Source organism: Lynx canadensis, chromosome C1, assembly GCF_007474595.2.
Source record: "Lynx canadensis isolate LIC74 chromosome C1, mLynCan4.pri.v2, whole genome shotgun sequence".
Taxonomy (NCBI): Eukaryota; Metazoa; Chordata; class Mammalia; order Carnivora; family Felidae; genus Lynx; species Lynx canadensis.
This window is the reverse complement of record NC_044310.1, coordinates 205,843,698-206,068,519: the sequence shown is the minus strand read 5'-3', so window position 1 is coordinate 206,068,519 and position 224,822 is coordinate 205,843,698. Positions and strand designations below refer to the sequence as shown.

General features: G+C 43.2%; 2 protein-coding genes and 1 pseudogene across 19 annotated transcripts; 1 reads left to right on the top strand and 2 right to left on the bottom strand.

Annotated features, from left to right (window-relative positions):
- Nucleotides 1-64,624: 64,624 nt before the first annotated feature.
- On the bottom strand, nt 64,625-133,810 carry MOGAT1 (monoacylglycerol O-acyltransferase 1). Of its 13 annotated transcripts, none has more exons than XR_003970700.1 (8): nt 133,561-133,784; nt 122,674-122,810; nt 120,081-120,254; nt 119,538-119,742; nt 114,168-114,342; nt 113,165-113,364; nt 99,450-99,739; nt 94,549-95,197 (listed from the first exon to the last, which is right to left on the bottom strand). XR_003970700.1 is itself a non-coding variant. In XM_030324165.1 (7 exons), exons 1-7 carry the CDS (start codon nt 133,652-133,654, stop codon nt 64,902-64,904), a joined length of 990 nt encoding a protein of 329 aa, XP_030180025.1. In that variant the 5' UTR covers nt 133,655-133,806; the 3' UTR covers nt 64,625-64,901. The 13 variants fall into 13 exon arrangements, 10 of the variants coding, with proteins under 10 accessions (XP_030180025.1, XP_030180023.1, XP_030180015.1 ...); XR_003970699.1 differs by lacking the exon at nt 94,549-95,197 and adding an exon at nt 97,626-98,822; XR_003970701.1 differs by lacking the exon at nt 94,549-95,197 and adding an exon at nt 100,726-100,810 and having other exon boundaries at nt 99,652-99,739; nt 133,561-133,807.
- On the top strand, nt 133,072-216,441 carry FARSB (phenylalanyl-tRNA synthetase subunit beta). 6 transcript variants are annotated; one of them, XM_030324150.2, is made up of 20 exons: nt 133,942-134,164; nt 135,016-135,157; nt 142,912-142,989; nt 143,771-144,036; nt 150,277-150,332; nt 153,251-153,405; nt 155,416-155,485; nt 156,096-156,211; nt 160,771-160,921; nt 161,700-161,808; nt 163,601-163,671; nt 165,135-165,196; nt 166,116-166,167; nt 169,585-169,646; nt 170,118-170,325; nt 170,813-170,893; nt 174,253-174,345; nt 178,001-178,118; nt 190,569-190,724; nt 215,644-216,441. In XM_030324150.2, exons 4-20 carry the CDS (start codon nt 143,979-143,981, stop codon nt 215,793-215,795), a joined length of 1,770 nt encoding a protein of 589 aa, XP_030180010.1. In that variant the 5' UTR covers nt 133,942-134,164; nt 135,016-135,157; nt 142,912-142,989; nt 143,771-143,978; the 3' UTR covers nt 215,796-216,441. The 6 variants fall into 6 exon arrangements, 5 of the variants coding, with proteins under 5 accessions (XP_030180012.1, XP_030180010.1, XP_030180011.1 ...); XM_030324152.2 differs by lacking the exons at nt 133,942-134,164; nt 135,016-135,157 and adding an exon at nt 133,072-133,219; XM_030324151.2 differs by lacking the exon at nt 135,016-135,157.
- LOC115521580 lies at nt 209,392-209,833 on the bottom strand (annotated as a pseudogene).
- Nucleotides 216,442-224,822: the final 8,381 nt, after the last annotated feature.

Genomic DNA, 224,822 nt, shown 5'->3' with positions numbered 1-224,822 from the left:
TTTAATTTTTTAAATTTATTTTGAGAGAGAGAGAGCCAGGGGAGGGACAGAGAGAGAAAGAGAGGGAATCCTAAGCAGCCTCTGCCCTGTCGGCCGAGAGCCCAACCTCAGGAACGGTGAGGTCATGACCTGAGGGGAAACCAAGAATCAGATGATCAACAACTGCGCCACCCAGGCGCCTCATAGATGTGCCCCATCTAAGTGGGCCATAGTTTGAGACCCAGAACTCCCTCTAGGGTACTCTTTCCTCTGCTACATGTCCAGAGGGTCAATGACCTCAAGCCCAGAGGGTCACCGGGTGAAATGATTTAGATGGAAGGAAACATACCCTTGTCACAGGACCACAGAACCAGGGGTCTGTGCATTCATTTTTTTTTTTTTTTCTAGATTTCCTGACTACCCTGATTTCAGAACTAATAAAGCCTCCTTGGGTTGCCAGTGACAGATACCCAGACTGGATTACCTTATTCAAAAAGGAGAATTTATTTTATGACAAGCAACAAAACAAAACAGGCTTTCACTTCATGCAAAGTTGGATTTGGCGCTCAAACGTTATCATCAGCAATTTGTTTTTCTGCCCCGCGGCTCTTCCTCCTTTTGCCACGGGCTTCATTCTCAAATCTTTTCCCACAAGAAGAAGACCTAGCTGGCAAACAGCCACTGCAGGTTTGTAATTCTGTCTTAGAGTTCCAGCAACCAACCTCAGCGAAAACAGAAAATTTCCATTTCGCTCCAGAGAAAGTCCTGGCGTTTAGCGTCATTCAGTGTCCGGGTTGGGTCATGAGCCTATCCCCGAGCCAACTGCTGGGAAAGGGAAATGGAACACTGACTGGACAGGCCTGGGGCATGTGTCTACCAGTGGTGTGGAAACTGGGGATCAGTCCCACCTGAACCCAAGGGCTGGGTCGATGGAGAAGGGTTGGTGTTCCAAAGACATACATACCAAGGTACAAAGGGAAAGCATTTCTGGAAAGCAAAAACAAGAAATGTCTACCAGTTTCCCCGACAAATAGTCACACTGAATCATCAAGTTTCATTATCGTTACTCTCTTTTTTATGTCTCTAATGTCTGTCTGCCATGCTCTGACTTTTGGTTCTCAACCGATTTCTCTTTTCAACCTTGGAGTCTCAAGAAGCTCTCGGGGCATTGCTATTAGCACTGGGAAGGATTGCCTGATAACCCCCTATGATTTGGACTGAGGAAGAACAATTTTCCAGGCAAGGAGCATTTATTCAACGTGTGTTTCATTCCTTCTCTGTATCAAATGGCTTGACCCAGTTCCTACCTGTACTCAGTAGCCTTGTGATAGTGCAATCCAAGAAAATCAGTATTAAGACATCATGATAAAGAGTAGAGTTCTGCACCCTACTGATAGGGCTAATAGAGGAAAGTTATGAAGGAGAAACTTCAAAATTAGCCCAGGGCCGTCAGGACATGCCTAGTTCTAAAAGAATATATTTAAGCTATATCCCTAAGGACATGTAAGGTTTAGGGAGAGGTGGGGGATGAGGGGTTAGATGAACACTCCAGGCGGAGAGAACAATACATATCAAAGCACAAAGGCAAGAAGGGCCAAGGTGCATTTTTGGAATTTTAAGCTGACGGGGATAACTACAGCTCAGGGTATGTATAGGAAAGTGGCCCCGAGAACACGAATGAACTTGTTGGCCATATCAAGCCTGGATGTTTGAAAGTTATCTTGCAAGCAAGCATTAGCCCCTGAAAGCTTTAAGGCAGAAGAAAAATATGACCAGGTGTGGTTTCATTCATCCAGTCATTTTCTGGAGAACAATTGCAGATAAATACGCCTGGAGGCAAGGAGACAAATACAGTCCACTTCATCCTGGTAGGTTTTGATAGGGAGGAATTGAACAAAGCACAGTGGGAGAAAGAAAAGAAAATGATTAGCCGCGTACCAGAGATAGAATTGACAGGACAGAAAAACTAGGGAGGGTGAAAAGAAGGAGAAGGAGAGGGAGAAGGAGGAGAGGGAGAGGGAGAAGGAGGAGACGGAGATGGAGACGGAGACAGACAGAGGAGAAAAGGGGAGAGTCCAAGAGGGTTCCAAGGTTTCTGGCTTGGGTGACTGCTTGGTTAATGCGGCCATTCCAGCAGAAACTAAGGTTTCGGAACAAGATGATGGATACAGTTGGGGACATCCAACTGGAGACAGTATAATGGCTCTAAGAGCTGTCAGGACTGGAATATGTCATTGGGGACCAGGGGTAGCTGAAGCCATGTGCGTGGATGGGTCAGTCACAGGGATGTATAATATGAAAAGGGAAGTGAGAAGGACAGAACCCTGGGTATGGCCAACATTTAAAAGTCCAGTAAATAATGAGGAGTCAAAAAGAAGACAAAGGGGAAGGGACGAGACACAGAAGGGTGCAGTAAGGATGCCACACACCAGGAGGGGCAGATTCTCTTCCTCATAGCCATTTGCAGTTCTCTTTAGGAAAACTGCTCCCTCCCCTCCCCACTCCACCTCCTAGCTGCTAACACTGCAGATTGGGAGTGAAGATAACCAACGCTTTGGGGATGCTCGGCTGGCTCAGTTGCTGGAGCACGTAACTCTTGATCTCGGGGTCGTGAGTTCAAGCCCCACAATGGGTGCAGAGATTACTTAAAAATAAAATCTAAAAAAAAAAAAAAAAAGGATTTGAAGAATATGCAGAAAAGCTGCATCCTCTACACTATAAACAGCTTGGTACTTTAACATCATGTTACTCGTTTCCGTTCTCCTATGTGGTAACAGGTAATGGGATTTTGGGTTATCGCTTCTGGGTTTTGGGCTATGTTCTAGATAACTGAGGTCACAAATACAAGAAGCATTCCAGTAACACTTTCCAGGCAAAACTTATCTTTATAAACAATCAACTGGACTGGAGAAAACTCTCTCAAGTTTCCCTTCAGAACCAGGAAATTCTCCTTCACGGGACCCACAGGGCCCTTCTCCCCTACTAACAACAATCTGTTGCTGTAAAGAAGGAATGGATATCTATGTTTGGGTTGCCTCGATAGATCGTAGGTAGAGGAACCTATGTATTTAGCCCTGGGGAAGGACTGGACTTGAGCCTAATCCCAGCTCTGTCAGTTAGTAACTATTGGCCATGAGCACCTCTCCGAGCCTTAGTTTCCTTAGTTGTCAAATGGAGACAATAATTTTTACCTCATGACACTATGTGAAGACAAAGGTGACATGAGATCATCCAATGTGTATAGAGCTCCTCGGTTCATGTCCCAGGTTCCGTGTGAAAAGAATAGAAGAATTATATAATCAACTTTCCTTTTTATCTTACTGTAATAAAGGACAGACAGCATGAGATTTGCCATCGGTAAGTGTGCAGTTCAGCGGCATTAATCACATGCACGATGTTGTACAGCCATTATCACCATCCCTTTCTAAAATTTTCCATCACCCCAAATAGCAACTCTGTACCCATCAAGCAATTAACTCCCATCCTCCCACACCCCCAACCCCTGGCAACCTCGAGTTTACTTTGTTGAGCCTGTAAATTTGCCTATTCTAGATATCTCATATAAGTGGAATCGTACATGTTTGTTCTTTTGTGTCTGGCTTATTTCAGCTAGTATAACGTTTTCAGAGTTGATCCGTGTTGTGACATGTATCAGAACTTCATTCCTTTTTTATGGCTGAATAATAGTCCAGCGTGGGCACGTACAGCATTTTGTTTCCCCCTTTCATCTGTTGATCGACACAGGGGTTGTTTTCATCTTGTGGCTATTGTGAATGATGCAACTATAAACACTGGTGCACAAGTATCTCTTTGAGTCCCTGCTTCTAATTTTTGGGGGTATATTGACCCAGCATTGCTGGGTCATATCGTAATTCTGTGTTAAACTTTTTGGGGAAACCACCAAACTTTTTCACAGCATCGCACCTTTACACTTCTATCGGCAAGGTACACGGATTCCAATTTCTCCATATCCTCACCAACACTTGCTATTTTCCCTTTCTTTTTTCTTAAATTATATCCATCCTAGTAGGTGTGAAGTGGCATCTCACTGTGGCTTAATCGGTATTTTACTATCTCTGTCAATGAATGAAAAATAGTTCAAATAATCAAATATAACCAACAGTCCAAAGATCATCTGTATGAAGTTTTGTAATATCTGGGCATTATGTGAAAGAGTCTGTGCCACACAAAGCAACGATGATTATCTGGTTTTAAAAATACATTTAAGGGGCGCCTGGGTGGCGCAGTCGGTTAAGCGTCCGACTTCAGCCAGGTCACGATCTCGCGGTCCGTGAGTTCGAGCCCCGCGTCGGGCTCTGGGCTGATGGCTCGGAGCCTGGAGCCTGTTTCCGATTCTGTGTCTCCCTCTCTCTCTGCCCCTCCCCCGTTCATGCACTGTCTCTCTCTGTCCCAAAAATGAATGGACGTTGAAAAAAAAAAATACATTTAAGATAGTAAAGCTCCATGTACATATCTGGCTCTAAAGAGGCTGGAAGTTGGTCCCCGGCTGGGTGACTCCCTGACTGTGACCCACACTGCTAATTAATCTACAGTGACCCATGACTGATCCACTATGACATGTCACGAAAGGCTGGATGCTTGCTCTAAGGTTGTCTTTCTGATTTATGACTTCCTCAAAACATAAATAATTGTTTTGTTTCAGAAGTTTAACAGTTTTGATCACTGAGAGTTAAAGAGAAATAACAGCAACACACACACACATAATATATTTATATTTTAAATGATATATATATTTTAAGAAATAACAGCAATATTATTAATGGTCACTAACGGACAGAGGAAGTGATGCTGAACTTGAATCTCTAGGCGGCGTACAAATTACAGGGACCAGCCTGACCGCCAATAGATTTATAAACTTTTTTTGAAAGATAGTCAACTGGGCTATCAAGAGCCTCAGCCCTTGAATTTATAACACCTAGAAAAGGAGGATCTTATTTATTTTAGCTCTTTTAATAATCCAAAGAACTCTCTCGTAGGTATTATTAATGTTCTTAGTTTATATGAGGAAATAGTCTTGGCGATATTAAGAAACTCGCCCAAGTGATTGAACCAAGATCAAGTCCATTTGACTTCTGAGCCGCCTTCATGCAAGAAGGAAATGTGAGCTGAATGGAGAAGGTGCTGTCAGAGTAGCTGTGTTGGTTTCCTGGGGCCACAGTCACAAGGTACTACCAAATATGTGGCTAAAACAACAGACATTCATCGTCTCACAGTTCTGGAGGCCAGAAGTCCAAAATCAAGGTGTCTGCATGGTTGGTTCCTTCAAGGGCTATGAGGGAGAATCTGTTCTGTGTCTTCTCTCCCAGCCTCTGGTGGCCTTGGGCATTCCTTGGCTTGTAGATGGCATTCCCCTAGTATCTTCAGATGGCTCTCCCTCTGTGTCTGTTTTCCTCTCTGACCCCAACGCCCCTTTTTATGGAAATGCCAGTTGTATTAGATTAAGGCCCACCCTAATGACCCCATTTTTTCACTTGATTACCTCTGGAAAGATTCTATCTCTGAAAAAAAGTCACACTCTGAGGTACCAGGGGTTAGGACTTCAGTATATCCTTTTTCGGGACTTGGGGGGATTCCACAACTCAACCCACAACAATGACTTAATATTGAGTTGTTCATACCTCCAAATGAGTTTGTACTCCTGTCTTCACATAAGTTTATAATGTCTGAAAGACATGTTAATGCAAAAAAAAAAAAAATGTAGGAATGTGGGGCACCTGGGTGGCTCAGTCGGTTGACTGTCCAACTATTTCGGCTCAGGTCATGATCTCATCATTCGTGGGTTTGAGCTTTGAGTTAGGCTCTGTGCTGACAGCACGAAACCTGCTTAGGATTCTCTCTCTCCCTCCCTCTCTGCCCCTCCCCCGTGTGTGTGTGTGTGTGCGTGCTCTCTCTCTCTCTCAAACACAAAAAAATTAAAAAATTTACAAAAGAAAATGTATGAATGTATTTTTAAGTTCAGAAAAAAAAATGCATAATTTTCTAACTGGGAGTTTAGTCCCTTAGTTACTTAAAAACCCTGCCACAGACTTTCGTACATCTGCTGTTACAATCTTTTCAAATTTTGAACTCTTAAAAAGTTTGGTTCACAGGGCCTGTGGGCCTGCTTGACTTTTAGCATCGGTTCAAAAGGAAGGTCCTCTTTATTTCCAAACTGCTTCAAGGTTTATTTGGGGGGAAAAGTTTCCATTTCCTATGGAATTCACAAAGTTTAGTGTCGCTGGAAAAGAATGCCTTGGGTTTCAGAAATATATTTTGGAACGTAGACTTTCGTTTCATTTATCCCAAACAAAAAAGATTTAACATTTCAATTTCTGTTTTGTAAAAAAGTAAGACTACGTTGTACCACAATTTTTGAAGGGGTTTCTGCTTCTTTTTTAAGATGTTGCTGAGTCTTTGGTTTTCACCTGGAAGATCTGTAGACAGAGCCCAGGGCCCAGGACTTGGAGAATGGCTGGTGGAAGAATGAGGGATTATGGGGGGGTGCGCTCTGCTCCCCAGATCCCTCCCCCACTCCCTCAGGGCTGAAGGATTTGTTTCTTCAGCTGCTGAGAATGTTGGCAGCCCATAGCCCTCAGCTGTCAGCCCTCTTTAGGAACTGGCTGGACTGAGTCAAAGCCCAGCCACTATCTCTTCCCAGAGCAGCCCGCATCCAATGACTGGCCTACAAGGAGATAATCAGGGCCAACTCAAGTCAGGACGACTCTGAAGAGCCTTCTCAGCTTCAGGACTCTGTGGGCTGAGGCCCTGTTGCATTTGTGTGGCCGCACACCTGTCTTTGCCCACTTTTGTTCCTCACCTAGTTGTTGATCTCTAGGACAGTCCCTGAAAAACTTATTGTGTGATAATCTCAGTGTATGCTTCTGGTGAACCCAACCTGTGACAGGGAGCCAAATATCAACACTCTGAGGAAAAGAGTCTACCGTGGGAATAAAACGGGAGCAGATTCTAGGCTGTGGCTTAGGTGAGACCACAGGACAGGTTGTGTGGGAAGCTGCTTCCAAAGGAATGGTCTCAGCAAGCACCTCAAGCAATAGTCCTGGAACCTAAATGGGAATCAAAAAAATATTCCTCCAAAAACACAAGGGGAACTCAATAGCAATATCCCAAACCAAAGAATGACGAGGAAGGTGACCAGGAAAAACTTATGGGTCGGGATGCAAAAATAAAGCTGTTGGCTAAACTGGGAAAAGGATGGCAGTAAATGTCAGAAAGTATCGCTTCACTGTTCAAAGTTGGGATAAGCCAACAGGGGAACTTGGAACTGTATCTGTAATTCAGCACAACAAAGACCTTGACATCTTCCCGCAGTGTTATAAGATGTCGTCTTCCCCTTGAACCAGTTGCTTGATTGTAGTAAACAGGACAAATTGAGAGTATAGCCGGAAAAGCCCAGGCCAGCATTCAGGGACATGGTTTCGATGGCGAGGTGGTGTTTCTTTACGCCCTTAGGTGGTAACAACGAAATCTGGCCAGAGGCGATGACCGGAAGCCTGATGTATGTGCGTCTATATCTGCACATGCGTGTTTGTGTGTGTAGGTATCTCTGTGTGTCTGTGTGAGTATACGTGTGCACCATTTGCCGTGGGATCCTTGTCATTCACCAATCCGAGAGCTCATTTCTAATTTTCTAACTCATTTCTAATTTTTTTTTTTTAACGTTTATTCATTTTTGAGAGACAGAGTGCAAGCAGGGGAGGGGCAGAGAGAGAGAGAGGGAGACCTAGAATCCGAAGCAGGCCCCAGGCTTGGAGCTGTCAGCACAGAGCCCGATGCGGGGCTTGAACTCACGATCTGCGAGATCATGACCTGGGCCGAGGTCGGTCGCCTAACTGACTGAGCCACCCAGGCGCCCCAGAGAACTAATTTCTAGGGCAGGCACATTGCTCTGATGGGAGTTCCCCCGTGCGGAACAGTGAGGCAGGGCAAAAAAAAGAAAAAGATTTCTTCCAACAATTGTGAAAAGAAAAAGAAATCGTAGGAACAGTGTATGGTCGGGTACTTACTATCGATAGCATTGGTATTTTAATGCTGTGGTTCTAAGTGTTGACAGCACTCCATTTGACATTCAGCTGTATTTTACAATTTGCTCTGACAACCAAGAGTAGAGATGTCTCTGCGAGTCTCACTCCCCAACTATAATGTGAACTCAGGAAGGGTCTCTGTCACACTTACTAATTGAACTGAATAGACTCCGATGTGGTGAATGGGGTTAAGTGCGACCTAATGATGAAAATAAGACTTGACATTTACTAACAGAGTACAGCATACCTATGGAAGCGATAAGCCCAAGGAATAAGCATTGGCTTTGGCTTTGGACAGATCTGAGTTTACATCCTGGTTCTGTCACTTTCTTTTCTTTCTTTCTTTCTTTCTTTCTTTCTTTCTTTCTTTCTTCTTTCTTTCTTTCTTTCTTTCTTTCAGTTTATTTGTTTATTTTGAGAGAGAGATAGCGTGAGCAGGTGGAGGGGCAGAGAGAGAGGAGAGAGATAATCCCAAGTAGGCTCCACTCCATCAGCACAGACCCTGACACAGGGCTCGATCCCAAGAGCCATGAGATCATGACCTGAGCTGATATCAAGAGTCGGATGCTTAACTGGCTGAGCCACCTAGGCGCCCCCTTGTCACTTTCTACCTTGAGAAGTTTACTTGACCTCCCCATGCCTTCATTTTGTCATGGGTAAAATCAATTCCTACCTTGGCGTTTTGTTGTAAAGACTTAATAAAATAATGTAAATAAAATAAATAACATTTTGTCTGCTAGGTGCTCCAATAAGTGGCAGTGATTACCTTGTTCTCTAGGAGAGAATTGTAAAATACCATGGAAACATACTCGGTTTGACAAGTGGGGCTTCCGAAGGATTATCTTTGAGTCGTTAATTAACAATCTTAAAAATCCCCAGGCATTTGTAGGTAAGAGTGGGTGGAGTTATAAGTCCGTAAAGCAGGCCTCCGCAGGCTTGCATATTAGCAGGGAAAATTTCTCAAACATTTCTAAGCACACCGGCTTTACATGGGTTCAACTCTTCTCACCAGGCCCAGCTCCTTCACTTGGTCCTAAGAGAAAAGATGAGGGAAAAAAACCACACTACCTGGCAAAGAAGCATATATTGAATGAGCAAATGAGTAAGTAAAATAAATGAATTACATCAGCAAGAAAGAGTACAAACATCCTTTTTGCCATATGGAAATGGTCAGAGACAACAGGTTACCTTGGAGGACCCCCACTGGAAAGCAGTCAAATAGGCTGTCAAGATCTGGGGGGCTGTTTTGTTTTGTATAGTTTTGTTTCACTTTGTTTCGTTTTGTTTTACATCTATGTGTCTCCAACTAAAAGGTGATAGGAAAGGAAAGAGCATGGAGAGGAAGGGCCTGATGGGTTTTGGATGACTGCCTTTTCTATATCCATTATCCCATCTGCTGCCGTCAGGGACTTCACCCCTGCACAAAGGATCGATTTCATCTCTGGGAAGGAAAGGGGTAATTTGAGACTACAGACATGTTTCATACCTTTGGCCACAGAGATAGGTCCAGGGATGGACATGTGCGTGATTTTGGTCAAAGACTGTGCATCCCACAACTTATGAAGGAGCTAGTTACCCTGGAAGGCATGGAGAGGTGAGTTCTTAGAATGCTGCCTCCATATGGCCACCTGAAGCTCCGGGGTGGGTAGAGGGTGGTGGGATGCCCTGGGGAACCAACCAGAAGATGGTCTCCTCCTGGTGATGTTGTCTGAATTGTCAGCTCAAACCTTGTCTGAAGGCTATCTGTCTTGAGACTTTTAATTATGTGAGTCGATAAATGCCTTTCACTGTCGAAATTAGCTACAGGTGTTTTTCTGTCACTTACAAAACGTTCTGTCACTTACAAAACGTTCTGTCACTTACAAAAAGAGTCTTCTTTCCTCCATGCCAGGTGACATGTTGCTGATGTGCGGAATCTGACAAAAAATCCAACTGAGGTCAATGTCTGAGAGCACCATATACATAGGGTTCTGACCTTGAAAATGAACTTCTGATACATTTTGAAAGACCTTGGTTAAGGTGGACTTAGTTACCGAAGGCACAGGTTCTACCCTGAGTGGGTTTCCTGCAAAATCCTACAGAAAGGTTTTAGTTTTGACTGGCTCCTTACTTAAATACTTAATACTTATTACTTAAAAACTAAATACTTACTTAAATACTACTTAACAAATCAGTTCAAATACAAATATATAAAATATAAATATAATATATACAGTATGTAAAATATTTGAAACTACACGTGTAGTATTTCCCAGTCTTTTATACTATACTGAAATCTAGAGACATGTATGTAAAAGCAATACGTACATTTCAAACAACTGTTTAATTCTTGAAATCCACAAAGAGACTCCATGAGTGACTAGAAACAGAAAGTCTTTGTTCCCCTAAATAAGATTTTAAGTTAAAAGTTACAGGGGAAAATAACTTCCAGCCCTGATGATTACAGAGCGCATACATAAATATTAAGAGGAAAATAAAAACCAGACATGTTTTTTTTTAAAGAAAGTATATTTAAAAGCCCCTACCATGAAGATTCAGAATCTAAAGACATCATATTAAAAACTAGGTGGAAAGATAACTAAAGAGGTTTTTTGGTTTATTTGATTTTATTTGATTCAGATATTAAGTCTACATCTGATTATGGTCAGACTGTCATGATTTACAGAGCATGAGGGAAATAATCAAATTGTAACCCATCTGCAACAAATTCCTACTATTTCCTACTGAATTTTAGTCAGATTACTTAGATTTGATTCATAATTCTCTTCCAAGAAGAGAGCCTTTGAAGTTAAATAAGGATTTCAAAGCTACAGGAAGTTATAGTTTGAGTTAAGAGCTATTTCTTGGCTGTCTGTACCATGAAATATACATTTGAAAGCTGTAAAGGTAGTCCCATTCTTCGTTAATGAGTCAGATTAAAAAGGTCCTTCATCCAGAGATACAGATAATATATGCACAAGCTTGGAAGAAAGTGATGTTGGTGCAAGAAAGGGTCAAGTAATAAACTGGTTTTGAACTCTGGTGTACTTTGTATATTGTTTTACTGCTTAGTGCTGAATTTAATTTACCTAGAGAGATTGCTATTTAACTAATGTAGGTCACCTCTCATCCTAGATGGTAGTAGTAAATAAATCAAAGCATATTTTCTTGGTTTAAGGAAGCATTGCTTCTTCATTTTTATTTTTGGTTGAAGTTGGTATGTTTTTGGTTTACCAAAGTGTGCTTCTCCAATACTCCATGGTATGCAGGAGTGGTACATTTAAAAAAAATTTTTTTTTAACATTTATTTATTTTTGAGAGACAGAGCATGAGCAGAGGAGGGGCAGAGAGAGGGAGACACAGAATCTGAAGCGGCCTCCAGGCTCTGAGCTGTCAGCACAGAGGCCGACGCGGGGCTTGAACCCATGAACCGTGAGATCATGACCTGAGCTGAAGTCGGATGCTTAACTGACTGAGACACCCAGGAGCCCCAACAGGAGTGGTCCATTTTTGAGGAGAGGGTGGCATAATCTGCTGGAAGAACTGGGAGTTTTGGGGAACGTGGAGAGGCTTACAAGTCCTACCCTTTGGGGTTCTGATTCTCCTTAAGGGGTTGAAACGGTATGCAAGGGGAATCTTGCCAAGAAGGAAAAGACAAACTTGCTTGGACTCCAAGGCCTGATATCAGGGTCTAGATTACTGACAGCTGGTTCCAGAAGAATCCATGGCTTATCCTAGCAAGAAAGCCGTGCTTTGGGAACTGAGGCAGAACATATAAGCATAAACCGAGGGCATCTGTGGAAGCAGCAACCTCAGCAAATGTGAGCTCCAGCAGCGGACTAATCGTATTCTTCAGATTCTGTTGGCGAGATGTTTGGAAACAGGCCTGGCCAGGCTCGGCTGTGTAACCCGTTGATGTTCTCGAGAAAATCCCCCAGGCGAGAAAGCAGATTCGTTGCACAAACTGGCAAGTAGGGCCCCATTGATTAAAGGGAGATGTGACCTTATTTGAACCTTGAACATGATAGAGCAGGTTAGGCTTAATTTAAATAATACAATGCTATGATCTCAGCAGGTGTTGGATATTCTCCAGCTATTAATGTGCCATATCCATAAATGACCAAATGGGTGTGTTTGCTTCAACACAATCGTTTCCTCTGTATTCATGGCCAGACTACAATAGAAGACAGTTAACCTTCATATACAGACTTGTCCAAGTTAGTATACTTCTTTTCTCTTTTTTAATTTTAGAGAGAGAGAGCACACAGATGGGGGAGAGGGGGAGAGAGAATCTTTTTTTTTTTTTTAATTTTTACTTATTTTGAGGCGGGTGGAAGGCAGAGAGAAAGAGAGAGAGAGAGAGAGAGAGAGAGAGAGAGAGAGAGAATCCCAAGTAGGCTCCATGCTGTCAGCACAGAGCTTGATCCCATGAACCATGAAATCATGACTGAGCCAAAATCAAGAGTCAGATGTTTAACTGACTGAGCCACCCAGGCACCCCAGAAAGAGACTCTTAATCACAACTCCAAGATCAAGAGTCATACACTCTACCAACTGAGCCAGCCAGGTGCCCCTAAAAGCTCTTTCTTATTAAATTATTACATTTAGTTAATTTTTTAGGCAAAATTGCTTCACAGAGTTTTTATTTCCCCTCAATTTTAAACTTTTGTGAAGATGGTGCTTCACTTGATAACATTAAATTATCAGGGTGACAAATTCTATTTTGAATGATAATTGGGCTTTTTTGTTATCATTTTAAAAAATTCCCCCCTCCGCTTACTTTTTGCAGTCAAAATATTCCTTGTCTCGAAAAGAGTATGTCACAAATTCGATATCCAAAGAGACTACTTCCTGCAGGAATAGCAATATAAGTGTCTGAACTCTCATGTCATTAATATTTCATTTCCAGTTCAGAAAACGTATAACCAATTTACCCCAGGGACTTTATAACTGCGTTCTTATTGTATTCTACAAAGAAAACCAATGTTGTGTTAGGGAGATATTTAAACAGATAACAAAAAGGCAGAAGCCCTTCAGCAGAATAGCAAAGTCATGTTTTGCACTTTGAGGCCAAGCTTGAGAGAGGAGCAGGTGCATGAAAATGGAAACTCAAGGGAGACAAGGCGAAAACGGAAAACATTCTGCTGAGCTCCAGGCACACTTCACTTTCCCCAATGACTCAGATGCACACCTAATCAGATTGTCGGTTTATTTCTTATGTATTAATTTTTTTTGAGAGAGAGAGAGAGAGCACGCAGGTGCAAGAGCAGGGGAGAGGCAGAGAGAGAGAGGAGAGAGAGAATCCCTAACACCCGGTGTGGAGTCCGACGGTGGGGCTCGATCCCACCACCAGGAGATCATGACCTGAGCCCAAATCAGGAGCCAGAGTCTTAACTGACTGAGTCACCCAGGCGCCCCAGAATGTCAGTTTAGATGACGGGGAGAAAAGTCATCCTCCCCTTCAGCAAAGTACGCTGCTGATGCTCTAGTCACTTGGCCGTGTGGCTTATTAGCAAAATCAAGACACTGTCCTTGTGACCTTCAGGTCCAGTAGGGGACGTAATCACACGAGTATCTAAAGCAGGATAAGGACAGAAAGTTAGGGACAGGTTTAGCCTGGGTGGGGGTGGGGGCAGGGCAGCCTGCCCAGAGGAGATGACGTTCAAGCCCAGATAGAAAGGAGGCAACATTCCAAGCAGAGGAGGATTGAGTCCCAGAAACCCAAGCAGGCAGAAGCCTGGGCTTCTTTGCCAGCATCAGTACCTTTCATCCCGTCTTTTGGGCTTCCCCTTAAGGACCTGCCCCTCCCATCTCCTTCTACCCCTCCCTCCTCCTCCCTCCCTTTAGCTCCACTGAAAAATGAAAGAGTAAGGCAATTACATATCTAAAATGAGTCACGATTTTAGTTAGAAGAGAATGAGGTTAGGAACCACTGTGAGCTCCATTCAACCTGAAAAAGTAAGACTGTTACGTAAGGCTGCAGAGAAAAGCAGGCCCCGATTTATCTCTCATGCCAGCACAAATGAAGGCAAATGTCCCCAGTCTTTCCTGTAATGACTCCTATGTAGTCACTGCAGAGATTTCTCGATGGTTTTTCTCTGCTCTCCTGGTCTTCTCTGATTTCATGAAATCATTCCTATTGAAACTCGTTTCTGATGGGCTTTGCTTTTGAGGGGGTTTTCTGTTTAGTCGTGGGAAGTGTGCCACTGTTGATTTTGATCCCCTGGGGAAAGAATTCCCACCAACACACGGTTTTTGTCTGGTTCTAGGTCAGCGTTCATTTTATCAGAGATTCAGTCTTTCCTCAGATAACCTCCCCAGAAGGCTCTTCTGCACTGGTACTTGAAGGAGATATAGATTGTAATCTGGGCAATTAGGCAAAGCTGCAAAGAGAATGCAGAAACACAAAGGCGAAAGCAACAAGCCTCACTTCACGGAGGGACGTTCAGAAGATGGGTCTTTTGGCTTTTGACCCTGTTTATTCAACAGTCTTTGCTTGTTTCTATCTACTAAGGGATAGAAGCCAATTCTCGTAAAGACAAGAGTGGAGTGTCTGCCCTGATAATCCTGTAGAAAATAAAAGGACGCGGAAACCTATCATGTAGATAAGAACCAATGTGCTGGACTTGAAATTTACTACTTCACCTGGTGATATAGAAATTACCTAGATAAGACCAGAAGGAAATACACACCACATATATTAAGCATTAACTATATATATTAAGCATTAACTATGACCCACCCTACATTAAAAACACAAATAATTCCACAAGAAAAACATAACTGTATACGCTTGGGACTTCTTACTTTTTCTAAGCAAAAAATCTATATTGCTCTGCTAAAATAAGAACACCTGTAATGGAGATACTGTTTACCCACTTTAGGAGAGCTGATGATTCAAGATATGAAAAGTTAACATCAAACATCAAAGGGACGGTTAAAAGACTGGATCAGGAGACATGCTTTATGTCAGACTTTGTGTTTGGAGCTGAGGCAAACTTTAAGCCTGATCAGTATCAGCAATAAATTAACACTATCTTGGAAAACAAGAGTGTCCCCAATGGACCAGAACAGTTGAAGAATTACTAACAGAAAGCCCTAAGGGTCAGCACTATTGATGAATCAAGAAAGGGAAACAAAGCTTAATGTGGGGAGCACATTAAGAGCACCCAGAAGAGCATTGAGCTCAGACGCCATGGAGCTAAAGAGCAGCATACACAGAAGGTGATGAATGGGAAGATGACTTTGGAGAGGGGGGAAGTGGGCTATTTGTTGAACTGGGGGGTTTGCCCATGGAAAAAGCTTGCGTGTAGACACTGGTGCTGGAAAAGCAAGATCTGGGGAATTACACATCCCCATGGGCACTAAAGGCTTCCGTACTCGGAGGAGAAGCTAAAGGTAGATTCCCTTACCAACATGGCTTCTCCAATCCACTCTCACGTCTCCCCAGAACACAAGATATGATGGGCACACGGCCAGAAAATTTCAACACAAAGATAAGTGGAAAGCAAGTATCATCAAGATTTTAGGGGGGGAAACACTACCATAAAAAGACATCAAATTCAATAATAATTTTTAAAAAAGAGGGGCGCCTGGGTGGCGCAGTCGGTTAAGCGTCCGACTTCAGCCAGGTCACGATCTCACGGTCCGTGAGTTTGAGCCCCGCGTCAGGCTCTGGGCTGATGGCTCAGAGCCTGGAGCCTGTTTCCTATTCTGTGTCTCCCTCTCTCTCTGCCCCTCCCCCGTTCATGCTCTGTCTCTCTCTGTCCCAAAAATAAATAAACGTTGAAAAAAAAAAACATTTCTTTTAAAAAAATTTTTTTAAAAAGAGTAAATACCTGAAGAAATACAGTTAATTAGGCTGGCAAAAATGTTCCAACAGGTGACATCCTTAGAAAGATTTGAGAGGATATCATAGAAAAAAATAACTACATGTTTTGGAAATTTTTGTTTCTTTTCTTTTTTTTTTTTTAAGTTTTTTCATTTATTTTGAGAGAAACAGAGAGAGAGAGGCAGAAAGACAATCCCAAGCAGGCTCTGCACTGTCAGTAGGGAGGCCACTGCAGGGCTCGAACTCATGGAACCGTGGGATCATGACCTGAGCAAAACTGAGAGTAGGATCCTTAACCAACTGAGCCACCCAGGTACCCCTGTCTTGGAAATTTTTAAGTGTAATAGATAAATGTTAGTGCAAGGATTGAAAAAATAAAACCAAAAAGTGAAGCATACCTATGAAGGAATAAAAATCCAATTCGCAATAAACTTGCAACGCAATTTAGTCTTTGCCTTCAAGGATATGGCACATTTCTCTCTTTTTATCTACATCTTTCACATCTTTCAATTTAAACTTGTAGTTTTCTTTTAAAAAATAAAAAATAAAATAAACAGGAGATTTCCAAAGAAAACCACTGTCTCATAAAAGAAGGTGTAAGTCCTTTAACTCACTATTGAACACCAGCAAATTATACTTGTTAAAAGTGAAGGGGGAGGGGCGCCTGGGTGGCTCAGTTGGCTAAGCGTCTGACTCTTGGTTCCGGCTCAGGTCATGGTCTCACGGTTTGTGGGTTCAGGCCCCACGTGGGGCTCTGTGCTGACAGTGCAGAGCCTGCTTAGGATTCTCTCTCTCCCTCTCTCTCTCTGCCCCTCCCCAGCTCGCTCTCTCTGTCTCTTGCTCAAAAATGAATGAATGAATGAATGAATGAATGAATAAATAAATAAAGGGGGAAGAAAGAAGGAAGAGAAGGAAAAAAATGGCATCAGTAGCAGTTAAACTGTGCCCATGGTCATTTTTGGAACAAGAGAATAATTTTATAATATAAACCTCTCTCATATTCTAGGTCTTTACTGAAGATATTAGAGGTGACTTTCAAACATTTAAACTATCACCCCCACAGAGAAACATGTGCAACCCAGTGTGTATATACGCAGACATATGTACAAACATTTCATAGAACAACACTTATTTTCTGGTATTTTCTAAAAACCTGTTTGTAATTTTTTTTTTTTTTTTAATATTTGTTTGAGAGAGAGAGAGAGAGCACGCGAGCTGGGGAGGCACAGAGAGAGTGGGGAACAGAGGACCCGAAGTGGGCTCCACTCTGACAGCAGAGAGCCAGATGCAGGGCTTGAACTCACGAACCAAGAAATCATGACCTGAGCCAAAGTCAGATGCGTAATCCAGTGAGCTACCCAAGTGCCTCCAAACCTGTTTCTAATTTGAATGCCCTCCCTGCCCCCAATGCATATAGCTCCCAGTTTGGGAAGTGCAGCACTAAGAAACCTCATTAGAAAGGTATTTGCCCATACCTTCCAAAGTACCCAATTTTTCACAGCACACAGAGTGAGTTCTGGTTCCCCGGTTTCTCTCAGGTCCCTGGAACACCTATGCAAACACCTCTGGTGTATTCTACCGTGATCTCTTCATATCCCTCTCATCTTGGAAGACGGATACTCTGGTTTCACTCTTTATGCCTCTTCGATTTTGAGTTATGCATGGCTTTTTATAAATCTTCAAGGACCATATACCATAACAAATTTATTTAGGATACAAGGAAGCTTGTCTCCGGATCTCACTCCTCTGCGTCCAGACAGTGAGCTAGCCTGAACAGTAAGACTTCCCTTAACATAGGGAAGGTTTTCTTTTCCCACTCAATGCATGCCCGTCTTCACCCGCTCTGTACCTTTGCTGCTAGAAAGAGGAGGTCCTGTAAAGCAGCACAGCCCTAACGCAAGCTAACTGCTACTTTGGCTCCTAGATATGGCAAGGTGAATGGAATTGTTTCTCTATCCCAATAACCGCATATGTGCATACATTGGTCATGCCCAGAGAAGATAAAATTTAAAATATATATATGTGTGGATAGAATGGGGTGTGATCTAATGAGGTTTTTTCCACCTCCACAATCATGAAGGTGTTTTGCTGATATCCTTACTAGAATTAATGAAAACCTAAGGGCGCTTGGGTGGCTCTGTTGGTTAAGCATCTGACTTCGGCTCAGGTCATGATCTCATGGTTCATGAGTTCGAGCCCCGCTTTGCACTCTGTGCCAACAACCCAGAGCCTAGAGCCTGCTTCGGATTCTGTGTCTCCCTCTCTCTCTGCCTCTCCTTGCTCGTTCTCTCTCTCTCTCTCTCTCTCTCTCAAAACTAAGCATTAAAAAAAATAAAAAAAGAATTAATGAAAACCTAGATCCCTCAAACTTCTATGTGTTGTATAATTCTGCAGGACAGGGCAGTGATATCCACGACTAGAATTGCCTGCCAGGGGTTTATATACATGAAAGGCTGGGAACCTCCTGCTGAGAAACAGCCTCTTCTAAGGGAAGAGGGAGCCATGCCCAAGAGACTTTGACCCAGGAGCAAAGTCGCCAACCCTGGAGAGGAGGAGAGGAGTGCTCCCCGGGAGAGCACCAAGCCTCTTGTTCACATCTAGGTCTGGCATATTCTCCGTAGTGACCATCAATCTTATGGAGGCGGTGGGGGGCGGGGCTGGGAAGTAGTCAGGGAGAGAGGGGCTGTAAGTAGAACACAAAACAGGTGGTTCAGTAAACCTCCTCGAGACAAAGCAGCAGCACAGAGCCACACGATTCTCGTTTTAACCCCCGGAAAACCAGTTCGATCACATACTGGTCTTCCAACTTGGTCAAGCTGCTTTAAACTTCCTATGCCTCAGTTTCCTCCTCTGTCAAAAAGCATTAGTAATCCTACCTACCTTGCTGAGTACGATCAAATGAGGTAATTAAAAACAAGCGTGTAGCATAGTGCCAGACACAGAAAACCATCCCACAGACGGCATCTGTCATGACGAAGAAGTGTCAGATCTCAGGCCAGTGCCAACACCGAGAGGTACCTTCTCCACTTTCCAAATGAATGCGGGTGTCGGGGGGCTTTGTCACCTCGAAGGTCCTGCTCTGCATTAAGAGACAAGCAAATAGGTCCAGGAGAAGAGAAGAGGTATTAGAAGAAGTTTCGATGTCGTTAGAATATAAGGTCCCTAAGGGGGATTGGATTGTCTTATTCAAAACCGTATCTTGGTATTTAGCACCGTGCATGGCATCCCAGGGACTCAGAAAGGGCTTGTTACATAAATAAACAAGTGCCTAGATGAATGAACTCGTGGATGAAAAGTCTGAGAATAAACCGTGGCTGTGAGCACAGGTGAAAGCCATCCTGCGTACTTGGCGGCGGGGGGGGGGCACTTTGCAAGGAGTTGGGGTTGAGTGGCATTGAACTGGCTAACGCTGTTGTGCACGAACAGTAAGGGTGATTACAACAACACTGACGTGACATGTTTGTACACTGCCTTTCATCTCAGGTGCGTAAGCCATCATCCTCATCAGCATCAACATTTCTTTGAGGTTACCTCAGTGGGTAATTTTACTACCCTTTTTATGGACTCAGAAGCTACAACAAAAGTGTAGTCACATGCCCAAGGTCACGCAACAGATTAGAGACAAAATCCAAGACTCGTCAGTCATTCTTTCATGCTTGCAGGCATGCATCCTCCTGCTAATTAAAATTAGGGACATTCAGGCCACGGAGCACATTTTATCAGGTTAGCGTTATGCATAAACATTTTTTTTTTTTTGGCGAGGGGAAGACAGTGGGCTCATTAATATTAAAATTTAAACAGCCAATCTATTCTTCTTTGATACACATATATCACGTGCTGTTTGTAACCTTTTCTTACATTCTATCCTCAAGTTCATTTCATTTTTAATAGGGGGCAGAGCCTCAAGAGCTAATGTATCAGCGTTGATAGCAAGAAGTAAGAGGGCAGATGGAGAGGCAGCCCAAAGTTTAAGAAACACATACTTAGGGGGCTTTGGGCCAAGCCACAAGAAGGGATAGCTTCCTCCTTGAACTAGGATCTCTCCCTCTTGCTTCTTGCCTTTCTTCTCTTCTTCCTTCTAGTCAAGAGACGGTCTGTGAACTGCTAGCTTCCTCAGTGTGTTTTATTTCAAGAGAAGTGGGGCGTGGAGGGAAAAAAAAATGCCTCAGTGGGGCAAGTCACGTAAGTTCTTGAGGCTTCAGTGTCTCCAGCTTTCGGATGACAGAGCTGGTGGGATAACGTCAGGGGTCCCTCGGAGTTCGGCCAACCCAAGATTCTACCTCCTTTCATCACTTCTTGGCATCCACTTATGTCCCCTGCTTAAAAAGAAAGGCGTATTTTATGTCAGCAACGGATCTTCGCCTGTAGATTTCTCTGAATGTTCCTTGAAACCAAAGCTTGGTCTGATGGCCCATGATTTATTTTATTTTCACTTGTTTCTCTCTCTTTCCTTCTTCCCCCTTGCTCCTGGAAAATTCTAACAGTCTGAGAACCCAACAATCAAGAGGATGCCTGCATTGCCCCTAGATGATGCTAAATATATTCAAATAGGGCTTTTTATGTGAAATAGTAGAGAGGTCAAAACAGACTGGTTTCCTCCAGGGCTATCATCATCAATTTTGTCACGTTCCAGACTGAGTTTCCTTCCACGGGTATTCTTACACACACCACAACCAAATTTCCTTCTTTCGGATTGGGATCAACTGCCTCCCACAGGAAAGCACTTGCTAGTGATTCTCAAACAGCAGTGTCACCATGGGCTTGTTTTTTTTTTTTTTTCTTTCTAAAAGAGAATTATAGGAAGCAACATCTTCCTAATTAATCCATCATAAAAAATGAGGAATGGCTTAATCGAAATCTCTCGCATTTGATTGTCATTCCAGGAGCAGATCTTGCCTAGACTGCTCTAAGTAATTTGCTGGGTGCAAAAAAGATTCCATCCAGCCTGTTAATTACCCCAGGCTCCCTCTGCTCTCTAATCTCTCACCCAGTGAGCAAGCATTTCTGGGCTCCTTTCAAGTGACCTTTTGAAGGGTTATTGTGAAACCACCGACTTCTCTGTGAAGTCTGAACGGATTTCTGCATGGAACACGCTTAACGTTCTAAATCTGCCTAACACAGTACATCAGTTATGTAAACAGAATGTTAAAACAATGTTCGCTTTGGTGAACACTAATTACTTCATATTTCTTATTAAATAATAACCATGCAATCATTTTTTTTATTATTTCTGCGAGGCTTGTGGGTTTTATTTCCATTCTGACACATCTAAAATGCCTTTAAATCTTTCAACAGTGATGCTTCTGTTCTGCAGAATTTTGCAGGAGACCTAATTGTCTAGGAATAGATCCCATATATCAACTAGGTTTGTGTTTTATGTAAGGCAGAGGCCAGCGCTGAAGGGCTTAGGCTTCTCTCTTTAATCTATTTTAGGATCACATTACCTAGCATGGAGAGCCAAACATCTCTATCACAGAACATCACAGCCATTGAAATGCCCTCAACGACGCCAGGGGACAGTTTAGATTAGAAAATGAAAAAGAATCCCGTGTCCAATGGAAAAGACCAGGAGGAGTGTGTAAACGACTGTTTATGGAAGGCAGTGAACTTCTGAGGGAGACAAACCTGTTCTTTGTTCAAAAGCGCAGAGAGGAATCTGTGCTTCGACAACGGTGACGAGTCGGTTCCCGGAACCAAAAGAACACAGGAGCGTTGCATTTTACAAACTGCATTACTAAATCAAGGGGAAACCTGGTGCAGACCCCACTCTACACCATTCCCTTTCTCCCCGGTTTATAGCCCATGCTGCCGTTAGGACGGGGGAAAATAACCCACCTCCCCCTTTGTTTTCCTTTCAGTACAAATGAAGTCAAGGGCGGTTCTGACAGCCTCAGGAGGCAGGCCGCCGGTGCAGGAGCACTCCTGAAATGTTATAAAAGCCAGTCTGACTCAAATGGCTCTGACAACAAGATTAACTACCCAGACCAGGTGGGACTTGTTTTTCCATGCATGACGGGGCAGGTTGGCATTCCACTTCAGTTTACGAACCCGTTGTATATATTGATTTATTTCATGGAAACACAACACCTTCTTATCTTTAGCTGCGCTTTTTCAAAGCAGTTTCCTATGAATTAATCTTATGCTCATGGGTGCTCTTTCCTTTTCAACTTTTCTTGGATTGGAAACATACACCCTAGGGGCGCCTGGGTGGCTCAGTTGGTTAAGCCTCCGACTTCGGGCTCAGGTCGTGATCTCGAGGTTTGTGAGTTCGAGCCCCGCGTCGGGCTCTGTGCTGACAGTTCAGAGCATGGAGCCCGCTTCGGATTCTGTGTCTCCCTCTCTGCTTCTCCTCTGCTCACCCTCTGTTTCTCCCTCTCTCTCAAAAATAAATAAGCATTAAAAAAGAAAACACACACACCCTAAATACAAATCAGGGTGAAATAATTCAGAGATATACTGAGAAGAAAATAAAAATTGCCTTTACTATTCTTACACAGAAATCACCACGGTAGGGGCGCCTGGGTGGCTCAGTCAATTAAGCTTCCGACTTCAACCCTGGTCATGATCTCACAACCCGTGAGTTCAAGCCCCACATGGGGCTCTGTGCTAACAGCTCAGAGCCTGGAGCCTGCTTCAGATTCTGTGTCTCTCCCTCTCTGCCCTTCCCCTGCTCCCAGTCTGTCTTTCTCTCTCTTTCTCTCAAAAATAAATGAACATTACAAAAAAAATTTTAAAAAGAAAGAGAAATCACCGTGGTAGGCCCTTGGGTTTTTTTTTTTCTTTCTAATTTATTCTAACTTATTTAAAAGTTCCCTACAGTTAAACCTCAAAACATCCCCTTGAATGAAGGTAGGTCAGGAATTATGTCAGTTTCGCTGATGAGGAAACGGAGGCCCGGTGAAATTCCATGACGTGGCCAGTGGGCCACCGAATACCAGCTGGAGACCCTGGCTGGCCCCTTGGTGGCTGCACAAGGTGGCCCCCCAGGCTGCCCTTCTGTATAGGTCCGCTTACCTGTTCCATTGCTTCTGCAGCCAGTGTGATGTTCCTCAAATGGAGAGAGGACTTTTTTTCATTAATTATGATTACACTCCCTCCTCATTATTCGCAGGTTTCCGACTTGCAAATTCGCCTACTTGCTAATATTTATTCTAACCCCCAGATCAATTCCTCCCACGTTGGACCAACTCGTGGACAGGCAGCCACAAATTGGAGCCCCTCTTTGCACCCGTTCTCAGCTGAGCTCAAACAAGGGGACACTCTACTTTCTGGCTTCAGCTCTCAGACTGGAAACCAGTGTCCTCTCAGCAGTCTCTTTAGTGCACATCACCTGCGGTTTTGTGCTCTTGTCGTTGATTTTGGCATTTATATTTTATGTATTTTTTCAAACGTTTATTCTTTTTTTGAGAGACAGAGCAAGGGTGGGGAAGGGGCAGAGAGAGAGGGAGACACGGAATCCGAAGCAGGCTGCAGGCTCTGAGCCATCAGCACAGAGCCCGACGCGGGGCTCGAACTCACGAACCGTGAGATCATGACCTGAGCCGAAGTCGGATGTTCAACCGACCGGGCCACCCAGGCGCCCCTGATTTTGCCATTTTAAAATGGCCCCCAGGTGCAGTACCAAAGAGCTACTGAGTGCTCTCAAGCGCGGAGAAGACTTGTGTGTTAAATCCGGTTCCTTCAGCCTCGAGTTACAGAGCTGTTGACTCTGAGTTCACACGGCAAACAAGTTATGCGCTGATAGGTTGATAAAAATGTTGTTACTGGAAGCTTGTACGAGTGTAACGGTGTGTCAGGCCCAGGAGCAATGCTTCAAGATTGGCTAATTCAAAGTTTACTGTGGCTTTGAGGGACAGAGCTACCATGGGTAAGCGGAAACAGCTGTATTCTTATCGTGGCTGTCGGTGTTGTTTCCCAACGAAAAATGACGTGGCCTCTCAGAATTCCAGCTTACGCTTTAGGCTTAGTCAACAGAGTCTGACCTTTAATGTATACGTCTTCCTGCCATGAATGCTGAGGAGCTGTCATCCCATCCTTTGTAGCCTCAAAAGGATTTCTGGCCCCCTGCTGGCAATTAATCATGGTTCCAGACTCTGGAACTGAAGCCCTCCTGTCTCGTGCCTGGTCTTCTTGAAGCACCAGGATGGCCCCCTTACAAGTTAAGGCAGGCTTGCTTCTGCCTTTTCTGCAAGAGCATCAATGTCAGAGCCCTGAGGGCCTGGCCATCAGTCCTACTTCCGTCACTGCTCCTTTCAGGAGATACAGGGTCACCCACACAAGAGTCCCCTGGGCGGATACGCAGATCAGACCTCAAATCAACAGTGTTCTTTGAGAGACGGATGGCTCACTGCTAAAAAAAAACATATAAATGTTGGGCACCAGTCTCAGAACCTCAGGACATTAATTGTAAATTAGTCAAAGCGTATATGTCTTTGCATGTCCTTTAGAGAAACCTTAGTTTCAAATGGAAAAACTTGCGCGGTAAAATGGCCAACAAAAAGGGGAGAATATTCAGAGAAACAGCCACCCCTCCCCCTGCCAGGATATATTAGAGCCTTTTTTGTTGTTGTTTGTTTGTTTGTTTGTTTGTTTCAGAGAAATTCCAAATGGGACTGGTGAGGAGCATTTAACCTATAATGAAGTAATTCGATTGGTTATAAATAGATGTTTTGTTTTTATTTCATGTGAGTTGCAGTTTCCTGAAAAGGACAGTCGTGTTGCCAACCAAAATGATTCACCACTGAAAGATCATTTCTTACTCAATTAATCTAAAAAAAAAAGAGCAAACTCATTTGGAAGTAAGCAAATTACAGTCCTCTTGATACTCGTGTTATAAAGATAACTACTTACCCTTAAAAATATGTACCTTTGTGGGGCACTTGGGTGGCTCAGTTGGTTAAGTGTCCAACTCTTGATCCCGGCTCAGGTCATGATCTCCTGGTTCGTGAGATCAAGCCCTGCATCAGGCTCTGTGCTGGCAGAGAGGAGCCTGCTTGGGATTCTGTCGGTCTCTCTCTCTCTCTCTCTCTGCCTCTTCCTTGCTTGCTCTCTATCTCTTTCTCAAAATAAGTAAAAATAAACAATACATACACCTTTATTATAACCATCAGTACTAAAATGACCGGGAGACCCTGTTGCCAAATGCAAAACTGTGAAAATCAAACATTTGCGGGAAGCCCCTCAACCCATCACTCTGGTGAAGCCAAGAGAAGGTCGTTCAAACAAGGACATCATGAGGGTTGTCAATATATATGGATATCCATCTTCACCATAGTAAGAAACATGCAAATGAAAACTATAGAGACTTTTTTTTTTTTTAAAGCCCACAAACTGGCAAAAATTCAAGAACTTGACAGTATGCTCTGCTCGTAAGGCTATGAAGAATTAGGCTTCTCATACATTGCTGGTGGCAGTGTAATAGAGTAAGTTAGCCATATCTAACAAAATAACGGTTGCATATGCTACCTGCTCCAGAAATCCCACTTCTGAGAAGGTATTATACATACGTGCCAGCACACACAGGGAGTGACATGTGTTCAAGGTCACTCGTGGTGGCATTGCTTGAAGAAGCAAAGACTGGGAAGAACCCACGCTTCTGATAGGGGAATTATTTAGCAAAGAGTGCTACCTCTGCACAGGAAAATACCATGTAGCTATAGAGAGCGATGCTACAACCTGGATGAACCTTGAAAACATCTCATGCAACGGAAGCCAGCCACTAGGGACCACATATTCTATGACTCCAAAGAGGGTGGCACTCAGCCTCCATTCTGATCCCTGGGCCTGTGTGCAGGGAGCCCCTCACAAGAGCCCAGGCAGGATCCCCAGCCCTCACAGATTGTCACCCACGTGTCTGCTGAGGTGGCCTGGAAAGGGGACAAGGACAAACAGCACAGGGAAGGGATCCACCGGCAGACAGTGCTTTGAAGAAGAAGCAGTGGCTGTGGGTCCTGCCTCTTGCCACACTTACGAGTTTTCACTCATTGATTTCAAAATATGAATACAATCTCAGCTCTTTTTTTTTTTTAATTTTTTTTTTAACGTTTATTTATTTTTGAGGCAGAGAGTGACAGAGCATGAACGGGGGAGGGGCAGAGAGAGAGGGAGACACAGAATCTGAAACAGGCTCCAGGCTCAGAGCTATCAGCACAGAGCCCGACGCGGGGCTCGAACTCACGGACCGCGAGATCATGACCTGAGCCGAAGTGGGCCGCTTAACCGACTGCGCCACCCAGGCGCCCCTAATCTCAGCTCTTTCAACTGCTTCTAATCCATCTGGCACTGAGCATTGTTACAGCTACCAGCTGATAAGAGGCATGACATTGCCTCAGACGCACCAGCCAGGGAGGGCACTCCCATAGTTAACGTGGCAGAGTTATTCTAGAACGATATCCCAGGAGTTATTGTTTGGTGTGTGTCTCTCAAGGCGTTCCATTGGATTCTCTGTCTTCAAAAACACAAACTTTATTTATTTATTTATTTTTATTTTTGAGAGAGAGAACAGGAGTGGGGGAGAGGAACAGAGGGGGAGAGGGAAAGAGACAGAGAGACAGAATCTTTTTTTAATTTATTTTTTAATTTTTATTCATTTTTGAGAGACAGAGCATGAGCCGGGGTGGGGGGTGGGGGGGGGTGCAGTGCAGAGAGAGAGGGAGACACAGAATCCGAAGCAGGCTTCAGGCTCTGAGCTGTCCGCACAGAGCTCGACCCAGGGCTCGAACTCATGAACTGTGAGATCATGACCTGAGCCGAAGTTGGACACTTAACCTACTGAGCCCCCCCCAAGCACCCCCAAAAACACTAACTTTGAGTGTCAAAGCACGTTATTCCTTTCTGGCCACACTCAGTAAATTGTCCATTTACTCCACTATGTTAGGATCAGGCAAAAGCAAATTCGAAAGAAATGACCTAACAAGAATGGAGACATTTCCTGTTCAATTGGAGGTGAAGGACTGAGAAGAAGTGCTTTCTTTCCTAAGAAGAATCATTAAGAGTAATATCATCCTTTATATTTAAAAATAAGGCATTGTGTTGGGGCGCCTGGGTGGCTCAGTCGGTTGGGTGTCCGACTTCAGCTCAGGTCATGATCTCACCATTCATGAGTTCGAGCCCCATGTCAGGCTCTATGCTGACGCCTCAGACCCTGGAGCCTGCTTCGGATTCTGTGTCTCCCTCTCTCTCTGCCCCTCCCTTGCTCATGCTCTGTCTCTATCTCTCAAAAATAAATAAACATTGAAAAAAAAAATAAGGCATTGTGAGTGCCAGAAAACTAAGTATATAAAATCAACCCTCCTATGAAAAGTCACTTGTACCCTAACTCCATTAGGGGAGAGAAAGGAAGCCCTCAAACAGGGAGCATTGTTATTTTTAATTCATTCATTCGGTTTTATACAAACTATACCACAGGGTCTGAAAAAAATGCACCATTCTTAGGTTAGGAAAAATGAGTATTACTTCTGCCCTTATGTCTTTTATGTTACTGTGTCCAAAACATTTTCCTGCCTGTGTTCACCTCAAAGGTTAAACTATAGCCGATAACCTGAGTGTTGTAGAATAATTTACAGTGATACGTTTATTCTAGACAAAATCAACATGGAAAAATGTTAAATGAAAGAGGAATTATGTTGTTTTTAAAGAGCATGATTTTTGTTATGCTTGGGAAAAAGACTAGAAGGAATACGTATATAAAGGTCTTAATGATTACCTTTGGGGATAGGATAATTTAACTTTTAGTTCCCTTACCTGCATTTTTGTAGTTAGTATAATTCTTTCCATAGTCTTTTTTTTTTTTAAGTTTATTTATTCACTTTGAACGAGAGAGCACAAGTTGGGGAGGGGCAGAAAGAGAGAGAAGGAGAGAGAATCCCAAGCAGGCTTCACATCTTTAGTGCAAAGCCAAATGTGGGGCTCGAACTCACGAACAGTAAGATCATGACCTGAGGTGATGTCAGATGCTTAACCGACTGAGCCACCCAGGTGCCCCTATAGTCTTAAGACATTCTATTCTATTTTTTTTTAATGTTTATTTTTGAAAGAGAGAGAGAGAGAGAGAGAGAGCACGAGCATGAGAGACGGAGGGGCAGAGAGAGGAGACACAGAATCCGAAGCAGACTCCAGGCTCTGAGCTGTCAGCACAGAGCCCAACGTGGGGCTCGAACTCACAGACCACGAGATCATGACCTGAGCCAGAGTCAGACGCCCAACTGACTGAGCCACCCAGACACCCCGATTATATTCTATTTTAGAAAACAGATTAGAAATAATATACATAAAAAAAGTGGGCTGATGGATATACACATCCAGTGAATCAGAAAACAGCCTTGAGAAGAAGTCATCATTTCTAACACAAATGGTCTTAATAAAAAATTGAATTTCTCTGTTTCTCTTTCTAAGCCTTTCCGTCAAAACGGGCAGTCATGCCTAGAGTGAAGTAAACAGCTAGGTACAACATGCTAATGACTGCTTTGTTATCATCATTTCTAAAGAGCAGTTTCAGGAAATCAATTTACTTTCATGATATACGGTAAAGATCACTGACAGTTGGGCAATTCTCAGAATAAAAACAATTAAATGAAAATATCAGAAAGCATTTCTCTTAGCACATGCATAATGCTACCGAGTTTCTTACTGGTTTAAATTTCCTAGTTGCCTGTTAAAGTCATAGTACTTTGTACTCCAGATTATAAACATTCCATTAGAAATACTTAATTGTTTTCTCAGGTAAAAGAAAATAGTTTATCCAAAGATAATCTTCTTTTTCTTTTTTTTTTTTTTTTTGGCTCCTCGGTTAATGTGCAATAAGTACATTAACCTCCTAGGGTTCTAGAAAATCTATTTAAAAAAAATTTTTTTAATGTTTGTTTATTTTTGAGAGAGATGGAGACAGAATGCGGGTGGGTTAGGGGCAGAGAGAGAGGGAGACACAGAATCCGAAGCAGGCTCCAGGCTCCGAGCTGTCAGCACAGAGCCCGTCACGGAGCTTGAACTCACGAGCTGAGAGATCATGACCCGAGCTGAAGTTGTACGCTTAACTGACTAAGCCACCCAGGCACCCCTAGAAAAATCTATTTTTTTTTTCAACGTTTATTTATTTTTGGGACAGAGAGAGACAGAGCATGAACGGGGGAGGGGCAGAGAGAGAGGGAGACACAGAATCGGAAACAGGCTCCAGGCTCCGAGCCATCAGCCCAGAGCCCGACGCGGGGCTCGAACTCACGCACCGCGAGATCGTGACCTGGCTGAAGTCGGACGCTTAACCGACTGCGCCACCCAGGCGCCCCTAGAAAAATCTATTTTTAAAAGGAAGAATTTGTTATGGCTTAAGGGGAAAATGTTTACTAAAATTAAAGTTAATTTTTGAGTGACTATGATTTAAATGCAGCAGGAATGTACGTGTAATCATTTATGTTCGGCCTAAGAAACAACAATGCCATGTTTCCCTTGATGAAGAATAAGAATCTATCAGTTCATAATGTACCGTTTGATTATCACTCACCCAGTAGTCTGGGGAGCCCCTGTTCTAAGCCTGGCCGGGGAGATAGAGTGGTGAACAAAACTTTTCCTGTCCCTTGTCTTTGAAGCAGGCCATCCCTGTGGACTCTGGTCCAACTCCTTTTCCTGCAACAGGCTGGGACATGGACCCTGAAGTGGCTTCATGTGTCCAGCCTTCCGGTCCGGGGTAAGGAGGCGGGTGAGGCAACCCTCACTTAGGTTTGGGAACCCAAGCACTGACGATGGGACAAGCCTTGCACTGGGGAGAAGAGGCCCTTTGTGCATTGGAACTAACTTAGCTATTTTATTCCCATTCATTGGAGGGCATGTAGGGAGCCTTAAGAGGGGTTCTGGGGGGGCACGTACCAGCCTCACTTTTATCCCCCGCAACTACTTTGGGCGATATTTTCACTGCTGTCTTTATTGGTGTTTAACTTCACTCCAGTTGAGTCAAAAGCTTGAAGAGAGCAAAGCCTGTGCCTTATATTCCTTTGTACTCCCCTAAAGAGCTTCTTTAGTACAGGCCTTTCATACAGCAAAGGGTACAATGAATGTTTGTCTATGTGATATGCCTTCTTTCAGAAAGATAAAAGCCACATGTCAAGCAAGATCAGCCCACTGCGTGAGTTAAGGGTCAGGGTCATGCAGCTAAGTCTAAACAACTGGAGTTGACTGCCTGCACACTGACTTGTACTTGACCTGCTCGCTTGTACCTCTCTTATAACTTCCCCCTGACCCCCCCACCCCCACCAACACACACACACACACACACACACACACACACACACACACACACCTCTCACCCGGACTAAGAAAACAGTAGAAGGACAAATTGACAAGTCAGATCCCTTGTAATCAGCTAATTGTACCCTTAAAGAGACAACATTTAAGAAAATATTTATTATCGCAACTTAAATAAACTTCTTAAGCCTTTCTTGAGCGATGACAATTACTAGTTTCTCTTTGTGAATATAACAAAAACCCCAAGAAAGGAATCACAAAATTCCATATAGGTAATAATCACCTGTAAGACCTATAAGAAATGTCCTTCCGATTAAGAATGCAATCATCTGATATAGTGATATGGTTTCCAAAATTGCATTTGCATTGTCAGGCAAAAAATGAAGTAACATTTTAATAAATTAATCCTTAAATCACTTGAAGGTACCGTATGATTATCTGACTTTAGAAATGGGAAACCCCAGGGGCACCTGGGTGGCTCAGTCGGTCAAGCGTCCAACTTTGGCTCAGGTCATGATCTTGTGGTTCGTGAGTTTGATCCCCGCATCGGGCTCTGTGCGGACAGCATGGGGCCTGGAGCCTGCTTCAGATTCTGTGTCTCCCTCTCTCTCTGCCATTCCCCTGCTCACGTTCTGTCTCTCCCTCTTTCAAAAATAAATAAACATTAAAAAAAAAAAAAAAAGAATGGGAAACCCTGAATCGTGTGGTAGAAAAGAATTTTTCTATGGACAGCAATTTGCCAATAACTTCAAAAAGGAATTACTCAGAGATATACTGGCAGTGTGCATAGCTTTCATTTCCAGAACATGGTATCAGGGCTTCCTCTAAGGTGCTTACCACGATTGAAGATGAAAAGCTTTGGTGAGCCCTTGAATCTAGAATGAATGCCAGCATGCTTCATTAGGCCATGGGCCCATGCTCCCTAACATCCAAATCCCACCTCACACCTGGGTAGCTCTGGGGATCGGGGTTCGGACTGAACGCATTTGTACACCTCTGAGAGATTCCCACTATAGAATCAGTGCCTTCCTGCTGATGTATTCTTCAACCAAGTGGTAGATCAGTTCTGGAAAGAGCAAACACATCAAGTAATGAGGGACTCCAGTGAGCTACAACCTGGACCAACCTCTAGGCTTGCTGTGAATCCCAAAGTTCCCGGTGAGCCAGTTGCAAATGGAGGCAGATGGAACACTAAATCCCCTGTCAACATGTTGAATCACCTCCCAATGCATCAACTCTAAAGGATTTGCTGGGCAGTAGATGGGCTGGGATTTTCATGGGACCCAACAGAATATCGATCCACCCCCAGTCTTTGAATATTGTCTAGAAAATTGGAATAATATAAAAGAAAAAGAGGAATTACGTTTCTTTTTCTTTTCTTTTCTTTTCTTTTCTTTTCTTTTCTTTTCTTTTCTTTTCTTTTCTTATTTTTGAGAGAGAGAGACAGAGTACAATCAGGGGAAGGGCACAGAGAGAGGGAGACACAGAATCCGAAGCAGGCTCCAGGCTCTGAGCCGTCAGCAGAGAGCCCAACGTGGGGCTCAAACTCACGGACAGTGAGACCATGACCTGAGCTGAAGTCGGACCCTTAACCGACTGAGCCCCTCCAGGCGCCCCTGGAGGAATCACATTTCTAAGTGCTACTCAGAAACGGGAAGTGCGGTGTTTTAGTCACCAGAATTAAAGTAAGTCATTAAACATCCTGTTTCTCGGCCTAAGTCTTCTTGTCTTTAGGAATTACAATTATTTTGTTTATTCATTTTTAAACTTTTTTTTTAAAGTTTATTTATTTTGAAAGAGACAGAAACAGCACGAGTGGGGGAGGGGCAGAGAGAGTAAGGGAAAGAGAGAATCCCAAGCAGGCTCTGCACTGACAGCACGGAACCGGAGGTGGGGCTTGAACTCAAGAACCGTGAGATCATGACCTGAGCAGAAATCAAGAGTCAGATGCTTCACCTACTGAGCCACCCGGGTGCCCCAGCATTAAAAGTATTTTAAAGCAAATGAATGGCAGTGATAAATAGGCAGACAGTCGGTCCTTGAATGACTAGAAACGTGTGTGTGTGTGTGTGTGTGTGTGTGTGTGTGTTTTCTTAAAGGCCAAAAACTGCTAGCTTTTAGAACTTTCAAATAATTCCTTTCAAAAGCAATATTCGGACGATTCTTTGCAGAAGGTAGATGGCACTAAGTTCAAAAGAAAGAAAGACTTCACCTGGAAACTTTGCCTCCTGGAGCCAAAGAAGATAAGCTTCTAGAAAGATTATTTTGGGGGAGGAGGGAGTTTAGGGGAAAGACGGGGAGCATCTTAGACTTTCAAGGTAGCATTAACTTGAGCAAACGTCATCCGCATTTACTTGCTGAGCGTTCAGAGCCTTTAGCCGCTGTCACAGGAATCTATCCTAACAAGATTGAGGCTTCTTGAAAATGACTGAAGTATGGACCCCAGGCTTAATGTTAAGTATGGAACTGCTTGTCATGTTCCTGTTTTAATAAATCTTTGAGGGTCGCCTGGGTGGCTTAGTTGGTTAAGTGACTTCGGCTCAGGTCAGGATCTCAAGGCTCATGGGTTCGAGCCCCACATCAGGCTCTGTGCTGACAGCTCGGAGCGTGGAGCCTGCTTCGGATTCTGTTTCTCCCTCTCTCTATTCCCCTCCCCTGCTCTCTCTCAAAAATAAACAAACATGAACATTTTTTTTCTAAATAAATAAATAAATCTTTGAGAAAATGTTTCCAACCAGAAAATAACAAGGCCTTTGACACATTAGAGTAGCTTTCAAAAGCAGTTCACCTGCAGTATTTCAGAAGTTCCCCGGGGCCTGATTAGTGGGCATTGAAGGAACAGGTCTACGTCTCACAGCTCAGCAGCTCATGGCCACTGCCTGTCAGTGCCCTGGATGACAAGCACAGCAAGGAGCCAAAGGCCATCTCCTGGGCACAGGGGAGTGGGGGAGGGCTCAGGTCCCTGTAGCCTATGCCCAGGCCTCTTTCCCCTACTGCTGGACTCTCACACCCAGGAGAGGCTCCAGCACGGAGGCGATACTCAGTAAACATTTGTTGAGTGACCAAGGAATGAACATCAGCTCTTGGGCAGCCTGGAGCCCCTTCTGAGGTATCTGATTCCGTACCTACACTGCCTTTTCTAGACATCTCTTAATGCCTAGGTGTCGAGGACGGCAGTGCCAGTGTGGGAAAGTCACCCTTGCCCAGGGCGACTCTCAGTCCCGATCACGCAGCACCATACCTCACTGTGGGTGTTTTGGCAGGTGAAGGTCACACCTTCCTGTCCCTAGGCAATTTTCCCACATGGCAAAGCTGATGTTTTCATGGTCATTTCATTCCTGGTACAAAAAGGCAAGTGGCTGGGACCTCACCCTTAGGCAGAAAACACCGGAGTCATGGAGGGATATTTAGGGAGGGGAAGTCTCTTCGGTATTGTCGTCAAGAGGTAGTTTATCGTTACGAGATCTTGTCAAGGAGTGCCTGAAATTTGTGCGTTATACAAAGCCCAGAAAAGAAAACACAACATTTAGTCCATGTCAAACAAAGGGCACATAAAAAAAAAGGTTTTTCCATTGGTCAAAGCACTAATTATCCTTTGGATTTATCCTCCAAGCAAAGTTCTGCTTGTACTACAAATATTGATTCTAGTAACAATGAGCACAGCAGGATATAGGACCAAAGATACAATGCACGGTGAGACTGTGTTGAAGAAATGGAGGGTGCATCCAGGTGAAGTCTAAATGTGATAGCAAATTCACCGATAACAAAACATTTCCTTTCTCCTCTGGACAAGGTGACCCTGGGGGAAGGGTGGAAGAGGTTGGGATAAGTAAGGCTGCTTTTTAATCTTTAATGAAAGTGCCTTGAGCCGGGACCAGTTCCAGGTTGCTTGCAGATATCGCTGACTGATGGATGGAGAGTTTCATACGCTGTCCCACAGATACGTTGAGCCCCTGACGGCCCAGGAGACGGAAACGTTCTTAGGCCATAAATGTCAACAGTGAAGGCTGCTCTCTTCGAGGACATGCTAACACAGCCCTAAATCAGAGAGAGAACAGGAAAAAGAAGAAAGGGAAAATGGGAACATGAAAGCAAGAAGAAAACAAAGGAAGGAGAGGACACGAGGAGCACGTAGAGTAGGAAGAAGAGGTTATTGGGAAGTAACTCCAAGACCAGATGTAGTCTGGATGTGGAGCGCTCAGAAAGCACTGTATTTGGTGTTTGGTACCTCATGATGGGTCAGCAGGCTGAAGTCCAAGACTCAAGATAGGATCAGATAAACGTGTGAGCTGTACCATGAGTGAGCAGGAGTAGCACACACCTGATCTAGAAAACCAGTGGAGGTCAAGTTCACTGGAGGAAGCAAAGGGTCTCTAAGACCCAGGTATATCTTTTGGGAAAGGTAGCTTGGACCCAATGCCAAGACCAGATTCAGAACCCTGCAATACTGTCAGACGTGAGCCAGAGCGGACAGTGAGGAAGACCCCGGCACCAAGGTCTGTGTTGGCTCTCAAAGGCACCGGCAAGGCCAGTGGACCTCGATACCAAGCCAGCCTCTTCCCCAAGCAGACTCTGTAAGTCAGTTGTGGATAGGATGGAACACACTCAAAGGCTCACTGAGGTGGAGAAATGTGGACACCCCCATGCAGACGGCTCTGGCCAAAATGGCGGAGACACAAAATGATGTCGGGTCAGACAGAGGTGGTTCCGTTCCCTGATCCACCATTCGCCAGCTGTGTAAGCCTGTCTAGAATTCACCTAACCGCTCCAAATCTCCCCCTTTTCACCTGAGCGGTGGAATTTGGTGGGGCTCCTCCTCAGCCTTCATGCACTGAGATGGTTGTTTATAGTCGGTCTTCATTCTGATGGGTCGTCACTCAAACCGTATTGATTGTTAAGTATTTTGAGTTTCACCCTGCGAGTAATAATGACTACCTCGTGGAGTTATTTTGAGAACTATAAATGATACGCACAGGGCAAGCTGAACATCACCCAACACAGGTACTTAAATAAACAGTAGCTGTTATTATTCTACTAAAATGGTTATCACCATTGCTAACTGTTGTGGACTGAACTGGGTTCCCCCAAAATTCCATATGTTGAAGCCCTGACCTCCAATGTGACTGTATTTGGAGATGGAGCCTTTAAGGAAGCAATGAAGGTTAAATGAGGTCATCGGGGTAGGGCCCTAATCTGATGAGAATGGCACCCTTATAGGAAAAGGAAGAGACATCCGAGAGCTCTCTCTCTCTCTCTCTGCCCTCACATAGGGAAAAGGCCACAATGAGAAGGCAGAAATCTACAAGCCAGGATCAGAGGCCTCATTAGAAACCAACTCTGCCAGCACCTCAAAAAAAAAAGAAGAAAGAAATGCTGTTTAAGCCACCCAGCCTGTGCTATTTTGTTATGACAACCCAAGCTGACTAATACACTAACCATAGATTTACAGTTGTGGACCAGAGATGAACTCCGTCCAGATGCTGATGGCCGAATCGCTGACTGGCTTGTGCCCCACAATTTAGAACAGGAAATACCCTGAATGAGATTGCATCTTACCGTGTCTAACCCAAGCAGGGATGGAGTGTGTCTTTTGATCTATGGATCATAAACACAATCCTTCTGTGCAGAATCCTACGTGGATCGGAAAATGTAGGAGGGAGCTAGTGATAATAACTTACTTCAGAGGTGTAATTGAAGCCAAAGGCAGATTTTTAAAAATAATATTTTGGTAATATACGCTTTAAGAAACCTATTTTAGCATCTTACTCTCAGTAAGATTTTATTTCGTCAAAGTTTAATTGACCTACAAGTTTGTATTAGTTTCAGGTGTACAACATAATGATTTGATATCCTAAGTGATCATCACAATAAATCTAGTTAACATCCTATTAACATCCTATTTCATAGTGGTCCTTTCGATACCTCATGAACGTTGATCATATCCAGAAATAACATTTTATTTATTTATTTATTATTTTTAATGTTTACCTATTTTTGAGAGAGAGACAGAGTATGAGTGGGGGGGAGGGGCAGAGAGAGAGGGAGACACAGAATCGGAAGCAGGCTCCGGGCTCTGAGCCGTCAGCACAGAGCCCGACGCGGGGCTCGAACCCACAGACGGTGAGACGATGACCTGAGCCAAAGTCGGACGCTTCACCGACTGAGCCACCCAGGCGCCCCTTGAAATAACATTTTATTTAAAAAGAAGGAGGAGGAGGAGGAAGGGGAGGGGGGAGTGGAAGGAGAGGGGAGGGGTCAGGGGAGGAGAAGGAGGACACTTTACTCTGGAAAGAAAAAGAAAAAGGAGAGTTTCCGGAATGTGACACAGCACTTTTTGCCATGGATTCGCATTTTTCACATTTTGGGATTCTTACCCGTTATTGAGAAATCTTTTTTGGAAGAGCCACAGATTTTAAGAGAAGAGAAACGCAGCTACCCCGGGGAATCTGCTTTCCTGCCCCTCCTCAGACTCTACACGTCTCCATCGGTGCTAATCCTTCAAGCCTCCTCACGCCATCTCCATTGGCTTGACATGTTCCATCAAAATAGTCATTCTTTTTTTGCATTTACATATCTCCAGGGGAACCTTGTGCTGAATCCACACATTCTCCGCTCCAAGACAGACAAGCTATACTCAGAAAAGGAGGAGGGACTGTAACTAACCGGAAAAATCCTCTGATCGAGGCCCAGACCCAGCTTTCTGGCTATTTGCTGAGCCGTGAGAGGCGGACAGAGTGGTCCACAGTGAGGGGCTTAGAAACTCTCCTTTTCAGATGTGAAGGCAGCCTTTGGCCTTGATTCTATTACTTGTCAGAGGAGACCTATGATAAATTAAGTTATTGCAGATAGAAGTTACGAACATTAGGAAATTGTTTTTAATTGGCTGCAAGTGTTAAAGACTTGGCAGAAACTTCCACGGACAACAAATGGAAATGTGCACAGTCTGAGCACTGAGCACACGGTGTCCAGGCACCACGTTCCCAGTCAAAGGCAGAAGTTCTGTTCTCACAATTCTGCTTGAATGAGGAGACAGGCTAAGGCACCCACTGTCCTACTTACAATGATGAGGGGAATGGCCCGGGGCCTGAACAAAGAGAAAGGGCGGTCCTAACTGAGGACTGGCCACTTTTTGTCCCATTTCCGTCCGAATCATGTCCCTGTTAGGAAATATTCACGAGGAAACTCCCTTGTCTCTATTTGAAAATGTAACACATCAAATGGAACCATGGACCTCAGAGAACAAAAGGACAACATACGCTCAAATATCAGTTGTACGGAAATATTTCTAAAGCTAATTTCAGGTGCCTTTTTTTTAGTGGGAAAATAGGAGCTTTCTTTTTTACTGAACGGGAGATAGAATAAAAGCAGAATTCTGTAAGACTGACTTTGAAAGCAAAATATGGTAGACCTCATTAATTTGGAATAAATTGTGTTAACTAGTTTAGTTTTTCAGAAAATTTTTTTAGGGTTTATTTATTTTTGAGAGACAGACAAAGCATGAGTCGGGGAGGGGCAGAGAGAGAGGGAGACACAGAATCCGAAGCAGGCTCCAGGCTCCGAGCTGTCAGCACAGAGCCTGACACAGGGCTGGAACTCATGAACCGCGAGATCCTGACCTGAGCTGAAGTCTGATGCGTAACTGGCTGAGCCACCCAAGTGCCCCTAACTAATTTAATTTTTAAGCCAATGAGGAAATACAGTTTATAGGATATGAAATGATAGGTAAACATATTTTTTTGAACTGCTATCCACCTTACACATATTTACAAAGCTCACATGCATATCCCTGGTTGGAACAGGATTCAGTGCCCTGGCCACGGCCAGTCCACTGCTCTAAAATACCCTGGTGAGGTCATCTTGGGCAGGGACTTTAACTCTCTGAGCCTTAATTCTGATCTATAGAACAAGAAAAATAATACCAATAAGATTATTCTAGGAGCGCCTGGGTGGCTTCGTTGGTTAAGCGTCCGATTTCCGCTCAAGTCAGGATCTTGGTTCGTGGGTTCAACCACGACAGCTGTCAGCTGTGCTGACAGCTCAGAGCCTGGAGTCTGCTTCAGATTCTGTGTCTCCCTCTCTCTATCTGCCCCAGCTCACACTCTGTCTCTCTCTCAAAAATAAATAAATGTTAAAAAAATTTTTTTTTAATTATTGTAAAGATTCCATGAAATAATGCTTGTAAGCCTCAGATACCTATGGGGTATGAATTGTAATTCCTAAAAATAGCTACTCAGAGCTCACGCTTCCTAGAAAAGTTAAGGAAATGTAGCCTTGAGTGGTGCCTTCTTGAAGCATAAGCCCTGAGTATGTCTAGCTGTTCTCTCTGAGGCTTACGGGTTGGCATTCTTGGTTACACACAGAAAACTCTGGTTGTTGAGGACACTACATGAACAAACTGAGAAAAAATAATCTAAGCAAGGAACAAAAGGGGGTGCGGCTCCGTGACAGCCAATCATAGACAACCAAGATGCAAACCCATGGGGACAGAACATGAAAATGTATTCTGGGGGTGTCACAAGGATGTGACATCAGGGAGTGAGGTACCTGATTGACTCATGCCAAGTCCCCGGCCCCTACTAATATAAGGATTTGCCTCTTCTGGATATTTCCTATGAATGGAATCAGACCCTATTCGTCCTTTTGTTTTTGCCTTATTTCACTTAGCATAATATTTTCAAGATTCGTCCATGTTGTTGCATGTATCTGTCTTCATTTCTTTTTTATAGCTGAATAATATTCCGTTATATGAATACACTACAGTTTCCCTAGATAGGTAGATAGCATTTGGATTATTTCCACCTTTGAGTTACTATTAAGAACTTTTTAAAAAAAATTTTTTAATGTTTATTTTTGAGAGAGAGAGAGAGCAAGCGTGAGTGGGGGAGGGTCAGAGAGAGAGACACATACACAGAACCCGAAGCAGGCTCCAGGCTCTGAGCTGTCAGCACAGAGTCCGACGTGGGGCTCGAACTCCTGAACCTCGAGATCATGACCTGAGCTGAAGTCAGATGCCCAATCGACTGAGCCACCCAGGTGCCCCGCTGTTAACATTTGTGTACATATTCTTCTGTGGACATATGTGTTCACTTCTCTTGAGTATATATACTTAGGAGTGGAACTGATGGATCATATAATAAATCTATGTTTAAGATTTTGAGGAAGCGACAGATTACTTTTCATAAAAGCTGCACTATTTTACATCCCCAGCGGTGGTACCCGAGGCCACCAATTGCCTCCACATTCTTGCCAACCCTTGTTATTATCTGTCTTTTTGATTCTAGCCATCCTAATTGCTGTGAACTGGTGTCTTATCATGGTTTTGATTTGAACTTCCTCGATGGCTGATAATGTCGAGAATCTTTTCATGTGCTTCTTGACCATTTGTATGTCTTGTTTGGAGAAATGTCTATTCAGATCCTTTGCCAATTTTTTAATTGGGTTGTTTACCTTTTAATTCTTAAGTTGTAAGAGCTCTTTATATGTTCTAGATAAAGGTCCTTTATTGGCCATGTAATCTGCAAAAAATGTTTCCCATTCTGTGTATTTGTATCTTTTTGATGGTCTCTGTTTCTGGCCTTTTTTTTTTTTTTTTAATATTTACTTATTTTGGGGAGAGAGAGAGAGAGAGACAGAGCATGAGTAGGAAAGGGGCAGAAAGAGGGAGACACAGAATCCAAAGCAGGCTTCAGGCTCCAAGCTGACAGTAGTGAGCCCAATGTGGGGCTCGAACTCACAAACTGTGAGATTCTGACCTGAGCCAAAGTTGGACGCTCAACCGACAGAGCTACCCAAACGCCCCTCTGGTTCTGGACTTTTAGTCTTCTGACTGCTTTCCCTCTTTTCAACTCTGGGAAAAAGTATGCTTAAAGAATTTTGGATAAAGAGGAAAATTTTTAACACAATCTAATACCCAACCCCCTCCCTCTTCAGATTAAGAAACCGAGGACCAGAAAGATTAAATCACGTGTTCCACAGCTAGTTGTTGGCACACTAGAAATTAATATGTTATCAGTCAAGATTCTTAATGGTTACAAATGTCAGAAAAAAAAATCCCAAACTGGGGTGCCTGGGTGGCGCATCGGTTAAGCATCCGACTTCGGCTCAGGTCGTGATCTCACGGTTTGTGAGTTCGAGCCCCACATCGAGCTCTGTGCTGACGGCCTGGAAACCGGGGAGCCTGCTTCAGATTCTCTGTCTCCCCCTCTCTCTGCTCCTCCCTGCTTGCACACATACACTCTCTCTCAAAAATAAATAAATAAAACATTAAAAAATTTTTTTTCAAAAAAATCCCAAACCAGCTTAAAGTAAAAAGGGTGACTGACAGAACATTAATAACCAACATTGCAATTGCTATTACCGGGGTGTCCTTGCATCATAATACTAAATATTCATTTGCTAGTGATGATAATGATGGGGAGCAAAGAAGGCAAGTTACTGACAAGATCATCTCAATGATGGGCCAGAATAAAGGGAAATAAAGAAAAAGACAAAATCCGGGGGGCTCCAGGGGCGGGGAGCATGGTATAGACAAGACTTACGTAAAAGGTGACAGAGATGGGGACCTCGCACAATCCGTGGAAGAAGACAAAGCTAAAGGCATGAGAACGACAGAGGGTCAGAGCAGGGTTAGAGCAAAATAAGCTCAAACTCAGGGATGAGGGCTGTCTTATTCCGTTCAGGCTGGTGTAACAGAATGCCACAGACTGGGTGGCTTATAAACAACAGAAATTTATTTCTCACAGTTCCGGAGGCTGGAAGTCCAAGATCAACGTGCTGGTAGATTTGCTGTCAGGTGGGGACTCACTTCCTGATTCACAGATGGCTGTCTCCTCATCGTGTCCTCATATGGCTGAAGGAGTGAAGGAGCTCTCCAGGGTCTCCTTTAATGGTAATCCCTTTCATGAGGGCTCTAGCCTTATGTCCTAATCACCTCCTGAAGGCCCATCTCCAAATGCCATCACACTGGGGATTAGGTTTCAACATATGAATTTTGGGGGGGAAAGAAACCTTCTGTCCATAGCAGAAGCCAAAGCAGCAGACGAAAGTCTTACTGGGGTTGGGAGTCTGACACGACCAGAAGGTTGGAGCCCAGTCAGACTTGTGGTCCAATAAAAGCTTGCAGTTCAATGCTCATTTTTTTAAATATATATATTATCTGATATATATATCAGAAATAACTTCAGTTCTTATCAGCCCCATCTATAGGTCACAGTAAGTTTTAAAAGACCTCAGACTATGTTGGCATTGGTGGCATTACCCAGCCAGGGGTGCCCAGTGCTGCTTCCAAATCAGAGACGGGTCAGCCAGGAAGATCCTTGAGATCTCTTTGTTTTGTAGCATGACTCTATATTGTAAGGGCACTCTAATTATTTCAATGCATGCGATAATTCTCTAGAAGCAACATGTATTCAATCAGAACACTTCCTTCTCCTTTTCTTCAGAATCTTTCCCTTCTAGAACCGGGATCTGTCAATGGGTTTTGGAAACCGTTCTCACTTGATATCTTCAACAAGCACTTAGTAAAACCAAGGGGAATAAGGCAAGGTCCTTACCCTGCTCAGGTGAAAAAGAGAAGAGGGACACTACCATGGCTCTTGAACATTTCAAGAAAAGAGATGGTCTAATTAAAAACAAAACAAAGCGTCCGCTGCTCGCGCTTCTCTCTCCCAAAGTAAATAAACTTTAAAAAATTAAAAACCGAACAAAGTCAAAACAAAACAAAACAAACAAAAACAGGGCATTTGTATCAGGTTAAAAGGAGGAATGTTGGAACCAATGATCAAAACTATGGAAATGGAGCTAAAGAATGTTCCAGAAAATAAATGACTATCAATGAGAAAGTAGGAAAGAAGAGCAGCAAAAGAACAAACAATTCTCTCACTGAATAAAGTATGAACACTTGTGTGAGCCAAAGAGCAATAGGAAACCAGAACATGTCATTCCAAAATCAGGACACATTTGTTTAATTAATATTGGTCGATGCCCTGAGTCACTTTGCTTCCTGTTAGTTTAATCATAAAAATGGAACAGGATACAAAATGTCCTGAAGACTATAGTATTCAAATTAAGTATTTAGGCAGTGAGTCTCTTAATCGGTGGCTTTCCAACATTTTTGACCCTCACCCATGGTGAGAAAACGTATTTTACGTCAAAGGCTGTCTCACACACACACACACGGAAGTTTCACGTTACCTCTACTATAGGCGAACAAAGCGCTCTGATATTTGCTTTCTACTCTGTTTTATTTTATTCCATTTCTCATTTGTAAAACGCCGTCAGAGACCCACTAGGTTTATTTCATGACTCAGTCGTGGATGGCAGTTCAGAGTCTGAAAAGTATTTATTGAATGGCCCGATCGGCAATGTCCTAATTCCTGAGGACGCACTGGTGTTGATGCTGCTGCTGAGAATCTCAGATCTGCCCTGCAAAGGCAGCTTTCTCCAGCTCAAGCCCACAGCAAGAGTCCCTGGAATGTGAACCAGACCCAGCTATGCTTCCAGTGGATTTCTCCCATCGCTTAGAGGGATGTGGTTCCTGTCCCTCCTCCAAATTGCCGGGGAAGCCACTGCTCTTGGCAAAGCAAGTCAGCCTCCTCAGGCTAACTGTCCCTTCTCATCACCCATCTTCCTTTGGTGTTGTTGCCCTTGGACACTACCAAAACACCAGGCTGGTACCCACCTGCCCTTGTGGTCAACAATGACCTTCGCCCCGGTTCCATTCTATCAGACTTGCTCCCTTTCTGGTTCCACTGCTCACCCTGGCATCCCTGCTCAGGTGCTTTTACCGTCTCGTGGAGGTGCTACGGCAAACCGGGGCTCCTGGGCCTGTGTCCACCGAGGTTACACTGCAGCCCTCTTAACCTGAGGGTTGGTTCTTGATCTCCAGCTGACCAGGATTGTACGAGTCTAACCGAACAGAAATGGAGACACTATCCTCAGAGGCAGCCACTCATTTGAGGGCAGGGGGGCTGTTTCCATCTAAAGTGCCGGGGTTGAGACTTGCCTACTTGGACGTCTTCCTCATGCACCAAAGCAGGGCAATGGCCACAGGTGTCCCCTGGCTTAGGGCTCCCTGTTTTCCCAGAACATCCTTCCCAGTAGCTTCCGTGTGGCATTCTCTTTCCCTCCCAGTGAGAGAGAGAGATGGACTGACCTAACTGTGTGGGGGTCTATTGGAAATCCCCAAAATACTCTTCACAGATCCCGGACCAGGGAACATAAGCCCTGGTATGCCATGAGCAGTGAGCCTTTGGAACAAATATGGATCTGGGTATAAAAGGATGTTAGTTACAAAACTGTATTCGAATTGCTACATAAAACTCATTCACAAATAAAAGCATCATTTCTGACAACGGCGTTGTTGAGAGGTTCCAATGGACTCTTGAACTCTTGGCACAAAGTTAGAGGTTTTGGTAATATACGTATGTAAGGGAGTGTTTTAGCGCTCTTAACCTACCTCCATGTATATAGTGAGTACTCAGCAGGGTACTTACTGGTTAAATATAGAATAATTTGAGAATATTGCATTAGCTTATGGACTAAAAAAATCTTAAGGTTGGAGAAATTCTAGAGCTCATCTGTTTCCACTGCTATTTGCCTCCCTTGTTCCTACGTTAGGAACGCATTTGGCTACAAATAACAGAAAACCCACTGCTGTGGCTTAAACAAATAAGGGCACATTTTTCTTATACAGCAAGTATCTGAAAGTAAGCAGTTGCTGGCTTTGGTTTAGCAGCTCAGTGACGTCTGACCGATTCTCCCTGACTCTCTTGGCCTTTTCCTTGTGGTTTCAAGATGGCGTCTGCAGTTCTTAGCATCACATCTGCATTCAGGGCAGAATAAAGGGGGGAGGTAACCACAGCCATACCTCTTCCTTCTTATCAAATCTCACCCAAATGCCCCAGCAGGACTTTCTCCGAGGTCTGTTATGTTAGAACTGGGTCACCTGTTGACTTCCAAATAAAAGTGAGGCATGGTTAGAAAGGAGGAAAGTCAGGGACAGATATTAAGTAAGTGATTGGGAATAACGGCCCGATTTCTTCAACCAGGGGCCATTCATCCTTGCTTGGACATCTTTCTGGTGACTCCAGAATGCTCTTTTGTTTCGAATCAGAATTTGCTTCCCTGTAACTTGTCCCCATGGCCTCTGGCTCTTCGCTGTGGAACTTTGCACACAAATTTGAGTCCTTCTTCTTGGCGACAGCCCTACAAGTATTGAAAGACAGCTGTCCTATCTCCTCAGAGTCTCTTCTCATCCACATGAATCGTCTCCATCATGTGACACGATTTCAAGCGTTCTCACTTTTCAATTTGCTCTTCTCTGGATCTGTTTCAGTTTACCAGTATTGCTCTTAGACTTTGTCACCCCAGATGACATCACCGGTAAAGGAGTCCATTATCTCCGTGGTTCTGGGTTATCACTAAGGCAGCTCAAGTCTTCATTCTCTTCTATGTGCTTCCCACTGGTAATTCAGCCAATAAAGGCCATAAATCGTTTCCATCTTTCATCTGCTCACACAACATTTGGAGGGGACATGAGATGCGCGTGGAGAAGCTTGCTAAAGGCCTTGAAGTCCGGCCATGTTTTACCCCTTGCATAGTAAAGAAGGATTCAAGTATGCACTGCTATTTATCATGAATCTTGGTGTTGAAAATAAATAACAAGAAATAAGACTTGTTACATCTCTCCTAGCCCAAGACACAGCATAACCAAACACTGACTTATGTGTGTTCTACACAAATTAGCAGAGGAAGTAGATTGTAACACATAACAGTTTGACACATGATGAGCGCCGACCCCAATATTCAATGAATATCGTTTTTCCATCCTGTTGCCTGTCAACTCCTCCAAAGCTAATTTTGTTCGATTTACCATAGAAAAGAAAAACACCACCTTAACAGAATACCTAGTGTCTCAGAAGGAGGCTATCAAGGAGGGCTATTTATAGGGTGGGGCTCAAATGGTAGAGGGATGGTTTTTCTTTTTTCTTTTATTTTTTTTAAATGTTTATTTTTTGAGAAAGACAGAGAGAGAGAGAGAGAGAGCACAAGTGGGGGAGGGACAGAGAGAGAAGGAGAGAGAGAATCCCAAGCAGGCTCCACACTGTCAGTCCAGAGCCCGATGTGGGGCTAGAACCTGAATCGTGAGACCATGACCTGAGCCGAAGTAGACGCCTAACCGACTGAGCCACCCAGGCGCCCTGATTAGTATTCTTTAGAGAACTAGTTTCAGTAGGGAAAAGAATCTGCCTCTTTTTGTGATAGAAAGACCACAGACAGGGTGCCTGGGTGGCTCAGTCAGTTGGTTAAGCACCCACCTCTTGATTTCGGCTCAGGTCATGATCTCAGGATTTGTGGGATGGAGCCCTGTGTCGGGCTCTGTGCTGAGAGTGGAGCTTGCTTGGGAGTCTCTCTCTCTCTCTCTCTCTCTCTCTTTCTCCCCTCGGCCCCTCCCCCTGCTTGCATGCATACACTCTCTTGAAATAAATAAACAAACTTAAGGGGTGCCTAGGTGGCTCAGTCAGTTAGGTTAAGCGTCAGACTTCGGCTCAGGTCGTGATCTCACGGTTCGTGGGTTCGAGCCCTGCATCGGGCTTTGTGCTGACAGCTCAGAGCCTGGAGCCTGCTTCGGATTCTGTGTCTCCCTCTCTCTCTGCCCCTCCCCTGCTCATGCTCTGTGTGTGTCTCTCTCTCTGTATCAAAAATAAACATAAGAAAAAGAGAGAGAGAGAGAAAGAGAACAAATGTAAAGAGACAAAGGAATAACTGAATGGGGAAAATCTGTCTCCATAACTATAAACAGAGCTCAAAGCACATAACTTTCCAAGAAGCATTACTTAAAAGCTCAGCATATTGGCCAAAAAGCCAATACATTTCTCATCTGCTGTCAAGGTTTACTGTAGACCGTGTAAGTCAACTGAGCTAGGAAATATTAATACGATAGCATTGAAAGAAATTTCCATTATCAGGACTGGACATCAAAGTGGAACTATGCGGGAAGCAGGGCTAATAGACAAGTGTGAAGCTGCCAGCTTGGGGAACGTGTCCCTAAATAAACCGACGATGCTGAAATCGCAACTTTCTTCCCGGTAGCAGGTCAGCATTTCTTCAAATCACGCTGTCGTATCTTCCGCAATAGCAATCACTGGTGTGATGACATAAGCATCATTCCTGGTTCTCGTTTTGAGATATTATATCCCACTGGAAAATTTCTAGGCTTGGAGTGTATTTTGGTATAATATTTTCTTGCCACTGATGCTCAGCATAAAGACCAAAGAACGCCAAAGTCCTCCTGAGGGAATCTTAACCAGATTGCTTACCGCTTTAAGAAGATCTCCTAGGGCGTCTGCATGGCTCAGTCGGTTAAGCATCTGACTCTTGGTTTCTGCTCAGGTCACGATTTCCTGGTTCATGAGTTCGAGCCCCACGTCAGACTCTGTGCTGGCTGTGCAGAGCCTACTTGGGATTCTCCCTCCCTCCCTTGCTGTCTGCCCCTCCCCTGCTCTTGATCTCTCTCTCTCAAAATAAATGAATAAACTGGGGCCCCTGGGTAGCTCAGTTGGTTAAGCGTCAGACATCGGCTCAGGTCATGATCTCACGGTTCACAAGTCATCGGGCTCTGTGTTGACAGCTCAGGGCCTGGAGCCTTCTTCGATTCTGTGTCTCCCTCTCTCTCTGCCCCTCCCCTACTCGCATTCTCTCTCTCTCTATCTCTCAAAAATAAATCAACATTTAAAAAAATTTTAAAAAGATAGGGCCTTTAAAGAGGTAACTAAGGTAAAATGAGGTCATTGGGGTGGACCTTAATCCAACCTGACTAGTGTCCTTGTAAGAAGAGGACAGGAGGGGAAGAGACACCGGGGATGCGTACACAGGGAAAAGGCCGTGTGAGGACACGAGGAGAAGGTGGCCATCTGCAAGCCAGTGAGAGAGGCCTCGGGAGAAACCAAATCTGCCAACGCTTTGATCTTGGACTTCTAGACCCCAGAACAGAAATAAGTTTTTGTTGTTTAAGTCACCCAGTCTGTGGTATTTTGTCACGGGAGCCCTAACAAATTTCATTTTACTGTAAGTGATTTGCCCAAGGTGCCAGAGCAAATTATACTTGGACCAAGAAACTTAGATTTTAAATTTTGTTATTTGGGGGCGCCTAGGTGGCTCAGTCGCTTAAACGTCTGAGTCTTGGTTTCAACTCAGGTCACGAGCTCATGGTTCATAAGTTCAAGCCCCGCGTCGGGCTCTGTGCTGACCACTCAGAGCCTGGAGCCTGCTTCGGCTTCTGTGTGTGTGTGTGTGTGTGTGTCTCTCTGCCCCTCCCCTGCTCTCTCTCTCTCTCTCTCTCTCAAAAATAAATAAACATTAAACTTTGTTACTTGGCCTCATTCTATTACTCCATTCTGCCTTTCATTGGTAAAAAAGAAACATAGACATTTTGCATAACATTTAAAAAGTAACCTTTATTACTTTCTCTGTATTTTTACAAATGGATAAGTCTCCATGTAGAAAATTTAACTGTCAGTAGGATAACTTAAGAGAAGAAAATATAAACCATCTATAATCCCATCACCTATGGCTACAGGCTCTGTTCATGTATTGGGGCTCCCCTTCTATGCTGATAGGAACTCTTGCTTATCTGTGGACAGATAACAAACTGGGGACAAATCGTCCCCCGATGACTGCTCTCCCGGCATTTCCAGGTTTTCCTAAGTATTTACATCCCCTGTGCCCAGAAGCAAATCTCTCATGCTCTTTGATCTTGGACTTCTAGACTCTAGAACAGAAATAAATTTCTCTCTGGGAATGCAAGCTGGTGCAGCCACCCTGGAAAACAGGATGGAGGTTCCTCAAAAAACTAAAAATAGAACTACCCTACGACCCAGCAATTGCACTACTAGGCATTTATCCATGGAAGACAAGTGTGCTGTTTCGAAGGGACACATGCACCCCCATGTTTATAGCAGCACTATCAACAATAGCCAAAGGATGGAAAGAGCCCAAATGTCCATCGATGGATGAATGGATAAAAAAGATGTGGGATGTATATACAATGGAGTATTACTCGGCAATCAAAAAGAATGAAATCTTGCCATTTGCAACTACGTGGATGGAACTGGAGGGTATTATGCTAAGTGAAATTAGTCAGAGAAAGACAAAAATCATATGACTTCACGCCTGTGAGGACTTTAAGAGACAAAACAGATGAACATATGGGAAGGGAAACAAAAATAATATAAAAACAGGGAGGGGGACAAAACAGAAGAGACTCATAAATATGGAGAACAAACTGAGGGTTACAGGAGGGGGTGTGGGAGGGGGGATGGGTTAAATGGGCAAGAGGCACTAAGGAATCTACTCCTGAAATCAGTGTTCACTAGATGCTAACTAATTTGGATGTAAATTTAAAAAAAATAAAAAATAAAATTAAAAAAAAAAGAAAGAAAGAAATTTCTCTCTTTCCCTCCTCATGCCATCTGAAGATGGTCGATGACTTTTGTAAGATCGCTTCTCAGCCGGCCCAGCACCCCCACCCCCACCCGCAGCAGCCTCCCCAGCTGCTGGGCCCCCACCAGTCTGGTATCAGGGGACAGTGCCCTTCTCTATCACGTGACTTTGCTGCAAACAGTCACTCCGACCCTTCCCCAGGCCCCTTCCACACATCAGTCTGGGATATTTAGCAGAAAGGAAGGAAAGAAAGGACATCGAGAATAATTCACATCTTTTGCTCACACTCCCCCGAGAACCTCCAGAATTGTCGGCTTCGAGGGCACCTGGCTGGCTCAGTCAGTAAAGCCTCCTACTCGATTTTGGCTCACGGTTCCTGACTTCGAGCCCCGAGTCCGGCTCTGCACTGACAGCGTGGAGCCTACTTGGGATTCTGTGCCTCCCTCTCTCTCAAAAATACATAGACATTAAAAAAATTTTTTTTTCAAAGGTTATGTGTATTTCTTTTTAAAATATATTCGTAACTATGTTCCTAGAGAGGCTTTCTTTGGTGATCTTCTATATTTTATTCTATGCATCAAAATATATCTTTCCGACAAGTTGTCCAGAGGCTTCTCCAGGCTGCCAAGGGGTCCTGGCTGTCCAGAAGGGTTGGGCGCCCGCTGTGGAGTGAAGGGGTCGAGTCCCTTGTCCACCTTGCACGCACCCGTTTCAGGACTGTGTCTGGGGGATGAGGAATCGGGGCACTGGAAAGAGGGGATGGCAAGAACAATGGCAAAAGGCACCAGATGTGACCCCGCTTCCCTCCCAGACTCCTGGCCTGGGGCTGAGGCCTCCCCGTCAGAGAAGGGACAGCCAGGGACAGATGAACTATGTCACTCAGACAAGTGAAATAACTTTCACGAGACACTTTTTTTGAGATTCTGAGCACGGGCTGGACTGCTTTGGATCACAGGTGGCAGGGAGTGACCCGGTGCTGGGGAGAGGGCCACTATTCCCACGTCTGCACGACCCTGGGCAGGACAAGCACCGATGTAGGAGTCAGAGCAGAGGGCCAAGGCTCTTTTCTGCCCTTCCTTGGGCAGCCGGCACCGAGAGGCTGGAGAAGAGGCACAGAGCAGGTACCCTACGGCAACGGCCACCGGCTCGTGGGCACACATTCAGAGGCCAGTTTGGGACTCGCAGACGTAATGGGATTATAAATAGGATTCAAGGTTTTCCTCGAGCTGGTGTGGGGCCTCACGTCCATCATGATGCTGGTGTGCGTGCAAATGCCAAAATGTGTTTCATTTTTTCACAGGGCGGGCAAGCTGTGTCGGCACCAGGCAGGTTCCAGAGATCGGACGAAAAGATGTCTTTATTCGTTTGTTTCCTGTTGGGAAGTTTCTCTAGAGCCCCAAGTTCTGACATGAGGAAGGTCAACCAGGTCTACTGTGGGCAAGCTTCTGGGGATCCGATGAACTCTGGAAAGATTCGGACCTGACTCAGGATAGCCAGGACTTTTACAAACATGTTATGATGCATGTGATGCTGAACTATCATAATGGCTATCATTTATTGAGACCATACTGTGTGTAAACAGTGTGTTAAATGTTTTATGTAATACCTCATTTAATCTCAAAATATCCTTGGGAATGGGCTTGTACTTGTATTATTATATCTTGTATTATTGGGAAAAAACAAAAAACCAAAACAGCTAAGCGGCTCAGATAAGTGAAATTGCTCACTCAGGGTCATGCTGAAGGAGTCTGCCTCCAAACTGCGTTCCTAAAAAGTTCCAGAAGCAACGCTGGCCCAGGGAAAGCCCTCACCTAGCACAGAATCAAAAGGCCTGGCCAACTAGGACAACGAAATCAGCTTTAGCCCGAATTCAATCCCATCCTCAAGCTGCCCCTTGGAGTTTGGCTGGGAAGGAGAAACAAACAGCAATGTCCCATTTCTGTTGAAATGTAATTGAAATGGCTCATTGTTTTTTTTTTAAATCTGAGTCCCCCAGGAGCCAACGAATTGTTAGTGCACAATGGAGAGCAGTACCAGTGCGATGAGTGAAGGGTTTGTAGGATAAGATGGAATCGTAGCTGGTAGGAAGGATTTAGAGGGCAGTCTTGCAATCTTAATTGTCAATAACGATAATGAGTTCATATAAGGACATCGCCTTGCTCAGAATTCAGCGTTTGTTTTTCTCTTCTGAAGCTCTGAGTTACCTGTTTTACTTCCCTGGCATTTTACCATTTCCTTTAAAAAAAAAAAAAAAAAAAAAAAAGGAGGGGCGCCTGGGTGGCTTAGTCGGTTAAGCATTGACTTCAGCTCAGGTCACGATCTCACGGTTCGTGAGTTCAAGCCCCGCGTCAGGCTTTGTGCTGACAGCTCAGAGCCTGGAGCCTGCTTCAGATTCTATGTCTCCCTCTCTCTCTGCCTCTGCTCGTGCTCTCTCTCTCAAAAATAAATAAACATAAAAAAAAAAAAGAATATAATTTTGGTAGATTAAATATCTTACTTAAAATATTAAATATCTTAAATGTAGAATTGCTGATTTTTGCTATCACTATTCAGCATCCTCATGCTCCAGATAAGAAATGGGAAATTAGTTGAGCATCCGACTTCGGCTCAGGTCCTGAGCTCTCGGTTTGTGAGTTCGAGTCCCGCGTCAGGCTCTGTGCCAACAGCTCAGAGCCTGGAGCCCGCTTCGGATTGTGTCTACCTCTCTCTCTGCCCCTTCTCTGCTTGCACTCTGTCTCTCTCTGTCTCTCAAAAATAAAATAAAAAACATTTAAAAAGTTAAAAAAAAAAGACATGGGAAAATGAATGCAGCTGTAGTTTTCTTGACCAAAGTAACCATTAATATTAAAGCTCCTGTGTCTTCCTAGCTCTCCTTCTCAGTGTTCCTGCTGTGAATTTTGGAGCATCTTTAAAATTAAAGCACAGTCCAGTATCACTCTCAGGTAAAACCGTGTACATGTGTTACAACATTATCCGTTCAAATGTCGCCTTTGGGGCTTGGGAAGACCTCGGCCACGTGTTCTCCTTGTTGTTAAAGGTCAAAGCAGCTACTTTTGTGCCAACTTGCCTCCATCCACCCCTCGCCCACGTAGCCCAATTCTACAAAACAGGAATAAAAGAGAAAAACTCATATGGTTGTTCTCCACCCTTCTGACTTCAGTGAAAATGGTACAGTTGTTTAGTCACCCAGCGGCAAAGAACAGTGAATAGTGTTAAGCGTATAAAGGAATGAAGCCACATCTTTAAACGAAAACAGAATCAGGTCCTCACCAGTCTGTAAAAGGCTTCCGTCCAGAATGGTTCCACCAAGGGATATATACACATATATATATTCTGATTCAATTATGGAAGCAGATTCATCAACTCAATAAACATTTAGGAAGCCCCTCTTCCTCTGTGCTATGCATCAGAGATGAAATTACAAGCAAGCAAAAGTGATACCCAAGAGAAAGCCCTGATGTCCTACATTCAAGTTCTCCAGTGTCGATGGGGAAAGTGAGCAGCAGACGATGACCCAGTCCCCACCCCGCAGGTGATCAGTGCCAGACTGGAAGAATAGGTACAGTGTGCTGTGGGAACGCAGATAGGAGACAAGACGTTCCGTCTGCCTGAGACTGGTCAGGAAAGACTTTGTGAAAGAGAAGCACTTGTATGTGATGGGCACTGTGGGATTTTTAGTAGTTTGCTGGGAGGCTAAGGTATGAGCGGGGAGGGAGGGCCTTCCAGGCAAAGGGATCTGTACAAATCGAGGCCCAGGTGCAGGACAGGGTTGGCCTTATGTGTGACTATGCCCGTGGCAATACTGGTGAGAAATACAAAAATATGACACTGATTACTTCTTAGTTCTGAAATTAGAGGTAAGTCAATTTCATCTTCATCGTTTGCCATCTTTTCCAAACTTTGTGCGAATAGACTGCTACGTTTTGTCTTAAAAAAAGTGCATGGCATATCGGGGAATATGGATAGAAAGTTGAATAGAGGTCAAGATGCTGAGGAGGGGTGATAAGCCTGAAAACGAAGCTGGGCAAGATGGCCTCAGATCCCCCCTGAGTTAAGGAGATTGACCCGTATCTGACAGCAGCGGTTCTCAACGCTGGCTGAGGAGCTTGGAAATTACCAATGCCCAGGCCACACCCAGAGCATCGAACAGAAAAATCTCTGGGGGTGGGACTCAGACACCAGTAAAGTGGGGTAGATACAGCCAGACACAGACACTCTAGAACAAGTGTGCACCGGGGGGGATGGAGAACCTGGAGGCTGGGAGATGGGCTGTGAGATCTGGAGTGAGAGGGGGAGCCCTGAGGAAGGCAGGGCCCAATGACACCCTAGGGTTAGGAGGGGGAGTAATATGGTGGACGAATGAGAGGGGAGAGAGGCTTCCCGGCAGAAGAACCAATACCTGAGAGCACGGAGTATTTGGAGGAAGCAGGAAACAAACTTGTGATTAGAACAAGGAGCAGAAAGGAGACGAAAATGGTAAGGTTGATGACAATGGGTTCAGCTCACTTTAAAATATCTTTCCCATTAAACCCTTGGCTTCTGATGCAATAGATTGTGATTTTGTTCATTCGTTTTGGCCACTAATCTGTTATGTGCATAAGCATCGAGTTATTGATTTTTTTTTCAACTTTTTTTTTTTTTTAATTATTTTTGGGACAGAGAGAGACAGAGCATGAACGGGGGAGGGGCAGAGAGAGAGGGAGACACAGAATCCGAAGCAGGCTCCAGGCTCCGAGCCATCAGCCCAGAGCCCGACGCGGGGCTCGAACTCCCGGACCGCGAGATCGTGACCTGGCTGAAGTCGGACGCTTAACCGACTGTGCCACCCAGGCGCCCCACGAGTTATTGATTTTTAAATAATTTCATCTTCCAAGTTTCTGATATGTGGAGTCTGTGGTGAGTTCCAATTGACCAATGTGTTTAAGCTACGGTTGGCTTTATTACACATGATAATGTTACCATTTTGAACTCTAGCGTCTGTTGGTCTGGAGCATTTTCTCCACCTCAGCACTATTGACTTTTTGTGCTGGATCGTTCTTTCTCAGTGTGGAGGGCTGTCCTGTGAATTTTAAGGGTGTTGAGCAGCCTTCCCAGCCTCTCCCCGCTGGATGCCAGTAACATCCCTGCCTCCTCACCGTCCCCAGATGTGACCACCAAAAATGTCTCTAGTCTTCACCAAATGTCCCTCGGGGAGGAAAGCTGCACCCCACTCCTCACTCCCAGGTGAGAACCACTGGTCTAGGGTCTGATTCTACACTGATTTTTCTCAACCTCTGTGGGTGTGTTTATATGCACGCATATGAATCTCCAGGGAACCCCGTTAAAATGCAGGTTCAGCTTCTGTGGGGCTGGGGTCCGGAGCCTGACCTTTTGCATGTGTAACTAGTTTTCAAGCCTTGCTGCCTCTCTGGGAGCTTTTGAGAAACCAGGCTTTAAATGCTTCAAGTGTAAGCGCCAAAGTGAGTGCTGATTTCAGTGGGAAATGGCAGCTTTCCATTAATGCATTTGAGAATCAACTTTGACCTCTGAGTATTTACAGGGTCACTTTCTACCATTTTATAGAATCCAAGAATATGGGGACTCACAAATGTGTTGAACGCCATGATCTCGTAGCCTGCCACGTGCATTATTTTATGTGTGGAGTATTATCCACCTGGAAAGCCATATTGTTAATCCTCTCAGCTGCAAGTAGTGCAATTACAATCTGATCTTCATTGGGAGCAAATGTTTCCACTCAGTCATGTGATACTCTTATTCCAATCACGCGCCATTATCTAATCAAAGTCCATTTTTGGATCGTGGGTAAAATGTCCCTTTAAATAGCCTAGGAGTCTATCTTAGAGCTGATGTATTTTCAAATTGTCCACCCAGATGAGCCTCACATGATGGAACAGATGTGATTTGGAAGAGTTGAACTGGAAAATATGTTTCTCAAAATTAGGTAATACTTTCTCCAATGTACATAATAGGAAGTATATTTCCCCTGGTATTATACCCTTAGAAGACAATCTCCAGGAGAGTGTCACTGTTAAGAATCTGCTCACCATTCCCTCAGTCTACAAATACCTACACACTGATCCCCTGCAGTGGGCCAGGGACAATTACAGGAGCTGGAATCTTCCAGAAGATTCCCGGAAGAAAAACTGATGTGATGTGATGTGATTTGATGTGATGGTGACATGGGGGGAGGGGGCGCAGGCGGTCAGGCAGGTATCTCTCAGGAAGTGCTGCATGGAAGGGGACGTTCAAACAAGGAGACAGCCCTGCAGAGATCCGGAAAAAGGACATTTCAGAGGAAGGCAAAGAGGGGATGTCAGAACAGTGGCCTGGGAATTCAGGAAGAGCAAAGCAAAGTGCTAAGTCAAGAGGCAGAAGAGAAGGGGCTCGTCCAGCTCAGCCACTTGTGAACTCTTGGGACTTGAGCTAAGTTCCCTGGTCCTTTCTAGGTCTGAGTATCTGCGACATCGGGGTAAACTGATCAATGGTTCTCAAACTTGGCTGTGTATTGAAATCACCTGGGAAACTCCAACGATTGACTGAATCGGTTGGGGGCGGGGGTCTTGTGCATCGGGACTGTCAGCAGTCTTCAGGTGATTCTAATGTACCCAGTAGTTGGAGGGCCCTGAACTGGATGACCAGTGACGTTCCATCCCACCCCTCCCACGTGCAGTTGTAGGACGGACCCTGTGGTGATGTTAAGTGATCTCAACCAGCCCAGCCTCCCTGGGCCTCTGTGTCTCCAGCTGCTGAATGTGGGCAGTTGACCTGGATTTATCTCTTCCCTTTCGTATTATTATTCTTCTATGACATGGTTAGATTGTTTGCTTACTTAACCACGGGGCTGAAATCCCATCTTGGGCCAGCGACTTTTTCCCAGCTGGAGGGGGTAATGTGATATTCCCTGTAGGGTTTCTTTTCGTCTCTTCGCCTCTCCAAGCCAAATGTATTTTTCCATCCCCTTCAGCTGTAGCATGAAAAGAGGCCTGCAGACAGTCATTATAGGCATTTTCGTTACACACGGAAGCAAACATTGAGAGGGCTCTCAGCTCGCTGCTCAGGTAAACTCAGGACAAATTTGGAAACCTCAAACTTGGGCCATCGTGCGACAAAACAGAGGGAGAATAGGTCTGTTTTGTTCCTTGACTATTTCACCCCCGTCCTTTTTAAAATTCTATGAGATATAATCCAAAAAGGCAGGTACTGTTTTTGAAGGCCAGAGTTCACTAAAGGGCTTAACTCTGTTAATGACTGAGGACACTAAATTCCAGCTAAAGCAGATTAGCCAAGTTAAGTCTGGGGCATTAGGGTCCCACCCAGGCCCGCAGAGAAGCTGTCAGCCCTCCTTCCACAAATCCCTCTTAAACTCCCAGTAATAGCAACTTAATCTCTGAAGAAAGCAACAAAGGAAGAGATCGCAGTACAGCCTGGGCCGCGGAGCCGTCCTTTAGAAACAGAATGTGAACCACACGGGTAATTCAAAGTCTCTAGCAGCCACATTCAACAAGCAAGAAGAAAGAGATGGAATTAGTTCTCATTAATATTTTTATTTTACCTGGTATAGCCATAATGTTATTTCAACACGTGATCGACATAAAAACTGTACTAATGAACCGTTATCTGTTTCTTAGCGCCTTTTCAAAAGCCTGTGCGTATTTTACAGCCCATTCAATTCAAACTAGAGACACTTCAGGTGTCAATAGGCGGGCATGTGGCCCATGATACTGTCCTTGCAGTGGGTAGCAGGGGGGTACCGTAGCAGGGGGGTAGGACAGGTGGGAGGGGAGAGCCCAATAAACACTCCTTTACGTAGGCTCCACACCCAACCTGGGGCTTGAACTCACGATCCAAACATCCAGAGTCGCTTGCTCTACCGACTGAGACAGCCAGGCGCCCCTCCCCCGCCCCCATAAACATTTCCTTAAGTAAATATGAGACATATGATCCTATCCAGAAACGCACGGTGGCGAAGCTATTTCTTTGCTACAGAGGTGGTGTGGTGAACTGGAATAATAATAAGAATTAAAAAAAAAAGATCCCATTTGGGATCAAATGAATCTAGGTTCAAATTCTGCCTGTGTAAGTTAAAGTCGTGATTTTAGGCAAGTTTCCGGAACCTCGCTTTCCTCAGTCGTAAAACGGGGGAAGTCCTCCTTCTCTGATTCTTGAGAACAAAATGAGAAACCGTGATAACATCCAGGAGGTGCCTTGCACAAATGGGTCGCTGAAGAAATATGGACACCCCCTGTCTGAAGTGTGTGTGGGGCAGGGCCTTGCATCCAGGAGGTAACCAGCAAATGTTCAGGGCGCTATAAAATGGTGGCATTAACAAAAGCAGCAGCTGCAGGCCTGATTCTTAGGACCAGAAGCTCAGGAGCCCTTAAACCACTTAATAAGTAAATTCAAATGCTGTTCATCTCTCTGTGTTTCCTGTAACTTCTCTGACTTTCACACAGGAACTACTATTTGGAGCAAGTTGCCACATCGGTTGTTAACATGGCTTCTCTGAGAAGCGGTTAAAACTTTAATTTTTCCTTAATTTTTCCTTTAATTTTGCTTTTAGATGATTTGTCTTTACCAACCCAGAAACGTGTCCCTTTCATACGTCTTAGACTTGATGATCAACCCTCCCCCACTCTCTGCTCGGGAAAAGACCCCTGGTACTTCTGAGCCCCGGTGCATAGAGCTTTGTGGGTCTTTCTGTCGGCCTTTGTGAGAAGAGTGTGGGCCCAGCATGGAAGAAACATGAAGAAAAAGATCAAAGAGTTGGCAGTGTTAGTGAATCTCCATGTTATGACTTTTTAAATCCGTACAATATTAAATTTTTTTTAAGTTTCAAAGAGACCCAAAATATCTAATTTAAAAATGGTACCGATAGGCCCAGATGGGTGGCTCAGTTGGTTCAGCATCCAACTCTTGGTTTCGGCTCAGGTCATGATCTTGCAGTTCTTGAGTTCAAGCCCCGAGTCAGGCTCCATGCTGACAGTGCAGAACCTGCTTGGGATTCTCTCCCTCCCTCCCTCTCTCTCTGCCCCTCCCCTGCTCAGTCTCCATCCGTCTCTCTCAAAATAAATAAATAAACATAAAAAATAAAATAAAATAAAAACAGTACTGCGAGTGGGGGCATTGATAGTGGGGGAGGCCGTGCCTAAGGCGGCGGGAAAGGCAGTATGTGGGAACTGCTCAATTTTGCTGTCAACCTGGACATGCTCTAAAAATAAAGTTTATTTAGGGGGCTGGACGGCTCAGTCGGTTGAGCATCTGACTCTTGGTTTGGGCTCAGGTCATGATCTCATGGCTCATGAGTTTAAGCCCCGCCTGAATCAGGCTCCACGCCGACAGTGTGGACTAATAAAAAATAAAGTTTATTTAAAAGGAAAAACAAACAAACAAACAAAGCCCGGTAGGTTAAAAGGTAAAATTATAGGTAAAAAGCTATATTCTTAACATAGGATAGTACAATGGCCACTGTGTGATGTGTGCAATTTACTTTCTTTTTTCTTGTTTTTAGCCATAATGAGACCTAGTAAGAGAGGGGTTTCCAAGAAATCCAACAGCTCAAACTAAACGGACACAGAGGCGAAGCTCAATTAGCAAGTCAATAAGGTTTGGATGTTAGCTTGTGTACTTGTGGGTTCGCCAGACTTCGAGCTAGCAGGGTCAAAAACAAGACAAGTTTGGGTGTGTCTGTGCAAACCAATCAGGGTCTGACTTCCAGGGCTTGGGTTCTAATATTAACACAGTATCTAATGAGACTGAAAAGCTACCAGGGTTAAGTTGTACTAGTTCCTAGTGTAGGTTGCCTCGAAGCAGACCCTCGGACAACTTAGGGCAAGTACTTCCTTGGGGAGGTGATCTCAGTAAGTACCAGCGAGGGAGCAGGAAAGAGAGAAAGGCCAATCAATACATGGCATGTGAAGGAACAGTTTTCCCCTGGGGATGTCTGGGGCTCGGTTTCCAAGGGGACCCTCTGAGGAGGCACACGGAAGCTCCTCAGAAAGGGCCACACGGACAGGGGAGGCTGGGTGCAGTTTATCCACTGGTTCCTTCCCCTCCTTGGTTAAGGGCTGCCCCCGCGGTTAAGCTCGTGAGTCTTCCAGGCCTCTCTGAGCCCAGAAACAGAACTGACAGCAAAACCCTTTTGCCCTAGACACAAACTCCCGACCGTAAAGCAGAGGGTGTCCCTGTCCCAGAGGTGGGGGACTGTCAGTGTGCTGGAAGCTGTCCACTGAAGCTGCCAGACGGGGTGGGGAGGGGAGGGAGGGAAGGGAGGAGGAAGTTGGCCCCTAGCACCTCTGTTTATTAAACACTTCTCAATAGATGCATTTTGTGAATTTATGATGATGTCCTGACATTTTTTGTTGTGGGTTGATCTTATCTCTTCTCTTCTCTTCTCTTCTCTTCTCTTCTCTTCTTTCTCTTCTCCTCTTCCTCTTCCTCTCCTCTCCTCCCCTCTCTGCTCCTCTCCTATTTTTTTTTTCCTTTGAAGTAAAAAACTCTTCTGAGCTTTTGTCAGCCCCTCAAACTTCCCGGGGAAGAGCCGCTGCATCCAAATTGGCTCACCACCACCTGGTGGCAGCTCCTGGGATTGCAGGCAAAGGGCTCTGATCAATAATACCCTGCGTACAATCAATTTAAACCTGATGTCTTTCCTTGAAGAAAAAGGTCACCGAAATATGAGACGCAAATAAAGGCTTTTGTTAGGGAATGATACTTCGTGTAGTGACAGGAATTCTTCTATCCTTTTAATGGCTCCAGTTCCCTAATTTGTAAAATGGTACCGCCCAGGAAGGCGAATGAGCTGAATGATTGCAGCATCATAAAAAATAATCCTATGTTGATGAAGATGAATTTCGAGGACCATGAAGAGACGGCACTGAAGTGAAGTGAAATATTTTATAGACCCAGAGCGAATGCCATAGCAGCCCTCCCACTGAGATAATTGGAAAGGTGTCTCTTTTATTTTTTTTTATTTTATTTTTTTACATGTTTGATGCCTTTTATTTATTTGTTATTATTTGCGTCCTCTAAAAAGACTCCTTCGGGGCGCCTGGGTGGCGCAGTCGGTTAAGCGTCCGACTTCAGCCAGGTCACGATCTCGCGGTCCGGGAGTTCGAGCCCCGCGTCGGGCTCTGGGCTGATGGCTCAGAGCCCGGAGCCTGTTTCCGATTCTGTGTCTCCCTCTCTCTCTGCCCCTCCCCCGTTCATGCTCTGTCTCTCTCTGTCCCAAAAATAAATAAACGTTGAAAAAAAATTAAAAAAAAATAATAAATAAAAAGACACCTTCTTTTCTTTCTTTTTTTTTTTTAACGTTTATTTATTATTGAAAGACAGAGAGAGTCAGAGCATGAGCCGGGGAGGGGCAGAGAGAGAGGGAGACCCAGAATCTGAAGCCGGCTCCAGGCTCCGAGCTGTCAGCACAGAGCCGGACACGGGGCTCAAACTCACAAATCGCGAGATCATGACCTGAGCTGAAGTCGGACGCTTAACCGACTGAGCCACCCAGGAGCCCCGTTTCTCTTTTATTACAGGACTTCTTGGACGTATACTGGGAATTTCCAGGGAAGGGGTTTCGTTTGGAGATTTGTGACGATTGACAGTGGGGTCAGTCAACAACCCCTTACCCCAGTGTTCTTTATAGTAACATACTATTCGGGAATATCTGGCCTATGTAATGCCTACAATACATTTGGAGCAAATATTTTCTTTGCTTTATGTGAAGACAAAAAAGTTCAAAATATGCATTCAATCTTATTTCTGTGCTTATTCATATGTGTGTGTGTGTGTGTATAAAGTACACTTTCCCCAACGTGGGGCTCAAACTCATGACCCTGACATCAAGAGTTCCACGCTCTACCGAGCCAGCCAAGTGCTCCTATTTCTGCTTATATTTTTCAAAGAGTAATCGTTTTTAAGGTAAATAAAAATACTTCACTCAAATTTTACTGTTGCTTTGCATGTTTTATTTTTCATTTTTTTCCTGTGTTTTTTTTTTTAAAGTTTATTTATCTATCTGAGAGAAAGAGAGAGATCAAGCACAAGCAGGGGAGGGCCAGAGAGAGAGGGAGAGAGAGAATCCCAAGCAAGCATTGCACTGTCAGCATGGAACCCAATGTGGGGCTTGAACTCCCGAACCGCAAGACCATGACCTGCGCTGAAGTTGAACACTTAACTGATTGAGCCTCCCAGGTGCCCCTACTTTTCATTTTTTATGATTGTTGGAGAGCATACAAATAAGATAAATATATTGAAATGAATCAACCAAGTTGAAAACCTGTTGGCTTTCTTCACTTGAGCTTAGCATTTTCATCGCATCAAATCTCAGTATAATATCTTATTCTTTCTACAGAATCTAACCACCCCATTTTGGATTTGAAAAAGAAGCATAACTGAGGTTCTGTCGCTTACAAATGGTGGACTCTGTACTTAGCCATGGCCTTACCTCTTTAATAGCAGAGGCTTTGAGGGGGGGAAGAATTGGACAGAGGGTTTTTGTCAGTGTAGATTGGGTCCCCGTGTATACATGTGAAACTAGACCCAGATGAATTTGTCCTCCAAAAATTTTTATTAGCAAAATAGTAGCTTTAAAAGGAAATAAATCAGGCCACTGAACTGCACACTTAAAAATAGTAAAAATAGGGCACCTGGGTGGCTCAGTTGGTTAAGCATCTGGCTCTTGTTTTGCCTCAGGTCGTGATTTCACGGTTCGCGGGTTCGAGCCCTGTGTCGGGCTCTGTGCTGACAGCAGAGTCTGCTTGGGATTCTCTCTCCCTCTCTCTCTGCTCCTCCCCCACTCGTGCTCCCTCTCTCTCTCTCTCTCTCTCTCTTTCTCAAAATAAAACAAATTTTTTAATAGTAAAAATGGAAAATTTTTATGTTATGTATATTTTACCACAATAAAGAAAACTTACAGGAGAGTGATATTAAGAACAGAAATTTTAAAACATTTAGTGTTAAAGTGACCTTAAGCCGCTAGAAGCTATAAACTCTCCAAACATATCAAATTTCATTTCCTCTACTGCTATCGTAAGTATAACATCTTAGAGAGGTTCCTTTTTTATTTTTCTCCAGGAAAAGCTGCTCTAATAATCTATTAAACCAAATCAGAAAGACTGTCACATTACTAGATTCATGTGAGGCAAGTGTTTTGTAAACATGCTGACTGGTTAGTATTTCCATCTATCTACCACGCCTTGAGAATTCACTTTTAAAATGTCGAATGGTTAGTAATCAGCCTGTCAACTACTGATCAAGGAGAACGAAGCTTGTTTTGATGTCTGTGCCTAAAAGTAGGTCCACTGATAGAACAATAAGTTATTTTAATGTCCAAAATCCCTGGGCATGAGATTGACTGATTTATCACATTGGCTGGAGAAAATGAAAGTCCTGTTTCAGGAAATATCCACTCTGGCCTAATTTCCCCGCGGAGCTGGGAGCTGTGCATTGTGCACAATGCACTCGTGTTGTGCTGGGGAAATTCAAGGGCCAGGGAAATTCACTAGAGGTGCAGAAAGAATGTGCGCCAGGCCTCAAGGAGCCCCACTCCAGGGCACTGAATGGCCTACCTAACAGCACTAAGATGTTCTTAGTGATTCAGAAAGAAAGCACCAGAGTTGAAGATCAAATGAGACCCTGGGAGACCTGTCTCGGTCATTCAAATAACCAGATGACAGTTATTGTTATTCACCGTTGTTGAACAATTTTCTACCGGCCTTCAGCACGCACATGGAGATTTACGTGGCCCTACGCTAAGCTGCACCCCACACAGTCCATTATGGTCTCTTCCAGAACTTTCGTCTTGCTTTTGGGCAATGACCAATTGCAAAGAGGAATTTACGGCCTGTCTCAGGAGCCGTCAGACTTATACTCAGTACACATTTGATGTACTTTCTTTTCGCCACATAGCTAGCCCTTTCCATTTTGTTCAGAAAGACCTGCTGATTTTGCACTTGGGTGATGCAGTTCTCCTGGGTCAGGCAAGCCAATGAATTCAGCTTTGTTTCAAACCGCTATATGGCGGTCTTTGTTTCTTCCCTTCCTCGCCGTGCAATATTAGGACACCTGATGTAAAAATCGAAGACCAGTTATTGTCAGCCTTTTGGGGGCACTTATAGTAGTGGTTGAAAATTCTCATACCTTCAGGGGCCAGGCCTGTATCAGAGACAAGAGAAGGGGCGGGAGCAATCCTGTAAGGATGGAAACTGCTAAGTGTGTACTTCGAAAGAGGAAGCTGATTTTCAGTTCCAGGAATTACGGATTCCTGGTAATGTAGCCATGCTAGTCTACTGCTGAACCACCTTACGATTCTGCCAGAAAAATCGTACATCTCTATTTTAATGTGAACATCCTCAATGTTTAAAAGAGCTAACTAAGACATAGCCACAGGCCTTACTTGGCCAGTTGGTGGCTTTACCCTCTAGGATATTTAATTTTTAAAGAAATTTTTAATGTTTATTTATTTTTGAGAGACAGAGAGACAGAGCATGAGCGTGGAAGGAGCAGAGAGAGAGGGAGACACAGAATCGGAAGCAGGCTCCAGGCTCCAAGCCGTCAGCACAGAGAACGACACGGGACTCGAACTCACAAACTGTGAGATCACGACCTGAGCCGAAGTCGGAGGCTTAACCAACTGAGCCACCCAGGTGCCCCTAGGGTATTTTAGACACCGTGTTGGGCAGTGGTGATAACAAAAGAGCCTGCAGGCTACAAAGGAAACAGATACACGCAGGTGTTAAAGAATAAGGTAAAATGTCATAATAAAGAAATGCTCAAAGTTAACACGAGGCACGGAGGAATTAGGAACCCTCACAAGATCTAATTCTGTTTCATCTGGCTTCGCATCATGTGTCAGGCTGTTGATTAGAAACTAGAGGGTGTGCAGGCTGCGGCTCAGTGTGAGTACAGGAATAAGGCATCCTGGTGAAGTAAGCCCATCAAACCTTCCCGTTTCCTCTTAGAAGAGCATTCATCTCGTTGGCCTTTCGTCCCCCAGGAGCAAAGTAGACTTTGCTAAAGATGTAACACAGTGCTTCCCGACCAGTCATGATTTTGCTTTCCAGGGGGACATTTGGCGATGACCAGGGACATTTTTGGTTATCGCAGCTGATAGAAGGGGGAGGATGCTACTGGAACCTAGCCGTTGGTGGCCAGGGACGCTGCTAAGGCCTACTACAGTGCAGAGGACAGCCCCCTCCATGAAGAAGCACGTTGGCCTGAAATGTCGATAGTGCGGAGGGGTGAGAAGCCTTGGCCTAGAATTTACAATCCTGTACCTGACATCAAATATTAGCCGGTTCATTTCTACCTGCTCTTTGACGAACCATGGCTGAGAATTGTTTTTCTCCCTCTCCTTCCCCCAGCAAGGCCCAGCCTTGCCTGGTCTTCTTCCGATTCTGCAGAGACGTTCTGCTTTCTCCCCTGCTTCTACTCCCAAACAGACACACACAAGACCAATTCACGGCTCGGCTGCACAACTGGCCTCCTGTTAACAGAATTCAGTCTCCGCGAAGAGCAGTTGACTAATGTCATTATTGCTATTTAACAGTGTTCTTGGGATCCCACCCTCCCAGCCCAGGGTGCCTATCAAAATATTTCTTTCCAAGAAACAAAGCGCTCTCCCAAGAGGAATTCTTGATGAATAGTCCATTTTCTTTGACTTTTCACTGGTTGTTTCAACCGGTTGTTGAGAACTTTGAAGTCACGTGTAACACAGAAGCCCGCACATCATTGTGGCCCTTTGTCAACAGGCTGTTCTGGAATTCAGATTTTGTAATTTTAAGATGTAGGGATTTTAGTGCATAAAACGTACTGTAAGGATTGAGACAACCAAGTTCTGCAACTCCACATTGGATTAAAGTGAACAAATGTGCTTTTTTTCCCCCGTTTCTCAAAACAATGCAGAGTCTTGTGAAGCTGCCCTAGTTTTTCTCATTGCTCTTTGTTAGTTTTTGACTAAGTGGAGGTTAGGAGGATGTGGGCAGGAGAGGGACACCGTGTGTGTGTGTGTGTGTGTGTGTGTGTGTGTGTGTGAGTTGGCTGACTGAGGGAGGGAAGTGAGACCTGTTACCTCCATGGCCGACGAGACTGAGAACATTGGGAGACACTTGCTGGGCAAATACTTTATATAATATTAAGACAAATTATTCACAAATTAGGATTCAAGTAAAGAGTCTAGAAATTCACGTTGATCCCAGTTTAGAGAATTGGCCGGAAGGGCCACGATTCCCATCTGACGGCCCAACCCCGCCGTGTCACCGGTGGCCTTTCCCATCGCTCCTTTTCCTATTGTGGCTTTCACTCCATGAATCTGTGATATTAAAGGAGAGATTCTTCCCTCCTTACCTGTGAGGATGGAGACCAACAGAATTTCCTGTAGCTGGTAGACACTTCTGGGATGGGGCTTATTCTGAAAAAGAAGCAAAACTCTTTTATCTACTTGATCCAGTAAATAAATACTTGTTTCCAGAAGATCAGACTATAAGCTAAGTAGAAGAGCTGACTTAGAAAAACCAACAGCTTATTTAGGAAGACTGGCTTCAAGACCCTCATGTGAAATTTTTTATGTTTATTAATTTTTGAGAGAGAGAGAGACAGAGCATGAGTAGGGGAGGGGCAGAGAGAGAGAGACAGAGACAGAGACAGAGACAGAAGCTGAAGCAGGCTCCAAGCTCTGAGCTATTAGCACAGAGCCTGACGTGGGGCTTGAACTTGTGAATGGCAAGATCGTGACCTGAGCCCAAGTTGGATGCTTAACTGACTGAGCCACCGAGGCGCCCATCTGCTAAAACTTTTAAAGATACAGTAATAGGTCTTTCCCAAATAGCCTTAATAAAATTGCTTTGCTTGGTCAACAGGTCTCTCTGGTGGTCTTTCGAAAAGCCAACAGTTGACATGTACTTCTTTTTTTCTTTTCAAAAAAGTTTTTAACGTTTATTCATTTTTGACAGAGTGTGGGTGGGGGAGGGGCAGAGAGAGAGGGAGACACAGAATCCGAAGCAGGCTCCAGGCTCTGAGTTGTCAGCACAGAGCCCGCCACGGGGCTCAAACCCACGAACCACAAGATCCTGACCTGAGCCGAAGTCGGACACTCAACTGATTGAGCCACTTGGGCACCCTGTGTACTTCTTAAGAAAAATGGGAAAGAACAATGAAATAAACTTGACTCTCCTCCAGTTGGAAGTGATTTGTTGTTTAAAGTTTAGGGGTGGGCACGTAAAATAATGTGGCCACCAATGAAAACAGTGTCTGGTTCCTTAAAAAGCTAAACTTAGGGGTAGCCTGGGTGGTTCAGATGGTTAAGCATCTGACTTCAGCTCAGGTCATGATCTCAAGGTTCATGAGTTTGAACCCCACATCAGGCTCCCTACTGTCAGCACAGAGCCTGCTTTAGACCTCTGCCCCCATCTCTCTCTGTCTCCCCCCTCCCCTGCTCCTGCTCATGCTCTCTCTCTGAAAAAAACAAAACAAAACAAAAAACCCAAACAAACAAACAACCAAAAAACATTAAAGGGCCACCTGGGTGGTTCAGTTGGTTAAGCATCCCACTTCAGTTCAGGTCATGATCTCGCGGTTCGTGAGTTCGAGCCCCACATCGGGCTCTGTGCTGACAGCTCAGAGCCGGGAACCTGCTTCCGATCCTGTGTCGCCTCTCTACCCCTCCCCGGCTCACGCTCTGTCTCTCTCTGTCTTTCAAAAATAAGTAAACGTTAAAAAAAAATTTCTTTTAAAGGCACTAAACTTAGAATTACCATGTAACCCATAAGTCTATAAACAGATGTATATCCCAAGGAGTCGAAAGAGCCTTGAACAGATATCTGTACACTCGTATTTGCAGCCGCACTAGTGACAAATAGCCAAAAGGTGGAAACGACCGGTGGCAACTAACAGATGAATGGAAAAACAAATGTGCTACATCGTAGGATGGCGTTTTAGTTAGCCGTAAAAAGGAATGAAATATGGACCCACGCTACACGTGGAGAAACGTTGAAAACATTACGCCAAGTGAAATAAGCCAGACCGAAAAGGACAGATATTGTGCAATTACACTAACATGAGGTACCTAGGATAGGCAGATTCATAGACCAGACGTTATCAGAAGCTGAGGGAAGGGGAGAAATGGGCACCTCCTCTTAATGGGCACAGAATGTCTGTTTGGGGCAGTAAAATGGTTTGAAAGTCAGTAGTGGTGATGGTTGCATAACACTGTGAATGTCATCGATGCCACTGGATCGTACGCTTAAAAGTGGTGAAATAACAATGTTTATATCGTGTGTATTTTACCACGATTACAAAGGAGTCTAGACTGTCTTCTTTCTTGCCCTATCTCTCCTCTGGACCCCCCACCTTCATCGTCCTACAGGACAGCCTTTAGGGAGAGCAGAACACGGATCTTCTGAACCCAAATGCTTTCAAAGGACCAGACAGGTGACAGAAATGAGTGACACCAGCCAAGTGTTTACGCCAGGAGTAGCAGGGCTTGGGGTAAAGCAGAGACCATGGTGCCCTTTCTAGCAGGTACCCACCTCTCGACGACCATTGTCATGCAGGAATGTGGGCCTGGTATTGCCAGATTTCTTCTTCTTCTTCTTCTTCTTCTTCTTCTTCTTCTTCTTCTTCTTCTTTTTAATGAATATCACGTATTGTCAAATTGGCTTTCCTACAATGCCCAGTGCTCCTCCCCACCAGTGCCCTCCTCAATGCACATTTTCTCATTTTAAAAGAGACACTAACAATTGGGATTTATATGAGAAAGCTTCCATTTGAAACCCTTGTGCCTGCAGAACTGGTGGGTGGGACAGTGTTAGATGGAGACCACCCGTTTGCTACCCCTGGTCTTCTGCCCGCTGACCTGCCCTTGAACGTGCAGCAGGTGCCCACATTAGAGGATCATCTGAGCCAGGAAAGCAGATTTTTCTGAACTGGATGTATCGAAGTTACCACACGGTTCTATTTCTATTTATTTATTTTGGGGAGAGTGCAGGCAGGTGAGGGGCAGAGAGAGGGGGACAGAGGCTCAGAAGCAGGCTCTGCGTTGCCAGGCGGACAGCAGCAAGCCCGAAGTGAGGCGCAAACTCTCGAACCGTGAGATCATGACCTGAGTTGAAGTCAGATGCTCAACCGACTGAGCCACTCAGGTGCCCCAGTCGCTTATATATTTTTGAATAGCCCTCATTCTTACTTCCTCTTAGGCTTTGTCGATAAAATGGTCAAGTGGGGTCCTGTTCCGTCCCACCATCCTTTCTGATCGGGAATCTACCCCTGTGTTTCACAAGTGATGTGAAGGGAAGTCTGCCATGTAGCCCATGGGAGAGGCCAGTCAGAAGGAAAACTGAAATGGGGGACATGGGGAAAGGGGTGGAGGGAAAAAAGGAGAGAGACAGAAAAAAAAGGAGGGGTGAGAAAAGACAAAAAGGGAAAGAAATAGAAGAATCCAGAGTCGAGAGTGAATATTCATGAAACTTTAGTGTGTGGTCGGTAGCTCCTGGATAAAGACCTTTCCCGTGTATGGTCTCGATTGTGACAGAGGCCTGGGAAGAAGATATTCTGGTCTTCAGTTTGCAAATGGAGAAAGAGAAGTTCCTGGAAGTTTCCTCTATGATCCAGTACTTAGCGGGTGAGCAAAAGGGACACCAGGTGCATGCCCCACGGTATGGGTGTAAGAGCAAGGCAGAGGGGCACGTGGGGGCTCAGTCAGTTGAACGTCTGACTCTTGGTTTCGGCTCAGGTCATGATCTCTCAGTTCGTGAGTCCCAGCCCCGCATCGGGCTTCACACGGGCAGTGCGGAGCCTGCTTGGGATTCTCTCTCTCCCTCTCTCTGTCTCTCTCTCTCTGAAAATAAATAAATACACACACACACACACACACACACACACACATATATAAGCAAGAGAAGCAAGAAAATCTGAGGCTGGAAAGACAGAAAAGGAAGTAGCATGTTTGGTTGGAAGCTGGGAGCCAGCCACCAACCACCGCTTTCAGAGTCTACACTGCAAGGGGCCATTGACTAACACCCTGTATCATAATGATTAGCCCCTATAAATACTGCACCATCAGCTCAGTTCTCCTGATTGTGTCATCAGCTCAGCTCTCCTGATTGTGTACGTGTTGATGCCATTGATTGGATCATACAGCAAACCATTGTGTCAGAGACTCAAGGTTAAAATACACAGTCCAGGGGCGCCTGGGCGGCTTGGTCCGTTAAGCATCCCACTTCGGCTCAGGTCACGATCTCCAGGTCTGTGAGTTCCGGCCCCGCGTCGGGCTCTGTGCTGACAGCTCGAAGCCTGGAGCCTGCTTCGGATTCTGCGTCTCCCTCTCTCTCGGCCCCTCCCCTGCTCATGCTCTGTCTCTCTCTTTCTCTCTCTCAAAAATAAATAAACATTAAAACATTTAAAAAAGTACACAGTCTAAACTGCAAAGGGTGCACAGTCTAAACTGTGCAAAGGGTGTAGACAGCCCAATGATGCAGGCTTGCATTAACTTTCGTCTCCTTTACGCTCCTGTTCCCTGGGGTCACATCCCCAAATAAACTATCTACATGTAAGTCCTTGTCTCAAGCTCTGATGGGGACAGGTTGGGCCAAAACAGGGCCAATGATTCTATTTCTTCACAGCTGATATTAGAAGAGGGTAATTGCCCCCGAGTGGGGCTCTGTACTGAGAGTGTGGAGTCTGCTTGGGTTCTTTTCTCCCTCTCTCTCTCTCTCTCTCTCTCTCCCCCCCTTCTCAAAACAAGTAAACATTAAAAAAAAAAATAAGAGAGGGTAATTATGTCCCTTGATAACCTGATTAACTGACCTTTTTACAGTCATGGTCAGGTGTTTTAGATCCTTATGTCCATATAAACAAAGAAATCACCAAAAAAAAAAAAAAAAAAAAGATGTAAGTGTAGAGTCACTTTGAGGGCTTGTTCACACATCCTTGCTGGGCTCCAATTCCTGATTTTCCAATTCAGTAGCTCTGGGATGGGACCTGGGAATTTGCATTTGTAACAAGTTCCCAGGTGGTAATTTGGAGAACCACCGGTCTAATGTAGCACTATGCACTTGAACTTTCTGTGATGGTGGAAATGTTCTCTATCTGCACCATCCAGTGCATGAACAGGGGTGGGGGTGGGGGGGCGGGCAGAGAGAGAGGGAGACATAGAATCCGAAACAGGTTCTAGGCTCTGAGCTGTTAGCACAGGTCCCAACGTGGGGCTCGAACTCACAAACCATGAGATCACCACCTGAGCTGGTCGCTTAACGGATTGAGCCACCCAGGCGCCCCAATATTCGTTCAATTTTGAATTTAAATACTATGTGTGGAGAGTGGCTGCGTAGTGGGCAGGATGGGACTAGATTCTCACTATTCCCAGATGTGCTTTTGGACCAGCATTGGCATTGTCGTAGAATATCAGAAATGCTTGTTCTCAGGACCCCACCTCAGACCTTCTGAATGAGAAAGTTCATTTTAACCAGTAGCCCAGGGCACATGTGTATGGACTAATTTAAGAAACAGTAGTTTGGCGGGGCGCCTGGGAGGCTCAGTTGGTTAAATGTCCGACTTCAGCTCAGGTCATGATCTCGTGGTTGGTGGGTTCGAGCCCCTCGTCTGGCTCTGTGCTGATAGCTCAGAGCCTGGAGCCTGCTGTGGGTTCTGTGTCTCGCTCTCTCTCTGCTACTCCTCTGCTCACGTTCTGTCTGTCTGTCTGTCTCTCTCTCTCTCTCAAAAATAAACATTGAAAATAATTAAAAAAAAAAAAAAGAAAGAAAAGAAACAGTGGTTTGGCAGCCCTTATTTTCCCAATGTTGCAGCAGATTTCCTACCCAGCCGTTAGGGGTTAATTTACGTCTTCTCCTCACCCCCCACCAAAATATTGTGAAACCCTAACTCCAGTAACTGTGAGGGTGATGATCTTGGAAATACGGCCTTTGCAGATGTACCCACGTTAAGACAAGGTCATTAGGGTGGTCCCTAATCCAATAAATAGGACTGGTGTCCTTGTAAGAAGAAAATTTAGACAGAGACATAGAGGGAGAAGACCACGTGATGATAGAGGCAGAGAGCAGACTGGTGTCACCGCATGTCAAGGAACACTGAGGATTGCTGGCCACCAACAGAAGCGGGAAAAGGCAAGAAGGATTCTCCCCTACAGGTTTCCGAGAAAGCATGAGACAACACCTTGATTTTGGACTTCTAAGCTCCAGAACTGTGACACCATAAAATCTGTTGTTTGAAGCCGCCTAATTTATGGTACTTTCTTACGGTAGCTCTGGGAAACTAACACCAATCTTCAGTGAATTCCATGGCTTCTCTGAACCCAAAGATTTCCATCTGGGCCAAAGTCGCGCATTCTTTAGTTGCCTACTAAGCGAGGGTGCTGTGAGTGAGGATTGAAGAGAACATCAGCGATCTCTGGAGAGATGGTCTATGAGTGTTGCCACAACTAGACAGAAAAATCTTGGACTCTGTCACGGTGAATTAAACACACTAGGTAAACAGCTATGACAAGAAGATGCAAAACTGGAAGCCACAACTTTCTTCCTGTTTACAGCTTTGTTTCATATTTTCTAGCATGTGCAAGGTGGCATTTGCTCGTTCAAAGAGATGGTGAATGCCGAATAACCTCAACCAATAAAGAGAAATAGACTTTCCCCTCAACACTGTTCCATGATAACACTCTGACCCATTTCTGCCCCCTCCCCATGCCAGCTTGTCCCTGCAACTCAAGTCACAAAGCCATAATTTCCAGGGGCGCCCGGCTGGCTCAGTCAGTTGAGCGTCAGACTTCGGCTCAGGTCATGATCTCGCGGTTCATGAGTTCGAGCCCCGCATCAGGCTCTGTGTTGATGGCTCAGAGCCTGCAGTCTGCTTCGGATTCTGTGTCTCCCCCTCTCTCTGCCCCTTCCCCACTCATGCTCTGTCTCTCTCTGTCTCTCAATAATAAATAAACGTTAAAAAAAAATTTTTTTTTAAACAAAGGCATGAATTCCAGACTGGTCCGGTCATCTCACGTTCAGCCAATAGCAGACTCCTCCCAACGCTTCGTCACTGGCAATTGACATGACAAAGCAGCGACAGATGGTGTGGCTGACCAGTGGGCACACCGGCCCACTTGTGGAGGCAGCCTTCCTGTATTAAAGAACATGATGTGCAAAGAACAAGAAGGAACTGTTCCTCATTGAAAAAAAAAAGTTAAAAGGAAATGATTCAAGCCACTTCTGCATTGCAATGGGGGACAGTTCCGTAAAAAAAGTGGTGGGTAGAGCTTTCCACTAGAGGATCTATCATCCACGCCCTACTGATTGAGAAAAAAAAAAAAAAAAAAAGCTTTCCTGGTCATGGTCTGGAGGAAGAGTATTACGTTAAGAAATAAATAGAAACTAAAAAATGCCACACAAGAAAGTAACAGATAATTCTGGAAATGAACCACTCAAGGGGGTTCAGAAGTCAGCAAACTGAGAGAGGGATAACATGTGTGGGAAAAAGTGGATCACTGACAAAATGATATTTATTTACTCATTCATTCATTCATTCATTCACTTACTTGCCCTGCTCCCCTCTCTCCCTACAAAATGATATAAAAAATTTTTTTAACGTTTATTTATTTTTGAGAGGGGAGGGGAGGAGCAGAGACAGAGAGGGAGACACAGAATCCTAAGCAGGTTCCAGGCTCCGAGCCGTCAGCACAGGGCCGGACGCGGGGCTCGAACACATGAACCATGAGATCATGACCTGAGCTGAAGTCAGACGCTCAACTGACTAAGCCACCCAGGCGCCCCTACAAAATGATTTTTAGAAGAACAAGAGGATCTCTGGCACAGGAGAAGCTATAGTAGGTAAGGAAAGTCCTAGAATATGTATTTTGAGGGCCTGGTTGGGGGAGATACCTGCACTTATAACACAAATATACATATATATTAATCAAAGTAAAACACTCTCTCAGTTAAGTGATGGGTGTTTGGGTTGTCACTTCTACTTTCGGCAAGTTCCCAGAAGTCAGTCGAGGAAGTGATCTGGAAGGGACAGAAAGGTCAGGTAGATATTAAGTCCTTGAGGAAGTGCTCCAGAAAAATACATTGGCAGAAAGCCAATAGTTGCCTAATGCTAAGTACATCAAAGTGTCTATATCATTCGCCTCACTTTATCTACCCAGTAGGCATTACCCAGAGGCATGATATCATCTCATATCATCGCAAGAAGGGTGAGTACAGTACAATAAGACATTAGGAGAGAGAGACGGACCATAATCGCGTAACTTTAATTACACTATATTGTTATAATTGCTCTATTTTATTATTAGTTGTGTTGCTAATCTCTCACTATGCCCGAGTTATAAATTGAACTTTATCATCTGTATGTATGTATAGGAAAGAACATGCCGTGTGTATAGGGTTGGGTACTATATATGTGCTTCCTGATATCTACTGCAGGTCTTGGAGAACATACCCTGAGGATCGGGGAGGGGGGGGTCTACTCCATATCCTATGGGCTCTGTTTCTCTGGAAAACCCTGATACATATATATATATATATATATATATATATATATAAAATCTCTCGGAAGGGCACACAACACTGCTCGTGAGGAGAGGAACCAGGTGGGTGGCTGAGAGTGGAGACAGAGTTTCCACGGCATGTTCTCAACCATTTACAATTTTTGAAAGCTACAAATGTACCACCTGCTCAAAATATAAAATAAAACAAATACCAAAGTTTAATGAGATTTGCTATGTGTGGTTATTAGTTAATATTTTGCATTATGATCCCATAAAGAATGTTTTGCTAAAATAGAAATCTCTGGAAAGGTAAAAAAAAAAAAAAAAAAACACTAACAAAAATCAAGCCGATTTTTTTCTCTTTTAACTTTTTGTTTTGAGATAATTTCAGACTTACAGGAAAGTTACCAAAAAAGTAGAGAATTCCGGCACCCCTTTTACCCAGGTTCCACTTATATTGACATTTTATACAAACACAGTCCTGTTACTAATGCCAGAAAATTCGTGTTGATACAATATCACGAACTACACTACACTAAGCTAAACTTTTAGCCAAAGTACTAATATTGATGCCATACTAAGCATTTAGAAACTTCTTTCCAGATGGCCAAAAAAAAAAAAAAAAAGTCCAAAAGTGAGAAATCAACCAGTTTCTAAAGTTACCTCTTTTTTTTTTTACCCCCAATGTAGCATTCAAAGAAAGTTTTGTAATTGTCTAGGTGGGAGAAGGGGCCATCAGGGTTATGAATTATACAATCTTTCTTATCCTCCCACCTGGCTAAGTAGTGCCAATTTCTCAGCACTTTCGAGACTTCAGTCTTCAATTTGTTTTCAGCAGAGCCCAGGCCAAGTGGTGATGGATCCTACTTTCGCCTTCTCTCCCCACCTTTTTCATTCTGTGACTTTCTGGTTTGAGCTCCATCTAGGCACACAACCTTCTTTTTTTTTTTTTTTCAATTTTTTTTTAATGTTTAATTATTTTTGAGAGACAGAGACAGAGCATGATCAGGAGAAGGGCCGAGAGAGAGGGAGACACAGAACCCGAAGCAGGCTCCAGGCTCTGAGACGTCAGCACAGAGCCCGACGTGGGGTGCAAACTCACAAACCGCGAGATCATGACTTGAGCGGAAGTTCGACACTTAACCCACTGAGCCACCCAGGAGCCCCTAGGCACATCACCTTCTTAGGGAGGCCTCAGGATGGACGCTTTTGCACACCACCTAGACCTGTCCTGTTCCCCGGCTCCCACACACCCTTCCAAGTCAATCTTGCCTGGCCTCAGTCTCTGAAGAATAAATATTTGATAAAATGTTGGTGCTGGATTAATGTGCTGCTCCTAGGGGAATCTCCCTGCGATATGGAAATTCTAGAAGCAGCATGGTACCCTCGGACCGCATTGATGGGGGAAGGGAAGGGAGATAGGGAAACCTGAATGGCTGTAAAACTCTCACTAATAAGCTGTGTGGCTTCGGCCACATCACTCAATGGCTCTAAGTCTCATTTTACTGTAAAACAGGGGAATGAAACTAGATGAATATTTTAAAAAATATTATTGGCATTAAAGATAGCTTTGAAAATCTGATAAAATAAATCTATAGGCCATACCCTCAGGAAAGTACACATTGTGCTTACATTTTTTTTTTAATTTTTTAAATGTTTATTTATTTTTCACACACACACACACACGTGCGCGCGCGCACGGTGCAGAGGGGGAAGGGCAGAGAGAGAGGGAGACCCAGAATCTGAAGCAGGCTCCAGGCTCTGAGCTGTCAGCAAAGAGCCTGACTCGGGGCTCAAACTCACAGACTGTAAGACCATGACCTGAGTTGATGTTGGACACTTAACTGACTGAGCCACACCAATGCCCCTGTGCTTATGTATTTTTGAATATACAAAAGGGATGATACTATCACAAAATAGGAGGTCACAGACATTCCTCTGCATTTCACACTCTAAAGATGACACTGAATTTGTTTTACTCCCCATGGGGCCTTTATTATACAGATCAGTGTAATGTGTAGGAGGGAGGACTGGAAGAAACAAGAGAGGCTAGGTTGATTCACCTAAGGATAGAGTGCTAATGTAGAAGGTAAGCAAGAATAGGTCTGGCTAAAAAAAATGTACTTCACCAAAATTACAAACTTTTTTTTTTTTTTGCTTCTGAGGACATTATCAAGAAAGCGCAAAAAAAGGGCATCTGGGTGGCTCAGTCGATTGAGTGTCCAACTCTTGCTTTTGGCTCAGGTCATGATCCCAGGGTCATGGGATTGAGCCCCACGTGGGCCTCCATGCTGATCATGGAGCCTGCTTGGGATTCTCTCTCTCTCCCTTTGTCCTTCTGCCCTCCCCCCTGCTTGCACTCTCTCTCTCTAATATAACCAAAAAAAAAAAAAAAAAGAGAGAGAAAAAAGAAAAGAAAAAGAAAAAGATAAAGGCAATGAAACAAACCCCTACAGAATGAAAGAAAATATTTACAAATCATATATCTGACAAGGGACTTGTATCTAGAATATATGAAGAACTCACAATTTAACAATAAAAAGGCAAATAACCCTATTTAAAAATGGGCAAAAGACCAGACTAGAAATATCCCTAACAAAGGTATACAAATTGCCGATTCACTCATGAAAAGATGCTTCATATCATTAGGCAGTTAAGGAAATGCAAATCAACGTCACAGTGTTGTTGTGAATGCAACAAGGAATGCAAATCACATTCTCACCCACTAGAATGGCCTCGATTAAAAAAAAAAAAAGATGGACAATAGCAATTGTTGGCACAGATGTGGAGAAATTGAAGACTTCTTAAAAAAAAAGTATGTATGTATGTATTCTTCTCAAATTTGTATTTAAATTATAGTTAGTTAACGTACAGTTCAATGTTGGCTTCAGGAGTAGAATTCAGTGATTCATGATTTTCATACAACACCTAGTGCCTATCATAACAAGTGTCCTTATTAGCACCCATCACCGTCTATCCCATCCCCCACCCCCATCCCTCTATCAACCCTCAGTTTGTTCTCTGTTGCTAAGAAACTCTTATGGTTTGTTTCCCTCTCTCTTTCTTTTCCTCCCCCATATGTTCATCTGTTTTGTTTCTTAAATTCCACCACATATGGTTTATATGGTATCTGTCTTTCTCTGACTGACTCATTTCACTTAGCATAATATATTCTAGCTGCACCCACATTGTTGCAAATGGCAAAATCTCATTCTTTTTGATGGCTGTGGAATATTCCATTGTATATGAATATCATATCTTCTTTATCCATCATCAGTCGATGGTCCCTTAGGCTCTTTCTATAATTTGGTTATTGCTGCTAATGCTGCTATGAACATCGGGGTGCATGCACCCCTTCAAATATGTACTTTTGTCTCCTTTGGGTAAATACCTAGTAGTACAATTGCTGGATTGTAGAGTAGTTCTATTTTTAACTTTCTGAGGACCGTCCATACTGTTTTCCAGAGCGGCTGCGCCAGTCTGCATTCCCACCAACAGTGCGAGAGGGTTCCCCCTTCTCTGCATCCCCCCCAACACCTGTTATTTCTCGTGTTGTTCATTGTAGCCATTCTGACAGGTGTGAGGTGGTATCTCATCGTGGTTTTGACTTGTAGAGAAATGGGAAGGCTTATACATTGGTGGTGAAAATGTAAACGCGTTTCAGTGGCTGTGGAGAACACTTTGGAAATTCCTCAAGAAGTTAAACATGGAGTTATCTTATGACCAACAACTCCACTCTTAGGTATATACCTAAGAAAATTGAAAACTCAGAAAAAGTTATTCACAGAAAAGCTTGTGCATGAATATTCACAGCAACATCATTTGTAATATCCAAGAAGAGGAAAACCCAAACGGCCATCATCGCATGAATAGATAAACAAAATGTGGTAAATCCATACAATGGAATATTATTCAGCTATAAAAAACGAATGAGGTCAATACATTATACTACAATATGTATGAACCTTGAAGACATTATGCTGAGTGAAAGAAGCCAGACACAAAAGGCCACATATCGTATGAACCTATTTGTGTAGAATGTCCAAAAGGTACAAATTCAGAGAGAGTCAATAGATTAGTGGTTGCCAGGGGGTGAGGGAAGGGATAATGGGGAATGACGGGTAGTGGGTTCTAGTTTCTTTATGGAGTGATGAAAATATTCTGGAATTAGTGGCGATGATTGTATAACCTTGTTAATACACAACCCTCCCCCTGGAATTGTACCCTTTAAAATAGTGAATTTTGGGGCACCTCGGTGGCTCAGTCGGTTAACCATCTGACTTTGGGTCAGGTCACGATCTCGTGGTTCGTGGGTTGGAGCCCCGCGTCAGGCTCTGTGCTGACAGCTCAGAGCCTGGAGCCTGCTTCAGATTCTGTGTCTCCCCCTCTCTCGGACCCTTCCCTGCTTGCACTCTGTCTCTGTCTCTCCAAAATAAATACACACTAAAAAAAAATTAAATAAAATAGTGAATTTTATTGTGTGAGAATTATATTCAGATTTTTTTTTTAAAGGAAAGGTCAGGAGGTAGAAGGGGGAGAGAATAAATAAGGAAGATGAGGGAGCTGGTCAGACTTTGGGGAAGAAAGAGAAAAGGAAGTTCAAGACCCCTGGCCTTGTATGAAATGTGAGAGAGATGGAGAGGTAAAGAGGGTTTTTAGGAAGTTTAATATGTATCTGGGATATATCCCACTCTCTTTTGTTAGATTCTTCAGAAATTACATACTTTTCAAGAATTTTGGAATTGGGGGGGCCCCTGACGGGCGCCATTGGTTGAGTGTCCATCTCCCGATTTCAGCTCAGGTCACGATCCCAGGGTCGTGGGATTGAACCCCGCACTGGGCTCCAAGCTGAGCATGAAGTCTGCTTAAGATCCTCTCAATCTGCCCCCTCTTCCCCACTCGTGCTCTCTTTCTCTCTTAAAAAAAAATAAGTAAATCAAAAATAAAAATTAAAAAAAAAGAATTTTGAGTTTGAGTTTTGGGATATTGAATTGCGATTGGTTCCAAAATAATCCACTTGTTTTTGGCTTGCACATTTATTCAGTCAACAAATGTTTATTGAGCAACTACTGAATTCCAGGCCCCATTCTGTGGACACTGGAATGCATTGGTGAGCAAGACACAATGAGGTGCTCTCCTTCTAGAGCTTTATAGTCTAGGTGTGTGTGTGTGTGTGTGTGTGTGTGCTAGCATGCACATGAGTACAGCTCTCACACAGACTTGATGAAAAAAATAAAAATTCCAAGGGCTACAATTTAGGGATACATAAAGCCCTTAACGCCTTTGGGTTGAAGATGACCCAGATTCAGAATCCTTGGCCAAAATAATCTCTAAATGTCCCTTTTATCCAAAAACAAAACTGTAATTCATGGAACAGGTTTGAGAGATGTAAAAGTGATAAGGCCTCCAAATTAAGTATACTGTTGAGATCCAGGTTATCCTATTGATGAAGAGTTTGCAAAATAAACAATGCTAACGTCAAACGTCTTAACGAACTGCTTCAATTCTGTCGCAGGATTTCCTGAGGGTCCACTGTGCCCAAGACATTGAGATGGACACAGAGAGACCCACACTTGGTGGACGCTAAAACTGGAAGGCACTTTGGTAATGATCTAATAATGACTTCAATCCCTTCATTGTACGGAGGAGGAAACTGATATTCAGAGGCTCAAGTAACTTGGCCAAGTTCCCACAGTTGGGTAATCACAGATCTGGGATTACAGCCCCGATGTCCTAATACTAGGTTCAGTCAGAGCATTCACTTAAAAATAATGGATATGTTAATGGAAGATTGTCTATTTACTAAATCAAGGACCTATAGTTCCCTCTGAAACAATATATTGCTTCTTAATTCTGCCTCTACCAGTTAACAATAATGAAACACCATTTTGTTTGTTGATTTTTCCCCATTTATTCAGTTATCTCTCAAACAATGTATTGCTTCTTAATTCTGTCTTAGCAGTCAACAGTGATTGATTTTTTTTCATTCATTCAGCACTATCCCAGGCACCATGAGGAATGCAATATTATTCAGACATAGCCCTGACCTCAAAAAGCTAAAAATCCAAACGAGGAAATAAGACAGAACCACAAGTAAGTACGATGTAGAGTAGATCTTGGTGACACCGTTAGAGGCTACCGTATGCCATGAGGTCCCAGAGGAGTGAAGTCACGTCTGCTTGGGAGAAAGGAAAGCAAGAAAATATATTCTGACCTCACAGAGCTTCAGAGGAAGAACTTCTGGAGTGCATGGAAATTGTTCAAGTCTTCAAATACAAGTTTTCTATTTATTAACAAACATGAACTGCAAAGGAAAATCAGCAGTTTCCTTAAAATCACCCAAACAAACGATCTCTAACCACAGGACACATTTTCTTAACTGGCTGCTGAGACTTTTAGAATACTTCACCAATCCTCAGGGCAAATATATCTAACTGCACCCACGTTGACCTCAGTTGTGTCTATACTTAGAGTAAGATTAAAGTACTTAAATTCCGTTCCCTCTAAATTGATACCGTTAGCCTTCATAGTTTAAGTCGGCCGCTGTAATTGTGTAGGGTTTTTTCAAATGGCAGTGTTATATGAGTTTAATGAGACTTGATAGCTTGAAATGGAATAAATGCCTTAAAAAAAAAACCCTTCAGTTTATTAAGTTATAATTTAGATGTAGTAAACATCACACTTTTTAGGTGTAAAGTTCCATGAGTTTTGGCAAATGGGATGATTTTTAAAAACAATTTTTTTTAATGTTACTTATTTTTGAGAGACAGAGCATGAGTGGAGGAGGGGCAGAGAGAGAGGGAGACGCAGAATCCGAAGCAGGCTCCAGGTTCTTCAGCCCGACGCGGGACTCGAACGCACGGACGGTGAGATCATGACCTGAGCCAAAGTCGGACGCTAACCGACAAAGCCACCCAGGTGCCCCACAAATGGGATACTTCTTATTGTGATTCCCACAGTTAGATTAGCACAGTAAAGATGTGCAGAACTGACTGGAGATAGACAGGCTAGGAAGCAGTACTTATGTACAGCTAACATTTCCAGCACGCTCCTTTGTTTGTTTGTTTGTTCTAATGTTTATTTTATTTTTGAGAGACAGAGAGACAGAGTGTGAGCAGGGGAGGGGCAGAGAGAGGGAGACAGAACCCAAAGCAGGCTCCAGGCTCTGAGCCGTCAGCACAGAGCCCAATGCAGGGTTTGAACTCGTAAACTGGGAGATCATGATCTGAGCTGAAGTCTGATGCTTAACCGACTGAGCCACTCAGGTGCCCCTTAAGTTTATTTATTTCTAAGAGAGAAAAAAACCAGCATGCGCTAGCGGGGGAGGGGCATAGAGAGAGAGGGAGAGAGAGAATCGTAAGCAACGGGGGCTCCACCTCACAAACCATGAGATCATGACCTGAGCCGAAATCAAGAGGCAAACATTTAACCGACAGACACCCAGGTCCCCCTCCAGTATGCTCTTTATATGCATGATCTTACCTACATCTCCTGTCCCTATAGAAAATATTCTTTTATAGTCTCTAGAGATGCGAAAACTGCAGCTTGGAGAAGTCAGGCTGGCCAGGGGCACAGACCCAAGACGTAGCAGTCTCCCAAGCAGGGAGAATTTCTGGCCTCTGTCATTAAGTAGTTCAGCGATTTGGGGAAATTCATTTGGCCCCTTAGGGCTTCATTTTTCTCACGTGTATAAAGAGAAGCTTGGACTGGCCTTCTAATCCCCCGGCACACCTCTAATTCCCTATCAGGGCCCCACCATCTTGGTTCACAAGTGGAAATAAAACGTCTGACCAGCAGTGGCCCCCCAGGGCTGAAATACTTAAACAGCCCCAGCGGTTAAAGACACAAATAGAAATGCCACACAGGCTTGGACGGAGCCCAGCCTGCTCCCACACAGACTCTTCCCCTCTTTCTCCACATAAGTGGCTGGCACAGGGAACAAGGACAATGCCATCTCCTGGAGTTCAGGAGGCCAAAGAAACAAATGGCGAGGAAGGACATGAGGCCGCAGTCCAGCAGAACAGTGTGGCCCCTGTCTTCTGTTCTGGCTTCTCCAATCTCGTCACATCTCCACAGACCACAGATAAAGAGATTTGGGTCGGCTGCACCACCCTCATTTTCTGGGCTTTCAGTTCTGTGGTTGCCAAACCATCCTTCCAACACATCACCCCGCTTTAAATGCTCCCTCCTCCCACCACCCCGTCTCAGCAGTCAAAGTTCATTATTGTCTGGTAGTCCTGGAGGGAAGTATAAAATAAGATTGGAGACCTGGGGATAAGTATGCCTCTTCTCTCTGCAGCATAGAGTGAGTGGAGACTTGGTTCCAAATTCGGACTCAGCTACCAAATGGCTGTGTGAATTGGAACACTCTACTATCTTTTTTTTTTTTTTTTAATTGGGACTGAAGTCAACAAGTAAACTTTATTTCCCGTATAATGATATTCCTTTGGGGGTGCCAATGGTAAAAGACCTGGCGGGGAGTATTACATCTTTCTGGCCATACATCACCTCTGTACTTTACTCTCTTTCACTGTTTAAAGCAACTTTTATCCACGGAAACCAACAGAATATCAGGCCCTGTGGACAGGTCCAATGTGGTAAGAATTGAGAGGCAAACCTAATAGGCTTAACCCTTTTCTCATTTTTGCCTATTGTTGGCTTGTTTTTCAGGGAATTTCAGTCAACGTGGTCTTCTTTGAGGCCTTTATGTACATGGGAGGTACTCAGCAAATGCTTCCTAATCACCTGTCACGGGAACCAACAGATAAAGGTGAAAATGGCTCAACCCAGCATGGGTGATTAAAATTTAAAAATCAAATTTTGTAGGGTACAGTTCTTTGCGTAGTGGTACGATGTCTGACTTTTTTAAATCCTAAAATGTCGAACTTATCGAAGGACTCAACTTCTACCTTTGGAGGACGAGATTAAGAATAACTGCACAACACTCCTGCAAAGACCAAGAGAGACAGGACACATAAGTGCTACGCACAAGTTGTAGAGTATGGTTTCCTGACCCATTACACTCGATGGCACTCAGGGTTAAGGATTATATTTGACGAGTGCATTGAGGGTAAATGGATAAGGCAGCCTAGAAGGAGTTCTCGCTGCCCCAGGGACCCTCATAGTACTAGCCACTCCTACCACCCCAGGCCTCTCCAAGCAACCCCCAGGGATGAGGGGGTCAATATGTCGTCACACCTACAATATCTGTATGTCAAGGCACATGTCTTGAGAAGCTGTTTAAACTTTCATACAAGTGTACAAATGGAATGGAATGATCATATTGATGTGAGTAAATCATTTTACCTTCTTTCACTCAATGACTACAGGGGACACTGCCTAATCACGGACATTACATTATTTATAAAAACAATACAATGGCATATTTTGGACCCATGATGAAAATAGGAATGCTTTTGGTTGCACAAAACAGAAAACTTGGCTTTTTCGTTCTTGCATAACAAATTCACCTTGGCTTTTTTGTGCTTGCATAACAGGGAGACTTGAGTTAGACAGTTACTGCTATCGGTTTAACATTTGTTGATGCCAGAGCTTTAGATCGGTGTCTTGGGAGATTCCTTTGGCCTTGCCCTTGTGGTTTCAAGATGGCCACAGAGAGCTCCAAAATGACATCGTCACATCGTCCAAAGGTATCATGCGGAATCTCCCTCAGTGCACCAACTCCTTGTCAGGAAGAAAAGAACTCCCCAGAAGCCCCTAACCAGACTCCCTCATATTTCATTGGCCACAACTGGAACACGTGAGCACTCTTAGCTTAGAGTAAGATTGAGAAAGCAAGTATCTGACCTGTTTAGTGGGATGCCAGTCAGGGAGGTGGGGTTTTGAGAAGCCCATTTGTAGTGTCTGACTTACTGCTCTGCAAAGAACTTCTGGTGAGAACTTAAAGGGAAATACAAGCCTTCATTTCCCAATATCATCCAAACAAAATGACTTCCGATTATTAAAACATACGAACAAAATTATTTTTAAAAACAGAGCATCTGTGCGTTCTACAACATCTGCCAACTCTCTGTAGATATTTGGCAGCTTGGTCTATAATGGTTTGCTCAGATTTCTTAAAATAGAAGTTCTCACTTTCCCTCCTGAAAGTTTCTGGACTCTTCCAAATGCCTTCATGTCTTAAGTCTGTGAGTTCCCTCATAAACTGCCTCTTCCCCCTGGTCCGTCTATATCTCTTCTCACTAATTACTTCACATAGAGTCTTCTTACACATCTCGTGCACCTCTTGCGAAGAAGTAGTCTCGACAATATGAAGTAATAACATTCTTAATTAAGGTATATGCGAAATATTTTAGAATGATATGAAAACTAATAAAAGTCTGAGAATGTATTTTTCTGCTCTATGCATGGATTAGCAAATCAAATCAGCAAGCCAAGTATTGGCTTATAATGAAAAGCAGCAGCCCCTGCCTCCCCTCCCCCACCTCCATTCCCACTTCCAGAGTTGATAATTTTCAACTCACTTGCCCTTTCCTTTATGTATTTTTTTTTTTTTTTAAGTAGGCTCCATGCCCAGCATGGAGCCCAACACGGGGCTTGAACTCATGACCCTGAGATCAAGACCTAAGCTGAGATCAAAAGTCGGATGCTTAACCAACTGAGACACCCAAGTGCCCCTCCTTTATGTATGTATATCTACATTCTTTCTTTTTTTAATGTTTATTTTTGAGAGAGAGATAGAGAGCATGCAAGGGGCAGAGAGAGAGGGAGACAGGGGTTCCAAAGTGGGGTCTGAGCTGACAGCAGAGAACCTGATCCAGGGCTCGAACCCATGAACCATGAGATCGTGACCTGAACAGAAGTCAGACACTTAACCAACGGAGCCACCCAGGGGCCCCTGTTTATACCTACATTCTAAATTACATGCTTAAATTGCTATTTCTTGGCTTTTTTAAAATGAGACTTCATCTGCTGGCTCTCTTCTAAGCAGTATGAGGATTTGGCTCCCTCTTACATTCCCACACCTATTTTTGTCCTCCCCTCCCCCCATCATTCTCTATAGTTATGTCACTTTCTCCATTCTAAATGCTCTTCTTTACATAGTGTTCTGTTCTTGTTTTATTGTTGTAAACTCTTCTCTTGTCTCTCTGAAGGTAAATTTTCTGAAGTTTCCCTCTCTCTCATGTTCCTTATTTGTTCTATTTCCCATTGAAGGCATTCTTGAAATGTCTGATGATTCTTGAATCTTCCTTACAGACAACAAAATGCTGACCAGCAGCCCTGTGTAAATAGTTTATTCGTTGGTGGACTTCAGTAGATTGTGGCAGATGGAGACCCACATAAATTGGGATCTGTGGGTCTTCTCTCTTGGGTTAGTGGGTTTCCCCACAGAGGAATTATCTATTCTCCTATTGGGGTGATAGGAAGTTGGTGCTGAGGATAGTGGGAACCTAGTGTGGGAAGAAGGGGATGGGAATTACCATTCAAAATGGAGACTGTCTCTCAATCAGCTTTAAAGGCACCTCACCACCCCATCTCTCTCTACTGAGCCTGGTATTCCCAAAGTGTAGAATTTCTCTAGAATTTCCAAGAGCAAAACTCTTGTGCTCTGCTCGGGTAGGGGCAAGAGCTGCTGGCTTTAGGGTAGGGAATCTGTGAGTCTTCTCCTTAAGGAGATTTGTGACGATCCTCTTTGGTTTTGATCCCCTCCACACCCAACTTCAAATAGTTGGTGCCCTCAATGGGTTGGCCTTCCAGAGATCCTGCAATGAGAATCACCTGCTTTTTACAGCACTCTTCCCCCCCGACTCTCTCTGGCATTAAGTTTCTGCCTTTTCTGTTCTGGCGAGTCACTTACCACTTGTCCATCTGTTTTCCATCTTGCGAAATAGTTTTGACATCACTTTCTCCTCTTACCCCTCCCCTGCTCTCTTTGACATTTTTTTTTTATCATTTTTATTTTCACTTGAGGAGTTTCATGAAAAACAATAAAGACTCGTGCCATTCAATTTGTCACGTTTAACTGAAAGTAATAAATGTTTAATTTTTAGGGGTCCAATTTTAGCTGGGCAGACACCCACCTGTCTACTTATGTATATATGTGAGGGTCTGTTTTTGGAAACAAGAAAAAAAATACATATTTATATCTCAGGCAAGAGAAAAACTATACTTTCCAGCTTCCCTTGCTCTTGCTGTGCGGTGTGGACTAAGTTCAGACCAATATCATGAAAGTGGCAGTGATGTGTGCACTTCTGAACCTTGGTCTTGACAACTTGGCACTTCTCCGCCCTCTCTGTTTTCCCCGTGGGCTAGAATGTGAATGGGGTGGCAGCCAGTGTCAACTGTACAGACAAGGACAACACCCGAGGGGACGGTGGAGAAACAAATGGAAGGCACTTTGTTGGTTTTTTAAAAAATTTTTTTAAATTAAGTTTATTTATTTATTTTGAGAGAGACAGAAACAGCATGAGTAGGGGAGGGGCAGGGAGAGAGGGAGAGAGAGAATCCCAAGCAGGCTCCGTGCTGCCAGCTTGGAGCCCAATGCGGGGCTCGAACTCATGAAACCATGAGATCATGACCTGAGCTGAAACCAAGAGTTGGTCGCTTAACTGACTGAGCCACCCAGGCACCCCAAAACTTTGTTTTTGAATAAACCCACCCACCATCCTGGACTGTTCACCTTCAAGCTATTACATGAGAAAGAGATTAATGTCTTCAGGCATCTGTAGTTTGCGGTCTTTCTGTTACAGCAGCTTAGCCCATACTCGACGACCCTATTCAGTAGTGCCCGAAACAAGTCTATGAATAAGCTGCACATCTATCGCCTGTGGAGATTTAAAAAGATACAGAGTCCTGGACCCCACCTTCCCAGATTCTGCTTCAGTCAGTCTGGGGTAAGTTACAGAAATCTGTTTTGTTTGTTTTTTAACTACCTAGATTCCTCTGATACATTACCAAGATGATGAACCACTGACCGCGCCCAGTTTCCTATAAAACATTTTCCTCACATTCCTATGGTTTTTTCCCATTCCTCATTCATTTTCTGGAAGTCTCCATATTCTCTTCCCAATTCCTTCGTTAAAAGTCAAAAAATTGTTTAATATTTATTTCTGAGAGAGAGAGAGAGAGAGAGAGAGAGAGCATGAGGGGGGTGGGGCAGAAAGAGAGAGAGGGGGACAGAGGATCCACGAACCATGAGATCATGACCTGAGCCTAAGTCGGACGCTCAACCGACTGAACCACCAAGGCACCCCTAAATATCAAATGTTAATGTCACCATAGTGGACCCTTATTTTTGCCTTTCCAGAATCTATTCACCCTGATTTCCTTTGGGGACCCACTTTCCTTTATTCCCTGTCCACGTGGTTTAGAAATCCAGCCAGCCCCACAATGTCCCCATCTCTAGGGAAGGGACACTCAACCACAGAGCCCAGGCAAATCAGTATATCCCCCCACCCTTGACCACAACGATGCGTTCAGGGATGGACACATGAGCCAAATCAGTTCAACTGAGACCCAGTTCTAGGAAAAAGAGTTCTTTCTCCTTTGGGAGTGCTGATCTTGTAGGATGTGTGCCTGCTGTTATTGGCGCCTGTCTTATGACCATGAAGGGAGTCTGACAGAGAAGTCAACACAGTGGAGAGAAGATAGATGGAGACAGACTGAGTTCTGATGATATCATGTGAGCATCTAGATCCACGCCTGAATCCCTAGACCCTTCAGCTATGTGACTCAAATTTCTTTTATGAGGAGGGAGAGAGTGTTGCTTATTATGTATATGTATGTACATATTATATATGTATAATTATATGCATATATTACATGTAGTATATATATAACATATCACGCCTAGGTTATATCATATGTATATACGTCTACATATGTACATATATAAAACTTTTATACTTACATACAAATACATACACACAACATGATTATAAAATTAGCTGTAAAGTTCAAAAGAGGACAGAGAGTTTCTAAGGGAACGAACAGGTAACATGTTATAAATAGTTTCAAAAAGAATAATCATTAGATCAACATATCTAATATACCATTCTTCTGTTTTAACCACTATCTAGGGTAGCATTATTTCTGAATTTTCATGAAGCTCATACAAACAGACCTTTGAGCAATTATGCAAATGTCTGGGCTACAGTGTTAATAATTATCTGGTTCCAGTTCTACACTGCATTCTAGAGTTTTCTCTGTAGGTCTGATCCAGTTTTGCAGTCACTATAGGGCAATTTAAAACAAAATATGTAGGGGCACCTGGGTGGCTCAGTCGGTTGAGCGTCCGACTTCAGCCAGGTCACGATCTCGCGGTCCGTGAGTTCGAGCCCCGCGTCAGGCTCTGGGCTGATGGCTCGGAGCCTGGAGCCTGCTTCCGATTCTGTGTCTCCCTCTCTCTCTGCCCCTCCCCCGTTCATGCTCTGTCTCTCTCTGTCCCAAAAATAAATAAAAAACGTTGAAAAAAAAATTTAAAAAAAAAATTTTTTTTAACATTTATTTATTTTTAAAACAGAGACAGAGCATGAAAGGGGGAGGGGCAGAGAGAGAGGGAGACACAGAATCGGAAGCAGGCTCCAGGCTCCGAGCCATCAGCCCAGAGCCTGACGCGGGGCTCGAACTCACGGACCGCGAGATCGTGACCTGGCTGAAGTCGGACGCTCAACCGACTGAGCCACCCAGGTGCCCCCCCAAAAAAATTTTTAAACAAAATATGTAAACATATATAAAGATCTCCTGACCTAGAATGTCAGCGATACAGACTTTCTGAGTTAAAGGCATCTGGTAGACTTTAATGTGTTCATGACAAAGACCATGATTCGGAAGCAGAATTTGCTTGCTGACATCAGGAAAATTAAGGTAGGCTTGATAGGTTGAGCTTGTCATCACTTTCCTATATTCTATATTCAAGGTACGGAGCCTATTTGCAGCAGCTATACGGTGTCCCCCACAAACTGTTCTCACCCTCCCCTGGGGTCCGCAAATCAAGTCAGGTCGGCCTCCTGTTTTTATATAGCCTGCGAACTAAAAATGATTTTCACACCTTCGAATGGTTCAAGAAAGATCAAAAGAAGGTTTCATGAAAAGTACATGAAATTTGAAACTCCACGTCCATAATAAAGTTTCATCGGAGCACTGCCACATTCACTCATTTATAATTATCTACGGCTACTTTTGCACAACCGTGACGGAGTTGAGTAGTTATTGACTAAGCTATTTACTATCCTAGTCTTTCCCGAAAAAGTCCACTGAGAGACAATGCTGGAGAGAATGGGAAGTCAGTAGGCATTTTCCCAGCTATATCTGTACCCGGGGGTGACCCATGGGACCCAGTTTCGACCAATGAGATGTCAAGTAAGGTTTGCAAGAGGGATCCTGGGAAAGACAGCAAGATTTCTAGCAAAGTAAAGGAAGAAAATGGACACCTTTCTTCTTCTTCCTGCCCTAAACATGCCTGTGGTATCTGGAGGTGTGATGTTTTTTGCCTCCACAATAAAACAAGCATGAGGTTGACATTTCTATTTGCTATATTATTGGCTATATTGGTGGACGAGCTAAGGCTTTCTCGAGTCTCTGGAGTAGGAATTGATTTCAAGCAGTCTTGAGGTTTTCTAAACCTAGTCTCAAGAATGGTCACTGTGGAAAGAATAAGTTAGATGCTTGTCATGGGAAACTTTCTGTTTTCTTTAGCAATTTGATCGTGGTCATGTAAACCCAGACTCCAATTGAGGGGAGTTCAACTTCAGTCTAAGTTAAACCTGCCAAGGGTCTTGGGGTGGGGAGGGTAAAAAAACAAGTTTAAAATCTGTGTCTTAAGATTCAATGTGCTCATTTAATGGTGGCAAAGATGTAAAAGTATCAACGATTGCTAGTTTCCACCACTCGGTGGAACTTCTGTGTGGGAGAGATAATTTTATTATTGTAAGTGAATGCTCAAAATTTTATATTCTTATATTCAGTTCTCATTTTTTTTTTAAATTTTTTTTTTTCAACGTTTATTTATTTTTGGGGGGACAGAGAGAGACAGAGCATGAACGGAGGAGGAGAGAGGGAGACACAGAATCGGAAACAGGCTCCAGGCTCCGAGCCACCAGCCCAGAGCCTGACGCGGGGCTCGAACTCACAGACCGCAAGATCGTGACCTGGCTGAAGTCGGACGCTTAACCGACTGCGCCACCCAGGCGCCCCTCAGTTCTCATTTTTATTAAGTTTCATGTGACAATTAAGAGTCTCAAATCTCTCAGAGAGCTATTCCACATATGGTTCTTTTGGGAATAAGGCATAAAAAATAAGATTTGAATATATATATAGTTATTAATAATTATATTATTTATATAGCTATGTTTATATATTTATACTAATATAAGTATTATGTTAATTATTATGTTATTGTTCATATATAAAATATATATTTAACAAGTAAAGGGCAGAAAAAACAAAGTAAAAACCTACAGTAAAATGGAAACCAATTTGACAATAAACTTCATATATTGAAAAAAAAATAAAGAATGATGAAAAAAAAAAAAAAAAAAAAAAAAAAAAAAAACCTACAGTAAAGTTTATGTAAAGTTTAGGGCACTTCCTGACATTTCAGATTTCTTTTTTTTGAATAATTTATTTATTTACTAATTTACATCAAAGTTAGTTAGCATATAGTGCAACAATGATTTCAGGAGTAGATTCCTTAATGCCCCTTCCCCATTTAGCCCATCCCCCCTCTCACAACCCCTCCAGCAACCCTCTGTTTGTTCTCTAAATTGAAGAGTCTCTTCTGTTTTGTCCCCCTCCCTGTTTTTATATTATTTTTGCTTCCCTTCCCTTATAACATTTCAGATTTCTAAGTATAACTTCAGTTCCAAAAGTTCCAGTCTCTAAGCACCCCTTCATTAAAAGTATTTTAGAAATCAATTATAGAAGAAAATAATTTCTCCTTGAAGAAAGAGAAACTGAAGCCCAGAAAAGACAGTCACAGTCACATATACACACAACACTCTCCACAGGACCCAGGCTCTTCGGGAATATTCACTGTCGTTAATTTTGAGGCCACTCAAACAAGACAGTGCATTAAGAAGAACTCACAACAAAATCCCACTCAAAGGTACAGAGACCTTCCAGAACCTTTAAGACCATCATTCACATTGAACATACAGAGACTGAGAAATTTCAGAGTATCATAGGATACACAGCTAAGTTGGAGATTCATTTTCCAAAAATTAGTTTAAAAGCTAATCTCTGAAGCATTTAAAACAATTTTTTTTAATGTTTATTTTTGAGAGAGAGAGAAAGAGAGAGTGGGGGAAGGGCAGAGAGAGAGAGAGCGGGGACAGAGGATCCGAAGCAGGCTCTGTACTGACAGCAGAGAGCCCGATGTGAGGCTCGAACTCACGAACCATGAGATCACGACCCGAGTCGAAGTCAGACGCTTAACTGACTGAGCCCCAGGTGGCCCTGGAGCATTTTTTAAACAAAATGCCTCCCTGTTGTCCCTCCCAAAGGTGGACAGAACGGCTAGCTGTGCCCTCAACACCAGGGCCGTGAAGTATTCTGCCTTCCCGCCCACGGTGTCCCACTTTGCCTGTGACTGAGGGGGGCTTCCCAGGACGGGAGCTTTCACTGCTAAAGCCAGGCAAGTCTAGGGCCAAAGCTCCGGACTGGTGCTGCTCTGGAGACACTTGCTTCCCTCTCTCTCCAATGAGATAGTTCTCTAATTATGGGCCCAGAGAGGGGAGCACACGGGTCCCGCGCCTTGGTGCTTTTCACCAAGTCAGTGCTTGGTCAAGATCGTCCAATTAACTGGGAAGATGTTCAGAAGAACCGGGCCCTGAACCTCTACCTCCACGCAGCACCCGGGCTTCTTGCATTTACTGGCAGAAACACACCTTGCGGCCCCAGCCTCCACCCCTCCATGAGAATCTTTGAATCACTGGGAAATGCAGGAAATTCCAATGGAATCTAGTAACCACAAACAAAGCTGAAAGTAATTCTTCAGTGGACTCTTGCCAAATAATCCTGGCAGAGACTATCCGTGATGGAACTCTGCGAATTAGCAGAAAACACATTACATACCCCAGATAGAGGATCAGACTGAAGCCACTGCATCCCTGTTTCACAAAAACTAGAGCCCAGAGCAAAGAGAAATCACGGGCAGGATGGAAGAGAAATTTCTCCTTTGAAATAATGGCCCCGGGGCGGTTTCTAAGCCTATCAAGATGTGGAAAAGGAAATAAACCCTGCAACAGAGCCAGGCCAAAAGGATGTGGTAACAGCTTCAGAGCGATTCAAAAGTTCAATGTCAACAGTTCCTTATGAAAAGCATTTTCTCTGGCCACAATTGACCAGTAGGGCACGCTGCTTTGCATAAACTCTGTCATCTAAACATCTAAACTCCGCTCTGTGGCCAAATCATCCTGATGGTTTGGTTCACGGAACTCTCAACAGTAATAGTGGAAACAGTTGTAAAGATCCCAATGCCTATGGAGATTTGAACAAACGCGACTTTACCATTCTGTTTTCATTTGCCTATTTGATCTTTGGAGTCATTGCTATCGTATCATCTGTCAACTTGGCATAGCGATGGGGGTAGAGAGGGCTTTCAGGGTCTCCCATGATTTTCAGCTAAGATCTGCAACTGTCTAGCTGACTAGGTCAGAGTGGAGTCATGACAGTAATCAGGCAATGGCAAAGGTCCTAATCATAGTGGCCTGGTAGGGCTAAGAACGTGTGGGCTGTTCACGCAGGAATCACTCCTTCACATCACCAGCCAGGGGCCAACAAGAGGACGTGACCTTCCTCCCAAGGAATACCATTTCCGAGATAACACCTCTCTTAGGCAGCACCAGATGCGTTCCTGTCATCTGTTACACCAGATGCGTTCCTGTCATCTGTTACTGAGAAGAAGACCCTCTGGGACAGGGACACACCATGGAGTAGAGTGTGAACGTTCCTTTAACGGGAAGGGTATGATGGTAAGATGTCTGTCTCTTCCCTGGGGCTGTTCCTCCTCCCAGCGTCCTCCCTTCCTTTTCAACGTTTCCCTACTTCTGTTGTCCTTGACCTTACCTCTGACAGACAGCAAGAGGTCCTTAGTTGCTTCTTGCAATTTAACTTTGCCCTCTGCTTCCTTTGGAACTGCTTTGAAGGCCTGGCTATGCTTGTGTCTCAGTTTGACACGGTAGGCGGCTTGCTACAGAAACGTATGTCCCGTCTCCTGCGTTTATTTGTCATAATGATGGCACTGAGTTCAATCACCTACCTACTATTCAAAATATAAACCAAACTCGTCCGTAAAAGTATAGCCAGTTCCCAAATGAATCACATTTGCTTTTATTCCCAGTGATTTAAATCTCCCTTGATTTGGGTATTATTTCAATAACAGTAATGACTATGTATCTCCCCATCAATGTCTCTATTTATGTACATAATATATAAACCCTTCTGCAAATCCCACTGAAATTATTTAATATGACTTAACATTCTATGTTTAGGAATTCAATGTTATTTTAAAATTAAGTGAATTTCAGATGACAAATTATATGATCCCACTCTTATAGAGTCAACCAATGTAAGATAGATGACAGCCTCCCATTATTTTAGCATCACACATAAAATGTCAATGCCAGGCCAAACTAAAGATCAAATTGCCTTTCTCTCTGGAGTTTTTAAAGATGTTGCTGATGGGCTGGAGAAGGCAGGGAAGGAGACATCAAACCGGAGACATTTCTTCTTAAATTTGGAACATGTGGCAATTTCATGATGAAAAATTTTAAAAGGTGCTTGCAAACACACATATACATATACACATGTGAGAAATAAAATGAACTTAAAAAAATACATGGTTGGGGCGCCTGGGTGGCTCAGTCAGTTGAGCGTCCGACTTCGGCTCAGGTCATGATCTTGCAGTCTGTGAGTTCGAGCCCCGCGTCGGGCTCTGTGCTGACAGCTCAGAGCCCAGAGCCTGCTTCGGATTCTGTGTCTCCCTCTCTCTCTGCCCCTCCCCTGCTCATGCTCTGTCTCTCTCTCTCTGTCAAAAATAAATAAAACATTAAAAAAAAAATACATGGTTGGGAGAAACGACCTTTCCCCCAACTAGTGCCCCATGCAGTAACAGCTACCAAAAAAAGGAAAAAAATCAAGCCTTTCAGCTAAATAGGTGTTCTTAATATAACATTTTAAATGTTTAACTTGGACCACAAATATTGGTCCACTTAATGAAACTTTCTTACTCTGTCCTGCTAATGGCGGCCACAACATTTTGCCATCTCACAATTGGTGCTCACGATTGATTCAGTGCTGAGAATGGCCCCTGTGTCTATTGGGTCTATGTGTGGGTGGATTGTGGTGGGGGTGTGGGGGTGCGGCATTCAGAAATGTAGACGGCTTGCGAAAAGAATCACCAGTAGAGGGACCCACCAAGAATCTTAGTAATCATGTCCCACCTTTTCCTTCCATAGGTGAAGAGTATAAGGTCACTTACCCAAAGTCACACAAGTTAGTGATGGGGATGGTGGACGCCCCAGGGCTCCTGAGCCCTACATCCAAAGCATGGGCTCTGGCCAGAGGACCCGGCATCCTATCTGAGCTCCACCCCCAACATGAGGGTTGCCTCAAGCAAAGTTCTTAGCCCCTCTTAACCCCAATTTTTTTATGGGACAAAAATAGTACTGATCTCACACGGCTATTTTAAGAGTTAAATGTCCTAATGTACATAAACTCTCCTAGCTCTGTATCTGGTACATTGTAGGTGGTCAATAAATGTTGATGGGTTTTATACGACAGTATTTATTATTAGCCACAGTATTAATAAAATACTGGGAAAAGTTAAAGTCAAGCAGTGTTTTTACACAATAATAAACCAGCATGTTCTTTATCCGAGAAAATATTTTAAGAGTATTGAAAACACCTGTTTTGATAACACCGGACACACCACCAGGTCTCAAAAATCAAGGCGAAAGCTCTGTCATCCAAAATGCTGACATCAAAGGGAGGCGATTTTACTGCTGACACACACAAAAAAAGGAATTTAGTTTTTTGCTTCTTCCCTTATTTTGCCAAGCGGATGACCGACTCGTGTGTATAAAACAGCTTTATTGAGGTATAACTCACATATCGTAAAATCCACCCACTTGAAGAGAGGCGTGTAGGCGTTTTTAGTGTATCTGCAGAGTTGTGCCGCCATCACCATAGTTGAATTTTAAAACATTTCATCACCCAAAAAGAAACCCCGTACCCATAGCAATGATTCCTTTGATTTGGAATCTATCAATTTTTCTACCAGTTTTTGAACATTTCTGTAACTAACAAGTTTCACTCTTATTTGGACCACGGCAGCTTCCTGTCTTGTTTCCTCTTCCTGTTCTCTGCTTTTATTTCATCCGGCACATCTGTGCTTTTCGTTCAGCTCTGCCCCTGCCTTCTGTTTTGTCTTGTCTCTCATGCAGGGCATCTAAAAGGCGAGGCTCTTCAGTATGAGAATCTGCAGTGCTCACGATTCTGCTGCAGTTCCCTTGCCTGTATCCGTCCTCAAGTCCAAGTGAATTCAGCGTTGGCAAGGCGTGGAAAGAGAGTCCATTCTACTCAGATAAAACACCACACCCACACATTTACAGCTTGGGCATAAAACACATTTATTGGTCACAACTTTATCAACCAAGAGCTTTTAAAAAGCACACAGCAAACACGTACGGTGTAGAAAATCTAAAAGCCCACCATCTCCTATAAAGATTTTAACAAGGAATAAACTGTTATTTCACAGTTTTCAAGTGTGTAAAGGAGGAAATCTCTTAGAAAAATGTCTCCGATTTTTATTTAGAGAATTCAACTGTTTTGTGGAAACACCATGACTGAAGGTCACTGTGATGCTGGAGAAACTTCCGTAGCAATTTATGTTTTACGTATACTACGAAAGGAGACCATCATTTGAACTCTCTGCATGTCCACAGTGAGGATGGCAGAGGAAAAAGAAGTCTACAGATAAGTCTGCACCTCCCACCAGATGTCATTACCATGACAGAACAGGCAGACACCCACCATAGAGACAGAGCCAGAGGGAGCCTTGGAGATCATTCACTCCTAACAGGAAGGAAGGGGCCCAGGTCACCCCGCCAGTTAGTGGAGACCCAGAGGCTAAAGGGTTATTTGAAATCGAAGTCTGGAAGGTAAAAAAGAATAGCACAGTTGTGTTTGCTGGTTGTTTCCACGTGACCATTCCCCAGACTGGACAGATGGAATCCGACCAGGAAGCTCCACGTTGGTCTGGAAATAGACAGGGGGAGAATTGTACAGCCCTTGGGAATACAAGACGGTCAGATTTATCTTTATTCTCAAGAGGGCCTAAGAAAATTCTTAATCAGAATCTAAGAGCCTTGAAAGAAAGAAGGAAAGAAGGAAAGAAGGAAAGAAGGAAAGAAGGAAAGAAGGAAAGAAGGAAAGAAAGAAAGAAAGAAAGAAAGAAAGAAAGAAAGAAAGAAAGAAAGAAAAAAGGCAGCTCTAACAACCCAGCTGGATGAAGCCACAGCCAGAAGGGGCTTGGGGCTCTGAGGCTGTCACTGAGGTGACCACAGTCCTCTTCCACTTCTGCTCCGACCTGTCTTAACGGTCACAACATGACCAAGAGACAGGATCCTTTGTGGGGTCTGTCACTCATCCTGGGCATAAAGCCCCTTGCCTTAGCCTGCTGCTCACTACCGAAGGCTCTTGTGGCTCGGCTTGTCGTTGAAAACTTGGATGTCACCCAGAGCACATCACCAAAATAGCTCTTGCAAAAAGGGAAAAATCAACAATGCGGTGTGCCGGTCTCACAAAAGAAACATGCTCTAGGTCCCAATAAGACAGAGCTCGCTTCGGAGTGGCTAAATCCCTTGCTTTACGAGTATTTTTCATCCCAACTCTATGTTTTGACACCTCTGTTCTACAAGAGGGTGCACGGGTTTATTCATCAACGATGACGGACGAGTGCTACCTCCTGCTCCACCAGAGAAGAGTAACACGAACATGGTTCCAACACGCACGAAGCCACTGGGGTTCAGCTGCTTCATCTGTAGAAGGAATAACCCGCAGACTGCAAAGCCCCTTCTGGCTCCAAAGCCTGGCTCCTATGACATAGGTGGCACCACAAGCATTCGAGAAAGTGCGGCCAGCCTGCTCTGTGGGCGCCAGGATCACGACACTCACAGGACACAGACTCTGCTACTGAGGAACCCATCATTCCATGAGTAAACTAGGGTTTGGGACAGACCTTCTCCTTCATATGCGGTATTAAGGCACTAAGCAATGGGTGTCTGGGAGGGATTAATGAACATTACTGAAATATAAGGTGTTAGACAAATCCCTTGGTTTTTTTTAAATATAAAAAACTGCTTCTGTATTTGCCAGCCCAGAGAGACTGGACCGAGTGATTGGCTATGTAGAAGTTGCCTTGTTTTTTTCCTTTCATAAGATACACAAATTCTATTTGAGGTAACTCTCCCAGCCCCAGAAATAGACATCTTATCGCTTAGCTTAAAAAAATATATATATAAATACAGTTTAAGAACTGGCTTATCCTTGGGCTACTGGGGGGGGAAAAAAAACCAAAAACAATCAACAAATCCCATCAATACTGTTTCCTGTCAAAGGAAAAGGAGACAGAGTAAATAGACCCCAAACTTGTTTTCAGATGTATCATGTACTTTGGCCATTTGCATTGCGGGTGAGGTAGTTTGGAAGAGATGTGAGGTTACATCTTTCTGTATTTCCCATGACCAAAGCGTACCTTCTACTGAAAACAGGGATTCTGCTTTTAATGCTATGCATATGGAGCACCTGGGCAACTCAGTCGGGTAAGCGTCTGACTTCAGCTCAGGTCATGATCTCACAGTCCCTGAGTTCAAGCCCCACATGGGGCTCTGTGCTGACAGCTCGGAGCCTGGAGCCTGCTTCGGATTCTGTGTCTCCCTCTCTCTCTGCCCCTCCCCTGATTGCACTCTTTCTGTCTCTCAAAAATGAATAAATGTTAAAAAGTATTTTTTAAAAATGCTATGCATACAATAAAGGCTCACCCTTCATCCCTGAAGTATATATACTTTGATTGTTTCCAGGGTTCTAGTGAAGGGTTTTCATAAATCATGTAGCCTCCCTTGTCCTGGTTCCCCTTGGGACACAGCAAAACTGGCTGGCCTTTCTAAGCACTGGAGCTGTAATCTTCAATGTGAGCACAACAGACTTAACCAGATCTAGATAATTTCAACAGTTCTAACTGTAAGACAAAGCAAATGACTCAGCTGGTGCCCAGTGTGCAAGAGAAACAGGACAAAGAAATGTCTAGGTCAAATAGCACAAATGTACATTTTCTCAAGGCAATTAGGTCAGTTTCTCTTACTGGGTCCTGGGGTTATCTTTGTTGTTGTTATTTTTTGCTTTGCTGTTTAAACATTAGGTACAGTTGCAGAGTAGACGAGAATCTTTAAAATAGAGGCACTCTGTGTCAAACCATATTAGTGAGTACAAGATATAGCCCACAATTGTGCTGTAGCAAAAGTTCGTGTCCAAACCTTCACTTGCAATCTGTAGGACTATATGGGGCTTACAACCATGCTTTGGGTTTATGAATGGACTTCTGGCTAGATTATGACCTCTAGAGAAAGAGGGAAGGAAGGAAGGAAGGAAGGAAGGAAGGAAGGAAGGAAGGAAGGAAGGAAAGAAAGGAAGAAAGAGATAAAACCCCTAAAATGTATCTAAAAATAAGATTTTATGGACGCCAGAATGGAAGTTTGCTGGTGCCTAGGGTTTTGAAATGGCAAAATTCTAGCAAATTCGTCAGAGGGGAACTTTGCTCATTTTTCAGTGCCTTTGCTTTACTACCTATGGGCTTTAACTTTGCTTTATTGTATGATCCAGCTGATGTCAGGGTCAGCTTGGCCTCCCAGGACCAAGTATGAGATTAAAAGTCATAGTTTTGTGAAATCACAGAGACTTTAATGAACTTCTCTAAAGGGACGAAATTCACAGACTTTATAATAAAGGTCTCTAGTCGTCATGGCATTCTGAAAGACCGACCCATGACCAGCTGGGGTGTCATTTTCTGTAAATGGTGCTCCTTTTATACTTTGTTGGTGTCGAGTAATACCAAAAAGGATTTATAGTCGAGTTTGGTGCATCTGTTAAAAATAGGTTGTGCCCTATTCCCTGCTTTGACAAAAAATTGATCTAATTTCAAGGCCATGGGTCAGTGGACTCCTGGATTGTTCAACCAGTATGAAGCCAGAGGCATGTTCATTTTTTCCTGTGTGAAATGCTTTCCTAGTCAAGACATTACCCAGCATGATTTTGTTTGGCTGATGCTGAACTCAGTCCAGGCTCCAGCCCAGGCTTCATGTTTGAAAAATTAGAGGCCTGAAGATATATTACTAGTAAGTTAGAACAACTCCAAGAAGTTGCCCCCAAATACCCAGAGCACAAGGGGTAAAGAAGCAACATATAGCAACGGAGATCATTTGGAAACTAGACATTCTTCTCATTTATTTACCGAATACTTTACTTAACTTTTAGTGCCTAATGATCAGAAACCTCCTTTTCACTTGCATCTTATAAGCTAGCCTGCGGTCTCGTCTGTTACTGGCATGAGACAATCAGACCCCGCACATTCTCTCCTTCTGAAACTGGGTCTTTTCTTAAAATACGTTCATCCTACGGTGCAGCTTTAAAAACTCTTCACCTTTGTGGGCTCATCCGTAAATATATTCACTAAACAAGTACTTATTTTGTGCCCGGCCCAGGCACTAGGGAGGTATCAGTGAATAGGAGGCACGGGGTTGCCTCTCTTCCGGACCAGACGGTTGTAACTGGACACACGACAACCAGAGAGGGCGCTTTCTTTCATAGCTGGTCTTCCTCAAAGAGGCTATTTGGGAAGAGAATTCAAATCATTTCTACGACCACGAAAACCTTTCGGAATTTCAATGTTCTGTAAAGCATGTGTCCCAAAAGACCTCCTTGTCCAGAGCAAATGCACATGCTTCGAAGCAAATGACAAGCATGAATGTTTCCGAGCATGAATAGAAATAAAGAGACACGCTCTCACCCACCGCATAAAAATTCTGCACTATTGTATAAGAATGTGTTGGTTGACATGACCTAAAGGGATCAAATTATCTAAGCCTGAAAAGTAACATTATTCACCCAAAAATGGTCTGTTCAAGCAGAAAAAAAAAAAAAAAGATCTCCTCTAGCTCTGTATGGAAAATTATTTCACACATGGTCTCCTAACTGCTCCAGCTGCGGTAAACAACAGCTGTCATACTTAGTGAAAACACTACCTTAAATTATTGTGATGTTTAGTAAAAGGGTCTAATTGTTTTTTGAAGCTGTCATATTTTTTTTCTTGAGCACATGAATAATTCTAAACCTTTTCTTCACCTGCAAAATGACTGGCCCTTCCTAAACGAGGAGGATGATTAGAAGGGTTATAGTCTTCTCCACCCTTCTCCTGTAGTCACCTGCTGTATTTTTATTGCCCATGGACACTCACCAACATCTGTCACCATAAAGAATATTTTCCAGTTGCACATTGGACTCCATAGTCAAAGAAGAACATCCTTATTTAAAATATGTATTCTCCAATGGGATGTTCTCGCATCCTCTGGTGTGCCTTCTAAGCGTACAGTTATTTAAAAATGAGAGTTTCGTGCTCTGGAATACCATATTTCCTCTTGTGCGCCTCAAATAATTTCTTTAGCTCCTCCATATAGGTGTGATGTAACTCCTCAATCTGTTCCGTGGTTGGGTGCAGAGTCTGATGAACGGGGATTGGACGGCCAACTACAAAAACAGAGAACGTATCAGACAGGAGAAACCAAAACCACTCCGTCACAAACGCTGCCTCTAAAGGATGGCTCTGGAAAGATCTGCCAATCAGAATCTGTCAGGCGTGCTCACTCCAATCCCTTGTGCATTTTACTGGCTGCCTACAGTGGTCACACCATCCTATTCGATGACAAATAAAGAACTTTCCTTCTCAGCGATTGCTGCAGTGTTAGGTACCCTGGTGGCTTTGACTCTGAGTCAAATGAGCCACTGTGCTGACCACAGCTGTGAAGTAAGAGGACATAGCTGTGTGTGTATGTCACTAGCATTCTCCCTCTGGTACAGCTGACAGCCAGGCCACAGGACCCTATTGTGACCGATGGTGAAGTCTTGAGTCATGAGGCATCCGCTCTTTACTCTCTTTTTAATGTCATCCTAAAAAATCTGAAGAATGTATATCTTCAGAGCCAAGAATCTGTACTAGAAAACACACATCATCACAAGACTCTCACTGTTTGTTAAGAGTCGAAAACAAAACCAACCCAAAGTCTCAGTAGAAAAATTATTAAATAAGCCACAGAACAGTCCCTCAACAGAATCCTAGGCAGCAATCTTTAAACAAAATGAAATTATATGTGTATGCACACACACACACACGCGCGCACACACACACTGAGGTCTAAAATGTATGAAGTGGGAAAAGAATTGTAAAATAATACAGTATGATCCCATTTATGAAAAAACATTTATATTTCTAGGTGCATTATAAGCTTTAGTGTATTAAAAAATTGAGGGGTGCCTGGTGGCTCAGTTGGTTAAGTGTCTGACTCTTGATTTTTGGCTCAGGTCATGAATTCAGTTTGTGGGTTCAAGCACCGCTTGGGATTCTCTCTCTCCCCCTCTCTCTCTGCCTCTCTAGTATTCTCTCTCTCTCTCTCACACACACAATAAATAAAAATAAACTTTAAAAGAGCCTGGAAAGAGAGACTGATAACCATTACCTCTAGGGAAGAAGGTAGAGATGGGGTAGTGTTCACTTTAACTGTATTGTAGGAATTTTCTACAATGAGAATGCAGTTGTTTTACCTGTAATTAAAACTGAACTAATTATTTTTTTAACCTGTCAACTTCTCTACATATTTCAAAAGGTGTCTAGAGTTGTCTCAGATTTTTAGAAACTACAAGATACACGTGGCTTTGGCACCTGCTTTCCTGGGTCTTTCCCTGCTGCTCACTGCTCCCCCTGCTGGCCTAATGCAGCTTACTGATGCCAAGAGTTGAAAACCTACAGGATGTTCCGTGACCCGTGGCAAAGAGGTTCTTATGACCCAGGAGCAACTTGGGCATGAGGTCAAGTGGGGCCATGGGTAATAGAATGGAACTCAGAGGGGACACAGGAGGTTTCCTTTGGTCTACCCTAAGTCATTCCGTGGTACACCCAAGGTTCAAACCCATGTCAGTAACAGGTGGTGGGTGAGTTAAGAGAAAACCAAGCAAATGTTAAGTCACAGAGAAAGAAGGAAGTAATAAAATCAGTACGGGAGGTAAGGAGGTGCAGAGAAGGTAGTGATACACACACACATAGGACGAAATGTATTATTAAGAAGATACCTCTATCACTTTATCTATCTCTCTAGCTATCTAGCTATCTAGCTACCTACCAATCTATCTATCATCTATCTATCTAATGGTGCAATAAGGAGACATATATAGTAGATACATATCATATCACCTTACTGCAGTATTAATATTCTTACATTGCTAAGTTTTTAAGCAGATATAGCCTCAGGAATCTCACATACAGTTCTGAGAGCCTGGATGTCAAATTTACATAGAGTAGACATCAGTCCTTTGTCATTCCACATGACAAACTGGAACTCTCTTACTGTCAGTTGTGGTTGGAAATACGACTGAGGAGAAGGCTAACGTGGTAGTGGGGTGGAAGAGGAGCTGGGGCTGCACAGAAAACACTAGACTACCAAGCGCACCGAGCTACCGAGTAACTTCCTCCCTGGCCGTAATTTTCACATGTATAGGATAAAAAAGTAGAACTCAATGATCTTGAAACTTACTTCTAACTCTGACCTTTTTGTTTCAGGAAAAAATTGAGAAATCTGCAGGTGACTTGAGAATCTACTAGCCGTTGCCAATCTACTAGCAAATGTACAGTTTTATAGAAATAGCTTCTGTTAAGTGAAATTAATCCCAAGAGAGGTCAAGTACGTACGATTATTTGAGGTGGAAGTCGGGGGGCCGGGGACTTAGAAAGAGGCACAGTGATCTAAGAAGATGTTGTTCCCAGATTACTTTAAATAAAATTCATGAATTCTGGGGCACCCAGGTGGCTCAGTCAGTGAAGCGTCCAATGTCGGCTCAGGTCATGATCTCACGGTTCATGAGTTCAGGCCCCACATCAGGCTCTGCGCTGACAGCTCAGAGCCTGGAGCCTTCTTTGGATTCTGTGTCTCCCTCCCTCTCTGCCCCACCCCTGCTTGCACTCTGTCTCTCTCTCTCTCTCTCTCTCTCTCTCAAAAATAAATAAACATTAAAAAAAAATTTAGGGGCACCTGGGTGGCTCAGTCGGTTGAGCATCCGACTTCAGCTCAAGTCATGATCTCACAGTTTATGAATTCGGGCCCCGCATCAGGCTCTGTGCTGACAGCTCGGAGTCCGGAGCCTGCTTCAGATTCTGTGTCTCCCTCCCTCTCTCTCTGCCCCTCCCCCGCTCACAGCCTGTCTCTGTCTCTCAAAAATGGATAAAAATGTTAAAAAAAAAGTTTATAAAAAAAATTTTTTTTTAATTCATGAATTCTGGGCACCTGGGTGGCTCAGTCGATTGAGCATCTGACTCTAGATTTTGGCTCAGGTCATGATCTCATGGTCGTAAGATCGAGCCCCGTGTCAGGGTCCGCACTGACAGTATGGAGCCTGCTTGGGACTCTCTCTCCTTCTCTTTTTGCCCCTCCCCCACTCTCTCTCAAAAATAAACAAACATTTAAAAAAAAGACTCATGCATTCTGAATTATTAATCAATTCTTATTTCCTACGAGTTTTCCTACAGATAATTTCAATCCTGTTCTTTTCTTATTCATGGTTGTTTGTATATTTCAGGTGGCTCTTCCAGAAAGCTCAAACATGCCCATAGATATTAAATTCATCATAAGACTTTCCCCTTTTAAAGTGTGAGATGGCGGGGCACCTGGGTGGCGCAGTCGGTTAAGCGTCCAACTTCAGCCAGGTCACAATCTCGCGGTCCGGGAGTTCGAGCCCCGCGTCAGGCTCTGGGCTGATGGCTCAGAGCCTGGAGCCTGTTTCCGATTCTGCGTCTCCCTCTCTCTCTGCCCCTCCCCCGTTCATGCTCTGTCTCTCTCTGTCCCAAAAATAAATAAACGTTGAAAAAAAATTTTTTAAAGTGTGAGATGGACAGCTTCCTCCTTGCCTTTCTCTTGTTTATGTGTAGGGAAACTGAGGTACTGGAAATTTCAAAACTATATTTAAAAAAAACCAACAAAACAGGAATTAAAAATATAAAGCTGGTGCCCCTGTCCCTCATTACCAAAACTGGACCGGGGAGCAAGAAATCTTTCTCAATTACTTTTTTAAATTTTTTTAACGTTTATTTATTTTTGAGACAGAGAGAGACAGAGCATGAATGGGGGAGGGTCAGAGAGAGAGATACACACACAGAATCCGAAACAGGCTCCAGGCTCTGAGCTGTCAGCACAGAGCCCAACGTGGGGCTCGAACTTGAGGACTGCGAGATCATGACCTGAACTGAAGTCGGACGCTCAACTGATTGAGCCACCAGGCGCCCCCTCTCAATTACTTCTTGAGGGGTAAAGACAGAGGTGACAAAACAAAACCATGCAAATCTGAGAAGAGTCCCCAGAGCCCCGGAAGACCAGAATCCTCGGTCTCCACAAAAAAGATTTTTATCACTCAGAGGAAGAAAACAAAGCTAAGCCTATGTTAGCTGCAAACTGCCCTGTTACTCTCTTTTGACAACACAAAGGGGAAAAAAAATGGCTGCTCTCAGACATGAAACTCCTTGCCCTGGAAAAAATCAGCCAACATCTCTCCTGGTGGTAGAGTCGGGAATCATAGCTCCTGTTCACGTTCCGGTGCTTTTTAGAGCTGGCCGCTCGTGTGTTCCATTTCCCAGTCCCATCCAGCAATTCGAGCTGAGCTACGCGCTCACGGCCTCACACAGCAAGCAGCCTTGCCTCGTTTCTATGGTGTCGTGTCGTATTGACCTCAGATGGGGAATGAGCAGCTTCATGAGCCGTTGCATAGGCAGCTAGAGAGGAGTTTGGAAATGGGCATTATTTTCTTCTCACTGAGACCAAGAGTAGATCTTTGGCAACAAGAAATCTTTGCTGTTTTTCTTTAATTCTGAAAATTCCACAGAGTTGATCTCTCGACTGATCTCACACAGGAATTGCTCTTTCTTGGGCTGCTACACAGCTGGACCCTAGAGAAAGGCTAGGCTGTTGGCAGAGGGGGTTGCAAAGGGTCAACATGTGGGTGCCCACGAAACCTGGGTTTATTGAAACTCTGGCTTATGGTGGAGGCTCAAATAATATGCCTGACGTGAGGAAAGAGCATGCGTGTGTGTGTGTGTGTATGTGTACACACACATACACACACACACACACACACACATACTCAAGAACATTCATTAAACACTTACTGTGTTACACTGGGCACCACACTAATCCCCTTAACATTATCTCTTTAAACCCCTACTTGACATTTAAATTTAAATTAGGCTCCCCTTCCTTTCTTTGTATTTCAGAGAATCCCTTATCGTGCTTTTTTTTTTTCCTCATCAGGATATAATCATGACATGAAACATAATGCACTACTTTTGTCAAATGGGTTCAAACCAGTTTTATTTTATTAAAGTACACTCCTTTCCCCATCTATAGCAAGAATGATACAATAAGCACCTGAGTACTCTTCTAGACTCATCAGCTTTGAACATTTTGTGCACAAGCGCGGCTACCCACGTGTGCGCGCGCAGATATACATGTGTATTATTTTTATTTTTGTAGACCCATTTGAAAGTAAGTTGTAGACATCAATGGTTCGATTGTATTATCATCCCTAAACATTTTGGCATGTGGTTCTTAAGTACAACAACACTGGTCTTCTTTTTTAATGTTTATTATTTATTTTTGAGAGAGAGAGAGAGAGAGTGAGTGGGAGGGGCAGAAAGAAAGAGGGAGACAGAGAATCCCAAAAAGGCTCTGTGCTGTCAGCACACAGCCTGATGCAGGGCTCGATGCCACAAACCGTGAGATCATAACCTGAGCTGAAATCAAGAGCCAGACGCTTCACAGACTGAACCACCCAGGCGCCTCAAGAACACTGTCCATTTTATTTTATTTTATTTTATTTTATTTTATTTTATTTTATTTTATATTTACTTATTTTTTTTAAGTTTATTTATTTTTGACACAGAGAGCAAGCATGAGCTAGGGAGGGGCAGAGAGAGAGAGAAGAGACACAGAATCCGAAGCAGACTCCAGTCTCCGAGCTGTCAGCACAGAGCCTGACGCGGAGCTCGAACTCACGAACCGTGAGACGATGACCTGGGCCAAAGTTGGACGCTTAACTGACTGGGCCACCCAGGCGCCCCAAGAACGCTGTCCTTTTTAAATACACCATTCTCATACCCAAGACATCTAACCTCTACACAATTATTTTGTACTTAGTTCACATTCAAACTTGATGAACTGTCTCCAGGATATCCTTACAGCTGATTGCCACCCCCTACCCCCCACAACCATCCATGACAGCTGCTGTGTCTTTGAGTACTCTCTCTTTTTGGTCTTTCAGGAAATTAATATGTTTGAAGAGTCTAGGCCAGTTGTTTAACACAATCTGAATGTCCCACAATCTGAATTTGTCAATTTCCTCATGATTTGATTTCAACGAATACTTCAGCAAGGACACTTACAAAGAGAGATGGAAACATGTTTAATAGCACTCAACAGTCTGGTCAGGAAGCCCTCCGGGCTGTACATCAGCCCGTACTCTCCTATTCTGGGGGTGCGCAAAGTGCTTTCTCACGTACAATGTCATCTGATCCACAGAATAACCCTTGGAGAAGACAGGACAATTGTAACAGTTTCCTCTTTAGAGTTGTAAAATCTGAGGCTCAGGGAAGACAAATGAAACCACCTAAGTCCCTCTGAATCAGACCCCAAGACCGTATCACTTGCTTCTGTACATGTGGCTGAGGCACGACAAATGGCTTCTTAATGTCCATTTTGATTTCTTTGTGTGGCTGGGGCCTGCCATCACGTTGGGCCCACAATGGAAAGAAGCAATTTCTTAATGGCAGTGATCATATTTTTTTCATTTTGCCGTAAATATAAAAGTGAAACAGCAATCCCTATCAAAATAGCACCAGCATTCTCCAAAGAGCTAGAACAAACAATCCTAAAATTTGTATGGAACCAGGAAAGACCCCGAATAGCCAAAGCAATTTTGAAAAAGAAAACTGAAGCTGGAGGCATCACAATCTCAGACTTCAAGCTGTATTACAAAGCTATAATCATCAAGACAGTATGGTACTGGTACCAAAACAGACACTCAGATCAATGGAACAGAATAGAAAACCCAGAAATGGACCCACGAACGTATGGCCAACTAATCTTTGACAAAGCAGGAAAGAATATCCAATGGAATAAAGACACTCTCTTCAGCAAGTGGTGCTGGGAAAACTGGACAGTGACATGCAGAAAAAATGAACCCGACCACTTTCTTACATCATACACAAAAATAAACTCAAAATGGATGAAAGACCCAAACGTAAAACAAGAAGCCATCAAAATCCTAGAGGAGAAAGCAGGTAAAAACCCCTTTGACCTCAGCCACAGCAACTTCTCACTCGACACGTCTCTGGAGGCAAGGGAAGCCAGCAAAAATGAAGTACTGGGACCTCATCAAAATAAAAAGCTTCTGCACAGCTAAGGAAACAATCGGCAAAACTAAAAGGCAACCGACAGAATGGGAGAAGATATTTGCAAATGACGTATCAGATAAAGGGTTAGTATTCAAAATCTATAAAGAACTTATCAAACACAACACCCATAAAACAAATAATCCAGTGAAGAAATGGGCAAAAGACACGAATAGGCACTTCTCCAAAGAAGACATCCAGATGTGAACAGACACACGAAAACATGCTCAACATCACTCATCACCAGGGAAATAGAAATCAAAACCACAATGAGATACCACCTCACACCTGTCAGAACGGCTAACATTAACAACTCAGGCAACGACAGACGTTGGCGAGGATGTGGAGAAAGAGGAACCCTCTTGCACTGCTAGTGGGAATGCAAACTGGTGCAGCCACTCTGGAAAACATTATGGAGGCTCCTCAAAAAATTAAAAATAGAACTACCCTATGACCCAGCAATTGCACTCTGCTAGGTATTTATCCAAGGGATACAGGTGTGCTGTTTCAAAGGGGCACATGCACCCCAATGTTTATAGCAGTGCAAACGACAATAGCCAAAGTATGAAAAGAGCCCAAATGTCCATCGACAGATGAATGGATAAAGAAGATGTGGTGTATACACACACACACACACACACACACACACACACACACACACACAATGGAGTATTACTCGGCAATCAAAAAGAACGAAATCTTGCCTTTTGCAACTATGTGGATGGAACTGGAGGGTATTATGCTAAGCGAAATGAGTAAGAGAGAGACAAATATCATATGACTTCAAAGTCCTCATATGAGGACTTGAAGATACTAAGCAGATGAACATAAGGGAAGGGAAGCAAAAATAATTTAAAACCAGGGAGGGGGACAAAACATAAGAGACTCTTAAATATAGAGAACAAACAGAGGATTGCTGAAAGGGTTGTGGGAGGAGGGATGGGCTAAATGGGTAAGGGGCATTAAGGAATGTACTCTTGAAATCATTGTTGCACTATATACTAACTAACTTGGATGCAAATTTAAAAATTAATTAACTTTAAAAAAGTGAAACAAACACTTGTATCACATCCATAATAAAATTTAGGCTGAGGAATTAATAGAACTAGAAAGTCAGGGGAAGTTATGGGGCTGCACAAGATGGGAAGGGAGCCTTTCCCATGACCCATGCAAACACAGCTGATAAGCCTCTCTGGGTATCCAGAATTCAAATAATCTAACACTGGGAGGAAGGAGGACTTTTCCTTATGGTAAATGCCAACTAATTAATATAGAAGGAATGCTAGAGCTGGAAAACCACCAGTTTGCAATCATGACTGCAATAATCGATTCAGGCAAGAATTATCAACGGATAGGAAAGCCACCAAGTAAAGTCTGATGAACAGAACAATTACAGTGTCTAAGTAACACTATCCCCAGGTTACTTGTTAATGAAAAGGAAAAAGTCTTTATATTTGTAAATATAAATCTAAGATACATGATATATTTACGTATGTAAACATATAAAGGTTTCTGTAGACAAATCTCTGCAATTTATCTTTATGGTAGAGAAACCTGGCAAACACCCCACTCAAGTGATCAAAGTGAGTATCACCAACAGTGGGACAAACTGACATCAACAGCTTCCTGATACACGAGGTCCTGAGGAAGACGCACCAGCATTCCTGTGGAATTCTTGCCACAGACGCGTAACTGGAATATAACCACGACGGACCATACCAACCCACAGTGAGGAACATTCTAGAAACCACTGGCCTATACTCCTCCAAATCGCTCCTGTCATAAAGACAAAGGCAAGTTGAAAAATGATCCCAGCCTAAAGCAGGCTAAAGAGATGCGAAAATTCAACGCGACGTATGATTCTGTTTGGGGGAAAAGACACGTGACCCACCCCATTCCCCAAAAGGCACAGCTAACAAGGCAACGATTGTGGCCATTGGTGAAATTTGAAATATAGGCTGTACACTGGTTAACGGTCCTTGATCAACATTCAATTTCCTAAATTGCACTGACATCAGAGAAGAGAATCATCTTGCTCTTAAGAGATACACAGAAGCAGACGTCATGATTTCAGCTCCTATCAGAAAGTTCAGTGCTGTATTAGACCACTAGAGAGAGAAACACTGTAGCAAAATGTTACAAGTGTGGGAGAAAGGCACACAGGAGTTCATTTTACTATTCATGAAACTTTTCTGAACCTTTGAAATTTTTCAACACAAACTTACAGAAATTAAAATCAACACATACAACGGTACATGAAATTTCCCCCTTTAAATGGCAAGCCTCCCTTGTCTCTTGCTTTCTTGCCCAAACATGCAACTTCCCATCATACTACGCGCACGGGCTCTACAACGTGAATTTAAAAGTAGCCTGCCTTAAAATTTTTAACGTCTACGTGTTAGGTATTTAAAAACTTAAGAAGTGGGGCGCCTGGGTGGCGCAGTCGGTTAAGCGTCCGACTTCAGCCAGGTCACGATCTCGCGGTCCGTGAGTTCGAGCCCCGCGTCAGGCTCTGGGCTGATGGCTCGGAGCCTGGAGCCTGTTTCCGATTCTGTGTCTCCCTCTCTCTCTGCCCCTCCCCCGTTCATGCTCTGTCTCTCTCTGTCCCAAAAATAAATAAACGTTAAAAAAAAAAAAAAACAAAAAACAAAACTTAAGAAGTATCATCAGACAGGCATAACTGAAGAATGATTTGTTTACAAATGGGTCTTGAGCTCCTACTCTGTGTGCCCTGGGAATACAGCAGGGAACAGTGAGACAAAATCCCGGCGGGCCTCCTGGAGCTCTATACTGTGGAAAGAAACAATTCCCAGGAACTGCACTCCTTTACACATTGTTCTTAGAGTCTAAACTTCTTTCAATTATCCCTCCTGATTATTATGATGCACGCGATAGTTAAATCAGTTTCTCTCCATTATTTATGTAACGAATCATGATTTTGTGAACGCTTTATTGTATTTTGATAAACCAACAATAACATAAAATACATAAATTATATACTATTTTTGAAATGTATAAAGGAAATATATGGTAGCTTCTTTTTTTTAATTTTTTTTTTTAACGTTTATTTATTTTTGAGAGAGAGAGAGACAGAGCATGAACAGAGGAGGGGCAGAGAGAGAGGGAGACACAGAATTCAAAACAGGCTCCAGGCTCTGAGCTGTCAGCACAGAGCCCAACGCGGGGCTCGAACTCACGGACCGTGAGATCATGACCTGAGCCGAAGTCGGACGCTCAACCGACCGAGCCACCCAGGCGCCCCTATGGTAGCTTCTTATATTACTTTTTTCATTTTAATTCTAGTCCTGTGTAACCTACACTGTAATATTAGTTAACCTACAGTGTAATATTAGTTTTGGGTGTACAATATAGTGATTCAACACTTCGATATATCACCCGGTGCTCATCGCAGCAAGTAAACTCCTTAATCCTCATCACCTATTTCACTCATTCCACCACCAACTTCCCTTTCGTAAGCATTGAATGACCCTCAGCAAAGAGGAAAGAGGGTTTTGATGGAGGACACAGAGAAACCTGGTGGTTTAGCGAGGTTTGGTGTAAGAAATACACGGAGGGTAACTGTGACCTGATGATGGCACTTTGGGTTGAATGAGAACATATTTCTTCTAAAAGGATTTAATTAGTAGGATATTAACAGACACAGCCTTGCAGTGTTAGTAATTCTCGCTAGTATTAGAGAATCGTTGACGCTGAAATGAATGCTCTAACGTCGATGGGGAAGTGAAGGCCCACAGATGCGTGAACACGTGTAGGATGGATAATCTGAGCATCTCCAGACAGCTGTCAGAGAATTAAAGATGAAGTGATGATTGAGGATGAACTGAACTAATATTTACTGAGTCTTTATGATGCAAGGTAGAGTTAAGTTCACAAACTCTTTTATTTTAATCACTTTTTTTTAAACGTTTGTTTATTTTTGAGAGGGAGAGACAGCGCACATGAGCGGGACAGGGGCAGAGAGAGAGGGGGAGACACAGAATCCGAGCATTAGAGACACAGAATCTGAAGCAGGCTCCAGGCTCTGATCTGCCAGCACAGAGCCTGATGTGGGGCTTGAACCCACGAATGGTGAGATCACGACCTGAGCCAAAGTCAAATGCTTCACCGACTGAGCCATCCAGGTGCCCCATTTATTTTATTTTTTAAAATATAAACTCTTAATTAAGTAGAAGGGGAGCAGAGAGATCACAAAATAAGTTGCTGGATGCTACCTGACCTGCCTGGGCTGTGTCAGGGAGTCAGCAAAGAAACAACTCTGGGTTTGAAGTGCATTAATTTAAAACGGAAATGAACACAGCAACTTAGGTCTCTGTTGCAATATCACATTGCATTGGGTTGATACATAGCTCTGCTTTTGTCTAAGGAATTGTCCATATTCTATCCTTACTTGGGTTATTTCAAATAAAAGTCCTTAAATGCACATGGTCTGTGCGGGTCTGGTTCACTCAAATCAGGCTGGCCTCAGTCATCTGGCTGGTGATAAAATCAATCTCGTGGCGGCTGAGGTGTTATGTAAATGTTCATATTCTCAGCTTGCTTTTTTAAAAGGTTTCAAATACTGGCAGGACACTGAAGATGCCAGAGATAAGACGTGGTATTTCCGATGTAATTGTTTGGGAGGTAAGCAGAAAGGATGGACTGAAGCAAGTTTCCCTTATTCTAAATGTTAAAGAGAAGCACATTAGACAGGCATGAGCGAAAAACCAGAGCTCTGTTTGCTAGTCTCAACAACGAATTCAGATCTGGTCATTTCTATCTGACCCCTGACCCAAATAATTATTTGTCAGCAGAGTTAAAACTAGGCTGTGTCAAGTGATAACCACTTAAAACTAAAGTTTAACCCCACTGGGTGATAACTGTAATCATTTAATCCAACAAAATACACTTGGCTTTCAACATTGGCAACCTATTTCACGCGTGTATGAGTTACACTTAAACGTCAGTTCCTAAAAATAATGTCTTTCAATTTTCCTTATATCCCCCCAAATGCCAACTATAGTACTTTGCACATAAGGGACCAAAACCAGTATCAGGACATAGAAAAATCATGCTCTGAAACATGTTGATTACCTGCTTAAATATATATATATAGGTTGCAAAATATATATATATATAGGTTGCAAAATATATATTTATATATATAGGTTGCAAAATATATATATATATATATTGCAACCTATATATATATATATATATATTTATATATATATTTTGCAACCTATATATATATATTTATATATATATATTTTGCAACCTATTTATATATATTTATATATATAGCCAAAGAAATGTAACCAGCTTCTCTTGGAAAAACACAACGGCAAACTTATCTCTGTGTTACCATTACAGTAACTAATCAACAGTCTGCTAACATTCCATGTGAGTTAAATACACAGTTAAAAATAGTGTCATGTGACTGCACGTGAAATGCAATGCTCTCAGAAACTGAAAGCAGTAAAATCCCGTTCTAAGGAAACAGACCTAAAAACATTTTGAATGGCATTTAATGGACTGTCTCTGGTGAAACTATTACTTCCAGTTTCAGATGAAGTATATACAGTTTGGTTAATTGTGCTACTAGGGTCTGGCTCTGCCCTTTCTCCTGCTGGGCGGTCCAGGTCACTTTCGATGTGAAGAGCTAATTACTCTGCTCCTCAGTCCTTCTGTCAACATGGTCTGTCACCCTCCTCCCCCATCTCAAGTCTGCCCAATATACAACTTTTTAAAAATAAGATCAGTCTATATTAGAATACATACAACTACAGTGAGTGGCCTCCCAAAATTGTTTTTGCTACAGACTGATGCCTATGTGAACTGAATATGATGAAGATATTCATTAAACAGAAATCTGCATACATTAATAGACTGTGCTGTAACGCATTCATCAAAGGACTGCTATGTTACGATCTGCTCGAACAGAGAAATGGATTCATATACAGTACTAGAAATTTTATGTCTAGGGGAGCCTGGGTGGCTCAGGCAGTTAAGCCTCTGGCTCTTGATTTCGGCTCAGGTCACGATCTTGCAGTTCATAGGTTTGAGCCCCGCATCGGGCTGTGCACTGACAATACAAAGCCTGCTTGGGATTCTCTCTCTCCCTCTCTCTGCCCCTAGCCTGCTCACTCTCTCCCTCTTAAAAATAAATAAATAAAAATTTAAAAAAAAAAAGGAAAAAAGGAAGAAACTCTATGTCTAAATTGGATTCTCCCTGTAGTTCAATAGCAGTATTCTTGAAAGCATTCAATTCCCAAGTGAAAAATAGTCATTTCTTAGCTAAAGATGTATCCTAAATAAAGCTCAAATAACATCTATAGGATTCTTATTTTAGGAAGTTCTTACTTGAAGCCACTTCTCTCACACTAACACCACAATCAATAACAGTAACATGGCTCAAAGTTAGGTAATACTTTTACTTATTCTAACAAGCGTTTGGTCCTTGAGGTACATACCAACAGTGTGGATCGGTTTCCTGTATGGCATCAGGCCAAAATTGTATTGAAAAATCCCTCTGGCATGGAAAAGAGGCAAAGCAAACCCCATGATCTTCTGTAGCCTCTCTTGCACGGTTCGAAGCCATGAGCCTTCAGGGTTGTTAACTTGTTTAAACAGCTCATTTTCTCCAAAAGAAAACACTGGGACCAAGGAGGCGCTACAAATAACAAAGGGTAAGAGTACAGATTTTCAATGGAAGGGATTTAAGTATTTTATTCTGTCCAGCTGGCTTTTGCAACCTATTCCTGACAATTTTTCAATGTTCCTCTGCCTCCCTATCCTGCTAATTTCATGTTCCACACCATGAAACTTATACTTGAAATCGTTTGAGAAGGGACTTCAGCAGCCTAGCAATTTATGGAAGTTTATTCGAGAGCCAATCAAGGCTCCAGGAAACTTCTTTTCCACCTATAGTTTGGGCCATGGTTCATTTGTTCATTTGACTGGAAATCTGTACTGTGAATATAAAATTTTGTACCTTTTTTGTTTGCTTTGCTTTGCAAGGTGAGTGTAGGTGCTGGATGCCGTGACACTGAACTACCTTACTGGGAAGGTCGTATTCCAGTCCCCATGAACACCAACATTTACTTTTAGTGTCAGGTCAACTAAGAGGAGGTCTGCCTTTAAGGACAAGAAACAATACTTAATTTCTCTGTGTTCATTTAATAACGTCTTAATTTCCAGGGGCGCCTGGGTGGCTCAGTCGGTTGAGCGTCCGACTTCGGCTCAGGTCATGATCTCACAGTTCGTGAGTTCTAGCCCCACGTCGGGCTTTGTGCTGACAGATCAGAGCTAGAGCCTGCTTCGGATTCTGTGTCACCCTCTCTCTCTCTCTCTGCCCCTCCCCCACTCACACCATGTCTGTTTCTCCAAAATTAATAAACGTTAAAAAAAATTTTTTTTTTTTAAATAATGTCTTAACTTCTCTGACCCAGGTACCTGAAATGAGAAACCACTTACCCATGGGTCAAAGCAATTTTAACAAATCCTTTCCGCTGGCGGATGAACAGAGTGAATTTTCCAGGATGGGCATCCAGCGATTCTTCTGCGCCCCCAAGAACTATGACTGAAATGTTTCCACCTCCCTCCTTGCTCAGCACATGGGACACACTCTTCTTAGAAACTGAGACTGGCCCTTAGTGAATAAAACAAAAAGGGTAAGTACTTATTGTGTTTTAAAAATTACAGCATTTTTATCATAATATTCTGTGGCGTCTGCGAACACTTAACAAAATTCCCTACCCTGCTTACATATGGAACAACTTGTAGTTTATAATTTTGACACAGCCAGATCTTTGGTAATGTATTCCATTAATTAGATCTAACGTTTTGGCAGGTGATGGGCTGCATCTTTAAAATGTCACTTGTGGGGCGCCTGGGTGGCGCAGTCGGTTAAGCGTCCGACTTCAGCCAGGTCACGATCTCGCGGTCCGGGAGTTCGAGCCCCGCGTCGGGCTCTGGGCTGATGGCTTGGAGCCTGGAGCCTGTTTCCGATTCTGTGTCTCCCTCTCTCTCTGCCCCTCCCCCGTTCATGCTCTGTCTCTCTCTGTCCCAAAAATAAATAAATGTTGAAAAAAAAATTTTAAAATGTCACTTGTTATTGGGACGCCTGGGTGGCTCAGTCAGTTAGGTGTCCGATTCGGCTCAGGTCATGATCTCACCATTTGTGGGTTCGAGCCCCGCGTCGGGCTCTGGGCTGATGGCTCGGAGCCTGGAGCCTGTTTCCGATTCTGTGTCTCCCTCTCTCTCTGCCCCTCCCCTGTTCATGCTCTGTCTCTCTCTGTCCCAAAAACAAATAAACGTTGAAAAAAAAATTTTTAAATGTCACTTGTTATTGGGACGCCTGGGTGGCTCAGTCAGTTAGGTGTCCGATTCGGCTCAGGTCATGATCTCACCATTTGTGGGTTCGAGCCCCGTGTCGGGCTCTGTGCTGACAGCTTGGAGCCCGGAGCCTGCTTCGGATTCTGTGTCTCCCTCTCTCTCTCTGCCCCTCGCCCACTCACACTGTCTCTCAAAAACAAATAAACATTAAAATTTTATCCAAAAATTTTTTTTAAGATGTCACTTGTTAAATCTACCGCTTATTTGGATAGGTTGTGCACTGCTCAATTCTATCTATGGACTCTATTCATACTGCATTATAAGTAAAAGGGCCCCCTGCAATTGTTCAGTCACAACCTGCATGGCTGTATTTGGTGGCCTTGATCAGTAGCCTGCTGAATCCTGGCTCAGAACCAAAAAGCATATCCTTTTCAAGAGGCTGCAACAGATCTTCTGAACACACAAGGGCCTGTTGTCAGATATTCTACATGGATTCTTGTTTCCCAAACCTACGTTTGTATTGTAAATGGTTTTAAAAGTTCAGACGTTTAACAAATAACCAGATCTTTACATGGTTCCAAAATGCCTAGTCTGACTTTGGTAAACTGTTTACTTAAGACCGTGATATAATTGTTCGGTCTTTGTACCAGGCTTTCCCACATAAAAATAACTTTAAAGATTCCTTTTCAGATTTTGAACGTACTATGTCCTCTTGGAGGAAAACATCATGAACTCTTACAGGAAAAGAAAAAAGAGGAAAACACAAGCCACTCATGACCTGTATTTCAGAGATAATTCCTTTTTAATGTCTTATTGTTTCCTCCCATTCTTGGCTTCATCCATTGTTTTTGGTCATAAAAGAGTATGTCGGACACGTTTTATTAAGACACAACACACCTCATCTCTCAAAGGAAAATTATATGCTTATTTTTCTGTGAGCTCCTATTACTGGGGGAATATAGAATAATGCAGGATTCTGAGTGACCAACCACTTTCTTAAGAGAAGAGGCAGGAGCCTGGGTGGCTCAGTCAGTTAAGCAAGCGTCCGACTCTTGATTTCGGCTCAGATCGTGATCTCACGGTTGTCGGATGGAGTCCCGTACCGGGCTCCGTGCTGAGCATAGAGCCCGCTTGGGACTCTCTCTCTCCCTCTATGCCCCTCCCCCACCTGTGCTTGCTTACTCTCTCTCTCAAAATAAATGAATCAATAAAGATTAAAAAAAGAGACAAAGAGAGAAGAAGCAGAGAGTGGCGGGTTAGAGGGCAAAGAACCCTGAGCCTCAGTGGGTTTGAACTTCCTCTGAGTTCAAGGCACGGCCATTGTGCCCCATGTGCCCTGAGTGGAAACTGGAGGCATAGCTTCCGGGCCTTTTAGATTTCCAGATACCGACTCTCCTCCGGGCACTTCTCAGTGTCCCTTTCTAGGCTCCCTTTACAGGATCTCTGTAAATGCTGCTATGTCTTAAGGCTCTAAGACCTGAATATTTGTATCCCTCTAAAATTTCTATAAACCCTAATCCCCAATAGAATGGTATTAAGAAGTAGGACCTCTGGAAAGAATAAATGAATGAGGTCATGAGAATGCAGCCCCAAGATGAGATCAGTGTTCTTATCAAAAGAGGAAGAGACAGGGGTTATGTTACGTGAAGACATAACAAGATGGCTTGCTGTGTGCAGGCCAGCAATGGGGCTCTCACCAAACACTGGATCTGCCAGTGCCTTGATCTTGGACATCCAGCCTCCAGAACAGTGAACAATAAACGTCTATTATTTCAGCCACCCAGTCTATGGTATTTCGTTACAGCAGGTTGATCTATGACAGGCTCCTTCCTCGTTTCTAACACCTTTTAACGTTATCTACATACATGGATTCAACTACCACTTACAATTGCTGAGTTCTCCCAAACGTTATCTCCTGGGACATCTTCCTCCTGAGGCCCTGCACCCACACTTCCAATGGCCCAGTGGACATTTCTACCTTGACAACTCAAAGACACCTCGGGTTCCATGTTGCCAAACCCAGTGCGCTGTATTCTTCCTCAAGGTTGTCCTTCTGGCAACATTTCTTCTCAGGGGGAATGGGGCCATCATCTACTCTGTCACCCAAGTCAAAAGTATAGGCTCCTCCCATATATATTCCCCCTTCTTAGCAATCATGTCGACACATCAGTCATTCCTTCATTCAGAACACGTACTGAGCACCTGCTGCAAGGCAGACACTGCGCTAGAGGCTGATGATATGATGACATATGCATTGCTTGCTACCTTCACGAGCCCGCAGCAATCAATAAGTCTCGGTGAATCTATCGGCTGCTTTTCCTACTGACCTCCTCTGCATAGTATATAAGGCTGTTGTGAGCTGATCTCTGCTACCTGCCCAGCCTTACTCGGTACACAGGAAGGAACAGGAGTCTTGAAACATGGAATGTGTCCCGCCTGACACCTGGTGAGTACAGACTCATGAAAATGGACCAAGAGGAATGGTTTGGAGGTGGGACCTACAGGGACTTACAGCGACAGAAATCTATTGGGTAAGAGCAAACCAGGCACTGGTCAGCAAAGGACCTCTGAAACCCTACTGGTTCTTTATTACCGGGGGTTCAGTACACATGTCCGTCTGTCTCTCATGCCCAGACGGACGGCTGCCAAGGCAGGCACAGAGTAGAAGGGGCTGTCCTAGGAAGCCGGTTCCAGGAAAAATCAAGAACTCTCTAAACTTTAAGACAAGGACACCCTAGAGCTTCAAGTGTGGATATTTTTATTTAGCCTTTAGGAGATCTCAGGTCATAGGAAAAAGGAAAAGATCTCATAATGTCATAAGCCTGAGTGAACAGACAAGTTTAATCTCAAATGCTGGCTCGAGTAAATGGCAGCGAGTGTGAGGGCACTACTTGGAGAAAGACTCTCAGGTTGATTATATGTATCTGTCATGGCCACGGAGAGGGGTGTATCTACATCTCTCGGGCCATGAATTGCCACACCTGCTCTCAGTTATGCCACTCAAACGCACTTGTGGCTTGGAACCACAACTGGGTACTGTAAATACATTTCTGTGCTTTTTTTTTTTTTTTTTTGCAATTCAAAAAATTTCCCTTTAATTTTTTTTCCCTTTTATAAAATGAACCCAATCAGTGTCTCCAAAACAGGGAAGAGATAGGATTTTTTTTTTTTTTTTTTTTGCCTCTATGGTAGTTTGGAGGTTTGGTGCGCCCTCTAGAGGCCAGATACAGTGGCAGCCCAGACTGAACAGAGAGCCCAGGGCTTTGCGGGTGAAGGTCCGTAGACAGAACCCAAAAACCCAGCCAGCGATCCTGATCCTCCGGTGCTTAGTGATTTCCTATCAGGTATATAATGACAACAGAGATTTGAGAAATTAATAGGAAGTAATGAAAACCTGGAAGACCCTGGAAAATTCTGTCTCTGAATATGCCACTTATTGATCCTGAAATTATAAGTGTTCACAAAGAGACTATCCGCTTTTCTTTCTTTTTTTTTTTTTTTTTTAATTTTTTTTCAACGTTTTTTATTTATTTTTGGGACAGAGAGAGACAGAGCATGAACGGGGGAGGGGCAGAGAGAGAGGGAGACACAGAATCGGAAACAGGCTCCAGGCTCCGAGCCATCAGCCCAGAGCCTGACGCGGGGCTCGAACTCACGGACCGCGAGATCGTGACCTGGCTGAAGTCGGACGCTTAACCGACTGCGCCACCCAGGCGCCCCTATCCGCTTTTCTTTATATCTAAGAAATGCAAGACAATAAAGTTAGCCTACACAGCGACCATAAATATAAAGCGCTTTGTGAGTTACTGCAGTTCATGTGGAGTCAATAAGCCGGTCCAGTCAGAAAACCAAACAAACTGAACCCCTCAAATTACAGTGAGAGCTGTAAACACAAGCTTAGCCTCTGTGCACATTAATATAGTGTCTCCAGCATTCCAGTTAAATTTTATTCTTGGAATTGGTAGAATTATGGTTTCATTAATCAAAGAGTTTTCTGCTAGTTCAGAGTAGCAGAGTAGAATGAACTCATTTCTGAGCCAAATTATATTTAATCCGGGAAGAAAAAGGCAGATTAAGTATGCTTAGTTTACATACCGCCATTGTTTCAAGACATATTGGAGCACATTTTCCATCTCTAATGTTTATAAAAACATGCAAAGTGCCTCTCCAAAGGCACCGTCTATCACTTGTTTGACCCGAGATTCTTTCTAACACATCTCAATACACAAAATGCACTCATCGATTTATTCATTGAATTAACATCTATTGAACTTTCCTATATCCCAGGCACGAGGCTAGACACTAGGTGTGTTAAAAAAGACACAGTCTGTGTCTTCCTGGGACTTTCAGTCCAGTGGCAAGAATCATCCAAGCAGCATGTGAAATGTCAGAAAGGGAAAAAAGCAAAGGGTTTTACCACAAAACTGTAAACCTGTGTTTGGGAGGGAACATTCTGTGTGGTCCTGCCACCCTAGAACATGGTAGAAATAGTGATCTGCCTTCACTTACCACTACTCATCAGATATTCTCGAAAGAGAGGACACCGGAACCAAAATGGGAGCACGTGGAGATATGCAGTGAATCCAGGAAACAGCTGTTCGAAGTCCGAATAATTCGTACAAAAATTTCCAAAGGCTCCAGCAACGAGCACTCCATGGGGATGAAACCCAAATATGTAGTTGTGACTTGGATCCAAATCCCAAGTTTTGATGAGCTACAGTATGTATTGAGGTTAAAAAAAAAAAAAAAAAAAAGTTCCCTGATCAGTTTCCAATAAGAAACAAAGAACCCCCCTCATGATTAGTTCCTCTGTCAAAAGGAAATAGAGAACATGACTCATGTAGTTCTCTGGGTTAGTGATGTTTCCCAATTTTTAAACTATTTCCTAAGCCCAGGGCCCCTCACACACAGCCTTCTAGATCCCGTTTAGTCTGGGCTGATCTGCTGGCTTTCTCCCTCTGAAAAGGGAAAAGCTTAAACTGTGTGTGATAAAAACAAATTTCCATTCTTCTCCCAACTCAAAATAGTACTACACAAAACAATTCTACTCACATGAATTGGAAAATAGTCCTTAAAATACCTCCACACGGTCCAGCTTCTGACCCAGTTGGATCTCCTGCCCCCCTGCTCTGGGGTACGCCAGTCAAAGTAAAGCCATGTCATATAAGGGACATAGAGGAACCAATAGTTGTGTATGATCAGTATCACAATGATCCCAATGCACACCTGTGCTGTAAGAAAGGGAAAGACCTCAGGAATCAGGGTCAGTTAGCATCTGCTCACTGTACTATATCACCATAGGCCCATGGCAGGGGGATTGAATACACACAAAGTGTGTTAAACTGAGCCTCATTTCGGGGCACCTACATGGCTCAGTCAGTTGAGCAACCAACCCTTGATGTCGGCTCAGGTCCTGATCCCAGAATCATGGGATCGAGCCCTACATCGGGCTCTGCCCCTTTCCCCTGCTCACACGCACTCTCTCTAAAAAGACAAAAACAAAAAAACAAAAAAAAACCTGAGCCTCAGTTCAAGTGAGGTAATATAACAAGACAGCAGATGAGGTTAAATGAATTGCCCAAGTCCCACAGAATGGAAGCGGTTGATCTAAATTCATAGCCCACTCTCGGGGCACCTGAGTGGCTCAGTGGATTGAGCACCTGGATTCAGCTCTGGTCATGATCTCATGGTCCGTGAGTTCAAGCCCCACATCGGGCTCTGTGCTGACAGCTCAGAGCCTGGAGCCTGCTTTAGATTCTGTGTCTCCCTCTCTCTCTGCCCCTTCCCCACTCACAGTCTGTCTCGCGCTCAAAAAATACACATTTAATTAATTAATTAATTAATTAATTAATTCACAGTCCACTCTCAAAGTCCATGGTCTACACCACCTCCCTGGCACGATATACGGAGGAATCAGGGCTAAAAGGATGCAGAAGAGTTCCCTACTACAGATGTCTACCTTGCTTAAGCAGCCATTATTTATGTGCCCACAAAGAGAGAACATTCCAGCGACAAACTCTGTTTTCAGGAACTCTGTTGCGAGAGTCAGAGGTAGTATAGGAGGAACTCCTGACATCTTCCTTTACCTATCACTACTTGCGACATTTCACAACGACAAAGCAAAACCCAAATGGTTTACACACCTCATGACACAGCTTCAAAATATGTGAAGCAAGGACAGACAAAGCTCGACCTAAGTAGTAGTGACAAGACCGTTTGCCTTCAAGTAATACATTAAGCTAAGACAGACATTTTATGTGCGTGCTATCATACTAAAAAAATATTTTTAGAAAGAGAAATACATTAATGAGAAAGGGAGAGAGGAGCACAAAGTCATAAAGCTCGACACAATAAATGCCAGCAACTACCACTACTTTAGGAAGTGTCCTTGCCTCTTTCTTTCTGTTATGTGCTATACTCTCTGTTCTAGAGCTGACTTCAGTCCCCCAAACTCCTGTCTACTCTATCAGCTTTGCTACAGTTTTGTTCCCAAACGATCATGATCGGATTAACAGCACCTTGAACTATGACAGTTTGCTAGATACAATTTGTTTGTTTGTTTGTCTGTTTTGGCTAAAAACAGAACAAGTATTTATATTTCTGGAGATATATAAATCCATACATATCCCAGCATAGATTTACGCTAAATGGACCCCAGTAAGAGAACTGACCTGCTTTCTCCAGGGTAAGGTTTGTTTACGAAAAGGTGCATGAAAAGTTAAGGAAGTATGTGCCCTCTAACCCTCCGTGGGGTGGTTTGTCGCATTTTGGAACAGCCAGCGAAGTTTCCATGACTCCGGGGGCACAGCCAAAAGGGTGTCCTTTGCTCTCACTCCTACCAGGATCATTTCATCTTGCTTCACCTGCTTGCCTCTACCCAGGTCTGAGTGCTGACAATTTACCACTGTTGGTTAATCTTCTCTTTATTTTACTAAAATGTGTAAAAAAAAAAAAAGTGTACAAGAAAACTTAGGTAGATCTCATTACTCTGCACTCTATGGTAGATCAGGTGAGCTAAGACAGACAGGGAAGGGACAGAACAGTTCATGAGGGGTGACCATCTCCCACAAGCAGTGTCATTTTCTCCTCCTCACAACCCTCAAGGTACACATTACTGTACCCAGTTTGCAGTTGTGGAAACTGAGGCTCAGGGATTTTGAGGGTCCAAAGAATTTGAACCTGGATCTGCCTAAATTTTTAAACCCACCCACTTTTTTCTTTTTTAACAAAACCAAACTATTCTTAGCTTATGGCAATGGGACCATAAACTTACAAGTACTTATTACAAGCGGATAAGCAGGCTCATAGGCATAAAAAATCAGGTAAATGGGAGGTTCTGTTTTCCTTACTATAATGATGGAGAGACTGAGACCAAAAGCATACTGACTCAATTTGAACCACAGAGGGAGTCGAGCAGGTCCAGAAATAAAATCCCCCGGCCATGAATTCAGTGTTTCACTAACCCAACCACATACGCACTAATTGAATACATATTGCATATGTCTTTAACAGCCACTAGATGTTCTGCACGTACGATGGTTAAGACACGGATCTGGAATCTGACTGCTTATGTTGGAATCTGCCACCGACTAGCTGCCGAACAGGGGGCAAAGTTCTTTCGCTCCTTGAGCCTCAATTCCTTTACCTGTGAGATGGGCTGATACCAGCACCTGCCTCCACGGACCGTGGGGAAGGAGACGCAGAGAGGCCACCGTGCCTGGCACCGAGCAAGCACTTGACAATGGGAGCCATCGTTATGGTAACTGTGTTCACTATTACACGCTTGGAGAACGCAAAAAATAAAAGCAGATAAAATATTGCTCATGTTCCTGTCACTCCACAACAAGTACTGTTCAAATTTTTCCTTGTGGCCTTTTCTGTTCCTATGAACAGGTTATGTTTCCTAAACATGGTTGATCACATTTTTTTTATTTCTGTATTTTATCGCTTATGATTATCTCACGTTAGCTGTTTTATAACACCGATGTGGCCTTAAAACCTTCATAAATGGTATTTTTGAGAACTGATGAACATTCCATTGAATGTCAATACTACGTCAACCATTCTTCTCTTTTTGAAAATGTGGGCTTCTAACAAATTTTCTCTATACACATAATCCGGCATCACATTTCCCCACATTTTAATTTACTTCCATAGGACAATTAGTAAAACACTACACCACTGAGCAGAAACGCCTTTGTCACTTGATATACTTTGAGAGCTTACGATCCAAAGGAGCTGTCCTAATTTAAACCCCCCCACTCCACACATGGCACACATTCTTTAATATTTCGTATCACAAACAGCACCAAAATAGCTTTTTAAATCCCGTGATCCTAAATTAGACTGAAAGAAGAAAACTAGGTGACTGGATCACCTCTGTTTTCTATTTTTATCTCATTAAGCGATCCAACGTAACATGACTCTTCCGAATTGGAGGTCAAAGAGAAAAGATACAAAAGTCTACTCCAACCCATGGTGCACTTCTCAAAACTGAGGTTGACATCTCTTAAAACTGCCTTGATCCACATTCCAAGTTGCACGGGAGGCCTGAACTTCAGTTGCTTTGACTGGGGTGCAGGCTGTACAAGCCAGCCTCCGTCGTTCGTACTCTTTTATGATTTCATTCCCATAGATTCTACTTCCTCTACAGCATAAAGAAGCTTCCCCCCCCTTCACTTTTTTTCCTGAGGTGAAATTCACATTAATATAAATCAACCACTTTAAGGAAATTAATCCAGGGACACTTAGCACATTCACGATGTTGTGCAACTACCAATTCCACCGAGTTGCAAAATACTTAGATCACCCGAAAATAAAACCCTGAACCCATTAGGCAGTTACTCCCCATTTCCTTCTCCTCTGCCCCTGGCAACCACCAATGTACATTCTATTTCTGTGGATTTACCTACTCAGGATATTTCATAAAAATGGAATGATCCAATATGTAACCTTCTGTAGACTTTCACTTAACATCAAGTTTTTGAGGCTCGTCCATCCTGAAACATGTATCCGGACTTCATTCCTTTTTAGGACTGAATAATATTCCCATATATAGGGATATATCATAATTCGTTTATCCATTCATCTGTTCAACATTCATCATTCAAGGGCTAAAATTAACAACTCAGACAACAGATGTTGGCGAGGATACAGAGAAAGAGGAACCCTTTGGCACTGTTGGTGGGAATGCAAACTGGTGCAGCCACTATGGAAAACAGTATGGAGGTTCCTCAAAAAGTTAAAAATAGAACTACCCTACGACCCAGCAATTGTACTACTAGGCATTTATCCAAGGAATACAGGTGTGCTGTTTCAAAGGAGCACATGCAGTCCAACGTTTATTATAGCAGCACTATCGACAATAACCAAAGTATGGAAAGAGCCCAATGGCCATCAATGGATGAATGGATAAAGAACATGTGGTATATATATATATATATATATATATATATATATATATATATATATATACAATGGAGTATTACTCTGCAATCAAAAAGAATGAAATCTTGCCATGTGCAAGTACATGAATGGAACTGGAGGGTATTATGCTAAGCCAAATTAGTCAGAGAAAGACAAATATCATATGGCTTCGCTCATATGAGGACTTTAAGAGACAAAACAGATGAACATAAGGGAAGGGAAGCAAAAATAATATAAAAACAGGGAGGGGGACAAAACGTAAGAGACTCTTAGAGAACAAACTAAGGGTTGCTGAAGGGGCTGTGGGTCGGGGGATGGGCTAGATGGGCAAGGGGCATTAAGGAAGACACTTGTTGGGATGAACACTGGATTCTACTCCTGAAATCATTACTGCACGGTACACTAACTAACTTGGATGTAAATTTTTAAAAAATAAGTAAATAAATAATTTCACTTCCTGAAAAAAAGGAAAGAAAAGAAACGAAATCAAGATAGGTATACCGGATACAATGGTACATTGCAGTCTAAATGAAAACAAAATCTCATTTGTAGTAGAAGAAAAAAAAAAAAAGAAAAAGAAAACATTCATCATTCAACATCTGGGTTGTTTCCACCTTTTGGCTCCTGTGAAGAGGGCTGCAATGTCCTACCCGCTTCAAGAGGACTAAACATCAGAAACAAATAAGACTCAGTCAAAATGTGTGGCGTGGTCATTAAATTCAGCATCACCGATAAAGGGACAAAATGACATGATGCCTCTTGATGGGATTTGATGGGAAATACACCCCATCACCTTTGCCGGCTTTTTGCCAAAAATGCCGAACCTGACTCCAATCGTAAGAACATAATTAGGCAATTCCAGACTTTGGGACATTCTAGAAGATAATTACCGGGGGCTGTTTAGAAAATATCAATGTTACAAAAGGCTGCCTTCTCTGCAGCATTTAGCAATGATCTTCCTCTGCTACCCCTGCCCCCCACATTTCTGACTCCAGTGGGCTCACCTGTGCCTCCATCAGTGAAATGGTGCTGAACAAGGGCACTGTACAATGTCTCATCCAGGGCCAATGCTCCAACAGTGGTAGCCGAATTTGATAAATCAGTGAATCCTAAAAACGTGCTTTGTCTATAGGCACTTCTTCAAAGACCTGACGTACATAAATTCCTTTACATTCTAGGTTTAACTTTATCAGTTTTTCAACATTTAAGAAAGTAATATTTGTAACATGGAAAAATAACTGGTTAATGAAACATACAGATACCACGAAAAACATAAAGAATAGTGATGGTGTATAGGAAACACTCAACAAATGCTATTAGCCACCACTGACCGCTTGGGACCTTCGGAAACACCAATGTCACAGGGCTCAATCCAAAATGCTAGTTGATTTGTTCTCCGGCGCATATATTACTTCAGTAAAAATAAATCTAAAAAAGGTAAACAGCAAGAGAAAATATGCCAAAATATTAACAGAGAATCTCAAACAGGCTCCATGCTCGGCACGGAGCCCGACATGGGACTCGATCCCACAACCCTGGGATTATGACCTGAGCTGAAATCAAGAGTTGGACCCTCAACCAACTGAGCCACCCAGGCGCCCCAAAAGATTATTTAAAAAAAAAAAAAGAAATATAGGGGCGCCTGGGTGGCTCAGTCGGTTGAGCATCCCACTTCAGCTCAGGTCATGATCTCGCGGTCCGTGAGTTCGAGCCCTACGTCAGGCTCTGTGCTGACAGCTCAGAGCCTGGGGCCTGCTTCAGATTCTGTGTCCCGCCCTCTCTGTCCGCCCCACCCCTGCTTGTGCTCTGTCTCTTTCAAAAATGAATAAACATTAACAAAAGTTAAAAAAAAAAAAGAAAGAAAACGGCTCCACTAGAAAGAAAAGAAAAAAAAAACTACACAAAACTGAAGAACAAATCTACTTAAGTAACAATAGTCTCATCTTGAACATGATTCTATTAAATTTCCATGAGCAAACAGCATCAGAAAAATATTACAAAAACTATTGAGGTCTGTTTACTTGGATTTTAATAGTGACCAATATTAAGAAATAATTGAAAATATTTAATTCGTATATGTAGCCTTCCTATTTGTATCCAAGAAGGTTTCATTTTTCCCCTATGGAAATTGTTTCTATACTTATTTTAACCATGTAACAGAGGATGGGGAACGAAAATGGAATTCAGAGTCCAGCGGGCACATTCTTTTCTTTTCCTGTTCCCGAGGCATTGTATTTCAAAACACAATCAGAGTCATCTGTTGATTATAAGAATGGAAGCACAACATTCTTCTGATTTTTAAAATTCCTATTTTAAGAGCACTTACCCCCCAGAGTTTCTTAGGGTGATACTAAAAGACAAATCTCAGACCCCTCTGCAGAATTTTGCAGCTCAGTATTCCTCGAATGTGGGTCTGCTCCCCAATGCTTTTAAAAAGTTTTATGGAGAGGAAACTGCATTTTTCTTATTTAAAAGCAAATTCAGGGGCGCCTGGGTGGCTCAGTCGGTTAAGCGGCCGACTTTGGCTCAGGTCACGATCTCGCAGTCCGTGAGTTCAAGCCCCGCGTTGGGCCCCGTGCTGACAGCTCGGAGCCTGGAACCTGCTTCGGATTCTGTGTCTCCCTCTCTCTCTGCCCCTCCCCAGCTCACACTCTGTTTCTGCCTCTCAAAACTGAATAAACGTTAAAAAAAAAAAATTTAAGTAAATGCATTATTGGACCTACTTCTTCATTTAATAAAGGCAAATTACAAGGATCCAGGTACAATTAGTCCCATGTTCTTAATATTTCTGAAATGTTTACAAGCTAAAGGACAAAATAAACAGAACTACTTTGTATAGCCACAAACTGAAAACTGTAAGAAAAGAGAGACATAACTAAATACAACATGTGGGTTCCTTTGCTATAAAGGACATTTGTGGGGCAGCTACTGGAATGTGAATAGGGTCTATGTATGGATTAGATCATTGAACTGCATCACTGTTAATTCTTCTCATTTGGATAATTGTACTGCGGTTATGTAAAAGAATGTCTTTGGTTTTAGAAAATGTACACTAAAGGACTCAAGGATAAAGAGAAAGCATATCTGTAGCTTACCCTTAAATAGTTAAAAAAAAATAATAACTGTGTCTGTGTGTTTGTGTGTGTGTGTGGAGAAAGAGAGATAGGGACAGAGAAAGAAAAAAAACATGGTAAAATGTTACTTTGGGGAATGGGATAAAGGAATATTGGAATTTTTGTAACTTCCTAGAATTTTTATTTTCTAGAATTATTATTTCTGGAATTACCTCAAAATACAAAGTTTTAAAAAGTTAATGGCCCTTCCTGAGACCTACAGAATCAAAGTCTCTGAGTAATCTGCATTTTAACAAAAATGCCCAAGGGAATCTTAAATATGCTCTAAAGTTTAGGAGCACCTGGGTGGCTCAGTTGGTTGAGTGACTGACTCTTGATTTCTGCTCAGGTCAGGATCTTGCAGTTTGTGGGATTGAGCCCCACGTCAGTCTTCATGCTGACAGCAAGGAGCCTGCTTGGGATTCTCTCTCTCTCTCTCTCTCTCTCTCTCTCTCTCTGTCCCTCTTCTGCTCATGCTCTCTCACTCTCTCTCTCTTCCTCTCAAAATAAATAATATTCAAAAAATACGCTCTAAAGTTTAAAAACTTCTGATATAAATAAAATCACACAGGGGAGGACTCAATACTTTTGAGATATCAATTCTCTCCAAATTAACCTATAGACTAATCTCAATCAAAAATCAATCCCAATGAAAATCCCAGAAGGTGTGTGTGTGTGTGTGTGTGTGTGTGTATATGTGTGTGTGTGTGTGTGTGTGTGTGTGTGTGTGTGGAAACTGACAAGCTGATTCTCAGGTGCATATGGAAACACAAAGAATCTATGATAATCAAAACAACTCTTTAAAAAAAGGACCAAGGTTTCAGGGCTAACGAGATCAGACTCCACAAAGTATTATAAAGCCACAGTAATCACAACAGCATTGTACTGGCATGAAGATAGACAAATGAGGGGCGCCTAGGTAGCTCAGTCAGTTAAGTGTCCGACTTCGGCTCAGGTCATGATCTCACAGTTCATGAGTTCAAGCCCCACATCAGGTTCTCTCTGCTGTTGTCATGGAGCCCACTTCAGATCCACTGTCCCCCTCGGTCCCTCCTCTGCCCCTCCTCTGCTCACTCTCTCCCTCTCTCTCTCAAAATAAATAAGTAAACTTTAAAAATTAAAAAAAGAAGAAGGAAATACTGCCATTGTGATGGACCTTGAGGGTATTATGCTATGTGGACTAAGTGACAGAAAGATCAATACTATATGATCTCACTTGTGTGTGTATCTTAAAAAGAAAACAAACCAAAAGCACCTAATTCATAGGTAGAGAGAACAGATTGGCGGTTGCCAGAGGCAGGAGGGTGGAGGGGTGGGCAAAATGAGCAAAGGGGGTCAAAAGATACAAACTTCCAGTTAGAAGATAAATCCGGGGGATGTAATGCACAGCCTGGTGACTAGAATCAACAATATTGTGCTGTATTTGAAAGTTGCTAAGAGGGTAAGTCTTAAAGGTTCTCATCACAAGGAAAATTATTTGTAACTATGGGTGGTGATAGATGTTAACTAAACTTATTATGGTAATCATTTTGCAATGTATACATGTATCAAATCATTATGTCATACACCAAAACCTAATACAATGTTGTAAGATTGGATGACAGGTGTTTAACATTTATCTCAAGGAAAGATGTTTGATTTCATGATTTCATATTTCAAGGGCTAATAGCTTAAACTCATTTCCTGGAAAGAAAAATGCCTTCCAAGACTTTGATTTAGAGATCTTAAAAGATATACCTAATAAAAACCCTCTTGTTGGGGTGCCTGGGTGATTCAGTCGATTAAGCATCCATCTTCGGCTCAGGTCATGATCTGGTCCATAGGTTCAAGCCCCGCGTCGGGCTTTGTGCTAACAGCTCAGAGCCTGGAGTCTGCTTCAGATTCTGTGTCTCCCTCTCTCTCTGTTCCTCCCCCACTCACGCTCTGTCTCTCAAAACTAAATAAAACGTTAAAAAAAAAAAAAAAACTCTTGCCAACACTGAAAGTAGCTACAACATCAACTTCTTACTTCAAAATTGACAATTAAATGGAAGGAAATAAGTAAGCTCTTATCCTACCTTTTCCAGTAAGAATTGAATTGTAGGGTAGTCAAACAGCCCTAGCTGATGCGGGGAAATTATTCGTTGCATGAATTCTAGCTATGATGAATAAATGACAGAATAAAAACACCGCCATTTTGCAGTCCCCCATAGAACAGTTCATTCAAGCGAGCATCATTAATGGAGACTTATGTCACTAGGTGGCAGGGCAATGATCAACAGAGAACTTTCATTTGCACACGTCAATGACCGGCCAGCCCTCAGATGACTTCCTATTTGGACCCACTGACCACTCTTAGACACAACTAATGGGACAACTAGACATTCTGTGCATCCTGACGGAATGTGAAACACAGAGCAGTACCTGGGAAGAGGCCTTGACACAAAGGTTTCATCTACATCTAATCAAGCTTTAGCTCTAACTCTCACTGTCGAAGAAATATAGGAGACTGAGGAACAAGTTACCACCACAAAGAAGCAGTCAGGGCTACATCTTGCAGGACAGATAACCTGGTTTCCTTAGTGCTTCACGACAAGAAAACAAATAGGGAACACTGGTCTAAATTAAAAGACATGTAAAAACCAAATGCAGGAGCATCTGGGTGGCTCAGCCAGTTAAGCATCCAACTTCAGCTCAGGTCACGGTCTTGCAGTTCATGGGTTCAGGCCCCGCATCAGGCTCTGTGCTGACAGATGGGAGCCTGGAGCCCTCTTTGCGGTCTGTGTCTCCCTCTGTCTGACCCTCCCCTACTCACACTCTCTCTCTCTCTCTCAAAAATAAATAAGCATTAAAGAAAAAAAAATAAACAAAAAAACAAAAAACAAAACCAAATGCAATACAAAGGTCTTGTTGAGAACCTTGTTCAGATATATCACCAAAGTGTATTTTTGACACAGTTCAGAAAATATGAACTTAGTTTAAATGATTTTAAGCAGGATTGCCTGGGTGACTCAGTCGGTTAAGCGTCTGACTCTCAGTTTCGCCTCAGGTCATGATCTCACGGTTCATGAGTTCAAGCCCCTCATCGGGCTCTGCACTGGCAGTGTGGAGTCTGCTCAGGGTTCTCTCTCTCTCCCTCTCTCTCTGCCCCTCCCCTACTCATACTGTTTCTGTCTCTCTCAAAATAAATAAATAAACTGAAAAAAATTTTAAATGATTTTAAACAATTATGCCACATATGTACTCTGATTATGTAAAAAAGATACTTAATTCTATATCTCCATACTAAAATATTTAGGATTAAAATATAACAACGTGCTCTGTCTTAAAACGTTTTTGCAAAACAATTGACGAAACGAATACAGCAAATTGTCAAAATAATTATAAATCCAGGTAATGGGTAAATGAGAGTTCACACACTTCTACTTTTTGTATGTTTGAAATTTTTCCAAATAACATTATCAAAATACATAACACAAAGTCATATGCTCCTAGTAACACAAAAGTCAAATGCGTGCAATGACTTTTTATGGTCTGTCTATGCAGACATTTATTTATTTTTCGACGTTTATTTATTTTTGGGACAGAGAGAGACAGAGCATGAACGGGGGAGGGGCAGAGAGAGAGAGGGAGACACAGAATCGGAAACAGGCTCCAGGCTCCGAGCCATCAGCCCAGAGCCCGACGCGGGGCTCGAACTCCCGGACCGCGAGATCGTGACCTGAGCTGAAGTCGGACGCTTAACCGACTGCGCCACCCAGACGCCCCACTATGCAGACATTTAAATGGTCTGCAAGTCAGTCTAGTCGGACTCAAATTAGGAATCATTGGTCATGCCTGAGTCACTAGTCCACGCACATTTAACACCTGTGGCTCCGCCCGCTATGTAGAGCCATGTGACCTTGAGCAACTTCACCTCTGAGCTCCCTCCTCTGTAAGGTAAGTGCAGGGGTAGCTCCTACCTCGCAGGGCTGCTGCGAGGGTGACATGGGTTAATACAACTAGCGACCCATGGGGCGGATAGCTTCCCCTCTGGGTGACAGAGTGAGACGGTCATTCAACAAGTATTTGTTTCATACCTTCCGTGGGCTCGGCACGTGCTGACTGCTCCCGCACTGAGCTGGTGGACAAGGATGGCAATGCGGACCTTTCTCGAGTAACCGCAGACATACACAAACACGAGCAATGACAAACACGAGAAAAGGACAACGGGCTACCAGAGAGAGGAGCTGACTGACCAGCAGGGAAGATCGTCTCCAAGTTCAAGCCACACATGTGGGCAGCAGAGTGGTTAAGGCAGGGACTCTGGGTAGAATACTTAGGTTTCCATCCAGCTTCTCCACCTCCCACTGTGTGTGACCTTGAACAATTTACTTCACCTCTTCGTTTCCTCATCTGTCCAACGAGGGCAGAAATGAACAGTCCTTTACCTCACAGGGTCGTGGTGAAGGCTGAACGGTTAATAGTGTAGGGTGCTTAGAATGGGATCCGGAACGTACTATGCCCTAACGTGTTTGTTGTTACCTCGATGGTTCAGCGCAAAATGGAGTATCATGCTACCACCCCTGTCTCCGTTTGGCCTGCGAGGACTTCATGAGCTAATGTTTTGAAGTTCCTTTTTCAGGAAACCCTAGCTGTACAGCAGAGTCACGTGGAGCATCTGTGTGCGTATATGCGCACACACAGTTACATATTTACAGAGACACACACATACGGACGCGTGGGCTCCGTTCTGTAACAAATGAATTAAGACGTTCTGGGGGGGGGCGCCTGGGTGGCGCAGTCGGTTAAGCGTCCGACTTCAGCCAGGTCACGATCTCGCGGTCCGGGAGTTCGAGCCCCGCGTCGGGCTCTGGGCTGATGGCTCGGAGCCTGGAGCCTGTTTCCGATTCTGTGTCTCCCTCTCTCTCTGCCCCTCCCCCGTTCATGCTCTGTCTCTCTCTGTCCCAAAAATAAATAAACGTTGAAAAAAAAATTAAAAAAAAAAAAAAAAAGACGTTCTGGGGATAGAGCCTGGGCGTCTGTGTTTTTTTTACAAGCTCTTCCAGTGTTTCTCATGTGCAACCAGGGTCGAGAACCACTGATCTAGGCATTCAAAACTGTGAAACCATTTCAAAAGCGTAGACGTCTACAGTGCAGTGGGCTTATTATTACTGATCGTACTGCGGCCTCAACGTACAACCTGTCAGCTCCTTATAGCACACAAGTGACGTTAGCCTTCAGAAGAGTGCACGTTCTCCATAATTCCTCCCTCCTCTCATACCATCCCCCATCTACTCCAATCGCTGGACAAATACCCAGGGGAGAAAAAGGGGCTCAGGTAAGCCACCCTGCTCTATCTAGCGACTGCCTCACGTGCCCTTTCCAGATGGGATCAACTTGGGAACCCACTAGAACCCCTTGGGTCGAGTTATTTACATACAGAAGCCACCCAACCCAACTCAACCCAGTCTACCTAGTAGAAAGGTGTCTTTCTGCAGCCGGATGACCTTAAACACAGAAAAGTCAACAAGGCAGTTGGTCACGAGGGTGGGAAGAGGAAGGAATCAGGCTGTAAATAATCGGGCACTGGTTTTCCTTTTACAAATCGACAGTTCAAGAAAAGAGTTTAGCAACTTCTGAGGGGCTACAGTGCAATGTTCCATGGCTGGATTGGGTCCTGGTTATATTTGGGTATGTCCATTTGCCAAAATTCATCTGTATGCCTATCATCTTTGCCTTTTATGGTAGGTAAGCTACGCCTCAATCAAAAAGACAAAAAAGCACAGGTTAAAACAGTTGGCAAATAGTCGTTCGTTCGCTACGAGGTTCACACGGGGAGAGAAACCAAAAAGGAGAGTCCCAAGTTAGCTCGAACTCCCTCCTTGACCTGTTTGCTCTGGCTCAGGCGGAAGAAGGGCTGGAATCTCAGCTCGTCCTTGGCCAAGGACTGGCCGCGAGGGAGGAAACGGAGCCCCCCGCACTGCGGCGTCTGGCCTGGGTCTCGCGCGGCCGGGGGCGCGCGGGGTCCTTACCGAGCAGGAGGAAGGACAGGACCCACTGCAGCACCGCGGCCGTCTGCAGCCGCCGCGCCAGCGGGATGTTCAGCGGCGCAAACTCGACCTTCATGGTCCCGCGCGGGAGGGGACTGCGCCGACCGCGGGCGCTTCGAACCTGGTGGCTCCGCGGCGCGTGGGAGGAGCGTGCGGCCGGATCCGGGCCCCGCGCCGGACACCCCCGGGGGCGGAAAGAGGGGGACGGGCGGCGGCCGCGGAGCAGGCGTGGGCAGAACTTCGTCCGGGGGTGGGGCGCGAGGGCTGAGGCTGGGGGCTGCCAATCGCGCGCGCCCGGGCCCCAGTGCAGCTGGCGCGCCCGGGGCGCATTGGCTGGCGCGCCGCGGCGCTGGGGAGAGCGCGCCGCTTTGGGCACTAGGGGTGGCCAGAGGGGTCAGCTGGCCGCCCGTCGGAGCTCGGCAGCGTGGGCTCCGGCAGCCTTGCGGAGGACCTGGGATCTCCACCGGGATCTATTGTTCGGCTGATCGATCACCTTCAGCATCCGCCCTTAAACCCACCCCTTCCTCCGAACTCTCTGAGGCTGGGGAAGTGTTGGTTCAAAGGATCGCCCACCAGGTGGAAGAAGGTGCGGGACGTAGCTTCTCTGGTCGCAGGGTACTCTTGTGTTTACTGGTCTGTATCCCCTCCAACACCCCCATAAGCCCCGAGGAAAGGGGGGGGGGCGGGGAGAAGGGAACAGGGATTTGGTCTCCTCACTTGGGTACTCAGATCTCTACACTAGTCCTGGAAACCTTTCGCTTAATCATTTATTCAACAGATACTGACTGAATATCTACCACATGCCAGGAACCATTGTGTCCCTGCGTATACGCCTGGTAACCCAGTCGCGCATTCATTCTGCTCTCAGAGAGCATGGATTATGGGCAGAGACAAACATTAAGCAAAATAACCGCACAATTGAGTGTACCACTGCAAAGTGAAACCCTACTGCGAATGACTGAAGGAAGGTTCTAGGACTTAGACTGGAGGTCAGGGAAGTCACTGAACAAGTGACCTTGACTGGAGCTATGAAGGTAGATCTAGTTAACTGAGGGGGTCGTCCAGGCGAAGAAGCATGTGCAAAGGTCCTGGAGCTGAAACTCAAAACTAATATAGTAGGAGCTCAGGTAACAGGGAGATTAGGGTGGAATGAGACAAAAATGGCAGCCAAAGGCCAGATCCTTGCAAGGCTGTGTTTAGGGTTCAAGTCTTGACGCTAAAACTGGCCGCTGAAGGGTTTCAGTTTGATGCATTAATGGATAGATTCTCAATAATTGCCTAATCCTTGTGGGGACCTGCTACCTTTTTTTTTTTTATATGAAATGTATTGCCAAACTGGTTTCCATACAACACCCAGTGCTCATCTCAACAGGTGCCCTCCTCAATGCCCATCACCCACCCCCCTCTCCCTCCCTCCCTTTTCTTTATAAATATTAGTTAATGTGTAGTGGGACAACTCCAAGTGGCAAGTGGCTGTCCAGTCATTGCTAGAACAGATCTGCAACAGGACAAATCAACAAAGTTGACTCGCCATCACCACCATGCCCCTTTCTCCATCAACGTTTTACTGGAAAGTTGGGTAAGAAACAAATACTACAAAGTAGTGCAGAGTTGTTTGTGACTTTGTGAATACAAAACTTGCTGGTTTGGGTTTTTTGTTTTTGTTTTTTTCCTAGTTGAGGAATCACTTTCTTCTCATTTAGACTTCTTCCCTGAACCTTCCCCCCGGTGCTAGTGGGGATACTATGAGAACACTCTCCGACGTTGTGGGGAGCCCTTCACGCATCCTAGAGCAATCCTGTGAAATAAGCATTAGCTTTTCAAGGGAAGCATTTTCAAGAATTTCAAGGAAATCCAGGCCCAATGTCACCCAGCTGGCAGAGTGGAGCAGCTTCAAATACAGTTTTGTCTCGAACCTAGAGAGAAGAGCCATCCCTTCAGTAAATGAATGTCACATAGAACAAAGGATTGCTGAGTGCTTGCTTTGCCCTGGTGTTGATGACCAAAGTAAACGAAGACATGGTCTCTGAGCATTAGAGCATTCTGTCATTGGCTATTTATGAAAAGGCTTCTGCCAGGCACAAGGTTGAAAATAAGTACAGGCTAGATCTTGCGGTCTGTGGGTTCGAGCCCCACGTTTGGCTCTGTGCTGACAGGGCGGAGCCTGGAGCCTGCTTCGGATTCTGTTGACTCCCTGTCTCTCTGCCCCTCCCCCGCTTGTGCTCGCTCGCGAGTGCTCTCTCTCTCTCTCAAAAATAAGTAAACATTAAAAATTTAAATAAAATAAAATAAATGGTAGGATTGGTTGATTAGTTGAATTCACAGTTTCCTGGTAAATGAGAAGCGCAAGGCCTCCAGACTCCTACTAATCAAGTAGTAGGACTACTACAAGTCCTCCTAATCAGCTGTACTGAGTCGAGTTTTTGTCACCTTCCCAGGCCCTCAGCTAGTAGAAAACAGCCGTCATAGCCTAGCACGACACACTGCAGGAAAGCATGGCCCCACCAGGGCTCAGTTGGTGTAACAGCCTCTCACCATTTTAAGCAACTATTAGATCACTCATTCAGTATTCAGCACATTCCTTTGTGTATGTATTATGTCCCAGGTTATTGTAGCCAAATCATTACTGGAATTAAATGGTGAGAAAGTTTTCATTTATCGAGCTATTCAGAACAATGCTTCTCTATGAGTTTTGTTGATTTCTGGAACTGAAGTTGACATGAAAACACCAACCGTAAACATTATCTTTCTTAACCCCATGTTTCATGGAATGGGGAGCTGAGAGCAGAGAAGTTAAGGGATTTGCCCAGGATAACCCAGCCAGTTACTGACAAGGGATAGACCCAGCTCTCTTCATAGCCATACTAAAACAGAGGAGGAGAAGCAAAGTGGTATGAGATAATGGTTTCAAACTTGTATTTTAGCAGGGGAGTTTTTTTCAATCTTCAAAGAACTCTGACTTCTAGAAGAGATCCAAGTGAATCTGCTCTAAGTGGAAAAGAAGTGACCTTCTCAGCATCTCCCTCCTTCCCAAAGTGGCTGTATTTTTAGCAAAATGAAATTGACATTAAACAGTTACAGAAGCTCTGAGGGTTTGCAAAACCGAGGTTGGAAACTACTGATTGTTTGGCTATTTGTGTGTGTGTGTGGGGGGTGGGCATCTTAATATCTGGAAAAATACAGAGTTTGAATGGGGTTGCAGTTAAAAAAACCATATAATGTCAACATTACTGAGTGGTTAGCACCTAGCAACTACTGTGTTCATACTTTTTGGTGTTGTGTGATTTAAACCTTATAATAATAGCGCTCCGGTTTAGGTACGATTATCTTTTACCACTGTGCCAACTGAGACTACAGGTGAAACTAATTGGTCATCTAATAAGTAGTAGAACCAAGTTGCTGTGTTTTGAAAATAGGTTTGGGGGCGCCTGGGTGGCTCAGTCCGTTGAGCGTCCAACTTCGGTTCAGGTCATGATCTCACAGCTCGTGAGTTCGAGCCCGTCGTCGAGCTCTGTGCTGACAGCTCAGAGCCTGGAGTCTGCTTTGGATTCCGTGTCTCCCTCCCTCTGTGTCTCTCTCAAGAATAAATAAAACACTGAAAAGAAAGAAAATAGGTTTGTCTGATTCCAGAGCCTGAGCGCATAACTGCCATACTGAGCTTTTTCTTTTCTAATTTTATTCATTTTAGAGAGAGAGAGAGAGAGAGAGAGAGAGTACATGGGAGAGGGATAGAGAGAGAGAGAAGATCCCAAGCAGGCTCCACATTCAGCATGGAGCCCGAAGTAGGGCTCAGTCCCCTGACCCTGGGATCATGATCTGAGCCTACATCAAGAGTCTGACGCTAACCAACTGAGCGACCCAGGCTCCCCTGAGCTGTTCCTTAAATGATATTGCAAGGAAGGAAGGGAATGTCATTGAAATAGAGAAGTCATGGAACAAGGAGCAGACGAATCAGAGGACAAAGTGTGTCATAGTTTAGGTTGGGATTAGTTATTCGATCAACAAATATTTATCAACCACATTCTGTAGGCCTGGCATTGGGTATATGCGAGTGAATAAAACATACATAAAATTTTAAAAATTCAACAAAAATATATCAGACACCTCTGCTGTGGCAAGTCTTGATGAGATCATGTGGATAGAAATCAACACTGTCCTGCTTGGAGATCTGATTCCACCAACCAAGGATGGTTCCCCTTTCTAGTCCTCAACTCTAGTTAAGAAGATGACAGTTCCAATTGCCTCATAGGTTACAAAAGCCTACTCGTGAAAATGAATAACTTAAACATCACTTCCTTCTTCTATTTTTTTTCCTGTGCATTTCATGACAGCTAATCTCTACTAACAGGAAGAGAATGATGTTTTTCCATAACACGACATTCTACCGTAACCTAAGTTAATATGTTCCTGTTTTTAAGTTGAAAAGGAAATAGTATTCTTCCTGGATTGAGAGTTCTCAGAGGGGATAGTTTAGGAGAAAGGTCACTTTTCCAGTTTTCATAAGGTGCATTCATCATAAAGGTAAATATTCTCTCTCTCACTCTCTCTCGCTCTCTCTCTCTACACACCCATGAAACTCAAACATCCTGGTTACCATAATTCATTGGGAGTGTCCAGATCTGGTTAAAGTTGATAGAAGGCCATCATTATGGTAGTTTCAGTTGAATGTTCTTCAGGAAGTTCTGTTTTTTAACACTCTTTTGAACTAAGTTAAAGAAATTTGTTATGGACCCTCTGTATTCTTATCATCCTCTCAACTGATCTGAGCAATCTGCCCAGTGCTCTGGGCAGAGATGCAGGAGTCTTGCCCGAGATAGTGAGGCTCTATAGCCATCATAATTTCTCTTCTCATGACCCTCACCCACACTTTCTGTTTGCACTTGGCCTGGAAACCTATGAGGTTCCAGCAACCCAAGTGAGGGAGGAATGAGGAGAAAGAGACTGGAATGATCTGCCACCCACCTGGGGCCAGGGTCAGCTCCTGAAAGAAGCAGTCAGAAGGGTCCAAAAGCAATGTATTTGGAGTTGTGGCACAGCACAGCCCACGACTTCCAGTTCCAAGAAGGGCCAATCCAATGGATGGTCTTGCCTTCACGTTTGTATCTTTCTAGTTGTTTATGGCTACTCGTATATGACCTGTTGATTATGCTGGCCTATTGTTATTACTTTTTTTCTTCAAACACATGCAATTGCCCCAGTCTTAGCTGCTATCATTGGTCCCCTGGATTACTGCAGCCTCTTACCTGACCTCCCCGCCTTGAGTTTTGCCCTCTGATCTAACACTCCTAATTCCGTGTACACAATGTTCTCAAAGTGGTCTTTCCAGAAGACTTCATTGATCGTGTTATTTCTCTGCTTAAAGTCTTGGAGTTTCCTCTCATTGTTCTGAAGATAAAGTCCAAACTCTTTGATGTAGTTTTGGGCCCTGCATTATAGGGCATCTACTGACCTCTTGAGTCTCAGGTGTAACCCTCTACCGTTCATGCTTTAAGCCATCTGAACTTCATGCAGTTAAACAACCAAATTTCAGGAAGAGGAGGGAGACACCTGGGGCTTGAGAACAACCATTTAAATGCTTCTAGGTTTCTCTCCACTATCTGTTCTCTTGGTGTCAGTATCATTTTATCTCATCGCAGATTATTTTCTCTGAATGGTGGGAAACATGGCCACCAATGGCTCCAGACTCGTACCTTAGCTGCTTCCACCATTAAATAAAATGGACCTCCTCAGGTTCCCTGTGATCCCAAGTCCAAGATCCAGGTAGGATCAGGTGCTTATCCCTGGTAGACTGGCATGAGATACAGGGTTCCGTTGCTTTAACATGGTGACACAAAGGTTTAACCTTGTGCTGTGAGAAATAAGGCATCCTAGGCATATTCACCCAAGTTTCCTCAATCATAATGAGTTAGAAGAGAGAAATGAAGGAGTTTAGGTCAATTTAAGTATTTTGGGTCTGGGTAACTTGGTGGATGGTGGTGACTTTGAAAAGGATAGGAAACACACGAAGGAAGAGTTTAGGGGTAAGGAGAAAGTTCCGTTTTTGAGTCTGACATGCCAGCCTGTTGGCCACCCAGGTGCAGATGTTCAGAAGTTGGTAAGAAACGTGCACAGAAGAGAGAGATGGGCTGGAGGTTAGAATGGGGGCCATCTGTGTTTAGGTAGTAGTGGAAATGAGACTGTTTGGGGAGAAGATCACCAGACATAACTCTGGAGGGAATCCTATACCGAAGAGAGGGAAAGGGGAGTGTGTGAGGTACAGGAGGCCATGAGAGTTAATATTTATCACATGCTAAACCCTACCATGAACTACTGCTCTTAAAATTTGCATAACCATCCTATGGTATGCCAATGATGGACATATTATTGTCACCTTCATTTTATAAGGAACGGAGGCTCATCAATAATCAGTACTTGGTTCAAGGTCTCAGTGAGCAGTAAATGCAAGGTTTGCATCTGTTATTATAGAACTCTCACCAGTACAGTGTATTGTCTCTCACAGAGAGCTAGTAGAAAAATCCAGGGAGCTAAACAGAGGCATCTGGAGTCAGGAAAACTAAGAAAGGAGAATTTCTAGAATGAGGGGATGGTCAATAATATAAAGTGTCTATCAAGTTTGTTTCTAAAATACAATTTAAGATGACCACTGGTTTGACAACTGGGAAGTCAGTGCCAATCAACTGCTAGACTGGGCAGGTCTAGCAGGCCTTCTTGGTTCTAGATAGATCTCTCGGTAGAAACCCAAGAAGAAAGATGGGCTTTGATCTTGTCCTAAAAGTTTCAGGGTAACCTACAAAGGGGTTAGTGTCCTGGAAATTTACAGGAAAGACATACAAGGTTTTAGCCAGAACAGAACCAGTTTGGGATGCACCACAATTAAAACAAGGCCCCTTATGGTAAATTGTATCATCCACAACCTGAGCTTACAGTGCTGTCTCATCCTACTGGAGGCATCAGCTTGAGTTTTAGTAAGCTTAACGCCAGGGCAAATTTATAGTCTCAGATCACTGGGCTGTTACCTTGAGTATAAACATCTAATATTCACAGGGTGCTTGGCAGGTTTCAAATTGTTTCCAAATACGTTGTCCTCACAGCCATCCGCTGAGGTTCTGTCTCCAATTTATGGGTGAGGAAACTGAGGCTGGGAATGGACAAATGTTTGTTTTGGGCATACCACTTGAAACTATCTGCTGTTGAAGTGTGAAATGTCATAGGCATAATACTGCATTTTTAAGTGCGGGAAGGATCGCAGACCTCATAGCTTCTCTTTCTCAGTTGCTGCTCAACCCATAAGCCTAACAGGAAAGTGGCACAGTCATTTCAGAAACTTTCACTGGGTGTTACACATTTTACAGGCAAAAACAATCGTGCTCGCCCAGATCTACGCAGGCTCTCCTGTCATGTAGCAACGGAAGAACTGGATTGTCTACACATGTCTGAGGAGGCAGAGGAACTGCACGTGACTGTGTTCTATAGGAACCTTGTAGTTTTTTCCCTCATAACAAAAATATACTTGCTAATTACAGTTCTGTTAAATACAAAGGGTACAGCGAAGGAAATAATCTCACCATCTAAAGACAACTACTGTTAAGAAAAAAATTAAGGGGGTAGCTCAGTTGGTTGAATTTCTGCTCGGGTCATGATCTCATAGTTGTGAGATCAAGCCCCGCATCAGGGTCAGCATGGAGTGTGGAGCCTGCTAGGGATTATTTCTCTCTGCCTCTTCCCCACTTGTGCCTGTGTGTGCGCTCTCTCTTTCTCAAAATAAGTAAACTTAAAAAAAAAAAAAGAATTATATTTGAGACTAAAGTGGAAAAAATAATAATGATCAAATGTCTTGTTTCCAGTTTGGGTATTTTGGTTTTTGGGTTCTTTTTTTTTTTTTTTACAACGAACAATGTAACACTGAACATTTTTATTTGTTCACCTGGGGCACCTGGGTGAGAGTTTCCCAGAGAAATATTCCTGGGAGTTTAATGGCAGTAGGGTATGCACCGGTTCTGCTCTTCTAAGTAAGGCCCTATTTTCCAAAGCTTATACTTCCAATTCTTGCCAACATTTAGTTTGGTCAGACTTTCACATTTTTATCAGTCCGGTAGGGGTGAAAATGTATTTCCTTATGGGGCACCTGGGTGGCTCCGTTGGTTGAGTGTCCAACTCTTGATTTCGGCTCCAGTCATGATCTCACGGTATATGAGTTCACGCCTTGCGTTGGGCTCTGGGCTGACAGCTGTGGAGCCTGCTTGGGATTCTGTGTCCCTCTCTCTCTGCCCCTCCCCCACGTGCTCACTTTCTGAAAATAAATAAAACATTAAAAAATATTTCATTATAATTTGAACTTGTATTTACCTAATTTCCAACGGAAGGAGGACTTTTTGTGTGTGTATTGGCCAGCCCATCTTTTGTTTCTAGGAAATGCTGCGATCTCATTCTTGCTCTCCAGCTGGCTTTAAAATTAGACAAAAGAGGCACCTCCCTACAATTTGTGATATACACTCTCGTTTTCCAAGTGTCTTTCCTATCAGTCAGCTGAGCACCTGTCATGAACACTGGTGTTCTAGTTTTCTCTTTTCCGTTAGAATCCTCTAAACATTCAGTCCTAGCAAAGGTACAGAGGATGAAAAAGCAGGATGGACGCATTGGGGGATATAGGGAGATGAGAACAGAATTTCCCTGGTGGTTTGAGACAGACAGGAAACTGACTAGGATAGATGATAATGACAGCTGCCTCACTTCTAGGGCCTAGGACTTAAGCATGTTAATCATTTGTGAGCATTTCTGATCCTTAGGATAATTCTCTAAGGTGTATATTATCCCTGTTTCGTAGATAAGGAAAGTGAGGCTCAGAGGCAACAGAACACTTTGGGGTTCCCAGAGGAGAGCAGGTCAGCATGCAATAATTTATGAAGTCCTTTATTTGTTAATTGAGAGCTGAGTACCAATTTGGCAGAAGATTTTGTTGGGCATGATGTTTGCTATTGACCTCTGCCAATCGGTTATGTTGGGCCCTGGGAAGGGATTGCCCGCAGTCACGGAGGGAAACTAATATAGTGAAAACTTGCTTGATGGTGGTCAGAGAGGCCTAAGTTCCACTCCCTACTGCCCCCCACCTGAATGGCTTTGGAGGCCTCACTCACTAAATACTAGAAAGGATAAAGGCAGGTCTCCCTCATGAAAACGCCTCAGCTCTGCCTTGAGAGGTGAGTGACTCCATTTGTGCCTCAGTCTCACCATCTGTAAAATGGGAATAATGGGTGCCTATGTTTGTATATTAGTTTCCTGTAACAAGTAACCATGAACTTGGTGGGTTAAAACAACAAATTTATTCTTTCACAGTTGGAAGCCAGAAGTCCAAAATCAGTTTCACTTGGCCAAAATCAAAGTGTCTGTAGACCCTCCAGGCCTGCTCCAGAGGTAAGGGAGAGTCCATCATTGTTTCTGGTGGCTGCTGGCATTCCTTGACTCGTGGCTGCATCATCACAATCTCTGCCCTCACGGTTATACTGCCGGCCCCTCTGCTGTTTCTGTCAAATGTCCTTGTGCCTCCGTCTTCAAATGATGCATGTGATTGCATTTAGGTCCCATTCTGATAATCCAGGATAATCTCTCCATCCCCAAATCCTTAATCTGCAAATACTTTCCAGATGAGGTGACATTTACAGGGGCCAAGAGTTAGGACCTGATATCTTTGGGGGCCTCTATTCAGCCTATTACATTTAGGGTTGTCATAAAGAGGAAATCCGCTACTGATGGCAGAGGACTGAGCACAGTATCTGCCAGCAGACAGCACTGCCTAACCATCAGTTTGTCTCCTTTTCTAAAAATGTCTCTAAGACCCTGTGTCTTAAAGGGCTGCTGCAAGGCTCAAACCTAGAGTACAAGGGAGACTGTACGTAAGCGCGAAGACTGAAGCCCAAACTGCGGCCGGACGGTTTCTCCAGATCCCACAGCTCAAGATTTGCACATTTTTCTCCGTAGGCTGTCAGAGACCCCTCCCGCTCATCTTCTCACCTCCCCCGGGAGAGGATGCTCCACCTCCAGGCCCCGCCCCCGACGTGCCTCTCCTTGTGCCCCTCCCACTAGTTTGGCGTCCTCCGCCCATAGTGGGTTGGAGGCGTGAGGGCCTTTGCAATCTGCCTATTCTACTGCCTATCAAATCGTAGCACGTTGTCACCAATGTTGTCTCCTTTCTCAGCCTGCACGTTATTCATACCACGCATATGGATTTAAGGAGTTTAACTGTCGCAATTTACGTGCCTCCAGATGAAAAACGAGGAAGAAGCTGTTGGGAGCCGACTGGCAATATTGAAGGGAGCCCGCACAAGAGGGAGCCGGGTCCTACGTGCCTCGCGCGCTGAGCCCCGGCCGGTTCACCGCGCAGGCGCAGTAGATCCCGACTCGCCATGCCGACTGTCAGCGTGAAGCGGGATTTGCTCTTCCGAGCCCTGGGTCGGACCTACAGTAAGTGCTGGCGCCGTGGCCTGGCTTTGTGCCTCTGCTCCGAGGCTGGGACCCCCCCCCCCCTTCAAAAGGGCTTCGTGGGAACGTTCACGCTGTCCGGCAGGTTTTGGCCTCGGGTGGTCCGGGTAGAGACGGGGATGTCTGGCGGTCGAAGCGGCCGGGCTGGGCTGAAATAGCCTCTCCCAGCCTGCCTTGCCAGGGCTAGTGTTGCATCATTCGCACGTGCCAAGCTGGCCATGTCATTCGTTCAGCAGTCTCACATGGAGCATCTGTTGCGTGCTTCGTGTCAGGGGATAGAATAGGAATGAAGCTCTGGGTTGCATCCCGAGTGCAGCTAGTTGAGCGCGACAAGAAGAGCTCTGTAGGAACTCCATTTATGAGGGATTAGAAGCTTGAACAGGAAGTGGTGGCATTGTATCTTACTTTATTAATGTTTTCTGAGCACCTGTTAGGTGCCAGGCGCTGTTCCTGGCGCTTTGGGAATACAGCGGTGCGCATGACACATAAGGCCCCCGTTCACGTTCTGATGACGGAGGCAGACAATAATTAACCAGCACACTAATGAACTGATTCTGGATTATGTTAAAGGCTATCGGGGAAACAAAAGTACTGCGCTAAGAACAACGTTAGATAGGATAGTAACACCTGAGACCTGAATGACGACGAGGAGTCTTTACCGGGCGGGCTCAGTCTTCATGCTACACTTGGTGTCTTTTTTAGTTCTGAAAACATCCCCATTTAGAAAAGGGAGGAAACAGTGCAAATTATCAGCGGCCATATGGTTGTAGCGGTTGAAATGATAGCTGTCTCTCCCCATAGTTATTAGCTTATATAAGGGCTGTGGCAACTGATTTGTGAGAACTATTTTCGGATTTTAAGGTTCAGTATAAGAGAGACCTAGTCGGTGTAACAGGTACTGCTGCCTAGAATGTTACCATGAAGATAGCTTTTAAAACGTTTCTAAAGTCGCACTTTTAGATACCACATATTCTTCAAGTATTATTCTTTGTCGGGTTCTGCCGTAAGTCCCTGAAAATAGAGGTAATACTTTTTGACTTCTGAATTCAGCTCTAATTCCCTACACTGTTTTATTTTACAATGTGCTTATATTTCTTAACCCATTCTTCTAAACCATGTTCTTACTAATGGTATATGCCTGAATTATACACGATGGTATGGGGCAAATATTTGTTTAAGACATCTGTGATCAGTTACCACCCAAGTATCCATTTTCTGAGAAAGTAAAAAATACTCTAGGTTTTTAAAATGGTGAGATTTGTCATCTATTTACGTCTATCTGATTTCATAGATTCGCTAGCGACCCCTCCCATGTTTTTCTTATTGAAAGTGATCAGGCAAGCTTCATTTCAACTCCCCCCGATAAGTATCCATCAGCTAATGACTCAAATTTCAGTCAGAGGGGTGCCCGGGTGGCTCGGTTGAGTGTCCGACTCTTGATTTTGGCTCAGTTTATGATCTCGCAGGCCATGAGTTCGAGCCTTGCATCAGGGCTCCATGCTGACAGCGGAGAGCCTGCTTGGGATTCTCTCTCTACCCCCATCTCCTGTCCCTCCCCTGTGCATGCATGTGCTCTCGCACACTCTCTCTCTCTGAAAATAAGTTAAAAACAAATGAACTTAAAATTTCAGTCATGAAGGTTGATGTTACTGAGGTGTACTTAAGGCAGGTTAGAAATACCAGTCAGTTTATATTTCCTGTATTTTTTCTTGAAACTTAATTGGGTTGAGGTCAAAGTTGGAAAAGCATGTTTAGCAAAGCATCTAGTTTGCAAGTTAGAATGGGTCCATCTTGTTTCTTACCCTCTTTTTTTTTTATTAGTCTTCCTCACTTTTTATTCTCAGATATTCAGTCTTTTGTATGCACATTCTATTTTTTTTCAGTCCTTCCAAGTTTTGCTTTTTGTCCTAAATTTCATTGTTTCTCCCTGTCACTGCCTTCACCATCTCTTTGCTTACCAAGGAGATTTCTCAAGCTGCTTTTGTTCTGGTCCTTTTCCTTCTCTGGGGCCGCTTTATCTCCTTAGTCTACCTTTTTATCACTTTTCTGCTCAGGTGTGTTCCTTTTGCCACAGTTAACATTTTCTTGTTAACTGATTTATTATCACCGTTCGGTTCTGCTCCTGCTCTGCCTTGGTGTGACTGCTGACGGGACTGTCAGAGCCACCTGTATATGTCCTACAAACCTCTAAGGGGTAGTCACTTAGATGTGTCGTTTTGTTAGAATTATGAATCACAATTTTGTTGTTTCGAAGCACGTGAAATACAGCGGATAGGAATAAAACAAATTGTATAATGAGGCATTGAAAGATGCAGTGTTTTAACGGTTCTAAACTAAGTGGTTACTGATCAAATTGTTTTCTATTGCTGCATAATAAATTACCCCCCACATTAGCAGCTTAAGATGGTCGTGTGTTTTATGGTTTCTGAGGGTCCAGGAGTGAGGAGTGGCTCAGTTGGGTGGTTCTGGCTCTGGATGTCTCATATGTTGTCCTAAGGGTGCCAGGTCTGTAGTCCTCTCTCCAGGCCTAACTGGGGTTGGAGAATCTAATTCCAAGTTCACTCAAGTGGTTGTTGGCAGGCCTCTGTTCTTTGCACATGTTTGGCCAGAGACTTCAGTGCCTCTCGCTAGGACTGCTTGCAATATGGTGGCTTGTTTGTCCCAGAGCGAGAGGTCCCAAGAGAGCAGGTAATTGAGTGTTCAGAGTGATAGAAGCACATGTCAGAAGTGACATGCCATCCCTTCTCATATTCTTTAGGTCACACAGACCATTTCACAGTGTGGAAGGTGACTACACAAGAGTATGAATACCAGGAGGCGGGTAGTTTTGGAGGCTGACTGCCAGTCTGCCCTCTGCCCCCTCCCCCCATGGTGATTCATGCTCCTCCCCCATACAAAACCTACTCACCCCTTCCCAAGGATTCCAGAAGTGTTATCCCATTACAGCAGCATCTCAAAATCCAGAATCTCCTCTAAATCACGGCCCGGTGTGTATGAGGCTCTTCAGGTGTAGTTTCTTAAGTACAGCTGCTTGAATATAGTTTCTCTTGGTCTCAGAGACTAAAGAGATGATCTGCCCAGCCGACAGCTAACATCCAGTGGGGAGACAGGCATAGGAGGACCGCTATGCACGTTCCTCGTCAAAGGGGAACATGGGAGACACATTCTGAAATTGAACTGGCACGTGTTCGACTCTCTTGATGAGGTTTCAAGGCCTGGGATCCTTCTCCATGGCTCTCAGCCCTACCCTCTGGGCTCTTGGCTGTGCTCTCTGAGTGATCCTTATTTTTACCGGGGAAAGAAAGCACGTGTCTTACATCCGATTAGTTCTCTCTACTACTTGCCAATAGCCTTTTGACGGTTCAGAGACTTCATTTTGTCCTCTCTCTGTCCCTTTCAGCTCAAGCTTGTAATGTTTCTGCCTATATATTTCTTTTAAAAACTTTGTGGGTCTTCAGTGAGTTTTGCTAGTTTCCATTTCATTAGTGAGAAGCCATCGCACTCACAAATTTCTGAAATAAGGTGTTTTGTACCTTGGATTTGTACTGATACAGGGCCCTTGATTAAGCTCAGTTGTGTGACTGAACTTGTGAGGCACACCTTAATTGATAGTGCCTTTTTTCTGAATGAATAGTACCTTTGATCTTTTTGAGTCTTAAGAGTTTACAGTCATATCCTTGATTTCATCTTTGGACCACGCTTTCCTGGCAATGCTCTGGATTTACTGTTTGCTCAGAAGTCATTTCTTTATTTTAGTACCATTTTACACCTTAGGAGACTGTGAATTTTTAAAACTGTCAAGTCCTGGCTCCTTTTTAATGGCCTTTACTTTGTCTCTTCTCTCATAAACAGCAAGAAAAAAAAAACAAGCGACACCTACAGCACTGGTTGGGAATCTTAGTTACATCACCTAGTTGAGTAGGTACATTTTCTACAGTCTGCATAACCGGGTAATAGCATTGCTAAACTTTTGCCTTTACGTAAAAAGGATTCCCCTTTGCCAGTTTCTAGTAACACTGCCTCAGGTTCCTCCATATGCTCACCTGTATCCTATTAAAGACTATGAGGCTTCTTGTTACAGGCACTTGAGGTTTTGATTTACACTTGCCTCAAAGCCTACCTCCTGGTTCCAAAGCCATATTCCCACATTTTCCCCGTTTTGTTCTGGCATCACTCCACTTCCAGGGACTGAAGTCTGTATTCTCTATCCCTGCATAACGAATTCCCTCAGTATGCAGTACTGTAAAACAAGTGGTGGTTATTTCCCAGTTGTGTGTGTGTGTGTGTGTGTGTGTGTGTGTAATTTTAGTTAACATGCAGTGCAGTAGTGATTCATCACTTAACATACAACACCCAGTGCTCATCACAAGTGTCTTCCTTGGTACCCATCACCGGTCTAGCCCATCTCCCTATTTCACAGTTTTTTGAGAGAGGGATGGAGGAGTGGCTTAGCTGGGGGGTTCTAGCTCTGGGTCTCTGACCAGGTTGCCGGCAAGATGTCAGCTGGGCCTGCAGTCGTCTCCGTCCAGGCTTGGCTGCCTGAAGAGTATGCTCCCGGGATCACTCATGTGATTGCTTCAGACCTCAGTCTACACAAGGGCATGAATACCAGGAGGTAGAGATCACTGGGGACATCTGTTGTTCTTCGCCCCAGTTAACGGTATCCACACGGGAGACCTGGGGGTCCTAGACTCTTCCTGCTCTCACCTCCCGCCTCCCATCCAGTCACTGAGCCGTGCAGATCCTGCTTCTTTGACCTTTCCCACATTCTTCCTTCCTCATACCCACCGCCACTCCTTTAGTCAGGCCCTCACTGTGCCTCACTTGTACTGTTAGGGAAACCTCCCTGCTCCAATCCACCCACCACCTTGCTGCCGTCCTTTAAAGTGCAGATCTGATCCTGCTTTTGCCCAGCGCAAAATCCTTCCGTGTAACCCCCACCGCCTACAGGCAGGACAGAGCAAGTCCCTTGGCATGTTGTGAGTTCTTTTACTTGTTGCGTTGAATTTCTTCCTGACCGGAACCTTAGGCTTCATCCATATTGAACTTTTCCAAATTTGCCATGCTCTTGTCCCACTCCTCACGGTCTCTGCCTAATGAACTCATCCTTTCTGTGAAGCCTTAGCTGACTTTAAGTGGATAAGGACCTTCTTCGTGCCACCTCCGTACCTTGCACTTAACTATATTTACGCATCTGACTTCTTTATAGAGGAGTAAGTAGTAGGAATTGTTTTATTTTTGTAGCCTTGGCACCTGGTATAGCCACCCGCCACGTAGTAGGTTCTTGTAAATGTTGAACTGAAGTTCATTGTCAAGATCAGAATCTTCAGACCAGCTTTTCACTAGAATATACTGGTAATGACGGTTTGTGTTCAATTTTTGATAACAAGAAAGTCCCTCAAAATGCTGTATGAGGTAGTAGAGTGATGTAGAATGTAACTAAGGAAGAGAACCGTTAATTGTTGCAGACCTAGTACGTTTTAGGGTGCTGTGGCAGGTCTGTTACCTGCATAATAATGTTGAAAACTTTCCCAGAGTTCCTGCTATAAATAAATGGCTGTAAAATGCTACTTTATGGATGAGGTCTAGGAGTCAGGAAGTTTACATAAGGTGCCAGCTCTTAGAACCAGGAAGTGGAGTCGTCAAACTCTGGCCCGGCTAGCCGGGCGCAAGGCCTCAGGATTTTAAAGGATAGGACTTACGTGACATTATCCCATTGTGTTGGATCTGTGTTTCGGAGCCCACTTTACATTTGATCCCTACCCAAACTTCCCAGTGCAGGTAACCTAATTCTCTAGTTGATATTAAATGAATCAGCCCTTAAATAGTCATTTGTTTTTAATATTTTTTGTCACTTTTGTTTTTTTATTATTTTTTTTTCAACGTTTATTTATTTTTTGGGGGACAGAGAGAGACAGAGCATGAACAGGGGAGGGGCAGAGAGGGAGACACAGAATCGGAAACAGGCTCCAGGCTCTGAGCCATCAGCCCAGAGCCGGACTCGGGGCTTGAACTCACGGACCGCGAGATCGTGACCTGGCTGAAGTCGGACGCTTAACCGACTGCGCCACCCAGGCGCCCCTCACTTTTGGTTTTAAAATGGTGCTGATGCCTGATATTTCATATGCTTGGTGTAAGGCAGTTTTAAAAGAAAATGCAGTTTATATACTACTCCCATTTAAGCTGAACAAATTAAAATTAGCAATCTCCTTTTTTTTCCAGCTGACGAAGAATTTGATGAACTGTGTTTTGAATTTGGTCTGGAACTTGATGAAATTGTATGTATTGAATATTTTTTCAATAGTTTGTGTATAAGCGCATTTTGCAGAGGCCTACTGTATTTTGTTACCTTACGGTTAGACTGACATGGAATATTTGTGGGCTATGGTGATTGCTGTGTTCTTGGTGTTAAGGGGCTAAGCTTCAGTTCTAAGAGAGTCTGTTGCTTTCTTTAAAATCTCAGAGAGGGTTTCCATGTTACGTTGTCACCTAAAGTTATTGGGCTAATGCTGGGGAGACGGATAGACCATCTCGAGTAACCCCAGAACGAGGGTGTGCTCCTTTGCAGTGTGGTGCCTTTTTATAAATTATGGAAAGAGGCCTGGGGAGCGATGGAAACGTTACTTTAGCCAGAGTTTATGTCTCACTGGCCTGTGGTTCCCCCTACTTCTCTTCCTCTGCCCTACCGTACCTTCCTCTCTTCCTGTGTAACCAATATTAATTCATTCCTCACTCGTTACTGTATACATTGGCCTTGTAAAATGATCTTCTGTTTTTTGAAGGGCTGCCTGTAAAAATCATTATGAAGCATATCCCTAGTCTTTCAATTATTAAATAATTATTAAATTAGTATAATAAAATATTAATAAAAACATCAAATATTACTATAATATTTAAATATTGAAAATTAGATAACATATTTGCAAAATATATTACTCATGATCATGTAATAGACATTGTATTTATAACTAAAATGATTTAATGTTTCTCTTGTAATTAGTGTTATTTTTTTCTTACACCTTTTATCTTCTTGATCTCTGCAGTGTTACAACACTGTGAGGCTAAATCTTTAGGCTGACATAATGTAAATTGATTTGCCTTGTTTTTTCTGCTGCTTTAACTGATGTTACAGGAAACCTTTGTTTTGTTAATGAGCATCTCTTTGCTTGAAGTTGACTGAGATTTTTCTGTTAAATTGCTGTGATAATTACACTTGGCTTATGTTTGAGGCTGTGTTATATCTAAGCATTGGACTGGATATCAGAGAATCTGAGTAATAGGTTAAGCTCCCACATTCACTAGCTGGGTAACCACTGACAATTAAATTACATCGCTTCTCTGGGCCTTCTTCTCATGTGTGAAATAAGGGCTGGACTATACGATTGATGTAGACCCCTTCCAGCTCTGAAATTTCTGTGGTCTTTGATTTCAGTAAGATTTTTATTAGCCCTCACAGACCCAGTCTTCACATACAGTCCTAGCATGATCTGAGATCCTGAAATGAAAGATTTAAGCTGGTGTCTTTTTTGCAAAGGGGGTAGGCCTTTTTTCTGTAATTCAGAGGTCTTCATTTCTCTGCTTCCCACATTTTCTCCCCTTTTTCATAAGGGTCCTTTCTGAAATGCCACATCTCCTATGATGGGGGAGATAAGAACGCAACATGAAAGGAGGCAGAGGGAGGAGGAAGAATTTTTAAATAGAGCTCGATCAAAGGGGGTCAATGAAATTGCTGTTTATTTTTTAAATTGAAGTATAATTAACATGCAGTATCTTATTTCAGGTGTACACCATAGTAATTCTTATCTTTCTTGACAGTGGTTTATCTTTAAGAATATCTGTTACTGGGGCACCTGGGTGGCTCAGTCGGTTAATCGTCTGACTTGATTTCAGCTCAGGTCATGATCTCACGGTTCGTGAGTTCAAGCCCCACATCAGGCTCCATGCTATCCGTGAGGAGCCTGCTTAGGATTCTCTCTCTCTCTCTCTCTCTCTCTCTCTCTCTCTCTCTTTCTCCATCTCTCTCTTTCTCCATCTCTCTCTCTCTCTCTGCCCCTCTCCCACTTGCTCTCTCAAAATAAATAAACTTAAAAAAAATTTAAATCTGTTATTATCTGCTGTAATGTGGCATTTGAGATATTCTAAGCTTTTGGCCACTGTATTAAAATTATTTTAGTGGTATTTCTTCTCTCTTCTCTCTCTTGGTTGCTTTATTCTTGCTGCTCCATACCTTTTCTGTCATTAGATTGCTTCCCGTTGTGTCTGTAATCTCTTCTCATTTGTACCACAGCTTCTCATCGCTTCATACTTTTTTGTTTTTGTTTTATTTTTTATTTTATTTTTTTGAAAATATTTTTATTTATTTTTGAGACAGAGAGAGACAGAGCGTGAGCAGGGGAGGGGCAGAGAGAGAGGGAGACACAGATTCTGAAGGAGGCTCCAGGCTCTGAGCTGCCAGCACAGAGCCCAACGCGGGGCTTGAACTCACAAACTGTGAGATCATGACCTGAGCCGAAGGTCGGATGCTCAACCGACTGAGCCACCCAGGTGCCCCTGTTTGTTTGTTTGTTTTTTTTTTTTTTTTTAATATTACTCTCATTCACATGGGTGCCTACTGGATTTAGCTTTGAGAGTCATTATAAGCCCTATTTCTTTTACTTGGTGAATCATCTTGACTTTGCCTCTTTGGCACTTTTCGTTGTTGTTGCCCTCCGTACTTGGTGATGGTGTATTTTCTTTTAAATCCAGGGTGGGCAAACTTTTTTTGTAAAGGGCCAGATAGTAGCCTTGTAGGTGGTGTAGTCTCTGTCACAACTCAGCTGTTGCAGTATGTAAGTCACAATAGGTGAGATATAAACAGATGGTCCTGGTGATGTTCCATTAAAACTTTATTTACAAAAACAGGTGGCAGGCATGATAATGGCCAGTGGGCCATAGTTTGCTGACCCTTGCTTCAGATGAATTAGTGCTGTTCTGGAATGACTGAGGATGCTAGATGTCAGAACTCAGCAAAAATTGGAGTCTTTTCTGGTGCTGTGATTGTAACACTTAATACTTTTATTTTTGTTGCAAATATAATAAACACATTTTACTGCCGAAAAGAACATGTATAATGTCGTTACTACTTTATAGCACTGATTACTACTTTTTCAGAAGAGTTAACATTTATTTCACTTTATTTTTTTGGGGCTTGTTTTAGACTTCTGAGAAAGAAATCATAAGTAAGGAACAAGGTAATGAAAAGGCGGAGGGAGCCTCTGATGTTGTTCTTTACAAAATTGATGTCCCTGCCAATAGATATGATCTTCTTTGTTTGGAAGGATTGGTTCGAGGACTTCAAGTCTTCAAAGAAAGGTAAGAAAATGTTTAGTAAATACTTTGCTAAGTTAGGTTTCGTTTGCCTGTCATTATCAGCAACCCTGTTTAAGTCTTCAGAAAAAGAGTTGTGGGACAGGTACACAGCATTGGGGCTGCATAGAGAGAGGCTTGGAGAGGAAGATTCATGCAGATTATAGCCATCTGAAAATTTGCATATTGAGTCCTAGCCTTTTATTTTGGGAACATATTTAAAACTGGAGTGGCTAATGATTTTATGGTTTCTTAAAATTTTTAGTGGGTTCATGTGCATTTCCTCAGTAATTCAGTTGAAGTAGACGTTGGGAGGAAAGTAGAGGTGTCAAACCTTGATACGCTGTTTGCTTAAGAACTCTAAGACGACTCAGGAGTGGAGCTTCCTAACTGGAAAACTGAAAGTCTTGTGATGGCTGTCTGACCGTGGGCAAGTTAATTGGCCTCTCTGATTTTAGTCTCCTAGTTTAGGATGGATATTTTTAAGTCCCCTTCCAACTACTCATGTAATGAATACAGAAAGTAATGAATATACAAAGTGAAAAAGAGGTGAAACAGTAACAGCTATCAAAATAATTATTTTTGGTTTTGATTACGTATGTATTATTTGGTTAGCTGCAAAAGAATAAGAGCCTCTGGCCGGTGGGCTAGATTCTACAACTGTGAGGTTTCAGATGACTGATGGGTGTGGGTGAAAGGGTGATGATGAGGCATTTGGTTTAGATGGTTAAAATTTGGAGGGTGACTCCATTCATTCTCTCTGCATGACAGATCCTCTTATTTTAGGATCAGGGATGATCCCTTAGAGTGCATTTTCCAAATCTGCTTGATTAGAATTTTCTACTCTTAGCAGGCACCTCATGTGATACTTAACGATCAGACAAAATTAGGAGAGTGACTTGCTGCTCAGAGTGTGGTCTGTGGACCAGCGTACTCTCTCTCACCTGAGAGTTGTTAGAACTGCAGAATCTCAGCCTGTCCTCAAGACCTGTTGAATCACTCTGTGGTTTAACAAATTCCCCACTTGACTATAAGCGAGTTAAGGTTTGAGAAGTACTGATTAAAACAGTAGTTCCCAATCTCTTATAAGAATTACCTGGACTGTGCCTTCAAAATATACCATTTACCAGGCCTTTCCTTGAATATCCTGATTCAGTACATCCAGATGGAACCAGGCAATCTGTATTTTTTTTAAAGTTTGTTTATTTTGGCAGAGCTATAGTGTGTGCAAGTGAGCAGAAGTGGGGAAGGGGCAGAGAGAGAGAGAGAGAGAGACAGAGAGAGAACTCCAAGCAGGCTCCCTGCTGTCAGTGTGGAGCCTGATGTGGGGCTTGAACTCATGAACCATGAGATCATGACCTGAGCTGAAACCCAGAGTTGGATGCTCAACCGACAGAGCCACCTAGGCTCCCCAGGCAATTTTTTTTTTTAACATTTTTTTTTTTCAACGTTTGTTTATTTTTGAGAGAGAGAATGTGTGGAGGAGGGTCAGAGAGGAAAACAGAGGATCCAAAGTGGGAGAGGTGCTGACAGCAGACAGCCTGATACGGGGCTCAGACTCACGGACTGTGAGATCACGACCTGAGCCCAGGTCAGACGGTTAACTGACTGAGCCACCCAGGGGCCCCAGCAATCTGTATTTTTAATAAACCCTATTTTTCCTAGAGGTTCAGAATCTCATGGTTGGAATAAAGCTTAAAGGTTATTGAATCTAGTCCTTCAGCTGATGTAAATGCCCCCCTTCCCCCCTACCCCCCCATGGTTGCTTAGTGTCTTCTAGCCTCTGCTGATCCTGCATTAGTAGGGCTCCCCTATATCTAGGGCATGCTATACCATTTTTGGACCGCTTTAAATGTTAGAAAGTTTGCTTTTTGTTTTGATATTCAGCCTAAATTTGATTTTCTTTAACTTCAGCCAGTTGTCCTAGATCTATTCATTTTGTATGCTTTTACACAGACTACAGCTGATGAAATGGTTTGGTGAAAAATGGGCAAGTTTGTTTTAATTGCCTTTTAGGATAAAGGCTCCAGTGTATAAACGGGTAACACCTAATGGAGAAATCCAGAAATTGATCATCACAGAGGAGGTAATAAAGATAAATTCTTATTTTCCTTCTTAAAAAATTTCCTTGGTGTGTATATTGATAAGGTGGGGAGGAAAATGAAACAAAGCTGACCCTCTGCCAAATATAATTTTCTTTGATCGTTTGCTAAAAATGGACGTATATTTAGCCTCTAGCTCTTAAAAACTGTCAGTTTGTTCCCTTTCATTTCTCAGTAACAGCAAAGCATCAGTTTTCCTGAATAATTTTGGAAAATAACACCCATGTGTTTATTTAAGGTACTTTGAGATATAATTGTTTAAGTTGTGATACATTAATAAAATTTACAGAAACTTTGAGGGGACATCACCTTGGTAAAAACATCAACTATGAGAAAACTACTTAAAAACACTAATTTTTTCTCAGTTATTTAGTAAATTTTCAGAAATTTTGCTGACATGTAAATTCCATGAGAATGACGACTTTGTCTCTTGTCACCACTCTGTCTTGGATTGAATGAATATATGAATATACATGTTATACATGTTTGCGAATTTGTGATAGTATCAAGAGTGCAGCTAACTTTGTTTTACAAGACGTTATTACAAAGAAAGGCCCTAGTCTGGACTCTATCTAACGGCCTGATGCACTGCAGACGGCAAGAATACGCCCTTATGCTGTGGCTGCGGTTCTCCGGAATATCAAGTTCACTAAAGATCGATACGACAGCTTCATTGAACTTCAGGAGAAACTACATCAGAACATTTGCAGGTTTGTCGTTGCCTCTTCTGTCCTCCTTACCTTCCTCTGTCCCTTCCCTCCTCTTTTTCCTTTTTACCCTTCTCTCTCTCTCTCTCTCTCTCTCTCTCTCTCTACCCCCCCTTCCCTCCCTCCTTCCTTTCTTCTTCTGCAGATTTTTTCAAAGCGTTTCTAAATTAATCTGTGAGAGTAACAAGTTTAAATCTGCTTAGCTAAATTGCAGTCAGTTTAGATTTTACCAGACAGCTATTTGTTACTGCTTATAAACAGTGCATAGATGGAGAAACAAGAGCTCTATTGGGAAAACTATATGGAGAAGAAATATCTAGTCCTAGAGATTTCCTTGGTTTTTATGTTTGTGTTATTGTCGTTTGGTTCAAATTCTTAGTAGTGCCTTATACTACTAAATGTTAAATGGTGGTAATTTGAAGTATGACCTGTCATTTTAAAATGGAAAAATTTTGGCTTGATGTCTCTTCTTGAGTATAATTATAAATTTGACAGATGAAACTTGAGACTTCTAAGTAACTGAATTTTCTTACTTATTGGACATTACTACTGATCATTTCCCATATGCTCCTTTAGCGCAGTGATCTTCAAACCTGTATAATTCCTGAACTCCTAAAGGTCAAGGAGGGTAACAGTGGGAGTCTTTGAACTAACTTCAGCATTTAAAAAATCCTAATGGAAGTAAATGATGTATTTACGGATAAAATCAAGCTTTAGCTAACATAGCAAGGTTTTTTTGTATTGGTCCTGAAATATATCAGCATATCTCATGCTGATCAAAAGGTATGATTAACAGTTAGAGATGTCTTGAATAAAAATAGAAAAATTTATTAATTGCGGTAATCGCAGTTTGGTAAACTGGAGACTAGAAGAGGCTTTTGTGTAAGTGATGGGGAAGGGGTGGAGGGGACCCTGGATGTTTTCTTCTGGGATGAAGTGTTTTAAAAATAAAACATCAGTAGGTCTCTATTTCCAGAAACATCTTTGTTTATGTGGTAAAAGAAACTTTTTCAGTTTCTCAATATTCCCAGTTCTGCTGTAAAAATAGTCTGTGTGTTAGCTTGTTAATGTCATTATTAAGCAAAACAATAAGAATTTAAATATCTCAAATGAACAAAAGATTTCTGACCAGCATAGGTATAGCTAGTAAGTGGTTGAGCCCGATTATATGTTCTGGACGTACTTTATTTGAAGAATCTATTTTTAACTAAATTGGAAGGCATTTCCTCACTTAATTCAGCTTTAACCTCTGTTTATGTGGTATTTCTGGGAATCCTGAGCTTTTTCTACCGGGAGAAATAAACTACATCCTGATACTCTGGTGTGCCAGTGTCCTTACCTGTCAGTAAATCTTAATTAACCTGCATGGGCTTTGGAAACTTTTTTTCAAGAAATACACTCATCTCATTTACATTATCAAATGTATTGGCATAAAGTGGTTCACGATGTTTTCTTAGAGAGAGAGAGAGAGAGAGTGTGTGTGGAGGAGGGGCACATGGGGGAGAGAGGACATACCAAGCCGAGATGGGGCTGATCTCACGAATAAGGAGATCATGACCTGAGGGGAAATCCAGAGTAGCTTAACCGACTGAACCTCCCAGGTGCCCCTCTTAATGTCTGTAGTGATACCACCTTTTCATTCCTGTCTGTTCCCTTGATCACTGTGGCTGGAGGATCGATCGTATTGATCTAAAAAAACCCAGCTTTTGGTTTTATTGACTTTTCCCCTCTTTGATTAGGTTCTGTGTAGGGCAAACTGCTAATCCGGAGGCAAGACCTTTCTGTCTACTTGATCCCTTCCCACAGGAAACAGGTTTTCCATCTGTCCGGACACTGTTCTTCCAATAGTTCTTTCTCTGTCCTCGAGTAACTTCCTCACGTGTGTGCGCTGATCAGTACTCAGCAGAACCCTTGAGGGGGTTCCTCTGCAGATGTCCAGGATTCTGATAGCCCTGTCCACTTCAGTACTGTTTCCGGTGAACTCCAGCAGTCTTGGTCTCCCCAGACTCCCCGTTACATACTCAGGAGTCTGCTGATCTTCAACCCTGTCCCCCTTCCCTGCCTTACAGCATGGAAACCCCTCGAGGCAGTAAGCCGGGCAGTCGTGGGGCTCCCTTCATTGATTTGCTGTCTGTCAGGGATTGCCTTCACTGCCTCATGTCCAGGGCCACCCATGAAACAGTTTCCTGTATTTTCCCCTTTTGTGGTTTCAGGCAAGACTGTAAATCTAGTGTGTCACTCCATCTTGGCCGGAAGTGTCCACTGAATTTTTACCTTTTTCATCTCTAGAATCCATTTGGTTTCTTAAACAAACCAAACTTTTTTTTATTTTTTTTTAATTTTTGAGAGAGAAACAGTATACACGCAGGGGAGGTGCGGAGAGAGAGGGAGACAGAATCCAAAGCAGGCCCTAGGCTCCGAGCTAACAGCAGAGCCCTAAGTGGGGCTCTGACTCACTGACCATGGGATCATGATCCGAGCCGAAGTCAGATGCTCAACCCACTGAGCCACCCAGGTGCCCCCTCTTGGCTTCTTCTTAAGTGTTTCTTTCTTTTTTTTTATTTTTTTATTTTTTTCTGTTATTTCCTTTTCTGCTCCTTATGTGTATATTTTCCCCATAATTCTTGAACATTTTTTATGGTAGGAGCTTTAAAATTTGCATGGTGATTTGACAGTCTGGGTCATCTTAGCATTGGTTTTTACAGACTGGTTTTTTGTCTAGAGTAGGAGTCCCATTTCCCTGTCTTTTGATTGCACATAGAATGTTATGTTATGGGTAAGGTTCTTGATTTTCTCTGAGGAGTGATTTTGTCTTGCCAGCAGAGACTTTTGAATACTTAGACTCAGATTCAAAACACTTAGCTAGGCGAGACCTCTGCAGTTGGCAACCACTGAATTTCCCACTCTGTTCTTTCAGCTCTCCCCTGCTTTTTCAGGGCAAGACTTTACAATTTTTGCCAGTATGATAGGGAAATCTTGATTTCTAACTTATTTTTAGGTTGCATATTTTCATATATCTGGGATATATTTTGTGTCTTAAGGGGTGTCCTACTCCAGTTTTACACAATTGTCCTGTATTTTCTTTTGAATAATTTTTGTAGTTCCTTCTATGAGTGTATGTGTGTTTATCTCGTTTTTCCAAATGCATAGCTCTTTGATTCATATGGAATTTATTTTTTTGTGATGGGTTTGAAATCGAAATTTAGTGACCTTTTGTGGGGATACTCTTAGGATTAAGGAATCATTACTATCTTAAAAAAACACACACGGGGCGCCTGGGTGGCTCAGTCGTTGGGCGGCTGACTTCGGCTCAGGTCATGATCTCACGGTCCGTGAGTTCGAGCCCCACGTCGGGCTCTGTGCTGACAGCTCAGAGCCTGGAGCCTGTTTCAGATTCTGTGTCTCCCTCTCTCTGACCCTCCCCCGTTCATGCTCTGTCTCTCTCTGTCTCAAAAATAAATAAACATTAAAAAAAAATTAAAACAAAACACACACATGGACCTTCTTACACATGGATTTGAGTTAATGTATCTAAACTTATGGAACTGTGTATTACAACCTATGATATTTCTGGAGTTACTATCTTCCGGAAGCACATAACTGAGAGTAAAGTAACACTTCTTTGTGCTTGTTAACAGTTTTATTTCTTAAATTTCTTGTTACCTGTCTTGAAGGATGACCAAGATTTATTTCTTACAACTTTTGAAAACTATTTCACAGGTCATGTAATGTGGGCCTTCATAAAATCCTTGATTGCCAATGCATTTTATCTGGTGTGTATATGCACTTATACATAAATACTAAAATATATTTGTATTTCCCTCTAAAACTAATTTTAAGAAGTCTTAAGAATGGCATACATTTTGACCAAGTTTCTTTTTGAATTGTCTTTCAGAAAGCTTAGAGCTAAATTTGTGACACTGTGTGCTAAGACTGTAGGCCTTTAGATTCTAAATTAGTATTAATATTGTTCCTGGCTCTGTTTTATATTCCTGTTTCTTTCTCTCCTAATCTTGCTATAAATTCCTAAAATTTCCTTAAATCCTTTGCACATAAACTGTATAACAAATGAAATTAATACCTTCTGAACTTCCCTTGCACATTAAATTTTAAATGTAATTCACAGTTCTTTAATTTTTTCCCTTATTGAAGTCATACAGCTTTGTGACAGAAAATTAAGGAAAATATAGAAAAACCAAAAAACACAGCAGTTTGGTAGTTTATTCTAATAAAACATTTGTTCACTTGAAGACCCAAAGAGGAGTTAAAAAGGGTGTGTTCACTAATGTCCTAGTTAACACAGTACTTAGGAGAGCACTGCAGCAAGGAATCTATTCTGGCTCCTGAAATAATATGTTTTAAGTAGCTAGAATTTCTCATTACTTTGGATGGCTGTGAGAATTTGTTCATTATACTCTTCTAAACTTGCCTTGTAATAACAGGCTATTTTAGGGAAGTGTCAAAAATCGTTTTGTTAAAACGTCTGTTAGCTCCCGAGTATCTGCTTTGGACTATTAGAACTTGTTTTGTCTGTCCTCTCCCTCTTTTCTCTCAACATTTAGGAAAAGAGCCTTGGTTGCTATTGGTACCCATGATTTGGACACTTTGTCAGGCCCTTTTACTTACACTGCAAAGCGACCTTCAGATATCAAATTCAAGCCTCTAAATAAGACCAAGGAGTATACAGCCTGTGAATTGATGAACATATACAAGGTAGATTGTTTTTTTTATCTTATGCAATAGCTCTCCATAAATCAAGAAAATTCCTTTAATGTCTGGTCTTGGAATAGGGAGATGTAAATGACTACTTTTAATTTTTATTTTAAAAAATTATTTTAAATGAGTCCTTTTAAAAAACTGTGTCTTAGCTCCATCCACGAGCTACTGATTCCTTTGATCTAGAGTGTGGCCTGGGCATATTTTTGTTACTTTTTTAACCTCTTGGTGATTTTAATCTACAGCTAGAATTGAGAACCAATGCAGCGGAATATGTCACATTGTGATATTCCTGTCCAGGTATAATTAAACCTCATGAGAATACGAAGAATAAGATTAAGCTAGTTTTTTGTGAGAAAAAATATTACAATGTATCTACCTCCTACTGTTTAGCATTTTAGGTTCCAGCAGTTAAAATCCTTTAGTAGTCACTTTAAATGGCATTTGAAAAATAAAAGTAGTAGGTATCATTCAGAAAAAGCAGCTCTTATCCTTGGCCTGATTGGCCAGTGATTTCTTTCCTGTTGAGGTAGTTTTGTGATGGTTTGTGTTTTGCTTGAGACCATTCAGGCTTGCAAATCTGTTTTCAGTCTTGAAAAATGACTAGGCTGTGCTCTCATCTCTTCTTCTGTTGGAGAGGAGGTATACAAGGCTATTGAGATATTTATATTAGCAAATCAAATCTAGAACTTTCTCTCATTTGGGACCATTTTATTATTTTTCTGTGCTAGATAGGTGTGTAAACTAATTCACAGTTTGGCTTCCTTTTTTTCAGACTGACAACCAACTTAAACATTACTTACATATCATTGAAAATAAACCCCTGTTCCCAGTTATCTATGATAGCAACGGTGTCGTCCTTTCAATGCCTCCAATCATCAATGGTGAGTTGTTTCTTGAGCCTCAGGGTTTTTTGTTTGTTTTCTCTTTTTTGGGTTTTTTTCTGTTTTATCCTTCAATATTTCTGTAGAATTGAACTTTAGACTTGGCTGAATCAAATCAAATCTTCATCTGGAATCTCAGAATTTGTAGATTTTATTGTAATGGTTTTTATTTAATAAACGTTTTACTGGTGTTTTTATATAACAAAAAAAAATTTTTAACGTTTATTTTTTGATAGCATGAGAAGGGCAGAGAGACAGGCAGACAGAGGATCTGAAGTGGGCTATGCACTGACAGCAGTGAGCCCAGTGCCGGGTTCAAACTCATGTACCGTGAGACCATGACCTGAGCAGAAGTCGGATGCTCAATCGACTGAGCCACCCAGGCGCCCCTTTAATTTAATTTTTTTTTAGTGTTAATTTATTTTTGAGAGAGAGAGAGACAGATGGAGCATGAGTGGGGGAGGGGCAGAGAGAGAGAGGGAGAGAGAGAATCGCCAGCAGGCTGTCAGTGTGGAGCCCCACTCAGGGCTCAAACCCAGGAACTGCGAGGTCATGACATGAGCTGAAGTCAGACACTCAACTGACTGAGCCCCCCCAGGGTCCCCCAGTATATAACGTTTAAATGTGTAAATGTCGGTACATAGGTACTTACTGGTGCCAGTCTCTGGATTCTGTCCTGTTCTTCCAGAGCGTGTTGATATTTTGGTTTTAGCCTGTGATTTGCTTGGTTAAGCTCAAATTCTGTCTAACCTGCTGTTTTTTTTCTTTTTTTTCCCCCAGTATATGAAATTTATTGTCAAATTGGTTTCCATACAACACCCAGTGCTCATCCCAAAAGGTGCCCTCCTCAATACCCATCACCCTCCCTCCCACCCCCCATCAACCCTCAGTTTGTTCTCAGTTTTTAAGAGTCTCTTATGCTTTGGCTCTCTCCCACTCTAACCTCTTTTTTTTTTTTTTTTTCTTTCCCCTCCCCCATGGGTTTCTGTTAAGTTTCTCAGGATCCATATAAGAGTGAAAACATATGGTATCTGTCTTTCTCTGTATGGTTTATTTCACTTAGCATAACACTCTCCAGTTCCATCCACGTTGCTATAAAGGGCCAAATTTCATTCTTTCTCATTGCCACGTAGTACTCCATTGTGTATATAAACCACAATTTCTTTATCCATTCATCAGTAACCTGCTATTTTATAGTTAAAACTTTTAAGCTGAATTTTGGCCCTCTTTTTCTCAGTCCTGAGGGCTTGTTTGATGAGGCAACTTGAATGTATTCACAAAATTTAATGACCTCAGAGCCGTAGATGTTACCCTTTTGGAGAGGAGAAGGTTTAGTTGATTCATGATGAGAAGAGTTTCTTGTCCTTGAGGTCTTGGACTTGAGCTGTTACAGTGGTTCAGAACCTGAGCTTCAGAGTAGCCGGACTGAGACCATATCATAGCCTTGCTGCTTCATGGATTGGGATCAGGGTCAAGGAGCTCAAGCTCTGAATGTTCGTTCTACCTGCAGCTCCGGCACAGGGTTGTGGTGAAGGTGTGAGGAGACGGCTTCTTCCGGTGCCGGCAGAGCAGCTGGTGGGCTGAATGCACTTAGTAACAGTTGGTTACTGTTTTCTCTTGATGCACCTGCTTGCAGTGGGGGCTTAAAATAAAAGTTGCGTTTTCACCTTACCTCTGAGATATCAGTTTATATCGTGTCCTAATTGAAAATGTCATTCCTGTGTTGGAGAGCTTTTTTAGCGCACCTGTATTTCTGAAACTGATTGTTTTTGTTACCTTGTGTTTGTTGCAGGAAATCATTCCAAAATAACTGTAAATACTCGAAATGTATTTATTGAATGCACAGGAACGGACTTTACTAAGGTAAGTGAAACAGATTCCACTTTTATACTGTAGGACAGGACAGATTTTATTTCTGGCCAAGACTATATGGCTGAACTACAAAGTGTTGATTTCGTAGATGGGAACATACTTCAGAAATTTAGAAATTAGAAAACTGTAGATGTTCTGTACTTGGTAATGGTGTGTTCATTTAATCAACAAACCTTTAATGAGTACTTCTGTCTTTCCAGTGCTGTGAATTTAATGAGGTACAAGTTTCTTGACTTTAAGGAACTCATTCTGGTGGGAGAATTAGCCATATACCTAACTGTAAAATTGAGAAATGGAATAAAGTGTTGTATAACTTGTTTGTTTTAGTTGGCTTAATTTAAATGCTGAGTAATTTGGTGCCTTGTGTACCTGGTAATAAGTTTTTAAAAATGAACTGGCTATAAAGAAGCATTATTTAGCAAGTTGACAAAGGGCATGTGCATGTGATGATATCTAGAGTATGTAGAATACTAGTTCAGTCACTTTTAGTAAATACGTATATTAGATTGCTATGAAACACCCCCCACCCCCGATTTCTTTACACGGGTTAAGTAAGGCGTAAGGTGAGGTGGCAGGTAAGCAAATTGGGAAAGATAAGCTTGAACGGCAGGAGAAGCCTGGCCTGTAGAAATAGGGCAGATAAATGACATCTAATACATCTTAACAGGATTGGACACCACTGTAAGGTATTTCATTTATAACTTTTATGGGCCATATTTGCCGTCAGAAATCCTAGAGTGATGATGGCTTACACTATTTACCAATTAAAAAGAATTCATACGTTAACAGACCTTTAGGTAGCTTTCCTAAATCTTACATTTAAACAGTGAAGGGTATGTAAAAGCAAAGCCTATATCCCAATAAGTTTACTGTATTTTTTTCTGAGAATATTTTTCCAGTTAAAAACTTTAAGAAATCTGTATGGCCCTTGCAGTATGCCAGGCATTGCTCTCACATTAAAACATTTAATCTTCATAATAACCAGATGAGACTGTAGGAATTTTGTTGTCTCCATGTAACAGATGAAGATGGTGAACTACAGAGATGGTAAAGAACTGGCCCAAAGTCCAGTTACTAGTGAGTGGTCGAGCCAGGAGTCGGGCGCCTGGCTGCAGAGATCTAGGACACTGATGAGGTTTACCCCCAGACTTAGCCGTTTGTCTCCCTTGGAACTTGGTGAACCCAAGGGGGAGGGCCGGGGGAAGTGGATGATTTGTTTCAGTCATGGATTGTTAACTCTCAGAGAACTGAATAAATGCAGACCACCTGAAGGTACGGCTAGGCCTACTTTAGCTCACAAGCTCTTATTCCACTCCCTTTTTTAGAATGTATATATAAAGTCTCATTTTTAGATGTTTGAGGACTAAATTAAATTTTCACTTCCATCTGAGTGAAGAGAGAATATATCTGTAGATTACAATATTTGTCTTTTCCTTTTTTTTTTTTTTTTGCAGGCAAAAATAGTTCTCGATGTTATTGTCACCATGTTCAGTGAATATTGTGAGAATCCGTTTACGTAAGTTCATTTGACATCTTTATTGACAGCCTGTTGTTCTGAAGGCAAAGCAGTGAGGCCTTGTGTTAGACGTAAAGATGAAAAATGTGGCTCTGGTGATTAGAATATATCCTCTCTTTGCGGGGACTAAGATCCGAACATAAATGTATACAATAAAAAGTGATAAGTACTTTAAAATAAATTTCAGTGACGTTCTGGCTGTAAGGGCAGGTTATTGCCAGCTGAGGCACCTGGGCAGACCTCGTGGAGGCAACGAAATTTAAGCTGTGTTTAAGGATCGTTGGATTTGAGGATGTAAACATGGAGGGGCAGCTGAGGAACAGCTAAACAAGTAGGGAAGCACATAGGAGAGCGAAGCATTTATCCTCTATGTATCACTAAGATCTCTGTATTTTTTTCCAGAGCCTATTGTTGGCTTAGACAACATTTAAATGGCCCTTGCTGCGTATCAGCATCATTGTTCATTCAAGTGTTCATCATAATTCAGAATAGCTGCATCACTGCAGAGCCCACACCTGAAATCGCGCGGCAGTGCCAGTTTTGTTGCTTGATGCGCCCCTGAGCGGTTGTGTAGCCAGCTCTCGTGGTGTAACACAGCACCCTGGTGAAGGCTGGGTGTGTGCGTCCGTGTTGGCGGGGAGCCCACAGGGGAAGCGTGCTTTGCAGCCCCGAGAAGAGAACATCAGGCGTGCGCTGCCCCAGGAGAGATGGGAGCCACGGGGAGTGCAACAGCAGGGGGGCGGCGAGTGCAGGGGGATTAATCCAGGCGGCAGTGTTGGAACGTGAATGGATTGAATGTGTTGAGGCTACTGTTACAGGCCAAGTGAGAGACTTGTGAGCCATACGTTCATTTCTAGAACTCCCTGCCTTTTTTTTAAGTGTTTTATTTCTGGCTTTCTCTTTTTTTTTTTTTCCTAAGGGTTGAAGCCGCTGAGGTAGTTTTTCCTAATGGAAAATCATACACCTTTCCAGTAAGTATTTAAGAAGTGGACTTGATAACACAGGTGGTAACAATAGTGGTGCTAGAGTGCTCGTTGTATGTCCGTCCGTCCGTCCACCCACATGCCAGGCCCTATACCATGTGCATTACATGGACATAATCACATCGACCCTGTGAAGGTGGGTGCTGTTATTATGCCCTTTCCCAGATGGAGTTAGAGACCTTCAGATGTTAAATAGCTTGCCTCTTGCTGTTAAGTGGTAGAGCTGTGTGACAGTTGGGCTTCAGCCACCAGCTCCGTTACATGACCACAGTACGTGGCCAGAATTCCTCTGATTTCTTCTAGTAGCTAGTTAACTGGGTAATTTATAGTCTGACCCCTTTTAAGATAACTCAGCCCTCCAAGCCTAATTAATCTGTTCACGTTTGAGTTAACAGTTGCTAAAGGCCATCACTGTAACTAAAAATTCCGAATGTATTAGCAGGACTAAGGAATAAGCACGATTATTGTCCAGACGTAGGATCTTAGTAAAAGAAAAAGAAATCTAAACCAACATTATTCTTAACTGACTGGGTTTTTTTCTTCCCCTAAGATGGTTTTATAAATAAAGATGACCATTCCAACACATGACTGTGTTAGTCATTTAGTTGTGGTTATGATTCAGCGAGGCCATTCTTTAAGCTCTTTTTCTTTGGAATTTTCACTATTCCTCCGTCACTTAAAAAGTGGATCACAGCCTGGAATAGTTTCTACTATTTAAATAGCTTTTAAAGTAGATGAAACCTGCTGAGGTCAGAACACCCCGTCCTGAAAACATGAGTAATTTAGCATCCTATTTTATTCTAGAATATTGATGATAATTCAAAATAAATGTATAACTATAGAAAACGTTGAAATTATGGGCAGTTTCAGTTAAAAATTTTTAGTGGCTGTTAGCTTTTATTATATAATTAACTGATATCTTAAGACTTAGTGACTTAAAACAACAAAGATTTGTTCATGACCATGAACAATAGAATCATGATTCTGTTGGTCAGCTGGGTAGTTCTGGTCTGAGCTGGCTTGGCTAACCTCTGCCAGCCTTGTTCCCGGTCATCAGCTGGTTGGTAGGCTAGCAGCTAGATGACCTTTGATGGCCTCGCTCAAGTCTGCTTAGCCTTGGAGTACCCAGGTCAAGTGTCTGTCACATCCAGCAAGGTAGTTTGGTCTTTATTACATGGTGGCAGTTGCAGGGTTCCCAGCAGCGAGAGAGAGCAAGTCCAGTGCTTCAGTATTTTTAAGCATGGTGTCCTGTTGGCTTAAGCCAATCGTTTTGCTAGATTCAAGGAGGGTGAAATAGACTCTCATTTCTCAGTGTGGGGGCCTTAAGTGTTATATCGTGAGTCCATGGATGCAGCAGAGTTGGGAAGAATTGGCCGTTTATGTGATTTACCACAGTAGTACTTGGAATTAGCCAGAGATAGCTTTTTAGTTTGTTTTACAGTGATGTCTCGAGTTGAGAAAGTTTTTTTCTCTTTAATGTGAAGAACTGTCAAGTATTTTTTGTTTAACTTTTTTTTTTTTAATGTTTATTTTTGAGAGACAGAGACAGAGTATGAGCAGGGGAGGGGCAGAGAGAGAGGGAGACACAGAATCCGAAGCAGGCTCTGGGCTCTGAGCTGTCAGCACAGAGCCCGACGCAGGGCTCGAACTCCTGGACTGTGAGATCGTGACCTGAGCTGGAGTCGGCCACCCAACCGACTGAGCCACCCAGACGCCCCAAGAATCGTCAAGTATTAACAAAAGTGAAATATGTACTTTGAGGAAGAAAAAGATACGTTAAAATTTGGTTGACTTTTCTCATGTAGCTAATTCCTTGAATTTGTTTGCATTATAAAGAGGTTTCATAAATTTGAAATGATGGGATTTCTGAACAGGAGTACTGTATCAGTGTTGTCATTTGTTAATTTATTTCCTTATAAATGTGGATTAAAACAGCTCTTCTCGGATTGTCCTCCCAGAAGAGAATGACCTTCTGAGGAACTGATTGTTCCTCATGTGAAATAGCATGTTTTTTAAAACACTTTGGAAGTTCTTCCTAGTCTTCTGTTATTTCATATAAAAGAATAAGAGGACCTGAAAAGATAAGTGGAAGGCAGTGAGAGAGGCTGGTGGTTGATGGTGGGAGCCTTGGAATTAGGCTGCCTGAACATGTCAGTTCACGTGTTTGTTCATTTGCTACTTGGACACACTTACTCATTAATTGTATACCAAGTGCTTATTCTCTTGTGAGCATGTTTGTAAGCACTGGGAATATAGCATCACAACCTCAGCAGCTTACCATTGTTGTGATCAGGGAATAGTTACTCATCTAAAATTTACTATTCTCATTTCACAAATAAGAAATCTAATAGTATCTGTTGTGAGGGTTAAGGTTCTTAACCCTCTTTGAAGTATCATCAAAGTGTCTCGTACTGTTTAGTTCATATTAACGACTCAGTGAAGGTTGTTTCTGTGGCAGTCAGTAGCATCTGGTTTTGTACTTTTTAAACCCTAACGTGCAGTCACATCAGCTCAGGATCTTGATATCAGATCTGGATTCAGTAGATCCATTGTCACTGCTCCCAGCAACAAGGCCAAAGAGTCTGCATTTCTAAGAGGCACTTGGGTGCTGATGATGTTTCTGCCTGAGCACTGCATTTTGAATGGCAGGCCTCTGGCCCATTGTCCTTACTTGAATCCAAACATTTTTAGATACAGCCTTTTTTGCTAGTGGTAGTTACACTTTTGAGAGTAATTTAGTGATAAGAAACATTCATAGATATGTGTGCAAAGGTGCCGAAAAGCCTGAGTTTTATACATACTTGTTCCTACCTAACGTGGCACAGTTATGTGCTGTTTGAAGGAGAGTGAGTACCAATTTATGAGATGCTTCCAGCCCTACCTTCTAGAGCAGATTGATGATCGCTAGCACTGCCTGGGGGCGCCTGGTCGCATTCCCCACCAGAATAAATGATAAGAAAGGAGTTTCTTTGTAACACTTAGATTTAGCTTAATGTTGATATTTGATAGTTCGTACAAGGTGGTATTTGAACTCTTTCTTGGTTGTATACACCAGCTTGCATGAGAGGAGATTCAAAATCCTTAGGATTTATAAGCATCTTAGAAATGATGTACCAGGGTTTTATTGTAGAGAGTGGTGATTGATCATCTAAGAGAAAAGTGTTTGACATTTTATATTTCTGAGAAGTTCCTGTTGTCTAGCAAGTAGAATGTTCAGTTATGAACGTAATGTAGCAGATTTATTTCCCCATAATGTTTTCGAAACATTATGTTTATTTTCAGTGTCTCGCTCTAACAACGTTTTTTTGGGAGGGCAAACTGCACAGTAAGATGACGTAAAATTAGAGTCTAACACTGTAGCTGACAGGGAATGACTGAAGCTTCTCAAACTTTTTCTCTTTGAAGGAACTGGCTTACCGAAAAGAGATAGTGAGAGCTGATCTAATTAACAAAAAAGTTGGAATCAGGTACGCTTTGAAAACATTTATTTACTGTTGGAGAGAATTAAAGAATGAAGTACCCACAGGACTTTAATTTTTCTTGGAAGAATGCTTAGGGTTTTCCTATCTTTTCAGAGTAAGTGATAATAAATCCTCTGTTGTGATATCTAGTGTCGAACGGAACTCCGAAAGAAAGGTGATACTTAGAGTATTTTAAAACAAAATATAAGCATTTTTTTAAAAATTTTTTAATGTTTATTTATATTTGAGAGAGACCGAGACAGAGTGTGAGCAGGGGAGGGGCAGAGAGAGAGGGAGACACAGAAACAGAAGCAGGCTCCAGGCTCCGAGCTGTCAGCACAGAGCCCGACCCGACGCGGGGCTCAAACTCAAACCGTGAGATCATGACTGAGCCCACTGAGCCACCCAGGCGCCCCAAAATATAAGCATGTTTTAAGTAATCCAGTGAAGTTTATGGATTGTACATTCCTGTTTCAGAGAAACTCCAGAAAATATTGCCAAGCTTCTAACCAGGATGCATTTAAAGTCCGAAGTAATAGGCGACGGGAATCAGATTGAGATTGAGATCCCTCCAACCAGAGCTGACGTTATCCACGCATGTGATATTGTGGAAGACGCAGCTATTGCTTACGGATATAACAACATTCAGATGGCTCTCCCGAAAACATACACCATAGCTAATCAAGTAAGATTGCACCCTTAAATAAATATTCCTTATTGTGAGAGACTGATTATTGAATGGCAGGAAGGTTTTGGGAAAAACAGAACATAGGAATTAAGTAGCATTTGGACATGCTGTGCCATGAGAGGCATTTGCTATGGAGAGGATACAAAACAGATGCCCAGTGGATTAGAGTAAGTTGAAAACTTGTGATGGCTAGTACTTGAAGAAAGACAGGTTTCGAGTTTGGAGCCCTTTTGAATCTTTAACTGGGATATTCATTTCCTCAACCTGGCCTGAAGGCAGAAGTTTGGTGTGGGAGAGGTCAAGTGGGGGTTTGTACATCTGTGTAGGAATAGTGGGGTAGTGGGGCGGTGGGGACGGCTAAAACGGGGGTGCTAGCGGTATTAGGATGGAAGGGGGTTTTCCTTTTAATGACATGTTTTGTTTAAACCTTTTGTCAGTAGGAAATTTTATTGAGGTGAAATAAAGTGAAATATCTTTTTTTCAGTTTCCTCTTAATAAGCTCACAGAGCTCCTACGGTATGACATGGCAGCCGCCGGATTCACCGAAGCGCTTACCTTTGCTCTGGTATGTCCTGTGTGCTTTTCTGTGCAGCTGATTGTTGACAGTGAATCCCTGAATTACTGTATTCTCTGATTCCTGACACGAACTTACAAAAGCCGGACTGCTAACATTTCCAGGTTCTAGAAAAATGTTTTCACTTGAGAATGTACAATTTCTAGTGAAGAAATGTTTTCTTTTTAGTCACTGAAAATCATGAAGGACAAAACAGTCTTAAATGACAGATAACTGTGTATTTTTTATTAGCATGGAAATGTTAAGGGTTGAATTCGCAATGAATTTCATAACCAGACTGATGAAGTTAGAATATTTAGTCTTAATTTGGTTGTTTCTGTGCCCACTAGATGCCGCCCTGGTTAAGGGTTTGTGGACTGTTACACATTAAACTGGTCTTTGAACATGTTCACAACATTTGCTTTGAGTTGAAAAGCTGACATAAAAGGCTTGAATCAGGAAATGAATTTTATTACAAAATAGAAGGAAATCCCCTTCCCCCTGCAGATTGACCATTTGAAAAGAATAAAATATGTATGCCGTTTATAGTTCCTTCTTCTCTTGCTGAGCATTTATGTGGTGCCTACAGTGTGGTTCTTGAGTATTCAAGCAAGCTTCTGCTTAATGACGTAGGGCAAAACCCAAACCAAAGGAAAACAAAACTAATTCGTTTTCTCCCCTCAGCTCGACTCCAGACATAGACTTCTCAGTGTTGTATTTACAGAAGGCAGGAGTGGGGGCTACGCTACTACGTATGTGGGGAGAGGGAGATGCAACCTCTCCGGGTCCTTTTAGTGAGCATTTGTATTTGTAGGATGCTAACATGGGAAGGGATCTCACGGATCTTCTCAGTCAACGTTTTCATTTTGCTGATTCACTAGTCCTTTATTTAGATTTTAAATTTGTTTTTTTAATTGTTTTTAATGTTTTATTTCTTTCTGAGAGAGAAACAGAGCATGAACTGGGGAGGGGCTAGAGAGAGGGAGACACAGAATCCAAAGCAGGCTCCGGGTTCTGAGCTGTCAACGCAGGGCCTGACATGGGGCTTGAATTCATGAACCTTGAGATCATGAGCTGAGCCAAAGTCAGACGCTAAACCAAGTGAACCACCCAGGTGCCCCAAGAAATGTGTTGCATTTTATTTTATTTAAAAATTATTTTTTAACATTTACTTATTTTTGAGAAAGCAAGACACAACGCAAGCAGAGAAGGGGCAGAGGTGGGGGAGGGATGCAGAATCCAAAGCAGGTTCCAGGCTCCGAGCTGTCAGCACAGAGCCCAACACGGGCCTCGAACCCACGAACGGTGAGATCATGACCTGAGCTGAAGTCGGACACTTAACACCCAGGTGGGTGGCTCATTCAGTTAAGCATTCGAGTTTGGCTCAGGTCATGATCTCACGGTTCTTGGGTTAGAGCCCTACGTTGGGCTCTGTGCTGACAGCTCGGAGCCTGGAGCCTGCTTTGGATTCTGCGTCCCTCCCCGCTCTCTGCCCCTCCCCTGCTCATGCTCTTTCTCAAAAATAAATAAATGTTAAAAAAAAAAAATTAAATGAAGTGACATAGGATTGATTTGAAAGGATTCAAAACCTGTACAGAACCATGTAGAGTAAACCATGACTGTTCCCTTCTGTTGGCCCTCTGGATTCTAACCCTATTTTCCTCCCCAGAACTAACTGCTGTTTAGACTTTGGCATGTGTGTTTCCCTGCCTTTTTGCAGAAGTAGTGTTTAAAAAGAAAAAATTTGGGGCGCCTGGGTGGCTCAGTCGGTTAAGTGGCCGACTTCGGCTCAGGTCATGATCTCGCGGTCCATGAGTTTGAGCCCCACGTCGGGCTCTGTGCTGACAGCTCAGAGCCTGGAGCCTGTTTCAGATTCTGTGTCTCCCTCTCTCTCACCCTCCCCCGTTCATGCTCTGTCTCTCTCTGTCTCAAAAATTAAAAAAAGGTTAAAAAATAAATAAAAAGAAAAAATTTAAACTGCTTCTAATCTCAGTCCATTATCCTCCATTGTTGTGATAAAGTACAAGGTCACTCACATACCTACCTATGTTGCTGTGCAGAATGATTTTTTTTTTTTTAATACAGACGAGTTCTTTTTGAGAGTAGATTGCATTATTTAAATTGCATTTCCTAATTCATCACATTATATCTTGTTATAAAACCGCCTCCGTGTTGTAGAGAAAATTTGATTATTCCCAGTATGCCTGCCATGATTCTCTACCTCTGCAGCCATGGCAGATCAGGGAGCTTTTTTCTGCTCTGCCTGGATGTGGCTTCAGTATCCCTTCCAAGAGAGGATGGCAAGAATCATTAGAACTGGCATTGACATAAAATCTGAGCCCATCCATGTTTTTTTTCCCCCCCAAGAGAAATGCAGACTAACTAGCCCTTGAAGATCATTTGGTAAAATAGTGCAATTAGGCAACATCACCTAATGTTGAAGATAGTTCAGTACCCTGATGGTACATCAGTTTTCATGTTAAGTTTTAAACTCCTTTGCAGCAGTTAGCATTAATATGTGATACTTGTTCTTAGTAATTTATTAAGCATCACTGTTAATATTTCTTTGAGCGCTTAGTTTGTGCCAGGTACTTTATTTGCATTATTTTGTTAACTCATTTGTTAGATGTAACGCATCTAATAGTGAGTTTTATTTTCATACCTTCTGCCTATCATCCTGGTTTTGTGACCAGCCTCTTTCTCTGTTCGGTGGGTGAGTGCTTAAGAGTTTATTCCTCAGAGCTTTATCAAGCACAGATGCACAGAAGTTAAATGATCAAGTAGAAAGAATGTTGGGCAGAATTCAGGCCACTTGAATTCTGCTTTTACTCCTGTCATTCTACCCTAAGTCAGTATGTATTTAGCAGACATTATAATGGTAATCAAAACAAAGCCATAGGAACACCAAGGAAAGAGAGAGAAGTTAGAGTCACTAGGAATATATCTGTGGAAGAGGTAGAACTCTGTTGGGGGATGGTAGTAGGTAGGTTGGGGGAAGGCACTAATGGTAAAAGGAAGGAAGGAAGAGTGTAAGATTCAGGGAATGGGTAGCTAGTTGTAAGAGACTAGACTGGTAAGTGAGAGGCTAGCTTAGGAAGGGCCCAAATACAGTTATAGCACCATCAACATGTGGAAAACTTACTTTGCCTCTGTATCATAGATAGAACTCCTTGTAAAAGAACTGTTAATGTGAAATTATATCTGCTGTGGCCCTGAAGTAGTTGATACATGTATTCTTTTCTTTTTTTTTAACTTCTTTATACAGAGAATCTACATTGCTACAAGACCGTAAGTTGACTTATAGCCTTAAATACTTTGTATATTCAATTTAGTCATTGTTTTTCCTTATTTATTTTGTATGTACTTCTTAGTGCTCCCAAGAAGATATTGCTGATAAACTTGGTTTGGACATCTCTGCAACAAAGGCAGTCCACATAAGTAATCCTAAGACAGCTGAATTCCAGGTGAGAATTCTAAGTAGTTAAGAGTTTGAGTAAATACTGAGAGGTGGTACATAAGTTATTCTACTTCAGATAACAAAGTCTTAGAGCTTTTTAAAAGTCTCTCCTTGGATAGAGGATAGTTGGTTCCTGCATACTTTGTTGACAAATTCTTAACACCTTTTTGTAATCTTTTCTTGATTGATTTACAGTGGGTCTTTGCTTGCTCTGTGCTGTGTAGCCCAGTCTTATCTGAACTTTCCATTTCATTCCTTTCAAATCAGTTGACTTTTTAAGTGCTATTTGAAGTTTTCATCTTTTCTACCCATTTGTAGTAAATGAGTCAGTAACTATTCACAGTACCTCTATGAAGTCATTCACTTTGAAATTAGTTGCTACATCAGTTTTTGACTAAGCCGTCTCCATTTTTTTTCATGGTAATCCTTTAGTTCAATGGCAGTTTCACATAGGGTGTAGGAATATGTCAGTGCGAATGATACTACCTTAGTAAGTGTTAAATGATTTACATTATAGACTACGATATTACCTTGAAGCGCTCTTTTTATAGATTATGATACCTTTGCTTATTAATGACTTTAAACCATCTCCCCTCTTTCATACTGGCTCGCTCTCATTCTGTTTTGCTTACAGGTGCAATTCTTGATGATTTTTCTTTTTTTCTTTTAAATTTTTTTAACGTTTTATTTATTTTTGAGAGAGAGAGAGTACACGCAGGTGAGGGGCAGAGAGAGAGGGAGAAACAGTCCAAAGCAGGTTCCAGGCTCTGAGCTGTCAGCACAGAGCCCGATGCGGAGCTCGAACTCACGAACTGTGAGATCGTGATCTGGGCCGAAGTCGGATACTTAACCGACTGAGCCACCCGGGTGCCCCTCTTGATGATTTTTCTTTAACCCGGGTTTGGAATCAAGGGGAATCTTAGAATTGGGAAGAAATGCTTTCAAATAAATTAATGCTGTTGATAACATGTGAACTCTTAAGATAGTTCTGTGGTTTTCGCATCTGTAAAAGAAGGCTCAATTCTAAAAATTTTTAAAGTTCTAAAAATGTTAAAATTTAGATTTTTTTTAAAGTTAGATTTAATCTATAGGGCTACCCACTAATGCGGTAGATTAGGGCGAGGCTGTTTAAAGAACTAATTGATAATAACATGGACCAAGTACATGAGTGGTTTCTTGGTATTCGGTGTCAGAACTTTGAAGAATTACACCAATTTGGAAGGATTGTGATCATAAGTTTGCTTTGAGGCCCACTAGCTTTTCTACCGCCCTCTCTTATGGTGTTCTTTTTAATAGGAGACACTCAAAATCATTTGGGTAGAGGGATTTTTCAGTAAATCTTAACTGGGTTTTTATTTGCGTTTATTCCAGGTTTTCCGTTTTCTCCCAGTTTTGTTTATCAAGCTTGATAGATGTAAGATGAGGTAATGTTCTTTAGGTTTACATTCTGTTTTCTATGTAAGTGGAAGGAAAACAAATCAGAAGCACATTAAATATCACTATAAATAGTAGTGGTTTAGCACACTTTCAGAATCAATAATTCTGCATAAAATACATTAGATGAGAGGCTATCTTTCGGATTCGACAGATTCTGCAGTTTATTCATGGTTTACTAGCAGATATATCCTACTGCTACTCATGGGGCTGACAGGTTTCTGTTTGCTTATGGTTAAATGTAAAGTTGTTTGTGGACTTGTAACTCCGTTTATTGTCTAAGCCCGTTCTTTCTCTTGCATAATTCTTAATTTGGGGGTGTTTTCTCACAGAGATGTTAGAGAATGGATGTAAGAAGAAATGTCATTTAGTTAAAACATGTAAATTTTTATTATAATTATAAACAAAATTACAGAACGTTACCACATTCCCCCAAGTCAGCAATAGTATTCTTTAGTATCCTTAAGTAGCCAATCATTGTTCACATTTTTCTAGTTGTCTCAGGTTTTTTAATAGTTTGATTTGGCATTCAAATGTTCGTACAAAGTTGATGTGTTTCTTAAGTCTTTTTAATTTACAGATTGCTCCTCTAGCCATCTCTGTCTTTTCCTCTCTCCCTTTCACTTTATTTGTTGAAGAAACGGGGTCATTTGTCCTGTAGAGTTCCCACAGTTAAGATTTTGTTCAATACGTTCCACTGGTCCCCTATATTTCTAGTATGTCGGTAGGTAGATGTAGAAGTTTGATTGGATTCAGTTTTCACTTTTTGTATTGCCGTGAGTTTCTAAACAAGCAAATAAGGCTTATCTGTAAAATGGGGGGGGGGGGGACCTAAGAAAAATTATTTACACAGGAAGCTTGTCTGTATTACAGTAAGTTAAGCTTTCTTTTAACCCTGCAGTTTTGTTTCTGATTGGTTTGGGCACTTTCTCTCCATTCGCGAACGTGAGCAGTATTTAGAAAAGCACCGAGATTGAGGCTGCTCGCAGCAGTTGGTAGAGTGAGATTGATAGGAAAGCTGTTCTCTATCCTCAACACACATTCTACTAGCAAGTCTTAGGGGCTTATTACTGTTACGCCTGTAGGATCTCAGAGGGGCTGCTGTTTTAGTCAGGGTGGTCAGGACAGACAGGCCTTTGTGGGAGAGGACCTGTTGAGAAGAGACCTAAAGAAAGTAAGACCGCCGAATCCAGAGGAAGAACGTATGAAGTGGAGGTAGGGAGGAGGCATGGAGCCTGAGGTGGAAGTCTGCTCACGGAGTGTGGCTGAAGCCCATTACGCCCAGTGGGGGCAGCATGTGTTGAAGTTGGAGAGGATGCCAGGGCCAGATTTAGATACAAGGACCCCATGTAGGGCATGGTTTTATTCACAGTTGGGTGGAAACCTATTAGATTTTTGAGCAGGGGAGCTTCCTGATCTGATTTGAGCTTTAAAGGATCATTGTGGAGAACAGACCATAAGGTAGCAGGAGTGGAAGCTGAGAAACCAGCGTGAGCTCACACAGTAGTCTGGGCAGACGATGGCAGTGCTCGTGTCTGACTCCAGAGCCCACGTTCTTGATGATGGTTTCCTACTACTGCTCATAAAACTGGTCTGGTAACGTGATGCGTCAAAAGCCCACCTGTCTCCTTGAGCTCAGAATGAGAAATTTATTTGAGACAGAAGTAGGGAAGCTGTTTTGTTTTTAAGAACTAGGATGTATGGTTGTATTTCTTTGGCTACGAAGCTGAAAACTATAGTCACAGCTTGCCCATAGCAACTGCATAATTTTTTTTAGTGCTTACGTATTTGTGTTCTTTTTTCTCGTTGTCATGGTATTTTAATTGCATTTACATTTTCCCTGGTCTTGGTTTTGAAGAATTTGATTCTGATTTAACTTATATAAATACTTGGGTTTCTTGTAATCTCCTTCAATTTCTTTATAAAATAAAGCAGGATATGAAAATTTATATATTTGAAGTCTTAAATAACCAATCCTAGATACAAGCATTGTATTTATAATACTTGTTTCTCATTTTGGGATCAAGTTTTGTGACTTTTCATTTTTTAAGTTTGGAAGCCAGAATATTTTAAGTTTTTGTCTTGGAATTGAAAATTAAAAATGATTTGGATATTTAGGCATTGCATTTTCCAGAAGAGTCTTGCTGTGAAGCTATTGAGTTCTGGCCTTGTCACCAGGTCGGTTTGGTTCTCCTTTGGTCAATGCAATTTCACGTGTTCTCCTGTAGGTGGCACGCACTACCCTTCTTCCTGGCCTCCTAAAGACCATAGCTGCGAATCGGAAGATGCCCCTTCCTCTGAAACTGTTTGAAATCTCTGACATTGTAGTAAAAGATTCTAGCAGAGGTAAGAACAAGTCCCCTTTTAGTCCCGCTGAAAGCATTTTATTATGAAAATTTCACCTGCATATTAAAAGGTAAGCAGTATGATGACCCCTGTGAATCCAGCGCCCGGCTCAGCAGTTATCAGCACATGGCCAGTCTTTCATCTGTTTGTACTCTAGCCTGCTTCCCCATGTTCTTTTGATGTAGTTCCCAGACATCCTGTCATGTCATCAGCAAACACTTTAGTATGTATTTCTAGAAGATAATGTATCTCTAAAAGATAACAGAGGCCACTCTTGATTTTTAAAAAATAAGTCACACTCTTTTATCATCGAAGACCCAGCTCGTGTTTATATTTTCCCATTTGTTTCATAAATTTAGTTTTCATGATTGATATGAATCCATCCAAGGAAGCTATTCAAATATTTGGTTGCTCTCTTATTTCTTTAAATGGAAAGCAAATCGTAAAGAACTTAACATTTATGAAGAACCCTATTAAAACCTCAACTTGAGGGGTGCCTAGGTCGCTCAGTCCATTAAGCATCTGACTTCGGCTCATGGCTTCCAGCTCCGCGTGAGGCTCTGCTGACAGCTCGGAGCCTGGAGCCTGCTTCTGATTCTGTGTCTCCCTGTCTCTCTGCCCCTCCCCTCTTCATGCTCTGTCTCTTTCTCTCTCAAAAAGAAAGAAACATTAAAGAAAGTACTACGGAACATTTCCTTATATCCTGTGATTTATGTGCATGTCATTTTAAGGTACTTGATATCTTGCCATTCTAGTTAGCAGTGGCTGTTCGCTGTCACTCTTGTACTAGTTATTATACACGTTTTACCAGGTTTTGTCTCGAGTGTCGTCTGGACTTCTTAGTACAGCCAGTTGCTTGGTCCACCATTTGGAACTCAGAGATTCCTGAAGAAACCTGTATTTAGTTAGTACTTAAACCTGATTGCCAAGGATGTCCGTCTTATTCAAACTTTTGTCTTCAGACTGAGGTCTGTTTGGAGCTGCATAGGAGATCATTTCTTGGGGAGCGGTGCCATCAAATGACTGAACTGCTGGCAGTATTTCTCTGGTTCCCTGGATTTAACTGTTCAAATCCTGTGTTCTATTCAGGAGCCTCACCCCAGACTACAGAACTCCATGTTTTCTTTTGAATCTGTTGACACCAGCAAAGGCCTTTTCCTCAGTTTCTCTTGAAGCGGATCATATGGCCGTTGTTCTGACCGCCCAAAGTAGTTGAGAACCGTTGGCTGTAAATCAGCTGATCTTAGGAAATGGACGCTAGAGAGGCACGTCCATGCTGACGGCATGTGAACCTTTTGTAGCAAACTCTTCCGCCGAAGCTGGATTCCATCCACTTCCCAGTGTGCGGCCTTGTCTTCGGCTAACGGCATCACCTTGCATTTGGATGGTACTTTATACTTTTCAAAATCTTTTTAAACATACTTCTTCTCTTGATTGTTAATCCATCTCTTTGAGGCAGATGGGACCAAAAACACTGTCCATGCTTAATATATAGGAAAATTAAGACAGGAAAGTGTTAATTTGCCCAAGGCTGGATAAATTTTGGACTCTGAGCTAAGGCCAGAATTTGGTTTCTGTGCATATATCCTTAGAGAATAAAAGTTTATTTTAATATCAGTCTGTGTAGCATTTTCTTTGGGTGGTGTATCAGTTTTCTTTGGTGGTAGAAATCAAAACATTTTCCGTGCTGGCTGTAAGTAGTTCTGAGGGTTCTTGTGCCTCAAATCCTCCATCGGTACAGATAACTGAGAATTTGTTATGATATCACTGTCAGGTTTTTCTGTTAATTTTGACTCCTTTCCTTTCGTCTTAGCTCTTTGAATTGTATGTTTTGATCCTTGGTGATCCAACCTATTTACAGATGTGTGTAGGATTAGGTCAGTTATACTAAGTTTCCTCAAAAGTTCTGTAACACTGTTTCAGCGGTAGGCCTCTTCCCTAATGGCAGGGGCTCCCTCAGGGCACTTCAGGGCTGGGCACACTTGTAAGCAGGCGGCTCGGAGTCTGGAGGGTGAGGAGCAAGCTGAGGTCCCCACGATTGCCGCGAGGACATTTTCGCTGTGAGCACAGAGCGCTTGGCTGTGGTGCAGCCCTTGGTAGGGATGTCTCTGCTGGTTTTTTCTTTCATGTGTTTTTGGGAAGGCCCAGGCACAGACTCCACTCCGCAAGCGAGGACCACGCTTGGAGAGAAGGCCGCCTGTTGAGAGCGAGCGAGCTGTTGTTCAGTGCTAGCGCTGTGGGCCTGGCGATATCACCCTGGCGATAACCCCAGAAACTCAGTCTGTATACTTGTCACCTCCGATTTGCATTTCTGCTACACTTTGTGTCATCAGAAAGAGTAGTTTTCATCTCTGTAGCAGACCTTTTATTCCGGTTTTTACTTGTGATTATTCTGCTCTTCTCCCCGTGGAGCCATTTTCATCTGATAAGACATTTGCCTGTTATCTCGCACCATTCTGGTTTATTGTCTTTAACCTTTTCCGCCAGTGGGGTTTGAGGAATGAGAGGAGGGAGGCGTGCTCAGTAAGTTCACCCTCTGGAGTAGGTTTCCTCTTGAGGGAGACCCGGAGTTTTTATCCTAGCAAGTCATTTTTCTGATGGATTATTCTGCATATGTGCAGGTGGACCCCCTGCTTGTCATTTGGGGGTACGCAGAGGACTCTGTAGCAGCGGCAGCTCAGCTCCATGGATTCAAGACTGTACAGCCAGCGTTTGGGGGTTTGAGTCCTGGTTCTGCCACTTAAGAGCTGCTTAACCTCGGACAATTTTTTCAGTCTCCCTGTGCCTGTTTTCTCATCTGTAGCAGTGGGGATGATGGTTGCACTTACTGGATTTTTGTAAGGATTACATGAATTTGCGTTTCGAAAAGTTCTGGCCGTGTAACAGGCACCGTTTGGTGTCTGCTCATACTGGCCGGGTATTAATAGTCCCTGAGGCCAGGTACCTAGCGTCCTGGTCTGTGGTGATTGTCCGTGAGAATGACTTGTAAGCCTCCGGCCATTAAAGGGTTAATGTCGCCTTGCTGCCCCACTTGGGGCTCCGTTTTTGTCCTAACCTTTGATTTAATTGGGTTTTCCTCTGTTGTATTCTATCTTCTTATTTTAGGGCATGAAAAACCAAAATGTACTGGTGGGGGGGGGTATTAAAAACAGGAATGTTGTTTTCTTTTCAGTAATTCATCAGCCACTTCTCCTCAGTGAATTGAGCACATACATTTTTACTGCCTTTCAAGCCAGTAAGCATTTTTTTGTCTGTCGGAGTTAACCGTTTCCTCCTACATAGTCACACGGTTTTGAAGAAGAAAAATCTAGAGTATCAAAAGTGAAACGATAGAGAAGTTTTCCAGTAATATAAAAACATCCCAGATTTTCATTAGTGGGGGGGGCTGTACCCAAAGTTCAGAAGGTAGGGATGTATGGCAAGAGTAAACAAGACCATCTCATTCATTGCACTGGTAGAAGAGTCTTTTTTTTTTTTAATGTTTATTTATTTTTGAGAGAGAGACAGAGTGTGAGCAGGCGAGGGGCAGAGAGAGAGGGAGACACAGAATCGAAGCAGGCTCCAGGCTGTGAGCTGTCGACGTGGGGCTCGAACCCACGAACTGTGAGATCATGACCTGAGCCAAAGTCGGACACTTAACCGACTGAGCCACCCAGGCGCCCCCGAAGAGTCTTTGAGTTCCTTTTCTTTGCAGGGTCTGTTTGGAATATAAGAGAAAGAGTTGCCAGTCTTGAGGGAGATGAACTGGTTTTTATTTTTTTAATGTTTATTTGTTTTTGAGAGAAAGAGAGAGTGTGCGTGTGAGCAGGGGAGGGGCAGAGAGCGAGGGAGACACAGAATCCGAAGCAGGCTCTAGGCTCCGAGCTGTCAGTACAGAGCCCCATGCTGGGCTTGAACCCACAAACTGCGAGATCATGACCTGAGCTGAAGTCAGACATTTCACTGACTGAGCCACCCAGGTGCCCCCCGTAAATAGGTTTTTATACATAGTGCTCCAAGGGAATGTACAAGGGACCCTGATAGCACAGAGAAGGATTGACAGTCACCACTGACTTGTTTTGTAACATTAAGTAAAACCCCGATTCCCAGCCTCATGTCAGTTTTGTATAGGCAGGTGTATCTTCCTCAATGGAAATGAAGAAGAAATCTGTGCTGGATTATTATATGCCTCCCACCAATTCGCCCGCCTGTACTCTCGTACACATTGTACTCTTACGTTTCTGTAAGAGCAAATGAAAGGCTACCAGCGCCTATTTTCATTCTTGACCTCATTGGACACTTTCTTCTGCTCGTCTGGACTCACTGACTGACCGTCCGTGTTGTGAGACTATCAGGCTAGCTTCCTGTTGAGCAACTAAGTCAGACACACTTCTCAAATATTAAGACTTCGGTGTGGAGTCCAACATATCCTGGTTCTTTAAGGCTGGGCCAGCCACTGCATTTACTGAGCTGTAGGATCCAAAGTTGCTGCACCATTGTTAAAAATTAGTCATGACTCAAGCAGCTAAGCGGATTTATCCCTTTTGGGCAGAATGGCATGTGTCTTTGGAATGAAGTTAAATGCAGACTCTGGTGTGGGGTGAATTTTCAGCTGTATTACAGAAGTCGGTAGAAGCAACCCTGAAGCTATCAAATCAGGCTGCTGTGAGTTATGGATTTCAGTTGTTCATAGTTCCCTCTATATAAACTAAACTATTAACAAAGTAGTAAATTTATTTATTTTTTTAGATTTTTTATTTTTTTAGAGCGAGAGAGAGAGCAGGCACGGGAGAGGGGCAGTGAGAGAGCAAGAATCTCTAGCAGGCCCCACTCTGAGCACAGAGCCTGACGTGGAGCTCGATCCCACAACCCTGGCATCATGACCTGAGCTGAAATCGAAAGTTGGATGCTCAACCGACAGCCACCCAGCCGTCCCAAGAGTAAATTACTTTAGAGGAGCCCAGGACCTACTTATGAATTAACTTGGGCTAATCTTTATGCCCAGAAAAGCAATTGGATTTTGCAAAGCCCAACATTCTGGCTTTTTATTAAAAGCAGATTGAGTTCTGCCATCACAGTTTATTTCATGATGGTCACTGAAGCTGCCAAAATGCCTAGAAGCTCACTGAAGTGGCGGTAGAGAACACATCGCTGGGTTGAGTCTGAGTTTAAAAGAAACCATGCCTCGGCAAGATGGCTTGGCTTGGCTTCGTAAAGGGTATAAGGTGCCTTAGGTTTAGCATGATGCAGTCATATCTGTGGAGAATCCTGATGATCACGTCGCCACGCACTTGAGTTGGAGCTACTGCACTTGAAGACTTTGGGGTTTTAATATTACGGTAGATGGAGCAGGTTACAGGCCCTTGAACACTGGGAGGGCTCCGGTGACCTCGCTTGCCCGAGCAAGCATGCTCGCTGAAAGCCTTCATTCACTTCTTGCTCGGACCATTCCTACTTTCTCCAGAGCATCGTTACAGTCCTGGTACGAGCTGTGTTTTCTCTGCCCCCGCCCACCCCCTCCCCCGAATGTTCAAGTGGTGTCTAAAATTTTGCACTCTTCCGGTAGTTTTTCTAAATCAGAATGATCTTCTGACCCTGACTTGTTTAGATGTGGAAATCCAGAATCTCTTTTAGCGTTAATCACAGTGTATGAGATTCTTGTTCTTTTTTCCTCCTTGGGCCACCAAGGCTGTGTAGAACATAACTAATTCACTGTTCCATGATTTGGTTTGTTCTTTCCAGCTTCCTCTGTACCGTTCGTGGATCTGTCTATATTGTAACCTACTGAATATGGCGGCCAGATATTTATAGTTTTTTCTATAACTCTTTGCTTGATAAAGAGCTCAATAAAGGCGTTTTCATTATGAGCTTGTGAAATACTTGAGCTCTGAGAAATTGTTCATTAATTCTGCAGCCATCAAATAATGGAAGATTATCTAGCATCCACATGTGGAATGTGGTTTTCTGAAGAAAGCTTATGTCATCAGTCTGGATTAATTTAATTTTACTACTTCATGTTTTTGGCATGTAGAATTTCCAATTAATAATTCAAAAAATATGGGTGTAAGGAACATTGACATTGACAGTATTTGAAGTAGCATCATTCTATATGATGGCATCTTAACTGTAAATAACATCATTTTTAATATGGAAAGTTATTTTAGTGTGTTTGGTTCCACATAGTTAAAATCTGCAAATGTGAGTATAATGTGCTCTGTCATGCGTTGCATATTGTATTTTTTTAATAGATAAAAATCTATTCCAGGTTTATGTTAACTAAAAGGCAACCCACAGTTATAACTTTTTCCTGCATGCATTGAGAAGGTCATAGATTTTTTTTTCCTCCTCACATTTATGTTTTGGCTTTCAGCATTATCTAAAAAAAAGAAAAAAAAAATCCGTACTTTGGTGTGTTAATATAGAAGTTTTAAGGAAAATTGCTGTTGAGGTTTCTGTTTGTTTTTATTTTTTTTTTACTTTTTTTTATTTTTGAGAGAGAGAGAGAGAGGCAGAGTACAAGCAGAGAGAGAGGGAGACACAGAATCCACAGAAGGCTCCAGGCTCCAAGCTGTCAGCCCAGAGCCCGACATGGGGCTAGAACTAGTGAACCACAAAATCATGACCTGAGCCGAAGTCATATGCTCAACCAACTGAGCCACCCAGGCGCCCCTTAAGGTTTCTGTTTTTAAAATTTGTAGTATCTTTAAGAACTTTCACAAATACATATTAAGAGCAATTTTATTTTTCATATTTAATAAAAAACAAAACACATATCCAACTTCTTCCTAATCCTACTCTTACGGTTTTATGTGTGTGTGTGTATACGGTGTTACAATGTATACACACACACACACACACACACACACACACACACTCTTATTGTATATTTCCTGTGCATATGCAACCATGTGTTTTACATTTCTCTGTAGAGCCAGATACATATAAATACTTTCTAGTGTTTAAAAAATTGAATTATGTTTTTCCTATCATGTACTTTTGCCTATGAACACATTCTGTCCATTGCATTCTTTTTAATGTCTATATGATATTCCATTGTGTGGCTCTATTATAGTTTGTTCCGACTTAAGATGAATATTTAGATTGCTACCAGGTTTTTGCTACTAACATGTCTGTTGTAATGAGTATCCTTGTACCCTTATACAAGTATGTACAAATAGAATTAGTCCCTAGGTATGCACCTTAAATTTTTGCTGTCTTAAATTGTCTTCCAAAAAGGATTTTTTTGGGGTGCCTGGGTGGCTCGGTTGGTTAAACGTCCGACTTCAGCTCAGGTCGTGATCTCACGGTCCGTGATTTCGAGCCCCACGTCGGGCTCTGTGCTGACTGCTCAGAGCCTGGATCCTGTTTCAGATTCTGTGTCTCCCTCTCTCTCTGCCCCTCCCCTGTTCATGCTCTGTCTCTCTCTGTCTCAAAAATAAATAAACGTTTAAAAAAAAAAAAAAGGGGCGCCTGGGTGGCACAGTCGGTTAAGCGTCCGACTTCAGCCAGGTCACGATCTCGCCGTCCGTGAGTTCGAGCCCCGCGTCAGGCTCTGGGCTGATGGCTCGGAGCCTGGAGCCTGTTTCCGATTCTGTGTCTCCCTCTCTCTCTGCCCCTCCCCCGTTCATGCTCTGTCTCTCTCTGTCCCAAAAATAAATAAAAAACGTTGAAAAAAAAATTAAAAAAAAAAAAAAAAAAAAGATTTTTTTTTTATAAACTTGCAGCCCTAACACCAGTGTGTAAATGTTCCTGTTTTCTTAGGTAGGTATTAAGGTGTAGGTCTTCACATAATTCTTGTAGCTCTTGTGAATCATTTAATATTACATCGACATGCTTCAGGAGATATGCAAAATTTGCCACATTAACTACAGTCTCTTGGGTACCAGTATTAAAGAAATGTATTGGGTGGAATGGATTAAAAAACAAAGGTGCTTCATTTTGTTTTCTGCCTTGACCAGACTGTTAATCTCAGTGCTCAGTGTCGACCTCTGGTTTTTCAGTAGGCTTTCTCCTAGCATCTGTATTTGGGCCTTTACGTGAGTCTGAGAATAGAGACGGAATTGTTCCCTTGAAGACTCTGCCCTTTTACAGTCTGTCCGTATATAATAACCTAACACCCGTAATTTGCTTCTTATTTTTCGTACCGTGGTGAGAGGCGGTCTACACTGAGCAGGAGCCTGTTTGAATAATTTGAGTTGTAGCTAATAGTTCTTTACTGGGGGACATCATGTACCACTTTTTTTCCTCCTCTTTTAAAAAATCATTTGGCACGTTCTTTCAGCTTCTAGAATTGTAGCCAGCCATCCCCTCTTTCGGGTGGTTTAGATCAGCCTCTCCAGGCAGTACTTTGAAGTCTGCAAAATGCATTGGTAATTTAGGCTGACATACTTGGCAGGCCCAGTGAAGAAGCAGAATTGTTTGATGGCCTAACACAAGAGGTCTGTTAATGGAGTTATGAAGAACTGAGGCACTTCCAACAAACGCTTGTTTTGGCATGAAATTTAAATAGTTCTTATTTTGCGGCATGTAGTCAGGGAACTTCCTGTGATGTAAGAGGGTCCCTCGGTGCAAAATACTAGGAGACGGAATTTTACTCTACCTGGCGGTTTCTCCAGGGAGGAATGGGTGGAACCGAATATGTGGTCATTTCCTCCTTTAATTCAATTTGGCTACAGTAGAGGGAATATCTTAGCAAGATGTGAGGAAGCAAGTCCAGAGGGAGTGGTAGCACTGGGGAGATGTGGAGGAAAAGGCCAGTCAGTGGCGGGAGTTGGAGGGACCATCTAAACGGTTTAATTCTTACAGTGGGTTTAGTATAAGGCCCTAAAAATCCATGGCTTTTCTTAAAAATATTGCAAAATTGAATCTAAAAATACATAGCTTATTTGTGTGTGTATGTGTACGTGTGTTATGCAAACATCTTGAAACCTTTCTTGAATAGAATATAATTTTAAGGCATGTAATTTTTATTGTAAGCTCATCATTCTGATCATCAAAATCACACGACCTGCTTTTTTTTTTTTTTTTTTCAACGTTTATTTATTTTTGGGACAGAGAGAGACAGAGCATGAATGGGGGAGGAGCAGAGAGAGAGGGAGACACAGAATCGGAAACAGGCTCCAGGCTCTGAGCCATCAGCCCAGAGCCCGACGCGGGGCTCGAACTCACGGACCGCGAGATCGTGACCTGGCTGAAGTCGGACGCTTAACCGACTGCGCCACCCAGGCGCCCCGACCTGCTTTTTCTTAATTCGAAGTCTTTAAAGCAGATGTTGCTCCTCTTATCAGAAAAGTTAAGTTTTACGTGGTTTGGAGATCAGGAAAGAGGTATTCCAAGGCACCGAGGTTACCAAAACAAAGCTTCAGGTTATGTTGCTAAGCTCTCTGAACGCTGGCATTACTGTCGGGCTCTTCTCTCCCAGCAAAAGTGGAACAACAAAGTAGTTGGAGTACATGTTTGTGGGTTAAAGTGGAAGCACGTGACACTAAGAAATGGGTACCACATGGCAGAGATACCCAGGAGCAAGTCGGTAATATGAAAGGGATAATTTAGTTCTGTTTCATTGCATTGTTTTCCCTTCAGGGAGTATGCGGGTGTGTGTGTGCGTGTGTGTGTGTTCCGACGGAGAAATCAAGCCCCTCGTTTTAGTTTATGCATGTGGTTGGTTTAGTGAGGTTTTATGCCTGCCTGGTCTTAATATTAGTTTTTATTCTTACACCTTCAGTTATAGCTTTTAGATACCAAGTTCCTTTATTCTCGCAAATGGAAATGATAGAGAATGACAACAGTGAAGAACTCCTTTCCTCCAGCAGCTGGCTCCTGTGCGGACTTAGAATGTGGCCCACTGTCTGGGCCTGGCCCCGTTTAACTGTTCTGTGTGTGTGTGTGTGTGTGTGTGTGTGTGTGTGTGTGTGTGTCCCCTTTCTGGGCTTTATTCATCTATTCAGAAATTACTTGTTGAGGGTTTAGTCTGTGCAGGCCCTGTGCTGGCTTTGACCTTCTCCCTCCAGGGATACATAGACTAGAGTGCCTTGAACCTAGTGGGCACTAAGAAATGTTACATGGCAAGAATGGTTATTTCTTCACTGTATTTAGTCAGAAGTGTCACTTCGAATACACTTTCTTTCCATGAGTTACAATATTGTTGATGGCTTGAAACTTCAGTTGAAGGACTTCTGACAAATAACACATGAGAATACTAAAACGTGTCCTCTTAAAACCATTTTAAGAACGTACATCTTTGACGGTATTAAGCTTGTATGTTGTTTTCATCTAAGTGCTTCAGAGATTAAGAAATCTCTAAATCCTTTAGAGACTTCAACATTTGCAGTGTTTACTAGAAAGAGCCTGTGTTTTAAAAAAAAAAAAATTTAACATTTATTATTGAGAGACAGAGCATGAGCAGGGGAGGGGCAGAGAGAGGAGGAGACACAGAATCCGGAGCAGGCTCCAATCTCTGAGCTGTCAGCACAGAGCCCTGTGTGGGGCTCGAACTCAAAAACTGCGAGATCATGACCTGAGCTGAAGTCGGATGCTTAACCGACTGAGCCACCCACGCATCCTGAAAGAGCCTGTGTTTTAGAGCCAGACCATCCCAGTCATATCCTGGGTTTATTGCTTATTAGCTATGTAATTACAGTTAGCTCCAGCCAGTTTGCTTGACATTTTGGGTAAAATCTGTCTGAGCCTTTGTTTTTCCCTCTAACTTTTCCTGTCCCCTTTTATAGTGGTAATAAAACCCCCTGTACATGATTGTCTTGAAAATTAAGATTATAGAAGAATGATAGGTACTAAGTACCTGGCACATAGTAATCAGTCGTGAGTTTTCCTTTTCACCCCATTTATGTGCTCACTTTTATATTACTTCAGTCGTATAGTGTCTTAAAATACCCAGGTTTTATTTGGATATCTGGAAGGTAGAAGACATTTTGTATTTTGTCAGTCGTGGCTATGGGAATAAATCTGTGGAAGAACTTTGGCTCACTCCATGAGAATATAAAGTAGATTATTTTTCGGTTTCCCCCAGATAGATACTGTTTTATTTTTTCTCTGTCCCTAAATTGAATAGCAAAATGAAGTCAGCATTTGATGTTTGTGTTAGAGCAGCAGTCTCCTTCAGAATTAAAGGGCCACAAGTGAATATGTATCTGTTCAAGTTAAATGCTCACTGTTGAATTTGAGTTTACCTCTATATGCCATGCACTTTTTTTAAAAAGGAGTTTTAATGAAGTTTCATATCTTTGTAACCATGACTACAAGACACAAAACAGCTCTGTTGCCACTAGAACCCCCCACGTTGTGCCATTGGAGTTTTACATTTTCCCCCACATCTAAGCCCAGGCAACCACTGTCTGTTCTCAGTTGCTATAGTTTTGCCTTTTCCAGAATGTTCTATAAATGGCCTTGTATGTAGACCTTTGAGACTGGCTTCTTTCATTCAGTAGAATGCCCTTGAGATTCATGTAGGTGGTCACATCTATTAATGGTTTGTTCCTTTTCATTGCTGAGTAGTATTCCACTATATGGATGAACCATACTTTGTTTATCCACTCACCGTCAGGGTTTATTTGGGTTGCTGCACCTCTTCCTTAAAATATTTTGGAAATGCTGATTTTCAAAGTAGAATAATATGTATAATCAAGGAACAGTTGGAAAATAGCTGAAATTTGGAAAACATGATCTCCGCCCAGATAGAATCTCTGTTGGCATTTAGGTATATTTCTCTTCATTCTGTTTCCTGTGTGGAGAGTTTTTTGGCTTACATTTACATCAGTGTTGTTCTTGTCTTCCTATATTGCTTTTTTTCATGTTTTAATTGTGAACAATATATGTAACATATGATTTGAAAAGATTATAAACCATCCGAACTAAGAAATAGAATATTTATTGCCAGTATCTCAAGCGTCCTGTAAGGCTCTTCCCCATCTTATCATTTCTCTTTACTTAAAACAACCACTGTCCTAACTTTTGTGATAGTTACTCCCTTCTTCGCTTCAGTTTTCCACTGGATCTTAGCCAAAAGGCCGAGAAGCAATCGCTTCATAGTTTTCCAACCAATGTATATGCTTTTTTAAACACTTTTTTAAGTTTATTTATTTATTTTGAGAGAGAGCGAGAGCATAAGTGGAGGAGGGGCAGAGAGAGAGAGAGGGAGAGAGTGAGAACCCCAAGCAGGCTCTACACTGAAAGTGTAGAGCCTGATGTGGAGCTTGAACTCACAAACCGTGAGATCATGACCTGAGTGAAATCAAGAGTCGGATGCTCAACTGACTGAGCCACCCAGGTGTCCCTGTATATGCTTTAAACAATATAATTTTGACTCTTTGAACTTACGGTCTCCCCACCCCACCCCCCAATTTACTCTAAGTATTTGCTTTAGCTCTAAGTTTCATAAAGATGCTTTTTAGCCCCATAGGAGTTTCTTCAGTTATGGTCACCATGGCCTTGTGTCTAATTCTTTTATTTTTTCAGATGTAGGTGCAAGAAACTACAGGCACCTCTGTGCTGTTTATTACAACAAGAATCCTGGATTTGAGATCATCCATGGGCTACTTGACAGAATTATGCAGCTCCTGAATGTGCCTCCCGGTGAGAAGAAGGGGGGATATGTGATCAAGGCATCAGAAGGTAAGACTCATCAGCTGAATCCAGAGTTAGCGATAATGTAATAAAGAGTCCAGGTCCTGTGTTTTGATAGTTTTTTTCAATTTGATTGGGGTGGGGAGGTGGGAAATAGAGGTTCAATTTCAATTAATTGTTAGTATTTTCTAGAAAACATTTCCTCTTCCCTCCAGCATCTTAGGAAAACACCTGCAGAGCTCTTTTAGTAAAGTGCTTTTGTTCCAGGTGAGTGTGATAGCCCCTAGTTACTGACATGGTCAAGCCACCAGCACCGTGGTGGCACTTGTGAACTCAGAAGTCCAAACTGGAAGCTGAGAGGACCTAAACTGAGGATTCACATTCAAATCCGCCTGTCTGAAGTCTTTAAGGCAAAAGAAAAACCTGGAAAGTTATCCTGAGAGGCTTCACGTTAATCAAGTCGTGAGGTTGACTGAGGAAGAACACGAATCCTCCTGTATGAAAGCCCGGGCAGCGACATCTGTTGGAGGGTTTAAGTTAGGCTAACAGGACGGAGCACGTATCCCAGTGTGCTGGCTTCTCACTGTGCCGGGGATGCTGAAGTTTTTGCATTTCGTTTCCCTGTAGTTGGAACCTGAGTTTATTTTGTTAGACTAGAGACCCAGAAACAACTTGAAAGGAAATATTTTATACCACTCCTTCCTACTGCCTGACAGTTTTTTTTAACTGTTAGGCATCTTAAATGTCTAACAGAACATTCATTTTTTTTTTAAAGTGTTACTTAGCAGTTACTAGTGATATGAGGTCTTTTGGAGGGCATATTTTTGTTTTTCTTAGATTTATTTTTCGTAGTCCTCATAGATTGTTTTTTTGTGGGTGGTTTGTCTTAAATTTTTTTTTTTTTTTTTAACTTGAAGATTTCTTTCAAAATGCAATAACCCTGAAACGTGGGCCTTTTTAGGTTGATCTGTGAAGTTTTTTTTCTTCTTTGGTTTTCTTTTTTTTTTTTTTTCCACAAAATTGAGAGATTAAATATGGCAGGGAGTTACTGTTTTCTGCCACATTTCTCATTAGAAATTACCCAGGAAGTCATGTGTTGTCCCTCTAGAAGTGCGGAGTGTTAGAACTGGATCTTGGAGTTAAGCAAATCCAATTCCCTTGTTTCACAAGCGAAGGAACCAGACGTAGGCAAGTTGAATGAGCTGGGCTGCACGTCACGTGCAGAACCCAGGGCTCCTGCCGCCCAGTGTTCCTTCCACAGGCCCAAGTTCCCACCTTCTCAGTGCCTTTACTCATGCATTCACCAGTTTGCTCTTCTAGAGTTCTTTAAGATAGGGTCAACCAAGTTAATAGCAACCTGAAAGCTGGTATCTTCTTTACCTTCTAAAGACTCAGAAACTTCCTTTCAAAAATAAATTAACTGGATGGATAAAAATCAGTTCTCTGAAACAGATTATGCTATGTATATGAGGCCTAATGTTCTTTTCTTGTAAGATTGCAAAGAACTGAAATGGTGAATTGGAACATAATCTGTTATGGATGGGACACTTTTATATTAATGGTATTTCTATAAACCATAAACCGACATTTTAATATGATGCCTCTCTGGCCTCAGTAATCTCCTTAGACATTTATTTTTCGAAGGAATCTGAGTTCCCAGTCATGAGGCAGGTTTCAAGATGACAAGGGTAAGTAGGACAGGCCCCACTATCCTGGAACCTGTAGGGGGAAGAGCATTACTTTCCAGCTCTCACACCAGGCCACTGCGTCCGACGGGAGCCTTGAGGTTTCCACAGGGGGAAACTGTGCACCTGAGGGCATCCAGCAAAGCATTACTCAGCTTCTGGGAAGTTGGATGGGCCTGTGAAGGAAGGAATAGGAAAGCAAGACGAGCCACATGATCCAAGACAAAATACGATGGGAAACATGGCCTAGTGCAGTTTGGTTTGACTATAGGGTGAGGAAGAAGCTATATTTGAGAGTCCTGAATGCTAGAATGATGCTAGGGATTTTAGCTAATCAGGAGAAAAAATACTGAAGCTTCTTCTCTCTCTCTCTCTCTCTCTCTCTCTCTTTTTCAAGTAAGTGATATGATTTAGACCTGTACTTGAGAGGGATTAATCTGGCAGCAGCATGGAGATTGGGTGGCATAGAGTAAGGGGTAGAGAATGGTTGGAAGGTCGTATAGTGTGGATTCCATATCACAGTATACACTATACGACAGTAGTGAGGGTGTTGACTTTAAAACTTGGATTTCAGTGTTGGCCATAGCCATTCCAAGAAGACTGATTTAAGACACTTCTGAAAGGGAGGAGCTACAGCATTTAGCATTTGGAAAATATCATGGTATGTGTTGCTTGGAACCATTTATAGAAAAAGCGAATCTGTGTTGATCTTTTTAAAAGTCAGATTTTTATAATTCTAAACCTAGGATAGTATTTAAATCCTTTTATTATTTTTGGTGCTAAAATATGTAATACTTAGTACTTAATCTCCGTAATGCAAAGATGTCTGTTGTGTTGTATTTTGTTTTTAATTAGAAAATGCCTTCATAAGCTGTACCTTCTGATGTGGTTGTAGGTCTTGACATTCACTTTTTTAGACCAAGTTGTTACTATGGTTTTGATTTAGGATGAGGACAGAGTCAATATTCTGTTTCCTTTTAAATTTATTTAGGCTTTCATAGTAGAATATTGTAATGTCTTAAAGTTTTGACGTCTATGAAATGTCCTAGATTTATAAATTTGAAAAGCTTTGGTACAACTTCTTTATACATATGGGTGGCCTGGACCAGTACGTGTTTCATTATATCTAAACTGGCTATTTGGGGGGTAAAGAAAAACAAAGCAGGGTATTTACTTCTACTGCCCCTATCACCAGCATTGGCCACATCTTTTTTTCTGAGTGCTTTCTGTAAGAGCCATCAAACCAAAGAGAATTACTGTCATTATAAATAATAGTTCCTCATTTCTCATAGGCATTTCTAAGTCTATTTTGATTAATGACATTTTTTTTTATGGTTAAAGAAATCGACACTTAAAGTAAGTGGTTTGTCAAAACAAGTCCGGAGCAAAGCTGGTATTCATCTAAAACTTCACATGTATATTGTATATATATCATATAGATATACATATATATCTCCTAAGTAGCTATGTAAACACTGGAATTTGGTAGTTGGAGTGTGTTTAGCTACATCATTGTTATCAATTTATTGTTAGTTTGCATATAACTTTTTCTGGAAGGAAGAGGTCTTCAGAGTGTCAAAGAATAGAAACAGATTAAGAACTACCATTTCCTGCCATTCTTGATTATGGACTTGTCTTCTGTTACTCTAGCATATGGTTTACTCTTTAATAATTAAAAATCCCTAGTGACTTTGTGTTTATATTTGAGCTAAGTCTCTTCACCAGAGGTTCCTGCTAATGTCAGCCCATTGGCAGTTACACCCGGTTTCTTCTGTCTTTGGTAATGAGCACCACCGAGTTCCTCCTGTGCTGTGCTGTTTGGTGGTAGTGATGAGTGGAACAAAACTTGATTCCCCTCTGAGAAATGCGGCCCTGTCCACTGTGAGAGAAATCTGGAAGCTTGACTGACGGATCGCTGCACTGACCCCAAAGTGTTCTGTTGACATTGCAGCGTAACCTTGTTTATTATGAAGGCGACAGCCCTCTGCAGCCTGAGGAGTCTCTGCAGAAGGACTGCAGCCAGAGTTAGAAGTCAGGGTGTTACCGAGTTTTCATTTGCCGAGCATCTTTGCGCTTAGGAACGTGAGGTGATGATGGGGTAAGGTCAGCTAAGTGGGAGGAGGAGAAAAAGAACCTTTAACTTTGCAGCAGACTGTAGAGCCTTTTGAGGGTTTCAGAAGGATTCAGCTGTTTTAATGGCGTTTGATCAGATTGTTACAGCATGGATATATATATATATGTATATATATATATATACATATATATATATATGCATGCCTACCCCTCCTCCCACCCCCACCCCCACCCTGCCAAGCTTCTCCTCTTCGTGGTTGGTTGCAAACTAAATTATGTATGTCAAACTGCATTTATCCTTTTTCAGAAACCACTTCTGGGCAAGAAAAAAAAAATCTCAAGTGTTTTTGTGTTTAGGACAGTTATGTGGTTAGTGGGCAAATCAGTGGCAAAAATTATTTCTTGTAGGAGGTGGCAGGCTTTGTGTGCGTTTGGCTGCATTGACTTTAGTGTGTATTTTTCCCCTTTTATTTGTTACCTGGTTCAGTTTGGTTTTATTCACAGTTCTTCAGGAGACCTCAGTTTAAACTTGAGACAAGATCCCTGAGAGACAGGTTTTACAACATATAGTTTTGAACAATTCTAGTTTTCATGCTGCTCAGAATTCATTTTGTGAGATGAAAAATCACTGTAAGTAATATGTGCATTTAATCCTGCGCCATATGTAGCTACAGAGGTTATGTAGATCCCTTCTGTTACAGTGACACCTAATGATCATTGACTTGACCTGTAGGTCGTGACCTTTTCCTCTTTCAGGACACCTGTGAAGGATTTCAGATGCTGAAATACACGGGTGAAGCTGTGAGGTTCCCTTGATCTTCACACTGGCTTTCAGTGTAACACGAGCTTGCAAATACGTGGGAAGCGTATCTGTTGGACAACCTTTGAAGGAGCGGTGTACGTTTATGGTTTGACTTACACAAGTGTCCTAGACCAGAGTAGAAGGGGATCCATATGATGTGTCCACATTTAGTTACCACCAACAAAGGCATCACTCTGTTAACGCATCAAGTTTTCTCTTTTGGAAAAGGGTTTAGAAGTTTTTAAGCTTCCTGACCTTAGCACTCTGGGTAAAAACAGCCCTTGTTCCTTTGCTCGTCTGCTTTTTCGTGTTTGAGGAAAGCCTTCAAATACAATTTTTGTTACCTTCTTGGAAGGGATTGAAAACTGAAACCAATGTTGCGGCAGCCGTGATCCCCACGCGGAAGCCGCAGCGTACCGTGGGCCGCGGTGTGTATGAAGCTTTCACAGTTATCGGGGGGTTCACTTGGCCCTGTGGTTTTGAGTGAGTGTTTCTGTCTCCCTCTCTCATATGTACCAGGCCAAGTTCTCTCCACTCACGTTCCTTTCACTTTGCGTGCGTGCGTGTGTGTGTGTGTGTGTGTGTGTGTTGGTTGGTTCTTACCTGACGTTTCAGTACTCGGCAAATTGGAGTGCTCCCACCACATCTCACTTGAATGACTCAATTCCATTTCCCACCTGACAGATGTCCTAACAGTGTTTCTGTTTCCCCTACGAAACCTGTTTTAGACTTTTTCTAATTGCCCCTCTCTGAAAATGGACACCACAGATACACCACATACTATGTACTCTCTGCATAGCTATGCTTCGTGCATAAAAAGAAGTGTAAACCTCTTTAAAACCCAGGGTTAAAAATAACTAAAAAGTTAAATTAAAAAATCTGTATCTACTGAATAACTTTTAATGTTTATTTACTTGTATAAATTGTGTCAAATTATATGTGCCAATCACATTTTGTCATTTAAAGCATTTTTTTTCCAGCAAAAGTAAAACAACTGCAACTAATTTCTTAACTGTCAGTGAATTTAGCTTTTCCTTGGGAGAAAATAACTGGCTGGTTATTGTTTTTTCTTTTTGGCACACGATGTAATTAGTGATGTGTTGAATGACTTTCTGAATGGACACTTTTTATTTAATCGTCGAAGCCTGAGCCGCACGGAAGCTCCTGGCGACGGATGTGAACAATCACGTCCTCCGGGCAGCTGATGGCAGCCCGTGTGCGTGCAGGCCGCCCGTCCGCGTGGCTCCACGAGCGACAGGGAGTCTGGCAGGCAGAGTCCCGGCCGTCTGTGGCCATGGTTTTGTAGCACCGTCTGACTTTGCTCACGGCTGCTTTGTCTTCCATGTCGGTGCTGCCCCCGTGACGCCCAGGACAACCCAGTGGGAGGGACAGAATACTGAGGCGTAAGATGGTCAGTTTGGGTTCAGCATTGCAGGGCCACAGACCATTGTAGTTTTGTTTTTTTTTTTTCATGTTTGTTTTATTTTTGATAGAGTGCGAGCAGAGGAGGGGCAGAGAGAGGGGGACAGAGGATCTGAAGTGGGCTCCATGCTGACAGCAGTGAGCCTGATGGGCTCGAACCCATGAACTGGGAGATCACCACCTGTGCCGAGGTCGGACACTCAACCCGCCGAGCCACCCAGCCGCCCCTGTAATTTACAGGATGTTTTTCATCTCTCTCTTTCTGCCCCCAAGAGCTCGTTTTCACCCCTGTTGAGCATGCAGACTGTAACTGAATGCATTCTTTGGAGTTCACTTCAGCCATTTGTCTTTATTTGCCACCTTGTACTCCTTTTTTTCCTGCTTCCTAACTAGATCCTGGCCTCCACTGTTCTGTAGAAAACGCTGTGGCCCAAATACAAAGAGATGCGAAAGAAGTTCAGTTTTAGCTTGCGTGAAGGGCCCAGATCCTGAAAGTTTGGAGGATTTTTAGGGTGACTTTTACTGCTCAGTACATGTAAGACAGTTTTACATTTTGGTGGCACCCTGGTTTTGGCACATGGGTGTGCTGCAGCATATTGGTTGAGAACAGCATCCTGTGAGTGCCTAGGGAATGATGTGTTCTGGCAAACTACATTGCAACCCTCCGAGTGGCCAATCCAGAAGATCAAAAGAGTGGGTGGCTGGGTGGCTAATAAAAAGGTAAACATATTGAATAAATCCCTACGTAGGGCTGCTGTGCAGCCGTCAGCTGTCCACATGGCCATTCAGAATAAAGGCCTCCTTCCCTGGAGCATATAATTCTGTGTTTGATATAAAACAAACTTCTGTGTTCTTTAAACCATTGATATTTGGGATTTTCTTTTCTCAAAGATAAAATCAATTCTAACTTACAAGTTACATTTTTTTTTTTTCAACGTTTATTTATTTTTGGGACAGAGAGAGATAGAGCATGAACGGGGGAGGGGCAGAGAGAGAGGGAGACACAGAATCGGAAACAGGCTCCAGGCTCGGAGCCATCAGCCCAGAGCCTGACGCGGGGCTCGAACTCACGGACCGCGAGATCGTGACCTGGCTGAAGTCGGACGCTTAACCGACTGCGCCACCCAGGCGCCCCTACAAGTTACATTTTAATTTCTACTTGCCTGAACTCCTTGGCAGAGTTGAGTGCTATCCAGCCGTAAGATCATAGAATCAAGTTTCACGCTAACCTCTTGAGTCATTTTAAAATTAACTCTTAGTAAAACCATTCTCATTTTTTCTTTCTCTGTTGTTGTATCCCTTTACTTTTGGCTTTTGAATTCAATGTTGATGACCCCGTCTCCTATCAGCATAGGCTGTGGTCTCATTCCGGCCACCTTCACAGATACTCGTTTCATGGATGTACTTGTGTCTTGTTGCCTTGAAGGTGTTGTTGCTAGCCACCGGCACTTATCTTCAGTTGGCATTTTTACAGCTAGTGAAGACATTGCCCGCCCCTTCCCAGGGAATATGTTGTAGAGGAGTGGCTTTTAAAAATGTCTTCTGGGGGGCGCCTAGGTGGTTTAGTCGGTTAAGCGTCTGACTTCAGCTCAGGTCATGATCTCTCAGCTCATAAGTTCGAGCCCCACGTTGGGCTCGGGCCCTGTACTGACAACTCAGAGCCTGAAGCCTGCTTGGGATTCTGTGTCTCCTTCTCTCTCTGCCCCTTCCCCCCTTGTGTGCTGTCTCCCTCTCTCTCTCAAAAATAACATTAAAAAAAATTTTTTTAAATGTCTTCTGGGTTCCCATAAAACAACAAACCCATTGTAGTTGTATACTTCCAAGTAAAATTTGAACAAAGGGTCCCTGTTGAAAAAATAAGTTTGAAACCCATTTTTCTAGAGAAGCAGGAAGTTCATGAATTCTGTAGTGACTATGAGTAGATACTCTCACTCTGTACAGTGTTGTTTCACATGCTGTTCTTTCTGGTGCCATGGTGTTAGGAGTAGCTAAGATTTTATTTCATTTTAAAGTTTGTTTATTTATTTTGAGAGATACACAGACAGAGTGAGTGGGGAAGAGGCAGAGAGACAGGGGGAGAGAGAGAACCCCAAGCAGGCTCTATGCTGTCAGTGTGGAGCCCAGTGAAGGGCTCAAACTCACAAAACTGTGAGATCATGACCTGAGCCGAAACCAAGAGTCAGACGCTTAACCGACTGAGCCACCCAGGCGCCCCAGGAATAGCTAAAGTTAAGGTTTTAGTAACAGAAGTCTTCCTGTCACATGGAGAGCTACTTTGTTGGTGTAAGAAATGAGTAGCTGTGGATCCAGCTTCTCCTAAATCAGCGATTAGATGTCAGGCTTTGGGTGTCATCCAGTTCTACTTGCTCAGGAAGACCAGGTACCTAATGGTGTTTTACGCTTGTGGGGACCGCTACGTTAAGTCTTTTTCACCAACACTGACTTGAAAGGCAAATCCGCCAAAACATCGATTCAGCTCGTATTTCTTAAGGTTTCTTCGGTAAGTTGAAAAGTTAATGATAGGAGTTAATATAGATTGGCAGTGACTTTTGTTTTAGTCTGATAAATCCTTCAACACAATTAGTCACTTAAAATAATGGATGAGCTCTAATATTTTGTCAGGGTAAGGGAACAAAATGAAATAAGGTGTTGCATTTCCCAAAACAGTAGGAAATACTGTGATAGAGAACAAAACATGGATGCATGTATTTAGATAAATAGATGGACAGATCTTAAGGAAACCACCTGTCCGTTGGAGCAGCTTTGAAAGGCGTTAGTTAAGGGAATAATTGAGTTATTTAAAACCACTAACAGCTCTTACTTATTTTGAAGTAGATGTGTTTAAGCATATAAGTTTATTGAATTTACCTGTCTTCAAAATGTTCATTTGCTTTTGATGTATTTATATTTAGTATTTCCTTTTGTTTCAAAGTATAGAACTGGGGTGGTAATTTTTGTTGTTGTTTGTTTGTTTTGTTTCTGAGAATTTGATGAAAGCTCCCTTCAGGACACTCCTATAACTTAAACCCCATTTTGTTTTTAAAATTTTGAAGTAGTCACAAGCTATTTTAAAAATGTAAGTACAGGGACGCCTGGGTGGCTCAGTCGGTTAAGCATCTGACTCTTGATTACCGCTCAGGTCATGATCCCACAATCAAGCCCCATATCGGCTCCCCCAGGAGGAGCCACCCCCAGGAGGAGCCTCCCCCAGGAGGAGCCTCCCCCAGGAGGAGCCTCCCCCAGGAGGAGCCTCCCCCAGGAGGAGCCTCCCCCAGGAGGAGCCTCCCCCAGGAGGAGCCTCCCCAAGGAAGAGGCTCCTGACAGCAAAGAGCCTCCTTGGGATTCTCTTTCTCCCTCTGTCTCTGCTCCTCCCTTGCTGCTCGCGCGTGCCCTTTCTCTTTCTCTCTTTCTCTCTCTCTCTCTCTCTCTCTCTCTCTCTCTCAAAAAAGAAAAAAATGCAAGTACAGTACAAAGAACCTTTCCTGAACTGTTGGAGCATAAGTTACTAACCTAATGACCCAATACTCCAGAGTACTTCAGTGTGTATTTCCTTCAAACAAGGACATTGTCCTGTATGACGACAATGTAATCATCAAAATCAGGAAAATCCCATTCATCTTAATGCTAACCACCATCTAATCCTGAGACCCTATGCAAGTCTTATTATCTTTTACATCCGAGACTCATGTGTTGTCTTTAGCTGCCATGATTCTCTAGTCTCTTTCTGGAGAGTTCTAGAATAGTCTTTACCTGACGTTTATGACCGTCTCACTTTTGAAGATTACAGGCCAGTTGTTCTGTAGTGCATCCCTCGATTTTGGGTTGTCTGAGGTTTCCTTACCGTTACATTCGGATTTGGCGGAATGTAACAGAAATAATGCTGTCTTCTCAAGTGGCCCAGTTTCCATTTATTTCATGATTGATCGTGTTCACTTTAACCATTACAGGATGTGTATGTACTAGGTTTTACTAATATAAAGTTATTCCTTTCTCTATTATAATAAACATTTTGTGGGAAGAACTTTGAAATTATTTAAATGTCCTGCTCCTAATGTATCTTCCTATTTCTATCAGTATGGACTATTTCTTATTCAGTATTTTAATCCATTATAATAATTGAGTTGCTTACATTGTCCCCAATTTGGCCAGTGAGGGTTCCTTCAAGCTGGCTTCTGTGTCCCTTTAACATGTTCCTATTCTTTATTAGCATTCGCTTGCTTTGGGCACAAGAAAATATTCCCAGTCTTATCTGGAACTTTCCATTGCCCCATTTCTCCATCCTGGTTCTATTTATTAGGGAATGGCGTGTAAAAGCCAAGATTTAGGGTGTGTTTATTGCTGTTGGAGGTGAGAGTTATTTGCATGTGTATGTGTGTGCACACACATACATTTTCTTTGTGTGTGTGTATGTGTGTGTGTATTTTCTAAGACCATAAGTCCATAGCAGTGCTCCCATTCCAGCCCAGACATTCAGAGTTCATTCCAGTTTTCTGTTGTTCGTGTTTGTGTGTCTCTTCAACCTGGCTCGCATTATTCCTAACTTATTTACTTACTGGATCAGTGCCCTTGTTTGTAACCAGACTCCGTCTTTTCCCCTGCATGTTTGCTGTGCCTCCTCAGGGCTATTCTCTGCTCAGCTGTGGATGTCCTCTCCACCCCCTTAGGCTCTGACACTCCATGCTGACTCTCTCTTTCTTGATCTGGGGGACACACAGTCCCTAGGGTGGGGATTTCTGCCTTCTTTAGCCTCTTTAGGGCTGAATTGTCCTGGAAAAGTAGGCGGAAAGACTTTTAAGTCTTAAGAAACCTTTGTCAGGAGGTTCTTATTAAAATGAAGGTGGGCGGGGAGGGAAAATGGTTGTATACAATGGAGCTTTTTCTAAAGCTGGTAATAATGTAGAAGACATTTCTGGGCTCATATATATGTTCTGTGTCAGACCTGGAAGCAGGTATATAGCCAAGTGGCCCTGGTTCCTTTTAGTGAGAAATCAAATTTAGATTGCAGTCTGGGTGCCGAGGTTGCTTACTGCTACCGAAGAAGTTGCTGCTTCTGGGACTTTGGTGTGCAGGGCTGGGGAAACCATTCATTTGTTTTTGTTTTTTTTTCTTTTAAACAAGAAAACATTGAGTCATATGGATATTTCCAACTTAGAGGATTTTTACTTATTATACTTGACTTTATATTTATAGCTCTTTCCTTTACATTGAAAATCTTGGTTCCTGATGAAGTTATTTGCTCGCTCTGTTTTTTCAAAATGACATCAGTATGATTATTAAAACAATTTAAATGTTATCTGCAGTTTTCTTTGTACTTAGGATATAACTTACAAAATGAAGTATGTTTCAAGAATTCCAGCTTTCGTTTCTGTTCCGATCACACTGTTCCCTCACTGCCTGTATAGGTTATGATTAGTTTCAGTTATCTTTCTGTAGTTTTTTTTAAATGTGTGTCTGTGTTCTCCATGTTCTCAACTGGGGAGTTGATACTTTCTTTACATACTGTTCTGTACTTTTTTTTTTTTTTAACTTAATCTACATTGGAGATCACCCTGCAGCCATATATGGAGATCTCTCGATCTCTCGATCTCTCTCTCTCTCTCTCTCTCTCTCTCTCTCTCTCTCTCTCTCTTTATGACGTTTGCAGAGTGCTGTACTGGAGTGCCACAGTTTACTCAACTAATTCCCTGTCAGTGGACATAGTTAGGCTGTTTCCAGTCTTTTGCTTCTGCAGATAATGCCATGAAGAATGTCTCTGCATATGTTATTTGGTGTTTTTGCTAGTGTTTCTTTGGGAAAGATTCCTAGAAGCTTGGGATTACTGGGACAAAGGATAAATTCATACTTTTATTAGATAGTGGCAAACACCCCTCTGGAGGACTTGTGTCCTCTAACATCATACAAACCCAGCAGCAGATGTGAAGACCTTTTTTCCTGAACCTTGTTCATAGGCTTGTCAGACTTCTCCATTTGAGGGGCAGTCTTTCAGGAGGAAAAGGGTGTCTACCGTAGTTGTAGCTGGCTTATTCTTGGGAGCAAGTAAACGTATTTTCATGATTCAGGACATTTTTACCTACTTTTGTGAACTTCTGTTCACAGGTCTTGCTTATTTTTTCTTTAGGTATGTTGCACTTCCCTCTTTTTAGAAACTTACGCATTTAGGGATACTAACCCTTTGTGATGTACATCCAACTATTTTTTATAAGTTTTTAAATTATCTTTTTTTTTTTTTTTTTGCCATGTAGATTTTTATGTAATAAAACTTCCCAGTCTTTTCCCTTACTGCTTCTGGATTTTGAGTCATAAAGTTTCTTCCATTCTGTGATGAGGGAGGAATTCTCCATGCTTCCTTTAGTGCTTAAGTGTTTCATCATTTTACATTTAAACCTCTTTGTAATTTATCCTGAGTACATTTGAGGAATAGATCCAGTCTTTTTCTTTTTCCATTTGCTTTGTAGATTTTGATACATGCTGTTTTCCAATTATTGCTCTTTTTTTAAATGGTACTATTTAATTTCCTAAATTTATGGTAAATGCTTTTTGGAATCCATGAAGGAATACAAAAGATCCAAACTTTTATCTCTGATATCTTTAAAAGATGAAATGACTTTTGGAAGTCCATTAGTTACATTGAACCAGGTACAGGAGAAAACACGCAGGTATATGAATGGGTGGGACCCTTTCAAGAAAAGTAAACCTGTGTTGTTCAACTCTGGAGAACAGTTTCAAGAAATTTGCAAGCGAAGTTTGGCATGATAGTGTCCTTAATCAGCCCAGCCCTTGTAGTCTATTAGCAGTCTTTCCCAACATTAAAATAAATGTCGTATTTATATGTAGAGGTGGGTAATTAGAAATTGAGGTGAGTGAGACCTTAATCAGGTAGTATCGAAAAGATTCAGATTCCAAAAGGAAATATTTATGCCATAACTAGGGAATTGATAAAAAAAACCTTTTAGCTGATGGTGTATTTATATGTTGGGTTTATTTTGTAATTGTTTCAAGAATGCATTATGTATCAGAGCAGAGGACTCTGTGTATGATCCTGTTTACACAGGAGCTGGAGCAAATGTTGATACCCATCATCCTTCCAGAGCGCTTTGCAACTTAATAACCAGGTTTCCCATCCAAGGACTTTGTTTACAGTGATGTATTTGTGGGGTTGTGGGCTTTTTGTTTTTTGGTGGGTTTTTTTTTGGAGTTTTTTACTTGTATTATCCTCTTAGACTAATAATGAAGTCATTCCTCTGTATTCCAACACCTTTTTCAGTCTCTGTTTTGCTCCCTCCTTGTGTATAGTTGAGCCAGAGGTATAGTTTGATATAGTAACTCTCACTGCTTAGTAGCTAATAGCTTACCATCTATTATTATGGTTTAGGAAATTAAAATGTCGTTAAAAAAAAAATCACTGACCAACATCTCCCCTCCCCCCCTTTTTTTTAACAAGCAATACTCTGAGAGCCTTAATAACTAATGCTTGCAGATTTAAAAAAATATATCTTTTTAAATTTATTTTTGAGGGAGGGAGGGAGGGAGGGAGAGAGAATGAGCAGAGGAGGGGTGGAGAGAGGGAGACCTGGAAACAAAACAAGCTCCAGGCTCTGAGCTGTCAGCACAGAGCGCGGCGCGGGGCTTGAACTCCTTAATGACGAGATCATGACCTGAGCTGAAGTCGGGTGCTTAACTGACTGAGCCACCCAGGCGCCCCTGATTTAAAAAAAATATTTACACCCAGGGGCACCTGACTTCAGCTCAGGTCATGATCTCATGGTTAGTGGGTTCAAACCCCACATCAGGCTCTGTGCTGACAGCTCAGAGCCTGGAGCCTGCTTCGGATCCTGTGTCTCCCTCTCTGCCCCTCCCCCACTCATTCTCTGTCTCTGTCTCTCTCTCTCTCACTCCCTCAAAAATAACTGAAGGTTAATAAAAATATGTTAAGCCATAATCTGCTTTGTTAAAAAATGAAAACCACGTATTTTACTGTGGACTATGGGGCATTGGGGAAGTGGAAAGTTAGCCAGACGTTCATTAGATGTCTGTCTTCTCCAGAGGTTCTTTCATCTGCCGGCACCTTTTCTCTCTGCTTCCCATATTATCCTTTACTTAGACTCCTTTCTGCCTTTTAGCTTAGTCTTCTCTCTACATCATTGCAGGAATCCCATAGATTGACATTCATTTAAAGTGCTCCCGGGGCACCTGGGTGGCTCAGTCGGTTGTCTGACCTCGGCTAAGGTCATGATCTCACCGTTCCCAAGTTGAAGCCCCACATCTGGCTCTGTGCTGACAGCTCAGAGCCTGGAGCCTGCTTCCGATCCTGTGTCTCCCTCTCTCTCTGCCTGTCCCCAACTCCACGCATGCTTTCTGTACTTTGTCTCTCTGTCTCTAATTTTCTCCCTCTCTCTCAGAAACAGATAAACATTTGGGGCCTCTGGGTGGCTCAGTCAGTTAATGGCTCAGATCATGGTCTCATAGTTTGTGAGTTTGAGCCCCACGTCAGGCCCTGTGCTGACAGCTCAGAGCCTGGAGCCTGCTTCGGGTTCTGTGTCTCCCTCTCTCTCTGCCCATCCCCCTACTTGTGCTCATGTTCTCTTTCTCTCTCAAAAATAAACATTAAAAATTTGAAAAAAAAAATAAAGTGCTCCCAATGTTTTTATATACACGATAGGACAGTTTAACTTCATTCAGTTGGGAGCTTAGATCCTGGTGAGTTATTTTGCTTTATGTTGGTGTTGAATAGCTCTGGTCTAATCTTGACCTGTTTGAGAAATCCATGCAGATAGTCATATGGCGACTTGGGCACTTGGAACTACCCCTGAGAACCTGTAGATTCAGGCGGGTTGGGGGTCAGGAACACACTCTTCCTGCTGACGGTTATTCTGGGCAAGACGGGCCAAATGTGAAATCGACAGCTTGCATTGAGAACCCCTGGCCCTCGCCATCCCTCTGTGTCTCTAGTGTTCTTCCTACCCACCCTCTGCCCCTGGGACCCGGGTTCTTATTTGTCCCCTTCTAATCCTTTAAAAATACTTTATTTTCAGGAAGGGATCTGACTTCTGTTCCATTGATACCTATCAGTGTGAACTTAAAGAGATGCTTTGATTTTTAGTCACCTTTCTGATTGTGAAGGGAGGACAGTTTGGTCCCATTATAAAAATTTCAAAAAGAATGGGGGCTAATTCAGTGGAATAGAAAATCTACCTGCCCCCTGAAAGCATGCCGTGGTGACAGCCACACTCCTATGTGAAAAGAGCATATCTAGGGAGACATGGAAGCAGAAATGTGGGGGAACAGCAGCACCGCCCAGTATAATAGCAAATACAGGCAGCTCTTTATTTACTTGCCTTATTGGAAACATAAACCATGTGACTGTAGTTACAGTATTTTTATTTCTTCTGAGTGATGTTGAAGGCCATAAAGAGTAAACCCTGGAGCAAAAATACCAGATAAGGGGGCACCTGGGTGGCTCAGTCGGTTAAGCATCCAACTTTGGCTCAGGTCATGATCTTGCAGTTTGTGAGTTCCAGCCCCCGTTCGGGCTCTGTGCTGACAGCTGAGAACCTGGAGCCTGCTTCCGAGTCTGTGTCTCCCCCTCTCTCTGCCCCTCCCCTGCTCATGCTCTGTCTTCCTCTGTCTCTCGATAATAAGTAAACATTAAAAAAAAAAAAACAACAAAATGCCTTGCTCTAAATGCCTCCAGAACTTCCTATTTCGGTGTATAATACCATCAGTAGCTGGTAGGCATTCTGTCACTGCTGTCGTCTCAGCCGCTATACTGTGGCACTCCCCTTCCAGGAGGGGAAAGTTTCCGATCAGTTCTCTTAATTCCTAAGGGCTGCTAGCTTGTTTGAATTACATTCTCTGAACAGAGATTTCCTCTTGGAATTACTTTCCTAGGTGGCTTTGATGCATTTTCCCCCTCACTAGAACTAAGAAAGGTAGGACTTGGTACCACGCAAGGGAAAGCATCGTTTAATTGGTGTTGTACGAGATGGGATCAGCGTGACCCCCATGAATGTAAGTTTGTGGTTTACCATTGCTAGAAATCTAGAAATCTGTTGTGTTAACACTTTGGTATATAATGAGCTAGACAAGGATTCCTATTTTTTTTTCTTTTACTCTGTGCTATTACTCTTGGCAAAGGGGAAGAAACCAAGAAAGCAAAAAGCAGTATATACTCTAGAAGCCCTGTATATAACAATGAATAATTGGGAACAACTCCAACATAAGATACTTTAAGAACAGTCTGGCAAACTAGGACATAAATGTAATGGAAATGTTAAAAATGTCTTTAGACGTGTGGATATAAACTAAGTTGAAATGCAGATCCCAAGATGGTATAGACAGCAGTGAAAACGATAGGAAAGGGTATGTTTCGTCGGACCCGGGGACACGCGTCAGCTGCGGTGCAGTAAAAACACCGGATGTTGCTTCCAGTCCTTGTGTCGCTGGAGCCCGTGTGACCTAGGACTTCATCCCCTCGTGCGGGCTTCTTCGTCTCTAAGGGGGATGCTGTTACCTGTCCGTCTGCACCACACAGTTGTGGAGAGGCAGGTGAGTTTGGGAAAGCATTTGGGATGGATACTCTGCAGAGTAAACTCCGGGTAGATTTCAGCTCTGCCCTTGAGAAAAGTGGCAGTGGGTAAAAGCAGCACAGACTGGGCTTGTGATCTCAGCTCTGCTGTTACCTAGCCGTATGGTTTCCTTATCCTCTCTGGTGGCCATTTTCTCGTCTCTGAAGTAAAGGCACAGAGAAGATCTCCGAAGTCGTTTCCGGGGTTCAGATCATGCAGGAGTTTCAGAGCTTCAAAAGCAGGCCCTGCCACAGGTTCTAACGGATGCGCCGTTCTCCTCGCCTTTTACGTGGTGTCACTGTGGTGCTGCTTTATCTGCTCGTGTTACTCTAGCCTTGTCTCAAGAATCTGGAATTTATTCTTAGTGTGCCTATGATGTGTGAGATTTCTGAAAAAACATAGTTGTTTTCCCTGGAATGCTCTAGGTTTTGTCAGTATTATGTTGTATTGATAATTCTGCAGAGCCTGCTTGGGTCTGTCCTGAGGTTAGAGGTTGTCAGGTTTCTTTCCCCCTCTTAAGTTCTGTTTATTTTATTTTAAACCAGAAGAAGTTTGCAAACATGGAACGGACAGCTTGACCAAAAGGTTGAAAACATCATCCCGTGGGCCATCTGTGCTCTGGGCCACACAACACACAGGCGCCCCGTTTCAGTGGCCGTCGGCACCGTCCGATCCTGTGGCTTGCCTTGGGCGAGTCCCCTAATCTCCTTGTGCTTTGCTTTCTCCCATCTGTAACTTGCCCGTCCTAGGGGGCCTGGCCAGGGCTGACTGGGGCTGCGGCCCGGCCCTTCCTACGCACGGAAGGAGAGGGATAGAAGGCAGAGTTTAACAGTCTCGGGTTCTTTCCTTTTTTGCACGCACTCCCTACGTGTCAGCAGAAATCTCGTTCTGAAACTACGGCCCATCTGCCATAACTGCACGCTTGAAGTTCCCTTTACTCCATGTTTGTCAAAGGTCTGAAATAAGTTAACTAATTGTGAAATTATAGATACAGTCTTATATACTTAACATTCCCATTCTTTCCCCAGTTAACCCTACGATGGTCTCCTTATGATTATTATTATTTCACTATAATTGTGGAGAAAGTGGAAAGTTGTTCATACTTGCCTTGAGAAACTGCCTCCTTAAAGGGTTTTATTAGGTGAAAAACTAGAAAAGAACCATTTTATTAGTCTAGGAAAGCAGGATGGTCCTACCTTTTATTTCTGAAGTTGATATTCTAAAACTGTCTTAATGTGTTTAAGAAATGTCACAGGTTAGGGGAAATGATGGAAGCATCAGACAAATGTAGGACAATGGCATTATTTAGAATAGGAGTTGTCAAAATCAGTAGTCCATGAGGACACTTGTTAACCAGGAGTTAAAAATCCTTTGGTTTTATACAAGTAAATTTGAGACTGATTTAAAATCGCAGCTGGATGGGTCACTGTTTTTTTTTTTTTAAAGTTCATGTTTGAGAGTGCACATGCATGAGCTGGGGAGGGGCAGACAGAGAGAGGATCCCAAGCAGGCTCTGTGCTATCAGCAGGGCTGATGCAGGGCTCAAACTCAGGAACCATGAGATCATGACCTGAGCCGGAGGCAGACACTTAACCTACTGAGCCACCCACGCACCCCTGGATGGATCACATTTAAATTCTAACATTGCTGACCTTCTTCAGCTTTTTAAATATGAGTAGGTGGGTATGAGAGAGACATAGACACAGACTAGACTTTAAAGTAGATCTTAAAAAGTGATAGCCACGAAGTTACAAATTTGTTGATACAAAGTAAACTGGGAAATTTTGGAGTTTTGTCATAAAGTGATTATGGTGATTGATTTATTTATTTAATTACTTTGAGAGAGGGCACAAGTGAGTGAGGGGCAGAGAGAGAGAATCCCATGAGAGGTGGGGTGGGGAAGGAGAGAGAGAGAAATGGGGTTTGAACTCACAGTGTGATCATGACCTGAGCCAAAGTCAGATGCTTAATGACAGCCACCCAGGTGCCCTGTGGTGATTCATTTTAAAAGGTTTGGGGTTTTTTTTTTGACCCAGACAAATACCACGTTTATTTCACACACACCGGGAAGATGGGTTGGGGTGGAGTTGGGACACAGGTGCACAGCTGCGCACGGTCATCAGTGACCCGCTTCCCCCACTGAGGCTCCAGCCAGGCCGCGCCTCCAAGTTGACAAACGAGTGAGTGCAGGGAGGGCCCTTGAACACCAAGCCCCCTGCAAGGCCAGCTGTCCCAGGAAAACCACAAATAAGAGTGGGACACGGCCCCACCATACAGATCATCTAGCCACCCGTCTTCACTCTGGAGGTCTGCAGGATTGCAACAGTGACCCCAAAGAGGCCACTGGCGCTGCCAGATCTCCACGATGAGAATCTTTACAAAGAGGCTGGGGTTCTGTGCATCAGCCAGGGCAGCTCCACTGCCCACGATGCCCACGCAGACTCCACAGAAGAGGTTAGACAGGCCCACCGTGGGGCCAGCCCCACACGTACAGTAGCCTGCATGGGAGTTTCGATGTGCAGTGGCCTGGGGGTCAGTGGCACTGAACGGCTCAGCCAGGTTGCTAATCACAGTTGCCACGATGACGCCATAGATGGCCACAGCCTCACTGTTTTAAAAGATTTTTTATTGAAGACATTTTCCTTTTGTTGGAAGACTAGATAGTCTGGGCTCGGCTGATTCCTTTTTAAGGATAAAGTCTACAGGATCCAGTCCTTACCTGCAGTAGGGGTTTTGCCCTGCCCAGTCTCCGTAGGCTGTTGCCGTGAGTGCAGGTTTCCTCCTCGGTCCCGTGCTGTGGGGTTAAGTAGGCACCCTCTCCGCTCACGTCCGGTGGCCTTTGCTTTAAGAGTTAATGATGTCTGCAGGTGTGTTGGGATTAGCACTGTAAAGTTGTGTCAGGGCTTTTTCTTTCTTTTGATCTTCTGAAAGGGATGAAAGATAGCCATTAAACTCAAGGGATTAGGTCCCCTCTCTTTAAAGACTTTAGGTACCATAAATATTTCACTTCAGATGTAAGGCAAAGAATTATATACATCTAGGGGGAAACGGGTGTTTTATATTACCAGTTGGAAATTATTCAGTCTCCACTTACAAATTGAATGAGCTTTGTAGAGATACTTTTCTCCCAACCTGTAGTGGACTGAGATTGGGGGGAAGAAATGTGCAGGTTTATAGCTCAGTAATTATACTGATTTTTTTTTTTTCCTTCTAAAACCTTTTTCTTTGTGTTTATAAGTTAACATGCTGTCTCTATCGTGCTTCCTCCCTGCCCGATGGGGTCTCCTCACTCCGCTGCTACACCAAGAACTGCCTCTGACACTTCAAGAACCAACTGCTGTGCACCCATGTTCGGTTTAAGTGTGTGTTCAGTTTTTTAAAAGAGGCCCTATATTTTGTTCTTTCTCTTCCTTTAAGCTAACACTGCTTAGAAAGGGAAAGTGAGGTTGACGTGCCCGCGGCAGAGTTAGACGGTTCTGGTCACTACACTCTCAGGAAGCTGGTGGGAAACCAGGAGGGGAGCCCTGCATACTGGGTTGTGGTTTCAGCCCCGTTCCACTCTGCCCACGTCACACCAGGATGGAAGGCTGGGAATGTCCTTGTCCTTCGTGTTTTCCTAGGATGGACTGTCGCACCGTGGAATGGTATTTAGAATTAGGACTTCGGAGAGGAAGGGGTAGGCTTGGTAGGTGCCAGCCCTAGAATCAGCCTGTTAAATGATGATTCCTATCCCCACCCCATATCACATCATCAGCCATTTAGAACAGATTTAAAATACAGTCAGCTCAGTGGCTTACGGTATCTGTATGATTCTGCATTTTGTATTTTGTCCCTGAATTTATGGAGAGCTCTGTGTGGTTATTTGTATTTAAGCCGATAGTGGTGTTTTCTGTTATTTGCTGTGACACATGTGAGATACACTCAGTCCTTTTCCAGAGCTCCTTGCCCCCTTTTTATTTTGTTCTTGCCTTTTTATTAGAGAAATATCTGGGTGATGAAGTAAGTACCAGATTGCAGGCGGTTAACTATGGGGATTTGAATCCTGAGGCATGTCTCAGTGATGTGAAGGGAAAAGTAAAATTGTGAGTAGAGATTGTTAGCGATGGTCAAAATAGAGTGCCAGATGAATATAGCCACTGGCAGGGGTTTAAGGTTAAGGAATTAAGAGCCTCGTGCTTGATAACGCTGCGCCACGTTCGGATTAGAGGTCTGCTCAGTTACCGCCTTAAACCTTTACTTCCGATGCTTCATAAAATTATAGGAATGGCTCTGTGTGTGAAGCTTATCCAAACTTTGGGCCTATAATATAACCCTAAAAGAAAGACAGGGGCAAAAAGAAACTGTGAAAGGTGTTTGGCAGCGAGCAAGAGTGGGAGCTCACCAACGCTTTGAAGGTCAATTAGCCAGAAAATGTGCTAAAGACTGGGTGCGGTGCCGCGTTACTGGCCGAGAATTACCCCCAAGGTCCTCAAAGTGGTCCTGCCGCCCGAGCCAGAGAGACAATTACAGACCTGGAGGAGATGCTACAAAAGCTTTAATTAAGGGACTTACTTACACCCCACTAGGTTTTGGAAATTAAATTCTTGCTTGTGCTTAACTGATGTTTCTTTTGTCTGGGCTTCCACGTGGATTTCAGCAGTGAGCACTGTTTTCCCCTGGGTCTCCTTTCCGTTGGAAGCCGCTTCACTGTGATGGATACCGGCAAAGCCGAGAGTTTAATCCTTGCAGGGAACCGGGTGGAAAAGTGAGCCGAGGAGCTTTCTGCCAGGGAACGTTTTGGGCACAGGTTGAAAATTGTCGTGTTTAGACACACCTTAGTACCCCCCGGAAACCAGGACCTCTCTTTGGGCTTAGACACGTGAAGAAGGGTAATAAGCAGATGTATTTTGTAGAATTTGAATTTTAGAATTCCCATTCACAGGGCACCATGACTTTCCTTGAATTGGCAGCTTTATGTCTCTAGACCCAGCAGGCCGCTCTTTCTCCAGAAACATGTGTTTGTTTTGTGTTGAAGAGGTTAGAGTAGCCTCTGTCATCCAGGCCTGGTTGTTCACAAGCCCAGACCCGTGGTGAGGCTGCATTCAGATGTGACTTCTCCTAGAAGGACTGATTTAAGTTGCATCCAGTCCCAGGCAGTGCGTTACGATGCATCGATCTGCCTGTGTTCCTGAGCTCAACCGTCCTGCTATCGATGGGAGACGTTGTCATCTTAGAACTTGGGCCTAATGGCTCCTTTACTCCAGTCTGTTCCCTTTGTTTCCATAGTGAAGCAATTCTCTTATTTCTTGTCTCTCTTCCTTGGAGTGATTTATTTCTGCCTGCAAAGTTTGGTTTGAGCCATAACGTTTTAAAAAGCACTAAGAAATGCTTGTGTTCCAATAATTTTAAATTTTCTTTCAGTATTTCTAGTCTACACCCATCATCAGTCAGGAGGTCCATTTTTTAGGTCCTCTCCATACCCTTTGAAGTCCCTTTGTGTGCCTCTCAACCTGTGTGTGGGAAGACCAAAACTTCCTTCTTGCTCTAACTGAACAGAAGAGTCAATAAAATCAGAAGTACTGGGGCCCCTGGGTGGCTCAGTCAGTTAAGCGTCCGACTTTGGCTCAGGTCATGATGTCATAGCTCATGAGTTCAAGCCCTGCGTCGGGCTCTGTGCAGCCAGCTCAGAGCCTGGAGCCTGCTTTGGATTCTCTCTCTCTCTCTCTCTCTCTCTCTCTCTCTCTCAGAAATAAGTAAACATTTAAAAAAAAAAAAAGAAGTACTTATCATCATCTGGCCTTGTCAGGAAAGAGAAATTGCAAAAAAACAATCGTGGTGTCACGGGTTAAAGGGTGCAGTTTTCAGCAAAGTGAAGTTTCTGAAGAACTCCGTTACCGAACTTCCCTCTTCCGTGCGGTGGGTAGAGGAGGGCTCCCCCTGGTCCAGGCGTCCGAGGCCCCCTTGGTGCGGCGGCTGCTCTACAGCGGGGTCCTCTGACCCCGGCCAGGTTAGCGTGTGGTGATGACTCGGACGGACCCGTGTGCTGGCCTGAGAGCTTTTGGCATTTACATTATTTAGAGCGCTCTCCTACTCGAATAGATCTTAAATAATGCATCATAGCGAATTTCAGTTTCCTTTGGAAAGAGGGAAATTGTATTTCGTGATAGGAACATTTTTGTTTGACCGAGTACCTGACTGGTTAACAAGCTAAAGCCAAATGTGGTCGGAACTTCTGGAGAAAGGGGCAGATGGCATGAGCACGCTTGCTCACTGAAGAAGAATGTAACTGAATTTTGCTAAAAAGTGCTGATTCCAAAGTTTCTTTTATGAAGTAAAAATTCTGAGTTCTTATCTCTTCAGCTTTATTTTGCTAACATTGTTAGAACTAGTACATCTGGCTTAGATTCTAAAATAGTCTGGTTTTATGCTTCAGTTAAAATGAATCCAATCAAATTGGAATTTGAAGATAGATAAAAAGGATTTTGATACACAGGGAGGATTCTTAAACAGAGCAGGGTTAGCAGGGAAGGTCTTAAGCCTCCTTTCTTTCTGGATGGCCTTTGGAAATAGGCCGCTGGTGGTTTCAGTTAGTGTAGGGCATTCAGCCGTAGTTGTGTGTGTAAAGGGGTGACGGACGGTGGAGCGAGTGGCCTCCTCAGCAGCCCTTCCAGTGTCCGACTCTTGGTTACACCGCTTACCGTCAACACTTAGACAAGCTCCACGCTTTGTCGTCTGAAGATTTCTTTTATTAGGGTGGGGGTGGGGTTAGTTTTGTAAATGGGGTTCAAGTGTGCCGTCTTTATCAGATTTAGTGATATCTCTCTCACTTCATCCGTTCAGTTTGCTTTCTGTGTTGCGTCCCCCCTCTGTCCAAGCGTGGATTCATGTGCACAGCCAAATACAAACTCCAGATGCAGTCCAGTGAAATTTTCTAATAAGACATTGGAACAAAATTGTTTAGGGGGAGGTGAGGAGCAGACCATTTTGTATTTCAGCCCAGGGTGCTCTGAGAGTTAAGAGTGACAATTAAAAATGTTTTTTAGGTGGGGGCACCTGGATGGCTAAGTCAGTTAAGCGTCCGACTTTGGCCCAGGGCATGATCTCAGTTTGTGAGGTCGAGCCCCGCGTCGGGCCCTGCACTCACCATGTGGAGCCTGCTTTCCATCCTGTCTCCCTCTCTCTGCCCCTCCCTAGCTTGCGTGTTCTTGCACGCTCGTTCTTTCTCAAAAATAAACAAAACACTGTTTTTCAGGAACATAAACATACATCCTTCTGGGCTGACTGGGAACGGTGTGAAATTGTCCTGTGTCTTCGTGGTGCAGCTGGTACTGACGTGTTCGTGGTCCCCCTCCACCCCTCTTCATCATGCTGACCTTGGAGCCATTAGTACAGACTCAGCAGTTTATTCTTTCATAAATAATGCACTCGCTCCGAAACGGCAGGCTGCAGGCATGTGGCCCAGACCTGCTGGGTATTTTTAGTTCATGCCAGTAAATGTTTCGGTTGAATCGGTCAGGAGCTGTGGGCCTGATCTCTTTTCAAGTTGGTGGCTAGAGAAGTGAGTCAGCTCCTGCCCCCCCACCCCCCACCACAACCTTGAGGAGGGAATGAGCACTGCTGAACTCTGTGGCCCTGGCCAGCTGGCGAATCTGGAGGGGCTTGTAGGTTTGCTTGTGTTTGGCTGTTTGAGCCTCAGTACCAGTTCCTGGTTTGGTGAGCCATGTCTCTGCACTGACACCAGATGAAGAGAGCACTTCCTGCCTATCTTGAAGTAAATCGGGGGTCAACCCAGACTTGTTTGGTGCTGGCCTTTGCTGTGGTTTTACGGGAGAGGCTCCAGAACTGCTGAGAAAGTGCTTTCTCCGGCAGGAATGGGGGTTGCATTCTGCTAACAAGGCCTAAGCCTGCCGATGACAGCGCAAGCTTGTGCTTCTCTGTGCAAGAAGGTAGAAAAGAGTGAGGGTGGAATAGTAAATGAATTTTTATCCAGCAAGGATGACTATGGAAAAACCTGTTTCAAAACAGGTTCTTCCCATGTAAGGTCATCAGTTTTACGGTTCACTTTTCCCCTTTGTCCTTCCTCCCTGCCAGGTTCCCCTAGGACTTCTCCAGCTGTGCTCATCAGCCTCCTTTTCTTGATCCTTCCTGCCTGGAGCTCTGGGATTAAAAAAAAAAAAAAAAGGAAGGAAGGAAGGAAGAAAAGAAAGAAAAAGACAAACCATACAGGACCCTGACTTTGATATTTACTGCTTAACCTTTTCCTTGTAAGAGTTGCTAGCTATAATACCAAAAATAATTTCAAGACTAGAAAGTGTGAGGAAGCACTTTCATTTACTAGCCAGTGGCTTAAAGAAGTTATTTTTCAAGCAGACTAGTGAGCCTGCAGTATTAAATGTCTGTTGACTCTCTGGCCGGGAGAAACATTGATTTCTCTCTTTCAGGTGCTGCTTTCTTCCCCGGGAGATGCGCCGAGATCTTGGCCAGGGGTCAAAGCATTGGGAAGCTCGGGGTCCTTCATCCTGATGTCATCACTAAATTTGAGCTGACCATGCCCTGCTCCTCCCTGGAAATCAACATCGAACCCTTTTTGTGAAGATGGGTCTCTGCCGTGTGACTCTCTCCGGGAGCATTCTACTCCTTCCCTGGTGTCCTTGAGTCGTCTCCGCCCTCCCCCCCTTCCCCTCCTCCCACCCCCCACCCCCCCGGGACCATTCGCTTGCGCTTTAATGTTTAATAAAGTAGAAAGTCGTGTCTGGCTCCGTGTGTAGAGGCCGCCCGCTCCCTGCATTAGGCCAGCTTGTGCGAACACGCTGTCTGTGAAGCCGCGTTACGAGGAGAAGCCCAGAGGACCGCAGGCCGGAGCCTTGCTGATGAAACCAGCGCTGATGCGGGAGAATGGAAGAATTTGTTCCTTCTCCATCTGACGTGCAGCCAGCAGCCAGCAGTAGCTTTGGGAAACGATTAGGGAGCAGCGGCCGTCTGGCAGTTACAGCCTTCGAAGTCCTTTGAAAGTGAAAGAAGACTCGAGTATTTGAAGGGCTTGAAGGTGTGTGGGTGTTTCCACTCTGATATCCTGAGACGGAGTTCACACAACACACATCTGTTCCGCTAGACGAGTTAAAACAAACGTGTTGATGGCAGTGCGGTATGAACATTCGGAAACCATGAAAGAGTATTTTTGCCCCAGGCTATACGTTCTGCTGTAATCAATACTATAAAATCATGGCTTTAAATACTTAGTTGAGCAACTAGGTTCTGTCTTATTTTGCAGGGAAGTATTAGGTCTCTCCTCTGACGCTAAGTGTGTCCGTCTGCCTTGTCTCACCTCCTAATTTACTTTTATTTCTTTGATCTAGACTCCTCCAATAGGTACTGAAAAAAGGTCGAATGTTTGAGATAAGTTCTCAATTCCCGTTAAGATGATGAAACAATAAAATGCAAAACTTTAAGTCCAGTAGAAATAACAAAGTAAGAATTAGGTTCTTGGAGCTTGTGCTGAGCCTACTACAGAGGAACCCAACCCTCTTACTGCTCTGAATCAGGGCAGTGGTGTCCAGCCTAGTAAGATTTGTGAACATACAGACTTTCACCACTCCTCCCCCGTTCTGTTTGGGGCATTTAAATGCAGAGAAAGCTCACAAAAAAGAATGTACGTCAACAGGTTTTGTGTCCAGCATGCATACCTAAAGATTTCTTACAAGTTAAGACAACCCAGTTTTTTTTAAATGGACAAAAGATTTGAACAGATATTTCCTGCAGATAAATGAAATAAGCATCGGGAAAAATTCTCATTAGTCATCAGGGAGATGCAAATAAAAACCACAGTATGAATTGAAATGGCCGAAATTTGAAAGACTGGCTCATACCGAGCATTGGTGAGACCCGTGCCGTGGGACCTCCGTGTCCTGCTGGTGGAAACAGAGGGAACAGTGTTATTTATAGTAGCTTCAGCCCAAATGTTCATCAGCAGCTGAATAGCTAACTTATAAGTACATCCATATCATGGAGTAGTTCTCGGCAATAGAAGGGGATGAGCTACTGAAGAAGAACATGAATGAATCCCTAAGCATGCTCAGGGAAAAAAAAGAAAAAACAGACCCAAGACTACATGTGATTGCACATAAATGAAATTCTAAAAGAGTCAGTGGTACACTGGCTGGCTAGAGCTTGCACAGGGGAAAGGACTGCAAAGGGTAGAGGGCTAAGCTGTTGGGGACGATGGGATGGATCTATCCTAACTGGCATGGTAGTTAGGATGTAGCTTATTACCTCAGCAAAGATGGGAGAAACACGTTAACGTAGTTAATAATCTTGCACCCCACATCTATGCCTAGGGTAAAAGCATGAACTGTGGAATTGGTGCGTCTGTTTAAAGTGGTTTACTGGTCCGCTCTTCAGGAGATACTGTCCCCCCAGGTTGTCTATAGTTAAAGTCCAGGTTCGTGGGCCATGTGATAGCCATGGTTGAAGTGAGTGGATATCCTGAGATACCCTGTCAGGCAGCCACCTGGATGTTTTTTGGTCAGAAACTACTTGTAATGAAAAACCCACTGACATCTGATTGTATATCCCGGCATGAAAGGGGAAAGATCAACTCCATCCATCACGGGGATGTTTCTGCCCTCTGAAGCGGGGAAACTGTAGGAAGAAAACCGATATCAGCTACGTTAGGAGAAATGAACCACCAGTTTAGGAACTGAGGCTCCACGGCCAGATCATCTTACACTTGTCCCAGCTGAGGCATTTGAACTGGGGCCGGGCCAGTCGTGGGTACTACCAAAACCTATGTTGGAGAAAACACACCTTCTTAGTGAAAACTGGGAGCCCTAGTACGAAGAGGGAAGTTAGATATAATCGATTTCTTGTTCTAGCTTACAGAAGAGTGCTAGAGCCCGACACTCCTGTATTACTCTCGAGTTTTGTATTTTCACCCGTGATCTTGTTGCAACGTTTACGTTTTTATGATAATCATAGGAGATAAAGTAGGCATTCTCCCTGCCTTATGGGAACATTCAACCTTCAGAGAGATGAATGATATGCCCAAAAGTCACATGCTTAACAAATGGGTTTGGGACAATGAGTGACTTGGATTCCCTAGATCACTTGGTGTTTTGTGTCACTTACCTACTTATCCAAAATGTTGGAGTTTTTGAGTTTTATAAAAAACACGGAAAAACAAAAATCTCAACTATAGAAAATCGTACAAAGCTAGACCTTCCCAGGCTAATCTACCCTTTCTGCCCCAGTCTCCTGCTGAAGTAACTAACCACTGTTAATAATTTGGCTTGTGCTGTTCCTGACATTTTCCTTAGTTTGGACAGTCAGCCACACGTAGGCTCACAGTTTTGGGGCCAGATTCTACTCACTGATTCGCAACAACCTTCGATTTCTATTTTACATAGTATTTTACATCATGACACTTCACTCACCATGTCTTATTTTTCTAGGTCAGGACCTGTAGACCCACGTCATTCTATTCCTCTGCTCACCTTTGTTTCCCAATCTGCAAGTACAGTGATCAGTGGACCTCCATATGCCAGCCCCCAAAACAGTATTAGCTTAGAGGCCATGAAAACCCAGGCCTAATGGCTGTACAAACATCCACATTTGCTATTTGATAGACACATTCGGAGAGGCGAGGGGCTACTTAGATAGTTCTTACGTGTGCCTTTTACACCCAAACAGTATCTTATCCCAGGTTACATTCCCAGGTGTAAAGAATGTTAAATTATTACCTTTTATTTTATTTTAACGTTTATTTTTGAGACAGAGACAGAGCATGAACGGGGGAGGGTCAGAGAGAGAGGGAGACACAGAATCTGAAACAGGCTCCAGGCTCTGAGCGGTCAGCACAGAGCCCGACGCGGGGCTCTAACTCACAGACCGTGACATCGTGACCTGAGCCGAAGTCGGACGCTTAACCGACTGAGCCACCCAGGCGCCCCAAATTATTACCTTTTAAACAGGAGTAGCCCAACTAGGGCCCAGCTGGCACTCTTGCCCTCAGCAACAAGGGGCTCGTCACATTGGGAAAAGAGCACTGCTTACAATCCTGTGTCTCAGTCTTAGCTGCTATTTGTGCTTGAAGCTTTCTGTAAATACCACTAACCCCAATGCTTGGGTATTGAGTTGGCTTTTTTGGTCCCATTTTATCCAAAAGCAGACAGGTGGCCTTAAAGGGACACAACTGCCTTCAGTAAAATATGCCCTTTAAACAGCAGAAGCATTTGACACGTCTGATATCTTCCAGGCTGTGGCTTATTATAAGGAGCTTGGATATATTATTTTTAAAAAGGTAGAGGCTGGCATACATAACGGAACTCAAGGCACCAGTACAGCCCTGGGACAATCTACGAGCAGCTCCCTGACCCAGCTCAGCGCGAGGAGATCCGCCTCCTTGGGTAAAGGCACAGGAACCAAATAGCCAATCCTTGAGAAGTCAGCTGGGCCACAAGCAAGGCCAAGCCGACCCAGAGCGATTTTAGTTTCTACTACTGCCTGCTTTCTTCTCCAGTCTCCCACCCTCCTCTGACTTCCTAGTAAACAGGATGACGACATTGTAACTCAGCTGTGCGTTGAAGAAATATCTCCAGCAAAGGGTTTGATTGACTTATGTCTATGGCTAAAGCCCAGTATGTTTCTTCTCCCTCATGGGACCGATGCAGTGTGATAAGAATACGCTCAAGGCCTCCATTCAAGTCTTTGAGTCATCCCTAAGGTTTGGCTTTGACTGTCTCTATTTAAGGAGCATGACGTGATTCTGCATAGAAAACATTTTGAAAAGCCCCCCTCTCCCTGTTTTAGGAGGCACTTGTAAGACATAACTGCTAGGTGTTCCAAGTTGCAGATCTTATCAGCCATGCAAAGCAGATCTGACCTTTAAGACAGAAAAGTGAGGATGTTGAGGAAACCTGGTAGCGAAATAAAGTTCCTGCACTCCACAAGTCACAACTTTTTGTCCTGAGGAATGAAAATATTTCTCTAAAAGAAACACCTGCTTAGGGCCAGCAAGAAACCAGTTGTAAAGGATACAAACCTGGTAACCCCCCCCCCCCCAACTGGCGCTGGAATCGTACAGAGTAAAAGACCAATCAGAGATGGCTGGGAGTAGACCTTTCTCAGCTGTGTTAGGTAGAACATCCAAACAGCGTTTGGGGGGACGACACAAGGTAAGCCAGAGGGAAGGGCACCCTGTGAGCAAACTGCACTGTAGGGAAGAGAGGGACCCTGTAGGTGAGATGCCTTCGGGAAGACACCAGACATAAACCTGTCTGCAAAGGCCCCTGAGTCTCTAGCTGAGTATCGATCAGCCCGTGCACATGGGGGCAGCACCCATTACAGAGACTACCTCTAACCATCCACGGAGAACTGAACCATTCATTCCTGGAGCTCACAGAGGGCAGGTCAGAGCTAGAAAACCCCAGGAATCAAAAGGTTATGCGGAGAAGGGCTAGATGGATTTTGCCTCAGTAGTTGGGGAAAACCAACTCTAGACTAAACGCCACTCCAGTTGTGCCTAATAAAGCTTAAAAACAAGGCCAAAAGAAACTATTTGCAAGAAATGAACTGCATCCTAGAATAGAGCTTAAGGATATTTATAGTAATACAAAATATCCAGCACCCAACAATGTAAAACTCACAGTGTCTGGCATCCAATCAAAAATTACCAGGCAAGCCAAGAAGCTGGGAAACCTAACCAATAATGAGGAAGGGGAAAAAAAAATCAGAAACTGACAAATGTGCCATAGGTGATAAAATTAATAGGATATTATTGTAACTGTCCTCCATATGTTTAAGATGCTAGAGGAAAGACTGAACAAGTGGAAACACAGAAGGTACAGATTTTCAATTTCTAGAGAAGAAAACTATGAGATAAAGGAATAAGCTGATAATAATACCAATACCTATGGAATAACAGCAGAACTGATGGACTTCATGAAAGTTTCACAAAAATAGCTTCCCAGCCGAGTGTTCTTACCAGCACCTAATTAAGATGGCTAACGTGGCCTGTGCATACTTTGCCCCTCCCACAGCACCGCCCACCTGGCTCCCACGTGACCCACGCTGCAGCCTGGAAGCCCGGGAGGCCTCACGGTCTCTAGGCTCACAGACGCAGGTACAGGGCGTGGAGGCGGCACCAGCCGGCACCCTGTCCTGTCCTCAGCAGTTCGAGGCTAGCTTTGTCCAGAGGCATTGACATTCTCCGAACACCTCCACTGGGGAAGAATCTGGCTTGTGCTCCCAGCAAGGGGACCCTGCTGTCGTAGCAGGAAAGAGCAAGGCCAGCAGATGTGTCGAGGGTGTGCGTTAAAGAAGCGTCACAGCCGGAACTAGCTGCGCCCTGGCTTTTCTTGTTTGTTTTTGCATGCCATATAGACAGGCGTGGAAAAGGAAAAAGGATTTTTGGCTTCGTATAGCTCCGTTGTCTCATGTGGCTATAGTTTTAGGAATTTAACATTCTATTCATGGTCCACATTCAACTCTTCTTTTTCATATGCGTCCTGTAAATAGGCAAGTCTGTACTACAGGTGTGCCCCACTTTAAGAAAACAGTGGACACATGGTGTATCCAAAGTAATCCATTAAAGAGCCTTATGTTTACAGAAATGAAGAACTGCCATATGATTAAAAATGCCATTTATAAACAGCGAACCCCTTGGTGCACTTAAAATTCAAGTTAAAAAAAATCAAGACAGCCTTCAGGAAAACATCTATTCTCTAAAACTGGATACATCTACACCACTTGGTTCTCGTTAGCCTCTTACTAGACAACCAGGGATTCAGGGAGGGAGGGAGGGAGGGTGAGCGAGCACATTTACAGGTCTCTCAAAGAGCCAGATCAAGGTAAAATACTTTTACATCAAGTTCCACGGGCCTAGTTCAGGGAACGGAACAGAGAAAAGAGGGAAACGGACGGAGGCCCTCGCAACTGTCACCTCTGCTGAAAGCTGAACGAGAATGGGCATGAAACTGTGCAGGCGAGGTCAGGTCCAAGACGGCGGAAGGGGAAGGTGCCCACTGCGGCCTGTAAAATGTTCAAAGGAGGAACGATGGGGGAGACTGGGAAGCCACCTCGGATGTCATCTTCTCTGGAATGGCCCCACATGGGTGTAAGGAGATGGACTAAGGGGCTCCCTCACCCTTCCTTCCCGTTCTCGTGATTTGGTTCTGCTCGTCCTTTGCTCCGCCACGGCCACCACCGCTCTTCCTGCACACGGTCGTCAACCCCGGCTTTGGTGTGGCTTCGCCTCGGGAGAGCCGCAGGTGTTTGGGGGACGCGTCTCTGGCAAGCTCCGCGCTCGCCATGGAGTATCATCTCGTATCTGCTTCCCATCACATAATCTGTTCTGTAAGCCTGGCTCGTGTGCTGCGTCTCCCGGGAGACCCCCTCGACTTGCTGCAGCCCCCAAGCAGGAACTCGTCTCCCCCTCCTCTCGGGCTCCTACGCCCCTACCCTCCAATTCCCTGAGCCAGAGGCTCCTGTCTCCTGCGAGAGCTCCACAGGGCAGGATTACGTCCATCCGGCTCCGCAGGCCCATGGTGCCCGGCGTATTAGGTATTGAAAGTACAAACGGGGGCCTAGCCTTGGCCTTGCCAATAGGAGTGGCAGTTTTCTGCACCATTTCAAATAGCGTATTTGGGATGCGTGAAGACACAGCCTATCATCGTAACGATGTGGATATGAAACAGGGTCATATTCATTTGGCTCTGCAGGGTACTTATTCGTGAAAACCGTGTAGTTACCTTAACTAGCAGCACCGATAGCATTTACCTTTCAACTCACAGTGGCATTGGTCTCCAAATATGGTAAGATTCTTTTCCAAAAAAAAATTTTTTTTAATGTTTATTTATTTTTGAGAGACAGAGAGAGACAGCATGAGCGGGGGAGGGGCAGAGAGAGAGAGGGAGACCCAGAATCCGAAGCAGGCTCCAGGCTCCGAGCTGTCAGCACAGAGCCCGACGCGGGGCTCGAACTCACAAACCGTGAGATCATGACCTGAGCCGAAGTCGGTCTCTCAACTGACTGAGCCACCCAGGCGCCCCAAAGATTCTTTTTAGTATCAAGGAGTCAGAGGAGGGTGTGTGAGCTTGTGCGCCTACCACTTCCTGCTAATCACATCTACGGCCGCCGTGACACTCCCCAACATCTGCACTACGACAGCAACAGAGAATTCTATAGCCTGCCATTTATTTTTGTCACCTCTTTTCAACTCCGGTCCAATGAACCCTGAAAGGTCTAGCAGGAAAAAAAAAAAAAAAATCCAAGGGAGCACAACCCTAGCTTTTGAAACATGTAACAAGAAGTCATAAGCAAACCAAAAATGATTTTATTTTAAAAAGAATAAATTTACATACACTACATGAGCAAGACATCTGAAACCTTCCAAAATAGAAACCCGGAGCATATGGCCCCGAAACACCACATGCTTTGATTACACTCAAGAAGCCCAAGTTGCCGACGCGGACTAGAAAATCCCATGTTACCAGTGCGACCATCAGGCCTGTTGTAGAGTGATTTCGGCCACGGCCATTCACGGGTTTTGAGTTCAGGGTCCCTTCTGTGTTTCCTTCTGCATAATGCCGTGGGGCAGGTCTGAGCAAAATCAGCATGGAGTGACAGCTGTTTAGGATGACGGTACAGGTTGGAGGTCCCGGCCCGGAATGGTAGTGGGCTGGGGGCAGGCTGAGGACGGTTAGAAAGAAGACATGTTCTGCTTGCCTCCCAGAGGTGCCAGGAGTCCTGAGGACTCTGGCGTCACGGTTTCCAAAGGCAGGGTTGGCCCGACCACAGGTCCTAAGCCTATGTTGGATACATCACGATGAGCTTGACTTTTAAATTCTTAATCCCCAAGTCGCCTGAAGCAGAGGTGCTCTGGGCCACCGCTGAGGCGATTCCAGCAGGGGGCAGTCTTTCCCCAGAGAGAAAATCCAAATGTCTCCAAGGAGCCATAGGGCCTGCTCTTTGAAGGGGCACGCGTGGGGTGTGTGAGACAGCCGCCTGGGAGGGTGTCAGATGAGTGACGAAGGCCAGCAAGAGGAGGAAGCAGGTAGTGACTTTTCCAATCCGTTTCTGCTGGATTCCAGGCCACAGAGCAGAAGAGCTCAAAAACTAAAATTGGCTTCACCAATATACATACTTTTTAAAAAAATTTATTAAATGTCTTTATTTTTGAGAGACAGAGAGAGACAGACCATGAGCAGGGGAGGGGCAGAGAGAGAGGGAGACAGAATCTGAAGCAGGCTCCAGGCTCCGAGCTGTCAGCACAGAGCCCGACGTGGGGCTCGAACTCACAGCCCGCGAGATCATGACCTGAGCCGAAGTCGGACGCCCAACCGACTGAGCCACCCAGGCGCCCCAGCATACTTTTTATTCTCCAGCTGCAAAACAAGATACTTCAAAAAGTGACCAACCGTGACAAGCCCTTGGGTCATTATTTAATGGGCTACAGCCACCGTATTCATCCTCAATAATTGTGTAAATACAGCCTCAAATGCATTAATACGGCGGATTGCTGTCCTATTGTTGGGACTTAAAAGGACAGCATTAAAAATTACACGTACACACTTGAGTGAAGTGTCAGCACCCACTGCCGCGACAACCATTATGGCCTCTCCTTTCA

Bases quoted from the DNA above. Each gene is read 5' to 3' on its own strand.
- MOGAT1 (XM_030324155.1), bottom strand. From the start codon at position 133,654: ATGAAGGTCGAGTTTGCGCCGCTGAACATCCCGCTGGCGCGGCGGCTG. The intron at 119,743-120,080 runs GTGAGTAGAATT...TACATACTGTAG, and splicing joins AGGACTATTTTCCAATTCAT to CTCATCAAAACTTGGGATTT. The intron at 113,365-114,167 runs GTAAGTGGTTTC...TGTTATTTGTAG, and splicing joins AAAATTGCTTTGACCCATGG to CGCCTCCTTGGTCCCAGTGT.
- FARSB (XM_030324152.2), top strand. From the start codon at position 143,979: ATGCCGACTGTCAGCGTGAAGCGGGATTTGCTCTTCCGAGCCCTGGGT. The intron at 153,406-155,415 runs GTAAGAAAATGT...ATTGCCTTTTAG, and splicing joins CTTCAAGTCTTCAAAGAAAG to GATAAAGGCTCCAGTGTATA. The intron at 174,346-178,000 runs GTGAGAATTCTA...GTTCTCCTGTAG, and splicing joins CTAAGACAGCTGAATTCCAG to GTGGCACGCACTACCCTTCT.